The sequence below is a fragment of the Ostrinia nubilalis genome, chromosome 19 (assembly GCF_963855985.1).
Source record: "Ostrinia nubilalis chromosome 19, ilOstNubi1.1, whole genome shotgun sequence".
Taxonomy (NCBI): domain Eukaryota; kingdom Metazoa; phylum Arthropoda; class Insecta; order Lepidoptera; family Crambidae; genus Ostrinia; species Ostrinia nubilalis.
The window spans coordinates 10,796,750-11,055,263 of NC_087106.1; the positions used below are offsets into that span (position 1 = coordinate 10,796,750).

The following is a 258,514-nucleotide window of genomic DNA, read 5'->3' on the forward strand; positions in this document are numbered from 1 at the left end:
CTCCCCTAACTCCTTAACCAAACATTATTATGTTACTATGTATCTCCTTTTCCGATTACTTATAAATACAGTTTACAATATAAATTAAAATATAGAGTGAAAACTACACATTTCTTACAATTTACTATGTACAAGGCATCAAGTCACTCCTCTTTACTAGTAACGTACAGTTTGTATTCGTCCTTCGTGGAGCTCCGTCGCGTCTCATATAAACGTCCATACAAAAACCTATCTGGCACTAATATGTATATTCATTACAAAATGTATAATATAATAATATTATGTATATACAATCACAACATAAATTTGATAAACAACCGAGAGAAATATATATATTTTATATGTATAATGTTATTGGTGTTACGGCATTTGTCCGAGTCACTTTAGAACATTTGTTGATGTCAGCGTTATAATTGTACTCTTTAAATGTATTATTAATTTAAAAAATATTTGCACTTTATTATTTATTTTAAATTCAATTAATTAATTAATCAAATGACGCATGTCAATTTGTTCTAATTTGCGATTATTTATTCGATTACGATACGATTAATGTCGATTGATACTTCCCGCATTCGGTACGGCGATTTTGGAAATTATACGTAAACGAATCTAGCTCTCCTAACAGAGTATTATTGTCACTCCAAAATATGTCATACGAGTAAATCAGGATCGGGATCGACCCGACCGGTTCACCTTTAATCTCTTACGAAGCTTACGAAATAATAATAACGTATTACTCGTCGCGAAACATCTATCTGATTTGTCACCGAAATCATTTGATATGTATAATAAAAAATGTTCTTCATAACACGTTTTGCTCAATCATTGTTCTGCTTCTAACCGTAGACTACGTAGGAACATGAATTGTTCATAATAATGCACGGAATCCTTCGGAACTGATATTGTAAGCGTTGGTGTCCCCGCGACGCGCGCGATGCACAGCGAACCGAACTAAATTACAGCTAAAAGTACGAATTAAACCTCACATACTAATTTCACACTCGCAAAAATTCAATAAAGCGAAAGTATACGCGAAAAATTCAGAAAATTATTGCGAAGAACTACAAGTGATCCCATACATAGTGAGATATTAATAATATACTCGATTGGCCCACATGCGTACAACAGTTTTGTCGTATAGCTCCCATTACACTAAGAAACGAGCAATTCGTATTATGTGTTCCCGACAGTAGAACTTTCAATGATACGGAAAAGAACTACAACGAAAAACACTTAAGATATGATAAGTCTATAACTTACGAGTAGAGCCGAGCGCGGGGCCCGATGCGTACCCGTTGCTAGGCAACGAAGCGCTATTTACACACTTTCATACAATTTATACAGTTTTTTGGTCTCATTTTGGGAAGAGAACGAAGCACGAAGACTGTGTTCGGGTCCTGTGAGCGCACAGCTGGCCCGCTCGAGGTTCGCTACGGGGTTACTCCGAAAAACGTTACACAGTTTCGAATGTTGCCATCCCTCTCACGCAAAGCAAGATGCCAGCATGAGCGACAGTGACAGATAGACCCGAAACTACGTAAACAGCGATTCGGAGTAGACCTGCTGTTGTCGCGAGTCGCATACGCTTCACCTCGAGTGCTCACGTATGTGGATGATATTGACTCCACGTTTCCTCTTAAAGGTCAATCAGGTCGTGCGACTAGTCGCAACTGGTCGAGCTACTCTTAACGTTGGGTAACTAACGTGACGGTGGAATCTGTTGATGCCTATGGGTTTGATATAAAAAGAGATCTACAATTATACGAACGATTGATGTTTAATAAAAACTCTTTATAGTAATTTTGACGTGCATAATTTGTAGATCGTATAACTTTTCACATCATTCGCTGGAATTACATCCGATGGTATTGCGTTCTTATTAACATTAATTATCACTTATTTTTCTCGTTATATTTATAAAACTAAGTACCTTCTTCAAATATTATCTTAAGATTCCAAATTAATATTTATTGAACTGTAAAATTAAGAATACTATTGCTTATTTATTTTAGAAGTTCTTGTATATTGATGTTTCTGTTGAATTCCTTCCATATTAGTCACGCATTTGCCAAAATCTGACCAGAGAACAAAAAACGAAATGTGTCAACACATACTGAAAGTGTAAAGAAACATATTTAAAATACGTATTCTTCAAATTGTTTAATAATGAAATGTAGAAAAAATATACATATTAATGAATATACACAAAATAGTTTTCTGTAAGTTTCAATCTTTTGTATTCTGATTAGATGTTGGCAAACTATCGAGACCGTTTCATAATATTTTTGTATGGAAATATGAATTACACGTCCAGCCTTGTGCTTTAATTTTACTAAGAAGCAGTATTGCAAGAAAAAGGCGCCACAGCAATTCGATTGGCCCTATAATAACCTTTGTATACCCCCAAATAGTTTTAAAATAATAATGCCATCCCCGTAAGGCGAACGTGTGACGTCATAGTCAAGCTAGCGTAACACTGTCACCGATATACCGAAATAAACACACTTAATATTAATCGCGTAAATATCGCAAAATAGCCGCAATAGTATAAAATACAAAATATATCACAGCTACGCTAAATATTAGACGTCAAAAATATAAGTATTTCTCAAAGGAATATGTATATGTTTCGATATTCGGCTTCAAAGATTCAAAAGATCCACTAAGAACTTACGTCACAAAAGTTATGACGTCACAACCACAAGACAACTTATCGTTTCAAACACATCGACAAAATACTACTTCTAATAACTATTCTAGCATGAATGTATATCACAAATATAATGTAAAAGACGTAAATTACTCTCCCATACAATCCAATTGATTTTAAAAATCGCAAGTCGCATGTTTGTGGCAACCAGGTAATGTATTGCTTAAACTATTTTATTAATCAAGATGTCCGGTGATTCATATTTCCATACAAAAATAGAATATCTTTTCATTTCGGTAATATTAAATTAATGAAATAAATTATAAGTATTTAATATAATAATGATAGAGATTTGGAAACAATATTGTGAGATATTGTTAGTAAAACCGATTTAAATTTTTAAATGCACAGAACATTTCATTCAACATTACTAACTATCTATCACCATCGTAATTAATGTCAAGAAGTATTAATTATGCCAAAACTGGCTTCAAAGTAGATCCATGGTCTCGCGGCACCGCCGTCAAATATCAGCGACCGTTCCTTATTTCTGATACTGTGATTTTGTTTCAAATAATCTCGCGTCGAAGTCAAAACAAAACCGCCAGTACGGGTATCACGTGACCGGTCACTTGATATTTTAACCTGTTACTTGTCACGTGATATTTTGGAACTGTGACAGGGTATAGTACGGCCGCTATTCTCACGTGGTTATGTTCGATCGGGCGCGGTCACTCGCGCGGGCAGCTTTTGAGCAGAGATATCGCGTGACGCACATACTGGACCAGGTGCCGGAACGTGGATGACAGCGAGAGGGGCCCGCACTTGCGGTCCACCGCTATGAACAGATCTGAAATGGAAACGATTATTTGTTAGAACTTATTAACTGATTTTCTAGAATAATATGAACTTTCGAACTTGATATTTCGTATAGATGGGAGAGATGTAGATTTTGATGTTGCTGTTATTTTTCAAAAAAATTAAACTGCTGAAAAGCTGAATGATTAACAAAAACGCGTGATATTAGGCTACGTCATGCGTAACCAGGTATTATCTTCAAAGTAGAAGAACTCTTGACCAGATACATTAATTTTGCATTTCATTGACCCAGTTTTTTTATTCATTTCATATACTCGATCAACAATCGACATAATTACCTATTATGAATTTGTCAAAATGAATTACTACAAATCGAACTGAAATATTTACACAAAATACAATACACAATTTATCTCCAAAAACAAACTTCCACTAACCTCGATTAGGCCTCAGACGGCATAAGCAATCCGCTTGCTCCCACAGCTCCAAAGCGACGTACAAAAACGTGTAATACTTCGTCAGTTGCAACAGGGCATTATGCGCCGCCGCCGGCACGCTGTGGGCCAACGAACAGTAGCCTGATGACGCGCCTGAGCCGACCGAGCCGGCCGAGCCGACCGAGCCGACCGAGCCGACCGAGCCTACCGACCCGAGCGAGCCGGCGGGAGAAGGCGACGGAGATAGTGGGGATACCGATGAGACTGATTCCGCGCTTGCGGGCTGAAATTAAAAATTTGAGTCAGCTATTTGTATAGTAGTCTTGCAAATGGTAAAGTCATAACATAGGTCATTTACTTTCCAATACAGGAGTAAGACCCTAATTTACCAGCAAATTGAGGATTTGGCCTTCACAACACATCAAACTGTAATTTTTTGTTGCAAAATTAAACATTAATTTAGATTCTTGATTATTTAGTTGCTTGACGATGTCAGCTTTTGTTTACTGTTGTTATACACAATGGTATTGCCATTAAAATTAATCACATAAATAGGCTCTTTTTTGACCACACTCACAATCAATCTCACTCAAAAAGTTAACAGTGGTAATTTAATTATCAATTGAACCTGTCAAGAAGCAGTTATATTGAGACATGTTAAAGCACTTTCAAGTATTGATTTGCAATATGAGTTTATTAATGATTTATAAAATCGAACATTAAATTTATTGAATAATAAATTAGACCAAATAAGTACATACCTTTTGTTGGTATTCGGTGACAATCTTGTTGTATTCCTTGACTTCGCGGTTGTACATTTTGAACATCCGCAGGTATAGAAGTGCTTGCACTCGCAGGCTGTAACAAAAACATACGTTTTACTTAAATGCTATTATTTTCATCATGACAAAGATTAACGTTAAAAAATCTTTATTTGAAACAAACAATTACTTATAACACTGAAAGCAGTGTTATAAGTAACTGTTACCGTGCGTTACAACTGTAACCTCGACTAGAGTCGAGGGCGGTGTCACGTTAAATTGTTAACGCCCATTTCTAAATAAAGGGTTTGATACTACAAATTAATGACGTAATTTTTATGCACTTTCAAAACGAGGTAGACTTCTATCCCCACTTATCCATCGGCATGTCAAGATTTCAGAGGCACCTTGAAAAATAGCCTTCGATACGCCAATGGAACACCTACCTGACTATATCCAGCTTGCTGAACGTTGACTGCGGCGACGCCCTGTGTATAGCAGGGGTCTCCAAACTTTGGAGCCTTGGGGCCATAATAATTTTTTCGGTATGTTGCAAGGGCCGTAACAATTTTAATTTTTCTGCCCATCTATGCAAACATGGGCTTAGTTTTAAGCTATCGCGGGCCGTATTGATATGGCCCGCGGGCCATAGTTTGGAGACCCCTGGTGTATAGCAACCATGTCACAACACTCACCTGAGTATGTCCAGCTTGCTAAACGTAGAGTGCGGTGACGCTCTAAAGCGCTGTGGCATGGAGTGAATGGACTTGATGTACTCGATGGTCTCGCGGTACACCGTGAACGCGCCCTTGGTATCCAGCTCGAGCTCTAGCACGCGGCCCGTCAGCACGAAGCATAGTACACTTTCTAGGTACAGCATGACGCGGGCTAGTGGGCCTTGTTCGCGCTCGGCCGCCGTGCGGAGGCGCGTCGCTTCTTCCAAGTAGTACCTGTATAAGACAAACGACGTTATAGTAGTCATACACCAAGCCTACAGTGCTTTCTACACCTTGACTAGAATATCTAGGACCTAGATAGGACCCGCACAGTATTATAGTACACTGTACACACACAATACTTTTATAGTACACAGTGGCCACAAGCCGTTGTGATACATAACACACTAGGTAGTATATACACAGGCCATGTTTAGACGTTATAGTAGTGATACACTAAGTGCTAGGTAATTTTTGTAACTTCAGAATCAAACACGATTCAACGAAAATAAATATGAAAAGAGTATGAAATACTTAGGTACCGATAATAAACTATTAAAATTCTGTGGTACATCCTTTGATACAATAACTGACCATTCCAATTGAAACTCATGCTTTATGGTCAAGTCTATACTGTAAGACATTAGAGTATTTATTTTCTACAAATAGTCTTTTTCAAAGTCCCGTTTTTAGTGTCCCCAACAGGAATCGAAGTGGTACTGACTTGTGGTCCCGCTCCTCGTCGCTGAGCGCGTCGGCCGGCTGGCGCTCGAAGTAGGAGTAGTAGATGGGCGTCTGCCCGCACGCGCCCGACCGCTCGTGGTTCGTCGCGGCCACTGCTCCTCCCTGCAAGAGAAACAAACATTAACATTTTATTAATTCGAATACAAACACAAATATTAGAAACAATAGTGGCAGCTTTATGCGGTAAACATTATTCGTGGGTCAAATCACGAAAGAGCATATCTAATAAAATGGTGATATTGAGTTAAATAAATACACAATGTAAAAATTAAAATTCATCATTTCAATTTCTGCCCGGCCGGGAATCGAACCCGGGACCTCTCGGCATAGTAGTCCATTCTGAACCACTACACCAAACGGCCGACAAATACTGAATGAATCTGAATTCTTTGTTAGGAAGCCAGTATTGACAGTTAAAAGTGCCCGAAATGCATCTTTCCATACTTCAAGTTTACTTTGGGGCTCCTGTAAAATTTATAAAAACAGTTACGTCTTCTCGTGATTCGACTGTCAAGATGTTACTGAGTGAGTGACCTTTTTTAGCAACTTTGTAAATTTTTTTTGTGTATAGCTTTTGTTACCCGAGTTTGTTGCCAAAATAAAATTTCATTTTTCTTTCTTGTAACTGACCTGTTCCTGGTGCGGCGTGGGCAAACGTTTGGGCGCGGCGCGGCGCGGCGGAGCGCGTTGCAGCGCGCGCAACGTGTCCGCGCGCAGGCGGCTTAGCGGCACGCGCACGAGGAGCCGCGCACGCGCTGTGGACAAAACAACTTCGTTTTAATGAGGGTTTTCGCGAATGAAAAATCCGCCAGATGGCAATACGTAGACGCGAGGTCCAAATGCTGCATGATTGGTTATTTTTGACATGACATTGACAGATATGTCAAAATCCACCAATCACGCAGCAGTCAGACCCCACATCCACGTCCCGCCATCTAGCGGATCTTTCATTGGCGAAAACCCTCATTAGGACTTTTTAACATATCTATATTATTTCATGATACATCATTATCTGGTCATGTAGCCAACCGCAATGTGGGCATGCCTCTCATTCGGTGGACCGACGATATGTGAATGTCCTTGGTTTAGAATGTCCCCAAAAGCCATAATAATAAAGCCAGGTGCTCACGGCTAAGCGTCGTCCAGACGTTTAGAGTCTATCTAGCTTCCCGTAGAGATAAAAACAATGCAAAAAAAAGAAAATAAAAAAATAAAGCCAGCTACTCACGGTTGGGAGTGTCATCGAGCCGCTTGGGACCTCTCCATCGTCTCTCAGCTAGATAAAAACAAAGAAAAAGACAGAATAAAACCATATACTCACAGTTGACCGCGTCGTCGAGCCGCTCAGAACCTCTCCAGTCTCTTACCTAAATAAAAACACAGAATAAAGCCGTCTACTCACGGTTGGGCGCGTCATCCAGCCGCTCGGAGCCGCGGCCGGGCTTGACGACGCCGACGTCGGCCTCGGCGCGCACGAAGCGCTCCGCCTTGTCGCCCGCCACGCGCTCCAGTATAAAGCTGTGTACACTGTGTAAACGTTTGGGCACGTCGTCGAGCCGCTTAGAGCCTCTCCAGGGTCTCTCAGCTAGATAAAAACAAAGAAACATAGAGAAATAAAGTTGTGTACTCACAGTTGGGCGCGTCGTCGAGCCGCTTAGAGCCTCCCCAGCGTCTCTCAGCTAAATAAAAACAAAGAAATATAGAATAATAAAGCCAGCTACTCACGGTTAGGAACGTCAACAAGGTACTCAGAGCCTCCTCAATGCCTCTTACCTAAATAAAAACAAAGAAACAGAGGGAAATAAGGCTGTGTACTCACGGTTGACCGCGTCGTCGAGCCGCTCAGAAACTCTTCAACGTCTCTTACCTAAATAAAAACAGAAATAAGGCCGTGTACTCACGGTTGGGCGCGTCATCCAGCCGCTCGGAGCCGCGGCCGGGCTTGACGACGCCGACGTCGGCCTCGGCGCGCACGAAGCGCTCCGCCTTGTCGCCCGCCACGCGCTCCAGCTTCGACTCCCGCTCCATTTTCACGTCGTGGGATAACCTGGCGATGACGAAATACATTATTTATATATGTATATGTAAAGTAAATACTTTTTACTTTAAGGTCTATGGTTTGTCTATGACTTTGACGTTTATCAAATGAATGTCATAGTGAGAAGTCATTGTGGAAAATATGAAGATATTTTAAGAGATAATAATAAACTTTAAATGTCGTTTCTTTGATTTTACAGGTTTGTGTTATAGCCAATGAATGAGGAATTTAGTTTATTTCAATGAGAAATGTATTAATCGTGAATAAACCTTTGATTTTACAGAGCAACACATGTGTTTATTTTATCTCTGAGAAAGAGTACATTATATATATTTTAAGATCACTAATAATTCGTCTCTCGTAGCATAATTTCGAACTCCTCCTATGTCCTTCTGATTAATTTCGTTGCGGGTCCAATGACAGTTTAACTTTCCCCCGGGACAAACTTGACCACTAGTTGGGTTTTATTGGCGGTCAAGCTGTAGATCCTGGCTAAACAGGAGTTGCAGCGGTGGGAACGAGAGGTGGGAAGTCCTGAATATTATAGCACAAAAAATTTGACAAGTTCAATTTGAATCTAATTATTGTAAAAATGCTAAGGAATCCTTATTCCGCAGATTCTTGTGGTCTAATTCATAAAATATAACCTAAACCTTTTAATAGGTAAGGAGAAAAAAACTATTTATTGGTTTGAACCTTATCTCACTGAAGTTCAAAAATATGATGGCATTAATTCTGCCACGAATTACCAAGTTTTTGATATGCAGGGCACATAGTATGCAGAACTGACCGCCGATGAGGCAGCAAGGTTCTGAGTGGAAGTCACGTACCGGAAAACGCAGCGTGAGACGTCCACCTACAAGGTAGACCGACGACCTCATAAAGGAAGGTGCTGGATGCAAGTCACTATCAACGATGTGGAAATCATTAGGGGAGGCCTATGTTCAGCAGAAGACGTCCTGTGGCTGAAATGATGATGATGAATTCTGCCATCACCAGGTAAAGGTATGACAATTAAAAAAATCAGTCTCGAGACAAGCCCTGGCGCGGTCTTGATGTATGCTGAGCGGGTGCCTTTTTGTCAGAGGGGCACAAGCAGCTATCTGTCCATTTGTGTATCTCCTTCATTACGTACCTATGTTTTTCCTGCTTGTATGTCTTTCTTTCAAATAAAAACTATTCTATTCTACCTCTCAATCTTCTCCTCGTGCAGACGCTCGATGGACATCTTGTCGTCGGAGAGCCGAGACATCTTCTCGCTTCTCTCGTGGGACGACTTGCGATCGATCTTGTCACTCGACAGACGATCGTGAGACGACATTTTCTCGTACGACACCTGAATAACAAACAAATACACATTATAATAAATTAAATTGGCTCATAAGACATTTAGTAAGGCGCTGGGTCGACTATAAAATACACAATCTTAAAGAAATATTCCAAATATACTCAGTAATTAGACAAAAAAGTGTAACAAGACTTATTTTTCTTCTAGATATGTTACGTGAATGCGGAAATAGTAGTTTTGATCAACCAAATAACCCAAAAATCATAATAGCGACCGTCTTGTAGTTTTTTTTATCCACAACGAGGAAGCTCTTGGCCTGTATCTCACCTGATGGTAAGTGATGATCAAGCCGAAGGTGGAAGCGAGCTTCACCCGGTGTGTAATGAAAAGTATCTATCTACTCGTATACAGTTTTACAGCATCGGTTATGAAAATATTAATTACCTTTTCGCCGGAAACCCGTTCCGGCCTTTCAGGTATGCTGCCCGATAACCGGCTCGGAATACGGTCTATAGGCCTCGTCCGCTCCGTCGGTCTTTCATTGGGCGTCCGATCGCTCGGCGTCCGGTCCACCGGTATCCGCTCTGAGGGCGTCCGGTCCATTTGTAACCGTTCCGTCGGCGTCCGGTCAACCTGCAACCGGTCGGACGACATCCGGTCGACTTGGAAGCGCTCGGTCGGTGTCCTATCGACTTGTAACCGGTCTGTAGGCGTCCGCTCGACTTGTAACCGGTCGTTCGGCGTCCGCTCGACCTGTAACCGGTCGGTGGGCGTCCGGTCGACCTGTATCCGGTCGTTGGGCGTCCGGTCGAGCGGGACCCGGTCGCTGGGCGGCCGCTCGGCCTGCAGCCGGTCGGCGGAGCGTCTGTGATCCGTCCTCTCGATGGAGATGCGTTCTTGTATTCTCTCATTGGCGATTCGCTCGGCTTCACGTCGCCTAAATTAGAGAAATATATCGTTTTAATATACAGAATTGCTACCAAACACTTCGACACAGGCAATCAACTGAAAGATTAATCAATAAGTGTCTTTAACTTAGTGAGGACTCAACTTTAGTTCAGGACTGCCTGTCTATTAATACAGACGATGAGCGACGACAGATCAAACTAATAACGTAGCACCTTATACGGTTATAATACGTGCTATTTTGGAACACATTACAGAAAGACATTTGCACATTACACTGACCTGGTGAGCGTATCAGGCTCGCGCGGCGGCGACACGCGCGCGATGGCCTCCTGGTGGCGTCTCTCGGCGCTGCGGTCGCGGTCGCGGTCGCGGTCGCGGTCGTCATCGTCAGCGCCTGACTCGGGCGCGGTCACCTCGATAATGGTGACCTGGCCCTTGCCTTTACCACCCTTCCCCTTGCCCCCTTTACCGCCCTTTCCGCCGCATTCGTCGCCCTTTTTCGGCGTGAACACCTGGGAATGGAAGGGAGGCTAGACAATTAAAACATAATTGTGCGTTTATTTTGTGTTTGTGTAAAGATTGATCTTTCTACTTTAGGTAAATTTCGTCTTGCATAAAGGGTTCCTGTATAAAAATTGTATGAAGATCTAAATTACGACTTAAAAATATCGACAACACGTTTGGGCGGGCGGATTCGCTTCTGTTTCACTTATGATATGCGTATTAATAGCATCTTTGCTTAAAGCCTCGTTGATGTCCGATGCATGTAAAATGCCAACAAACGGATATTGCTAGTGCGCGGCACTTTCTTAAAAAGCTTTTTAACAATAAAATACAATGTGATATATTCTCATAGCTCTGTGATGTCCTGTTGCAATAAATGTTTCTTTCAAAATTTTTCTAATCCTGTGTGTTAAAGTGAAATATTGTATTTTAACAGACCTTGCGGAAGATATGGGTCTTGGTGTCTTGCAGTGGGTTGTGCGGCGGCGGATCGGGTTCTGGGTCGCTGTCTGGCGGGGCGGGCGGCGGCGACGCGGGCCGGTGCTTGGGCGGGCGGCCGCGCTTCTTCTTGGCCGGCTGGTCTTCCGAGGGCCGCGGCTTGGGCGGGCGGCCGCGCTTCTGCGGCTGGATTGGAGGCGAGGCGGTGGCCTGGAAAAATGAGGATTAAATTATTGTTATGGCCTCAATAGTGAGGTGTATAAACGCTATGAGGAAGACACCAGTAACTATTACTCGTACGTATAATTAGCAAATACGATACGAGTAAGTGTGACTTTTGAAATTTATGAGTGCTAAGAAACTGGATTACAATAGAAAATGTTCGAGGCTTAGTGGTAAGCCTTGCAAGGATCCAACGTGTTAAGGATCGACATCCCTTACCTAGTGCAAAACAAATGATAGTTGACTATGTTACTGATATAGGGTGTCATAATTGACCAAGCTACATATTATATTGATAAAGAAGCCTCAAAATCAAAATCAAATCAAAATCAAAAATATTTATTCAATTTAGATCACAAGTGGCACTTATGGCCTCGTCTTAAAAAGAGGCTCGTACTCCTGCAGTCAATACTCAATGGCAAGATGATTATGAAAATGTTTTGATCACGTAAGCAGATAAAGATTTTCTATAGTCTTTGCCTAAGATAAAGATATAAATAATTACCTGACTGTGCCTAGGCGCTTCATCGTCACTAGACGCGGCCGACGCGCGGTGAGCCAGCGAGCGACGCCGGCGCGTGGGACCGGGCGATGGCGACGACGCCTCCGAGTCCGACAACTCCGATATTGGACTCTGTTCAGAAGGGCATAAGGTTAAAAATGCTGGAGCAGTTGATTGTATGTTCTTATGTCAGATATTGAACCCTGTTGGGGAGACACGCTTTGGACAATTGAAACGGGATTATGAATTAAAATGGAAATAAATTGGTTGGAGCTTAAAGTTGGTTATACAGTAATTTAGTTATCCATATTCCACATCCAATCCATAATTGTGTTTACCTTTTTAAGAGACAGTTTAAAGTATGTTAAGTGTACGGCTGACTATCCCATGCAATAAGACTCTCCAATACTGATTCAAGCGTTTAAATATCTTGATCGCAGAGGAAATAAAAGTATGAACTAGACTTCACATTCGAAGTTATCACGTTGAGAACAATGTTAGTGGACAGCCAATCGCAGGGGTAACAAGTGTATTTGTAGCAATTTTATCGCAGATACAAACTGTAACCCTGGTAAAGTGACACGCGTCAGATACAGGGCCGACAACGGACAAAATATGTGGACTGCCGCCTGAATAACCTTTTAACCGCCAGCGTACATAAACATTGCTCTTTTTTGGTATTGAAACTTACGTAATCAATAGAATTCAAAATATGGTAGCGAAAACTCTTTATCTTAACTTATGTAAATCAGTAATGCTCGCACACCCACATACCTACGGTATTCGCTCTAAGAGAGATATGTATGTAGCACATGAAACTGTTAAGGTACTATTTCCACAATCAATTGGTAAGAATCATCATTTAAATGAAGATTCTCATTTAAAGTGCGAGAGAGATTTACCGGAGGAAAGTTTGAAGCTTCACATATTGTACTTTCATTCGAAAGCTTTAGCAAGTGTGTAAACGCGAATTTGTATGCAATATGTTAACAAATTGTTAGCACATACAGAATTACTATCCTAATTAGTTTTCTTAATTTAGTTATTCAGTATTTCAAGGTATTTTGTAAGTCCACATCATTCGCGACAAAATAATGACAAACTCGACAGTCCAAAGTTACGTTACAACGTTAGAAACATCAAAAGATGGTTTAAGTTGCCAAAAATCTCGACAGAACCACCGGCATCACAGAAATAAAAACATGACGCTACGTCATAATCTTATCGAGTTAGCGTTGAACTTTATGCACAGTATGGTTTCCGCGGACCAAGTTTTTTGATCCGAGATAACCTCTCCTCGTAATTTATTTTTATCGCCTTATTACGTTGCTACGAAATTGCACTTTATTTCTTTAACTTGGACAACCCAGTTGGTACTTTCTTAGAACAAGCCATTACTCAGATAACACTGTAAAATTTTATTAGCGTAATATCTAGTGGCTTGATATTTTTATCACGTAAAACGAAGTTATTGCTAGCGTTTAACAAGGTTTTTAATGGAGGAGCGGAATGAAGATCTAACCTCTAATGGTATGGCCATAGCGGAGAGATTTCCGTGCACGGCGCCGACGGCTTGCCACAAGATATCCTTCAGTAGGAGGAACTGTGCCATGACCGCGCGCCTGTCGCGGCCCTGCACGCGGCACTCCAAACTTGCTTCGAAGTCCGCGAGCACTTGCCTCAAGTTGCACTTTAGCATTGCCAAATTGATCCATTTCTGTCTCAAGTCCTCCTCCCGTCTGTTTATTATTCGGTGCAGCGCCTCTATTATTTTTTCCATTTTAATATCGCACGAAACGTCTTCATTACACAAATAAGTGTTTGTTAGTGATAGTCCGAGTGTCACGGCGAGACAATGTAGCATAATCGCTACATACTTTTGCTTACTCGGTTCCCTTGTACGGAGAAGTTTGGAACACGACACCTGGGAAAGGGAGGATCCCATGCGAAGTGATATTCTATCGCGCCGGGTTATGTTAAGGCGGTGTCATAAGTTCATGGCGTGCACGTGTTGTTTCGATATTTATTCGGATTCGGTATTCAAACGGAATGCGATGAGCTCAACGGCTTCTAGGTATGGATTAAATGTGACCATTGCCATTTGAGGGATAGATTTTGTTGCTATCTTTCCTCTATGGTCTTATTGTACTGCTACTTAGTACTTGTCAATTTTCCGAGATCTTTCCGGCAAAAGGGGAAAATATAACAAAACATTCCTTGATGCAGAAATAAGGCACGTAGGTAGCACTCAAAACTGAACTAACTAATTGTAGTACTTGCTGGGTAAGAGGGGGGAAGGGTTGTACTGACATCACGTGTTTGTGTCTATTATTCACGTATAATGATTTTCAAAACTCACAATCTAATTAAAATACTTTTGATGGAAATATTATCTTTTAGCCACAATCTTAAATACATATTGTAGTAATAAATAGACAGTTATTGAATTGCGCATCAAAAGAAAATGTAATTATATACCAGTTCCAGTAAATAACAGCAATGAAACCGTATATACGTGAGTCATCAACTCGTCTTTCTTCGAACGCCGAGCAAATCAAGGCGACTTCAGCGAAAGATGTATATCAGCCGTCGCAAGGTCACACAAGGCGTGGGCATACTGGGTATTGTGCGGGAAGGCGCGCTGGTTCCCAGAAGAGTGGTGTTTTAGCACTAATGGTAATTCAGAACTTGCGTTTGAGGAGGGGGTTTATGGGGATTTCCAGCTGTTTATTCGTTCCAAGAAGCGGAACTTCCAGAATTTCAATATCACAATATTGGTTTCCTTTGATTCTTTGTAGTGTAAGGTTCTTATCCTTGTAAAGGTCAAATCGCACTTGAGCAAAAATAATACAGCACGTCACTTCACTTATTCTAACGCGACGTTCGTCCGCGCTAAGCACTAATGCGACACATACCAATATCATACAAAAAGTTGTATAAAAATTGTTTATACGCACCATGAGAGGCTGTGCTAACTTCTTAAATAATGTAGCTGGTAGAAGAATGAGTCCAGCCCATCAGAATGAATAAGCACTTACTTGGGACAGGTACATTGGTATATTGCTTTGACTCCTATTACTTAGTTTCCCCTTAAGCTGTATGACATAATGTTACACCATATGACTCACCGGCTTTCCCTTGACGTCGGCGAGTGCATGCCTCAGCTCCTTCGACTCGTAGGCCTGGTCGGGCGGCTGGACAGGCTCCACGACGAGCGCTGGGCGGGCGGCGGCGCGTGGGCGGACTCTTATGCCCGTTTACACCATCAATCCCTAATTTTTAAGTGACTCCTATGGTAACACATAACAGGAATTTTGTTTTCAAAGGGGTCACTTAAAAATTAGGGATTGATGGTGAAAACGGGCATTAGAGTCCTAGGGAGGAGTTGCCTTGACTGTATGACTTACCGGTTTCCCTTTGACGTCGGCGAGCGCATGCCTCAGCTCCTTCGACTCGTAGGCCTGGTCGGGCGGCTGGACAGGCTCCACGACGAGCGCTGGGCGGGCGGCGGCGCTGGGCGGACTCTTAGAGTCCTAGGGAGGAGCTGCCTTGACTGTATCACTCACCAGCTTTCCTTTGACGTCGGCAAGCGCATGCCTCAGCTCCTTCGACTCGTAGGCCTGGTCGGGCGGCTGGACAGGCTCCACGACGATCGGTGGGCGGGCGGCGGCAAGGAACGGACTCTTAAGAGTCCTTTGGTGAAGGAGCTGTCTTGACTGTATGACTCACCGGCTTTCCTTTGACGTCGGCGAGCGCATGCCTCAGCTCCTTCGACTCGTAGGCCTGGTCGGGCGGCTGGGCGGGCGGCGGCGCAAAGTTGGACAGGCTCCACGACGAGCGCTGGGCGGGCGGCGGCGCTGGGGCGGGCGCGGCCGGCGCGGGCGCAGCCGTGGACTCCGCTGAGGAAGACTCGCTCTCGGAGTCGGAGGGAGAGGAACTACCGGAGCTCGGACTCGCGGAGACCATTGGGGAAATGAGACTGCGGATTTACAAAATATTAATGATATTTTTATTTGAAAACTAGCTTTTGCCCGCGGGTGAAGCCGCGTGAAATTTAATTGGTCACAGATCATCATAAATTATAGCCTATATGTTAATCTGGGTTATAAACAATAATACTGTAAAGTTTCAACAAAATCCGTTTAGCAGTTTTTGCGTGAAAGAGTAACATACATCCAGACATCCACACAAACTTTCGTATTTATAATATTTACAGTCTAACGTTACGAAGCTTTTCCCTCGAATATTTTCATTATAATTATCTATCTAGAATAATTTTCCTTTCAAGTTCTAAAACAGTTAATTAAATAGATGCAGTTAATTAATATAAGAGAGCGGTGACAAGTAGTTTTGAAAATAAGTTAAGGAAAAACATATGAATTCAAGGCATAACTGCACAGGGTCTCACTCAAAACAAACTTTGCTTAGTATGGGATTAGAGGTGCAGTGTAAAATGTCCAAGGATTATATTATTATATCTTTACGATGAAGCCTAGACTGTAAACTGTTTGTATACCTATTACAAATAAATAAATAAATAAATAATTCTAAAGATTAATAAGCTAAAGATTAAAAAGATTAATATAATTCTAAGCATAAAAGATACTTACGGCGCTAACGTAGTGGTGGTGGCTGTGACTTCATCGTCGCTTTCTGACAACCCGAGGTCCTTGTTCACCACATCACTGCAATGATAAATCACATAGAATATCCTCAACATAATTCAATGAGGGATTTCGTTTTTATATTCAACAGTTGACACCACTGATAAGTGACAGGACCTTACTCTGCAGTGGTCTCAACTAACGCCCGTATTCACAAACATTACTATGAGGTCTCACAGCGCGCGTGGACGCACAGAGTGACACACGAACCAATCATAGAGCTCTATAAAACGCTCTGCGTTCGATTTGCTGCTTCACTTATGGAAGCATCGTTTGTGAATACGTGCGTAAGTGGTTACTAGAAGTAACATTAACTACATAGTTGTATGCAACGATACTCGCTTGAGTTGAACACCAGTTCAGTAAAACTCTAGTTCACAATTTTAGCATACTTTGATAAAATGAAACTTATTTCCAAGAGCAGAAAGAAGTTTGACGTTCGTGAGAAAGTTTTTCACAAACTGAAAAGAATTAAAGCTCCTACACAAGTCCCGAACATTGATATAGTTGTATTTATTTATTTATTTTTCAGTCTATCTTGTACTTACGGTGATACGGAATTCCTGGAGTTTGATATCCGGTTGTCTAAACCTGTAACAGAAAAGAAAGGTTCTATTAATACACTGTAATAAAATTAATATAATCTGTAAAAATAAAAATACCTATAATACAAACATGGTCAAAAATATCATCCAAGTAAATTGTCTCTGATTCAGTCAAAAATAGGAATTATAATTACGACCAATAGGTGACCAAAAATTAGGAATTGCCACTATTATTATAACAACGGTTTTGTTCATTAATTCCTTTTTTTATTTCCCAAAATAGCTTGCTGTTTGTTGTGATCATTCGTGCATATGTCTCACAGCAGATATCGGAGACAAATGCCCCAGCTCCCTGGATGGCGTTTCGAAAGAGTAAATTTCATATTCATAGTCCGTGACATGACACCGTCCACTAATAACTCTATGAATAACAAACACAAGTGTAAAGTGCAGCGAGGGCTCAACCAAGGGCCGTGTTTACTTGGGCGTACCACCAACGTGAACACCTTGTTTGTAAAAAATGAACTTTACAGCGCCCAACATAAGTGCTATTAACACCGCATTAACATCGCTCAACGGTTCACATGAACCAATTCGAGTGTGAAGCCGTGAACAGGCGATTTAATCTTTATTGCCATTAAAATAGGAGTTTTAATTGTGCTGGCGTGAGGCTCGTAAACATTGCACATACGCTGAGGTTAGGCTATCGGCCGGTAGCGGGTTCGGTTCCGGGCCAATACCCGGGCGGTGTAAACAAACGAGCTGGGTCATAGAATACTAAGCTGTTTAGGCGCCCCGTAAGTGAATTTTTTGTAATTAATAACGAACAAAGCCTGGACTCTTTCAATGTCTTTTTTTATACACTCAATATATTAACACTAACTATTGTTTTTTACTATCCCTATTGGTCCAATGATTATTTCTATTGACTGTTTTCTATTTACACGAAATATTTAAATTTTTGGTCCTTCGAGCCGGAGTATTTTTTTTAAATAAATAATTAGTTGTTATCAAAATTATAGATTGATGGTCTACCTACACGGTGTCTAACGTACAAATCTGTCTGTAGTTCACAGTGGTTATTTGTGTAAACGATTTTAATGCTACAAGTAAACATGACCACGAAAATATTGGGAATATCAAAGGCATAACAAAGCATAGATAAGTAATTTTATCAACTGAACACTTTTTATATGTACTTAGTTTAAACTATGTTTTGTCAAGTCAATAGCAATTTATTGCACCACTAAACACTGTTATAGGATTAAATAGGGCTAACGATACAAAATGTCTGCTACAACTCAGACATAGTTGGAGCAAACTTAGTACTTATATTGGAACTTAGGTTTTGGGGTCAACCTTACCGTATTGTTTCGCTAGCAACAAACTTTAGTTCAGCGATTTCAAAGCGTTTCGATAATCCAAAAGTTTATGGAGGTATAATCAGACAATATTGATTACACAATCAGTTGTACTATCGCAATTTGAGTTAAGAGAGTTTATTTGGAATAATGAACTGATACGAATGGTTTTGAAACTATTTACTCTGGTGATTTAGTTTTTATAATTAATTTCTCTAGTGTCAGATTTTATGAGCCACTAAAGGTTGAAACTGGGTTATGTGGAAGTAATTGCAGGATGCCTATGTTCAGCAGTGGTCGTCCGTGGCTGAAATGATGATGAAGATGATGACAGGGTGAAAGTCTGATTTAGATTTTTTGCAAGTAATGACTCTTATGCTTGAAGGACGAAAACTACTCTGGTTTTAAGTGCAAAACAAAGCTTTACATATTTAGCGTCCTAATTTTTTAAACTAATAATAATAAGTTTGAATGTCTTTCTTTACGATGTAAAAGGTTGGTTTGTGTTTACCACGGCCAGCACACAAAGGGTTGTCAATCAATACGCGAATCTAATTCGTAAACAACGCCGCGCCGCTCGTTATCGCCCGATCGAATCACAGCAATCAAACAAACCGTATTGTGTAACGCAGACCTTCGATATCATTTAGAGATGTCACCTGTCCCCTTTTTTCATGAAAAAAGCATCGAGATTTCAACTAAAAAGAAAATTAAAACTTAAAAAAACGCATCCTAATTAATTAATTAAGTAGCTGCTACATTATTTCATTCATTACAATTAATGAGAGTAGATTCCGTTACAAAATTACTACAACTCATAGAGTTAAGATACATGAAGCATTTCTCTTCAGTTTCAATAATCGTAACTCTTGTTTCAATAATGAAACCTTTAAAGATGTTGAAACACTATAAGTTAAGATTGCATTTGATAACCCAATAAAAAAAGAGTTCAAAACTCCAAACCCTAATATGGGCCAGCGCGGTGGGTATGTCAAGAAAATTCCAGAGCGCTCTGGAAAATCCCAGACTCCGATTGTACGGCGGGCTCGAGCGGGGTCGTCGACCTGCGACCCGTGCCAGACGGATGATGCCCGACTGGACTGCAGGATTCGAGAACATCGACACTTCGAGTGATGTGCTTAATCGATTAATTGGATTTTGCGATGTTGTAATCGATTAATTGCTGATAAATTTTGTATCTTTGAAAACCTCATTAATCTGAGTTTTGACCTTGAATACTTTCAGTAAATATTTAGAAGACGCGCATGTATGTGTAAATCTATGGAAAAGACAAGAAAAAAAACTGACCAAACTAATACAGTTCTTAATGAAGTTACACAATATTCGTCAACATAACCCTTCTTCTGGCGCAGTCGGGTAAAAAGCAGTGTTATTTCGAAAAAGAAAAGAGCGCAATTATTTTGCGAATAACAAGCGTCCACATTGTGTACCTATTTGTTTACCAAACACGTCCTTTGTTTAAACAGCATACATGTGCTTGGTTTGTGCAAGCGTATTCAGTCGCCCGAGTATACAGGTTGTCCCAAAAAGTAGTGTCAAGCTGAAGCCCAGAGGTAGAGCATCATTAGGGCTATCCGAATCACTCCCATGTATATTCTGCGAATTTGTAACTAGAAAACGTTTTAAATATCTGTGTTTAGGCACTTCTTTGGTCACTGTAGCGCGAATGGATAAGGCACATGCCTGATTTTTTTACTATTAAGATGAATACTAGGCCTAGCTGAAATCCTGTATGTTATAAAAAAAACATAACTCGAAAACTATTAAGAGCCATTTTACATTTTCGTGCGAATTTCTAAGATTTTGGAAGCATGAATTACTATCTTAAGCAACACCCAGAGATTATTTAATAACTGCGAAAGATAGGTCAATCCTTGGTGTTGCCCATTAATGAAACGGATTTACTAAAACTCTTTTGCTTAATTCACAGTGCCCCATCTCCCACAACCATTTTACGGAAAAATTGCCGCAGACTCATTTTCAAAGTCCTGTATCTATTATTTATGCTCATATAATAAGCTTAAAAATATATAGTAATCATCGGACATATATTCTTGTAGTCCATTAATGAAATAGATTCTTGAATTTCATTACCATTATTGAGTAAAATCTAAAAATAATTTGGCAAATTTGAAGATTAACGTCACATTTTGATCGTGGTTTTTGGTTTAAAAACACAGCAATAACTGCAATAAAAGTATCCCAAAATAAAGAATATTCATTGTAGAATTGATTTCTACAGTTATTGTTTAAATAGTAGTAACCACTTTGTCAAAATGTTGATGTGAATATCAGTATAAATTACAATACGCAAGCCGACATCGATTAGTATGGCGCGAGCGCCCGTCAAGGCAGGGCCTGTGTCATTTTTCCCGCCGTGACGTTTACGTGCGTTCGTGTCGTGAAGCGGTGATTTGTACGGCGACCAAATGCATTTGATACTATGCCGAGAGGCTGTTTCGAGTCGGCCGGCCGAGCAGAAATTGAAATGATGAATTTTAATTTCTTTGACGGATCTGGGTGTAACTATGTATAATATGTAGGTACCATGTATTTAATTTAATAAATAAATTATAAAAAGTATATCCATTATGCTAGCACCCTTAACACAAGCATATTGGTTGCCTACTTTTGGACTAGATGGCGCTGTGAAATTGTCCAAAGATTTGTTTATTTATTTATCCGCTTTGAGTTTTGTTTCGTGAAGAAGAAAAAGAAGCGTTTTGTTTCGAGAGGGAAGCTTTGTTGTTAAATCTATACTAATAAAAGAGGAAAGATTTAATTGTTTGTTTGTTTGTTTGGAGGCAATAGGCTCCGAAAAAAAATTCTTTCACGATTTAGAATCCTAATTTTTTTCTATGTAGGCTATAAAATATTTTCAAAAACTTTAGTCCAAAATATTTGATAAAATTCGACGTTTAATAAATAAATTAGATAACATATTATTGATACTTTTTTTTCAGTACGATTTTAGTACTTGTTTTTCAGAAATTCTACGATTTAACTAAACTTCTTAAGTGTTTATATTTTATGCATAATTTATTAACTTCTAAAATATACATATATCCTATTGATAGATGACGTGCTTCGTATTTTATTAAAATTATTACCTGACTAGGTTAAAAAGGTGTGGAATGTTATTTTGGAGATAACTTGGTTCCATAGAAATATAGAGAGATGCTAAGTAATGCGCTGAGTTCGAAACTGAGTGTCGTATTAGAAATTCACACACACAAAGAAATCAAATTATGTGCTCATTATCCACTGCGGTATCAGTATTCAACGTTCGAATAATCTTTAGTACTATGCAAGCAATATAAACTGTTTACATAATGACTTCGCTACTGTCATCATTGCTTTCACAAGCAATATGTTCCAATTTGTCCCTTGTCACATTTCCCTTTAGTTTCTGTGATCTGTGCTTGTTTCTAAGTTGATATCAATGAAATATTCCTTAGTACTTTTGATTTAAATTATTTTTTTTATTTTCAGTCAGATAACAATAAAATAACAAGTGAAAACGTAACATTGCATTGCAACTCGCAATTTCGCAATATTGATGAGGAGATTCCATTGGAAAGTCTGTATTCATTCCTAGGATTCCCCTAACACCATCAAATTCAAGAGAATTCAAGAGAGTGCAGTTTCCCATCTCATGCTTATGGACCACGGTTTAAAATAGTGTGGTTGCATAGAGCCTGCAACGGGCAACCGCGTGCGCAGCTGCTCATACTAATTTTCGATACAAAAGTAAGTGTTGGCGCCCTCACGAGTTTTAGCGGAGTTCTATATGGTAGCGGGAGTAGACTTAATGGAAATCTATGCTTCTCCGACGACCAGTTGTATGTGGAATACTCCAGAGTATGCGCACACAATAGCCTGGTGATTTTAGCAACTGAAGGAAAAACAAAAAAACATTGTTTACAAAGAAATCTGCGGCAGGTGTAGTGTTTTAATTTTGTTTTAGAAAGATCTCATAATTTTGTAAGTATTCAAATATTTAAACATAATAATTTGTAGATTTTATATCAAAAAATATAATCATTTATTTTAACAAAATTAATTTTCTTAGAATATTTTAATTCTATTAGAACCATTTTCCACTTCATCGCAGAAGAAGTCGCGGGCAAAAAGCTAGTATGAAATATGTAGTATTGCCCGCGGCTTCACCCGCTTGAAATTTAGTTTGTCACAGATCGTCATAAATTATAGCCTATACATTGTTATTCTGGTCGACGCCAGGGATGGATGAGCGTCGCTGTCGCTGGCGACAGGGTCTTCTGGTTCAGGGTTCATGGCGTAGGTCTCAGTCAAAATGAAATCCACTCGTAGAAATTAATAAACTCAGTGTATTCACGAAAATGATTACACACAGCACTAGAGTCGTATCGGAACTGAGTGAACCAAAGGTCTTGCGATAGGAACGTCCGACCCGAGTGATAGTTGAACACAGACTGCCTAGTACTGCTGTACTGTACTGTAAAGTTTCATCAAAATCTGTTCAGTAGTTTTTGCGTGAAAGTGTAACAAACACCCAGACATCCACACAAACTTTCGTATTTATAATATTAGTAAGACTAGTAAGAAGTAGGGGAAGATGGGGGACAGTGAATCATTTTTTTTCGAAGCGGCTGTATTACGGAATTTTAAGCTATAAGTACTGCGTTTTTGAATGATTCAACTATAAATATATCTGTCTATTGAAAAAAAACGTCAACGGCCATATTACACGATAAATTAATGAGATATAACCGTTTTTTTTAAAAGTGGTGATTGATTCACTGTGACCCATATTTGGGATACAGTGAATCAGTGGGTTGGGCACACTGGATCATATGGGGTACACAGGATCATCATTATTATAATAGTAATAAAACCCAATTATAGACACAATATTTATTATTTATTGCGTAATGAGATCAAATAATACTTTTAGTTGAGCAACACTATTGTTGCAAGTCAAAATCAAATGAAGAACTCCCTCTAAATAAAAATTAAACTCAAAGTAAATTAAACTAGGCAACTACCGTTTTTGAACAAAAAGACAACAAAAATTAAATTCTAAAATAGTGCTTCACATTGAATCACTGAACAAAGATATTAAATATTAAATTAGGTCAACATTTTATACTTTGAAAGTATTGAAATAAACTAACTATGAGTAGGTAGACTAGATCCGTCAAAATACCCTTAAGGAACACTTTATAATAAGCAATTTGTTAGCCACTTTGACATAAAATTCAAATTTTAATAAAGAAAACTCAACAGTAACATCCTATGAGTAGAAAATCAACATAAAAAAATATTAACGCAGATCTATTCTACAAACATTTAACATCTTCTGAGTAGAAAAGAAAACTAATTAACGTAGATCTATTCTAGAAAAGTCCATATCAAATTGGTACAACCCTTGATCTCGATCCACTGTTTCCCAATTCAAAATGATTCAGTGAAACCCAAAGATACCTTCATCAAAAAAACAACCTTAAAAAAGTTTTTGTTGCGTATATCACAAGCATCTATTTACAAAATAACACCATAAACATTAAAGAGCAAGGCCTTAAGACAAAAATCCAGCTAATTTAATTTAATATGTTTAAAACACGTGTTCAAAAATAACCTTAAAATTTATTCTCGTACTTTCCTAGTCTCGAGATAGTCGCCGCGCGGCCTCCCGCTTCGAAACACTGCGAGCAACTAGTTAGGCGCGGGGGGCACCGCTAGGTCATCAAACACACAAGCGCGTGAGTGTGTGCGTGCAATACATACAAAGTTATGCAATGCAAAGTGATTCACTGTGACCCACGATCCACTGTTACCCATCTTCCCCTAAGATAGTAAGATGAATTATTTTAGTTATTTGTTTACTTATAATAATATTTATTTATTTATTTCTTAGCTCTGTCTGATAATGGATCTGGAGGAGATGCAATGGCCACCTCCGTAACAAAACAATAGAACCCTATGGAGTTTGGGCTTGTGTGATTCGCCTTGACGTATAGTTCGTATCCAGGGTCCGATGATGGAGCTGTAAGGGGGCAGATTTTTTTTTCACTATGTGACTGTCTTTATTTAGTACTTAATATATATTTTACATATTATACCTATTCGTGTTTCATTATTCGTATCCAGGGTCCGATGATGGAGCTGTAAGGGGGCAGATTTTTTTTTCACTATGTGACTGTCTTTATTTTGTACTTAATATATATTTTACATATTATACCTATTCGTGTTTCATTATGAATCGAAATATAAAAGACTTAATAAACTCTATTAAAAATTTAAATTAATTTATCAAGTTTGAATACCTCATTCTACCTTAAAATTAATAACTTAAATCAAGTCTTAATACGGTCACGGCTCAAGATTTTTTTGTCCATTTCAGCGTTCTTTTTACTCTTTTGACGTTGCGTTGACAGCTTTTACCTAAATTCGCGCGGAATATTTTTGTGAAATGGCTCTTAAAAGTCGCGGTGATTCGGATAGTCATAGTGACCTCTGGGCTTCGGCTTGACACTGCTTTTCGGGACAGCCTGTATTCTAGCGAGCTAGGATCGACCTATTTGTATGTCAGACAATAATTGGGTCGGGTTGAGATCCTTGCGGTGGCTTTAAATTAATAGCGCTATTAATTTTCTAGTTAACCAGAGGTCATTCGGGCTAGGGCCGAGTGTGAGCGTGACCTTATGATTGATTTCATATTCGGACCTTTTTATAGAAGGTTACATTGTGATAAAAATAACTTCAGAAATAAAGGATTGAATAGAAAAAGATTCACGAAGGAAATATTATTCGGAAATATTAATGACACTCATCCTTTATGAACCACTAAGTTTCTGATATAGCACGTAAAGGTCGATTTAATGTGCCCTTCGAAGCAGACTGTGACGCGTATACAAAGCAACCATGTCCTAATTAAATTAGAAAACACCAAAATAATCTTTGTCACTCCTGGCGATTGACGTTTTTAAGTCCACGAGTATTCAGCGATGATTCGATATAAACGAACCACCCCTTATGAACGCGCATGCGTCTGCTTAAAATGATCCTTACACATAACATCATGGTTCATCAGTTTACTTTTAGGAATTTATTCCATGTACTTTCCATGATTGACTCGCGAAAACATCTGACGTCATATCAACAGTCAACAGTGCAACCGCATTCATTCAATCAACCTTGTTTTCATACCCGTCGCCCGTATCGGGAAGCTAGATGCGCGTGCGTCATCATTTCAGCCACAGGACGTCCACTGCTGAACAAGCTGGAGTTGCCAATACTCGCCACGCTTGGCAGGCGGGTTGGCGAGCGCAGTTTTTTATAAGGTTTCGCACGTAGACGCTGCTGCCCATCTCGTGCTACAGGATTTAGTCGCCTCTTACGACACGCCTCCTGTTGGCGGTGGGGAATGGTATTCTTTACGGCCGTCCCCACACGGCAGACGGCGCGTGCGTCGCTGCAAGCGAATCCGACGCGCTAACAAGCGTAATGACCACCCACGGCTTTTACGGCCCGCGAACTTGAGCTCGTTTCACACTTACAAAGGCGACTGAGTGCACTGTTAAGCTGGCTTTACACTTAGGAAGTGACTGAAAGTCAGAATAGAACACTGGAGTGCACTGTTAAGCTGGCTTCACACTAAGGAAATGACTGAAAGTCAGCTTAGTGTAAAACTGCAACAATTAGGGACAGAGATTGATCTAAATATGGAATATCAAATGCGAGTTAAGTGGAAAAAGATAAAAGAGGAGGAGAAGATAAACCAGCAGCTGTTTTTTACAAACATAATGCTAGGAATAGAGTTTTGTTCAGTCTGACAATAACATACTTTAACATGAGTTACGAAGTATTTACAACTATCACAGTAAATTCTGCTAAATATTTCTTAGTCATACACATAATATCTGTATGCAAATCATGACTCATTTCAATTAATGTCGGAAAGTTTCGCTCTACACAGTAACACTAAGTTCACATGCAATAGTCATAAAAGTCATATTCCGAGCAGGACTATAATTTGGACTTGATTAATTAATCGATTCAAATAGCTGGATGACCACCGGCAGTCGATCAGGGTTCACGATTCCGAGTCACGATTCGATAGTGTGTTTACTTTCCCACGTCTTCGAGCGATTGATGAGATGTAGGGCTGCTGCAGTTACCTGCATAATGCTTGCATTCCTGCTTTTGACAGCTACCTACCACATTTAGGGACATACAATTCTTTGTCACGCTCTGTAGACGTTTGGACAGATTTTAACTTAATGAAGATATTTGCGCTAACCGGTGGGTGATACCGGGGAGTAGAGACTTTCGGAGAGACTTCCGAAAAGTTGTGTAAATTGGATGACAAAAAAGAAAACTATAAATCGTTGATTAATAAGAAAATTTAAAACTCTATGAAGAAGTTGGATGAAACTGCAATAGTTGCATTCAGTTTACTTAGACTATTTATTGTTGTAATAATTTAGGAAGTTGACAACCCTAACAATCTGGGAAAGAACGCATCAACGAGATGCACAACCCAATAATGTACCTATACGAATAATTTAATGCTTCTGGGTTTCTGTCATAACTGCTAAGTAACATAACGAACCTGTTATAAAAGGCCGAGTTTATTTACAAGTTATCACATCATCATTGAGTAATTTAGTCTCTTTTAACAGAGGGAAATGAAGGAGTTTATTTACTTTCAGAGGACATATCACACGGGAATATCGATATTTTCGTGAAAATAAAGGATACAAAAGTTCAAGGTTCGTATCGATTCGATTCTAACGTATATAATAAACCCGTCTAGACACTATACGTGTCTGACTCCAAATTGGCTTGTCTGCACGCTGCAGTCCAAGTTAAATGACGTACCTACTAAATAAATTAACTAAAGCTTAATGACGCTTGATTTTGTGTAATTAACAATTGCACATAGATATTTCTACAGTTCTGGTAAAAGAAAAGGACATGGAATAAAACTATTTGTTCAGGTATTTCCCAATGTCTAAGTAGCGCAGATGGTGAGAGCAGTCTGCAAGCGAAAGGTCATGGGTTCGATTCCCTTCTTAGGCTATTCGATTTTTTAAAGTTATTTAAAGAATTTTATTCAGAGTGCGGTGTGCCGGTGCATATGACAATTTAAGCAGCACCTTCGTAGCAAATGGTGTTTTAAGCAGGGTTCTGAACTTTAAAAGAACCTATTTCCTACTTCAAAATAAAGCCAATGCAATGACATGTTATAAGTGGCGGTTACTACAGGCGGATGTCATAATAAATTCAATACTAAAAGGAAACCGAGTGATAAACTTCCATAACGAATTTATGACTTTACATATCCAGAATTTAAATCAGATATACCTACCAACTTTATAACATTAAAAATATATTAGATATTGTTGACATCTGCGATTCTGCGAACTATAACTAAGTAGTAGGCTGTCAAGTCAACGTGAGCGCATACACTATCGACCATCCAAGGCCTGCTGTCCTGTGACGTCACCAAGCCCCGTTGCGGACTCTATCACAGTCCATGGGGAACAGTTTGTCTAGTATGTCCTTGACCTTTTCTACTGGTATTTCAGTCAAGAATCCTGCTTTGGATTAACGTTTGTTTACGGAAAGAGATACAGAATATTCTCTAATTTGTAAGGCCACTCATATGATTGTGTATGCCCTTCAAATTACATAATTATTGTAAAGATTGATTAGAATTATATTATGCCATAGGTTTGTATAAATGGCTCTACATTTTCAACAAAATCGGGATTATCTAATGAACTTATTACATTTCAGACTCGATACGAACTAGTTTCAGTGCACCCCCACATTAAATCTTAATAAGGTCACATTTCGTCGCCTTAGAGTGAACCTCGAGAATGCACTTTTTCTCACATTTATGCATTTCGGTCAATCTTACATAATATTAGTTCTAAATCTTCCTCCTGAAACATTACTTATTTTACACTTACGAGGTTTTTATTCTAAGGCGTCGATTTAGACCATTACTGCTATGGTGCGTCCACACTGGGTGAATGTGCTCGCGTGGCACGCTGGTCATCCTGCTCACTCTGCTCTTGAGTGAGCAGGATGTTGAGTTTGCCGCGCGAGCCAGTCTGGACGCACCACTATATCCCAGGGCTACAAAGACCAGTTTGTGCTGGCTGTTCCCTTCCAGCGTGTAAATGCAAATGACTGGTCGCCGCCGGTGGCCATGTTGTTCTGCTCACGTGACCCGCGAACGTGATCGCCATCGCTTCGCTCGCCGCATTGTGGACGAAGGAACCAATAAATTTTAGCTCTGAATAGGGACTTGGTCGCTTGACGGCATTATTGCATAATTCGTCTCGTATATTGCAGTTTAATGCAGGAAACGGGCGTTTGTTTTGGGAATTATGTCACTTAATATTTGACCGTATTATTACTATTGATACTTGAGTGACAAGTACTAGAACATCGGTAAATGTAACAACGGAATAAGAAATGATAGAGCTTCAAAACCAATTGAGAATAATAAGAATTGCCGTTTATTCACAAGCTAAGCAACCGAATATTGACACAAACATTTCGATTTTTCTATACGCTTTAAGCACTCTACCATAATGTGGTTCGAACGCTATCAGTAGAATAGTATGAAAGAACTCCTCAGCAAACACACATTCATGGAAATCGAACTTTCCCAATGCCTACTGTTAAACTTTTTAATTACTCATGGTTACGAAACTGTGACCCCTAACCTGGCAACAAAACACAATATGGTTAAGTAATTAGGAAAGCGTGGTCCGAAGGGCCATAACCGTAATCCGTCTTGGTCGGGAACTGTAGGGCTGCCGTGACGAATGCTGCTGCATGCATCAAGCTCAATCACGTGTGAGGTGGTGATAGGGCTGACAACAGTGTCAAAACTTTTACAGAAAAGTGCTCTTTAAAAGCCTACTTGCAAAAATAAAATAAGTTTTGAGTTGTAGTTTTGCTGTGTTAAAAGTTAGTGGCTAAATGGCTGACAAAGATGACTGAGTTTCTTGCGCTGCCGCGTTGCTTCTTAGCACTGGCCCATTTATTGTCCCAAAGCAGTAGTACGGTTAAAGTAATACTGGGACGTATAAAAGCGCTTTTTAAAAAGCCTATTTTCAGACAGTAAATGAATTATGACTTTTAATGATTTTCCTAGCTAATTACGGCCAAAATCTTATCTATCCACAATGTATTCTAACTAGAGATATAATACGTAATATGAATAATAGCAATACCCTAACACTTTGGAAAAATAATTTTACTTTGGAAAAAGAAAATACACATTGGTATTACGCAAATATTATCTACGTAAATATTAATTGGGGTTTCCAGGAAATAAAGCTTTCAAAGACCATGTTTATAAGGATGACAGTTGATAAGGAATAGGTGATTAAGCTGAAATAGTATTTAAACTGATCTAGCTATCACTTTACACTCGCAGCCCTAGCGAAGGCGGGCTGACATAATGAATGCCGGTCAAGCGGTCACCCGCTCCTTTGTATGCTGATGGTTATAAAGCGCTGCGCTAATGTATGCATTGTCGCTCCAAGAAATAATGGGATGAAACAAACTCTTTCGTGTCATTTTGTTTTGTCTCTGCCCGCCCGATTTTGTGTATTAATTACATAGATTTTTCACGGTGGAGCTTAAAAATAATACTATGTTACCTCAACATTTGAACACTTTTTCTTCAACACTTAGGCTGGTTTTAGTGTCACTGGTTTGGCCAATCTGTATGAACTTCTAGGGAGCTAAGTTCATACAGATTGGCCGTGCGGAGCGGGTCCGCACCGGACGGTCCGCGTGACACTAAAACCAGCCTTAAGGACAATTTGTGCTTTAGGTTCTATGGATTGCATACATACACCAATGTCGAACCAATGGCACGCGTGCCAATGATGGCACGCGACAATGAATTTACGACACGGCATCGATCGAATACAAATTATCATTTTCCGAATAATCAAAATCACCAAGTCAAAACAATTTGACGGCACGTCTTTCTTTAGAAGTAGTTAAAGGTTTACCATTCCTGACTTACAAATTACTAACTTCTGAGTCACGGCCTTGAAAACAGTTAACCATCGATAAAGCTAATAAAATTATTTACATTGAGGATTCCCAAGGCAACGTAAAGCGAAAATAAACAAAAAAGGTAAATGGTTTGTGTGTTTTGTTATTTTGAACGAGGCCACGAGGAAAACGTTAAGGAATGAGCGGATGCAAATGCAATAAAGATATGGTATTTAAATACTCGCGCGAATTTTCCGCCGCTATCCGGTACCAGGATGACAACGTCCCGAAATGTTAAGTAAATGTATGCGAAAATACGTCCAGTCGAAAGCAAACTTTTGCTGTAAAATAGCACTTATTTCAACGACATAGATGTCAAGTGTTTTACAGTCATAAATAGATAAAACGTAAACATTTTGGATTTTCCGAATATGTTACATGCGGTTTGTAGCCGCGACCTACAACTTGTTAGGATTTGAGATTAAAAACAATCGAACGCGACTTTACATATTCAATAACAAACATAATATCTATTTATGTCGTAGTACGATTGCTACGAAAGAGCTACGAAAATAGCTACGAATCGGTATAAATATTTTGGCGTAGTATAGTTCATTCGAATTCTTAGATCTTTAAAATAGCATGCTAAATATAAAATTGAACTGCTATCATAACTGGCATCAAAAGCGTAGAGTAGTAAAATTTAGTTTATTTTTACTAAATTCTTAGAAGTTAGGTAAATATACAGATTCTTACAAATTGATTGTTTTTTACCAAAAAATTGTTTTCTAGATATAGCATCATAATAGCCTCTAAACACTGTTTCTGACTCTATAATCCTAAGTACTCCTTGACAATTTCTCAAACCAAAGCCGCGAACAAAGCTAGAACCGAAACTTAACAGGTAGCAAATATTTTTAGTAGAACCACTGTCCTGTACTTCGTACAGTCCAGAGACATCACATTACTGTTCCAAAATAGGATCTATTAAGACCACATAAGAGCCCAGTGTCCCTTTATATTGCCGTTGGCTGTATATTAGCAACCTTCGTTGCCAACTCTCGGCTCTTTGTTTTGGTTATAAAGTTACACAAGCACGCCCAAAGCTTACAATTTATATTGCGCAAAGGGTTAAAGATTTACCGGTAACATTCCGACCTTTTTTTGTTACCGTACGCAATTAGAAAGCGGAGTCAAACAGAGTTACTATTGACACGTTTTTGCTATTTTCTCTTGTGTTTTAAGAATAATTTACTTCCTTTAGGGCCCTCGCCCACGGCGACTTTTTGTCGCGCGTTAGTCGCATTTGCAACGCACAACAGAAGTGATGCCAACGCGCTACAAACGCGCTACAGCATCGCAACTGCATCGCGACTGCATCGCTACAAAAAGTCGCCATGGGCGAGGGCCCTTAGGGCAAATTCTCACTATGGCAACCGACTCGCTAATGGACTACTTCTCATTTTGACTACTTCTGATTAGGGTTACTTCTCATTATTGCTACTCCTGTTATTCGTTACCAAACTTTTTTTCAAATTATTTGTGGAACTGTCGACATGGCAGCTTATAAACGTAAACAAAACAGAACCTCACAATCAGTCTAATAACTAAACAATGGCAATATGTAGGTAATGGTCCTAAACAAATGGCGCAGTAATTTACGATCGGATGCTGTAGCCGGCCAGGCAACTACTCGTGTATTCGAGTATAGGTACAATGGATGAACAAAGACTTATTAGTTGACTTTGGCTTGACATTATTGTGGTAATGTTATATGTTTTGACTGAGAATGTTCTTGTCAATATGAGGACATATTCACTTATTTGTTTTCTTCAATTTGCTGTCTACCTAATGTCCTTTTATAATAATCTAAGCACTTAGACATCCATGTTTTCCATTTATCTCTGGTAAATTAATAGACAGTTGTGCTCTTGCAATGGAGAATTCACCTGATGATATGATGATGAGCATTACTCATGTTATTTAAACAACTGACCAGCCCATTCCATTCCCATTAGGCTTTTAAAAAGCTCTTTTACATGTCCCAGCATTGCTTTAAATGAGCCAATACTGAAAAGAAGCAGTGCAAAAAACTCGGTCATCTTTTAGGAAAACCAGTATAACTTGATCTTCACAAAAGGCAATCTAATGAGGCGCCCGCGCATGTATTAGCGGTGTTTTATGATGCGCCGGCGACACAATGCGACGTGAATTGTGCGCACCGACTATCGGCGCATCGGCGCGTGCGCTGATTACGCGGCCCGAGTGGTAGCGATCCCAGATGGGGCGGTGTGATTAAATTTAATGGGATTAAAAATCGGAGAGAGACATTCTTATTTAAAATACTTGTTGTTTTTACACGAGTAAAGAGAGCACTCTTTATTTTTTGTCTGTACTTTAGGTGCTGAAAAGATATTCAGCAGAATTATATTGTTTATTCTCAGCACTGCAGTCACAAATTTTATTGTTAACCCGAAGCAAGATAATCGAAAAAAGGTGTGTTGATTTGTAAAGTTACTTAAGTAGAGCCAATAATAATTGAACTTTATGAAAAGATTTAGATTTAGATAATAATCGTTTAACCACCACGTGAAAATTAAAATCAGTTGCGAGATTACGTAACAGAATAAAGGCCGGTTTTCCGCGCCGCTACGTCACGGCATTTCCACTACGAGTACACACAGAAACCTTTCAAAAACAATCTTTACGAACACCTTTATTATGTACGAGATAGGAGCGATAATAGCAGTGTAACACACACACTTCATATGCCGTGGGTACATCAACTCGCGCGCAGTTTTATGATGATAAACACGTTGGGAATTTGATGCAACAGTTTATTTTGTGTTATTGGTCAGTTATATCGTTTACTTGGTTTTTTCTTCAGAACAGGTTATTCTAAGGATTATTATCGAGAAATATAGCTTTACAAACATATGATGCACGCTAAGCGATAAAGAATATGTTGTGATTCTCAACATACAAGTAGTTAGGGTCCGGTTTCCTGATAAGAAAGATAACGCTGGTAGAGTCAACATCATAAATATGTTTGTGGTGAAAGTGTTAAGAATATCTTTACAAATACTTTTACATTTATGTAAAAATAATGTTTGATGTCGACAAACAATCGAGTCATGTCTGGCGGATATAGCTCGTAAACATTGACAGTCGTTAGTCCACGTGATAGAGAAAAAAGATATTGATAGGTATCAAATATTATAGGTCGAGTGCTAAACTCAGTCAGTGCCTGAGGTACGTGACAGAGCATATAGTTCCAAAATACTGAACTGTCCTATGCATGACATTGACAGTGGGGCGCCACCGTCAATACCGGATCGCTAGTTCCGATTTTTGCCATGTTGGAAACCATATAGTTGAACGATGGTAGCGCCCCCCTGTCATTGAGTTTGGTGGGACAGTTCAGCGTGGATCATCTACAGGGTGGAAACGTTAAGTGATCTCACTCGATTATTTCTAAAATATACAAGATATTGAAAAACTGGTTACTGATCCTGAAAGTGATTCAAGAGCTCTTTTAAACGGTACCAATAATAGGTTACAGAATAAACTGGATCTATCTAAAAATTCAATGTTTCCAGCTTCCATACTAAATGTATGCCAGACACACAATATTAGATGTGTATTTTTTTTATTTAATAAAAAACTTTAAATAAACTCGTAAATTGTATTCTTATTTTAAATTATTCATGGAAAACATTAGTTTTAGGCTTTACTTGCTATAATATTGTCAAGAAATGAGTGTCATGAAATGTGGTAGTACAAAATGTATGGAAGAAGGAAACATTGAATTTTTCGGATAGATCCAGTTTATTCTGTAACCTATTATTAATACCGTTTAATAGAGCTCATGAAGCACTTTCAGGATCAGTAACTAGTTTATTGATATTTGGTATACTTTAGAAATAATCGAGTGAGATCACTTATCGTTTCCACCCTGTATACAAATCTGTGAGAGATCTGAAGTTTTGCTAACGTTTGACGTCTCGAAAACACCCTTCCATGCCGCTCCCATACTTACCTTAGCCACTGAGTTAGCTAAGTGCTAGACAAAGTAAACAAATAAAGCATATTTCTTCGCAATGGCTGCCAGGACCTCCAACAATTTAATGTAACAGCATTGTATGTTTATTAGTCGCCTTGAAATAGACATCACGAGATAAGTGCAAAATTATTTAGTATTAAATCCGTGTTTGCAATAAATTATAATATTCAATTATTCGCGCAGCTTGAAGCAATCTAGCATAACACATTAATATCGCGCAGTGAGGGCCGGTAATGAATACATAACAGTTACCATCTAAACAGCCTGTTTAAACGAGATTATAGGACATTAGAAGATATATAAGACTAATGGATTATTTTAATAACATTCATAAATCATTGGCATTATTGCAACCATTTATGCACATATATTTTACATCATCACGTTAGTCACTCTACTGGTATTGTTTACACCGTAAATTCTAATTCACATACAAAAACTCTACATACATAAATGTATCGTCAACATAATTGTAGTAGAAAAATTCTTAATTATTGGGATATAAGAATGATAAATGTTGTCAATGCGACGTGTCGGTACGCACAAAGTGCAGCTCTGAACTTTATTGAGCAGTTAAAAGAAATTACTAGTTTATGTACCTACTCGGTGTACGCACCTTGTTTTAAATTAACAAGTTCATTTTATAGTTAAGGTGCGTGCCCACTTTGTACTTCTGTCAGTTATGATTTGTCAAGAACAACGAATGTTATGAAACCACGTATGTACACAACAATCATGATTCATCCAAGTGGATCAAAATTTCGAGATCAATAAGGTATTAAGATTACCTAATTATCAAATTATTTGTTTGAGAAACTCGTATAACAGTAAAAATGCAACAAGTTAAAAATGATCGAATCATCTCGAATTTACTTAAATTCCATTAAAAAGTTGATAGATATCGAATTTGTTACGCGCTCAACAGAAACATCGGTGGAATGCTCGATGTTGCGCGCTTATTACACACAATAGGTCTTGGTGTGGACGAACCATTACGGTGAAGGGCCAACTCATAACCGTTAACTCGAGTAGAAAAATAAGCAGTTATTGTTTTAGAGTGTGCGCTGTGGAAAGAAACGACACTATTAAAGCTGATTGTTTGTTTAGCTTCGCAATTGAATCGTCTGCTAAACGTTTGTTTTGTTTTTTGTATTCGTTGAACGTCTGGGAGTTGAGTGGAGTCCAATTTGAATGTAAATAACTCTACATTACGAGTTTTCTTTTGAAGATACGTACCGCATACAAGTTCATTCCCTAATAATACATCTCCGCATTCGATCAACTGCTGGAGGAGAGTCAATCGGTTCTGATAACCGAAATCCGAAGTGAGCAATCCCAACATTTTCACTATTCACAACACTGCACTTGCACACAAAACTCACTTTATTCCCATTTGGCACTAAGTCATTTGGTCCATAAAAGGTGTTTTAGTATCGTGCGCACCGCACATGTTCACATTTGGCGCGAACTAAAGACAGATGCGCTCGAGTCGGGCTCTGGTTGCGACTGCGTCTTCCGATAGCTATTACCGCTTACCGCGGACAGGTGGTGACAAAGGAGCCCCAACTTCCCCTCCTCTATTCACTTACAAGTCACTCGATCGCTCGGCCGACCCATCGCTCAACTTTGTTCGCGGGGTTATTCTCGAATCCCATTGTTCGTGACGTAATATTTTTCTGTTGAATACATCAACATGCACGTGCTCATAAAAATAAACTTGCGTAAGTGCAAAGTGACTAATAAAGGGTACATGAAGATCGTATTGATTTTCAAATGAATCAAATGATATTCAGTGCGATTCAGTCACCCATAACAATAATAGTCATGGTGTTTGTCGTTATAAATATTTGATTCTTTTCTGTTTGTAGAGACGTCTGAATGTTTTCAGAATATCCCAATCGGAGTCGGGTGCATGCATGGTGTACGTGAGCGGGTGCACGTCCCCCGCCGCTATTATTGCTCGGCTAGGGGGGTTGGATAGGGGTTTGATATTCGCACATCAACATGTTTGCATTTCATCGATTTCGACTCGCGAGACGGCCGGTCTCCAGGGCCTTTGATTACTAATTCTCACGGTTGACCGATTGGAATTTTCACTGAAACGTATCACACCGATTTCTGGTCAATGAATGTTTTCAAAGTCAATGTTTGTGAGTCAACGTTTGTAAACAATCAATATGTATGTACATTGTACACATCTAATTTTACAGCTGTAAAATTAGCAGCGTTATGTTTGTTAGCGTTTATTAGTCGCACAGATTTTTCCGATTGGAAAACGTTAGTGTTGTGACTTGCGGCAAAGTCAAGGTTCGCGTTGCGCGGCGTTATTTATTTTGGAGCGCACGTGGTTGTGGACCGGCGGGCCGGCGGCGGCAGGCGGCGGCGGCGGGCGCGGGAGGACTGACCGCGCTCGGCGCTGCACTATGCACCGCCGTTAGAATACTAAGGATACGGACAATTAATCTCGCTAATTAATGCGAACGCATAATTGATATGTCGTTTCGCCGAGTCACAGCGTTTGATGGCCGTACGTTGAGCAATTGGAAATTGATGTAACAATCGACTTTCTTTTGTTTACTTCTCTGACTTCGCAAATTGATACTTTCAAGTTACATACTAATTAAATGAAGCAACGAAGAGTTTTTTCCCATTTGATTTATTTTGTAGTTTTCTATGGTACAGTCAGCAGCGTCAAATAGTTCGTGATACCCAAAGTAGCCAAAAAGTTTGCTACGCGTCTTTGTTACAATGTAAATAAGGTTGTGATGTCAGCTGTAAAAAAAACTTTCTTTCTTTCAAAATTCTTAGAATACCACCAACTAGAACATCCATCTTAGCGTCTCCAGTAAATCTCCAGCGAGCAAGGACGCTATTAATACCGCTCATGAAGGATCGTCGTAGGCGCAGACAAACGCGGTATCGGCGCATGCCGATTACTAGGCGACGAGGGTGACCATGATTTGGACGTAGGATGCTTAATTTATTTTTATTTGAAAATAAAAGTAATGTATTCGATATTAACCCAACTAGCCTGGTCAACAATACATGGGGAGTGTAAGCCAAATCCTCACATTTCCTGAGTGCTGCTGCAGTTGAAACTAAATGGTCTCATGATGATGATGATGATGACGAAATGATTTATATCAACACACCTTAATTTTAACTGAGAATAATAAGAACTAAACCTCGTAGAATGTCAAAGACATTCCGGTAGAGCTTTTCCAAAGATCACGATTTCATTTCCAACTTCACCATGCATATTTTCCATTGAACATCAAAATAGCCCTAAACCACACGACCCATCCGATGATACATCCCATTATTTCCCATCCTGATCCCAAGATGTCCCGTTATCTGGTCGCAGCAGCGCGGATGCGCGGTGCCGACACCGTCTATTTCCGTAGAACATTCCGGCTGCATATGTTTTATTCCGTTGCCTGAGCTTGATCCGAGCTGGCATGTCAATAGATGTTCCCCTGAAGTGGCGATATGGGATATCTAATATTTCGATTGGACTAGAAGGATTTGATGTCTTTCTCGAACATTAATAAATTACTATTGTTAGGATGATTGAGCATTTGAAGCCCATAGATGGTCCAGATTCAACACTTAACACGAGCTTATTTTCTAATCATCATTAATCAATAGGTGCAACAATGACACCAAGCAGCCCAATCTGATTATTGCTTGAAAGTTTTAATCAAAATGATTGGTATATAAAAAGTTACTGTGTCACCAAGACCCTCTGTAATAAGTTAAAAAGTTAAGCGTGCAGTTCATAAATCATAATACACCTAATTCCGAAAACGCAAGCGCCTCATTTTCTCTTCAGAATGATAAACTTTAGAGTTTGCGCGAACTTTTTTAATGCTGAAAGATGTCCATTCAAATATTCGAGTTCATAATTGATTTACGATCGAGTGTGCGCCTTGAGGACATCGATCAAAAGGTGGTATGAAGGTCGTCAGAGCGCCCTTTAGACATTTTTAAGTAAAACAATTTTTTTTTAACTGAAACAGTCTACAGACAAATTGTTTGGTCGAGTGGCTCGTGATTCTACATCAGTCATCTTTGTAAGTCGTTTATTAACTTTTAAAGGGCAAAGTGTCTCAAAGTATCAACAAATTGTCTGCAAATTGAAAATGTGCCTACGTTTCGCATAGGACAGAGCTCTATGTTCTAAATCTAATGTTGATTTATTCATACCGACAAAATATTCTGTCGTGAAACCTAAATAAAATTCAGGACGGTGTCACGACACGAAATATATCGCAAACATGGCGCTGGCTGGCATTAAAAAAGGCGGGTTTTTTGCTGACGACGGCGTATCTGGGTCAGTACAAAACACCGACCAAGAGTCTACGGTAAGGACAAAAGATTGACGAGCCGGTGCGAGCGGGTATTCCACAATTATAGGCCATTCCCGAAGTTTTTTCATTCCTCCTTTAATGTCTTAATGACCGTCCGACCAATTATAAGGACAATATAAACGTTTGCAAGTACTTTCCACAAACAAAACAAATATTACGCGTATATTTGGCAGCGAAACTGAGGAGGATACTGTAATTTGCTCAAGAGTTTATCACGTAATATTATCCTTATGGAAAGTTAAAATAGACTTGTTGAGCTCAAAATAGGTTCGTTCAAACGTGCGACCGATTAATCGTCGTATTAATAATGAAATCACGTGGTAAACAAATTGGAGGCTTACAAAGCGGAGTTCATAGTTTTAAAGGTTTCATTTGTACAGCCGTTTACGCAAGCAGCCCCCGCCTTAGGAAGAAACTTTTGAAGGAACGGTGTTTCACCCCGCTAACTGGGATTGACGTTGTAGTATTAAATTTGATTGAACGCTGGGATGGTTAATTACTTGAAAAATTACAAAGCGTTAACACGATGGTGTTCAGTTAAATTCAAAATGGCTTCGTATTTAACGTAAACGATACCAAAGGAAAAGCTCTACATAATTTCAGTAAAAAGTAGGAATATTTATTAATTTTATTAGGTAAACAAGTACTTAAATAAAATAATACTTCAGAATGTTTTAATAGAAGAAAAGAGAGCCATTGAAGAAAGTTTTTCACAGTTGAATTCACTAACGAAGCTTTAGTGAACCTACCAAAAATTAAGCCAAATGAACTTAAATATTTAACAAAAGAAATGTCCACGTTATAATCAACGTTCATCAACATTGGTGGGGGTTGGTCTCGCCCGAATAGCGGCGAAATCACTACCCCAAAATTAATATCACCCGGCCAAATTAAACGGCCCGCTGCCACCAAACGTGCGGCTGTGTCCGTATGCATATCACAATCTGCCGCGTTGGCGCCGGCCCTCGTATGAACCGACCGAACGCGATAAATACTGTACAGCCTTGTCGAGACCACCCATTACCGTCACTCTAGAATCGGCCGCTTAATGTTATTCCCCTCATAGTTTAATGGCAATGCGACGAGTAAAGTAGATAATAACCACATGTACTGCCACTATGTAGTCTGTTAGCATAGTTGATTTTATTGCGTTATACGAAATCCACCTTGCACCACTCATCCGGTGTTTAGAAGGGGATGGCGCAAGGTCAATAGAAACTCCGGACTGTGTTGTGTACCCTAGTATCAAAATATAATTTATAGCAGCTTACCGCGACCGTGACTGGGGGTTTAGCGTGAGAAAAGGGTTTACAGACATCGCATAATCGATTAGGACGAACTTCTAGGCGAAGACTTTCAGACTCCTAAGTAGGGCACGTGTAAACTGGCAGCGACGACTCTCGATTACCGTCGGAAGGTCAAATCGTTAAAGTTGGAGAATTATATCTCAAAGTTCGGCGCGGCGTTTATTCGAAATTCTATAGTTAAGGCTGCTCGCCTGAATACCCTTTCACACAGGATAGATAGAAGCGAAATATTTTCGGATTGATATTTAAAATTCCATTTCGCGTCAAAGGAAACTAGAACGTGTATGAAGGTTGCTTAAAACCGTGACAATAAACCACGTGAAAAGCTAAGCGAGATGACAAACTTTAAACAAAAAAATAGCTTTCGACCAGGAAGCGAGAAGTGTGACGCCTCGCCTTCAGCTTTCAGACGTCATTATTTCATCCGGTATTAACTTCGGGAATATTCCGCAACACCGGCCATCGCTTTAATGTGAAATAAGACCTGAGGACAGTTCTGTAGGGTTGAATTTCCATCGTGCTCGGGACGCTTTTATGTCCATACTGAATGTCCATAAACGGAGCAGTTAGGGTAAATCCGGTCTTTTCCGAAGACAATAGGGTGCATATTGATATTTCTATTTGTACGCACTTGTGGCTTTTCATTGAGCGGTGTAGGTGGTGGGCTATAGGCAGCGTTGCCAGACGTCCCGATTTTGGCGGGACGTCCCGATTTTTAAATCAAATTTAAATGTCCCGCGCGGGACAGGCTCGGTCCCGCTTTTCGGAGAGAGACACTCACTTCACCAGACTATTGTTTGAAACGCCATATTATTCTAAAAAATAAATCTTTTTTAATTTTTTTCTTTTTTTATTCTAAAGGCGAATTTAACGACAGAGTAAATCTGATTTAAAATATTATTTTTTTGTTGAAATACATTTTCTATGGCTACTTTTGCTATCTATTGTCACGTAAACGTAATTTTAAGTCAAATAAAAAGATAAATATTTAAAAACCTTTGATTATGTACGTTTTTTTTACTTTGTCCCGCTTTTGACGGAAGAATCCCGCTATTTTCACTCAAAAAGTACCAAAGTCCCGACTAGGCGAAAAAAAAAACTGGCAACGCTGGCTATAGGCGTCCTTGCGGGGACGAATCGTCTTTCTTATTGGAAGCGAGGGAACGAACAAAGAAGCGCCTTGATACGAGATTGTTTCTATTCTAAACTTTACATTTCAATTTTCTATTGTGATGCACTCTTGTTGTTAGCTAATCGAATAATAAATGGTTTCTTCTCATTGTAAATATCGTCTGGCAGTATTTTCAGTTCGCAGTCTGCTATTTACCTACTTACTACTAATATGAGAAAATTATTTATTAGGTATAATGTCAGTAATAATACGACCAGGGCCTTTAAAGATTTTTTCGTAATTTTGGAAAATAGGTCATCTATCTGTAATAGGCACAAGCTCTGAAAGATCCCAGAGCATTTTCCTCGCAAGTTCATCCAGCTCTAAAACTACTTGATCTACATGTGAAGCCATGAAAGTCACGGAACCAACAAAGACGATAATCACGGAATCTTGACGGAGTGTAGTCGTGTCCGTTGCGTAACGGAAGATCGCTCTTTTCAGCCCCCAGAGTGTGTGGGGCCGCGCGCGCGCTGCATCCTAATGCGAAAGCCTCCGACGACACCTCTACCACTTGTAGGTTTAGGATAAACTTTTATCGATGTTGCACGATAAGCTCATACATTTGTCGACTAAAATCGTCGATAAGATTTAATCATGGCGTGCATTGTAGCTTTATTGGACTCGGAAAAGAAAATCGGGTGATGTGGTGACACTTGCTGAAGGTGTAATGGAAATATCGGTATTTTATCTTGTAGTGTGTTGGTGTACTTTAAAATTAATGAGTTTGACGCGTCAACTATCTGTCACTAGACTCGTTAACGATGTTAGATAACATGTTATGTGGTGACGGTGACACTTGGTATTGTTATGAAAAGCTGTCATTTCTTTGTTTCGCTACTAAGCAATAGATATACTTACGAGTAAAATGGTGCTGTTGTAATACAACTGTCAGAACTTTTCAAGTCTTTATCCACCTTGACTGTTTTGAACATCTTAAATAAAACTTTTCATCGGTCATTCGGTACTTTGAGTGGAATTACTTTGTCTATCTACGTCACCTACTTCGATCTTACAATAGTTATGCAGATGACATCATTAGCCTTCAACTGTAAAAGCTAGCAAATAAAACCGCCCTCCGAGAGTCATACGACCGTGAATGATGTGCAGCGGCTGAGGACGAGTACACAAGCACAATGGAACCTTCGAGACAACCTTGTGTTCACGATAAGCCAGCAATAACTGCAATGAGCATGAAAGACTTAGCTTCATAGTCATAATACTGGTAACCGATATTTGTTACTCCAACATTAAACGATACTTCGGAAATATGAAGCATAAAATAACCTCACAATATTTACAGTTCACAGTCCAGTGGTTGGGGTCGCTTCCTTACATAACGATACGCGTTTTATCACCGGCTCGTCTACCTATAAAACATAACATCGCTGACTGTACCTTCAGAAGTGATTTCACTTCATCTACCCTCCCTTTGTTCGCGGCGTTAGGCGAAATGCGCAATATTCGCAGGCATTCGTCGTCGCTTCCCTTTCCTTGACAATATAATCGGGGACCACTTAATTGCGACATTGATTTACCTTCTCAAGGTTTAACGGTTATCGAATTTCACTGAATAAAATTCAAGTGAAAAATTTTAGTCCAATTAGATCAGTATCGAAATCGGCATTCCGCGAAACGCGTCGTAATGAATGGGCGCTCGGAAATCGTTAGTTCCGACCTCCGACATTCAGAATTGCCATTGACCGGCGCCACTGTCGCTCCGGCAGCCAATAATCTAAATCGGTGCACATCAATACATCGGCCGTAGTGCTATCAGTTGTAAACTAGTGTCTGCTCCCGTAATATCAGATACGCTCACCGTAGTGGGGCATAGTACGCGCCTCCCCGGCCTCACCCCCGAGGTAGAGCCTTCATGGTGTGTGTATGGGGTCGATAGATGGCGCTTTGCGATTAAATTGGCATATTGAGAAACGACGTACTCGGGAATTGAAACAGTGTACTCGGTACAGCGTTATACGCAAATGGCGTTTTATAAATGGCGCCGAGGAGTGAGCAGTAAGCCGTGCACCTGGTTCAGATTTAAATAATCTGCCGCTCTCCTGTGCACAATATATTCAGCTTTTGTGTCATATATTTCTAAACTCCGCCGCTTTATTACTTAGCTCATTTTACCGAAGTAAGTTTACTATCGGGGAGAGAAAATTGATGAACAAAGCGGATAATATTTTTACTGCGGCAAACATTAAACCAGGAGTCTACAACAAACCTTTACAAAGCTAGTAAAGTTGGTTATTAGAAAAAACTTAGCTGGTATCTTCATACAAGGAAATACATCACGTTATTTTGTAAAGGGATTCAAATCCGTAGCTCATAAGATAGGTGTTTACACAATAAGGTAATCGTCCGCCATCAGGGTAACCTTTTGTCTGCCCTTTACAAAAAACATTATATTATTTACGGATTACCTGTACATAATGACTCTACATGCAGTCAACCCTCGTGTTTACACTGCATACATGAGTTGCATTTCTTATCGCATACCATGTGGGTTATTAAAATACAATTAATTATTGAAGATTGACGTGCCGTGAATAACAATTTTACACATTTTTCTTCCGCCCCATAATTAGTCCAGAAAGGATCGCGATAAAACTGCCTAAACTGCAATTATGTACAACTATTTTTCTTTTCTTCAGGTGCTATGAGAGATTTTGCTTAAGATTCTCTGTATTCCTATCTAAAAGCCACCAACAACAACTGCCAAAAACAACAATATACGCTGAATTATTCGTAATATACTTGACAATAAATAAGAGAACGGTTTCCAAATGAGAAACAAACGCGTAATGGAAACGTAAGGTCAATCATATCAGGGCAAAAGTCCGCCGGAGTTCTGCAGCGTATCCTTCAATTTCCGCCTGTCTGAGATTCCGATTCGCTTAAATTGTAATTATTATTTTATGCAAAAGAATATATCTAATAGGTACGAAGCTACCATGACAAGAGCACCTAGACACGCGGTAGCGTGTCAAGCCAAGTTAACAGAACTGGCGAGCATCATCGTGTCTAATATTAAACGAACCATTTGGAGCCATTTTTGACTCCCTTCTTCTTCTTCTTTTCGTTTCGACAACAAACCTACACAGTGTCAGCCCAAAACTCCGCCACAAGAGTGGCGTTGTCGGTAGCACTCATCAAATCCTCTTTTGACTCCCTCATAATACTCTACTGTGGTCTCCAAAAACAACAATATACCAAAATTGGTCGTAATATACTTGACGAGAACGGTTTCCAAAGGAGAAACAAACGCGTAATGGAAACGTAAGGTCAATCATATCAGGGCAAAAGTCCGCCGGAGTTCTGCAGCGTATCCTTCAATTTCCGCCTGTCTGAGATTCCGATCGTTGCGGGCGGATCGCTAGTGATGCTCACTCCACGTCAGGATACTTGGGATATTATAGTTTTGCTAATCGGTTAAATGTGCGATTACTTTGAATCTATTAAATGAAATATAAATTAGTTTTTTACGATTTAAAATATACAATTTCAGCGGATTTGTTATTCTGTGTACTGTATTGAGTGTAATACGTTTTTTAATTACAAAAGCTCGCTTTACAAATACGTTTCAATTTGTTGGTAAGCAAATATTATTTTAATGTAGAAATGTTTATGAAGATAAAAGTATTTTCCGTTTATCACATATCGAAATTATATTTTATGTTATTCATCAATTAACAAAAAGTCATAGTATTGTTATGATAGATTATGTCTCATAGGGTTAATTCTAAAGACTTTCTCACTTCTGCAGCTTCAAAACCGCGCAGCCCTAGTCTAGCGCTGGGGAAAAATACGACTTTTTCTTAAACTTCACAATTCAACCTCGGCTTTCCGTTCGAGGAGTATTTCCCAACCGATTTCATTTTTTATTTATCGCTCGCTATCCATACGCTTTATCGATATCGTTTAAATACGATACGCCAATTAAAACTGTAACAACTGTATGAAATATTCCGAGCTTTTAAAAAGTGTAATTTAAATGGGAAATATTGGAATTTTCCAGTTTTGTCGATTCCCAGCTGGACGGATAAATTTATTCGTGAAAAAAGCTTTAGATGTGCTTCACAGAATTCATACGAGAACGGATTTTGTTTTATAAAATTTATTGGACGTGAGCATTTACCTTTTGTATAAACATTTTCATCAATAACTCTGATATCACAAAATATCTTTCGAGAAAAATGTTAATATCCTTTAACGTAATATAGGGCCAATGGATAAAAACTAAATTTTAAACACATGAAGAGTTCGACAGATACAATACAAATAGTTATCATGGATTGTCATGACGGTGAGCAACTGCAGAATTACTCGAACAAACCAGATTTATAACTGAAACAGCTGTCGAACTAAACACATTAATTAAAAGTTGTCCAAGATAAGGCAACCACGTTATTGAATAAATAAAACTTCCATTCGGCGCGGAGGGAAATTATCACTCCCGGATAGAGTTACCACCCTTTTGAAAAACCCTGAAAAATTCCAGTAAAACTCTGAGCAAGGTACCCATATAATCTAATTACCTGCACTTGGTTTTTTACATAATTCAGCTCAGATTTTAAAACCTTAGCTAAGCATAAAAATATGCCCGAATCTGTCCGTACACATTCTGAAGTTTGGTGACCCTACTCTAAAACTAAACTGGGACTGTACAGAAAATTACTTGGGAAACACGAAAACTGGCGCTGGGATATTCCTAACCGTTCCTTTCTGAACTGGAATTGAGGTAGTCCCGTTTCTGTTATACTTGAATTATGCAAAGTTGTATGCTGCAGATAAATGTATCTTAATTCTAATTAGAAATAATTTATATTAATAACATTACTGAATTGTTTTTATTATCTCTATAAAATTCAAGTCTAGATCTATCTGAACAAAAGAACAGTTTAAATTCGTAAACCGAATAATTACAAATTACTAATTAACTGTAAAGCGTTTCAACCAATATTGTCCATTGATAATGATCAAACAAAAGCCTCATTAATAACCATTATAGCTGCATTAATTACAAATATTGTTTCACAATATTAACCGTATGAAAATTGATTTAAGCCATACAGATATCCGTAATATTTTTTGGAAATTAGAAAGAAAAGCCCTGGCATTTCTGCTCTGCCAATCATACGTTAAGTAATATTATGTTTATTATACACGAAATCGTCACAAATATGTAGAACTGAGCAGTACCACCCTGAACCCTGATGCAATGGCGATGTCCATTGCATTGTGTCATGATGACCTACGATTACTTGGGCCACTACGATGATTTTCAGTGTCCCCAATATTACATGAGACGGAATATTTTTACATTATTATCATCTAATTTTAAGTGTCATTTGAGGTGCACAGATAATTTACTTCAAGACAAGAGACCGTAGAAAGACAAGACATTGGTAGAGAAAGCCATTTATGATAAACATACCAGCAAATCCCTTTGTACGTATCAACATCAACTCATTTCGATTGTGAGGGGGTGTAGACAGCGTACATCTTGTTGTCTTGTGAAGGTAGGGGGTAGGGGGGCTATCTGAAAGTTACGCACACTCTCTGTAAAGTTAAGTTACCTGACAAAACTAGGCATAACTCTGAAACCCCGCTACGCTATCACCTGGTCGGTCGTCCAATTCCAAAAGCTCTATCTCTCTCTCTCTTTCACTCTCCCCCAAAAACAAATGAATCACTCAATTTGAAAAGTTAAACCGCCAATTTTTACATTCCATTATAATCATAAATCGTCCCAATTTAAATAAATTCCCATCAATTTGTGCCAACTGTTTCCCATCGCGGCCACATTTAGGAATCCATTTTGTTGATAGCTATTAATTATCTTTAAAATCATAATAAAATAATACAATTCTTCGAAATTTAGAGATTAAGCGAATGAAAAAATTTACGAACTAACAATGATTAAAAGTAATATCAACTTTTATAATTCTAATAAATAAAAATAAGAATGAACAATTAAACTTGAATTTAAAACGCACATAGAAAGTTTATTTAGGTGCACAACTATTCCAACTGACGCTTAATCAAAAAGTCCCCAACTTAATCTAGTTGCCGCGAGTGCCTTCGAGTTAACAACTTAGTACAGTAACCCACAAAAGATGAATAGCTACTTTATTCCTGAACAGCCAAGGTTTAAAATTGAGTACCTACCTACATAATGGCTTTTACAAATGTACAGGACTATAACTTGGTGAATGCATACTGCAAAATATATGGGAACCGCTGGACCATAGCAATACTTTAGTCTAAAACTAAAAGCTAATAAAATGTCAAAGGGCTACAATACAACTGTTGGTCTCTTTAGGTGATTTGTTACGCGGCCAAGAAATACATTGTTGAGTTCGTATGGGGAAACGGTTCCTTTGAAGATAGAGACATTCACATAGCAATAAAGCCACCTACTATCTACTTAAACCTTTGTTTCCTGTCATCCGCTTAGCAATGAAGGGAAGTCGAACCTTAACTTCGAACTCCTCCTATGTTTTACTGATTAATTTCGTTGCGGGTCCAATGACAGTTTAACTTTTCCCCGGGACAAACTTAACCTTCACTGGTTGGGTTTTTAGTGGCTGTCAAACTGTAGACCCTGGCTACACAGGAGTTGCAGCGGTGAGAACGAGAGATGATGAGAGAATAGTGCCATTAGCAAACTTGTTGATGGACCATTCAATTTTTTTCTAATTTTCTTTGTTCAAATGTGATCTAATTAAAATTAATTGCAATACCAAATCCTTATAATTCACGAACGCGATAATATCGGATCGAGTCCAATTGAACCGAGCGAGTTAGCAGGTGTATCTAGTGTCTAAACAAGGAATAAACTCCGTCCGATCCGCCGTAGTTAGTGAATCGATTAATAACCGTCTCGATTGAGATCGCAGGCCACTTAGCTCGATAGACGGTTAATAAGGTAAATAAACCGAGAGGGAAGGCAACTCCTCATCATAATTAATATTAATTTGAATTTTTACAGGGATAAATAAAAACAAATTCGTTTAGTTGTTACTTTGATATTAACTTCAATTTATCACAATCGGTTTTTAGATTAATCAAGCCACAATATTTCAGATTAATGTCCTCACTTCGCATTTTTGTTCTGAAAGTGCCATTATTGCCATTGAAATTTAGTGTTTTCGCAATTCTCTTTAGTGTTAATTTACCGTAGAGTCTATTACTGTTCTATGGTTTGTTAGACATTTCATATAAAAAATCATAGGACTAATTTTGCCTTTTGACTGGACCGCGTTTATCTAGTATCATAAGTCTATATTTAGGTAATCTAGCATGATTTAAATAAACAAATAAAATTAGCCCAATACGGTGTCTACAGAGCTCAGTTGTCTCGTTTGAAGCTCACCTCCGAGCGAGCTGACTGATTAATTAAATTGAATACTCCGAGCGAGTCGTCGATTAATATTTAATTATACACCGACTTCGTTAATGCTACGTAAAGTTGATACCTTTGGAACTATTTTCCGGGTAATGTTGTTGGCGATTACTTGTTTGCTGTTCTCAAACTATCCCTAAAGGGATAATATTGTTCGTTGTTCGTTATTTGATGATTCTACCATTAATATCGCATAAACTCTACATATAAAAATCTATAATATAAAAATCAATCGCAAAATGTGTTGGTAATAACTCAACAACGCCTGGACCAATTTTCTTTTTTTTAATGTCCATTGAAGTCCAAGGATAATTCTTACGGCGAGAATAATTCTAAGTATAAATAATATCCGAGCAAAATTCAACTCTTAGGGGGGGTAAAACGGGGTCGACGCGTACGAAGTCGCAGGCGGCCGATAGTTTATTATAAAAAGTGTCAAAGCTGGGTCAATCTTTCTTTAACTTTAGGTCTGACAAAATCCATACAAAAACACCAATTATGATTACGGTTAAAGTTGGTGCAATTCAGCCTAAATCAAAAATACAACGATTTACATAGGGCACATCAAATAAATCTAGCCATCCTCTGGTTGATAGACTTGTCACACACACTGACTGCACTCAACAAGGCAGGTTCCATCAGACCACCTTTAGTTGTTTTTCACGGTTCGTCACAGTGACTGCGACCATAAATATCAAATGCCAGTATCGCATAAACAGCTGTGTTGAACTAGCCAATGTTGCTAATGGCCGCCATTGTCTGAACGAGAAGCGGCTCTAATCATGTAATGGCGCTTTATTTATTGCTGCACATACATAAACCCCGTCATAAAGTTAGTAAGTAGCTACACCTAGAGATGTAAATTGACTGAATCTGACCGGTCACGACGGTCAAATACCATAAATGACCGGTCAAATTCAGTCAATTTGACTCAATATTACTCTACTACCACCGAATTATTTATTTATTTAGGTACCCAATTTATATGCAATTTTAAATGAAGGAACTTTAATTTGTAATAAATTAATAGAGAATATGACGTCATCAAAGTTGACGTGCGCAGCGATGCGACATTGCTATTCACATAGGTACCTATAATGCATGTGCGGGCAATTGCGTAGGGAAAGAAAGAGAGCACAATAAATCATTACTAAACACTTATTGTTTCAATTCAGAAGTTGTAGATGGAAAATATTTAACTATAATAAATCATTACAAACCACTTTTTATTTCAATTAAGATGTTGTAGACTTTTATTAATCACGAAATCTAAGAAAAAACTTAAACTATACTGAAATCAATCGAAATTGACTGTTTTTGACAGTTTATGACTGGTTGGCTAAATGACGGTCAGTCAAATTTAGCCGCTATAGTAATTTTCAACACTAGCTACACCTCTCGAATGACCTAAATACTGATTTATTTATCAGCGACGAACCCCGGCATAACTCACGGCACGGGGAAAGTTCGGACACACGCTTTACGATTCAGTTCGTAAAACTCGAAACTCCGATGCAATTCTTAAGAGCCATTTTACATTTTCGTGCGAATTTCTAAGATTTTGGAAGCATGAATTACTATCTTAAGCAACACCCAGAGATTATTTAATAACTGCGAAAGATAGGTCGATCCTTGTTGTTGACCATTAATGAAACGGATTTACTAAAACTCTTTTGCTTAATTCACAGTGCCCCATCTCCCACAACCATTTTACGAAAAAATTGCCGCAGACTCATTTTCAAAGTCCTGTATCTATTATTTATGCTCATATAATAAGCTTAAAAATATGAAGTAATCATCGGACATATATTCTTGTAGTTCATTAATGAAATAGATTCTTGAATTTCATTACCATTATTGAGTAAAATCTAAAAATAATTTGGCAAATTTGAAGATTAACGTCACATTTTGATCGTGGTTTTTGGTTTAAAAACACAGCAATAACTGCAATAAAAGTATCCCAAAATAAAGAATATTCATTGTAGAATTGATTTCTACAGTTATTGTTTAAATATTAGTAACCACTTTGTCAAAATATTGATGTGAATATCAGTATAAATTACAATGCGCAAGCCGACATCGATTAGTATGGCGCGAGTGCCCGTCAAGGCAGGACGTGTGCCATTTTTCCCGCCGTGACGTTTACGTGCGTTCGTGTCGTGAAGCGGTGATTTGTACGGCGACCAAATACATTTGATACTATGCCGAGAGGCTGTTTCGAGTCGGCCGGCCGAGCAGAAATTGAAATGATGAATTTTAATTTCTTTGACGGATCTGGGTGTAACTATGTATAATATGTAGGTACCATGTATTTAATTTAATAAATAAATTATAAAAAAGTATATCCATTATGATAGCACCCTTAACACAAGCATATTGGTTGCCTACTTTTGGACTAGATGGCGCTGTGAAATTGTCCAAAGATTTGTTTATTTATTTATCCGCTTTGAGTTTTGTTTCGTGAAGAAGAAAAAGAAGCGTTTTGTTCTGTTGTTAAATCTATACTAATAAAAGAGGAAAGATTTAATTGTTTGTTTGTTTGTTTGGAGGCAATAGGCTCCGAAAAAAATTTCTTTCACGATTTAGAATCCTAATTTTTTCTATGTTGGCTATAAAATATTTTCAAAAACTTTAGTCCAAAATCTTTGATAAAATTCGACGTTTAATAAATAAATTATAGCCTGACCAGGAACAGAAAAACCCTGCCATAGAGGCGCGTCAATTGCATTTGATAGTGCAACACTGAGTACAGTCGTACCTGTGTTAAATTAATAGGCTAACTTTATTATATCAGGATTCAGGATTACGGGCTAATTTGATACTTTCATGAATTAACGAAAAAATATTATTATAGGTAACCTGGTTTAAATAAATTAAATGAAAACATCAATCGAGCTAGTAGGATTTATTTTATTATTCATCAATAATCAAATTCAGAACTTGAATATTCAACTGCAATGTCTGCTCATGAACGCTTCAAACTCGGTACTTCTTTCCCAATTCCATAAAATTCAACACTTAGAAAGTGACAAAAATCTTTAAAATAGGTAGTTGAAACAAACCACAGCTAATTTTCATAGTGGACTGTACTTTACGATAAACATGTCAGTCAATTTGACACCCTTGTCGGAAAAATTATTCAATGAAAATATTGTCCGAACCCTTAGTATTTCTCTTCGACAAATATTTTAACACATTGTGAACCACTTTTCTTTCACGACTATAAAAAGATTTTAGCAATTTAATTCACAAAATCAATTGCGCACATTTAAAATAAAGTTTGTTTACACTTTGACAGCAATAGACTGACATGCAAGGTGAAAATATGTCAATGAAGTTTTCAGTTACTGTTGCCATTAAAAGAAATTAGTACCATTAGTTTTCCGCAACATGGCGAGGGTTTTTATGTTCCTGGTCAGGCTATAGATAACATATTAATACTTTTTTTTCAGTACGATTTTAGTACTTGTTTTTCAGAAATTCTACGATTTAACTAAACTTCTAAAGTGTTTATATTTTATGCATAATTTATTAACTTCTAAAATATACATATATCCTATTGATAGATGACGTGCTTCGTATTTTATTAAAATTATTACCTGACTAGGTTAAAAAGGTGTGGAATGTTATTTTGGAGATAACTTGGTTCCATAGAAATATAGAGAGATGCTAAGTAATGCGCTGAGTTCGAAACTCAGTGTCGTATTAGAAATTCACACACACAAAGAAATCAAATTATGTGCTCATTATCCATTGCGGTATCAGTATTCAACGTTCGAATAATCTTTAGTACTATGCAAGCAATATAAACTGTTTACATAATGACGTCGCTACTGTCATCATTGCTTTCACAAGCAATATGTTCCAATTTGTCCCTTGTCACATTTCCCTTTAGTTTCTGTGATCTGTGCTTGTTTCTAAGTTGATATCAATGAAATATTCCTTAGTACTTTTGATTTAAATTATTTTTTTTATTTTGACATGACTGTGTTTGAAAAATCAAGGTCAGATTACAATAAAATAACAAGTGAAAACGTAACATTGCATTGCAACTCGCAATTTCGCAATATTGATGAGGAGATTCCATTGGAAAGTCTGTATTCATTCCTAGGATTCCCCTAACACCATCAAATTCAAGAGAATTCAAGAGAGTGCAGTTTCCCATCTCATGCTTAGGGACCACGGTTTAAAATAGTGTGGTTGCATAGAGCCTGCAACGGGCAACAGCGTGCGCAGCTGCTCATACTAATTTTCGATACAAAAGCAAGTGTTGGCGCCCTCACGAGTTTTAGCGGAGTTCCATATGGTAGCGGGAGTAGACTTAATGGAAATCTATGCTTCTCCGACGACCAGTTGTATGTGGAATACTCCAGAGTATGCGCACACAATAGCCTGGTGATTTTAGCACCTGAAGGAAAAACAAAAAAACATTGTTTACAAAGAAATCTGCGGCAGGTGTAGTGTTTTAATTTTGTTTTAGAAAGATCTCATAATTTTGTAAGTATTCAAATATTTAAACATAATGATGTGTAGATTTTATATCAAAAAATATAATCATTTAACAAAATTAATTTTCTTAGAATATTTTAATTCTATTAGAACCATTTTCCACTTCATCGCAGAAGAAGTCGCGGGCAAAAAGCTAGTATGAAATATGTAGTATTGCCCGCGGCTTCACCCGCTTGAAATTTAGTTTGTCACAGATCGTCATAAATTATAGCCTATACAATACATTGTAATTCTGGTCGACGCCAGGGATGGATGAGCGTCGCTGTCGCTGGCGACAGGGTCTTCTGGTTCAGGGTTCATGGCGTAGGTCTCAGGCAAAATGAAATCCACTCGTAGAAATTAATAAACTCAGTGTATTCACGAAAATAATTACACACAGCACTAGAGTCGTATCGGAACTGAGTGAACCAAAGGTCTTGCCATAGGAACGTCCGACCCGAGTGATAGTTGAACACAGACTGCCTAGTACTGCTGTACTGTACTGTAAAGTTTCATCAAAATCTGTTCAGTAGTTTTTGCGTGAAAGTGTAACAAACATCCAGACATCCACACAAACTTTCGTATTTATAATATTAGTAAGACTAGTAAAAAGTAAGATAGTAAGATGAATTATTTTAGTTATTTGTTTACTTATAATAATATTTATTTATTTATTTCTTAGCTCTGTCTGATAATGGATCTGGAGAAGATGCAATGGCCACCTCCGTAACAAAACAATAGAACCCTATGGAGTTAAGGCTTGTGTGATTCGCCTTGACGAATATTTCGTATCCAGGGTCCGATGATGGAGCTGTAAGGGGGCAGATTTTTTTTTCACTATGTGACTGTCTTTATTTTGTACTTAATATATTTTACATATTTTATTATACCTATTCGTGTTTCATTATTTGTATCCAGGGTCCGATGATGGAGCTGTAAGGGGGCAGATTTATTATTCACTATGTGACTGTCTTTATTTTGTACTTAATATATATTTTACATATTATACCTATTCGTGTTTCATTATGAATCGAAATATAAAAGACTTAATAAACTCTATTAAAAATTTTCGATACAAAAGCAAGTGTTGGCGCCCTCACGAGTTTTAGCGGAGTTCCATATGGTAGCGGGAGTAGACTTAATGGAAATCTATGCTTCTCCGACGACCAGTTGTATGTGGAATACTCCAGAGTATGCGCACACAATAGCCTGGTGATTTTAGCACCTGAAGGAAAAACAAAAAAACATTGTTTACAAAGAAATCTGCGGCAGGTGTAGTGTTTTAATTTTGTTTTAGAAAGATCTCATAATTTTGTAAGTATTCAAATATTTAAACATAATGATGTGTAGATTTTATATCAAAAAATATAATCATTTAACAAAATTAATTTTCTTAGAATATTTTAATTCTATTAGAACCATTTTCCACTTCATCGCAGAAGAAGTCGCGGGCAAAAAGCTAGTATGAAATATGTAGTATTGCCCGCGGCTTCACCCGCTTGAAATTTAGTTTGTCACAGATCGTCATAAATTATAGCCTATACAATACATTGTAATTCTGGTCGACGCCAGGGATGGATGAGCGTCGCTGTCGCTGGCGACAGGGTCTTCTGGTTCAGGGTTCATGGCGTAGGTCTCAGGCAAAATGAAATCCACTCGTAGAAATTAATAAACTCAGTGTATTCACGAAAATAATTACACACAGCACTAGAGTCGTATCGGAACTGAGTGAACCAAAGGTCTTGCCATAGGAACGTCCGACCCGAGTGATAGTTGAACACAGACTGCCTAGTACTGCTGTACTGTACTGTAAAGTTTCATCAAAATCTGTTCAGTAGTTTTTGCGTGAAAGTGTAACAAACATCCAGACATCCACACAAACTTTCGTATTTATAATATTAGTAAGACTAGTAAAAAGTAAGATAGTAAGATGAATTATTTTAGTTATTTGTTTACTTATAATAATATTTATTTATTTATTTCTTAGCTCTGTCTGATAATGGATCTGGAGAAGATGCAATGGCCACCTCCGTAACAAAACAATAGAACCCTATGGAGTTAAGGCTTGTGTGATTCGCCTTGACGAATATTTCGTATCCAGGGTCCGATGATGGAGCTGTAAGGGGGCAGATTTTTTTTTCACTATGTGACTGTCTTTATTTTGTACTTAATATATTTTACATATTTTATTATACCTATTCGTGTTTCATTATTTGTATCCAGGGTCCGATGATGGAGCTGTAAGGGGGCAGATTTATTATTCACTATGTGACTGTCTTTATTTTGTACTTAATATATATTTTACATATTATACCTATTCGTGTTTCATTATGAATCGAAATATAAAAGACTTAATAAACTCTATTAAAAATTTAAATTAATTAATCAAGTTTGAATACCTCATTCTACCTTAAAATTAATAACTTAAATCAAGTCTTAATACGGTCACGGCTCAAGATTTTTTTGTCCATTTCAGCGTTCTTTTTACTCTTTTGACGTTGCGTTGACAGCTTTTACCTAAATTCGCGCGGAATATTTTTGTGAAATGGCTCTTAATAGGATAAAACATTATACGATGTTGAAGAGAATATGAAGTGGGGACGTGAAGATAATAAAACTTCAGTTCCGTTGAATGGGGATGGAACTTTAAATTTAAGCCAAAACAATGCTCTTGATTATACACCAGCTTAGCTATTGCTCAACCGAGAAAATGTTTGCAAAGCTACGGGAAACTCTGGTTAGATTAAAACAGATATCTTGCATTTTATTAATTACAAACTTAATTTTAAAACGCGTAGATATTTTATAGTCAGAAGATTGCCATAATCTTTATATAGGCCAGCGTTAATTACGGCCGGGAACTATTTCATAAAGGCTGGACATCAAAGATTCGACCATTAATAACGGCAGGCTGCCACTCATAAAGCCCTCGGTCCTACGAAATAAATAACGTGTGGGGAAACCCGTAAACGCGTCGTCAATGCCTAATATTAGTGTTTAGCTTGCGTAACAGCTAACAGCTCGCCGGATTCGCACGTTTATGAACAAATTTATATGAATACGTATTGACATCTGGAATTAAGACCGCGACGCTATTTCGGTTCGCCTTGACATAGAAGATACGAGTGGGCGCGATTAAATAATATGAATATATCTTATTTACATCAGAGAATATAGTGTGAGCACGCAATATTTGTTTTGACGTTTTATTTTACACATTTGGTAATTTTTTTTAAAGCAGAGACTTAAACTTTTGGAGTTCGGCTTTCGCAGTTTTTGCGCAAGTAGATTAGAAAATAAGATGCTTTACCCAATTAATCAGTTAGTCAGTGTATTATAATTTAAGACAAATAGATTCAGAGTTCACCACTCCCCTAAAATACAAGCAATAAGGCTAGTACATATTGTCATTCCTTTCGGACTTTTCAGCTGCATTTTTTTTCCGTTAGCAAACAGACGGGAAATAGAAATAGTCGTCAGTTTTCAGGGGGTTGGCAAAACGAATCTAATTCGAGGTTAGTTCCCGAGGGCTTGTCACATGCAGGCCCGTTCGATCCCGATATAGTGCCACCACTTAACTATCCAGATGGATAAATAAATTGGACAAAACGTGAAGTTGGCTGCACATCGACTTATTTTTCCGACAACAATTTTCAGTTGTCCAGAAAAAAGGTATCAAACAGTAGAAAATATGATGGTTAAAGTAACTGTAGCACTGGCGATAAATACAAATTTATGAAGAAAAATAAATATCAATGTAATATTTCCTTGAGTGTGTTCACATTTAGATTTAGTAAGCGAAATAGAATCCGATGTAAGTATAGCTTAGTCAGCGGGCCCGAGACGTCCGGGTACATATTAAACTCACAATGCGGAAAATAATATGAATACGTTTGCTGCGTCTACATTTTGGTACAGATTTTGTATTTACTTTTGAACTTGGAATGAAAAATATCGAACATTTAGTAGATGATTTAACCATAGGACATGATGTAGACAGAATGAAGAAATTTCGCAAAGATATTAAATGAAAACCATTAAAATAGAGCTTGGCACAATTGGCTATACACGACTTCATTTAACAAAGCCGCCGTTAAATTGTAAACGCCATAAACTAAATAACCGTGAGCAGACAGACAATTATGTTATTCAGGACATCGGTTTTATTCTCAACTCGCTCGTTATCGCGACGTACGTTTTTAATCCGCACTATGCATGCATTTTATTTTTCACTCGAGCTTTAGTCGCGCCGCGGTTCGCTGTAGGGTCGTTGGAAGCTCTCACAACAATGAAAAATGTAAAAGCAACACGAACTGACTTTTGCAAGAGTAATATGTGTATTATGAACAGATATTTCATGATGCGAAATTCGGAAACAAAAAAATGTTTAGCGTTAAAACATTTAGAACAAAACGTTTTATTAACAATATCAATTATACACTGAATATAACTATTGTTTTCCTCTGTACATACTATTAAACCTTTAGATGGACTTGCGGATGGCGTATATGCAAATTACCGTCGCCACATCTACCTGCACTCTGCACGTGAACAGAAACAGTTTTAACGACACCTTTCAACTTTAGAAGTTGCGCCGCCTCGCATAATACGACACTGACGAGTTAATAGCCCTGACTGAACAACACTCGTGAAACTTTTTTAATATGCGGACTATATTGATGATATTATGCTAATTTCTACTGCATTACAAGAACATCAAGGTCAATCACAAGAAGTGATTTAAACTAACAAAATAGCTTTATATCTTTTAAAAATAGCAAAATCAATGAGACAGTTTCATAAAACATTGAATTTCTGGTTTGATGATAACATGCATAATAATTAGCGCGTGAAATATTCATTCAACAAACTATAAGTGATACGCGTACAAAGTCAATTTACCAATCGAAATGGAAGGTTTACAAACACAAAGCCGGCGGCATTACATTGTAACAAATTCCGGTTATGTCCGCTTTGCGAATATTCATTATTATTCAGTTAGCACGCGCGAATATTTTCGCTGCGGCCTCCTGTTTTATGTCTGTAGAAGAGGCACAGCATATGGAAATGTTTAACTATGAATTTATGAAGATAATAAGGTTTAAATTGACTGAAATATTCTTATAATGACCTAATCTTAGGAACTTAATCTCTCGGCAACAAATCCGTTAATGCATCAGGTATTAAATCATCCTTAAAGACAGCCGACAAAATGAGTGCTGTATCATCAAATTACTGTGGTTTACATACAAAGGTAAAAAAAAATGTGATACTTCACCAGTACATCACTCATTTATTTCATCATTGCAGGGAATGTTTATTGTGCTTTAATCTTTATGTAACAATTCTAGATCAAATTGACCAATTCAACATTTCTATTACATACAAGTATTTGTGCATGTGACTGATCGCCATCGCGAACGCACGCGTTGGTTTGGCCGAACCTTAACCGAGTGCGCGCGGCTCGCGTCTCTCATTGTTTTGCGTATTTTTTCACAATTTATTTATCCGCTCCGGCGACAGGTGCCGCCGACGGACGATCTACGCCGCGATACGTGTAAACTGCCTCTTAATATTTCATTTCACCTTTTATTTGGGTCCACTCGACCCGAGAACGCTGCAAAACGCGCGCGCAACGTTTTTGAAACGTATTTTTAGAGCATCGAAAATAGAATGTAGTGTTATTGGTTTGATTTTACTCATGAAAGTTCTCGTGTTTGGGGTTATTACACCTTTTCGCGTAACATCGGCTTAGTTTGAAATAAAGATTTCATGCTGTTAGATACGCTTTGATGTCTAATTAGGGAGCTAATTTCATACGCACAAATTGAGTAGTAGAGTTTTTTCGCCGGTACAATATTCGTGGCTAGCGGTCAAGACCGCTAAGTTATGAGCCAATTAGCAATAAGCACCATTTTTGAGTTTGAGAACTTAATCGTGAGACAAGTTCATCTAGTGTTTGGTTGTAAAATTAAGGATTAAGCCAAATGATTTAACGTGTTTTATGCTCTGGAATAAAACATAATTCATGAGTTGGTACTCAACCAAATAGTTGGCAGAATACATAAATAAATTAATTTTATTCCTGTTTAATAAATTATATCAGCCGTCGAGAAATTGAACGTGACAAGAAAATCACCATTTCGCTATGATTAAAAAACAGATACGGACGTCCTATCTCAACTGTATACCTTTCATTTGATACGATATCTTATCACGTATACACAGTGCACAATCAATACCACAACAATCAGAGAGACAATTTACTGATAATATTAACAAGTCTATGTTTGCATTCACTATTGATTAATAATAGTAATCATTGGAGAGGTTGAATAATAATTATTATTTTGACTTAAAAATAGCACTTACCGGGTTTTGGAAGAGGCGTTTTGAGATCGTTATTGGTTATTTGAGGGTTTTCCTGCACCTAACGAAAAATCCCAAATTAGAATTTGCCGATAAGTTTTATAAACTTTTAACACTTTGAAAGATAGCAAAAAATATACAAGTCCATTGACAATTTGAATAATTGATCATTTCTGCTAAACGCACACTAAACTACCCTTCAAAGTGTTAATAGTCACGTCAGAGCTATCAAACTGACTATTTAGTACATACCTACTAGTAAGTATACTTAATTAAAGACTTTAGTTTTTAAACATTATCAAGCAAAAATTTACTAAGTATTATTAATCATCAATTAGTTAGTTCTTTGTAAATTACATTCAACTTGACACTACTGTCAAGTGAAATCAAAAATACGTAAACAAGATTATTAAAAATTGAATTACCTTATTCGTGTAGGGGTTAAAAATAAACTTGTTCTCAAGTTCTTTGCGAGGCGTTGCTGCTATGACGGACACAGGGGTTGGCAATGACTTCATTTCCTGAAAAAAAAAAGGACAAAATATTGATAAAATCGAACAAAAAAAGGACATTTTATTTAAAAATCATCTGGATAATTCTATAATATCATATTGAATTACATTACATATCTTTCTCTTATCTATAGCATTAACAAATCCATCATAATGATGTAGAGTCTACACCTACACCCAGTCTTGTAAAACCTATTACAACTAGGTACATAAAGAAGTGCCTTGATATGATGTCGTCCACTCTATTTTAAAGTTACTTCCATAAAATAAAATAACTGTTTTTATCCACCAAGCATATTTGCATAAAATGTTATCTATCTCGTACGAAAGATAAGATATATTTATGTATCATTTTGTTATTGAGCTATAATAAGCAGTGTAAAAAGTGTAAAAAAAGATAAATAATATAGTTACATTATTGGTAAACAAAGCAATAATATAAAGCGTCAAATAAAGCTAGAAGAATAAAAATAAATACTATTAGATAAAGAAAAGGTATGCATCTTGATAAGTAAATAAGTAGATTTCAAAGTAAATACATAAATGATAACAAATGTAGCTTAAAATAATAAAGCTATAATAGAGATTATGTGACATACCTTCAGTATACTTTCTATTGGAGGTTGACTGCTGTCTATTGCGTTCTGCAAACAATAAAACGGGTGAATCAATAACTTGTAAATTCATAAAACACTCATCTTATCTACGAGGCGCCATAAGGTTGCATGAATGTGTTGCAATACTGTGGAAATCTGTACATAGAGTCGTGCTCTAAGAGAAAGAATGAAAATACATAATCTTGATTTTACGAATTAACAAACTGAAATTGAGGAGAAAGTTCAAAATGTGACTTGAATATTGTGAATATTTTTATTCACATCCTAATTTTATTAAAATAATACCTGCATAAAATATGCTGAAAACTTATGAGCAGTCAGTGTTACTCAGTCAATGGATGGAATAAATGGATGGTTGTTACAATCAAAACACATTAAAATAACAAAATTAACATTATCTACAAACATATAGATTTGATCATCATCATCATTAACACATCTGCTAATCAAAACCGCAAATGACGAACAAAATGATCCGATTACTATTCGGAAATCAAATATCATTCAATGGTTGTTTTATTCCTCGCGTATAAATTATCATGAATACATTGAGCGCTACAGAAGCCTGGCGTTTCCGGTGATACGTTTTTTGTAACACCTGAAAGGTGTGCGTCGGATATAATCGCTTGCGTTCTTACTTGTTGCTTTAAAATTGTATTCACATAATACGTGCCTATGTATTTACTTATGCACCGGTCAATATCTCATACAAAAGTCACGAGCTGCGCGTACGCGAACATTCATAAAGCCAGTGTCTAAGAATGAGCTTTCGCGAACCCCATATATTTTTCTCTCGCTCAAGTCAGTTACGCGAGCAAATGTTCGTTCATCATACGATTGCTCAGCGATTACCATCTTATTAAGTTTAACGCAAATATTCTTACTGTATTTGAATAAATATTAGATGAAATAATTTTCATAATTGGCAGGAAGGTCAACTCTACTAATTGATACTACATGCAATAATTATACTGTGTATCTTCACAATTATATGTGAGAAGTAAATAATGTCCATTTAACAAGATATTTGTGTTGTATACTTTAATTCCCGTCAGCTAACCTAAGAATATATGAATAAACGAAAAACAAAACGTGCTTTTTATAGTATTATTTTTATGAGCAATAACATGTGCATACCATCTAGAATATCACAAGGGCAAATGTTTACATACTAAGAAATAACTCTTAACTGGGTCGTTATTTACGCTAGTGGCACCGTTTCAATTTAGGTACTGCATTGATAAGCAGTTTATGTTGAACGTTTTATTTCTATTACCGCAGAGTTATGTGTAGGTACGTAGCGTTTGATAAGCGCAAGCTGTAAACCATTACAATATAGATTATACACACAGTAGGGTATCTATAATTTACCATCTCTCTCTTATCTATACTGGAGCCATCTCATCATTTCCCGCTCTATTAGCACTGAAGCCTTTTACTTATTATCCAATCTATTCATCCCTCTTACTCATAGCAAAATAAGGGCGACAGAAAAGAACCTTGTACCAATCAAAATTCAAAAGATCCCTCTCCCCTAAGTCACGCGCCTAAATGTAGATGGCGTTACACAGCTCTAGATGGCGCTTACAGCTTTGTTTTTATTTGCTGAAATCCGTAGGCGAGGGGTTAACGTAAGATAGTATTCATTTACAATAATATAAAAGACCCAGTAGGGTTCTAGGGTTAAATAATAAGATTTTTTAAATGTTTATACTCTGGCTGGTCTTTTAACGTATACCCAATCAGTAGGTAAATATTAAATAGAAAGGGGTGGGACTACTGCGCTTGTGTTTATTGTGCATCTGGACACATTGGCACAGTCGAATATAAAACTACACATTTTACGAGTACGCATTACACCTCCTTAGCGAGTACAGCGATTAAATTTAGGGTCCGTTTATAGCTACAATGCTTCGTGATTTACGGTCTAGAGGCAGTAAAAGTATTGTTATTGTTGGAGGATCTGCGTACGGAAAACATTTCTAAACGTTGATGACACCCTGTCTCTTTCTAAAGCGGTGGACGTGAGCGAGAGGATGAATGTTCGCAGGAATCCCAAGTGCGGGCTTGGATAGCACTAAGACTTGCTGTGGTTTACACTCGCGTGGCTGTACAATGTTTCATAATTTTATTGGGAAATTCTAAACGAAAGATACAAGCATATTTTAGAGACCATTGTGTACTGAATACGATTTCATACACTGGACTTTCATTTTGAAGTGTGGGGTCCACCTGTGTACGTATAGACACATCAGAACAAATTTCTGTAGCAAACTCACGCCCATTTCAGATGATAGAGTCCCGTTTATATCGATATAAGCTTGTCACATGCTGCAAAAAATCGATTAAAATGATTTCACCCAAGCTCCTTTGAATATGAAAATAAACAAGTTTCCAGGTGAACCGAACACAGACGTGGGAGGCAGCTTTGAAGTTCAGACTGAGTCTAATTCTCCACTGCGGCTCCGTTATATGAAACAACAGCTTGTTTTCATTTATTTATTAGCTGTTAGCACTAGTTAGCAGTTACTAGCCGTCATACGGTGATATCTCACTCACGTCCATATTTTTTGTCTTGTTACTAATGTAATTTATACATAAATACTTCCAAGTAAATTCAATTGTCTTCGTTTTCTCCTTTGAAAAACAGTTCGCTAATTTTACTTCGTTAGTATATTTTGATACTCCTACCTACCAAATACCAGAATAATATTTATTTCAGTGCGAAACTTTACTTAATCCCAACTCCCAACTAATATTATAAATGCGAAAGTAACTCTGTCTGTCTGTCTGTCTGTTACGCTTTCCCGCTTAAACCTCGCAACCGATTTTGATGAAATTTGGCATAGAGATAGTTTGAGTCCCGGGAAAGAACATAGGATAGTTTTTATCCCGGTTTTTGAAACAGGGACGCGCGCGATAAAGTTTTTCTGTGACAGACAAAATTCCACGCGGGCGAAGCCGCGGGCGGAAAGCTAGTAAGAAATAAATTCAAAAGCTAACATTGTGTGAATGAATATCAGGACAACCTTGGAAGTTACTTTCTTTTAATGAGCTATTACTATTCTTTAATATCCGATATTTTTTCTTGACGAATCGACCCATTCATAAAAAAAAACTCACAAAACTCATAATTTTAGCAAATAGGCTTTTAAAAAGCACTTTTACACGTCCCAGTATTAACCCTACCACTGCTTCGGAACAATAAATGGGCTAGTGGTGAGAAGAAGCAGCGCAAGAAACCCTCACTATTCTTGCGTGAGTATAGACTAGACTAGAGCACTTGTAACAGAACAACGAGCCGCTCTATGAAATGTCAAAAGCTGCAATCTATAGGTACTCACCATAATACAATAATAGGGAATGTTTTTACCTGTGTTTGGAATCCGTTCTGTATCTTAAGATGCGGCGGTCGGTGCGACGGCGCAGCCGTCGAGCCGGGAGCCTCGGTCTGTGACAAAAAATATATAAATAAGTATATTTATCTTTTTTTAAAGGCCTAAGTAGTATACTCAGCTATTTGACGTACACAATATCTAATATACCTGTTAACCCCTACAAGTAAACTAAGTTAAGATTGGGACACTTCGGTTTCATATTTCAGCGATCGACGGGAATCGAACTAGCATTCCTCCAAACTAGAATTGACAGTCCGATATGTAAACTTTTCAAATTATCTCCAGGCTTGAACGCGTACATAACAGTCCACACCGATCAGAAAATAGACGTCTAATTCCGATGTATATTAGATCCAGTGTGAGAATAAATAATATCAAAAGAAAACTTGCGAGATTAAAACAAAATCCACATATTGAACGTATAAATTTATTACATGCCAATAATGTCTGCAATTATCACATATTATGACGATTAACGATAGTGCTATCCAATAACAGCTAATCAATCTTATAATCTGGGTTTTGTCGATATATTGGAAAGTATTTCATTATCAAGTTATTCAGGTAAACTGGTTCTTGTAGGTTGCCTTAGACCTCAGTAGTAGAATCTATGTATTTGTATTGATGATAATAAAGCTTCTACGTGATGTCACGACATTCCCACAAAATCGTTTTATGAACTGATTGTATCATACCACACCCAGATTGTATTCCAAAGAAATATACGAGGAAAAATCCTATACGAAATTGGATTCAGAATACACCTGAAATATTTGTCGAGTTTTCCGCTATCGCACGACTTATATTGTTGTTGTTTATTTTCTCTGTATTCGCATTTATTTACTTAAATACTACTATAGTTAAAAGGACCCAATTTGTTCCCCGCACTTGTATATCTTTAATACAGAATGATGTCTGTAGAGAGATTACTCCCAGCAATAAGCCCCCATTCTTGTACCTCAGCCTGACACAGTGTTAAGCCACACAATCACGATGCTAATTTTGTGAAAATGAGCCCCGAATTCTAGGGGATTTGAAGTGAACTCGAGTCTCTTACAAGACTGTCGTTCAGTGTAGAGTTTATTGCCGTGTTTAATTGGTGCTTTGCGTATTTTCTCTTCTAGTAGCAAAAAATGTCATAATTATGCAATACTAATGAATTGTTGTCACTTTGATTATCTATAAAAACTTGTGAAGGCGTCAATTAATAATACACTAATCAATACCGTCTCAAATATTCTACAACTTATAATTACTAATTTCAGTCATAAAAGACAAAAGTTTGACGACTGCAATTCAGAATAAGCGATAAGCAAAACATTATTGTATTCATGCCGGTATCCAGCACGAATGTTCTTCCTAAAGTACGATTTTTCAAAAAGACATGATAACATTGAGTATACTTAAAGTATTCTTGGGAGAACAAACGGAACTGCATGCGCGTGGCTCGTTTAAAATTTAAGTTTACCGTACAGAGCTCGTGAAATGCTACGGTACGACACATCGAGTATGCGCCATACTTTATTTAGTGTGCTCAAAAGCTGGACTGCAGGAGATACATCACAATCTTAAATAAATGGCAAGTTATTTATTCATTGTTCTGTTTATTTAGGACCTACGAGCTTCAAAATAAATATTACTTGTAGAAACTAATACAAAATAGATTGATAGGCATGTAATTATACGCTCAATAAACAATTAATCTATGCAAAGCTATTCTCTTCCAATTACAACATAAAATATAATAATTTGTAAATAGTAACAATAACATCGCTGCGAACGGAACATTCCACTCTCACGATAAACTAATCAGATAATTTGTAAACGTGCACTTGAAACTTATTTTAGATCTGACAGTATTGCAATCTATCACAATCATCTTAAATTGAGACGTTTGTTTAACATTCTCGCCATCGAGTGTATGGTGCTTGCGCGCGCGTCGATTGCCAATGGGCAATGTATGATTTGGCAGCGAAACGATTTTGGGTCACTAGAAGTTCAATCAGAAGACTTATCTTGATGCAACACAATAGCTAACTGACAGCTTGGAAGACCGTGACCTCATACCTATGGATCGATTCTGCAAATCGATTTTAATGTATCTGATGTCTGTCTTTTTCAATCATATCCGCGCGGTAAGAGATAGAGCGTGTGGTCTTCTCACAGAAGTTGGTAATCGAGATATCGCGATTAAATCGATTATGCAAATATGCACGTCGCAACTTGATGTAAGTGCAAAGATCTTTTGAATGTGCCATGGGTGATTGGCCTTTGATAAACTGAATCATCAGGTTCAACAAAACATTTTCGTATCGGTTACAGAGTGTGGTGCAATCGCGGTTTTTCTAACGATAAGTATTGAAAGTTATGTCGCAATATTATTTATAATTGAGAGCTATATCTCTTGAGCATGTATCTCTTGTGTCGACACGAGTACTACAACTAACCAGGTCAAGTGTACCAGTTTAGTGGTTCAAGGCCGCCCGTAATTGGGTTACTCGTTCAGTGTTTTTAAATAACGATTGAGTGATCTTAACGATGGACATAGGAACCATCATCCTATTACATGTAATGTGACACGTAAATTCCGTAGCTTAAATAGTTACAGAACGATTATTATAAATTGCATGTTCAGTAAAAGTACTTAACTTTCTAAAGTGCTTTAAGCTCATGCTTATGAAGTCCGACACCAACTCCCCTAGACAAAGTAACATTAAAATCATTTCTTCCAAAATCACTTCGATCTGTCTTTTTTACGTAACTAAATTTCCCTTTTTTGACCCAGAAAAATGGTCTGTCCACACTCGATGGCTCGTACTCAATAAAAACCTGGGGTGTTTCCTCTGCCGTATAGTGGTCAGCACCTTGGGTGGTAGTAACGTCCAAGGCGTCCATTTCTCTGCGTAAAGCGATCGCGATATTAAATGTCAATGTTATTTTTTCTAGGGTAGTGTGTGGTCTCAACTGTTGCAATAAAGAAACAAACAAATCCCTCGCCTTGTTGTAGTTATAGGGGCGGTGGTGGATGCGGCCATTTTGCGGCGCGTGCGACGGCTTCTTGAACTCACTCTCGCGGCGGGACGGGGGACCTGTAACAATAAACACAAGAAATAAGTCATCATAATCGCATTCATGATACACATGGTTACGCAATTTAGCTCGAATACGACTAGTTATTTCCCGCAGCTTTGTTTGGACTTACGCCTTTGGTAAATTAGAAAGTCTTTATCCGACAGTGGAGACCAAGTGAGCTGGTGATGATAATCTCATCATGAGTCTAACCAGTCAGTTAAGAACAATAACAATACAAATAACCATTGATCTCAAACGGAAACGACCCGTGACCTCAAATTGGCCAGTGTGTGAATTGGCATCACATATCATTTTGGAAACATAACGACGTCATTTATAATACTTTCCTATGGCCTACTTCTTAAAAGGCTGTTCTTGTAAAATTCACCCAGATTTTCATACAAAAACTCTCTGCTTTAAAAAGAAAAATTCGCTCATCTTAATCAAACGGAAAAGTAATAGAGATGAAGACGCATTTTCAAAGCAATAGTTATAATTTGACTTTCGAGTGTCATTTCAGATATAAAAGAATTATGAATTCGATTCACTCCAGCTCTACAATAGGCGTACAGCTTTTGTAATATGAGAACTGATCTGAAAATTCATTTCAAATCCTAGGTTCGTTGAATCAAATTTTTATTACAAATTAATGCTATCCAGCTGTGAGCAAAAAAGGATCAAAGTTGTTTTTTATTGTTATCAAATCAATGCATTTGGTTAAAAAGTTATTTGATTGAATGTTTGTTAGATAGAAAATGACTCCGAGGAATATTAGCATTAATTAATAACATTTTGCGATAAAAATCACACAATAGACTTTTGAGAACCCATTTCTTTTTAATTTTGTTATTAAAATTTTCGTAGCGAATAGAGTCGCTTCTCAAACTAAATATTATGATTAAGATTTTGTTAATTTAATGAATCAACAAACAAGTGCGTGTGCGAAAGTTAATTATTTGATGTCAACGCCAAACCCGCGAATGGGCGGGCCGTGATTTTATGGATTAATAAAAGAGTGGGATCACTCCATCCCTCGCGGCGGAGTCGCGAAATCATAAGGCACTTTAACTCTCGCACAACTAAGGGTAGTGATGTGCGAGCACCAAGTACAAAATATCGATAATTGGCAAGTGGCTTACACACGTCTCTTGTTACGATTATCCGTGATCGAAATCGTTTGTGTGATAAAGTTGTATGAAATAAAAGAATGTAATGATTTCGTGCTTAGGTGGTAGGTATTCTAGGCGCAAATATTTTAAAACGCTAGTAATATTCGAAACCATCAGCTTTGTTGGCACTCACACACACACACCAGTTTACAACTATCAGTTAAGTTTAAAATAAATGTGATAATGAAATACATGAAATCATAATTAATAATCATATTTAATTAATCTAATCGATAAAATCAGGTGATACGTCAGCTTGTTTGCCTCCTGTTACATAAAAAAATACCATTTTTTTTTATATCTTTGATTTAAATAGTGTCTTAAATCCTCTTGAGGTTTGAATTAATCGATTATTCTTCAATAAACGAACATCGACAATCGATTCCTCTTGGCCATGTCCCCACACTACCCCGGTGGGTGGCGCCCCCTCCCCGGAGACCGTGAGGGGAATCTCGGAGGTGTTTAGCTGGTTTATGGAGATTGCCATCAGGACAAAGGAGTCCAAGTTACGGCTAGATTGCACGCTGATCCATACTTTACTCTCTGGCTACTTTTTTCCATGGGACTTATTTAGTTGTTGCCGTAAAATAGTGTTATGTTGTTCAGGATTTGCGATAGTTAGGGAGATATAAGACTCATCGGGGGCAGGCCTCCCACTAGGTGGACCGATGATCTGGTGAGGGTCGCGGGAGGTGCCTGGATGCGAGCGGCGCAGGACCGGTCTTTGTGGAAATCCTTGGGGGAGGCCTTTCTCCAGCAGTGGACGTCTTTCGACTGAAACGAACGAAGACTCATCATCTACTGTTCATACAGTAAGTAGTCTCTTCATACTTATTTACAATATTTTATTTGATCCCAATGCCAATAGAGTACACTTACATAAAGATAAAATTGACAATATTATCGAATTAAACAATATCCCTAATGAATGCTTTAGTTCAACTTGTTAGAGTTGATTGATTAATAAGATTCATTTCTGTAGCTTACGCATTGAAATTCCGCAGTATTACCTGTGGTATTACTCATAGAATACTCCTAGATAGAATTACCTAATAAAAATGAAAAAAATATACAAAAAAATAGAACCTGTTCCTTTTTTGAAGTCGGTTAAAAATAGCCAACTCCACGTTTCTCATACTCGTACAAGCAAAGGATGCTTCAAATGAATCTCGTTAGAGTAAAACATGTACGTAAGTAGGTGTAAACCGCGATCCTTCCAGGTACAAACTTAGCACGTCAAGCTAAACACTCTAGAGTCTTGTGTAGTTGCAATAGGGTTGAGTTTTCAACAGCAATGTATATAGTGATGTGCGTATCTCCATAGCGAATAGCCCGTGCATCGCACGGCCATTACTGATATTAGATTGTAAAACCATCTCATGTGAGCAGCGGGATGAAGGCTGCCCACGTAAACAAAACGCCGCGAAATGGACCCCTAATGCGACGGCAGACGGAGTTAGGCGCTTGATTAAAGGTAAGGATGCCGCTTTTGGCAGACATGTTTTCGGATACGTACACAGTACGTCATTTGACTGAAACGGCCACAGTGTACGAAGAGACTGGTTAATTAAGTGGTAACGTTGTCTCTACTAAATAAAGTCTGATGTTTTTCCACAGTTTACATTGTGTGCTTGTTTTCTAAAACTTTTTTATTGTTGTACGTATTGGAATAGTTTCATAATTTAAATTTATGTATTGGTAATTTGATTTTTTTATCGATTTAATGAGGTTAAGCTACAAGTTAATTACAAGTTAAATCCATATAATAAAGAAAAGGAGCATCGCCTGAGGTTTGTGAAGGCCTCCCAACAGACTACCCGCAAATGTACTAATTTATTTCCACACTTACTTATTTAATTTTAAATCACAAATAAAAACTTCAAAAAGCAACTTTTGCTAGCCCTGCGAGTCAATTACGCGGCTCACGTAGCAGCATAACTCATTTCATCTATGCACCAACATGTGATTGGCCACTTTGCTGTTTTCCATTACTACTCGCGACCACTACGGCTGCTAACAAGATCTCGTAGTTACTAGAGATTATACTTATGGCGCACACTTTTATGTGACGACACAGTCTCTGCGACATATGCCAGACTTGGTAGAAAAGTTAAAGAAGATCATCATTATCTCAGTCATAGGACGTCCACTGCTGAACATAGGCCTCCCCCAATGCTTTCCATGTTGATCGATTGGTAGCGGCCTGCGTCCAGCGCTTCCCCGCTACCTTTACGATGTCATCGGTCCAACTTGTAGGTTGACGTCCCACGCTGCGGTCCGGTACGCGGCCTCTATTCCAGAACTTTGCTGCCCCATCGGCCGTCAGTTCTGCGTATGCCCTGCCCATTGCCACTTCAGCTTGCTAATCCGTCGGGACATGTCAGCGACTTTAGTTCGTTAAAGAACATAAAACGCTGATAAAAATTTAAGAGTAGTCTCTGCTTCTTATTACTCCAGTCCAGTTCATTTGCGATCATGGCGCTGCAACTGTTCCCAATTGTATAGATTTCCTCGATTTCAAGTGTTTCGTGTAGTTTCAGAGTGTAGGTGTTGGGAAGTGGATTCTTCCACATTTATTTATGGAAAGGTTTTACACGGATAAACGACAATAAGAAACACTGACAGTGAGTTTGGATTACTTTCAAACGTTGGAGTATTTGTAGCCGCGGCGTAAAATGTATTTTGTGTTGGCGTGACGTTTTCACACAATTTGACAGATCGTCTGCGCGCGTGACGTAGCGTGACGTTAAGCTTTGCCATTGAATCGCCTGAAAACGTCACAACACCCACACTCGTGCCAGTTTGTGGGAGGAACTACCTACTTACAAAATTCATTGAGGTGTGCTCACGTCAGTCAATTCAAACCATTAGAGCCTATGTTAACTTTTTTCAACAAACTTAATTAAAAACCAGTCTCCAATTTAAATCGGGTTTAGTAGATAGTAGCATGGTTATCTATAGTTCTACACAATGGAAACTTTTTTACCCGCGACAAATGTGTTTTTCAGCAAAATTAGAATACAGTGTAAGGGACAGGTAGGCAAAACTGAAACACTGCAGACAATGCTGCTTTTTAGTTGACCGCCAGTGGATTTTTCTCTTATAATTGCAACTTTTTAAAAATTATTAGTAGACAGATTAGCGAAACGTTTACGTAGGTTGTTTTTGGGCAACATAAGGTAACTCTTTTACTATGATGCACATAAACTCTATTAGGTTGCTGCACGTTATGGCTTTAGAAACAGTATGATATTTTGTTATTTTTTCATACATTAACTAGCGAAACAAAAAAAGTCCGTTAGCCTGTTATTATCGTAACACTAATGAATGATATCGTATTTTGTGACATTAATCTTTTCTAAGTTGAGTCTTTCTCAAAGTTTTCGTCAGCCTTTCGTTTAAGGCCGAGAATCCTCTTCCCGGGCAACCTCTAAAACGGCTGGCTCCAGCCAGATGGGTAACCGGCTTATTGGATTTAGCCCGATGGCGCTATCTGTCCGAATCTATTAAAAACATCGACAACTGTCTCCTGGAGGCAATTGATGAACTCGTTCCGTTTCAAACGGTCGCAATGAGTTGGGCTGATTGAGTTTGATTGGATTATGACTTTATTATATCGTGTATTAAGTTGTTATTTGTATAATCGACAGCACATCAGACTACCAATTTTTTACATATTTTACTACGCAATATTTAAGTTTAAGCTCGATTTGCTATCATCTGCACATCTAACTAACAGAGAAGCTATTTCATACCTAATTTTCTATGTTATTGGATGACGTTTTTACGTAGGAACCACAAAATCTTTCTTCATGAATTTTGGCAGAGATTCGCAAGAAGAAATATCGTACCTATTTATGTCCTTGATGAGAAAGAAATAGATAAGAATGAAGCAATTTTTCCGGAGAGACCGAAATACACGTGAACGAAGCCTCGGGCGGAAATTAAACTACAAATAAATAATAAATCATCAAAATGTGTTTAATAGACAGTTAAAAGGACGTTATAACACATATGTAGACGTAAGATTAAATTATAGTCTTAATGTGACCAGCAAGAGAGAAATACAAATGAAAGTGGAGAAACTGGCTCGATCCTAACGAGGTGACATTAAACGCACTAGTTACATACTCCGGTCTTTCTCAGCTGTAATCTTATTATAATTGATCTGGATTCACAATGGAAAGCTACCTTGATGCTGTAAAGAAAGATATTTGAGTAAAAACTGAATATGCATGTATCAGTTTCCATCATAGAGGCGAGAATGAGGTGCAAGCCAAGAGCTTCTCCGATGTGGGTCAAAAATACGTAAGAATAGAAAGATAAGCCATAAATAAAAACAAAAAAATGTCAAAGGTATTGTATCGTGGGTGACGCATCAGAACGGAATCGGTTTTATTCAGTATGCGACACGTCCGAAGCTATACGACACCACACAACATCAGTTTAATCGTTAACACTAAATGTATGAACCGTTTCGGTCCTAACACGGCCCGACAGAACACGTCCGACAAAATATCACTAAGAGAACCGAACCCGCAACCACCGTAACGAAATCCCATCGTGTAAACATAAAGGAATCAATTCGCGACCGCAGGCGCTGCGGCCGCGGCCTTTAATTCGCTTATCATTTTATTGATATGCAAATGCCGGCGAAAGCGAAACCCAAACGCGCGCGTTATTCCCGCCGTTAGTGGACGTTGACTTGGCCGTAGGGTTACCTACGTAGATAATTTAATTTTCTTTATAGATGTCGATTCGATTAAGAAATACGACCAAGAAATTAAGATTATCTATGATTTTTCAGCGTTGTTTTTTTTTTAAATTTATGTTATAATATTTTATGGTATAACCTCGAGCATTAAAAGATAAATTGAAAATGAATAAAATCCAAAATAAAAATTAACATCTTTCCCTTTCTTTTTTATCTTTATTTGGGACAACAAACAATTTATTATATTGTGGCTTACAAATGTTATTATGTATTTTATTCCAAACTTAAATATTTATTTATTTAAAACTCAAATATTTATTTTAATTCGTTATAAGATTTCCCATTTTCCATTTAAAATCTGTCCGAAAAAGATAAACTTCCGAAAATGTCGGAAAACTTCCCATCTCAGGGTAACCCTACACTTGCCGAGGTGTAAATAACCTGGGGAGCATCAGATAGCATTGATATCGTGTGCAATCGTTATTTTTATGCGTTCGGCATCTTTGTGCGATTCGCGCGTATGTTTTTGATATTAATTCAAAACCGATAATTTTTTGAAAGAATAAAATAATTATAATTAGATGATAATATATTTCGGAACTAGTGTTGTTAAATTTTAAAAATAAAACTTTCTCTTTTCTTTTCTGTAGTTTATACATGATTGACTACCTCAAAGAGTAATTAAAACTAGCATGAAGTAGCCCTAATCAGTATTACGGTCCAATTAATCACATCATTGGTATGAATGAATATTGTTTAATATTTTATTAATGAGACAAGTCTGTGTACTATCAGTTAAAACTAAATTCCAGTGTAGAGTAATTAAAATTATAGATAATGATAATACTCGTACATACATTCAATGAAAAGAATCGAGGAATAATTAGCTCTATCTACATACATAGTATATCTATAAAAGCGAGATGTCACTCACTCACTTACTCATCAAGAAATCTCAGAAACTACAAGTGCTAGGAGTCTTAAATTTTGCATGGGGGTTCCTTTTAGAACGTAGGTGCTCACTAAGACGGGATTTTGTAAAATCCAACCCCTAAGGGAGTAAAACGGGATAACGCGTACGAAGTCGCGGGCGGTCGCTAGTTGATGTATTAAACCGTAAACGTTTACAATTTTATATCAATGACCAGTTCCACGGTTGCGAAATCTGTAAATAATGACTTCTGCCAAAAATTGATGCTGAAACTAGCTAGACAAAGGTTAAGTGTGACATTGACAGTTTGACACCTCGGAAAATTGGTTACTTGCCTACTTCTATTCTTGTGTCTTTGTTTAGTAATATTTACTGCCTAGTTACGTTCGACGTGTAAAACAGACTACATATGGCGTCGATAGGCGTCTATACTTCAATTAGTACTGTTATGGGCCACCCACAAAGCGTAATACCATAAAGTAGAGAGTAAACTGAAAAGAAATTATAAATATTTTATACGCTTTGAAGTAAATCTATTGGGCTTCCAACCTTGAACGGGGATAGACGGTCCTAAAATAGGGGAGAGTTCGGTATATTGTACCGCCGGGTAAATTGTACCACCCTCATATTTCGTAAAGTATTTATTGAATGTCTGTAATTGCAACACTCAGCGATACACAACTAAAATCAATTAATATCGGCCATGTGGTTTTTGCCGTGACAACAAATACGTGTGTTTTATTTTGAAAGGTATTTTTTCATTGTTTTCAAGTAACTTTTGACAATACATGTTTAGTTTGTAATTTTGTTAAATTTAATCACAGGGTGTTTCTAATATATTATTTAAAAGCGTAAATTAGTGTGGATTACAATTATTTGAAACATTTTTCGGTATTTATAAGCTATATTTTTTACCGATTTTTTAAAAGCACTATCACCTAGTCGGCTAAATTGTACCACATCAAGTTGTATGGAACTTTACCAAAGAATTTTGAATTTTTTTTTAGTAAATCATATTTTGAAGTTATAATAGCGTAGTTATGTTTGACTAACAATAAATGAAAGCAAAAGACTGGCAAAGTAGATAAGGTACAAGTGTGCGTTACGATAATTGGAATTACAAAACTTGTACTCAAAATCGTGATAACGTGTAAAACAATATCGATTGTCTATGTTATTAACTACTGTTCCTTTTCGTTTCCTAATTTGTTAAGAATGTATCGTATAATATTTTGCCATAGTTTTTTTATAGGCTTGAAATTTATTGAAATCCAATTTAGTAACCCTGTGGTACAAATTATCGAACCGGTTGGCTAAATTGGACCGAAGCTCTGAACTCGTACTTTGTTGATTTGTGCTAAATATACAACAATCATGTTAATTAATACTTATGAAATAGTAAGTTGAATAATGTATCTTTTATTATATACCATGGAAATTAGCAAAAACAAAAGAAAACTATGTGTAAAATGGGATTGAAAAAAACTGGTCCAAATTAGCGGACTCTCCCTTACATTGCAGAGCTATTTTGAGACACAAATTAATTTTGTAGTGGATTCCTTTACCAGTATCATCAATATTTTGAGCTTGGTGTCGCTTCGAGAAGTGACAACCAACTGTTACTACTTGATATTTTATACAATTTTGTAACCACAAGTGTAGTTTTATCTAAGTCTTTCTATTAGCTTATAAAGTTTGACGTGGACACATAAGAAAAAGGCGTTACATAACATTATGATTATCCTCATTCATCACACAAATCCTCGCTCAAATCAAAGGAACATTAGCCATTTGCGTTAATACTGCGCGAATTTAAATCTGCTCGCGAAACGGCCCGACCGTTATTATATCGTCGCCCGCGTTACGACATAGATACAGTCAGGTGTGAAAATATGAAACCACCTTTAGGCTTTATCGGGCACACTTACGGTGAAAAATGGGCACTTAATTTTCCGCCTTACTGTACACTATTGTTTCGCACAGAGCGGAACCTGTTCAGGTTACGTCAACAGATTAAGCCCTGGACAAAAGGTCAAATCGAAATCTCTTTGTAGCAAACGGACGTGGCAGATCGCGTATTTTGAAACGTTTGTGGATCGCTCACATGACCGCAGCCTCGTTTTCGGGGATTCGCTCTGGGGACCGGTAACAATTAAGCCGACTAGTGCCAGATGTACGATGGGAAACGACCGATATTCTCTCAAAGGACTTTTTCGGTTGTACCTAAAATCAAAAGCATATTTTTGTGCAAAATAGCAACATACCTAAAATGTTATAGTGTTATGCCTGACGACCTTTCGCCAAATTCAAAGAGCATGTAACGCAGTTAATTCATTCCATTCCAGTTCATTGGTATTAAATTTATAATTACAATTAATTAACTGTGTTAGACTTAGAATGTTATTCGTGTATTACGTCTTAGAAAAACAGGCACAATGGTCTACCTTCATTTTACAAGTGTCAAACACGTCGTGTCATCAGACATCATATAACTTAACAGGAGACAGGAGGATTTTTTTATAATCATCATCATCACTCGTCGTGGTCCTTAAGGTCATTTTATTAAGTCTCCACTCTCCACTACAGGAGCGTGAGGAGATTTTAGCCTACACTCACTCAGGATTAGCATGTATTTAATTATCATAAACAGTTTGGCGGAGTACTAGTTGCCAAACGAAGATAATCTAGGTATAAAATCATATGTTATACATCCTTGAACGGGCGGTGGGCGCGACGGGGCGGGGGTGGCGAACAATGGCGTCCAGTGGCCAACGACGCGCGCGCACCTGCGGACGTTGACACGCGTGCGCCGGCGCAGCCCGCCTAAGTATGCGGCTGGCGGGACATGGGCGGAAGCGGTAGCGATTTGTTGCATCTTGATTTATTATGAGCATATCCATTCCATAACTCATATTTTTTACTAACATTAACTCTACATAACAGAAATCATAGTCAAAATAATGTATTACTTCATGTTGATAACGAAAGACGCAACGCAACAGTAAGTATTCGGTTCAAAGATTTATTTTTCAAAAACTCATCACAACAATAATAATCATAATATCTTTAATGCTTTACTTTACAATTGAAATCAGAAACATTGTATTTTTCAGTTAGACGTATTTCAAAATATTTTTGATGACCCAGACTTGACCTTAAACAATATTCAGCATTGACACAGTTTCAGGCTTTAGATTTAGTTCTCGGCTCATCATCATGCATGTAATTTTATTTAAAGCCATAAATAGTCCGTGAACTCAGTTTTAAAACCATTAATTTCAACTATGCTACAAAAAATCAGCAAGTTTACAAAATCCGCGACCGCTTATGTTCCATCAAACCACCAGCCGGTTGCTTACCTCGCCAATTAGCTGGATTGGCACACACATTAAGACATATTAAACCTACTTGCACTCGCTATAGGTTTCCAGAGCTATAATTAGTAGCTGTCTCGTCTTGTTCAAACAAATCATCGAGCAGTTGTTTACGGAGCCTTTAAAATGGTTTAGTATACTTATAACACAAGTTTAAAACTGAACAACTCGCTTGAAATTTGAGGATTCAAACTTTGGCTAATGTTTACAACGCTATTAAAATTACAAATAGCGGTCTGATGTTTTCGTTTTCCTCGTATAGACCATAGCTTGTTGGGGGAAACCTTTGACCTTTTTTTCTTTATTTATGCTGTACGGAGTTTTAAGTTCCGCGGTATTTAATTAATAAAGTACGCGTCTTTTAAAAAATTGAGCTAGAACATTTTATTATGTACCCTGTCAAATTTTGTGCAGTAAAGTTTTTAGTAAAAAATACAGTTAACAAAGTTAGACACATTTTATGTAGATTCATTAGCGTGGACAATTTTAGGCCGTTCAACTTAAGTGACATCTGAGTGACTCATCTATGGCCTAACCATTGCAATGGTCGGTTACCATGTTAACCTTTTACTAGCTGGTCACTCACTGGTCACAGGCGAATGACCGGTGATTTTCGCGGTATCACTACTTCCGGTGTGACGTCAAGTGACATCATGCGAAACTGTCCTTGCGTACATCATACAAATAGTGACGATTTTTCCTAGCATAGGGCTCTAATCGATCGAATTGAGTTTGATACAACACTACTTTTAAATAGCGCAATACTCTGCAAAACTGAGCGCACTGCTTATGATCAATATTTACATGACCAATCGCACTTACAAACTCAAAACAAACTCCTTCCTTTGTTACTTATTAATGTGAAGAAATGGTTATGTCTACCTGGGGAGACGCGAACCGTAACTACAGGGTTAACGTGTTAACTACGACCTGTCACCTCTGTAGCTTTACCATGTGCATAGAAAAAAGTTATGAAGATTTCAGTTCCTGAAAAGTAACCATTAAGGGCGCTGTACAATCTGTCTGTCATACATTTCATGTCACATTTCAAACACACTGGTTGCTAAGAAATCCACTGCTGTGATGTAATATGCCGGAATGGGATGCCAAATGAGTTCAATTATGTGTCATTAACTGATAAACCAAGAGTATATAAATCTAATCGTATCGTAGCGACTGAATGCTAAGACACCAAACAGGAAAATAATGTATATCAAGTTAGATTTATCCTGGTACGGAGTATTTGCCATAATCATCGTTGTGCTGGGTTTTTATCCCATTTTCCAAGTTCTTCAATAAACGATTCTGATCAAAGAAGTAGGGGCCATGTTTTCTTTTGTCACCTAGTTGCGTCATACATAAATGCCTGTTGCTGAGAGTAACTGATTACATGTTTTAAATTTAATGTTATGAGTTGCTGAATGATACAGTAAGCCCTAAGTGGAGGATTCGTAGCTTTTTGACTAATTTCATTCAGATATTAGACGAAGAAATTTTTTATGACTACTCTAGTTCGAAAGATTACAGACGTGCGTCGGCACATCAAGTTAAACACAGTGGCGTCTTAAGCAGTTGCAATAAGAGCTATATTGAACTAAAATGCATAGTCTGATGAGCGGTCGCTGTACGCTGCGCACGCGCCGCGCGAGGTCACGCGGCGAATAAGCAGGTCAATGCGATCGGTCTCTCGCTTTTTCTCGGCACAAGGAAGTCACTGCACAAGTACAACTTGACGAGTGAAAATGTCACTTATGACGGAACCTGCGTTGTATGTAATGTCATAATGTATGGAAATCTGATTAAAGGCGCTTTAAGGGCTGGGGAATTTGGGTAAAAAAAAGAAAATAAATTAAAGAATTAATAAGTTGAAGATGAGGGACTTTTTGCAAAGCTATCTTAAGAAGAATGAATTAATTACTGAACAAATCTGCAAATAAACACATTTTTGAGATGCCTTAGTATTTAGTTTGATGTGCCAACGGCTGTACAGATTTTTTTAATTAATTCAGAAATGAAGCAGTAACTAGGCTAGGGGAAATTCCAAGAGTCAATATATAATAGGTAAATTATGAGAAATCAATAGGTACTTAGCTGATAAAAAGTCAATCGTTTTTAATATGGGAAAAGCCTAAAACGGATACAAGTGGATCGATTTAGTAAAAACCCCTAATACATTGTGTAATGAATACGAGTATTTATCGGGCTCAGATTATGTTTTAGGAATGTTTACTTTATCCTATGTCACAATAAAAAAGCGTTATCAATCATTAATTTTGTGAGTTCATTATTACAGTAGGTATTAATCACAATAACTTCCTAAATAAACCGTAATCCTGGGATATTCATAGCCGGCAGTTCAACTTGACTTAGCCAGGTTTTAAGCCAGTCTACATTCACGACTACGGCAGTTTTAGACAGTATTTATGTGTTATGTTGATTGTTGTTTTCTACATTATTATAAAGAGCAAATATTTGAGTGTTTGTTGCATTGCTACAAACAATGGCACATCAACTTCGAAACTAGGTACTGGACCGATTTGAACAAATGTTTTACCGTTAAAATCCTATATTATTTCTGATGAACGTTACGAGTCAGCAAGTCACTTATAAATGTACGTATCATTGTCGTTCTAAATAATAGTATACTATTATTTCTATTATGTATGTAAATAATAATGAACATTGTTCGTTATTTTCACTAGACCGCAATTTACTTTTAGACATGCAAAACTACGCCCCTTTTAATTGTTTTATTGTAGTTTGCGATTTTAAAGTTGAATTTCAGACATTTCAGGTATTTCGGAATTAATTTCACAACAATTTAGTAACACTACGTAAATTATTAGTCATCTACGAACGTTTCCACAATAATTGGAAGCCATAATTCTTAATAATAGTCGCGACGGAGTGAAACGCACAGCCCCAGTAGATTTGTATGCAGACGGTACAGCAAGGGGGCCTTTAAATTAAGTACCGACTATAAAGTTTTATTACAAAGTCGCCTCTATTACCACTACATAAGAGACCTCAGTGTTAAGCTTGATATGCAGTCTGTACAAAAGAATTACGACAGACAAATTAAAGTTATGTCCACTATTAGAAATAAAATTCTGTCGACATGATATGAATAGATACCATGTGTGGCGCCGGCGATTGTTTAAAACTTCAAAAAGATTTATTGGTTGGGAACTAGCTTTTGACCGCAGCTTCGCGCTCTTGAAATTCAGTCAGTCCAGTCTGTCACAGATCGTTATAAATTAAAGCATATAATTATGATATTCTGATGTGGAAGTAAGCAATAATTTTGTGTTTTAAACGTCAAAACTATTTATTGGCTATTCAAATATTGCCTTTGAGACCAGTGCCAAGTAAAAATATCATATCATTAAAGGCACAACGGCTTCACTTTGAAAGGTCAAGTAAAGATCACTGTTTTTAATGTATGTGATTATGCTAATTAACACTATAGTTTAAGTCAGGAAGTCACGTTCGTACGCAAATGTTTACTATGTTGACTTTAAAATGTGTTATTAACGTCACGACGACGTAATAAAGTAAAAGGATCAATATTACTTTAAATGTCGCTTAACTCATGATTTTTTACAATAAAACCTAGTTGTAAAAATAGCCTTGAACTTTTGTACTTTTAACTGTCTTTGAAAACAGTTAAGATTTGACTGAAACTCACTTTTAACTGTTTTTTAAAGACAGTAAAATATGGACAACTAAAATGCTTCTTAGAGATGTCGTACAAATTGATATCATTAATATCACACCCACTACCTAATCCAAAACCACACAGAGCTTGTACTGTGGCGTCTAGATAACGGACAAACAAGCTAAAATTAGATACAACTAGTACTAAGTATAATATGAATAAATAAACGTCAAAGACTAAACACTCATGAACACTCGTGAATTTGCAGAATAACAAATCTTGATCCTTGACGATTACTCACCAAAGGACATACAACTCTTTGAAAACAAATTCATAATGAATATACAAACATTGCACAAAAGGCTGTTCCTAATTAAATAGAAAGTACTAAACAAAGCAAAAGTAATAGAGGAAGAAATCGAACACATTCACCCGACTACAGTTAAACTAGCGAATCTTGCGATATAAGCGTAGGTATTCCCGCATCCGAGCAACATTTGTCTTCAGTACACAACGAGAATGGCAACACCGTGTGCGGAATAAGAATAAAAGTGAGCGTTAGGGTTGCCAGATATTGCACCGGGACCGGGACTCGCGGGATCGATACAAGCGTCTCAATTTCGGGACGCGTTGGATAGGTTCTCGAAAGTAGAGGTAGTTGGAAACTTGTAAAGTTATGCATACCACTACTTATAGAGAAATTAACTTGTATCAGCGCTCTACAGTTTGGCTGGCAACGAACTTTCGAACTTTTTATTTGAGCTGAAAATAGGTGGTATTAGGAATAAAAGTTCAAATTCTTTATCAATAAACTTTCAGTTACTAAGTAGGTATTTTCCTCTCATTTTAATCGAGTGGGTTGTAAAACAAGACTTTATGAACCACCATAGGCAGGACATGACTGGATCAGAGCGATGGGAATTTTTTCACATCTTTCTTTTAAAACAATCAGTTGACGAATGCCTTCAGTGTCTTTACGGTACATGACTTGTACATCACTCCAAACTGGAGGTATTTCAACAGGGACGGGACATGCCTTAATCACGGGGGTATCGGGACAGGGTTCCTCGCACTTTACACGCGTCCAGTGTCAAATGGCGATAAATCTTGCGCAGCTCGGTTTACGACCACAATTCCAAGCTCCACGCATTCGGGGTTCCGTACGTGTTTCTAATAACCTATTAACACTGGTGGTGCGATGACGCAGCCTTTATGAATTGAGGTTAATCGTCTATACTTAATTTTTTGATGATTTATCTGTTGGTAAAGGGCTTAACGGGAACATAAATGAGTGAAGGTTAAAAAAAGTTTAATGAAACCTCATTTAACAAAGACCTTACCATTTTGAAACATATTCATGTTCTTTCTTTACTTTTGAATGCAAATCAATGTTGACATCAACCGCGACATTAATGCCCACGTCTACCAAAAACATTGTTCTTTGCCTTGGACGCTATCTGCGCGTGTAACAATATCTTAAAAATTATGTATGAATGCCATATACTCATCACGGGCGGATATTTAGCGGTTTTAACAATTTTTCGCGTGTTGTTGGTTTTTGCAAACGGGAATCAATTCCCGCTTGTCCCAGAGGGCCTATAGATCATATAAGCGACACGAGCCGATATGCCTAGAGCGTCCCGATGTAGGTCACGCGAACACCACAATTTTGCTCTTATGGCCCAGAACATAAAATTCGATTTGCACTCTTGTCGCTTTACGCGATCGTTGCGGGGCTCGTTCGAGTTATGAATTAGAAGCATAAAAATTATTAACGACGCCTATGTGACTAAAAACGGATGTAGGTCACAGTCGGAGGTAACTTTGACTAACCTATACCAGTTTTGGGCAGTCTAGACAATATTGCGCTAAATAATTAACCTTTTTATATTGCTATAAAAACCGATCAAAACTTTTTTAGGTTTGCAATAAAAACGAATTGAAAAAGTTACGGTACGACAAGGTTATACTGGTCAAGTTATTTAAAGTTAAACGTTAAGTTACAAAGGTATCCAAAACTGCACCGACCTCTAGTTTAAATATTTTGCTCTAGATGGCTCTACTACGAATTACTAATTACTTAAGTAGTACATAATTCGGCTTAGTGAATATTAAATTAGGTTAAGTAATTAGGTACATGTATCTACGAAAGTATACGAGAAATGAATGAAATTGACTACCTATCTATCTACTATCATTGCAGTTCATCATTTCAAATGTCCTCTAAACGTGTCAACTAACCCACAACGTTCACTTAGTCTTAGAAAGTACAATTTTAGGTCGGAACGATCTGAATTTGAATTGTTAAGGTCCCTGATAGGTCCTACGTCATCAAGTCCACCAGTAAGCGTGCATGTTATGCGCAGTGCACACATGCAGGAAGTGCACGCGAGACGCGTAACCTTCCACTTCCGAGCGGTCTTGCCAAGCGGCGAACGCTCGGTTTATCATTTGTTATCACAGCTAATATGTGGGCGGTAGGGCTAGTGTGCATTAAGCTTAAGAGTTAAAGTGACATTGGGTACATAACGTGATATTAGCAGGAGCAAAATTCGTAGGATTAAATTTTATTTACTGTGATCAGAAATACAGACGACCTCAAGGTAAACACCGTAACATCTTAATGTATTTGTAATAATAATTATGTAAATAGAAAGAAAATGTATAGTCTAATGTGCTGTCTGTACAATTATGGTACAAAATATTAAAAATAGAAAAAAGAGGTGAACAAAAGAGAGTTCATTAAAACAAAGCACCAAATAAAGCTTATACACTAAATAGTTACACTTGTCCGATACAGGAGAGCTGATAGAGTCCTACTCCATTTGCATGTATTGTATCATACATACATTATCTTTTTAATGAGTCATCAAGATGTTACTTTATTGTTTGTTGAGATTTACTCCGCGGCGCGTAAGGAGAATTATAATCAGAATCTGTGTAATAAAATAAAATATTTGCCTCTACTAATTTTAAGATTCATAAGTTAAAAGAACCAAAAATGTCTTCATAATAATTTCAGATTCAAAGCAGTATATCAAGACATAAGAATTCAACGTTAATAACATCTTTTCATAAAATCTACTCAGAAAATAAGATTACAAGCATCATATTGTTACGATTTATTCAATGCTAAAGATATTTCTGAAACTGAGCATTCATTCATAGCGTCAAATTAAAGTGGTTACTATACAACAAGTTTTGTGTGAACCTTATTAATGAATATCAAGTTTGCTCATTTATACCCGTGAATGGAAGACTTATTAAAAACCAGCCAGGCGCTAAACAGGGTGTAAGGGAGATGTTGGCATATCTTTAAACGGTGAATTCGAATATCCAATTCAATATCTGTAACTAGTATTTAAAAAACATATTTTTACATTTTAATTCTTACATTTATTTTTTATTCATCAGTGTACGGACAAGAGCAACTGAAGCTAAATAAACTCTGCGGCATCTTAGTTGTAAGAGGTACTAATGTGTACAAGTGTATTTTTTCTGCAGTCCCTTACAGTATCATCGAAAGTAGAGACACATACTTCAGAAAGTACCTACTGATTTTGAACATGGAAGTCACTGATAAATATTTTTTCTTAAACACCCTGTATGACATAAGGTCGGTAGCACACATATTAATTTCTGTCAATTGCATATTCATTGGCATGCTCGCATAATATCGGTTCCACAAAAATTTAAATTCAGCAATGAAACATCATTAATTAATTTAATATTACAGACTACAGAGGTTCATTCATATTCACCAATGGACGCCATGATGTCGTAATCGCGTGTAAGGCTGAATGTCCACGGGTTGTTTTTCGCGGTGAGTGGCATTAACCAGTTTGCAGTGAACTCGCTATATTCCTGATTTAAGTTACAAGCCGCATCCGTTCGTGAGTCGTCCTGGCGAATACCCGTTAAGTGTGTATAAGGCCTTACATCAGTTTCATTGGGCATTTTGGCAGAATATTTTATCTCAAAATAATTACATAATTACTTTTTTTTAGTTCATGGACTGGACGGCGAAGTGTAATATAATAATGTCTAAGTTATCTTTATTAATTTAAAAAATATGGAATGTAATTTACAAGTAAATAAATAATTATATTAAGATCAATGCTGTAACCAAATAAGTAAGAAACCACCAAAACACATTCGGAGGGAAAACTCTACCGTCACATATGTGAAATATTTAACGAGCGTAACGTCAGAAGTCTCTCCAAAATACAGAGGTCGAAAATTACTTGGAAAAGTGTTTTATTGCGCCCGCCAAGTCTAAAGCGCATGATATAATGGAAGCCGCGGGCCGGGGCGTGTGTGAGAGCGAGTAGCGAATAGTTGGGAGTTGCTGAAATAGTTAATTCGGTCATCTATTATTTTTCTTTTACTTTGTAGCCTTGAAGCAGCAATTGAAGCAGAAATAATATCAACTATTGTCATTTACATTTAATTTCAGTTTGGTATAATATTCTTTCAAATTCAAAATATTTATGAGTGAGTATGCAAGCCTTTTTCAAGACACTTATACATTAATACACACGCCTGAAATACTAGCTCTACCACAATAATGGGTCAAAATATCGGCTAGTGTTGAGAAGTGGTGGAAAAAACTCAGTCAGCTTTGTAAGTCTCGTCATTCAGACACTTTTTTCATAAGGATTCTAAAGGGTATAAATATTATTTCAAACCCGCAAACGAATTTAGCCGAACTCTCGACGCCGTAGAACAGATATTAATACATATATCTGCATTTAATCGCTTTTTGGGGTTGGACAGCTCAATCAGCCCGCTCCCGCCACCGCTTATAAATCCTCGCGCTAATTCTCGCGGGCCCGCGCCCGCCGCGATACGAGTAAATAAAACAAGCCGCCACTGAAACGCTTCATAACCACCTCACTTTTTATCCCGGCCTTTATTACCGAGCTTAAACGTTAAGGCGAGGCCACACCAGTCCCTAGTAGCTGATTAACAGACACGCCCATCATATAAAATTTATTAATCAGTTTTCCTACGTTAACATATTTATGAAAACTATCACATGAGACAGATTCAACAATAGGAACAATAAAATAGAACAATGTATCTAGGCTCCTTAAGAGCATTTGACGATTTGTAAGTACTAATTTAATTAGTCTATAAGTACAAATAAAGATAATTTTGATGTTTTGATTTTGATTTTGACAGAGTTTTAATAAAATAAACCTTTGTTTATAACAGTGGAGAAACAAAGCACATTAGAAGATTTATTATTTGCTAGTTCCCATTCGTACAAATTGAAATTGAGTCGTGATTTGAAAGTTTAGTGGCAACTTAAAATTAAGTACAAGCCATACTACTAAAAAAAGAATTTCGCACCAATAGACCACACTGACTTCGAAAAATCATCCGTTAACTAAGATTGCGCTGGCCATTAAACTTCGTATCGAAACCAGTAGTGTAGCTGTGGCCTTATCGTGTTGACATTATTAATTAATTAACACAATGTTTGTAATTACTAAATATTGTCGTTGTCCTCAACAGTTATTGGTTATTAGTTCTTCAATCGGGTTGTAAACAGAACCGGTTGTGACCGTAATTTGATTAGTAACCAAATATTTATCGTTAATGCATTAATTGTTACTTTTTTAAAAGTTTAAATAATACTGATTTAAACGAACTTGTTAGGTAAATTATAAGTTAATGAGACGTTTAGAATGATCAAATGTTATTAAATAAATATTATGAAAGCGCATCGTGTCATAAGACCTTGCTACAAATAAAATTCCCAACAAACAACAACAAAATAAATACAAACTTTCCACAATTTTCATAATTCAAATAAACAATCTCAGGCATAATGTGATAATACGAAAGTCTACGCTTTTAACAAATTGTCTACACAAAAGAACCTTTTAGACCTGATGTCTGTTATTTAAAAAGATACTGAATAGGGAGTTTTATTTTTGGGTATTCGCCGATCTTATTACACTAGGGTTTATAACTGTCTACTTCGAAATATTAGGATACCGATATTCTAAGAAAATGTTATCGGAGTACATTTTCTCTGACGTAACTTAATATTCTGCGAAATAAAATAATTCGACTCATATAAGTTGAGCTAACAATATTGTATGCGTGGAAATTAGTGATGGGCCGACTAGGGTCTTTGCCGACTAACCGACTAGCCGACTAATCGGTTTTTAAATTGCCGACTAGTCGGCCGACTAATCGGCAATGCCGATCATTCTAATACCTACTTGTCCGAAGAATAATATGTAGATTTCTCAAAAAAATAAGAATATCTAGATTTCTAAAGAGATAAATATAACTTCTTGATAAATGAGATTTCTTTAATATGAGAAAAAATAAAAATAACCTAACAGTACCTAAGGTAGATGTTATAATTTTCGACGGCGGAGGGGTCAGAGTAGGTGACAATATGATCGCCTTCTGCTGGGTTAGGATATTATTCTTACTTATCGACGTCAAAATGTATGGACAAAATTGCGCTTATTGCGGCACGCATCCTATGCCCACTGAATCCTCTCCACCCTCCACGGTGAGGGTCAGCGAGCTGGGGGCGTGGGGGTACCCCCGCCTGTATAGCAGGGACTACCACCACCGTCGGATAGGCAGGGCCCGCCATACAGGTGGGCAATTGCCGGGACGGACCACAGTCCGTCCCGGCACAATATCACACCGTATCACAATAGTTGATGCCTTTGTCCGGATTCCCATAGTTCTTCACACTAAGGCGATCGACGGAGCTCAGGGGCTATTTATTTGGGTATTCCTCATCCTTCCGATGAAAGGAGCCCCACATAATCTATACCATGCATTTTTTCTCCGAAAAAAAAAGATATTATCATTTTTATATGGAAAAATTACATAAACTTTACACATTTTTGATGATTTCCTGGTAATTTTAAATCTGGTGAAACCACTTTTACTGATTTTTTGCAGTCAAAAGTGGTTTAGACAACGCCCTTGGTCTACCTCATAATCATCTTGGTGATTATGAGTTTTATTTCATTCACATATTTATATTTTATAATGCGCCGATTATAATCGGCATATTTTGCCGAATAGTCGTCACTAGTCGGCCGACTACAAATGATGCCGAATAGTCGGCTTTCCCGACTAGTCGGCGACTAGTCGGCCCATCTCTAGTGGAAATCGTTTCCAGTCGACCTAGTCCCATTTACATGAAAATGCGTACTGTGGTGGATTCTAGTAACTTGAAGGATCAATTTAGATCGTACTTTGATCGATATTGTGTGCCACATTACATAATATTTTAAGTTATGTGCTATAAACAACTTAAATAAAGGCAAGTGGACTATTTAAATAATTTTATTAAGTCGATACTGGGTGCGGCTTCAGTACCATTATCATTTCTGATTGTGCAACCTACATTTAGTCGCGGATGAAAGCAGTCAGTCGTCCCTATAAAATGTACTTTAACTCTGGAAATCCAGAGATAAAAGTGACATAAAGCTTTCCGTATTTTACGACTAAGGTGGGTGTAGGTACTCTAGGTCTAATAAAAGTAATAAAGACATTGTTCAAGCATAAACTAGTTACAAAACTGTGAACAGCTAAATTTAAAATATGGCCAATCAAAACTTCTTTAATATTATATTAGTTTGAAGTTTATAAACTTTCTGTATGTATTACAAATATAATTATAAGTTGCCTTTAACAAAGCTGTGTTACGCCTACTTTTGTTTTCAATTTGCAAAACTTTATGACACACATAAACCTGTTTTAAAATTTAAATGCAACACAACTGTACCTAATCGCTCGCATCTGAGTGGTCCAGTAGTCGACCACGCGTAACCGGTGTGGTCGGTTCCCATGGTGGTAATTACTGGTCGATCCATCACAAAGAGTCGGCCGCAGTTATTGCATTTCCAAGCGTCTAGCGGCCATTACCGCCACAATCGGGTGACGAGTCAATTTGCAACTGCTGCAGGACCGGGCCCAGGAGCTATTAGTGGTCCATCGAGCTAGTACTGTCAACGGTATGAAAACCTAGGGTAGACGTCACTTAAACATGAGTTATTGGAATAAAGTCGATCAGACTTAAATGCATTGATCGCCATCGCTGCACGCCGGCTAATCGCGTGTGATCGCGTTGGTGTGGCTGAATCTTAAAGGAATCATTCAGAGGTTAGAATCGGAACGGCGGGTTCGATAGTACAATAATTTATATTACAAAGTTATGACGAAGTAACTTAATAATTTTTGATTTATCGTGTCTAATTTAATGAACGAATAAGTTGAAAACCGTTTCTAAAACCGATTTACTAAAGCAAATAGCGAGAACATTAAGACTAAAGCAGATGATAAGACAATTACTTAATATTTAGACAAATCTGATTTTATCTGATATCAGTAGCATCTTTATGAAACTCAAATACTTTATAAGAATTTATATAATCTTGTACTTCTATTCAAAGAAAGGCGATCAAACTTCCTTGTTCTATAAAAGCATGAGCATCAAGATACCACATTCGTGCAGACAATCGACATCTGAAATCTTTTTAGCACGTTTGCGCTTCTTAGTTGCGTCAAGTCAAACTACTAGTACTTTCCTGAACAATCTAGATAATTTCTAGACCTATACTAGTTGAATACGTCCCTGTCCCCAGGATAGTGGATACGGGAGTGCATCATGATGACGATTTGTCAACGCCACACGACGAATAGGCTGCGGCATGTTACAAAGCGAAAAATGCCGCTGTCGACAGCTAGGAACGATATATTTATTGACCATTTTATCATACTGGAATTAAACCTTAAGATGTCCTAGTAGCTAATTAAGAACAATTACATTTTCATTAATAGCCAAGTCCCGAGTTGAAATAGCTTTTATGTTTACTTGATTAGATTTTTTAAAAGTTTTAAAATGTCTAAAAACAATGATAATATACAAAGTGGTCTATACCGATTTCTATTATTAATGCAAAGTGAAAATTTGCCCAAAACCAAGATGTAGCAAGGGATCTTATGATCAAAAGGAATTTTTGAACCTTTCATTTAAATATCAGTAGAAAAATTAAAAATTACGTCATTCAAAAACCGACAGTGACGGGACCACCTAACGAGACCGGACTAGAGCCGTTTAAGACACTATTAGCGAAATTTATTATTGTTTATTAAAGACATTAATTATTGTAAGTTTTATGAAAATGAACATCCGCTGTTTGAACTAATGAACACTTTAAGGGGCAGTAAAAACAATGAACACATTCCGTTTGCAAATGGATAGTTGGTCCAACATGAAACAAATACTAGTACTCGTACTCATTACTTTAACAGCCAGCTCCAGCGTGTGCCACTGTCATTACGGACAATTACGAAATGCTGTCATAAAAAATAATGATGATACGTTTCATATCGCGATGTCTTATTAATTTGCCTTTGCAATGACGGAATTGTAGTAGTAGACGTCTTTATTAGATTAGATCATTTTATTAGATGAGACCACTATAAAAAAGTTACATGTTTAGATACATCCGTCTTCATGACCTTGACATATCTTGGTCTACATTCCAATCCGTTATATTTTAAGTGTACTCTATTGAAATTAATGCACATACCGCGACCCACGAGCAAAAGGTCGTACATAGCATTTTCCCTGCGGCAACAAATACGGCCAGTAGCGTGACGTAATGCAAAACAAATAGACCATAAGTCAGCTCGATAAGGCCAAGTCTGACTTACCCCCGGCAACCATAGTCTGTTACTATAGTAACTATATGGTACTACGTTAGTCTTTAGATTGCTATCGGGACTTAATCGTTTGTAGGATAATCATTTTAATTGCTTTTTATTGGTCAATCAATTGCTTTGTTAATTGAGACAATAATAGTATCACATTTTTTGTTTCCTTATGATTTAAGTATCGACGTAAGATTGATCTAAACCTAAGAGTACTAGAATTGATTTTAAACGAATTGACATGTAAGCTTATAAGTTTTATCATAATTTAACGAAGAGCTACATTTAAAGATATTACGTACGCATAGTACGAATTGTAAACAACAGAAAATGAACGTTGTTTAAAAGTTATTTGCGTATCTGTTTAATCCAAATTGTCGTTGTAATTTTAAATGAAATTCGTAACATGCTGAGCTAATAAAACGTGCAAAGTTGCTTTGTACTGTCACTTTGATCTGAAGCTTCAATAACTCAGTATGAGCATCAGTGGCGCAAGCTCAAAGGCGAGATAATTTGCAATGATACGGTGACGTCAATAATTTAAACCTCTCGATCAGATAAGAGCGAAAAGTAAACATCTGTAAATGCAAATTGTCGCCTACACAAGACAGACGGCTTTGTCGTGTCATTAGTCGCGTACTGTGCGCCCGTTATGACGCGGCCGTCACGCGAGCGGGATGTCGCGTGTTTATGCACAGACCAAAAATAAAAGAACTGACAGACGGCACTCGATAATATACTTTGTATGAAAATTTTAAAGACCATTGAAGAATGAAGAATGTGGAGCTTCACGTCATACTTTTTCACCTCAGAGAAAATTTTTGATGTTGCCTGAACATGACATTAAAAACTGAGAAAATATGAGTAGATTGATGGTTTGTCACAACAAGCTGGCTGATCTCTCGTGCTGTATCGTCGACCGTCTCTTGCGATTTTTGAATCATTTATCAACCGGCTGTTTACTCTTTTTCACGGTTCGACCGGTTCCTACCGAAACTGGGTCACTCTTCATTACGGAGCGATCGCATTAAAAGCAATACATTGATTGCCTTCGTTCGGCTCGCCTCCGAGCGTCGCGTGATAATGCGCCGTTGGGTGCCATTATGGACGAGTGTCGAATAAAACCAAACTTGTTATCCTTAAATTGATTATGGGCTTCCTGTTCCGATAACTTTTCATTAACCGCCAAGCATTTTAATTAGTACAAACAACTGTTATTTATGTTTATTTGGCGCTATTAGAAATTATACTTATAATTTATGGCTACATCTTTTTTTTTAAATAGCACCTTTTACTTACAAAAGTTATCATAATATTTGTTTAGTTTGATATGGCGTAGTACATACGGTACTTGTAGATTTTACTGACCCAAATTATAGCTAACCTAAAAAGTAAGTTACCATGTTCTTATTCTGGCGCGTGATTAAAAGATTAAAACTTACGCGCAAAATTAAACACGCCAAACAAAACAACGTAATTGTTTTAGAACAGGGTTAATTACATCTAATACTTAAAGATTAACTAATTGTTACTTTAACGAAGGAATTACGTGTACCTTTCAATATAAGTTTACCACTGGATTTTCCACGCGGAAACCTTTTTTTCTCCACAATTTTTTCTAATTTTTGTAAATGTATGGATCAGAATTTAACTTTACTTGCTAGAGTTTGTTGCAAAATCGCATCTATTAAAACCTACATAAGATGCTACAGTTTGGCTTGATCCGTTAATACCCCACGATCTCAATAAGCAACTCAATTAACCGGTTTTAACTGCAGTTTAAAGTTTGAATTGTCGATTCCTCGTAAAGTTTTTATGGGACATTTTACTATTACTCCATTCTGATACTGATGGAATACATTAGTGCTGCCACAAGATTCTATTTTACGATCTTATTGGACGGATCGGAAAGATATGAATTTGTGATCGGTATTTTTACCGGTGAAGCAGTAAGGTTTGGGCTTTAATATTTCAAAGTGGTAATTATGTTAAACGAAGAGACCCTTCGTCTATTCAAACTCATACTTAAGTTTTATAGAGTAGCTACCGGTAAGTTTAAGTGTGCAACTGGTTTCAATTTTACTTTACGATGTTAATTAATAAGATTTCCACGATGAAAATCATCGTCATCGAAAGGTGACCGACTACGCTACTCGTACTCGGAATAGCATCTAATTTTAACTAGCAATAAATAGACGTGTTAACAGCTCTAAAATTGTTAGTATACAGCCGGGAAAATCCGTATCGACAGTTATTAACACGTTGCCAAATGGGTCTACTCTACAAAACAATTGCGAAATATTGCCTATGCCTGTCGCTCTCGCACATGGGCAGATAGATTGGTGAATGAAACAGACAGGTAGAGTCGGGGGCCGGGCGATCGGCAGCGATTAGTCGACGGCCGCGTGACGTTTCATCACGTCATCACGCCGAGTAGCGCGTCACATTGGCAATACAAACTGTGGACTACGACACGTCTAGGGTTGCCTAAATTATTGAATCTATTTATAACACATGGATTTTGGGTTTGATTTCAGCAAGGAATTTGGTTATGCATTTAGAAAAGTATGGTAAAATACTTTATAAGACTCTACTTGCTACAAAGTTCAATACATGATGTTACTTATAAATTACAAGTTAGTGGAAATGAAGCAATGTCTGTTATTACAACAAGAAAACTACAGGACAGTCATTAAGTTTTACAATATTACAGCGTATAAATAAAAATAATACTAATACTTCCTTCCGTAACTTCTTTACGAACTCTACACGGTCTAAGTTGCAGGCAAAAGCACGTAAATAAGTCATTAAAAAAATTACGACACACAACGGTTACGGCTAAAGTTGTTTATAGAATTAGTTAACCCATTTCGGCGTGTAATAAGCAAAATAATGCTATGAAATCGTTGTAACGAAAACCAAATGTCCAATTATGAAAGCGATTAGCTCAGACGCGTATCGAGTCACGTTGACGATGATTGACTATTTCATTGCAAAAAGATCTTTATTGCAAGCACATAAGGTGTCAATGTTTAGCTTGATGTACTGTCTGTAACCTGTAACTTCCACATTACGTAATTTACTGGTCAATGAACGTGTTAATCAATAGTTTTAATGTAACACTAGTTTATCTTCAGACATTTCTATGAATAGAAATACAAAAATAGACAACTTATCCTTCCAAGTAAACGTTGACCTTTGCTCTATCCAGTTCTGGGGAGGCGCGAACAGTGAACTCGCATAGTTGTGTAAGTTAATCTTGTTTATTTATAGAAGACATAATTACAACTGAGTTTGGGCTGATTTAATCAGTATCTATGCGAACTTTCGTACAGTCGGGAGTTCCGAAAGATTTCGTCTTTCATTCACCAATAGAAAGTTACAAAACTGTCATACGCTATTTTCGCAAAAATTTAAATATCTAAATGGCCGAATTTGCGAGCATCGAGTACTTAACATAAATTAAAAATCATCTCCAGGTCATTTAGTTTCCACTAACTCTCTAATTTACAAGAAGCAAATAGAGGTTTTGGCCCATACTTCTCCGCTGGCCAGACTAGTTACAGAGAGCAAATATGTAAAGTCCAAAGGACTTGTACCATCCTAGACTACTTCTCACTTAACACCAGGTGTGATAGCAGTCAAATACCTGCTTTGTTCTGCATAAAAATACAGGTATATTTGTCAACCCTATCATCGTCCGTCATTCGGTAGGTAGTGCCGTCAAGTTGAAGCGGCGCGGTGCGCCTGCGCTCAATAATTTATCACCGCGCGACAATGGCGATTGGGTTCTCAGGCCATTACCGCGGCTGGCCAGGCTGCTGGAATGTTTGTGAATTGTGAAGCTGGCTAAAGCTATACTGATAAAACTGAGTAAATATTACAGCTAGTAGGTGGTTTCAAATTAATCGGTTGGATTTTGAAAATTAATCCATCTAAAACGCTACATAAACTTTCGGTGTCCAGTCCAGTAGTTGAAGTAGCAAAAATTCAAAGTGAATCTCTTTAGTGTTTAGAGCTTTTTCAGGGTACATTTTAGTAAATTAATTACTCATTATCTACTATTCTTATTAAAATAATATCATTCTCATGGCATTTTTAATGACTACCGTAAGCAAATCTGATTTTCGAAGAAGTTCGAAATTGTGTAGTTTAAACTAACAACGCTTATTAAACCAACCAATTACGATAGAGCAAGGCCATACATTCTCAACAATGGACGAAAATCCGTTTCTGCATACGAACTTGTCGCCCCCTCATTAGTTAGGCTCATCAGCATTCAAATTAACACAATCAACACAGGTGACGGTCCCTTCCACCCCTAGTGTTCACTGCTAACAAGTGCATAAACGCATAAATTGAATTTGACACATGCTTTGTACGGTGCTTTAACCCTATTCCGCCCCTGGTCAAACCAGTCGCTTGTCGCCAATCAGCTCGAAAATTCAACTACCCCATGGCTGGACTAATCCCATTTCAGGTTTCGATACCGATTCCAGTATTGAATTATTTATTCAGTGTGTTGTTAGTTAGACGATTTAGTAGGGATAGCGAATATTAATCTGCTTATAACGTTAAAAAAATATCTTTGGACAATTTCACACAGCGCCATCTAGCCTCAAAGTAAGCAACTAATATGCTTGTGTTAAGGGTGCTAGAATGAATATCCATTTAAAATTGATACCGATATGAAATTACTTTAGATACTTAGCCTCGTTTTGGTATCAACTGCATCTCCTTTAACGTACTATAAACTAAAAACTCTACCAAACTCAGAGACACTTTTTCTTCACTCTTGATCCCATTTCGATTTTCAAATCAGAATTTTATCTGTTCTCCTTCGCTATGCACTTTACGTGCTATAATACCAATTGTTCACAAAGTTATACCGATTTTTCCTACACTAATACCGATTATAAATTCAGCATCGCTCGTCCCAACATCTCGATTACATCGCATCGGTATCAACTCGCTCACCATTTTAGAGTTTGATTGCCTCTACGTGCAAATACGCAAATTAACTGTATGATTAAACTGCGGATTATAGTGTTTGGTGTCGCACTAATTACTGACGCGTATTGTAATTTTGGCGTGACATTTTATTGGACGTAAATTAATATGTTTACTTTCAATTACCAAAATTTTGAGGGTTATATTATTTTAAAGAGAGTATTTTAAACAGTAGGAAAATAATTTTCCTATTACTCGTATGATATTGAGAGTTAAAAATTGTTATAGTAGCGAAACAATATTGCAATATTGCACTGTTTCATTCACAGAATATGCTTTCTATAAATACCAATAAGGTACACTTTCTATAAATTCAAATAAATAGACACATAATGCGGAGAACCAGTTTCAGTGCAAGCATTATCCGTCCAAAAGCGCGAAACCATTTCATAATTGAACGTCGAGCGCAACGAGCCACCGCGAGACAATCCATTCCACATGCACGGCCGCGGGACGAGCGAGTATACAAATTGGCCCAAATTAGCTATTATGCAAATCATCCGAGGGCCGCAGCCGAAAAAATATCCGATATCTACGTTGGCCGCACCTGAAACGGAGGTTCCGCGCGACCCAAGTATCAAATAACTCCCGCTTTTGTCATGGTAATGCCCCACCAAATTATCTGCTCTACGCATAATCTCGAGAACCATAAAAGTGAGGATTGCCATACACAAGCTTATTTACTCGCAAACGCTATCCGATCCGAGACGGGATTACCTCTGGAAAGTTACAACCTGCAAATCGATATTCAGGGTTGCTGAAGAACGTTTCAGCGACGGCACACGGTTTATATTGGCTTAATTCCTGAAACTACATGCCGCACGCGTAACCCTCGAAAAGGAAATCTGTACTGAATTAAATCGAATTTCCACTCGAACGAGTTGTGAATCTTTGAACCCTTTCCGAGAGGTATGTCCGTGCGGAGATGATCAAACGCGGCAGCCCTGCGCCATGTCTGCTGAGTAAACCAAGCGAAACGCATTTTCGCTCGGTGTCGTTATTCTTCGAATAAAACGTTAAGTAAATCAAAGAAACCCCGAGGTTATTATAGGAACTTCCACAGTCCACAAAGGTTCTTTTGTGTCGGTATCGTTTATATTTATTAGCGCAGATCCCAGTAACAATGCGCTCGTGAATGTCGCTGGGCCTACAATCTAATTGCGCAATGGCTACCGGTCGTTCCAGTTGCCATTTCTGACACGTTGAACTTCTGACCAATTTTATTAATAAAAGCGGTTCTGTTTTGTGAAATCAAACAAAGGAACGGATAGCGAGCGAGTCGGATCGTTAAGACTAAAGCGGAGCGGAGTACGTGTAAAAAATGTAGAACATGAGCTCCCCTGAAGCGCTTTTATTGCTTCAAACCGTTGATCTAGCTAGGATCTAGGTTATTATAATGGAAGTCCCGTTTTAGATTATATTTACGGCAAACACTAGGCTACAGGCAATACCGTATTACTGAAACTAATATGATATTAAGCGTCATGTTCTTTTTGGAATCAACTAACAAACTAAAGTACTGGTAGCATTTTTCTTGATAGTGGCACGTGCTATAGGTACTCGTATTATAAATTGAGTAAAAATGTTATTTATAGAATAACAAGTTTTTCTTTTTTTAACGCAAGGCTAAGTCCACGTTAATTTAAAAAAATCATGAGGCACTTAATCCTAATCGAAAGATATCTAAATTATAAAGGAGGAGAGAGTCTGGAAGAGAATACTCCTCGACAATATTTAAAAACTATTGGTTATGCTCAATCAAGCCATCTTGACTTGCATAATACTATTTCAGAGTTAATTAAATAATCTCATGAATATAAATCGACTGGTGCCATTTTTTTTGTTGAAACCGATATAAAATCGTAGAACTATAGAAGTGCGGCAAAAGTGGAAGTGGTCTCAGATGATCGAAACCTATTTCGATTATGCTGATATATGCAAATGCTTTTATATACTGCGAGCCTTCATGTGAGCTGGCCAAAATAGTAGTTTATGATAATTCTGTTTACCCAAGGAAATGTATTTTCAGTTTGGATCTAAGTTATTCTATTTATTAAACGCGGGACGAGGCATATGAAAATAAAAAAACTTGCCGAGCGTTAACAAAAGTTATCATTCGAATCTACGAAAAAGATTCAAATACCTAGTTACAAAACTTGCAAATAATGTATTAAATGTATTTTTAAGGTTAGAAGGTCACAAGCTTATGAACCTAATTTTACATATAAAAATGAAAGGTCGACTTCTACGAAGCTGGTACCTATATCAAAAAACTTTTTAATGAATGAAATAAGAAATTTTTATAACTTGCAATATTGAAATTTGTGTATCACCAGGTATTATTTATTAGTGTATAAAGGTTATTTGGCAATAAATTTCGCCTTAGGTACTCGTTAATTTCAATAACGATTTTCTTAGATTTAAGTTGAGAATTCACTCAGAGCCTAATATCGCCTGGAGTAAGAGCAACATATAACTCGCTAATTCTCAAAGGATTCTTGTCCAACATTTGTAGTTTTTATAATACTACCATTCTAGTGAATCTCTTAGCCTGTAAATCTCAGTTTGAGCTACAACGGAGAAGCTCCTTTCTAATAGTCCCAAACACAAAAGTTCTAGAAAATGTAGAGTCAAATAGGTATTCACATGTATTCTAATAATTCCAAAACCGTATTCACGAGATTATGATATTTGTAGTTTTTCTAAGCGCGATATGGGAAGTATTGGGAAGCTCTTGACCTGCATCAATTTCTAATAGTCCTAAACACACAAAATCTAATAAAGTTGTTGCAACTCACGAAGGTGAGTGAGCTTTACTTGTGTGTACGTGTACATGCACATAACGTGTAATGTCTGTCAAAACTTTTGAAAAACGGTCAGTAGCGAGCCACCACACGTGTAAAGCTCACTCGCCTTCATGAATTGCAACAACTATGTATAAATGTAGAGTCAAATAGGTACTCACATGGCGCTGGGCTCTGCGGCTCGGCGTATATGCCGATCGACTTGCTGGGGTCGTCGATGAGCGACTGGGCGAGGTGGTAATCGCCTAGCTTGTGCTGGATCTGCTGGCTCACACGGTCCCTGTTGCCCGTCACCTGTGGAAGACATAGCCAGGTCAGTACTGATTTGAGGATCAAGCCCCAATTGGTTGGCCGTTAGGTTAGGCTTGTTGCTTCAATTTGCAGGGCCAAACCACACTTGGGCGCGCCCTTGGGGTTAATGTTTAGGTTTTGAGGGTGAGATACGTCTGGGTCTGGTCACCTATTGCCAGAAGAAGCTGGAAAAGCCATTCCGAAGGAAAAATACTGAACATCTGCATGGCATCGTGGTATTTATAGTAGGAGTTATTTAGTAAAAAAATAATCTATAAATAAAAAAAACGTTCAAAATAGTAATTTTATATGCGTAACTACTGCGTACTTTTTATTCGGCCAGAATTCTCTCGCATCACCCCTCGCAATGTCTTTAAATCCTCTAATTGAAAATCCTAGTACCAAATTCAATCGTCACATCGTCTTTTCTTTGTCTATCTACCCTTTGATCGGGAGTTTCTGCTTAGCGCACGACTAAGTCTAAATAAGTAGTCCAACAGTCATTTGTCGCGGTTTATTGAGTGGCTTGAAATCTCGAGTATGTAATTGACGCGAACTGGGGTAAATCAGACCATATGACATTGAACATGAAATATCGTCACAAGTCGTTGCTTTAAGAGACTACATCCAGATTTAAGCCAGTTTCGGAGTAGTGATACCTACACACGTAGTAAGTAATTCGAGGCAAATAGCATAAATGCCATAAATCTTGGAGTATTGCATTCATACATTCAGGGTATAAATTCCATCGTCACTTTATTAAAACTAGTTAATAGGTTAATTGATTCCTAAGTAGACCGGTGACTAATAAAGTGGAAAATGGACGAGAAAAGCGGCATTTTAAATTATTAAGCCTTATCGCGAGCTCGTATACGTGTCAATCTGTCATTTATAATTTAATGCAGGACACAAATGATACGGCAGCGAAGTGACGTGAAAGCGGACACGTGCGGCCCCTCCGAGCCATCGGCACTCCGAGGACACGCCCTCAGTCTCAGAACTCGGCAATCATTCTCACGATTCAATATACACGCATTCTTTTCGGTAATGATATGGGGAGATCGCTATGGTTTATGGGACTCCCCGCACAATACAAAGTGGGTATAATTATTGCATAAATAAATAAATATTTTCTCAACACTTGGGCGGCCTCAATCATCTTCTTGTGATAACGGATAAACATACTTAAAATGGGTATAATACACAATCACAATCATAACCAATACTGACTTATAGTTAGAAGAAGCCTAAGACCGACAAACAAAATGTGCCCAGTTTATTTAGGATGAACTGTTTAAAACAGAAGAACAACGAATAAACTTCAGGCGAATCGATGTAAACGATAAATGCATCAAACAGCTCTACATCATCCTTTTAGAGAACGCTCGAATTTATCACACTAATATATTTTACGCGAGCCGAATTCGATCCACCTTTATTGGTAGTCTGCACAAGGAAAACATCCATAAAAAGCGTCATGCTCAAGCGAGGCCGTGCTCACCATATGGCCTGCACCACTGCGGGCTCCATGCCCTAAATAATCCGATCTCAATGTCGCACGCATCTTCACATGATTCATGTATTATCATCATTCTAAGTCGTGTTTTGCAAGTCTTATTGGAAATATGCAAATGTCTATTTTCGATATAATCTCGTTCCAGGGAATTCGCTCCAAGAATGGCGCTGTCATGGAAACGATAGATGGAAACGGATTACCTGCATTCCAGATTCTGACTGAAGCGAATTGGGTCAATTTAAATGGATTGCCAAAGAAATTTTAAAACCTGCGTCAAACGATGCCACTATTGATCGATGTTCCGTTATGGACTCCCAAACTTTAGCCAAGAAGTTTCAAGGATGTACCGCATTTAGCTAGCAATATTTGTGAATGGAACTTAGGCAATAAATAATCTAGTAGCCAGTATTGTCTACGGTAAATAAATAAAAACTTTAGTCAAAAAATGTTAGGCACTTACGAAATAAACGATGATGAATTCGTGAGAACCTCACATAAGCGAAACCTTACAGCAATAAGCAATTTGCCGGTTAGATTTGCTACGGTTACCTTGTCCCTTAAGGCTCAAATCGTTTCTTATATTTCACATGCACAGCTCGCAGTATAGTAGCGATGGTACAATCTTCAAAATGCATATCTAACGAATAAATAACATTTAGATTTGCATCTACAAGTCAGTATCCTTGAAATGTAGTATCTTACTGTTCGTAGGCATCTGATTCAATTCTGTTTTTCAACTTCGTTTTTACGATTTGTGCCATGTAAGTATGTAATTTGTCATTCGAATATTTAAGTAAGTTTCCTTTCTTATTTTTACCACTTCTCACAAGACATATTACTCCAAATACATCCTTTCAAATTCCATTTCCGATTTCTTTCATCACAAATCGACCAGTCACTATTTTTAAGGTTATCTTTTACATAAGACAATAACTCAGCAGAAAAACGTAATCCTTTCGCTTGCAAATCAGCAACAGCCTCTCCAATTGGTTCCATTATATCGATGTTACCTAACATCGTAGTTTTGTCCCATCATATTTATTCTTCGGTCCTAATTATTGCAATAGGTTTCCCAGGACACTACTCTACCAGATCACCTTCCCTATTAATTAGTGCAGCATCAGAAAGTGCAGGAGATTTATGCGTAGGCCTGCCCTCGAGGATGCCCGCGTGCCCTCTCGCCGCCCCAGCCGTCCCGGCCGTTGACTTCAGACGGGCGAGCACCCCTACGCGACAGGGAGTGTTACTTGGGATTGTGATTACATCCGGGATAGTTAAGGTATAAATATAGTTCTGATAAAGGTTTACTGGGATGACACCTTTGAAAAAAATAAAAAAGTTAATTGCTGTAGCAACAGCTCAGTCAGCTGTAAGTGCTCATGTACTACGTAATAAATGACGCATTTGAGACCCGTTTCTCTTAGTTTCAAATAAAAAAATCTTATCTCTCTTACGTTACGGTATTTTACCTAAACCGTTTTATTTAAAGTTTATATTATGATGACCTTTTACATGCGAAAAACAGCGCTGGAAACTGGTATAACGAAAAAATATGTAAAGCGTATTTAAAATACTGGTAAAATCTTAATACGTTAACATTTTCTGTTATTTCCAGGAATCATGATTGCAAAATGATTCCTAAGTTCTAAAAATACTTTGATACAAGAAAGAACTGACTTCATTTTTAGTGAAGAATTTAAAGGGAAACGATGATGATGAAATTCGCACGATATTAACTTTCCTTGAAGACTCTTGATGCAGTCATTCCGAGAAAATTCACTGGATAAACATGCGGCCGGAGTTAATAATAAATAAACGTCTAACCTTGTGTTAATCTTAAATCTGAGATCTGTAGAAATAACAAATAGCCTAAAAGCGCGACCTGAATCGGGGGCAGTCAATGACCCACCTCGGCTGCGTCGGAGAGCCAGACTCGGCCAGAATGGTCGCTACAACTATATGTACAGACATGCACATCCAGCTAAGCACTAAAATTACTACGAGCTTGTATTCACAAACATTACTATGAGGTCTCACAGTGCGTGTGGACGCACAAGGTGACACACGAACCAATCACAGAGCTCTATTCAACGTTCGATTAGCATAGTTTGTGAACACGGGCGTAAGACTGAGTTGCACCATCTTTACTTTAACTTTTACAAACGTCAAAAATGTGTCTTATTCGATACAAAATACACCGGTTATTGTAATAAGTAGTTATGGGTAAAGTAAGTTGGTGCAACTGAGCCTAAACAGGGTCTCTTATGTCATTTTAATAGGTGCTATTTTTGAACAAAAATGGATAATCTGATGTGCTGTTGCCGTACCTACAACACAATAGACAATTAATTTGATGGGCGTCAAATGGAACATGATTTTCTTTCATTTTTGGGGGACGCTTGGCACGCAATCCCCGCCGTTGGCAACCCCGAACTTTAGTAAATTGCTGTTTATTTGAAGAATAAGCAGAATTGATTTTTCCTATAAACCCCCATCAATTTGAAATTTTCCTAATTCAATCAATATTGCTACCAAAATACATGATCTCTTGCTAACGGTGCGGTGATAATTTTAAATTCGTATGAAATGAAAATCACATCTTTAGTCTAACGACTCTACGTGCCAAGTCATTTAAAATTCAGCTAAGGTTATCGTAATGTTACGAAAACATTAATGAAAACACGATATTATCTAACAACTGTAGCAACAGTAATTATTTCAAAGAATAAATAAAATGTTCACTACGAGCATAGAAAAAACAAATGCGTAAATAAATCACACTAACTTTACACTTCAATACATGTGACAATTAAAAACAAATGAAGAAAACAACTGCCGTCAGTCCAGCTTCGACGTAAATAAATAAAGAAAGAGGCAAAGAAGAATCCAGCGACAACGAATCCGAAAAAGAATCACGTTTAGCACTTTTTTCTCCCAGCTGTACTCGGCATGATTAACTAGGCATATTTTCATTAGACATTTGACTGGGAGGGGAAGGAGGCGGGGTGTAATAGTACCGTCTAGACGCCGCGCTCATTGTAGACCTTATACTCCGCTGTAGAGATAACAGTATTACATTTTTGTTGCAAAATCATCCCTATTACAACTAACATAAGACCTCACAGTGTTCAGCTTGATGTGCCTGTACCTGTGCATATCGTATGGTACCACAAACTACATTTCCCCTTAGCTTATCGTGAGCATTAATGAATAATGAGGGAACTAATTAACGATTTCAGGTGTGGTTGAGGCGATTTGTTTAATTACCGCCTAATGCGAGATTAATCAGGGGTTAAGGTGGTGAGGGGTGAATCCTACATAATTCATCATTGAACTCCCGTATCAGATATTCAGTTGGTTATTGATACTACAAAGAAAGAAATGTAATTACTAGATCGGTAACAAAAACAAAAGTCTAATAAAAAACTTTAACCTTTATAGCTAGCTTGTTCTATTGACTAGAAAGATTTCACCACACATTATAAGGCCGAATGCATTTAATCGCATTTAATGGCGCGAAACTTTCTCATCTGTCGGCAGTCCTTTATTAAACGGAGAAAATATAAGGCAGATTAATAGCGGCATAAACATAAAGTTCGCAACAACAAAGAATAACAACATATAAAGAAGCGTTGGAAATGGATATTACTCCCCGAGAGAAACGGGTTATTCCGTATTCGACCCACGACAACTCAACCCACTCATTATTTTTTCCTCACTCAACCCAATTTTGTTCCTTACTCTACCCACAACAAATTTTTAATTTTTTGTTCCTTATTCACCCCAAAAACATTCCTAGCTCAACCCATTTTAAAACCACTTCAAAAATATAAGATTTTTATGCACGGTCAGAATAAAAATATATTTTTTAGAAATTAAAGCTCAGTTAACTTTTGTGTTAAGATCGTTCTATTAAATAAAACTGCAAGAGTTCTGATACAATAATATATTTGAAAAACGTTTTTCACAAAAGGACTCAAATCAAATAATGACTAATTAAAATCCTATAAATCCAATATAAATCTACTATAAATCAAACGACTGTGATTTTTTATTAAATCAGTATAATCAAGCTATGGCGTATAATTTAAATTTCTGAAAAAACAGTAAACGTTGTTTTGCTATCCATACTTATTTTTGGTATATTTACTTTGGGTTGAGTAAGGAATGCATTTGGGTAGAATAACGAAATTATGTAATGGGTAGAGCTAGGAATACCAATTTGGGATGAGTGAAGAAATGGGTTGAGTTGTCGTGGGTCGAATACGGAATAACCCAGAGAAACCATGCTCCCCGTCCCTCGTTAGTAAAAGGTACACGAGCGAGACAAAAGACAAAGAAGTTCATATGAACGCTCAAATGAAGATAAACTGGATACGATAGAAACACGTGCAGCCATCACCTCAGTTTGTGGGACCTTGACAAGGTGAGACGTGAACTGGTATATTTACATTGTTGTTTAATCACCTTTTAAAAGCTGCTTCGTACACCTCGCATTAAAACCAGTATAGAAACAAATGACAGTCATTACCGAGACAAATAGTCTTCATTCCGACCTTTTGGATTTTAGATCAGATTGTTGACGTTTAGGTCATTTTTTCGTTAAAGTTCTAAGTGTGTGGTAAATAAAATAAATTGTTATTTCATTCGTTGAAAGGCTCGTTTTAAACTAAATTGTTATTTTTAGTATTGTATTGGAATGACTAAAAACAAGAACAGCGGTACTAAAAGTGAAATCAGGTGGAACGCGACAATATACGTCTTTGTTAACACCGAGGAACACAGTCATTCCGCCATTATCTTCGGTTTACAAACACTCAATTTAGAGTAGAATATGTTAGACATTAACATTGGTATGTTGGGCAGATGCAGGGCTGTCATCTGTCTAGATTTGCCTAATTTGGACGCCATCCAAATGGGGTAATCAACCGATAAATTCTAAGATAGATTTACTACTGACTATGTGTTCGTTACGAAATGCATTTTACATGCATTATAGACTTTCTGCAAGTGTCTAAAAACTACTTGTATGTTAACTATCTCAAGACTTAGCTATCAACGGTTGGTAAGAGTCAAGGAAGTTTTGAATTCGATTTAATTTGTTAAATATCTAAATTTTTCCCATGGATTTATTAAAAGGCTTGAATCATATTTCTTTTGAGATATTCGAAGAATTCAGCCCTAGACACATGTAGCCTCCTGTGCTCCCATCGGATCCAGTTTGTTATGCCGCGGGAGGCGGGAGGTTTAATTACACTTGTTTATGCACATATGTGTCGTTGTACCTCGCGAACTGGGTCGGCGAGTGCAGCCAGCCAACTGAGATAAGCGGACCGCTTTTAAAACGTTATTATAACTCCACTTTGTTCGTTCGTTTTCGACACCCGAATTAGATCGGTCCACTCAATAATACTGACATTGGAATCCAAAGAGTAAATAGTGTCAACTACAAAATTACATAATTTAAAGATAAACAATCTAAAAGAGTAACCGTCGAGATAGAACAGCGTAAACATCAAAATTATCGTAATCGCCAGTCGCGGCACTCGTTATCGTACTCTTAACTCGGCAACGTAAACATTTTATTCAACTTTTATACAATTTGGCAACATATTTTCTAAGCGTTCCGACGAAACGTAAGCGTAATTACGGTGTCGGCGCGTAAACAAGCGTCGGCAGGCACGCTTGACATTGGTTTCGTCCAAAACCGCTTGATCTGCCGCGACCCGCTGTGAGTCATTAGTCTTGATATGTTTTTGAAGAGTGTTGCGACATCGCCGCGGGTCTGCGTAGGGCAGATGAACACTTGAACAGCTATCATCGGTGGGAGGCGCGTGAATCTACGTGAATCCCGAACGCAGGGCACGTGCGAACTGCGAAGACTGTAAACCGCATACTTCACTTTTACTGTAGCGGATCACGCGATCCGCAGACGGCAGCGCGACCGGTAGATAGGCTTCCCAGAAAGTGTTATTTGTGCAGCGCTCCGACAAGTATTCCATGTTGCGTCTCTAGGAAAGTTGCAATGCACGCGCGTACCTCTAAGTTATATCTTACGAGAACTGTGGAGGTACCTCTTTGAAAGTTGTTAAACTTTGTGACGAGTTTTGTTTCATTGCGGCGTACCTACTAACTAGTTCATTGATCCACATTGCTATCTTCAGCTTTTGCATTTTTGTACAATTTAATTGTGTTGTTGTGCTCTCATTTCCCCATCACAATACGTGCATTGATGAATCTATTGGCTGCTCGTACGTCACATGCACGGCCAGTATCGCCACGTGATCGCTAATCGCTCCCAACAAAGGAATGTATGTACACAAATGTGAAATGGTATCGCCTGTTAGAAAACGAACGTGCAATGATTTTTACAGTTGCGTGTTAGTACCTACTAATTTAATCGTTAATATTATTGATTACATCCGCATAAACAAATCATATTGCAATCTTCGCATTTATTGTAAAAAATCGGAAATTATTGGGACATTTTTATCGTTACTTATTCAAATTGCCTCTAATACTCCCCAATTATTCACCTCAATCCATTATTTATGGCAGAATCAATCCACTTTTACCCACTGAAACACTTCAAGTGGAGAAATTATTTCATGTAAAAGATAATGACTTTTAAGATGCTATATATTCTATAGGATCTGATAGCTCACTTTCCCTTGATGTCGAAAGCGACAAGCGAACAATTCGCGGCAGCCACTCAGCCCGCGGTCGAGTTTCACCTTCATCCAAGATCAAGCTGACTTGGAAACTTTCGATAGTCTCCATCCCAGGCTTATCATATCAAGTCTATACATTAAAGTATTATACTTTGTCAGTAATTTGTAGGCAAATCTCCAAAACTTGTAATTCAAACCAATTTGACACTTTTAGTTGTTGCACAATTGTTTAAATTCTCCTCTATATTTCGCAAAGAAACAAGCAAAAGCTGGTGCAGATTGTTACTTGGCTCCAATGAACAAGGCTCCTAGATTAGCTGTAGCTGTAGCCATTACTGCATTCGCAGTTTCTTTTCCTCTCGACTGGAGTAATTCGCCGTATTGTAAATAGTCTAATGTCACAGCCACACGGCCCTCGTTCCTTTGCTCCAGTGCTTGTTTATTCGCGTATTTAACGCTGCAACTTGTAAGATATTTCCAGAGCCAGTGGAATCTGATTTGGGAACATTAATGTTGCCTTAGTGAACGAAAAGTAAAGCAAAAACGTGACGACTGTTTGGTTTTGGCCTAAATATACGTCTGCGGTTAGACTTTCGTATTTGACAAGGATATAATTTTCTGAGTCTTTAGACTCTACATTTCGTTGTTATTGATATCACTGTTGATAATTATTATGTTTTATGCCCTCGCGTTAATTCATGACTTACATTAAAAAAAAAACAATACTTTATGAATTTCTCCAACATGTTAGTCTGTGATCCACATTTTTCAGATGCGTGATTGATATTGCGTGAGAGACAGCACACAGCTGAGCATGCAACAAACTCTTCAACCGTTGATAATCGAATTGTCACGAATCTTTATCTCAGTGCATAGATTCCAATGGTTACAAGATTTATGAAATATTTCGTAATGGCCGTTACAATATTAATGAAGACTGGGTTATTGTTACCTCACTCTTCCTCACAGAAACGTTGACATGGTCTGTTTTTCTGTGACTTATGGATTATTTTGGTCATGATAATTCACTTTCTTCTTCTTGTGTGAATGGTAATAAAAATTGTTTGTTGCGACCAACCACTACACGCGCAGAAGTGTAAAAGATATAGCACACAAATATCGGAGGCTGCAATTGATGTCCGTTTGAACAGGTGTCAATGATACACGCAGGGGGTAGTCGCGTTTGTCACCGCCATCTGGCTAGCCTCACACGCGCTATCCTTACGCAAGTAAGGGTAAGTCACGTTTAGAGAGCAAAGCCTACTTCGTCTAGATTATTTTTCCAAGTTATTCAATAAATCATAACGAAGATTAAAGTGGCATTGTAGTTAGGTCCAGAATCCAGATGTATACAGTGTGAGTCACGTTAAAGTGTACATATGAAAATAGATGAAACGAGACCTATTTTTATCGACAAAAAAGAGGTCAAAAAATTTTTGAGATTTTTTTTTATTTTTTTATAGAATTTTTTTTCTTCCAGTTACTTATTGTAAAGAAAACGTAATAACTTTTAAACTAAGCGGTATATCCTGATAAAATAAAAACAGTAATAATGTTAAATAACAGGCGATACTAAAAAAATACATAAAATACACAAAAAATGCCAACAAATAATAAAAAAATATACTTTTTGAAAAAAATCTGCTTAAAAATTCGTGTTTTTTTTTGGTTATTTGATAAATTTCTCCAAAAAATGCCCCTATAACCGGTGGTTTTTATTACTTTGTATTATTCTCTATCGTATTATCTTTGTAAAACCAAAAATCGCATGTCTCTATCCCTATCACAACATTTGCTATGATCGTTTGAACAAAGGCCTGCCACAACATTATTCTCCGCTACAGGTAGAGACAATTTTAATTTTAACTAAAATGCTTATTTTACTTCGAAATCTTTTGTTTTTATTTGAAATCTAACTTGTCTTTATCAAAATTACAAATCTAGAGCCATTTTCAGTTTTGTTGTTAACGAAGCGTTGAATGGCGCGCCCGGAGAGGCTTAGTTCAAACGATCATTGCAAACGTTGTGATAGGGATAGAGATATGCGATTTTTGGTTTTACGAAGGTAATACGATAGAGAATGATACAAAGTAATAAAAATTACCAGTTATAGGGGCATTTTTTGGAGAAATTTATCAAATAACCAAAAAAACACGAATTTTTAAGCGGATTTTATTCAAAAAGTATCATTTTTTTATTATTTGTTGGCCTTTTTTGTCTATTTTATGTATTTTTTTAGTATTGCCTGTTATTTAGCATTATTACTGTTTTTATTTTATCAAGATATACCGCTTAGTTTAAAAGTTATTACGTTTTCTTTACAATAAGTAATTGGAAGAAAAAAAAATCTATAAAAAATTAAAAAAAAAACAAAAACTTTTTGACCTCTTTTTTGTCGATAAAAATAGGTCTAGTTTCATCTATTTTCATATGTACAGTTTAACGTGACTCACACTGTATTATGTCAAAATAAAGACCGATCATGAACTAGATTGGCAAAATAAGCTGTATAGAATAGAAAGAGGATGAGGACGAACCTTCATCTTAATCATCATCAGGCCAGTTAGTCTTTGCTGCAGCAACACGATTACACGACCCTGTCTGTCTAAATTACTAGAAGAAATGGAATATTTGGTCTTCACTATCCACGTTGGACAGAAGGGAAGCCTCATGTTCTCATGTTGACTTTGGTTACCTGACGACATCCACGAGAAGGGTGGGATATCATTCTATTCTATTATATCCAGCAGTTTCACAATACGGACACAAAATGGTAAGTTAAGCAGACGGAAAAGGGCATAAGTCTGACACTCCCGCCGCTGGCCATACGGGTTGGGTAAGTCAGGCTTTAGTCAGGGTTTCATGTGATCAAAAGATGAAAGTGTAGGTACTCGCAGTTTGGGAAAGAGACAAACTCCTGGATATAGTACTTCCATGATACAGTGTGCTTACCATGAGTTTACGTTAGGTGTGCTCGCTAGAGTGTACGTCAAAAAAATCTATGAAGATTTTAGTTCTTAAAAGTAGCTGTACGTACAATCTGTCATACATAAAAAAAAATAATTTTTACGCAGTCGCTAGCGAGCACACGTAACGTAAACTCATGGTAAGCACACAGAATATGACAAAAAACTCACCCTAAAAGGCGCCTGGAAGAGCGACGAGGCGTCGGGCTCGGCGGCGTGCGCGTGGGACATCTGGTGCGCGCGCGCCTGCCGCTCGCGCTCGCGGTCCCGCTCGCGGTCGCGGCCGGCCCACGCGCCGGGGCCGCCGCCGCCGGCCCCGCCGCCCCCGCCCCGGTCCCGGTCCCACTTGTCGTACCTGGAACAATGGAAGGTAATTGTAAGTACAGCTCAAAACAAACATTTGCTTTCTCTAACAAATTATGATTCCTGCGTAAATCTATGTTACTTAATTCATGATTTGTTTATGATATGATATAACTCTTATAAGTACGACAAAACTATTCCATATGCACGTATTTTAGTTTTCACCGAGCTTACGATGCTGAATGGGGAAAACCCCGCTTGGGCTCCCCTACTATTTCTTAAGCCTACCTCGCAAAGACACATGAACAGTGAACACATATGGACTTTTGGAGACTAGCTTTTTTTAATTTGCGTTATTGGCCAATGACTTAGCTAGCTATTGTGACGCATCTACTCTTAAAACGTGTGTGTGCAGTATGTTATGCTATGTTATCTATAGAAGATTGAAATTCGAAGTCAGTATCATGTTTTCTCACACGAATACAATGTACAATCCCAACTAATATTATAAATGCGAAAGTAACTCTGTCTGTCTGTCTGTCTGTCTGTCTGTCTGTTACGCTTTCCCGCTTAAACCTCGCAACCGATTTTGATGAAATTTGGCATAGAGATAGTTTGAGTCCCGGGAAAGAACATAGGATAGTTTTTATCCCGGTTTTTGAAACAGGGACGCGCGCGATAAAGTTTTTCTGTGACAGACAAAATTCCACGCGGGCGAAGCCGCGGGCGGAAAGCTAGTACTACATATAAGTATTTTAGTATAACTTTAGGTAACTTTTGTTTAAGTGTAGGTATAGGTATGTATATGATAATTCGCGCCGCTTAATTTGTTACATTAAATATTAATCCTTTTTAAAACGCCCAGGCAGGTAATCTAAATAAATAACGTGTAACGTAAGGATTTTTGCTGAGTTAGTACAAAAGCCAATTTCCGCGAGCACATTAGATAGTCATAACTTTCCGCCGCGGCAGCCAAAATTTTCCTCATCATGTACAAACATTATGAAAAGTTCAGTATTTACAAAACAATTTACCAAATTTACCAACAGGAATTTAGGATTCGTTCGCATCGCAATATCGACTGGGTTGTTACACTTGCTTTGAACTTTAATAACTTATAACTTCTAGAGTTCAATAAATACGCTTTAAGTGATCGCCGATTCATGTTTGCGATAAACGAATAATATTTTAAACGCGAATGCAGTGGTCGCTAACAATATTTATAAACAAACATGGCCGCTAAGGCATATGCGCTCGCGACGAGCATTACGATCGGTCATGAATGAGCAAGGGGACGTATGCAGGGATTCATTTATAGAATCATATTTATATTTTTAAACAAACTTGTACTGAGCTATATTTTTCTGACTAAGGACAATTAGAGTTAGGGTATTCACATGTTTGAAATTTTTTTTTATAATTTTCATAACGTTGTTGAGTTCAAAAAATGTACCTATCTAAAAGGCACTGACTGACTAACTCACTCACTCATCACGTAATCACAGAAACTACAAGTGCTAGGAGTTCTAAATTTTGCATGGGGGTTCCTTTTAGAACGTAGGTGCTCACTAAGATGGGATTTTGCTAAATTCATCCCCTAATAGGGTTAAACGGGGTCCACGCTTACGAAGTCGCGGGCGGCCGCCAGTTATTTATATTTAAGTCAGCAAAAATAAGAATGTAGCTTATTAGAATTTTAACCATTTTTTAAAACTACAAATCATTTTACCAGTCTTTATTTTGCAATCCGATAGGAAAACTATTCTACAAGCCCGGTGCACGGTCAATAAGCCGGCGAGTATTTATACGAAAGTTTTCACGCTTTTCAGATTCTAGGAATCTGTGAATAAAAAACAATAAACGTCATTGAATTAATTCATTCAGAGAAGGATATTGACCTAAAGATTCTCATTGACCGATACAAAAGTAAACAGATATTCCCGATAGTTACAGTTCTGGGAATTTTGCAGCACTGCGTGGTATTTAATTAACAAAATGTTGATTGCATTCCACAAATGTTTTGAATCCATGAATCTCGTTTAACGTTCTTAGAACTGAATTTTTAATAAAATATAAAGTTCTAATAAAATAATAACGCAATTTTCAATCGATATTCGTTTATTTATTTATCATTTCGTCCGTACATGAAAACTCATAAAACTCATTTATTTTTGCAAATAGGATTTTAAAAAGCACTTTTACACAGTTTTATTTGCAAAAAAATCACTCACAAATTACAAAACATTATATCCTTATTAACAACGCATACGATTAGAAACAATAGTATTTTTTTTGTTCACAATTTAAAGGCATATAGCTAAAACTCACGTAAATCCATAATGCATCCTCTTATCCATCTCCTTCGATATTTTTGCAGTCCAATGTAAACCTGTCATTTTTATCACAGTCACTCACTGGCCATTTCACTAAACGTTAATCCCGAAGTCTCAACGTCCGTGCGCGTCGGCGGTCGGAGACAGAATGCGTTGTTTCGGCGCGTGCGCCACCGGTCGCCGCTGATAATTAGCGCCATCTTGAAATTTGCTTGATAAAGACCACGCAGCAGCCAATCGGCTTATCGTGTTTGCACACTCATTTTTTTCACACAATACACTTTTAATAATTAGCTGGTCATTTTGGAATTGTTTACTAATGTTATTGAATAATTGAAAATTATTGCGCGTGGTACAATAAAAAAAAATGTACATAGTTCCTGAAGTGAGATCGACCGTTAACTTTAAATAAGAGTTTGTTTAGTATATGAACGATTTCATAATCAGTTTCCGTAATAGACGGAATTTACTGACTATAAACGTATCCAAGCGATCGTGTAATTATATGGTAATTTATGTAGACAGTAAATTTTCTGAAATGTCGCACAATGTAGAGTCGAGCCTGTAACTGGTGATTTTCCACATTTAAATTCAGTCTTTCTATTTTTGGATCTGAATTTATACTAAGAGCCGTTTTACAATAAGAATCTAACAGTACTTTAAAAATGAACACGCGTCCTCAGTACGGCTCTGTGTATCGTCACAGATGGCTGTACTCGTGTGTGTATGTGAGATGTGTGTGTGAGTCTTGCTCGCTTGCCCGTGTCCTTGGCTAATATATTATGCTATGGATTGAAACGAGTTTTCACTTCGATTTATTTATTATGACACTAGATGAGGAATGATCCGTCACGGCGTGTAACTTGTAATAAGCGACTTTGTCTTGTACGGAACGTAACATATCGTGCGCGATTCTTGTCTCTACTACATTACATATATCAGTCGGGTATTCGTGCTTTATCAATACATTAATGTTCAACTTCGCGGTCGATTTTGGTAAGACTAATCGATTTTTGCAAATCCTTACATTGAAACATATTATCATGTAATCGGGAAACGAATTAGGTATATAACCGAAACGGTAATACGCATTTCTTAGAGTACTAGTTACAACTTACGAGCATAACAATATGAATCATATTGGAGCTAGGTAAAATAGGAAATTGAATTTTATAATAACGCTCAAGTATTAAATACCGTTTTAAAATATCAATAATACTACTAAAAGTATGAACCGCATGCATTCACAATATTCAGTTGCCGAATCATTGTCGCTTCTGTGACAGCGGACCGCAAAATATGATTACGAAAAGGCCCGTACAGCCAGATGACCTATTTCATGGCTGCACAGATAAAAAGCGCTCTAAATTCCGCATTGCATGAGAACAAAATGCAATTCATACTCTTCTTAGTGGCTGCAAATGAACTCAAAAACAATATTCTTCACACGGAGGCATAATTACGAAATACTTTTAACTAATTCACTTTCACTGGCCCGTCAGCGGGCGGTCGGTTTATTCGCGTAATTACTAACATCGCTTTAGCACGTTTGCTGGGCTTTATGTTACACGTTTAGAGACAAATAAACTTAAGCTATAGACTCCACTCAGCCTTTTGTTGTGACCTTTTCTCAGCACGTTCATTGTTACAGCGCACGTGTGATTAACTCGATGATTGTGAAAGTTAAAATCTTTTTACTATAGATTAGACAGGGATAGCAGTTTTTCTATTCTTTACCTGTGGCTCATGCGTCACAGTAAATAAATACTCATTCATACACAACAATAATGCCCGTTTTCACCATCAATCCCCAATTTTTAAGTAACCCCTACGTAAACAAAATTCCTGTTATTAGTTACCATAGGGGTCACTTAAAAATTAGGAATTGATGGTGAAAACAGGCATAAGTTCCTCAAATCATTCTCAAACAATAACGCTTATTAAAAGACCTACAGAAATGTTTAATCACTTAACTACGAAGCTTATGACGTCATTAACCTTAAACCCGTAATACAGATAGCATAACGAAATACTCGAAAAATTGCGACAAAAGGAAAGCCGTATTAATCAATTCTCGAAATAACCTCCGCCCACGAGAATGAAGCGCGACAACAAAGGCTGAACATCCAAGAAGTGGCACAAAGTACGACTAATATTAAACCTAAAGTAACTCTGTCTGTCTGTTACCTTTTCAAGCTTAAACCACTGAACCGACATAGATAAAATTTGGTATACAGAAAGTTTGAGAGTCTCAAATTGAGACCCAGGGAGTCTTAGGATAGTTTATATCCCGGATTTTGAAAAGAGAAAACGCGCGCTATATTTTTTCTGCGACAGTCCGAAATTCAGGGATATTCAACTCGATTCGCTCCATCAATGAGGGATATTGAAGTATTCTTCCACAAATCCACATTCAGTCCTAAGAACAGGGAAAAAACAACCAAAACTCACGCGGACGATGCCGCGGGCAAAGCTAGTACTCTACATTTCCCAACATCAACCAAACATTGTGCTAACAGAGCGGGCATTTACCGTGAGTCCACCATTTTCCCATTTCAGTTAGATAAGAACAACAAACAGTGTCGCTGACGCTTTTAAAATCGCCGACGAATGTAGGTGATGCTATCTGCTTCGTAACGAGGGAGAAATATTTAAAATTGTAACTGTATAACGGTATTAAAAGCTCATCGCGATATGAGTTAATGAATGTCGCAAGTTGTTACAATAGGTACTAAAGTTGTGTTTAATTAGATAAGAGCAGGACACCATACGTTATTCTTTATTATTGCTAGCAGATAGCTCGTAGAGACGATGGCTGTTGGGGCAGGAAAGTTCTCGAGTGGCAACCACGGGCTGGAAGACGTAGCGTGGGCAGGCCTTCTACTAGGTGGACCGACGATCTGGTAAAGGTGGCCGTCGGGGCAGGAAAGTTCTCGAGTGGCGACCACGGGCTGGAAGACGTAGCGTGGGCAGGCCTCCTACTAGGTGGACCGAAGATCTGGTAAAGGTCGCGGGATGAGCCTGGATGCGGGCAGCGCAGGACCGTTCATTGTGGAAAATCTTGGGGGAGGCCTTTGTCCAGCAGTGGACGTCATTTGGCTGAGACGAACGGACGAACGACGATTGCTAGCAGACAGTAATAATACCATAGCTAGTATAGTCTTGTCATTTTCTGAATTGAGATTTCTAGCTTGAGCATCTCTAAACTGTGCAATTAGATCATAAAAGTGTGTGTAGCTGTTGCTGAATACAATTAAAACTAGCAATTAATTCTGTCACACTTTAAATCACAAGACACCATGTCCTTTTAGTGTGTATGGAATATAAAATTACATAATCAGTTGTTTTTCTTTCATTTTTTAATATTAAATTCAAGTGGATGTGTGAGTAAAGTGCTGCTAATCAACTAATGTATGGCATTCCATTAATTATTGAAACCTAAATTAGTAATGTACAGTCACCAGCTAATGTTAAGAATCCTCAATTGATTTTGCACCTAACATTAACTGAAATAAAGTTCATATTATGGTTAACCAATTAGAGTCTACTGATAATTAAATATTAATGCTGATCATGATCACACATTTCTGTAACATCGATAGTAAAGTACCTACTTAACATAGAAGAGTTTTAATTAACTAACGATCAGAGCAGACGGTCATATAAGCGTGACTAACTTCTATAACTCTATGAGGTAATTGTTGTTTTTTATTGAGTAAGTGAAATTATAATAATAAGCTAATTGCTGAAATAATGATTTGTTATAAGTTTAATGATCGAATATTGAGTTTGATGGAATCTAGGAAGAAAATATGCATATTAATAATTTAAGTTTGGTTTGCAACTTTCTCCAAATTAGTCTTGCTCTTCGCAATTTTATGTACTACAAAAAGGCATATGCCCTCGTCTGCAGTGCAATTACAATGACACCCAAAGTATCCAAACAGTTCGCAACACCTCCTTGTTATAATAGGAATAAGGTTGTGTTAACTTTTGGACACTTTGGATGTCGCGAACTATTTGACGTTAACTGTACAAAAAAGAAATACGATTGAAAGCAAACTGCGCGCGAGTTTCCTTCCCAAATAAAAACAAAAGGTGTGCCGGTTGGCACCTCGCGCCGCGGAAGCGGCAAGGCCGAGCGTGCGCGCCGCGAAATTAATGCACGACAAGCTTAACACTGAGCATTTTATGCAATTGTAATAGGTACTATATTTCAACGAAATTGTATAGTCTAATGTGCTGTTGTACGGCTGTGAGACGGTGGCCTAAATCGAAATGTAAACAAAAGTACGTTGATTCTTGGTCACTTTAATTTTTGTACTTTCTTTATTCACCTCTAGATATTTTTGGACTTCTTGGACCAAAGGGTCCTAAAAGTGAATTCGTTAGGACCTTGCCTATACTCAAATAACTCGGCAGCTCTATCATGACCGTTGTGGTGATGGAAACGGGACTTATCCCACCACAGCAGCTCCTGTATAGCCAGGATCTTGGCCTCCAATTAAACCCGTGGTGATGGAAAATCGTAAGTGTACCTAGTATGTTTACATTGCCAACTGAAAACAAATGACGGCGCCATATTATTGAGAAACGCAGCAGAAGTCGGACATTACTCATTCAGTTTCGCACTTCGCAAAGTAAACAAGAGCTCGTGCGACGCCCGCGCCGCCAACGGGACGGCACACGACGCGCGCGCACGCCACGCCCTGTGCGCGCGACGTCACGCCAAGGTTGCTAACGCTGCGAGCACACTAACGTAATGTCAACGTCAACGTTATATCTACACGTCGCGAAAATAAAGCGCTAAATACAATCGTGATACGGCCACACTTGACCGATTAGTTCAATAAGAATAAGAATATCTTTATTGATGTAATACTCGTACACCGTATCACTTTATATTGAAACCCTGGCTGAAATGGCGATATTATTGGCTAATCTTGGATTCCTTGTGTCTTCAAGTCGTCTGGCCAGCAGCAGCGTGGGTGGAGTGTAGAGCCTTCATTTCTTTGTGGTAAGCCACCTCCTTTCGCATTTTTTTTTACCTTTTTACTGTAATTTTGTGTCTTGTAATTATGTATTTTAATTGTATTACAAAGCAATAAACGTTTTATTTATTTATTATTATTTAAATTAGAGAGTCGTGCTCCTCTAATACTACATTAACTCCATAAATGATCTGATGACGATGGTTAAAGATTCCTTGAATCAGCTCTAGATGTACAACGGCAAACGAAAGTGATACTACTTCAACGCTGTAATTAAATTCTCCAGCTAAATCTCTTTGTTGTATCACCACCTTATCACCTAATGTCAAACGGCAAATTATCGCGAGAAGTTGCAGCTAAAGCTATGTTTAATGTCCATCAACGCGTTAATCAATGGCATATCATTAGTGTGGTCCCGGCATTATGCCGTCGGCGCAGATGACGAAGGCCAAATAAAATCTTGCCACACACTGAACTGTTATTTGAAATCTTTTGGCGTATTTATATTGAGGTCGATCAGAAAAAAAATGGAGCCGGTTTTGTTTTTATTGTGTTGTGACTTCACCTTAATGGTATGGAATGAATGATACTTTGAGGTCGCGTCTATACATGATTCTACATAACCAAACCATATTAAAAACAGCTTTAACTACCTTAAATGGTACTTATTTACGAATACATAACACAAAAAATACGAATAATTATTAAGTTTAAAACTGCGAGCATGTCAAAATGGCAACCCTAGCACGGATGCGCCTGCGCCACAGCACCGATTTAGAAGCGATTTTATGAGGCGAAGACAGAAAGAATCGTGTCGACTGCAACATAAACAAATGAAATATAGTCAAAAGCGACAGTATTGACATCACTGATGCTGCTGTGTAGGTGACTGATCGTGAAAGTCATGAAAAGTGTGGAAAAAAAAAGATTTGCATGTTTACGAAATTGAATATTTTTCGGTAGAATGTAAACAAAATGTCGATGACGCACAAAGTTACAGAATTTGAAAGACAGATAATGTATTCGGTAATAATAAATAAGCGATAAGATATAATACTTGCACATGCTTGAGTAATTTTAAGACATTGTTTAAGCGTCAACACAGCTCTTTGCTTATCGTTTTCAAAGAAATGTACAATGAATATTTTAGATAATTAACAATAGAGCACACAAAATACAAATCAAACACCACAAAAGGGATTAACATTTTTAACAACTTAACCAGGGACTTCATTCGCAAACCATAAATAGATTTAAAACCTTGTACCAATGTAATAAGATGCACAAATAAACGTCAAAAAACAAATGCTCCACCGTTTAACTCCATTTGAATCTGGCGGCTGCAAACAATACGCGGAAGGCAGGTCGTATTTTTATTAGCCTAGGTAATAATCAGACAAAAGCCGGCTGAAAACGGATCCGGTGCGAGGCTAATTCAGTTTGGAGTTCAAGTGTCTAGTACCTAATTAAGTCGCAGACGCATGCTTTGTTTGAGCCAACCAACTAGGTGCGCAAACGAAAACTGGAATTAGGCTGGTTATAATTATATTGGCTTCATTAAAAAAGAACATTACTTTAATTATTAATTCAATGTTATAAGCGTCTACGTGATCAATACCGAATTATATTGTTTTCATTAAAAGAACATTGCCTTCTAACAACTAATTCAGTAATCACCGTCTACGTGATCGAAGCAGCATAATCCATAAACATTAAACGTACACGAAAAGCTGCTCCGCGCTGAGAGTTCTCTAAAACCATCATTTGCTTTCTTAGTTGAAGTGCGTTTTCGGAATATTGATGTTTGAATACATCAAGTAAGTGGATTATATTCGGGTTCGTCGCGAGTTCGCCGGCCGATGTCATAGGTTGGCCGGTCGTTGACACTTGGCATATTTTTAGAGGACAAACTGGTGATAAGCGGGCGGTTTCCCGATAACAGCTAATACAAGGCGCGGCAGCGTTAGCACGCTGTTGCTATTTAGGACATTAACGATTTGAGACAACAAAACACGTGTAATAGACAAAATACTTGTGTATAGAATTGTGTCTATTGATTCTGGCCGTCTTCCAAATAATTATTTTCCAAGTAATAGTCATAATGACACAAATATTCAGGTAAATTAACAAAAAATGTAAGAAATGTGTGTACAAATACTGCCTGTCAATGTTTAACTTGTCTTCTAACACACCGCGTGCGTGGGCGAAGCCAATCACAGGTCAACGATACCAAATTCCATCAATTTCATCAACGACGTTACCAAAAATGTGTAAGAGATTTTCTATATTTATAATGAAGAAGGTTTCAATAGCAATTTGAGGAATATAAATAAATACAAAATGTCCACTTTAACTAGAACGATCTTTCATTTTCCCCCATAATAACATTAAAGTATTGATTGCAAAGAATTATCTTTTCTTGGATTGCAAAGGAAATTAAGCTTACTTAGTTCATGAAGTCATAAAATAAAGCAGGCTGATATAATCCGACACCAGGGTTGTGACATTTGCTCAGCATCCCAATGAATAGAAAGAAGATAGAGACGGTCCAGTTTTATTTCATTAACTTTTGAACTCTTTGCTCTTTTACTTCTGTCAAAAAATGTAAATGTACAAAAACATAATTCCTTCTGATAGCTTCATTCGTAAATGCATTTTGTTAAATATTTTTGGTGTGGATATAATTTATTTCCTTCGGTTATGTTATGCTTGATTAGCTCAAAAAATTATAGACAAAAAATTTAAAAAATATAAAACGGAAATCCAAAATAGACATGATACATTAATATTAAAAATAACACCCAATTACAACTTTACAACTAATGCGCTGTCGTTACTTAGCTACAAGCACCTTTAAACGTAGGTAATTAATATGGCGGCGAAAAATTGAATCAATCAAAAATAAACCCTGCTATAAATTACTTGCCCTGTCCTCTCTGGCCGGTGGGTAATTTATCAAATATTTAACCTAGGTCCGAAGTTGGGTCTAGGTTAACCACCGAAAGTTTACGATGAGGGAGTACCGAGCTTTATTAGGTGAATTCAGGTTTCAGGCGTTTCAAGATTCATGACCGTTCACTACAAATTCAATTACTAGCATTATTATCGTTCCGAATTCATTTACTCTTATAGCATTGAAGTTGAGCGGTTTTTATGTAACCACAATGGTGGAACTACGATTCGTAGCAATTTCGTCGACTACAATGAACAAACATAGCTCTTGATTACATCACAATGAATGCTTGTGCCGCACGAAAAGTTAAGAAAACAGTTGGAAACAAAGACTTATGGGTTTTCAATGACATAAAGTATTTAGCTAGTAGAGTCGATTTCGTTTCGAATAAGTTTGTCACGCGTACAAGAATGTTTACAGTTTTAAACAAAGTTTAACTTTATTACACTCCGATAAGGTTCAATATTTGATACATTCCATTGCATCTGACTGTACTCGAGATTTCCCGGGATTGTTTTTCAATTATTTACTCACTTGTTCATCCATTTGATATCTGAATTGAAAAAATTGTTTCAAAAACAGATTTACTCGTTTGTCATTTCTATTTCCGAGTCAAATCCTTGGGATTTGTGATATCCGCAAATAAATCTGGCAACCCTAGCAGTGTTTGTGGTGTTGCAATATTTAATTATCAGTGTACGTGCTCATCATAGCGATTCGTTAACTATGGTGACGCTGATGTTTGCAATTACTAAGGTTCTTGTTTATCTCTCATAGGCATATCCTTACCTTATACAGCAGAAGAAAAGAATTCCTACTTTGAATCAAGATTTAGGAAACTAGGAAAAGTAAGTGCCTTGCCTAGATGTTAAAAAATAGGTAAGTTCTAACTCAAACCCCCACCCACGCTCCCTCAGATTGCATTCAAGAACAAAACACTTAAAAATAACAACATATTCAAACGAACAAACCCATCAGCTTAAATGCTCGCTAATTTGCCAGAGGGAAATAACGTAAGTGGCCATTTGTTTAAAATACAATTAAGAACATTTTTGCGTTTCCTCAATAAATTGTGGCATTTACCATAAAAGGCGAGCCACCTACTTAACCGAGAATATAAATGTCTGTCCATTGTGATTTAGTTTAATTTACTAGTTTTACGGCGAATTCTTCGGCAGTAGTGTATGTTGCCACTAATATGTTCACTTCTTTAATTGACTGGCCAAGTAAACATTTTCTCTTCACTACTTTTAAGTACAAGTAAAAAGCTTAAGCTACAAGTAATTAAGGTTTACCATCGTGAAATGTTATTGAGTAGGACTTTCGTAATCGCTTAACTCCATTAATTAATAGCATCTAATCCACAGAAATATTCGGTTTAGTCATAATCCTTTGAGCTTCTCGCCTCTTTTTCTTGGAAAGTTTTAATTAGTACCACGCATTTTTGTAACTGGGCAAATTAATACAGGGTCGTGTCGTGGGTGGCTTAATTTAGGATTTTTGTTATTTTGTATCGGGAGAAGCAGACGGGTGTATTTGAGGTTGTCTAGACAGTTTGGCAAGGTTGGCTGGCTGAAGGGTAGTAGAACAACCCTTTTTTAAACTGACGACGGCAAATAGTTTTGACAATGGTCTATTTCAGAAGATTATGGTTCTATAAACAAGCATCATATTCTTTCTTTAATACTAAGTTTAACAGTGTAAATAACATCACCATAATAAATTGATTGTCGACTTGAGCTACCTACAATATCGAAGAGATTTTCAAGATTAAAATCATAATCATAATATCTTTATTGCTTCATGTGGTACAAACAAGGTATTAAAAATAAAATAGTCCCAGAACATGAGCCTTGTGAGGGCATTGCAACATTATACATAATACTAATTAAGCTTAATCTAAATTATTTTAATAAATATAAAAAACTAAGATGACGTGATTTGTTTGAACATCATTTATTGCGTACCTATTCGACTTTTATAGCTTAATCATGAATGAAACTTCCTTAAACGATGTATCGTACGTCGGAATTGCTTATCAGTCAAAGGTAGTTTCATAATGCAGTCGATGTTGTCCATTTTTATTGCTTCATTCCCGCTCAAGCGCGTAAATGTACCGCTGCGATTCAGCCGATGTCAAATGATTGGAGAACACGCAAAGGAGATTGCCCATGAAATAGAAGTCATTGAATTCTTGAATAGAACGAAATACTTTTCATATTGACCACTTAATATTACCTCAACCTTAAGTTCAGAAACTGCAATTCTTGGACTATTAACGTTAATGAATAGCGTTCATATTGTGCCTTTTCAGTCGTTTGTACGTTATTTTTAACCACAACAATGGTATCGTAAAGTTGCTGTACACGTCGCAAACAGAAGTTTACGTGTATGGACGGTTTGCATAGCATGTGTGGGGGACGTCCATCTAGGCACGCCTACGCTGCCACTGTTTCTATTGCCCGGTTAAATGTCACATTACAAATAGTTGAGAGTTAAATTATTGTTATTTATTCTTATTGTGGCTAAAGCTTAAAAATATGCGACTCAACATAAGAATAGTCAAACTTTTCAAATCTGAATTAGAGAAATGAAATAACCTCGGGTAAAAAGTACGATACATATCATGTCTTATTACATTATGTATTAATGGTAGTACACGCGTGCTCTACCTTCACTGTATTTTCATGTTACAAGGCATTCCTGAATAAACCCCTCAGATCCCTTCTATGATCTGAGATAAACCCCAACCAAAAAGGCAAAATTTTATTAGTAAAATACAAAAAATACAAACGTGTGAACGAATTTAAATGTAGTATAGAAAGACTACAGTAGACTATCACTATGACAATTATCTCTAGCGCGAGTTTACCCACGAACTATACCAATTCAAAAAAGTTCGTTTTCCAAATTGACACAATCAGGAATCGTACTCGACATTCGTCAGGGGCACGATTCAGTTAGCGACGGATTTTTTGAAACTGCACCAAATATCATTCTACCGTTTGTATGTTACTTTTTCTGCTAGTCATAGACAAAATTCCTCTTCTATACTTACTCAAGTAATTTACAGACTACAGCAATAATGCAGAAAGAAAACATGTTTAACGGGACATGGATTTATAAATCTTTTCATTCACTAGATTTAGATCACTCTTAAATCTTTAGATCCCAATTACATCAGTAAAATTTCACCAAAACATCAATAAATCATTATATTGCAATGCATCAAACTGATCATGCGTCATTTTCAATTGTGCATTAAACCAAAAAACAAATGAAAAAATTACTTACATGATTCCAATTGATTTTGCACTTTATTAACAAGAGTAGTTGGAATAGTTTCCTATGCAGTGTATAATGCAAACTCAACTGATGCGCGATCACGTTCCAATCGTCTTCTGTCTCTTTTCTTTTCAAGTTATTCGCCAAATTGGAAGAGTCGTCTCATTCTACATCTTTTCATGCTTCAATCGATCTTAAGAAAAGAATCTTAGTGCTGAAGATTATAAGTTTAGAGGGCTTTTAACCATTCGGTTCTATCTTTTGAACGGATTGACATCTGTTTTTATATCTCCGGATTCCCAACACATCTCATGTAGGGGAGAGGGGGGCAGCTTTGAACAATTTTCATACTTTATTAAATATCTTCCAAATTTGAACGATTTCATTAATTTTTTCTTCCTAGATAGAGGTCATGGTTATCACACAACAAAATAATGATGTTTTTCTTAATTATTCATGAACGCTTATTAAGATATTTAGATTTTTGCACAGACCTGTAAACGTTCAAAACTGCCCCGTAGTCGGGGCAGCCTTGAACACGCCTGGGGCAGTTTTGAATTAGTATTTTTTTCAATGAAATAAAACTGAATATTTATGAATGTGTATTTTTAAAATAATTAATAAACAAAATTTTAAATGATCAGTGTCATTTGGGATCAATTTAACATGTTAATTTTATTTTACATCACTCTGTACAAAGTAACACAAAACTTAAAGATATTATTAAAAAAAAAGTTAATATAAGATATATCAATTAACTAAATACTAATAAACTTTCTGTTTAATGACACATCAAAGACAAAACTGCATAATTGAAAAAATATCAATCAACTACTAAAACTAGCTTTTGCCCGGACTTCACCCAGCTTGAAATTTTATCTGTCACAGTAAAGCAATCTGCTTATTTTTTATGTAAAAACCTTCTACGAAGTATTAGAAAACTTAAGGTTTCATAATACCACTTAAAGAAGAAAATTTATAAAGTTCAAAGGTGCCGCCCCAACCATTTCGTTCAAAGCTGCCCCATGGGTATATTTCCAGAAAAAAACATAAATTTAATAACGGAACATACTTTTATATCGCAATTTCTTATCAAATCTTCATTGAAACTATTTAAACTTCCATATAGTAAACAAACCACTCACTATTTTATAAAACTACGTCCACAAAATCCTTAGAACCAAAATAAAAAAGTGCGAAATTGGCAGTCAAAAACAAAAAACCACTTTTGCCGGTTAACCTACAGTTAGATATTAAAAATGAGATGTGACGGCTATGCGCATCAGTGCTGGCAATATAAATTATGATTTATACCATTGTAGCCTAAACCAGTGATTTTTAAAATCATTTGTTCTAAGCTGCCCCTGTCCAAAGCTGCCCCCCTCTCCCCTAACTAAGTTTCGTACTTACATTAGCCTTTACAGTTACATTTCATGTCGCATAGAATAGAATTAATATTTCAAATTAAATGTACTGTAAAGGTAAACAATTATAGTCAAAACTAACTACATCATAACCGTTGTTCGGCTAGACGACTCTACACGGCTAATTTATGAAGTATAGTGAAAAAAACTCTTATCAAAATTCAGTTATAATTTCTACAAGTTTTCGTATTCTCCATTATGTGCAAACATGCTGGTATAATCTCACGTTACAGCTAGTGATCGTGACACAAGCTACGCGATCGTATCGTAATTTGCGACGACCACGCCACTCATGATTGACTGCTATAAAATGCACTACAATATGCTACAGAATAAATACTAACTACGCTCGTAAGCTCATACGTAAGCATAGAGCATAATCGTTGGTGCGTGCAACGACAACTTGGAAAGAAAAGAGGTTTCAGTTCTAAATAAAAATTAAATTATTTTTATTTCTTTTGCAGATGACGGCTAACTAAACTATACATACCTACACTGCGGCATATTTTGCAACAAAAAAGGATAGTCTCGATGTGCCATCGTAGATATGCAGAATCTTTATGCCTTCCACTTCCTGACTAATACAATCGGGGCAAAGTTCATGGCTATTTTTAAGAGTATTAATAAAGTTTCATAATTCAGTGACATTTATTTAAAGAAATAGCAAATACTTTAAGGTCTATCTTCTTGTTTACTCCTCAAGTGCCTATGCGAATCCATTACCATTACAATGTGCAAGTAGTTGACATTTAACACATGATCGGCGAGCAAACACAATTTATTCTGGTAATACGAGCTGCACACAATATCGTAGTGCACACTGCACAGTGCACCGGTACGTAATTAACCAATTCTCGTGGCGGCACAAATGTTAAGTAAATGAGCGGCGCATTTGTCAACACCAGTGCGGCCGGTTGCGTAACTCGGTAGAAGTAGAAGCTACGCGACCAGATAGCAAGAGAAATAAATTTTAAGGTTAAAGGTAACACTTATACAAATTCGCACTTAAAGCTGGTTAGCGGCTCAAATGAGAAGTAATTTGTCAAAAACATATAAACAGACTAGATGCTGCCAGTTACTGGTTGCATAATAAGATAAGGCACTGAAGCTTCATGAAGCAAGATAAAATATATCGTAAGGTTAAAGGTAACACTTATAGGTTTACACTTTACAACTCTACACTGATCAGTGGTAAAGTATGAACAATGAAACATTTGTCAGATACTGACAGACTGTGCCGGTTACCAGTTGCGTAACTTGGCAGTGAAGTTAAATTACACCGAATGGGGCAAGTGTATACTTATTACCTAAATGTTAAATGGTTTTTGGTTTACTATTTCCGCACTACATGATTCTTGATTAGCAACGTAAATGTATGAGAGCAGAACACAGGTTTTATGATGTAATTTTGGTTAATAAAATAGATAATGGTATAGCAAAAGTGACGAACAGACAATGTACCTTTGATTCAGTTAAAGACAAGTTAATTCAGCAAAAAGAAATAGGCAATAAGTTACTGATTCCGTCAGTAAATATTAACAACGCCGTTCAATACATCCTTGAAAATAATTTATACATGGAAGTGAGTACATACTTACAAATTATAATCTTACTTGTTAGCTTCTGTAAGTATTTGCTAAGTAGTGTTAAAGTTGTTTTCTCGGAAGACGGCATCCCTTGATACAACAGACTAACCAATTCGTAGAAACATATGGAAGAAAAACTGAAGGGTCTGCTTTTTTGGATAAATCAATTATCCCATACAACCAAGTTTCCAAAGGGACAAAAATATTTGTAAACGCAATATTCTTGGGTCGGCAAGAATTCCATTTAAATGTAACTTATTGTTGGTTAATCAATCAATTCTGTTTAATAACCTCATGATGTCTAAAGTTGGTACAATAAACTGGACCAAGTTACATTCCTTGCGCAAGTCCCGAACATAATGGTTTCTCATTTCGGAAGGCGGACAATAACGCTGAATAATGAGTTAGTTAACACTTATCTTAGTTGTAAACTATAACAGCCATTATAAACTGCCATGATAATGTGTGTACAAGAACAAACAAAGTAGTAGATTGTAATTAAGGATGACAAGATTGTTCTAATACGAACTCCTTGAAGGTAAATTGTTGTTGACAGTATTTAGAAATGTTGTCAATTAGCTGATACAAATATAGACGTCCGTAATAGATCATTTTGTAAGTTAAGAGATAGGGTATAAACAGGATAAAAAGTAATACTCCTCGACTTAATAAAGGCCTACTGGAGACCGTGGAAATATTTCTGAGAATTCCAAAAATAGAACGCTAACAAAGAGGATTACAATACCTATGATTAAATAAATTGTACTAGACCAAATATTTTACTTTCTGTAATTGTGGAAACAAAAGATCCTACTAATATTATAAATGCGAAAGTTTGTATGGATGTCTGGATGTCTGTTACTCTTTCACGCAAAAAGTACTGAACGGATTTTGATTAAACTTTACAGTATTATTGTTTACTAGCGGCCGCCCGCGACTTCGTACGCGTGGATCTCGTTTTACGCCCCCTTCATCTATCTTACGCGGTTCAGATTTTTTCATACAATTTTTTTCCCGCCTACTCCCGTTCCCGTGGGAATTTTGCAATATCCTGTTATAACTAAGCTTTAAGTTTACTAAGGTACCTTCATGCTAAATTTCAAGGGTCTATCTTACGCGGTTTAGATTTTTTCATACAAATGTTTTTTCCTACTAACTCCCGTTCCCGTGGGAATTTTGCAATATCCTGTTGTAACTAAGCTTTAAGTTTACTAAGGTACCTGCATGCCAAATTTCAAGCGTCTAACTTAAGTGGTTTAGATTTTTCATACAAATGTTTTTTCCCGCTAACTCCCGTTCCCGTAGGAATTTTGCAATATCCTGTTGTAACTAAGCTTTAAGTTTATTACGGTACCTGCATGCTAAATTTCAAGCGTCTAACTTAAGCGGTTTAGATTTTTCATACAAAAGGATTTTCCCGCTAATTCCCGTTCCCGTGAGAATTCCTAAGTATCCTATAACCTGCCCAGGAGTATGAAAAATAATTGTACCAAGTTTCGTTAAAATTGTCGGGCGTTTGGTGTAGTGGTTCAGAACGGACTACTATGCCGAGAGGTCCCGGGTTCGATTCCCGGCCGGGCAGAAATTGAAATGATGAATTTTAATTTCTGTGACGGGTCTGGGTATGACTATGTATAATATGTATGTATTTAAAAAAAAAAAAAGTATATAAGTAGTATATCCGTTAAGCTAGCACCCATAACACAAGCATTAAGTTGCTTACTTTGGGGCTAGCTGGCGCTGTGTGAAATTGTCCAAAGATTTATTTATTTATTTTATATTTAAAATCCGTCGAGTAGTTTTTGTTTCTATAAGGAACATACAGACAGACAGACAGACAGACAGACAGACAAAAATTTTACTGATTGCATTTTTGGCATCAGTATCGATCACTAATCACCCCCTGATAGTTATTTTGAAAATATATTTCATGTACAGAATTGACCTCTCTACAGATTTATTATAAGTATAGATAACCCAGAATAACATTTAGGCTATAATTTATGACGATCTGTGACAAACTAAATTTCACGCGGGTGAAGCCGCGGGCAAAAGCTAGCTCTACATAAAGTATGGATGGTTTAGTAAACACACAAACCTTTTTCGCTGATGACAAAGTACTTATATACTTGTTATTAATAGTGTTCTTGTTAATTACTCAAAATGTAGCAGCTTTATTCCCAGACATTCGTGCGCAAGCCCCCTAATAGACATTTCAAGAATTAGTACTACAGCTGCAGATGTGCTAAACCGGCGTGGTATAAAATTTGCGTAATGAATACCGTAGTCACAGCGAAGGGAGCAAACAGTAGGGGCACTTTTGAATAAGCGTTTTGAGCCGGACATAAGGCATACGTTTGGAGAGCCGCACACAAATGAAAAAATTACTGCGTTGGAATACTAATATCAGTTACCAACAAGCAACAGTAAGGCAGAGTTGCAACAACTTGCTTTAACCATAACTATAACAATACCCGGTGTTTTTGTATGGAGTTTGACAGATTTTTAACGATTGTTGAAGTTCATAAGATTGTACAACTCAGCTTTATGGTACGGTCTTGCAAACGCTTACTGACGTTCTGCTCAAAGCGGCGTCTAAAGTCTAATGATACAGCCCTAGGCTTGACAGCAATGTTTGCGGAGGGTTAGTACGAGTCCGTCGGTAACCACACAAACACTTGCGGCGAGACGCTTTTGTTGTTCCGAGTAATGAGGCGTGTACATTTTAAATCTGAAGCAAATGGATTAAATAAACTTGAAAGTTTGATTAACATTCCGGAGCGAATAAAAACTCTGAAACCACATTTATACAACATAAATAAGCTCCTACTTCATTTCGGCTAACAACAAACGATTATTTCGCAGAAGTGACCTTCAGAAAGTCTCCACCTTACCGTCACTGCCGTAAACTCTTTGTAACATCCTTCTTAAAATCATTTGTTTATTCCGGACAAGCGGTAACAATAGATATTTGAGTATGTAAAGACGGTGTGCAGTATAAAAGCATAAACGTCGGCCTTGGAGTTAATCCTCGGTACCGTTATATTACCTTTAGTCATACAGCGGTCGGTAGTCGGCGCTAAGTAGCAATTACTGGTGATCACGTGCGCTGATCGGCGGACGCAGCGAGAAATGCAACACTGATGTGCCGAGACATCCTGAATTAATTGTTGTCATTTTACAACCCGACGGCTGTGATTCCGGTTAGAGCCTTTATAGGTCGCTCCGCTCACTACTACTCTAGCGATCAAATCATGTCTACGCTCTATGGCTATGCTACTATTCTGCTATCTTAAAAAAAAGGTTCATCCGTTAAAATTCATAATTTGTTTTATATCACAAACATTTACTATAGCGTCAATTTGACGGTCGCGGTCTTTGAAGGTATGGCTTGCTGCCCGGCCCTTCTAGTGTTAAATCTATTAGCAAATCATTTTGATAGTGTATTAGGCGATAAAAGTAATTCAATATAGTACTATTATTATTAAATTACTCGCAGAGTTTACTTGATACGACGAATAACGCTTTTATCAAAGTAAATATCTTATCAGTGAAAGGAAAAGTAGACAATATTGCTATCAACGCTACTTTATGATCAGAGTAATATGTACCTATTTCAGTATTTCACTCTACGTGCTCGAACTCAAACACGCACACTCTTGCATGCACACAAACATCGCTATAATGCCACTATCGGAAATGTTGCTATTACATATTACAGTTCAAGTAAACACATTCACACCATTATAACCACTATCGCAACCAGCTGTCACTGTTTACAAACAGGTTGGTTATTTCAAGGCAATCTATACCTAAGTTTGGCTTTTTGTTTGCTACAAAAACATTATTATAACTATTAGTTTTTGTCGCATCCAAAGGTTGTAAGCACATCACTATTGGAACAAAGAAGGTTAATTCGAGTCACTTCCAATTCAGTTTATTGGATTATTAGATTATCTCGCGTTCCTACCGGTGTCGTGTGATATCTTTTGTCCCTGGAGACCTATTACTACGTCCATACAAGCTAGTTTAGCATGTCAAAAATAACGTAGTAACGATACCGTTACACAAATGACAATCAAGTTACATGGAAAAGAACATAATATTGTGTTGTGTTATCAGTTAGGCGAGATAAGGTCCCAAACATTCAGTCTGTTGTAGTAACCAATGACTGACCAGTGACTAGAGTTTCTTACGCTGCTTCTTCTCAGCACTGGCCCATTTATTGTCCCGTAGCAGTGGTAGGGTTAATATTGGGCATTGTAAAAGTGCTTTTTAAAAGCCTATTTGCAAAAATAAATGATTTTTATGAGTTTACAATTTAATAGACGATAATTGGACATAGAAATATCACATTACCTAACTAAATTAAATAAAACTGAAACGGTAGTCCCTGCGGCCATTTTCATAACTAGAGTTCAGATAGTTTATCAATCCTTGTATCAATCAATCAGCCAGTGTATTTCCCTGCATAATACACATATTTAGCTAAGTATCAGGCATTTCGTAGCCGTCACAACAACTTGTCCTGTAAGACTTATACAAACATCGCTGCATTGTTGTGACGACATCGTGTCAAACCGTAGCCGTGCTAATAACATTATTGTCTCTGTTATTGTTGTAAGCATTAGCTGTATTCACACATATTTGGCATTAATTCTTGTTTTAAGTGTTGCCAGTTATAAAAAAAAGTTTCTTTAAACTAAATGCGTTCGTTGGCTTCAACACTTGATTACATAAAATCTAATCAAATATTGAAAAGTGCACATCCAAAGTTTTTTTTTTAGTTTTAAAATTTCTTTATTGACATAAATACGTAACAAACAAGTGAATAACAAAGATAAAGTACATTGTTACAACTATAACATTCGCTAAACGTTAATCTTACCAGGCTACTAGCGCCTCCAAAGATTTTACACACCAATGTTCATACTGATAAAACGTACTGTAAGTGTTAAATTAATCAATAAACTAGATGCAACATTTTTGTGATAAACATTGCTTATTGCTATCTATTTTAATAAGTAAGGCGGTAGATGTGCGCCAAAAAACTTATTAGCTAAAAAACGATTGACCAAACCGCACATCCAAAGTGAGATTTGTGATAAAACTAGTTTAACGAGAAAAAGAGTGGTCAAGTTTTGGTTTAGAGAATGGTGCAGCCGTGCAGCAGAATTGCTAACACTATAATAAATAAATCTTAGCCTTGATTTACTTTACAGTAGTTTACAGTCAATAGGCTAACACAGCTTGGAATTGATTTCGGTTGCATGACCCGCGCACATAAAATTGCAACGAGCAGTCGAGTATGCACCCGAGTGGTGTCACCATATGATCAGATTTGTTGGGACACATCAGGTTCCAAATTGTTAGTTTTAGTAATATTGAAAAATTTCGCGAAAGTTTTCTGTAAAACGTGCTCTGAACGCGAGTGAGTAGAAGTTCTCTCTGTGACTGAAATTTGTGGATTTTTAATAGGACTTTAAAATTTTGTATATATGGTAACCCTCCATCCATATTATTGTTCCAAGTTTTACGCGGCGCGAGTGCCTTTAAGCGGTAGTGCTGCCGCCTTACAGGCTCGACACGAAACTTATAACGAGTTTACTTATCTTCTGAAATATATTTTATCCATATTGTAATTTTGAGAGTTGCAATACTTAAGTAGATAAATTTTGATAAGACCAGTATTTACTATTTACTCTTGGCAATTTAATCGCCATGCCTAAGTAAGTAGTAATAAATCACTGTGTGTGTACTATACTTGACTTAATAACATGACTACCGTCAATTTATAATTTATAGACGTGTTTACATAAAACCACCGTCTGCATTCTACATGAACATTAGTTGTTATTATCGAGTTAGTGTTAATTAATTTATATTGTAAGTCCTAATTTCAAATAAATACTATTGGCGTTCAATGCACGTTTAATTGTAGGTAATTAATTTGATTGTAGAGAAAAACAAATGACTCCTCGATACTTGATGAATTGAAAACAAATGAGTCATGAAAAATATGGGTTAATCCTCTTTTAACAGTTGCAATTAGAGCAAGGGAGGTATTTATTCCGATATCAGATGATCCAACTCACAAGCAATTGATTCTGTATTGCGTGCGTCTTACACACCTGTCGAAGTAAGTAATGCTTACGTTTTATTAGAAATCGAGGGGAAACTGACAGATTGCCCATACCCTGGCTCGCGATTATTATTCATGAGATCATGGTTAATTATTCCACCTATCTTGTTAGATACAGTGATACAGATTAATGTTATGGTGAAATTATGGAGCCTTTGCGAACAGTTTCAGAATAGGGTTGCAGCTTTTTTAGAATTACTTAATGACATAATGAGTGAATTAATAATATATCAGCGTTCTTTACGATATTTCTGTTTTTTTTCGTATCATGTACCTAGGTGAATAAAAGTAGTAAGTAGAACAGGCAAAAGTAGAGACAGTCAACTCATATTTTTATTTTTGTAAAAAAAGAAATAAGTATCGCACGATTGGACTTTATGCCAGTAAACTTTTTATCGTAAAAAAAGTTCCGCAAACAATGAATGTGGTTGATAACTAGGGATATTGCATTACATCACACTTCACGTCATCACTATTAACTTTTTTGTCTATGATATATGATTTGTGTAATAATTGTGTTCATTATCCTCAATAAACCCTCTCTTAATACCTCTTTATAAACAGTAATATATTACGAGACTTCATATAAAAATTATTCATGTAATTTTTTTTTTAAATAATGTACATAATAACTTACCCAACAGCGCCGTTTAGTGGGGGCACCACACCGGGCCTCTCATAGCACATATGCATGCCAGACACTCTGCCCTTCTTATCCGCACTGAACGAAATTATTCCAACTTTATTCACACTTCACATAAAAAAATATCACTGCGTTTTTCACGATAGGTACGTTTAATATTTCAAATACAATGTTCAATCTACACCACGCACAAACATGTTTGTAAAACATTCATCGGAGAGTACGGAGCGGGCCTATCTCTGGAAAAGGATTTTTGCATTAGTTTCGCGCCTTAGAGTGAATACGGAACCCTAAAAAGGCGGGTTCGTGTCACACAAGACATTTGATTGCTGCAACTGATTATGCTATTGTTGTGGGGATATTCCGATCGCATCGTTACAAGGAATTAGTTTTGCTGCATCACCATTAGCAGTTTTAAAAGTTAATAAACTGAAAGACGCTCTTATATGGACATATTGTAGAGCTATAATGGCTTGATAGTTGTGTCAATCTGCAGCAATTTCTTGCAAGAAGTCGTTTCTGTATTAATATGTTATGATAACTTCGGTCAAGTACCTATATCTTGCTTTCACGAGGCGAGAAGGGGTGTTGCAACGGGGTTGGAACTTTTCCTAAAGCTCTACATAATATCCGTGACGTCATTGATATTTTTTTTCCTGAATGGAGCAATTTATTACCTTAACGTTGTTATTAAGTAACAAAACGATTTGCGTTATGCTTATTACCTACAAATAAAAATCAGCTTATTAAAAACCTATAATAATATAAATATTATGATCGTGCGTTCAGCAATAAATTACATTCATGTACAAGGCGTCTGTACTAAATAATGAAGCGACGTAAAGAATCTTTAATTGCAACGTTTTTATTGTGAGCAGGAATATAATAAAAAACACGTTCGCATCGCGATCGTTGAACGTCAGTCATTACGAATGAAAAATATATAACTGGTTTTATTTAACTGGGATGGAGACGTGAGTTAAATTGTTAACCTTCCGCGCGACCGCAATTATTGAGAACACAAGGAGACCTGGGCCGACGTATGTAACAAGTTCGAAATGAGCAAGACCATATCGCGGTGACGTCATTGCGGTTCGAGGAAACTGTGACGTCACTAATTTCTCTTTACATGCAATTGCTTTAACCTTTTCTAACACAACGCTGAAGATCAAAGTCTTGTTTCGAGAAAGGAGCACAATCATAACTTGGGAAATAATTCCTGCATTGTCACTCATAATAACAACGTTTTCCTCGCACGGAAAGAGGTAAATCAAGTCTGACATGTGACACATTTGTTTACATGTCGACGTAAGAACTCTACAACCATGTCAATGTCAAGGAAACGTATGATATAACCTATTGCGATTCTTTATCTAATGTTGTTAATTGGCAAACAAGTTTTATTTCGCATGTAGTCAGGCTCTTTCAATTAAGGTATGCAAGACCAAGACGAATGTGATTATTTTATTCATAACACTTAGTCGATTTCATGTAACTATGAAAGCACTTTAAAAGACCATAATCCAATCTCGCGTGTCGTCATCATCCTAGTAACCAGATCAACGATTACTGACAAGTGACGTCTTCATGGTGAGTCACGTAATTCAGATAAAAAACGTTCCCGAATCACCAAATAAAGGCAGCGATATCATCCAACAAGACGAATGAATACGGAACGAGATTTTTTATCGTAACAAGGTGCGATCTTGAATTAAGAAACAGTGATTACTTGCGAATTTTCCGGGCGGGCCGATGATTAATTGTGGGCCTGTCCCTCGTATACTTTTTGCGTTATTTAGCCCGTGGTCGGTATCGTCGAGTAAATAGGTTGTGGCGGCTTTTTTCGTAGGGTCATGAGGAGCCATTACTCGGGTGTTTTCCCGTGTGATTGATCGGTGTTTCGCGCCTATCCCCGTCCGGATCAGTCAGTTAGTAAGTATGCACCCTTTTGATACCGCCGTCAACTATTCCGAGCCCGGGTAATATATTAGCGGATATTCGATATCTTCAGACGACTCCTATTTTGCACGAACATAAGCTATTTGATTGAGCTGGTCCTCGCTATTTGTGTTACTACAAGAAAAACTAAAGAAATATCCGAATCTATAAACATGACAAATGGGTGGATAAAACATAAACATTCGAAGAAGCTTAACAATGTCACAGGGAATCAATCCGTAAGGGATTTAATGAAATAGGCAAAAGAAGGAAGGAGGAATAAACAATTACGAGCCAACTTTATTGTTCCGAACTCTTTCCCGTTTCGCAGGGCATTACTTTATGATTATGGTTGGGGAAACAATTTCGCGCAATACAAAAATCACCCCGCTGTTCATAACAAAAGCCCATCATTGGTTCGACTTCGGCACAATGACAGGAGCTACGATCTGCGGCGGCAATGCCATGCGGGCATAACAATAAAACTTTATGAATCTGTCAAGGTTACCATTACCACAGCAACAATTTGAGGAAATTTTCTGTGCAGAACGAAAAAGAGACTGTCCTAAATCTGCTATACATTAACCCAGTTTAAATCCGAGGCCGAGCTATGACCACTTTGACGAAGGGATTTGTTGAAAGCGAAACATTTAATTTTGCAAATTCGAATTGTGGATGGAATGATAACAAGAAGAATAGCAGATATTAATTGGGATAAAATGTGGAATATTCTGACAGTGGGACAATACCACTTTAACAAAGGGATTGATTATGTTAATGGTGGTCTTGACAATTTATTAGAGGGTTTTATCGCTGGTGTTAAAGTCGAAACTGCGGTAAGCTTAGACTTTTAAAATATAACCCATTAAGTTTGTTTATTAAAACAAATCATGTGTTTTAATAGCGCATTAAATCTTGGATACAAAGCCGTTGAGAAGGTGCCGAGTTATATAAAATTAATGTGTTTTAAGGGAGACATATTTCGAAGAGAGAGATGGTCGGCTTACGTGAGTCTATAGAAGATAACCCATGGGCTTCTACAACCCTTGTCGTGCCCGTGGGAAGATCTATGTTGGGTTAAGATTTGTGAGGGAACAACTGACCGTTGACTCGCACTATTCTCAACTTACTATTCAAACGCCCGGTAAAGAATGAAAAATAAATTCATTTAGCCATAGATTCGAGGGTAGGGTTGATGGACGTTAGGCACTTTCCTAATATAAAATTCAACAATGCAACATTCCTTTTTATACCACCGAAGAAAACGATAATAAAAAAGGGTCTCTGATTCAAACGCGAGCAACGTTTGAGAGATATCCAAACAAACAGTGAAATGTGGACCGTAAAATGAAATAATAGCGGTATCTTTAAACATAACGACTTGGTTACCCAACTGATAGCTTATGTAATTAATATGTTTAAGTATTTAATAGTTCTTGAAGCAGTTCATCGCGTCTGCGATAAACAATGCCTATATTTTAAATTACACTCGGAACAAGTGTTATCAACTTTGGCCTTGTGCTTATTCTAGATTCAATTTAAGTACCTACCTACCAGCTACCTACATTCTGCAGATATATTGAATGACTTTATTTACTGGTTATTTTTATTGCTTAATTATCAATATCATTTAATGATGCGTGATTGATTTAATATTTTTCAATGTTTGTCTTTATTTTTGGTAGATAATGATCATAAAAATCAATACATTTTGCAATGTTTGAGATGTAGAGCTTCTTTTTTAAACGCTATAGCTGATAATGAAGTTTGGTATATTTATATCCTCAATTACTTCATAATAGAATAATTATTGACCTCGAGACATGAATCCTAAGCAGTTACACAAGACAACAATGAACTGAATTACAGATTCACAATTGGTAACAGTAAATCATAAATAAATTCCCAGTTCCAGCAATCAAATGCGTCATGCATGAGTCAACATCATGGACATTATATCCGCCGGAGCGATTCTTACAAAAAACCCGTGGAGGTGGCCGCATCCGACCCGATCCTACGATCCAACACTGCAATCCAAGTTAGCGATCACTGACAGTCCTCGCCACAGATTTCACTACGACGTGACGGCGTGTACGGTCGGTGGGCGAGTTGACAACGCGCGCGCATTCCGCCCGCGAATGCAAGGCGCATCACGTCCGTGCGAAAACCCGCCAAAACCGAAGTGTACCGAGTACCCTTGAAGGGAAGGCTCAGTGCGAGAGCGCAGCGCTGCGGACGACCAGACTGCGGGCGGCGACGCGCTCGACTGCCGCTCGCCGCTCGCGACGCGGGGCGGGAGCGACGAACGCCGCTCGCAGGTTATCGTGAGTCGACTACACAGATAATGATGTCAAAAGTGGATCGGACTAATGCTCTCTATTATGTTGTAAACGCTCCGAATATCCCGAGATGCCGAATGTTGCAGCGTCAGACCACCTCCTTGAGCTTTGTGCCAGATCAATTGAATAATTTCTTTAATGGAATGACTAATCTAGCGCATTGTAGATTGAAGAAAATTTTTATGGTAATGACCGAATCAATTATGAGGATTTCCTCTCAATTTCGCTCGAATTGTAAATAAACATTCAATATTTTGTATAAATGATTAATTAAGTATATCAAATTAACATTGTGGCACAATTTTTAGTTGCTTATAATCGGGTTCGAAGGACCAACAATTTCCACATTATGAATGAAATTATTCAGAATTTTGGACTCTATTGGTAAACTCTACATGAATTCAAGATGTCTGAAAATTGTACCAACAAAGAAATATTAGCGAAGAATATCACTCATCGAAGTGAACGCGCGCGCCCGACGCAAAACACCGGCCGTAATTTTATTGTCCCACGCTAAGTCGTCAGCCAAACGAAAATCACACTTGTGGCACAAAACCTAGGATAACATATCGCTAAGCCGTGTATAAGCACACACACTCTTATTCAGAATGAATAATGTTGATATTTTGACGACCTTCCGAATGTATACCGTATCGTGATTGTATTGGAGTTGTTAACGCATTGCCGGCATTAATGCGGATGACACGTTTTGTATTACTGGATATTACTAGAGGCACCTCATAGACTGTAAATATAATCATATTGCATCGATCATAAGGTCGAAAACTATTGTTTCTGGGAAATGGGCTGGCGCATATTTCCATTTAGCAAGACGTTGTTTAGATTTATATTTTGGTTGTTGTGGGGAAGCGAACTTGCTTGATTGATGTTTGAGTTCTTTGAGATTTTTGCGGTGGATTGTGAACGAACGCGACGCTGGGAGTTGGAAACGTTTGGTTATGAATGTTCAAATAAAAATTAAATAGAAATAATACGATTAAGAGTTGTAACGGAGCGCTTGTTAAATGGAAGCAGTGTAGCGGCGCGATTTCTAATTAGCACGGCTCCGCATAACGTTTATTGCCTTGCTTGATACTTAAAATACACATTGACGTCAATTACTTAGGTGTGTGTTCCAGGCTTATTCCGTCGCTTGTGTCAACACGGTGTGCGTGATGGGGCTGACTAAATGCAGAGCTGACCATTAAGTGAATTGCGCATGGATAAGTGATTCGTTGTGGTGACCCAAATTCGGGGTGACAAGTGGCGACCTCGAGCCGTGCTGCGGAAGTAGCTGATAGTCCCTGGGGAGAGGGCAGCGGTCCATAGATGGGCTCTACTTTCCACAAGATAGTGCGTCAATGCCATTAAATATCCCATCGTCAGATAACTAACCTTATTAAAATCGTAGGGGGAAAATCATGGTTTTGTAAAATGTATATCCCCTTCTGAAAATGCCTGTCCAAAAACGGTGCAACATTTTTGAAACAACGTGGTTTCATTTGACCCTGTATATGGAAACTGAAATGCACAGATTGCCATGCAGTGCAGTGCAAACGAAAAAAATGCATAAAAATCCGGGCAGGCTGAACCCAACACAAAAGTCTCTTAACTGAAACAAAAGTTTGAAAAAAAAAAGGTTTCTAACATTTTCACCACTGATATTTTGCAGTGATGGACTTCAAATAACGATTTAGCTCAGTAATTGCTATGCCAGAATGTTGAATATAATAAAAACCATGATAAGATTAACTGAAGGTCGTCTCCTTTCATAGTATCAATTTAACACTTTCCCGGGACAGCTACAGAGCGAAAGTGGCGTCTATTTCAGTCACACCATTGTGGATAAAGCGGAATAGTATACAAATCAAGTACCCACAATGATGCGAATCTCTCACACGAAACGTTGAAACCAAAATAATTTGTTTCTTCGATTCGAAATGGCTAATAGAAATTCCTGTTGACAGAATTTTCATAAACGGGTATCCAGGACAGTACTCCGAATTAGCTCCAGCAAGATTAGGGCGCAGTTACACCGAAGCGTCCCGTAATTAATTATATTCGGGATTGTTCCAGTAATTCCGCTTCACAGGAGGGCAGAGGGACCAAAATCCCTGGTTAAATATGCATGCGAACGATCCGCAGCGGGAATTGGTGCTCCACTAAAGAACTGTAGGAAGTACTCCTTAATGTAATTACTCCGTATACATGTTTACTTGCACGGAAGTAACGGTCCATTGGTATACGCGCCACGTAATATTTCAACGTACATTTCAGCTTGATGAGAATTTAAACTGTTCGAACCTTGATTGAAAATCGTTCGATGTTAATTGAATGTGTAATTTTTTCCCATGCTTGTTTTCAATGGCAAGCCAGTTGGGAATTGAGAGCAGCGAGCGTGACACTTATTTCTTTCTAGAAAGGAAAATCCGAAGTCAATTACGGTTTAGTACGATGTTCTTTTACGTTAGCATCATTAGTTGCAGGCGTGGGCGACATAACAAATCAAAAAGATAATTCTTTACTACCACTCAAAGTCTAGACAGGCAAATTGTTGTTTTAACTCATCACCACAAGAATCGATAAACTTGGCCTAATTTGTAAAGATAAAATGTCAACATAAGTAATATTCAGTGTTCCGGCGCTCGCTATAAGCGACTCTTACAAAATATTAACAAATCTCAAAGTTTTGGAGGGGCATAATGAAATTTGCGTAAAATTTGCAACATCATTACCGGTTGGCCGACAAGTCAAAAGATTCGGGGAGCTTATCGCTCATGCGGCGGTTATCGCTCCACCGTTCCCAGTGTGTCCAAAAGTGGCATGTGTTCGTTTATCAGTTATTGGGCACGCGATTTCGCTCGACTTGAACTTTGTTAACTTAATTGACGTGACTAAACAAGTTAGAATTGTTATCCAAAATGCAGAGTATCTACACTAGCTTAATGTGGCTATGGAAATGATAAATAATGAAATAATCCAATATCTAAGTTAAGCGGGCCGAAGAACTACTAACAGGCGACCAGCTATATTTATGTGGACCTTGTGACGATGATGATGATGTTGTTGATGATGACGATGGTAGTGAAGATGATGATGACTGGTTAATATAAAACACAAGAGATAAGAAACTTGTCTTCAACGGCGTAAACTGTTAAAAGTAGAAGTAGAACATCACTTTGAACTTAGTTTCTGGAACAACGTGAAGCGAGGTGTAATCAGAGAGCCGTGAAATTTGCAATATCATTAAATGTGGCGATGAGTTGAAACACCGCCAGGGTCGTCGGTCGTCGCCCACGGAGCCTCTTATCGCCGGCGACATTCTGAATGAAATGCTTCCGAATATGGCAACCGTTCAAGAACAAACTCTACATTCGAGTCTATGTATCTTCACTAATCTCTGCGAAGAGACGGTTTAAACATTTGTGAACAACAAATAGCTTTTCTTATTAGGCAGACATTATGTTAAAAAGTCATAATGTTATTTTATTGAATCAAATAAAAAATATTTTTTTTACATTTCAATTCAAAGTCAAACCAATAGTAAAGGTCATAAAATATAAAAATCATGATCAATTAAAAATGAGCGTTGTGTGGGATTGGACTATTACGCGAAAACTTGAAAAACAAGCAATTATTATGGTGACATTTGAAAGGGAACAAATTATAAAAACACCCACACAAAACATAGGTCGTCGTAGGTAGAGCCACAACAATTTAACAATCAGGGGTACCTTTTAGATGAAGATAATAACTTTTATATGGAGGCGTGCAGGGTCATTTGAAGCCAATTAAGATCCTTTACTCGTGTTCACTACAGATGATCATTGGCTTTATTGACGTTAAAACTACTAACTAAAATGCATAAAACTCCTACAATGATATAAATAAAGATTAGCGCATAAATATACGAAGAAGCGAAAATGAAGCTCCTTAAATGAGGTCTTTTGGCATGTTTCAACTTCTATACTACTATAAAAGCTATAAGTTCTGTCCATAAAGTATTTAAGTGGAGTGTTAAAAAATCGATATAAATCGGACTTTAGATCGAGACTACTGTAACTATTAATAAAATAGAGTTTAAACTAGGAAGTCGAGTATCCCCACTCAAAAGAGCGAATCAAAGTACCCACAATAAAAACATCCGGAGTCCGCATCGCAGCGGACGGCGATACTGCACAAATTTGATTTAGTCGATTCCAGCCCGGCTCGGATACGGAGACCGATAATTATTGTCTGACGATTGTACAAATGATGGGATTGAAGAGGAATGTGATAGCCCAACAGGATATATTGGTTTAAACAACTAGGAAATAACAAACAATACTGGAAAGTTTTGAGATTGCGTCATTTGCAAATCATTACAATACATTACATTTTATATGGAAATGTTTTTTCCTACTCGTAGATAAGAAGTTAGGTGCATTTGATAATAAATAAACCCTTCCTTTTTTAATTAACTCTAATTAAAAAAAAGCAAAAAATACGTTTGTAACATTCCAAGAAGGTCATCAACGTTGACACTGATCGATGACTGGAAGTCGATCACTTTCTAAATTGATATCTATAAGAATATTTAATTTGCTTCCATTGAAGGAAACGATATGCACACGTCAGTTTCATTAAAACTGTATTACACGAAACTGCAGACACGCGTGTCAACGGTCGCACATGTCACACTGACAGGAGCGCCAAAGCCAAAACAAAGGCAGCGTATTTATCGAAAGAGAAAAGTCTGGGTCTCCACCCCCGGTAACCAGACGGAAAAATACAAAGTCCTCGATTGTTTGCGCGGCCCGAACGCCGAGTGCGGAGTATGAAATAATTATGGCTGCGAGAGTGCCCCCTCGGCCTCCCACCCCTGCCTTCCTCCACCCGACTCCGTTACGCGGTGAAGTGACGACGAAATATCGCCGCAAATGTGGCACAAATGGACTTGTTGCTTTATCATGATTTCTGACACCGAATAATACAAAAGTTTCCCTCGTTGAAGCTTGTACGCACATTTATTCGAGATTAGTGTTAAAATAATCTGCGCCTCACTTCCGAGTTGTAACTTAAAACACAAAACTTCAGCAAAGTACGTAAATATGAAACTCAACATTACGACCTGATCATAAAACGCACAGGTATGGGCTTTCGATCACGTAGGTCCCAGGCCCGGCTTAGCGGAGGCCTATTGTGCTGGTCCATTCAACTGTCTGCAAAGCGTCAACTACAAAATCTTAATGATCAGGTTACGTACAACAAGACTCCGTTAGTTTGAAGAGGCCTTTAAATTAAAATGCCTTTTATATTGACGGATGTTTAGGACTTATAAAAGCTTTGATCATGTTTCACGTAAACGTTCAAATACAGCCAATTAAGTGTAACTGCGACACGCCTGCACACTCGTTCATTTGTTAGCAGTGCCAAGCTATAAAGCGAGGCAAAATGTCATAAAAAGAAAACCAACTTCCACTCGAATAATTCTTCTACTATGAAATAGACACTTTGTTTGCACTTAATGCACTTGTAAAACTGGAAATAACTCCAGTGCTATGAAATCATATTTTCAATTTCTTGGAGCACCAAAATAGTTTCGGAAACATCAACAACTACAGTTCTGTATTTGAAAATGCGCCAATATCTTGCTATTGTTAAATCGCTATGAAGTGGTGGTGACCTTTCATAACAGGAAACTAACTACGACATTCTGATGGCCATGACCTTAACAGTCAATAGGTACTATTTATAAAAAAGAACCGAAAATATATACAAAATTACAAATAGAAACCATGGCAGACTTTTATAGAAATCATAGCAGACTTTTAGAATGGAAAATGTGTATCTACTGCATTGATAGTTGCCAAATCTTAATCACTACGTAGAAATTTTTACATCTCGCTTTCTAGGAAGAGGAGATTCGTAGAATTTGTCATCTATTCAAAAGTATATCGACATTTTAATCCCCAGAGCAGGCAAGAAAACCCAAATTCAACCGTCACAATGAACACAAGCTGCAAAATGACATCTCTGTCGGGTGACAACGGCTCGCTCCATATACCTACAAGAATATTTCCGCAATTATTATCTAATACACCTACACAGGTTAGCTTTTTTAAGTGATTTTCAAATCAACTTTTCCAAGTAAAAGTACGAGACTACGTACAGCTGTGTAAATGTCCAACAAAGAAAGGACATAACACAGGTGGCACAGTAAAACAAAGAAAAAATATGTAGAGCAAACCAAGAAATGCCACCACACAATCACAATGCTCATCCAGGACCTCTATTCAGAGTCATATCAATTATATTTTAATATTCGCCATTTACAGCCGAAAGAGAATTCAATAGAGTTTATACGCTAATGGGTATAACGACGCAATGGGCGCTCTAGATTTATATTCCACAACAGAGATGGTGAGCAATCAAATTAAAGACAATCACAGGACTCTCACATCGATATTTCCCATCTCTAGCCGCAACAATCGTACAAATGCATCGCACACGCTGTAATACGTCTCCACTAGTGGGTGACAACGGCGGGCCCTGTCGAGGAATGTCCCGCAATCGATTCTTGCGACGTGCGCCGGGCACCGAACGTCTATGGACGGATAATTGAAATACCTGCCGGGAAGGATTGGGACCGCGTCGGTATGTAAACGTTGGGTCCCAACCGAGTGCAATTTTAGATGTCTATCATCCGGCACTGTGAGAAGTCAGCCTAAATATCACGTTGGTAGCTAGGTCTAGTGAAGAATTTTTATCATTGCAACTTTTTGAGGTTTTAAATTCAAATTCTTTATTGCTCCATGTTGGTCTACTAATTCATTTTCGTTTGCATAATCATTATAATTATCATCAATTCTTCGATAATGGTTGCAGTTTTCTTATTACATATCAGAAAACTAACAAATGATATTCCGAAAATTCTTGTAAGCGCAATTTCATAACACAAGCTTCCTTAATCCAGTAGGGCTTGCCCTCAACAGACTTGTATGTAGCCGCTAGCACAAGTAAAATAGCCGAGTCGACGATACGGCCAGCCAACGGACGGGGTGATATTTCATATGAGACACGGTTTTCACACACTTTTTGTTTTTATTCCTTCCTCTATTCACTTCGGGTCGGAGCCAACTCGAATTCGGAACGAAATGTACATAATATTGCGATGTAATCCGATACAGCGGCTATTATGAAGTGAGTTATGTTTGTGCAAAAGATATCGCATGATATGGGGCGTGTTTCATTCGGATTTATTTAATTGGCCATTAAGGGCAGACAGTGCCGTTGAAAACTGGCGGAAAATTTTTATTAACGTTTTCATTTGAGTCGTTTACATAGTGATTTTAGCGGCGAACTATCCTCTCTTTGTTTCCTGGCGGCTTCACAGTTTTTAGCACTGGCCTTAAGTGGAATCGTTTGAGAATTTCTGAGTAGTTTAATTTGCTTATCACGATCGTTTCATTATTTTTGATACAGTGCTAATGAAAGCGTCATCTGCTATTCTAGTTTCAATGTTCAGACGACAGCCCATAAGAATATACATTTTTGTTGCAAAATCGCCTCTATTACTTAGTACATAAGTGAGCACCGTGTTTAGCTTGACGTGCTGTCGTCTTTCCATCGCAGTTAGATGAAAATGTATAATTTTAAAGAAATATTTGTACCAGTTGTTGCTTACGTGATATGCGACGTAACCCTGGTCGGGCGGCAGGCTATGATTGCGGTGCAATCCAGGGTAATAAGCCATTAGAAGCAACATTTCTCAACATCAATTACGAGTTTGCTTAGTGCTTCAGCAGCAACCGAGAGCTGGAGATTAATCAACGTGCACGAACAGCGTTAAGTCCGAACTAGGCAACGGCAATACCTTCAAGACAACCTGTTGATTCACTGGCTAAAGGATATCTCTGGTATGAATCGTAAGGAGTTAATTACTCTGCCGTCGGTGCTAATATAAATGAAGATATTCCCAAGCAAGTATTTGCTTGCAGAAAGAAACCACGGAAACAATTCGTTTTTATTTGGATCTCGGAAGATGAGCTGCTGTTTTTGTTTCTCACCGTTGAACACAGACCTTGAAACAACGTGGACAAAAAACAAAGGTTAGTAAAGCACCACAAATAATTATCCGTGGCCTTTGTCACACTTATGCAAGAATTGCAAAATTGTAAAACATAATTTTCATGATACTCGTCGTAAAATACTTTCTTCCACTCACTTTCGTACAAGTGGGTCCAAGTAACGGTACAAAATGGAAAGTGAATAGCAACGAATTTAATTACATAATGGCTACAGCGTAGAACAAAGCTGTTTAGAATTGTATATTTTGGGTGCCTACATGTATCATTGTCAAGGTTCAAATGCTTGCCGAGTGGGTTTTACGGCAATCATGCGTGTATTGTCATGAATAGGTAGGTACTGGTTTAAATACATTGTTTCGTCTATGTACGAATAAATAATATAAGGTACAGTTATAACTTTTAGCAGAGCGAAACTGAACGTGACAATATTTAATTTAGATAGCAATAGCCAATTATTTCAGGTAAAAGTCGTTACCCGCAGGTCAAAAGTTGGCCATAAATGTATCCTGTGGATCACGTATGCATATTTGATGCAAGCATGCGACCAGTGTTTGCACACGCGGCCGAGCGAGATCATATCGGCCACGGTAAATAACGGAATTAATAAATGAATACCACAGCAAAATAAACGAGGTAGCCCTAACTGCAAACAGTTTGAAAAGGACACCATTGAAATAATAGGACAGCTACAGAATTTCAAAGTTAGAATATTTTCCACAAGTCTTGGACGTCAGACTAAAAGAAGTCATACAGCTTTTGACCTACAAACGAGGTTGTATTTCCAAAAGGCGGCTTCACTTTTGTTAATTTTTAATGAAGTCATAGCCTAGCTAGTCTACAACTCTTGAAACTGGCGAGGGCATAATGAACGTGACGTCAAGCAAGCGCGCTCGTCCTGGCCCTGAATTCCTGAGCGTGTACAATCTAGGCTTGTAATAGGAGAAGCAGAAGGGCTGTTTCTTAGGAATAAGCTAGTCAAGTGAAATTTCTTAAGAAGAAAATGCAGTGACAAGGAAAGCTTTGGATATAAATATTTTGAGAGAATTGAGGATCGTTTTACAGCAGTGGAAAAAATTTACAAACTTTGTAGAGACGGGTCAAATTATATTTTTATGGCACATTTAAAACGACTCTGCTGAGCTCGTTTTTGTTGTGACATAGATCTCCAAAACAACACTGAATAGGCACTTTGGAGTCGGGCTCAACTTTAGCCACATCTCGGATCTGGAGCATCGAACCCTGACTGCGGCTTGCGTCTAAAACTTCAACTAGGATTGTGCATTTGCTGACAGCAAAACAATTTGTCTTTAGCTTTATTTGTATTGTTTTTACCTTTATAATTCCCGGTTATTTCCATTCAAAATCAAGCAGAAGACGATCTACTTACTACTACTTACTTAATCCAGAATTTTCTACGATATTCGTCAGTCATCCAGTTTTTCATTTATGCAATTTTTCCACCACTTATTGTTTTTAAAATACATTAGTTTTCATATCAAAGCCGACAGTGTAACTCGTTTATTAGCGCAGGAATAATCATCACCTAACCGCGTTTCGATTTAGATATTTTGCATCATGCTTTTAAGGTTCAATTTGCACTGGCTCTTGGTGTGTTTATGTAACGTCGATCACCTTGACTCGATGACACGTGGACAAATGTTATCAACGTGTTATAATAATCAAACTTTTAACAACCACCTGTTTTGCACCCAACAACAACAAAGTAGCCTCATATCCAAAAGATTTTATTTGTTTGTCCTGTTATTATGAAGTATTTAGATAAGTATTACTTTCCACCTCATACTTTACATTTTCAAAAATATGACTTGCAATGATCATGTTAATTCTTGATATTTTTATTACAATGATCAAACCTTTAGGTTTTCATTGAATTGTCATAAAAGAAACGAATTTTTATTTTTGGGTTAACAAACTATTATGTTAATCTAACAATGGATTACAAAGGGGCACCTACGTTAATTGCGAGTAATAATTAGCATCCCTGTAATCGGCTTAAGCCCATGTAACCTTGGTTTGAACATCATAATCGAGCCCAAAAATCTAAACAAGAGGATTACGTTCGCCTTCCGACAATTAGCGCTTTTTGTGCGCAAACTCGTCGCACCGACGTTACCGCGGGTCAAACGATCATTATGTTTGTCCATCTGTAACGCTTCCTCGCTTTGGAGATTAAAACATTACCTTTCACTTTGAGAACGCGGATGAAGAGAAACTAAATGCAATAAAACGTGCTCTTGGTATCGTGTAGCGTGGCCCTCTGTGCGGATATCGTGAAGGCGACTTTTTAACAGGTCAAAGTGGAATATTTGAAGGCTTCAACTTTTTAACAGGATAAAATGGTTAGTTGGTTTCTGATATTTGTTTTCCATTGGTGTGAAAGAAATCCTCCAGAAGATAATTAAGATTCCCTCTTAATTTTAGGGAATATGGAAAGGTTGCTTTATGAAAGATGAATTGGACTAACTAATGCACAATTGTTTACTAATACCGATAATTTTTCGTAGTTCTCTATCGGAAGATTTTCCCAATGAATGTCACATTTTGCTGTGAAATGTTCTATGCAATTTTACTCGCATTTCCACTTGCTTTCCTTCTCTGAACATACCATATAATTACAACTGTGACATGGGAAATTCTTTGAAAAAGAAAGACATGTGGATTCATTGAATGTGGAATAATAATATGCAATAGTTTTTAACGTTCCACAGGAAATGGAACAACGCTTCGGTCGCAGGGACAAGGCTATAATTTGTGATTAGATCATTGCAAGTCTAAACCTCACAGCACAAATTAAACATGGCAGACTTGCATAAATAGTCTATTCGTTATGCAGAATTTACTATACTTAAGGCGATATAATTTTGCAATGCAAATTTTTATTGTTATCAGATGAAATGAATACCTAGGTATATGGATTAAATATCAAGATAATGTTTATTCATAATGTAATGTTTCCTCTTGTCGTTAATTCGTTGTACAATTTGTTTTGTAATGAAGCCAATCGGGACAGCAGTCTAGTTTAATTTGCCATTAATGGTCCTGATATTCCAATCAGTCTAATTTTTATCAGAGAGTTGATCTTGATCCTCATTTCCGTATGTGCGAGATATTATTATACTTTTGTTACTTAACTCTTCTCATAAACTATTTTTTATGCAATATTATAAATTAAAAGTTTGTCACCTAATAAATTATTGGCTGTTAATTTTACACTGTGGCAAGGTGTGTAATGTGTATGTTGAAACAATGGCCGAAGCGCGCACCGGCCCCGTTTCACGGAATGGTGTTTAGAACAAAGAGAAAAAATATCGTTGTGCACGATTTGATGCGGTGTCTTCAAGGCTCCGACCACAACCTTTCTGTGCATTACTCACACGCGAGTCTTTTGAGTTTCATTGGACGCCATCGATTTTACTTCTATAATTGGAACGCCACATCGCCAGCTCTTGGTAATTAATTGCTGTTAATGTCAACGTTGAATGCTTGAATGTAATCTGATTTATTTAAAACATTCAAGAGGAATCAAAAATATAATTCACAGAAACGCCCTTCGCAAAGAATAGGGAATCCAAAAAATGGTGCATCCAATCAATCACGGAGTCTCGCCACAGTAAGTCAAACGGTCGTTTTTTGCCGCCATTCATTTGCATTCAGCTGTCTCGCTCTCGCCGACCACCTTAATGGATGTAAGAGTGGGACGCATATAGCTCAGTCAGTTGACCTTACCGGTGTGCGCGTGAGTCGGTACCGTTGCGTCCGTGAGAAGGAATTTTTGTGCGGCCGAGGCACTCAGCTGTTTATAGCGTAATCAAATTTGATTTAGATAATAAAATAAAACATTATGTTTTTAACTCATCATAATTGACGCATTTGCATATTTCAAAAAGCTTATATGAAAAGAAAACATATCCAAGACCATGCGAAATTGCGGAACTGATTTATATGTTTAGATCGATTTCAAATTGGGCTGATTTCGACCTACTAAGGTAAAAGTCTTTATATCGTCTGTGTGACCAAAGAAAAAAAATCAATTAAATAAAAACCGTATCCCTACGGCTCTACGTGACTCGCCTCGCCTATTCACCGACCGAGACCACCTACAGACCTACCCCCAAGCAGCAGCTACCTGGACCGATCACCGGATTCGGTCCGTAGATAGCCTCATTCTTCACGGTGCCTAATCTAATCATCTACAAGTGCGCTTACATGCAAAAATGGTATAATTTCAGAGCCGCGCCGACGCATAGGGTCATGTTGCTTGTTCGCGTCCACCGCCGTATTCGCGTGTAGTGGAAAATAAAAATTTCGACACATTTATAAAATCGAAGGCCTTCTACAAATACCTGTTTGAAGGATTGTATAGATATTTAAAAATGTATTGTGTAGTACTAAAAAATAAATAAAAAATACTTATAATTAAAATTTAAGGCGTTGCCTCTTTGCCCTACCAGCATACCTACTCCGAGAACAACATTGTGCAATAGCAAGTGCTGAAAAGACAGGTCACCTCAGTTCCAGAGAGAAAATACTCCTAAGTTTTTAAAGAATGATCCGTCATAGACACATAGGTATAGGTAGTTGGACACAAACAGGCGCCATGACCCTACACCGCGGGCGCAGCGATCGCTCGATAGGGCTCCGGTGACACAGATTAGCGGTGCCGTGACTGTGACATCCTCCGCATGGCCGCACTCTATTATGATTGTAAATTTCACCCCGTTTCATCGGCTGCGAATTATGTCCGTGTGAACGCTTAGATATTATCTAATAATAACGAAATAGACGCACTAAACGCTCGATGGAAACTGGAAAGCTTGCCAACCATTAAGGCTCGATTATCCTCGACATTGCAGACAAGATGGTTTAATCCTAGTGATGTTAATTAACTTATTTTTGATTGCAAAGTGAAATGAAGGTCTGATCTTTATTATATTAGGTATTTATTACATTTATTTACCCTTTAATGGACATAAGACAAAGAAGAAACTAAAATTTATATTTCCAAATATTATTTGCTTGACGCATACAAAATACATCCAACATGAGTCACGCGCACGGGACATCATTTCGTCTCTTTATAGTAACGCCTCTAAAACATCATCAATGTACATCTCACGGGCAGCACATGAATCATTTCTATTCATAGATTAACAGAATATTTGAAAGAAAGTACTCGCGATGACAAAACGCCTTGTTTAAATTATTTTCTCGAACAGTTCATGGTCGGACGAAGCTCAATCTTAACATCTGTCCCTTTCGTACAACAGCAGGTTAGCTCCATGAGTCAGCAGGCGGTCTCTTTCCAACCGTGATTTATTGCCTCGCCGCGTTTACATAAACTTGGCTACTTACTACATGTGCTAGTCCATTTATAATGATTATGACGCCATAAAATAATTATTTTATCTCATTTGCATAACTCTACCGATAAGCATGTGTAAAGCTTGCCTTGTGCCTTCATAAAAACGTTTTATAGTTTAGGTTCATTAGACATTAATATAAATAAGGCACCACAATTTAATACTAATGATCGTCAATGAGTTCATCATTGCACTTGTTTGTTACGCTTATTTATTTTTTTATTTATTTAATTGGACTGTCTCAAACGCCAGATATCCATTAAAACTATTTATATCAACGATACAGATACGACCGCATCGCTGACGTGACGTATCGTTCTCTTGAAGTTCTTGGGTTTACACAATCATTCTTAACTTTGTTTAGATTCCGGCTATTTTGTCTGTTGTTGGTGATCTCTTTCAAACGAAAATTTACGAGAGGCTTATTAGTTAAAGCCAGAAAAAGAGGGGTTCATTATAATAAACACTTTCTTCTTTTTTTTTATCCACTACGAGGAAGCTCTTGGCCAGTATCTCACCTGATGGTAAGTGATGATCAGGCCGAAGGTGGAAGCGAGCTTCACCCGGAATCCTCAACCACAGAGGAACTGGCTATCTTACCTCTAACTGCCGGAACACAACAATGCTGTTAACATTGTTGTTATGGCGACAGACTTAGGTAAGATGGTGGTAGCTAGCCAGGCGGACTTGGAACAAGGCCTACCAACATGTATCTATGACACCATGTAGTTGAAATAGTTGCTAATTTGCCACAAAAATGTAGAGTTTGCTGTACTTGGTCGACTATTGAACTTCAAACTATTTTGACTATCCTAATCGGATAACAAATCAAGGTTTAAAATAGCAGTCAAACACGAACTAGAGCTTACTTTAGTTTTTGTACACTATAGCGTTCCAAAATTACCTCGTAAATAGTATAGAAACACAGAATACTTTCAAGTACCCAAGTGTACCAGGCTTCAGACTAACGAGCTGGTCCATGCAATATAATATCACCAGCTTGCAACACACCTCCGTAAGCATCGAAGTTATAATTTGCCTTTATTTCACGAGGAAAGACGATAAGACCTTGCAACAAGAAAATATGATTTACTCAATGAAACTTCGCTCGTTAGTAAAATAAAATGTCTTCGCTTTATGTTAATGGTTTTCCTCGTGGATGTAAACATACGCTTGTTGTATCCTATAATACATAAAGCATTTGCACTCTTGGACGCGAGCCTGACGTGAAAAACAAGTAGGTGTTTAATATGATACATAACCTAGAGGCGTACAGTACATTAGTTAGGTAGGCAAGTCCACCTTGTTATTGTATTCCTACATTGTTGTATATCATTACATAAAAGTCTAACTGGGATATTTTATATTCAACTTCAGTAAGGCTGGGTTGCACCATTTTACTTTAAATTTAACAAACGTCAGAAATCTGTCAAGCTCCATAAAAAGCAGGTTATGGTTATAGACACGTTTAAATAATGGTGGTGCAACTCAGCCTTAGTAATGTAGAGCTTGAGATGCAGCTGGATTCCTCTATTGGAGGAAATCCTACACAAATGATTACTGACTATGTTTTTCAAAAACATGTTCTCTATATTTATTAATATATACATAGATCCATATTCTCAAACAGTTGGCAACAAAATGCTATTTACGTTTATAAAATAAAAGCAAATCCAATCAACTTAAAACAAAAAAAAATAGAAAAGTTCCCAGAATTTTGCTTTAATTAAGCACACAACTAAATCGCCGATGGATTATTTTCAGCGAATGATATCAGACCGTCTAAGCATCAAACCAGCGACTAGCTCAACTTTTAATTGGACAAAGCAATTACTAGCGCTTGTTTGGACCTTCTATAGCTGCGCTTGCACAAGGTCTGATCCAAAGGTGAATGTTTAATTAAAGATAAATCTCGTTTCAACTAAAGTACATACCTACATGCTTTCGCAACTGTATTTTTCGTGTGACATTCGAAAGGAGCATTTATTAGAATTTGTACGAGTAATATGAATTCTTGGTTCTTTTCTTTTCGACTAGTTACCACGAGCGTTTAACTCTTCGTGTTTTTGCAAGTTCACTACATTCTTTTTCTTTTTTCGGACTTACAAATATTTTTCACCACAAACCTTTTTTTTTAAGTAAAGTCCTACTTATAGCAGTCGATCAGTATTGTGCTAGTTGTTTTATTACTGACCACAAGCTTTACTTTAGTTTCCTCTTCATTTAGATAATACTGAAATTCTAAATTAGCAACGGTTTGATGACTTCTTTTTCAGATTATGATTACATTACTTGAGTTCTGCCTGAATTAGAATTATAATAAAGCTGACTTCTTTAGGTCCTTTACGTACAACGTATACAACCACTGTTTATTCATTAATACATTCTATCATACAAATTTTCTTATCATCGCACATGACATTGTTTTAATGTCATTCGAAAAAATTACACCACAGAATTTTCGCTGTATACAAATCGTATAACACGCCGCCATTATCTTTCGTCCCGAGCTACTCTGCTTAACAACCGTATAAAAGCTTGAGTAGGTACCATCTTGTGTATTCACTGTTGAGAATTCTACGCATTGTTGTACGGCGCACGCAAGAAAAATACACGCGTCAATGACTTTTGTAATAAAGCCCAATGTTGTATATGAGCTGTGTAAACTGTAAACTGCCGCTCGTCATTTTTGCAAGTTTCTTGCGCACAAAAATTATTATTAAGTAAATAAATCATATAATTACAACCCTGAACCGTTACAAACTAGGTATTATCCCACAAAATTGGACCATATCTCTTTTATAATAAAGTCTGTGTAATAGCTTGGAAACTAAGTAATGAAACCCTAGTATCCTAATCCTAACCCTAATTTGACAAAAAAATTAAAATACAACTATGAAACCTTGACCGGCAAACAAGTAAAAGTCCTTGACATCTTGAATAAATTCAGCTAAGTTATAAAATGTTTTAAATGAAAAATACTCATTTGTCCCGGTACCAGATTATGTGATGTTAAGCGCTGTTATAGCTAAAAATGTGCTTATCTAGAAGTTACGAATCATCAAAATGGTTCTCATCATCATTTAAGGCCTGTAGACGTATTTTTAAAGGCAAATACAAATTAATAAAATTCTTATAAAAAAAAACAATGTATAGGTTGCTTCTTAGGATGCCTAGAAGTAAATGCTCTTTAAAATTACAAAAAAAATCTAAATCTTGATCGTTTTAGCATTCAAAAAATGTATTGGCAAGTATCAAATCCACCACACAAAAACATGCACTATAACAATCCTGAGCAACCAAGCACCTAAATGAAGCGTTGGACAATACAAATGCCAATTAAGTCGAAAATCGGAAAGGAAAGACTTTCGCGAGTAATTGACGACATTGTGGAAAATGAGCGCGACTAATTACGATGCAGATGGCACACTCGAGTGGCCACCTCGCAACTTGAATGGAGACGAGCTTAAAGATGATCTAAGCAGACTATAATAAGGTTAATTTTCAAATACACTTCTAAACCTTGAAAATAAAGAGTAAGGGAAGAGCAGAAGGTGTTTGTGCAAATAAGAACTATTTCATAGGAACAAACGTAAAGCAATTCGACTAATTACGATGCAGATGGCACACTCCAGTGGCCACCTCGCACACTTGAATGGCGACGAGCTTAAAGATGATCTAAGCAGACTATAATAAGGTTAATTTTCAAAAACACTTCTAAACCTTACAAATAAAGAGTAAGGGAAGAGCAGAAGGTATTGTAGCAAATAAGAACTATTTCATAGGAACAAACGTAAAGCAATTCGACTAATTACGATGCAGATGGCACACTCGAGTGGTTACCTCGCACACTTGAATGGAGACGAGCTTCAAGATGATCTAAGCAGACTATAATAAGGTTAATTTTCAAATAACTTCTAAACCTTACAAATAAAGAGTAAGGGAAGAGCAGCAGGTATTTGTGCAAATAAGAACTATTTCATAGGAACAAACGTAAAGCAATTCGACTAATTACGATGCAGATGGCACACTCGAGTGGCCACCTCGCACACTTGAATGGAGACAAGCTTAAAAATGATCTAAGTAGACTACATTAAGGTTTATTATGAAATACATACATATTTTAAATTACCCTAGAAAAAGGAACAAGCGAAGGGTTATGAGTTATTTGTAGAAGTATTTTTTGATAATCCAACGTAAAGTAAGGCGATCACATAAATCTAGGTTTCAAACTTCATAATGAGAATATTGTCTTAAAGCTCAAATAAATCTATTCGAAGAAAAAAAAACTCGGGTCAAGTTCAAAAGCTATCAAAATATATTGCTTCGTTTCTAAGGGACTGGTCAAAATACAATCATTAACTTATGAAAAAATAATAATAAAAAGTGGAGTACTTTAAAGAAAAGTCCCGTGTGTGACATCATCATATCTCATACACAAACAGAAAAAACTGCGCGGTTCATCCCATAGTTACATGATTATTGGTATGAGGGCGTGGTGAGCTCGCGAATGTGACGTCACGCGCAAGTTCTCAGGCCGATTCTATAATAGGTGAAAACATTATATTTATTACCCGTTTGAAAACTTTCTACAATATACATTTACGGATGATTTAAATATATTGAATATACTCGTACAAGTTTTACTTTTTAAAATAACTATGCAAATTAAAGAACATCTTCGTTAAATTGATTTAGTTTTACTATGTTCGCATGCATGTCACAGTTCTATTACACTGGTCAACAGTGGTTTTGGTGCCAAGGAACTGTATATATTTTTTGATTGAGGACCTTTTACTGGTTGCTTTAGTAGCAAATTTATCGATTTCCTACGTGTGGTTTTCTAGATTTTGACGTGTATAGAAAAATACAAAATTTCACCAAAATCAGCGTTTATAATATTTTGAAATGCTTAAAAACTTTATTTTCCACGACTTTTGTGAATGAGGTGTAATGGAACTAACTCGTTACATCCTCCAGCAGTAATCAACCATCATATACCGATCCCATCTGCCTTGGTACCTCTCTTCCAATGGTTTTTAGGTCTTGATAGCATCGCTCTCCCTATTCTTAGCTATAGCATGCTATAGTGACCCAAGATTCTCTGGGAATTGGTCAAGATGACTGTGGAGGTAGTGCTCTTTGATGAAAATTATGACATCCTGAGTTTTTAAGTCATGTCTCACAATTTCAGAGTAGTTACTGGACTAGTGATTACCGAAAAAAAAAATTGTAATTTCAATTAACAAAATCTATGCAAATCGTTCCAAATGGTCCATCGAACTTAAGAAATCAGTATCTTTTTTTAATATTGTTATTTATGGACCATTAAAAATTACTTAATAAATTAATTTAAAAAAAAAAATATGCTCGAACTAGAATTTTTTTTTGTTCTTTTCTCACTTTCTCCACTCTGAACTTCATGTTACGGCTTCTTTGACCATTGTAACATTGCCTTAAGTGTTCACAGCAGATTATACTAACAATTTTGGGTATCCACGGCTTGAATACAACCACAATTTCCGACTTAAAGTAAGAAAAATAAGCACTTTTAATAAAATATTGCCTGAATTTTTGAACTTTTTAGCTGTGTACACACCACAAATGTAACAAAAATACATTTTGATTATTGAGACAACTTCTTGGCAATGTAGACATGATATTAAAATAAATGCATTTATAAAAATGCACCGATAACACTACAAACTGTGCAACCAAAGTACCGATTAAAGCTACATTTTAAAACTGAGGGTAGATCCAAAACTACACGTAGGAAAAAAGAAAGAAAAATATTTTTATTATTACTAATACACACCTAATAATAAACTATCAACAGAATCTCGGCACCATTTTCATTTTGGTTTTTTGTTGACCAGTGTTATTCTTTTAAATATTTATGAATATTATACAGAAGATCTAAGTTACTTGACTGTCGTCGGAGTCAGTATAACATCCAGTAATATGAATGTAGACTAAAACAATTAAAAATAATTTCACTACAGGACTCGTTGCGTCAGTTTATTTAATTTTTTATAAAAACCTACAAAGGCTGAAATATAAAGATTTCTTGAATATAAGGCCCGGTTTTTCCACCAAGGCGGAGCGGAGTTGTGCGGAGCGGAGAAGAAATAGAAATAATGGAATGTGATTGGTTATTATTTAAAACACTTCTCCGCTCTGCTCCGCTTTGGTGGAAACCGGGCCTCACACAAGATATATTCCCATTGCAAATATAGAGTAAGTACATAGGTACTTATAATAGTGACTGAGTTTCTTGCGCTGCTTCTTCTCAGCACTGGCCCATTGATTGTCCCGAAGCAGTGGTAGGGTTAATACTGGGACGTGTAAAAGTGCTTTTTAAAAGCCTATTTGCAAAAATAAATGAGTTTTATGAGTTTTTTTTATAAAAGATCACACCTCTCGATGTAAATAAATAAGACCCTCGCGTGGGTGTCACCACGGGTCCTCCCAAACGAGTACCGAAGCGCTCTCTCAAATGTAGTTTATAAATAGAAATAAGTGTTTCACGTAAGGCTTATCACAAGCATCACTATCAAGTTAAGTGCTATGTTTTTCAGGGCAAGGGTGTGTTCACCTCGACCTAATACTGGAGGTCTGAACAGAACTCCCTTTGAGATTGATCTAGAATTCTAGATTCTAGCAGATACTCGCTTATTCATAAGACGCGTAGGGATGTGGAGGTCATTTGTTGAGAATTGATAAGATGCAGATAATTTATAAATGTTTGTGTATTTTTATCGGTTTATCATCTTATGCAATATTTGTTATCATTGCAACAGTCGAATTACCTACTCTTATTTTAATGAAATAATAGGATCAATTTCGTGTGAACAAACGTAGAAAAAAATATGTATGTATAACTTTAGATTATAAGATAAAACCTCTAGGATTCTAGGAGCTACGACCGCGGAGAACCGTCTTCAAAACTTTGAAGAACTGGCAGAAGGAACCGGCAATAAAAGTAAAAGAATTTAGAAATGAGGTTAAACTTTATCTAAATTAAATAGCCGAGGACATCACTAGCACACCGATATATCTGCGGGCATCTGACGACGGCTTAGTTACAGATGCTACCAATCCCGGTGATTTACTAGGGACCGCTCCCCGCCGTCACGTCTGAATACTGAAAATATTATGTCCTGTTTGAATTCCTGATCTATTCGACCTACTAGTTTTATTCAAAAGTCTGAACTAATATCATAAAGGTAAAAAGTTTGTTTGTTAAACGCGCTAGTATCAGGTACGATTTGAAAAATCTTTGGATAGCCCATTCATCGAGGAAGGCAGACTATACCACGCTACGACCAATAGAAGCGAGCGAGAGCATCAACGAAAAATGTTGCGGAAACGGTAAAAATATTCAAACTATTTTCACGCGAATAGTTATAGACTATTATTTAATCTTTTATGTCACTTTTAATCCCAACTTTTCCGCTCAGAGATGAAATAAATACTGTAAATACCAACACCGCAGCGATAAGCAACCAAACCACCATCACCAAACAGTTCTTACCGGCTCGACTCCAGCATCATTTTGTGTGGCCTGTAAAAAAAATTGATTCATTATTACTTGTCCAAATGTCACATACACTGACACTAGTGCCTTATAATTCAAATTCTTTATTATAGAGCTATTCCTCGCGTTACATTTGTATCATCAAAAATAATAATAAGGACCCTTAAGGCAAACATTAGAGGAGAAAGATTTATCGTATACTAGCTTTTGCCCGTGGCTTCACCCGCGTGAAATATAGTTTGTCACAGATCGTCATTATATAGCCTATATGTTATTCTGGGCTATAAACAATAATAATGCAGTTTCCTAAAAATCCGTTCAGTAGTTTTTGCGCAAAAGAGTAACAAACATGTTAACATCCAGACATCCATACAAACTGTCTTTGAAGTACTCTTGGATAGTACAGTAGCTTTTATCTATGAGCAGTCAAAGGCCCAACAAAATAAGGGCTCTGCCGTTGAACTTCGTCAATCGGTTTAAGTGTGGGATTAACTGAAAGGCTCGGACATATTCCCAAGTTGCCAATAGCCTTTGATTAGGCTAAATACACCTGAAAAGCACTAAAAGGTTAGCTACTTTATAATTCGCTTTGGGACTCATTTAGAGGATTTACGTTTTTGATAGTACAATTTCTTTAATGTTCGTGCATTTACGCAGTTATTGGTATTTATAACTTAATCGAATATTCACATAACCGATTTGAAAGGTCCCGATTTCGCGAACGCAAAGCAAAGGTATCCTCATGAAAATAGAACGGAGCAGGACAACGACCGCAGACCAATCACGATAATCTCCTAGTCCACTTACTAACAAAGACTGTAACACCCACCAGTGGGCGCTAAGTTACTGAAAAAAGCATGAGACTTTTGGTAATAATGGACATATTTCAATTAGGTACATTGTAAAGTTTACGAGGTCGCCACTGGGGAACTTTTCACAGCTCACTGCCACTTAAGTTTGGAAATTCTGCGGGGTATATCGGTTACTTTGGATTTCCTGCAGATCTCCTCATTGTTAATTCGATCACACAGGGAAACTCCTAGAATAGCACGCTTCATCGTCCTTTGGGCGACCTTAAGCCTTCTTTTGAGGGCCATTGTAAGCCTAGGCGCAGACCACCGACTTTTAGTTGGCCGATAGTTGGGCCCGATTCTAATTTGTATGAATAATCGGCCGACAGAAATGTGCGCACTTCCATACTTGTTCATACTGATTAACAGCCCGACCCAAAAAGCACGACATAAAGTCGGTGGTCTGCGCCTAAGCTAAGCGGTGTTCAATGATCGCAACAAATCATTGCAATCTAATTTACCAAGTCTTGCTTTTGGCCGTCTGGTACATAAGGGGGGCAACCGTCCTTCAAGTTTGAGAATTCATGGCCAAGGGGTTGTAGACGTTCATCCGCTAGGTATTGAGCGATCACCCCGGGGACAATATTTGGCATCATTTGTGTAAGACATTTTATTTGAAGGCCCTATTTACTTTTCAAGTCGCTTCTTGACAAAATTATGAGCTTTTAATGGAGGTCGCTTTATTTTACAGACTCCGCGGAGCACTCAGAACTTAAAGTTAACTTTATAATAGGAGGGAAACGTAAAAACTCCTTTGACTCTGCCGCGGTGGGATTTACTAGGTTATCTTAGAGACAATTTTCGTATTTCATACACAAATCGTATTACAAATACTTTGGGTGGTCATTTATTTTCTGCAAATAGGCTTTTAAATGGCGCTGTTACACGACCCAGTATTATTTTAAACATATCACAGCTTCGGGACTGTTGCGGACAGCCGCTCGGGCGTGCAGAAATAAGAAAAACCTTCGGTTAAAATGAAGATGTATTCCAGCAAAATATTGCCCACAACGGCTATCAAAAAACACAAAACTTCAAAACTAAACAAAAGGTATCAAAAGCAATAAAAAAAGTATAAAAAACATAGACAATATAAAAAAGAGGTTGGTCCACCAATCGGTTCCCAACAGGGACAATAAATAGACCTGTGCTCAATTCTTTATTGATACAAAAACCGACTGTATTTGTAACTAGGTAAAAATTACAATTGACTATAATCGATTGTAATCAGAATCAGTGGGAAATCTATTTTTCCTCCAATAAATATACAACAGCTAAACAGCAACACGAACCCGTAAAATATATCTTCATATTAAGCATTTCAATGCCTTGCCTTTCATACAATAACGTTATTCTTGATTTCGAATGGACATAAATATTTTTCCACGCCAGTAAGAAATTGATGAAGGCCCGCCCATTCGGCCGTAACCGCGTAAATAGCATGAAATAATTCGTACGCCTACGGAATAATGGAGCGTTTACGTTAACAGTTCACGATTCGAACCCGGCTCGGTCAAGTGCACAGCGATCTGGGTCGAGCACCTTTTAAAATGCATTTAAATTGTATGAATCGCCAACTATTACACATGGATGATCGAAATGCTGTTTTTGAGACTGCTTCTCGTTACTGCCAAGTTCTGACAGGCAGTTCTTTATCAACAAATGAAGTAAATGATACATAACAAATTAATTTACCGCTATCAAAATGATAACAACGTAATTAGATTTGGAGTTTGCAAATTGCGAAAATAAGCTGCTATTATCTAAAAGTAACGTTAAAACATTAGCTAACATGCATTTTTATCTTCATTTTAAGTAGGAATTTATACGCGTTTGAATTTTATAAAACATAGTGTAAATCGCAAAAATAGTTCATTCTTATCGCTCTAGATTACGCAGTCCGTAAGAAATGATTACATAACAATATTTTAAAGAAGGCTATTTTATATTACGATCATCGTTAGTGGCTATATCCATACGGAACGACAATTTCTCAGGGATGAAGTTAACTGGGTGTGACGAAATGTAAGGGGAAGGTTACGATAACGTGACGTCAGAAGAAATATCATTATGTATATTCCCATCGTATGGATCCCTAAATTGTTAATAAACGGATTATAGAGCATATGGAAATAAAGTAATGGAATAGGCTGTTTTGGCGGAAAAGGCAAGAAAATAATATTATATAGAGTATGAAATGAAAACTCAATTTTTCTCTAACTAGATTACAAATCTTTGTTGCTCTGTTTTCTACGCTAGGTTTCCCTGTCGTGGAATACGGGCTCTTCTGTATATCAACAAAGTTAAAATGAAATATTTGACAGTGAAACTACTTTTGAAATCCTAAAATGGCCTTAATTAAGTAATAAAGATAGTAGAAAGAAAAAGACCAATGTCATTAAAACTGTTATCAGCGATAACAAACACACAAGTATGTACTATAAATGTTATTGTAAAAGATAGCCAAAAATCGTGCAAGCGTGGCTATCGCCCGCGAAACTTGTCCAATGTCTAGATAGCGCTATCTGGTGGATAACGCGAATGATAAATGAAATCAAATCAACACGTGTTTTGGAATACATTTGTTTGTAATTATAAGACACGCTCACCGAATTTAAGTTACAGATGTGCTACTTGAATACTGAAATAGATTTGCTGCATTTCATATCCCAATATTTCACATTGATCAGCAAACGAATATAATTGTTATTTTTACTACAGCTCTCTTCACTGACCGAAGAAAAATGCCTTGCGCCCTTATTCACAAACCTTGCTTGTTTAAGTGAAGCAGCAAATCAAACGCACAGCGTTGACTAGAGCTCTGTTGTGTTGGTTCGTGTGTGACCATGTGTGTCCACGCGCAATATGAGACCTCATAGTAATGTTTGTGAATACGGGCGTTAGTTCTTTTCCAATAGACTTTTCCACTTAATAATAAATTTAAACTGACTAGACGTGATTTACAGTGTTTACATTGTATTATCTTCTTAAAACTCATAAACTCTCGGCCAGATTGCGTCAAAATATGTAATTACAAATCCTTTTAACTCTGCTGTCACGCTGTCATTCTTACCTTACTTTAGGATTAACTTTTTAGTGTTCATATCAAGTGGGGAAATACGCAAATTAATCAATACAATTAAGAACAGTCGACAGCATAAGACTATACATTTTTGTCGCAAAATGGTACCTATTTCAACTACATAAGTTGTTTGTGGAGCGACAGTTGCTAATCAGTTTTATTAATCGAGTTGCGTATAATTACCCGGCAATACCAATGTGTCAAGCAAAACATGCTTAATGCAGACTGTGGAACCATTAATGAGCTCTCACGGCTCTAATTTGTATTACCTAATGCCGTAATTAATAAACTTATCCCGAGTAAGTTTATTATTTTAACTATGATTACTTAATTATGCGAGGTGACGCAGTAAAATAATATTGATCATTGCACTAATTAAATTGATCATGTAAATGTGTCATTGCAATTGCCTTTTAATATTTTAGCAATAAATCTTTGGTAGCTCCATAAAAATTGTAGTAGAATTATATACTATCCGTCCATATCTACTTATACATTAATTCGAGGAGCAGCCGCTTAAAATATTTAAGAATTTATCTATAAGTCCTCAATCTTCGCTTTATCCGTACCATTCAAGCAATATACGATACACAGTTGCTCAGACTACAGATTTTATCGCTATGACGATTTATGAACACTATAAAAATCATCGAAATCAGAACGCCTTTAAAAACTGTACGATTAATCTGCGTAAAAGAAGCATCGTTACTAGAAAAACACAAATAGGTGTCGGTGAAAGATAATATGGTCACTGGCCATGACGAACGAGTCCTCGTGTACTCGGATGATCGCGTGACTATACAACGTGTCCCAAAATTCAAGGATAAGCCGACGCCGCAGGATGGACATAGTCATGACTACTGTAGGAAAAATAAGGAAAAAAATCTATCTCAATTATTTTTTAACTTACACAATAAATTATGAAATTCGACGAAAATTGACACTCCTTATGATATTTTACATTACCACGACCACAATTTTTCAAATATTCCTGTTTTTCTGTTTATATCGGCAACTTAAGTAGTGCTACTGTTCACCCCAACTCTTAAACCCCCCAGAATCCTTGCAGTTTTTACACAAAAGTTAATCAAAATATGTTATTTCCTTAAAATTTTGAACGATTTTTACTTTCACTCCACTTTGACTCATCGTCTTGTAAAAAAAAAGTATGAACACTACTGCGGCAAGTTTTTTATAAAGTTGACGCAACTATCCAAGATTCCGAAATGGTATAATACTCTAAGAAACCTAGTCGCAAAAAAAATATACGTACCATTTTTACAAGCACTTCGCTTGTTAGTTAGTATGGAATAAGTCTTGCAATTGCAACTGAATTTAAAACCAGTTCTCCGTAACCAATTGAGCTGAAATTTGGTATACTTGTGTAAGTACGATGACAATGCAATATTATGGTACCATTGAGCTGGATGGAGTCTGGAGGTGGCCATAGGAACTCTTAACGAAACGGCGCAATTGCATCTAGTTTGGGTTCGTTGGCCTTGTCTTTTCGAGCACTTTAGTGCTAGATGATGTCCAGGGTCCTGATGATGAAGTCAAGAGGTGGCAGGAGCTGGCCATAGGAACTCCTAAACGAAACGGCGGAAGCTTATCGAGTTTGGGTTCGTTGGATTTGTCTTCCCGAGCACTTGGGCCATGAGTTGCAATTGCAAGACTTATTCCATACTAACTAACAAGCGAAGTGCTTGTAAAAATGGTACGTATATTTTTTTTGCGACTAGGTTTCTTAGAGTATTATACCATTTTGGAATCTTGGATAGTTGCGTCAACTTTATAAAAAACTTGCCGCAGTAGTGTTCATACTTTTTTTTTACAAAACGATGAGTCAAAGTGGAGTGAAAGTAAAAATCGTTCAAAATTTTAAGGAAATAACATATTTTGATTAACTTTTGTGTAAAAACTGCAAGGATTCTGGGGGTTTTAAGAGTTGGGGTGGACAGCAACACTACTTAAGTTGCCGATACAAACAAAAAAACAGAAATTTTTGTAAAATGGTGGTCGTGGTAATGTAAAATATCATAAGGGGTGTCAATTTACGAAGAATTTCGTAATTTATTGTGTAACTTAAAAAATAATTGAGATAGATTTTTTTCCTTATTTTTCCTATAGTAGTCATGACTATGTCCATCCTGCGGCGCCGGCTTATCCTTGAATTTTGGGACACGTTGTATAAATATAAATCAACAGCAATGAATGTATCAATTAATACCGCGCACCTCCATGTAATAATTGCAACTGAGATATTTGCACTTTCTATTTTTTGCTGCGTATACAAACACAATAAGTCTGGTTAAAGTTTGTTCAGAACCGTATGCTATTTTTACTTAAAATTGTCTCAACTAATTAGTATATTACCTAAATAGACTCGTCACTTCACTACTAAAGGTAGAAAAAAAATTCTCCATATGTATTTTTTCTAGATTGCATTTAAAAGAAAAGCAATTTTTATCAAATGATAGGCCCATCCTATTCCTTTTTCGAGAACATTTTTTACCTTTATGCAAGACAGTCAATTATATCGTTTGTGCTGACGCAAACATAAAGGGTGTAAAGAGAAATCCGAATCTGATAATATGATTCCATATTTTATTATATTTTTATCCCGGAAATATTAGTGGAAAGTTCCCGATTCATACTGATATTATTAAAAAAGAACCAAATATTTGTACGAATATAATAAACAATGTAAAAAATAACAGTGAGGAAAATAATAACTTTTGTGACAGAACTTTACTGTTCTATCGGCTTCATAAGCCCAAGTTTGCTAGCAGATGTTAAATTCAAAACAGGCCCATTTCAGACAGAAGTAAAAAAACTGTACAAAAAGAACACTGTCAATGGCTAATAAACTATTGCGTCTTGGTGAACATAGCCAAAAAAAAACTGCTCTACATTTTTTTTACCGCTTACACCCTATATAACTTTCGTCACCTATCAATTACGAGTACGTATCGGAGGTTAACCAGTCAATATACAATTATATTCCCAAGCAGACTATCCTGGGAAGGATAGGAAACGTCAGTCAGGAGTAAAACAATTGAAAAAAATGAACTGTTTAGACAGTTGCGTTAATTGGAGACAAAATCATAGTCAGAAATAGCTGTTCTACTTTTTTTAAACCGCTTACACCTTGTATAACTTTCGTCACCTATCAATTACGAGTACGTATCGGAGGTTAACCAGTCAATATACAATTATGTTCCCAGTCTATCCTGGGAAGGTTAGGAAACTGTGACCGCACCGCATCCTGCTCAATCATGGCTGGTCTCGCTCTAATAGCTTTCAAATCATCATGCTTGATTAGATAGGGCATTACGATTTCTCACGATGACGAATGACATAAGTTTAGAAGTTAACACTTATGATATGATTAGAATTATTAATAGTACTTACAAGTTTAGCTTTAGGAGCCGATAAAAAGTTTATTACAAAACTTTGACAATACATGTTCTGTCCTAACTTAACAGTTGTGTAAAAGAATCTATAGATATGAAGTTTTCTTTTAAACGAATCGGGATTTCTTATCCCTATAATTAGATTAAATTTTGAGGGTGGATTCGACCAAGAGTAAATATTAATCTCAGAATAAATCGTCAGATTTGACATATTTTATTTCCCGTACTGAAACTGTCAATGTGCCAGTTATACCAGGAGTTATTCTCGGATAAAAGTTTGGAAGAATCGAGCCTAAGAAAGATAATTGCATGAATATCGTTATTGTTATCAAAAATTCCGTATTTTCCTATTACAATAGATCGACTGACCCACTTGTCAGTATTAATCGCCAATAATGGTGTAACACAATAAGCCATACTTATAAACAATAAAACGAATGTCCGTCACATAGCGCCGGTAACATAACACCGCCATGCATTATCTGTATGTACCAATGGGTAACCTAGGGTTGCAACTTTAGTTACAAAGATTCCTTGCGAAAATACTTGTAAACTAATAAATCCTGTTTATGAATTCGTTCATCTTCACTTCTCTCATAAGCCTGGCTAGCCACCAAGCCTATCGACATAACAACAATGTTTAAAACATTGTTGTACTTTGGGAGTTGGCTTGGGGGTAAGTTCCCCTGAGATGGAGGAGAAGGCTGATCTTTAACCAATACTCTTCAAGTAATGGCTCATTGAATATGCCTTGTATTGATCAAATTAATAGTATCTAGCTAAATCATGATGGTGATATTTACCGATTTATTCTTACAAATAAAATATCTCGTCGTAATAAAATAGTTGTCGATATCTCGCATAAAACTTTAGTCCAGTCAATAAAGCATTATAGATGGAAAACTGTAGAACACAATTTCTGACTTCAGGACTTTATTTAGCCTAGTTAGGAGGTGAACATAGCAAAAGTCCCCGCCCTTAGCCCTTGAGCCGGCGGGGAGAGGGGGGTTTAAAGGTGCCACTTTTCGGTTTTTCGCTTAATCCTCGGAAACTATGCGTCCTAGTAACATGACTACTTTGAACCAAAAAAAGCATATTCAATTTGCTACAGGTGAGATAGACAAGTTTTTCTATAAATTGTATAGTTTTCGCGGCATCTGCTCTAGAAGGTCTGTAATATTGGAAATTTTATTTTTGTCTTACATGTTCCCATCAGGAGAAAATCGACTAAATCAACATTGAGCAATCATTCTAGACATGCGGGAGCATGTTAAGCCTAGTTCCAGCGAGGGGACTACACCGTGCGTATATTTAGACGAATCACTTTGAGCCACTTTTGACTCCTCATCACTCAAAAACTACTGTGCATTAACACTTCAAATTTGGCTCATGTGTTGAGACTTGCAAGATATACATCAGTTTCAAATTTCATAAATATGCCTCAAACGGTTCTTTAGATATTGACGTCCAAAAATCTACATGTCTGACCTATAGACCAAATTCTAACCACTTCCAGATGACCTCGAAGGTTCAAATTTGGCATCCAGAAAGGTAGTTATGTAAATACAAAGGAACAAATAAAAAACCAGTAAATTTTAACATTTCACATGTGATAGATAGATTTTAGTGCTCTAAATATCGATTTTTGAACGTCAATACCTAAATAACCGTTTGAGGTATATTTATGAAATTTGAAGCTGATGTATATCTTGCAAGTCTCAATACATGAGCCAAATTTGAAGTGTTAATGCACAGTAGTTTTTGAATGATGAGGAGTCAAAAGTGGCTCTAATTGGTTCGTCTAAATATACGCACGGTGCAGTCCCCTCCATGGAACTAGGCTTAACATGCTCCCACATGTCTATAGTGTTTGCTCAATGTTGATTTAGTCGATTTTCTCCTGAAAGGAACATGTAAGACAACAATAAAATTTCCAATTTTACAGACCTTCTAGAGCAGATGCCGCAAAAACTATACAAGATATAGAAAAACTTGACGGTCTCACCTATAGCAAATTGAATAAGCTTTTTTTGGTTCATAGTAGTCATGTCACTAGGACGCATAGTTTCCGAGGATTAAGCGAAAAACCGAAAAGTGGTACCTTTAAACCCCCCTCTCCCCGCCGGCTCAAGGGCTAAGGGCGGGGACTTTTGCTATGTTCACCACCTAACTAGGCTAAATAAAGTCCCGAGGTCAGAAATTGTGTTCCACGGATTTCTCTCTACACCGTCGTTAAGGCATTCATTGACTGGACTACTTGTTGAACATTGAAAGTGCGATCCTCGATGAGTCTTATTAAAAACTCTATATAAAAGTTCATTCATTATCTTAAATTGGAAACTTGAACTTTGTTTTTATCGTCAAACCTTTTATACTGGTATGTCTCGTCTGATTAGTGCCAGGCTCTGCTAATTCAATGACAGACACTTTCTACATTGCGCGATGGGAAATTTCAAAGGTTACAAAAACGAAACACACGCCAGCCCTATTGTAACGCTCGTAGGGTTGCTAGAACGGATACAGACGGGTATAAAAGACCTTTATAACTTGCCCGGTCTAATAAGACGAAGCGTTCAGCCAGTATTGGACTAAAAGAAGATAAAATGAAATCTTTTTTGTTTTTAAGATTTTCTTAGCCTTCCTTTCTTCATTTTGAAATACCTTGCATATTAATTGATATCACTTTACACAACACAGTATGGGCGTTTATAGTATACGAGTAATTAATACTAGTTCATGCTAGATCGACTACTATACTTGCTTTACAGTTCATTTTGGTTTTTAACTAATTGTAAAATTTATGAAACATTACAATCTTCCAAATCCTACTTGATAAGCAGAAATACTATTTATTCCTCTTTCCCTGATCCGAATTGCCCGACGAAGTTATTGATTTTAAGCGCTGGCAACCCTAAACGCACACAGCAATCCACGTCGCGTCGCCAGTTCGCCACATCCGGAGATAACATTATGATACGCCGTCTTATCCATTTTAATATCGCCACTTACGCCATTGCACTCCTGCGCCGGTAATTGACAATGTTCATTTTTGCCCGAGTATCGTCCTGCGGTAGTCCCATGGTTTTACATCGGCCCTAATATTTTGCAATATGAAGACGTAAAATCGTTTAGTTTCTTTTTCATCTTTAAAGATCCCTGTTTGCTCGTGTATAGGCATAACAGACACGACAAAGACAGAATAAGCTCTTCGGAATTTATTGGAGTTACAATTAACATGCCCACTTAGAACACATTATGCCTTATGATAAATTGTGATATCATCATTCGCGAGGTGACACAGGTGTCTCAAAGGTTGTTCCATCTATTGTAATTGCTACACATAAAACAATGCTAATTAAGTCACGACTGTAGTACGTACAGATTATTCAAATTATAGTCGGACAATAAATCAATTTCAATAATAGAATCACGACTCATATCGCGCTCGGTAAGGCGGCCAACGTAACATCCTGCTCTGTTAGCAGGTAGATTTGCGCCCGAAATCGCTCGCTTTAGGGAAAGTACAAAGGACTTGGTACCCTAACATCCGAGCCATAAAAATGAACGTCTATTTTTTTACAAGAGCCTTTGTATGTCATAATAAATGTGTTTTATGAAAAGAACGAACAGAGCTCACATTTCCACGATCGGTTCCGCGTAACGGGTCGTCGGCACTTACAAAGATTTAATTTACGATATATCAGAAAAAAGTATTAGAAACACCCTTGATATTTCTCGTTCTAATGACCTTACCTTCTTGCGTAAAGACGTCTCTGAGAAGCATAATTGTTTCCTTGTTTTATTATTACTTTACTATATTGTTAATGTAAAAAAGAATGCATTCAACTTCAAGGTTGAGTAGCGTAGAGTCGGTTTGGTGAGGCATGTGAAACATTACGAATTGCAAATGAGCGCATAACCACTCGCACACGGACACAGAATTTAGTTCTTAACTGAAATAAGCATAAAGTAGTTGAAATGTTTATAAACGAGATGACGCGAACCGCACAAATAAAAGCAAAATTTCAAATTAACTACGGACGAATTCTCTTTCATGTCGTTGGAAACGTTTCGTCTATAATTTTATGCGGTGTGACGCGAAAAATGAATATTAAACTTGTCAGTGTTTTACAACTTTAAAGCAGAAGCGTTTTTGTGGCGAAATCTTTTTAATCTGTTTATCTAGATCAAGTGGTGTTCTTGAAGATTCTGTGGAAGGACAGCCCGCGCGGGCAACTGGTCTGTAATTTCGTTTTGATGAATTAGCCAAACGGCGAGCTCCTAATAATTGAGCTAAGGACCGACAATGCGAAATTTGGAGCCCTCCAATTTATAGCGGATGTATCGGGGCTTTTTGCTGAGGAAAATATGAATTTTGATAAAAACAAGTTCAGCGTTCGGTTAATCGTACCTGTAACCTTGGTGTATGGGTACGTCGGTGTTCCCGGTGGGCGAAGAAATAAAACTACAAATGTGTCTTACAGGCGGCGCGTTAGAAATTGAGGTCGGCGTTGATGGGATTGAAAATTATGTAGTAGGCACAATTTACACAGCTATCAAAAGTATGACGAATCGACCCAGTTAGGGTTAATAGGTATGCTTGCACAGGCGACACGAGGTTGATCCATATTTTGACCATGACTTAAATTTTTCTTGTAACTAAACGGACTGATCATTATGTCACAGTAATATAAACTCTGTTAACTACCAACGGATAAAAGGGATGAAAGGATGGGATAGTGGTCCTTCAAAAATGCCGTACGTACACACTTCAGGCACTCACAATCCTCCACAAATTGGAGTCATATACCTAAGCATCCTAGTTAAACCATAATAAAAGGTAGACGCACACTAAGTCTAGGGCCTCATTAGCACGGCGAGCGGAGCGTGCGCGAACATGCGCCGGCCACGCTCTATCAAACCCGAGTTGTACCGACATCAAAACATTATGCCATCTTATGTCGTTGCAATAAGCGCTATTTTAGAACAAAAATGCAGTCTGGTGAGCCGCCGACTGTACAATTACGCGATAATGATGGGATCACTTTGTGATCCAATTAATATCACAATTAAAGCACATTAATAATGGCGTTTTTTAAGCGAAACGCGTAGTAATTTTTAGTTTTTACCCTTTTTAAACACGTAGATTCTTCTGTTAATAACTTTTAAGTTATTTGTATCAAGGCGATTGTGGTGGTATGAAATGGAACAATAAAAATTTCATTACCTATGGAATCATTTTTCGTCAAAATAAAATTTACACCAACTGTCATCTTCCTTAGATTCTAATGAACAGTAACTGGTGAAGTACCGTGGCATCTCGCATAGCAGCAAGACAGTGCTTATGCTCTGCGTACCGTGAAGCGTCAGCTCTTGACAGAGTGAGTTTACCAACTCCACTAATTCTCCGCCGACTTTCCTACAAAGGGCCGACTGTAAGGTTTAGTTCAACTCTTTACGAGTTATGTGGGGATATGTTATGTAAGCAAACCGTAAGATAATGATACAAAAGAGTTTTAGACACAGATATCTACTTTAGAATAGCAATTTTGTGCTCAATAAAATCAATAGCAAACTATGACAACACGACTTAATCTCAAAACAAACAGAGCACTATGGCTACTGGATAAGAGGTAATCATACTTGAGTACGAATACTATTATTACCATAGGCTCATAACACTTATAGGCCTAATTTATTGAAATCACTTGAATTTCATGAATCAGACATTGCACGCCGTGAAACCACTGCTCTTATTCTCAACATTTGATGGCATTTTCATTACTAACTACGTTTACTACGTCAACCTGTGCGGTGCAGCGCAACGCTTCCCACGCTCGACGCATTCGACGCTTTTGAGTTCACCAAGTACGCTAATTTCATACGCTCGAGCACTGCGATTGCAGTGTGCGGCCACCCGATTGGTATTTGAGGACCGCTGACGTTAGAATGAAAAGCAACGTCAGCGAAACTAGTCTATAAATGGCAGTAAAACTAAATTCTGTTAAATAGATAAACCGAGCTAAAGAAAACAAGATGCATAGTCTCATCCTTACAAACTTTATAGTACGGTGGTTTTGTGAGGGTCGAGCTTCCGAAATGGATAATGAATGACTAGATTATGTATTAAGACAAGCTTTAGGTTTATTGGCGGCCCAAGGCCCAACTGTGAACTGAAAATACAGTTAACAGTAGTTTCAGGGATGAGGACGAAAGGCGATAAAATAAGTTTACGTTACAGCGTAAACATCTAAATATTGACTGGCTGACTGACATAGTGATCTATCAACGCACAACCCAAACCACTGGACGGATCGGGCTAAAATTTGGCATGCAGGTAGATGTTATGACGTAAGCATCCGCTAAGAAAGGATTTTACGAAACTCCACCCCTAAGGGGGTAAAACGGGATCCACGCGTACGAAGTCGCGGGCGGCCGCTTGTTTGGAATATAGTCAGTTTTATTAAATTGTCGACTCATTTATGACCAGACAATAAAACATAGAGCCCCACTTCAAACCCACTTCTATTCGCGTTAGAAAATGCCAAATACAAATGCGGGGGATCCCTCCATTCCACATCTTCACCTATTAGATTTTAGGTCGTAAAAAACCCGGTCACGTACAAAATGCGTGACGAAATCTCCATACATATGCACGAAATGCACGAATATTCATCCAAACGTGCGATATTGTCGCACGTTACGTAATTCCGGTTAAGACGGGGTTGCCAGCTAATAGTAAATTACCACAATGAAGCAATTCGTCAAACATAAATTATAGGTTTCAACTAAAATTACTACCAAAATCATTTTTAACACTATCTTTTAAACTAATATTGTCGACGTACTCAAAAAGTACTAAGTTACAGTAATTTTTAGAAGTAGTCATTTAAAATCGTAGTCCTTTTCACAAAGTTTCGGATAGTACGACACAACAAAATAAATAGAATAAAAAGGTAGAGATATAAAGAAACTAGGTCGCTTGATAAATGAACCTGTTAGATAGAGCTCCAGAAATGTAATTTTCGTGTCTAAGTTACTGAAATAGATAGACATCCGTTATGCTTTGCAGATTTAGATAATATAATATCTAGATTACTATGACAAGATGAATAAATTGGCTCACTATTAGTTTATAATAGACACCATGCAAACACCTAAAAAAATTTGTAGAGTAAGCTATGAAAATCAGGTCTTAAATCACAGCTACGGCTAATCTGACATTAAGTATGAAGGACTTTGTGATAAATCATTTTTTCTATTTTAATTAATACATATTATTTTCCGATATAATATTATTCATTATCACGATTTAAATTAATCTGAGACCAATTGCCGAAATTGTGTCGTCTCTACGTAGATTTGTTTTAGAATCTGTCAACCCTAGTCAACACAACATTTCACAGCAAGATTTCGTATTTAATTAAAAAGCTCGTTCTCACAACATTGATTAGGTTATCGGCGATTATAGGCCTACAACTTGTTTTAGTGGACTTTATTGGATGATTCGACGTTGTATGGACACATCTATCGGTAGGTACAGTTAGTGTGTTAGCTTGTATTTGGAATGTCAAACATGATAACAATGTAATCCATGTTTAGATGACATCTTTTTAAAAATCACTAATATGAAAGTGCGGACATATTTTAAGTCAGGTATATTGGCATCCATTTAATCATCTTACATATCGGAAAAAACTACTAACTAAAAAGTATCCATTTACTAATAAACCAACAGGTATACTCGTACAGCGGTTGTAAAGCAAACAGCACACAAGAAACACGCGTGAAAAATTAAACGACTCGTGTGGCACAACTTTAATCGACTTTTAAACATCAAAACCAAAGTCAAAGTCAAAGACACGGGGTATAACGACCTCGCAGGATGTCGCGTGACGCGTACGTGTGAACTGTTATCCTGACTGTCGCCATGGCAACGGTTTCGGATATCGGATACCATTTGGACGGATACGCCCAGATGTATCACGGAATTCACGGATCATCGCATGTCTTGGCAGGATTTGCATCATTAAAATTTTAAGGCGTTTTTAGGAGTTAGTTCTGAATTAAAAATCTGGTTCAGATCTTGAAATTTATTGTCAATTCACTGACCTAAAATGGCTAAAACCTCCACTAAAGGAGCAGTCTTTAATTTACTAGAGGCAAAAAGAAAAAAAGTTCTGTATTATGTAATAAAATATAAATATCTTGACATCATTGTTGAATAACAACACCCGCTCGGTTTCAGTAAACAAGCATCACAAAAGGAATAAACAAGTGAAAACCTGAACGTCAATTGATTGGGGTCAAAGTCCCCGAGTTCTGCTCGCTCGCGTTTGCTAGCGCGACCATTGAGGCCAAGTAGAAATATTTTGGCATGTGGGGAAACCCGTTTGCAGGCATCCCTGCACCGGCCACCCAGAACGGGAACCAGCCGGACAGCCGGGCCTGGTGACCTTGCGCGTCAAATCAACCAGCTGGTTTTTACAATACAACTTTTACCAACCAATTTTTTAATGGCAAACATGTTTGAAAAACACATGATGATTGTAGCATTGCTGTTTTGAATAACATTAATAATACATTTACGGATGTGGTTTCTATACATTTGTTAAGATGGTCACTCACCGGGAGCATTGGCTTGTATTGTAGTAACTGATTTAACATTGCAAATTGATATTCATGTTTTTGTAGTACTAATACCCAAGTCAGTTTTGCAGTTTAGGTTGTCAATTTCACGTCCTAATGTACTACAAGCGCGTCAGAACACTCAACCAGCTGGTTTTCACAATACAACTTTTATCAACCAATTTTTGAATGGCAAACGTATTTGAAAAACACATGATGCTTGTAGCATTGCTGTTTTGAATAACATTAATAATACATTTACGGATGTGGTTTCTATACATTTGTATATATATATTTTATATTTGTACGTATCTCGTCGTCTTGATCTCTCTTAAACCTTCTCGTTATCCACCTTATATTATGTATAGTATGTATGTATTTATGTAGGTATATATTTTGTATTAATATATTATAATATTTTATGTATTATATTAGTATAAGTTTTTTTGTATTTGTACTATTTTGCACCGCCTACTTAAATTCTCTGTTTTGTCTAATTTTCTGGTTAGCTGGAAGAGAATGCCACATGGCATTAAGCTCGCCTGTTGTACCACTGTTTTTATGTGTGCAATAAAGATTTTAAATAAATAAATAATTTGTTAAGATGGTCACTCACCGGGAGCATTGGCTTGTATTGTAACCGATTTAACGGGTGCGCCAAAGTTCACCTAAATTTTCAACTCCGAAAATTGGAAGTCCGAAAATGTTCTTCCTAAATTTTTTCATCCTAACAATCACAATTCCTAACTACTCTGTCTCTAATGTTCATAATTCCGAATCATTCAACTTCATAATGTCATTAGCAATAAACATCTATTATACTTTTATTTGTTCTCCTAGATTTTCTAAACATAACCATATTTTACACTATTATTCAAAGTCATATCTTTTTTGTTTAGATTTCTTTCTTTGACGATATATTAAAGTTCAAGTTTGTTGGCATTAGCACGTATACTTGAGTCCCGCTCCAGTCAATCAGTCAAGTTCCAGAAACGAATCGGTCCTATTCATAATATTATTGGTTTAGGTTAGGTTAGAACTGTGACCACAACGCACCAGCCGAGCGAGCGAAGCCAGAGTCCCGCTCCAGTCATTCAGTCAAGTTCCAGAAACGAATCGGTCCTATTCATAATTATTGGTTTAGGTTAGGTTAGAACTGTGACCACAACGCACCAGCCGAGCGAGCGAAGCCAGAGTCCCGCTCCAGTCATTCAGTCAAGTTCCAGAAACGAATCGGTCCTATTCATAATTATTGGTTTAGGTTAGGTTAGAACTGTGACCACAACGTACCAGCCGAGCGAGCGAAGCCAGAGTCCCGCTCCAGTCATTCAGTCAAGTTCCAGAAACGAATCGGTCCTATTCATAATTATTGGTTTAGGTTAGGTTAGAACTGTGACCTTACGTTTCATTCGCGAAGAACGTACTTCTGTACGTAGTATTTATTATTATTCTATGGTATGAGTGAAAATATTATGGTAATGTTTAGGGATAAAAGTGTTATGATAAAAAACAGTAGGAGTTTAAATATATTTACATAAATGATATTATTAATTACAATTTTCGGAAACATGAGTGTTATGAACATCGCCGGTAGCACTACAAATAGTATGAATGAAAACTTTAGGATAAAAAATTTTAGGAAGAGTGATCATTCGGATTTAAAATCGTTAGGAAGAACAATTTCGGGTAAATAACTTTAGGTGAGCCAATATGGACCCCGATTTAACATTGCAAAATGATATTCATGTTTTTGTAGTACTAATACCCAAGTCAGTTTTGCAGTTTAGGTTGTCAATTTCACGTCCTAATGTAAAATACTTTCATAAAACCCTAGTCTTTAGCTTGATGTGCCTATGATTGATATTCGACATACTTAGTTTAATTGCATCTCTCCATTTTCCACACCACGTACAAAAACTATAGCACACTGTTAATGGATATTAACTTTATTAATTACAGAAATAATAGTCGAATAACCGCGCCCACTCGTTCAGTTTCCATGAATAACATAAATGCATTTAAACCTTTTCCGTGGAGAACAATTGGTGTTCAAAATAATTTACGGTCAGATTACATCTAGACACGATCGAGTGGATACAAAAATCGAGTGGTAGTTGAAATCGACTCGATTAAATCGAGTTATGTGGACACTAGAGTAAATAAACGAGAGTTAATTGAACGATACAGGAGAGCATTTCCCCAAGTAGTTGTAGATTCATAATTTATTGCCGGCAGATCGAGCGGTATCGATTCGCCATCTCATTACCATGTCCCTTCAGTGAATCAACTTTTCCCTGGCTCGCCACACGAGCACAATTGAAGAGTAGCCCGACAATTTCCAATCAAAATGTAAATTCAACCGACTATTTTACATTTATTCAGTCATTTGTCTGCAGAAAGTGGCTGTGAGGTGAAACTTATTGTTACGCCCGGAACATGGCCGACCTATTTTGATCTCGTTGCCCTCCCGACTATCTTAATCCGTTTCCTTTCTCAATATCCTATTAAAGACAATAGAGAAAATAAAAAAATATAGCGATACTTCCTATTTTCGCATCGGAAGTATCCGTAACATTATTTGATTTTCCTTTTCTTGGAACTAAGGATATAAGGAAAGAGCAAATAACAATTTCTCACACTGCTACTTTAGTACTTTTCCGTAGTCGAAAACGGTTCGTTGACTAGCTTAATTAAAACCTTGCATTAAAATACCGTTGAAAACCCTAAAACGATCAAATCTTTTGAAGTATTACGTGGCATTAAAATGTTTGCTGCGCTAAAATCTCGTCGCGCTGCAAAAATAGTTGTTTCTTGGTAAGGCTACAAGCTGTTGAGTACATTTCCCGACGTCAAAGCGTAAATCTGTCTGGTGCACGACATTTATTTGTCGGCGACGACGGTGCACACAGACAAAACTACTGCTTCCTTCATTACCATATCTACGAGTCGAGACTCTTATCACGATGCGCTCAATATTAGCGAAGGACGACGATTTATCTTCTTAATATATAAAAGGAGAAACTGACTGACATATCAACGCACAGCCTAAACGGCTAAACGTAGGCACTTGAAATTTGGAAGGGACGTAGCTTAGGTACCGTAGAGGTGCACTAAGAAAGGAATTCCCGAAATTCATGCAGGTACCTTAGGCTTAGTAAACTTAAAGCTTAGTTACAACAGGATACTGCAAAATTCCCACGGGAACGGAGTTAAAAACATTTGTATGAAAAAATCTAAACCGCGTAAGATAGATAGTAAAACGGGATCCACGCGTACGAAGTCGCGGGCGGCCGCTAGTTTTGACATATTCTACCTTATTATACGATATTAAATAGACAGTAAAACTGATGAGAGGCTTAGCCACTTCCCTCAATTCATCAGTAACGAGTGCTTAGATGTGCGCTGTATAAATAATACGGTCTGAGATAAATCTTAGCTCGAGTATCTTGTAGGCTTTTTCTCGAGAGTAATCGGCGTTGTGCTGAATAAGGCTGAAGGTGAAACAAGGCAATTTGACCTAATTGCATAGGTCACATTGATATCGTAACAATAAAATGATATACTTTACTTTATGTCTGTAGGTTTCTTGGAGGACAGCTCTTTTAGCTGAAATTCCATTCAAATCTTTAAACGTTTTATTAATATTCTAAAAATCGACAGTCTTCTGTTCTAAGCGTTAATTTATTTTTTATGTTGAAATCCTACTAATCCTACTAATTATAAATGCGAAAGTTTGGATGTCTGGATGTTTGTTGCTCTTTCACGCAAAAACTACCGAACGGATTTTGATGAAACTTTACAGTCTTATCCCAACTAATCCCAACTAATATTATAAATGCGAAAGTAACTCTGTCTGTCTGTCTGTCTGTCTGTCTGTCTGTCTGTCTGTCTGTTACGCTTTCCCGCTTAAACCTCGCAACCGATTTTGATGAAATTTGGCATAGAGATAGTTTGAGTCCCGGGAAAGAACATAGGATAGTTTTTATCCCGGTTTTTGAAACAGGGACGCGCGCGATAAAGTTTTTCTGTGACAGACAAAATTCCACGCGGGCGAAGCCGCGGGCGGAAAGCTAGTTGTTTATAACCCAGAATAACATATAGGCTATAATTTATGAAGATCTGTGACAAACTAAATTTCACGCGGGTGAAGCCGCGGGCAAAAGCTAGTAGTTACTATTTTATGAGCTCTATGAATATGCTAAATAATAGGTCTTTATGTAAACTTGATCCAATCATTTATTTTTTGTTTTGTACCCGTAGTTAAAGGTTTTGCTCAGCTTGGAAATAAGATAGGATATGTTAATATATCTTATGTCTTTGTATTTCATACAACTGCTGTTGATGCTCCTAATTTGTAACATTAAACAACACATCGTTATAACCTCATGTCCGATGTTACACAACCTTACGTTAGTTAATCAGTCGTTAAATTAGTGCCGAAATACTTTCCTCGGCGACTAAACAAAATTAATGGGCAGCCGCTAACAATTTTCCGTGGCAGCGTGGCAGCATGGCAGTTAGCGAGCCGTGTTGTCAGCGGCGATATTTCAGCGATAAGCCACTGAACGGACCGCGCTCCTGCGTACGGTTTCCCACGGAATCGGTACTACAGACAGACGGCTGACATTAAGCTGCACTGCAGCGTCTTATGTGACTGCTATAGGAGCTATTTTGCAATGGAAATATAGTCTGTTGTATTGTTGACAGTTGACTGTACAATGAATACAATGCGTGTGCGCAGGTATTTTCAAAAAGTTCCAGTGAACTTTTGCATTGTTGTGTTCAGCTTTTAAAAGCCTTATCAGAATTCTACAATGAATGACGAATGACAAGTTTCACTAAATTTATTTTTTGTAACACTAGCCGAGATAATCCAATTTAATAAGAACAAAGAACTGAAAAGCCTGTGATTCTCGAAAGACAAAACTTCATTAGACCTACTCTTTAGCTTAAAACGCGACGAAATTCCACGAATATGTTTTTATAGTTGTACCAAGAAAAAGAGATTTAAAATTTCAATCCGTTGTTTCGCAGAACACATTTATCGGAAAAGTGGTTTTGCGAGACGATTTTAATAATAAATGTATTTATTACCTTTATTGTCATAACAGGCTCTGAAATCAGGGATATAGTATAGGAGGTACTAGGAGAATATAGGCTGGGAGAAGTAAATGCATACGATTATTTTTGCAACAGGCTTTGAAACCAAGGATTATAATATAGGAGGTAGGTACTAGGAGAATATAGGCCGGGAGAAGTTAAATGTATACGTTTATTTTCGCAACAGGCTTTGAAACCTAGAATAATATAGGAGGTACTAGGAGAATATAGGCCGGGAGAAGTAACGGGACAATCGCAAGCGCAACGCGTCGCGGTCCTCGACCCGCACCCGAAGTGGCGCCGCCTAGCGCCTTGACCTGCGAACTCATAGGCGCACTTAGCCTCTTAATGACTTCTGCCTGCCTGGTACTCAGGGTGGCATAGGAGGAACATTTAATTCAGTAAAATAAGTAGGACTTGTTGCGCTATGGCTTCGTCGTTAGATTTAGAATTCTACAATTTTATTTAATTCAGATTCAAATTCAATGCTCTAAAAACTTTGAAAAATAGGAAACTGAACATGACAGCAAAGCTTGCTCATAAATTACACACATTCAGTGAGCAATAGAAAGAAAGTTTGCTTGGAAACTTGTCCAAGTAATTAATATAGGGCAAGGTATGCGAACAACAGTGGACTAATGATAAAATGATGAATGAATTAAGAAAATAGTTTGAGCATTACTAACATAAACTATTTAAACTCCAATTCTTTAAAAAAATATCGAAGTATTAACAGAAAACCGATATCAGTCGAAGAAAAATTAGGCCAATAAACTATTGGAACTGTTCACAAATCCATGAAAGATCAATTCAGTCATAAATCGGCTGCAAAACGGCCCGTTTATCGGCAACCCTGCCGTCACTATAAGCGCATCCTCCCGCAATAACAATACAATAAACGTAACGTCTCAGATGGCGTCACGCGTAACAAGAGCGTGCCGAGGGCCGCCCAATCGCATAACGGTAACTCGCGACGCGAGCCGGATGCGACGCGCGTCATCCGCTAGAGATGCGATACACTTGCGTGTGTTGAGGGACGATTGAGTCCCCGCAGGCTACACTTTTTAACGGGCGATAGTTTGGTCGGCTTCTAGGTGTACCAATTCGGTGTTATGTGCGCCATTTATAGATGTTCACTGATTAACAGTCGATTAAGCACATGATGTCGTGCCCTGAGTGCCCGAGCAACTGCACGCAGGAGGATTTAATTAATGCTGCGGACAACGCCACTCCTGTAGCGGAGTTTTGGGCTGACACTATGTAGTTTTGTTGTCGACACGATAAGAAGAAGAACAGCCCGAGTACGTATTGGCCGAAAAAAAAGTCAACTCTGAACGACTCCATTAATTTGTTGTCCGACTTTGTGTCTGACGCGCGGTGAGTGATCGCTGTCTCGTGCGACAGCTGTGTGCCCTTTGCCACTACTGCATTAGATTAAATAGCGTGTCGACTCGACTGATTTTTCACTGCATCTCTGCTTCTGTAGTATCACTGTCGCAGCGACTGCATACAGCACCAAACAGAGCGTGTCGGATGGTCGCTGTCTCCTGTCACAGAATAGAATCCATTCTGATAATAGTCTCTCCCGTGAAAGCTGTGAGCAGTCTGTGGTTTTAAAGTTCTGGGATCTTCTGATAGAAATGCTTAAAAGTTGCATTTATTAGGGCTGTACGGCCATGACCAAAACGCTGTCACAAATGATGTTTAAAAACGGCTGAAAATGGATTGTAATAAGGTTTAACGGTGTCTTTCCCGAAAACTATAATCCGGGCCTCTTCAAGGCGAGAGTGAATAGGCACTTATACAGGGCAGATATGTACCATCCTAGACTGCATCCCACTTAACATCAGGTGCGATTGTGGTCAAATACCTGCCTTATTATGCATAAAAAAAACAACGTATCTACAGGGGTCATTAAAGTTAAGTACTGTCTACTGCAGTAAACAATACCACAAAAGCAGTCACTTGCACAAACTTGACCTTCAGTGGTTGGGTTTTTATTGGCGGTCAAGCTGTAGATCCTGGCTACACAGGAGTTGCAGTGGTGGGAAAGAGGGGTGAGAATAGTCCCGTAATGCCACTATAGAACCACATTCGCACGTCCCTAGCGTCGCCTGTCGCCGCCTGCAAACAGTCTGCATCAATCAGCGCATCACAGTCGTGTGTCGACTGATCGTTGCTCTTTCTATTTCAACTGCAGTGCGCACTTTAAACAAACATGACAATTGACATTCATTTGACAACAACACCAGGCGATGTATTGTGATTTTTTATTGCTAAAGTTCAACCAATGATAAAGTTAACTGACTGACTTCACAAACATTACTATGAGGTCTCACAGTGCGCGTGCACAGGGTGACACATGAACCAATCAAAGAGCTCTATTCAACGCTGTGCGTTCGATTTGCTACTTCACTTAAGCAAGCGTCGTTAATGACAGGAGATTTACATTGCTACGTCTATGCCAATTTGCTATCACGTCTTAAAACGTTATCCCAAAGAGGTTTGATAGCTTCTCATTAAAAAGTTAATCAAATAACTTTACGACTAAAAATAACAGACGGCTGGAAAATGTAATTTGTCAATGTTGGGGCCATCGAACCCAATCACGAGGACGGTTAACGAGCCGGCCTCCTCTTTTGTTTGTAATAAAGATTGTTAACCTTGGATCCGTGCCCGTATCAGGTTACCAACGTTAAGGAGACCCCCGAAACGGATGGCATAGTAATTATCTGTTGATCATCAAGTCTTTCTAAGAGTAGGCGCACACCGTTGATTTTTCGTCGGCCGATAGTTTAGTCGGGCAGTTGATCAGTATGGGCATGTATGGGAGTGCACACTACGCCGATTCGATTTGGCCGATTCTTCATACAATTTGAAATCGGGCACAATTATCGGCCAACTAAAAATCAACGGTTTGCGCCTACTCTAAGCATGTAGAGACAGTCACATCAAGCTGGACTCTTGTCATCTTATGACGCTGCAATAGGTGCTGTTTTACAACAAAAATGTACATTCTGATGTGCTGTTGATTTGACTGTACAACAATGATGACATAGTAAAATTAATGTATCATCAGGCCTTTGAAGTATGAATGAAGCCTAATGGATATTGAGCTCCAAATTGTAACGGATTTAAAACTTATTAGAGGAAAAGTGGAATAATGACTAAAACCAGCCTGAATACCTAAGGAAAATAATGAATTAAGAAGGTATTATTGTAAAATCATCTAATTTTACACAACTAACCTAACTAGGTGAATCACAATAAATACTAATAGTAAACAGTGATTGTTTTAATGCGGTCATGTATTTTTAAACACGGCAGGGCTGCCAAAACTTCGGTTATAAATAATAAACCGGTTTTTTAAACTTTTGGAGCAACAGAGTTTGCTTTGATAGTGCTCAATTTACCTTTCCTCTTATCAACGCAATCCATTAACCGAACGCATTTGGCTCTCTTGCCAAATGTAATACATAGGTACATTTATGTTGAACTAGAGTTTACTGTGTCAAGACTGAAATTCACAAATACATATAGAAGTACCTAATGATGTCATCACACTTTTGTGGATTAGAAATCAATGCCCACACACTATTATAATTTTGATGGGTTTCATATATTTTTACTTTCATTTTATGATGCACTTGAATGGATTTTTTGATCTATGAAAAAAGTTTCAATATTTATGTTTACTTATCAGTATTTCATAAAATCTCAATTATCACCACAAGCTTTGTTTTTGTGACTAACAACATAACATAACTCTTTGGTCGAAACAATTTTATTGCAGATGTCACGGCCAATGAAAATTGGCAACTGACATAACAGTGAAAAGCCGATAAAAATACATCGTGTTGGCAGCCCTATGACAATGACATACTGACACACTAGAGTGGTGACTAGACCGCTAGACAATATGGATCCGGTCGCCCGCGCAATAATTTACTGTCACATCAAGCACTTGCGTAATGTCATCATCAAATGCACATCTATATCTATCTATACTATACAAATATAGTAGGTATGTACATATATTTCATTAACAAACAGCTAAAGCGTCGGCGCATGGTCAGCAAATCGAGAACTGCTAGGTCTCTTTTTAGTCAGAGTCACTTCAAGAAGACTGGGTGAAAAGTGCGGGGGAGTTCTGGCATTCCTTAGGAAAGGGTTAGTCCAGTAGTTAACTGTCATGGACTGAAATGACTACATCATTTCAGCCACAGGACGTCCACTGCTGAACATAGGCCTCCCCCAATGACTTCCACATCGCACGGTTGGTAGCGTGAACACAGGCCTCCCCCAATGACAAGCACGGTTGGTAGCAGCCTGCATCCAGCGCCTTCCTGCGTTTACATAAATGACTACTTATGATTAGATTAAATAAAAATTACATAAATTACAAAACTTTAAGATGTCTAAAAGATCTTACTATATCCATTTTGAGAGTAAGCAAATTGATGACTACCGCAAGTCCCGACCGTCAGACAATCAATGCATGACGTCATCCAATCCAACCTCGATAGCTTCTGAACCTTTATTGGCCACCACATTCAAGACTTTTAACTCTTAATAATTTTCAGAATATTAAAATTAATGCTCAATATTTATCAATTCACTCAGACCATGAAGTGCGCAACAGGCGTACTCGATGAAAGTGATATCAATATCGATTGAACGCGAACATTACCTTATCAGTAATAGTCGATTTGTATTTGCACGTCGATATATCAATCGTACAGCCGATCGCGACCTAGTAGTGATGGATGCGAGATATGTAGTTATCACCTATCAGATAGGCAAATAAACTTGAAGATTAGCACAATACAAGCGTAACAGGCTGGTAATTTCTCAGTGTATTTATTATCATTAGACATGGAGAGACTATTTTAAAATTTTCATTTCGGTAGAGCCTAAAAACCTGTGTGCCTCCAACCAATAAATAACCACAGTTATTATTCACGTCGTCAGTGAAAGTCACTTTAATCATATACTGATAGTAATCATCTGACATTTACATTTTCAAAGCACAATTTTACTATGAAAAATACCTATAATAAAATTCTGGTCTTAAAAGCTCAATTTATTTTGTCATGATTTATTTTAGACTTTTAGGTGCTTTTAAGTTTAGTAATTGAGTTACCACTATTTTGTGTCAAAATAGTGACGTCATCCGATTGTATTTCGATACAAAATGTCAGTTTATAATGTACGAAATTGATTGGTGTATCAAATGTACCCCCCTATCTACAATACAAGCGATATTTTCCCAAAAATAAAAATTTCTACATTTGTTACGTGACACCTAACGCCATCTATCGGCGGCGCGTGCAACTAAACACCTACAGACACGAGAGTAGCGCGGCACCAAAACTCCGAAATCCGTATCTGCGTGGGTGCACCGCGATAAATGTGTAAACATTTGTCTACGGTCGGCGGCTAATCTAGACTGGGCGACGTCTAGCTCTGGATTAGGCAGATTAATAACTCGGCTAATCGTTGGCCACTCGTTTACCCAGCTAAACATTTTACTGGCTAATATTGTGTCGTTTACTGAACATTCTGCGGACTAAACATAGACATTAGACATCACTATTCACTAACCGTGATAGCGAACTATAATTGAAATATAACGAGAGTGCTATTTTCATCATCAACCTGCAAACTGGTCTGTAAATATGTCATTAGTCATCTTCCTAGATTGACTGATGGAAACAAGGAAACAAATTAATGCCTATTTCCATAATATTCCTTCTGTTATGGTAAATCATATCTTTATATGGTAATGTCTTTATTTACTTTAATTTTGAGATCAATGCAGCTACGAGTGTCGAGCTTAACAATTCGTTAATTAATCAAATGAAATAAAAAATCTCCAAGCAAAATGGACGTAAAACGTAATAAATTTCAACCAAGTAGAAGCAAACTAGCAATTAACCCAAATATCTTATCAATCAATTGTTAAACCAATAATTATTATGTATCATAACACCGAAATTACCATTACAAATGAACGAGTTGGTTTGTAAACACGACGAGTACATAAATGTAAATACCAATCACTTGTCTTCGAGACGGCTCTATAAATATTTAGAAATAAAATATGGAGTGAGATTCAATAAGAATCCCGCCGCATAAATCTGTGGTATCGATAAGTATTCAGTCGCTGTACTCGGAATGTTCCCTTTATTAGGCTGTGAACTCACGAGCTATTTTTCTCATTTATTTTATAACTAGGGTTTACTCACAGCTGCAGCGTCCGAAACGCGCACAGAAACTCTAGTGCCCATTTTCTTCATCAATCCCTAATTTTAAAGTGACCCCTATGTAAACAAAATTCCTGTTATGTGTTACCATAAGGGTCACTTAAAAATTAGGTATTGATGGTGAAAATTTGGCATTGGTTTATTATTTATCAAAAGCAGACTATTAATGAGTTTTCATATTATAATGAATTTTATTTTCGCGGCGGCAAAATCAGTCGCTGTACTCGGAATGTTCCCTTTATTTCGTAGGCTGTGAACTCACTAGCTATTTTTCTCACTAATTTTGTGACTAGGGTTTGCTGACAGCGCCACTCGCGTGGAATTACGGTCGGTCACAATCACAGAATGACGTGTGCGTCTTTTATGCAGAAACTGTAGGTTTATTATTATCAAAAGCAGACTAATAGTCCAGTAGAATTAGCTTTTAAATCGGAAATAATTCCTACAAAATATTTTATTGCTTTAATGGCTTCATTGGTTGCCCATTAAGACTCTCCTAAGTTTTCGACTTCGACGGAGTTGTGCTTAAGTGGTGGGGGCCCCCGAAAGGGGCGCTTTTTCGGTTTTCCAGTTATACCGCGTAAAGGACTTACCCTATCGAAATGTGGTCTTCCTGATGGTTGAAGGGCATTTAATTCTGCATTAAATAAGACCAAATTCATATGTTTTGAACAAACCGTTCTCGTGCAAATGTTCGAAAAAGTAGAAAATATGTGTATAATTAATGACCCTCTCCACGTCCAATGGCTCGTTACCCGCAGGCTTCCAAGCCTTGAAAAGGAGCGCCTCAACCAGTGTAACCCTATCAAGGCATACGAGCTGGATTCGCCGATCCTTGTTCGTCCCAGCCGTTCCTTAACTGCGGTTGCTGCACCTCTTCCTGGCACTCACCTGAACGACTCTGTGTTACCTACTGTGGCTGCCCCTCTTCCTTGTATCCTCCTGCACGACTACGTTGCCTAGCCGTATGCCTGGTCTAAGGTTTGACGCCAAAAATCAACAACAACAAGTTCATATTAAAACGCTGAAGAGTTTTTTGATTGTTTGTTTGAACGCGCTAATCTCAAGAATTACTAGTTTGATTGAAATAATAATTTTTGTGTTGAATAGCTCATAAATTGAGGAAGGCTACAGGATATATACAATCACTCTACGACTAATAGAGCCGAAGCAGTAAAGAAAAATGTTGCAAGCACGGAAAATAGTATTTAAACTATTTTCACGCGTGCGAAGTTGATTTTGTGGCGTCGAACCATGGACCAGGCATACGGCTAGGCAACGTAGTCGTGCAGGAGGCTGCAAGGAAGAGGGACAGCCACAGTAGGTAACACAGGGTCGTTCAGGAGAGTGCAAGGAAGAGGTGCACCAACCGCAGTTAAGGAACGGCTGGGACGCACAAGGATAGGCGCATCAAGCTCGTAAGCCTTGATAGGGTTACACTGGTTGAGGTGGCCCTTTTCAAGACTTGGAAGCCTGTGGGTAACAAGCCATTGGACGTGGAGAGGGTCATTAATTATACGTATATTTTCTACTTTTCCGAACTTTAGCGCGGGAACGGTTTATCCAAAACATTTGAATTTGGTCTTATTCAATGCAGGATTAAGTGCCCTTCAACCGTCATGAAGACCACTTTTCGATAGGGTAAGTCCTTTACGCGGTATAACCGTAAAACCGAAAAAACGCCTCTTTCGGGGGCCCCCACCACTTAAGCACAACTCCGTCGAAGTCGAAAACTTAGGAGAGTCTTAATGGGCAACCAATAAAGCCATTAAAGCAAAAAAATCTTTTGTAGGAATTATTTCCGATTTAATCAATTTTTGTGTTTAATTCTACTGGCCTATAATGAGTTTTCATCATTAATTTTATTTTCGCGGCAAAACTATGTCCTTCTCCAAGGTCCAATCCATCTCTACCCATAATTTATGAAATTCATTCAGACGCGTTTAAAGTTTACAGACAGATTGATTACTCTGGCATGGTGTTAGCATAAATTACGTTAGTCTGTTGTCATTTCACGGCTCAAATACCGAACATTGAACCGAAATAGCCCATACTCAGCCTAATAGTACCATCTGCATAGCGTAATTTATTAAAATGTTAACAACAATTTAATTCCAATCTAACACAAGCGCGAATTGTTTTAAACGTTTTAGCATCTAGTTCCCGTAAACAAATCGAGGTTCAAAATCTGAAATACGAAAATCGAAACGTGCGAAACGCCGATATTGAAATTCACGCCCTCAGGGCGAAGGGCCCGGCCGTTCGCGGAATTGCGTACAGCGTCGTTGCAGGTACAAAATACACCGTCAGTGAATCCGGATAAGTAACAACACACTTTGCGGGAATTTACAATGTTTGGCCCTCCAATATTATCTTCTAAGAAGAATAATTGAATTTTTTAAAGAAATATTTTTGTCAAAATTTGCTCTATTGGTGCCTTGGTCTATGTAATAAGCGTCCACCCACAAGGTGGACCGAAGACCTCATAAAGGTAGCAGAAAGGCGTTGGATGCAGACAACCGGGCGATGTGGAAATCATTGATTCAAGAATGAACTTCGAATCAAGAACTAGAGCTTATGATAAATCGTCATCATGAGTGCGTAGCCTTATTTAAAAGCACACTGCCAGCTCGGAAGATCCGATGTTCGACTACGCTCGCCGCTGAGCTTTTCTCGGAAACACGCGAGAATGTGTGCTTTTTAATAATCTCGGAACTTTACACCCGGTCCGCTTGGACGGTGAACCTAGGACTATTCTCTCGGATGACAACTAACAACTTGATGCGCATAATAAAGATTTTATCTAACTTACACATAATGGAATGTTCATGAGAAAAACTGAGGCGTGCTCGAACAAAATACATCATAAATTATAAGGTAAATTAATTGCAGCACTAAAATATGACACCGAGTAATAATGATAATGTAATAATACTAATAATAGATGATAAATAAGTCTCTACACGCATTAATTCCTAGAGACCGATTCTCCATAGTTCGAAGTGGCTAGCCTTATTATGTATTGGACAAATTCCTTGGAAATGACCGAGTTCCCACGTGAGCGAGACGAGAACTTAGAATACCAAAACGTTACACCGTTTGTGTTGTGGTATTTATGATGGTAATGTGATAAGTGACATGTAAATTTATTTACATTTGCACGTCCAATTGTTTAATATCACACAAACAATTTCCAAGTTTTGTTCCCATGGCATCAGTTGTTACCGATTTTTATTTATTATGTTATTCAGTATTTTTAAACAAATTCATAATCGTGATACTGAGGAAATATATATACGACTTAAGTTGAAAAAACGTCTAATGTACTTGTATTTTATTATAACGACAATGTAGAGTTCAAAAATATAACTTTCGTAATGAAGTACTTATTGAATTAAGGTAATGTTTAAACAAAATATATGAAGAAATTCTTTGAATGGCGGTAACAATCAAGCGCGTGGGCGTTTGTGTGGGTGGCGATAGTACGAAAGTACCCGCTCTACAATAATACGTCACTCGGCTATGAATGGATGACGTCTGAGAGAATAAAGAAGAAAACTTGCCTACGAATAAATACAACAATCGAAGTTTGAACACTAAAATAAAGTGCTTGTATTACTTATGAACATGGAAAAGACAACTCTCATACCTCTACTCGATACGATAACTTCATTTTGTCTAGTTTCTGGAAATAAAGAAACTTTAAATGCCATACTCTAAAAAGTTAGCGCTAAAACTTCGGCGTACCGTTACTTTTTATTCTAGGAACATGTCCGAAGTCGTGACTATGTGGGCCTAGACTTGGCCCACGTGTTAAAAACATTTTATTTACCTTTTGAAATAGCGGTGGAAAAATTCCAATTGTGAAACAAATAGAATACAATAAAATATTTATCAAAAGAGAAAAGATTACGAATACAAATATCTTTGAATGGAGACAATACATTTTAAGGAGCTTTACGCAAATATAATTTGATCTGACTAGATTCGAAGTATTATATGAAGTATCAATAATATTATAATGAGAATCGAATTTTCTTAAAGCGGAGAAGCTTTTCAGACAGAAGCCATTTGAGCAGTATTGATTTGATTTACCGAGGGCTTTGTAATCTATACCAGTGACTTTAAGGGCATCGCGGAATAAATTGGTAAAGGAAGTCGTATTTAACCATTATCGAAAAAATAATCTTTCCTTCTTCGAAGGATACTATTTATGGTACTTTGGGTAAACTGTCCTTTCCCAAACAACCCTCTCGGATATTATGGTAGTAAGCGTTATTTTATAACTGAATAAGGAAACTGTTAAGCCTAGATATCTGACAGATGGTTGATCATCATCATCGTTTACCTTATTGCCGATAAGCAGATTTTAAGTTATGATGACCTAATGCCACTCATCATCACAGCTAGAGTGTTGATTAGTGTACTCTACATTATTTAAATTACTTTAAAACTATTCAAAAACTTTTTTTTACATTCAAACCCTCGTTTTGTTACTTCTCACTACGAGATTTTTAATGTCACTTATCGAATGAAAATGAAATTACGAATGCCATAAAAACACCGTTTTAATCGGTATTCTGAACCCGGAGGCTTGTCACTGATACCATAGAATCTGATACCCACTACCTACGCAAACAATATACGCGCATCTGCCAACGACAAGTTCAGAATTTGTGTTTTGTACATTTTCTATTGCTGCCGTGTATTATACTAGCTTTTGCCCGCGGCTTCACCCGCGTGAAATTTAGTTTCTCACAGATGGTCATAAATTATAGCTGTTATTCTGGGTTATCTATACTTACCTATAATAAATCTGTAGAGAGGTCAATTCTGTACATGAAATATATTTTCAAAATAACTATCAGGGGGTGATTAGTGTGTCTGTCACTACTTGTCTGTCGGAAAATCATTTTGTATGAAAAATCTAAAACGCTTCTGTTAGACGCTTGAAATGGCAATGCCAGATTTTGTATGGAAGGTGGCGTCTTTTTTTTTTCTCGCGGCCATCGACCAAACTTTGTTTTTTGATTACAAAATAGTGTAATAAACCAAACTTACTATGGCATGTATACCTCTAAACTCAGTCTGAACTGAGTTACGAGCATCAGAAGTCTAATGATTTTCATACTAGATTTGCTTTTTGCGCGCAAGTTTTGTAAGAAATTGCAACAAAATATTGCGCTATTTTTTATTGCGCTGATTCTGCTGCATACTGATGTCTGGAGCCTTTAATGGATGGTATTGTTTGTTTACACATACAATGTCATTATTTTGTTGCAATTTCTTACAAAACTTGCGCGCAAACAGCAAATCTAGTATGAAAATCATCAAACTTCTGATGCTCGTAACTCAGTTCAGACTGAGTTTGGAGGTATACATGTCATAATAAGTTTGGTTTATTACACTATTTTGTAATCAAAAAACAAGGTTTGATCGATGGCCGCGCGAAAAAAAAAAGACGCCAATTTCCGGCATTGTCTTTTAGCATGCAGGTATATTAGTAAACTTAAAGCTTAGTTACAACAGGATATTGCAAAATTCCCACGGGAACGGGAGTTAGCGGGAAAAAACATTTGTATGAAAAAATCTAAACCGCGTAAGATAGATGAAGGGGGTAAAACGGGATCCACGCGTACGAAGTCGCGGGCGGCCGCTAGTAAACAATAATACTGTAAGGTTTCATCAAAATCCGTTCATTAGTTTTTTCGTGAAAGAGTAACAAACATCCAGACATCCAAACTTTCGCATTTATAATATTAGTAGGATGTATACTGACAACAGTAACCACGTACAAACGTGGTGGTAATGTTAGTGTAATACTAAGCAAATCCTACGTATTGCCCGGCGTGGGAGGCGTCCCACGGGATGAACGGGCGTTTTCACCCCCACTAGTAAGATTATTAATATTTTCACATATTAAATGCGGCGTGGGTTGTTTAATCGACGCAATGGGTTATTTAATTATGCTATTTTAACATACTGTTGCTTAGATGATTTGCTGTAACATGTAGGTCAGTTATTTGATACCTACTTAGTCAATTTATTGAAAGCGAGAATGGATTTACTATTCTTTTTAAATAACATATGATTATTTCGATTAAAATATAAGATTTCAAGTGTCACACGCAAATCACACGTGAAGAATATTAATAAACATACATAAACTGACTTTGAACGCTACAATACTTGACGCTATTTACACGGATAATGTTTTGTATTGTATGTAAAGTGCTTATATGAATACAACAATGAAAAACAAAGAAAAAATGACATCCTTTGTTCATAAAAAGATTTCCATGTCATTTTACATGGGTTATAGATAGAGCCCGTTGTTTGGCATATTTTTTTAATATTATTAATTTCTTTCTACAAACTCTTGGTCCGTATTCTTGTTTGTTTATTAATATGTTGTAACTATGTATAATATGTACGTATTTAAAAAAAGGATATAAGTAGTATATCCGTTAAGGTAGCACCCATAACACAAGCATTAAGTTGCTTACTTTGGGGCTAGCTGGCGCTGTGTGAAATTGTCCAAAGATTTATTTATTATTTATTATGTCTCTTGTGCTCCGCGTTGAGCTCATTTTCCTAACTACCTTTCACTGTGTCGTCAATTAAATCTACTTGGTAATTTATTGTCGAATCGATTATTCAATTTTAACACACGGTAGTGAAAACGAGTGTCTGGTTACAAACCGGCGATTATTTATTCAAGTATGAAAATGCACTTGTGCACGAAACTTTGACTCGCACACTCGCGATCCAGCCTAAAGGGGGGGGGCGGCATAAAGTGGGGCGGTGGGAGCAATCTACACACCAGCCGCCTCCCAGCGACTAATTTCCGACTGAATAGTGTACGGATTTCAGTTTTAATAGTATTTTCATATTTCATTGGGGAAATACAGCGTTGACAGACCGCGTGGATAGCGCGAGACGGTTTAAGACGTACTGCTACAATGGATTTTTTAGTTCTTGTGCTGTCAGGATTTGAAATATGATCTATTTTTCTGTAGCAATATTGGTTACATAACAAGGCGAGATGCTACGATTAGATGCTTGTGTCAATACAATGCAGCCAGACATCAGCATTGGTGGAATTCAATCTAACGATAAGGCGATAAGCAGATTTATTTACCATCTGTTTTCAATTCAACCTAATCAAATATTGAATACTTTTATGATAACAATAATTAAATTAATACATGTTTGATGAATCGAAAACCAGTGTTTAAAAAACTTTTTATGAGCATCTGAAGATAAAAACAGCAATTTGTTTTGTTAATGGAATAACGAATTGCGTGGAGCTGATCATATACTAATAAACCACGGAATGATGATGGGGTCAATGCGACTAACGACTAATGTAATGAGCGACTAGTTAATGGCGGTACCCTTCCATTAAACAAGGCTCGGGCGAAGTTAGGCAACAAATTAGTATGCGTACGTACAGCCACAACCACTAAGTCGATGTTTTATGCATGCTAATTTAGGTTTTAACGATAAAAATGTGACGATAGTCGTAAAACTGCGGAATAAGTTACGATTTGTTAACAGACCGGCACGAATGACGTTGACAGTTATTTATATCCTCATAACAATACAAATCTTAATTTGTTATGCGCTTTACGAAACTAAGTTGTGGACATTTAAATAGACGCAAATATTTTCTGTAGAACACTGCTCCACTCTTTTGCAAACCGCAGCGATGGTATCTCGAATAGTGTTGTACATACCTGTAACAATAACAAAACGGTATTAATTTCAGTGGAACACGACTTATCAAGGGCCCTATTCCAATTCCCAAACGGTTATAATTTGAGGCGAAAGCTGACTGTTTGATCGCAATTTCATCGTCTTCAGGTCGTACCAACTGGCGATAAGTCCCTTTCCAACGGCCTTGTCGCTTCGACCTTTTTGTTTTAGCTCGCGAGTAGATGCCTAAGGCGACGAACACACTGTGGACGTCCGCATATTACGTCACAAGTCATATAAGCTCGCGACCTAGCCAATCTATTGTATAGTGCTGCCTTTCCAAATCTTTATCAACTTTGACGTGTTTTATGATATACACCTAGAATCGATATGTTTATGCAAGATGTCCATTTAAATGTGACGTGTACGCAATCGTTTCATGTGTTCGCAGAGCTATTAGATTTGTCTCGTTTCCGATGACCTTTTTAAAAACGTCGAAGTTTCGGACTCGCCAAAGATACTGTTTCTCTGTCCCCGGTGGCAGAATTGGTGCATAGCTACTGCTAAAAGATATTATAACTTGAGTTAACTCTATACAAATTGGTACTAAGAAAGGGCTCTCCCTTTAGAAGAGCAGATTTAATGATTTTTATTACATTTAAAGGGTAATCTCTAGCTAGAGTCACTGCAAATTAACTGGATTTTTGGACTTAGGCTAAAAATTCTTCTCATTTTACTTGAACAGCGACTATGAATAGTTTACTAGTGCAGACTGCAGTGTAGCCGTAGCCTAAGATATGCACTGCACTGAGCGCGCTGGTCGAATTGTTTTTCTTTTCGTAAGTTCTATTAATTTTAAAACTCCAATGTAACCACGTATGTTTCAAGAGATCGCTGGCATACTTTTTAAAAATAAAGCATATTTAAGTAAGGGGAATTATAAAACGAGCGACTAAAAAAAAACTTTGCGACTGATGATGGCATACTGTTTTAATACCTTGAGCGGTATGAATTTGAGTAAGCGAAAAATTAACCAAACTAACGACGAATATTGATCAATAATAAAATCCAGAACGAGCTTACAAAATGTGGGTTTTGATTATTACATTTCAGACATAAAAATACTATGCGGGCGACTAAATTACTAAGTGAGCGACTAGAAATACAGAGAGGGCAACTTTAATATGAAGATACATTAGATTTTTCTAATTGAGGTTTTACTGAACGAACTACAAAAAAGTTAATTCTAAGCAAAGTTTTGTGAGCTGCTTTATTAATGATTATTGGTTACTGATATTATATTTGAGGTCTCATGTTTTTTATTTTGATACGCTTTATTAATGAAAACTACAGATTGTTACAGCGCGCGAATTCGAATGGGGGCGGGGCGACTGTCCCGAATTTTTAACAAAATATGTATGCAAACACGTTTTGGGTCTTTTCACAATTCGGCTCAAACTAACAACACCGCCACTGGAAGCAAAACTGATACCTATTGGACAAGAAAATGAGGCCGGCCCGCTAAGTCCAAGCCAGCACTTATCATACAGTGACGATGAGTAGGTAGAGCTCCTCAATCCTCATAGGTACCAATCAATGAACCTTATTAATAAGATTACTTTTTTTGTTGATTCGATTTAAGAAAATACAAATTTATTTCATTTTTCGTAATACATTGTTTCATTTGATTACCTACCCTTAAATTTTAATGATTTATTTTTTTCGCTACTAGAATAGTGTTCCGTCAAATATTTATTTCATAAGATCATTTTTTATTTAAATGTGGGCTCATAATACGCTGCTCATAATAGTATTTTTCAAAGTAGTTTTTGCATTCGAAACACTTCATTAAAGTTAAAAATACCGCTCAGTATAAAAAAAGCATTTGCCAAATATTGAAAAAAATGCAGGACCTAACGTTGACACTCAATCAAATATTAGGTCGCTCAAATATTATGAAGCTTCTCATTTTGTATTTTAAGGAACTCAATTCTTTTTTGTAAGTTGCTGTTCTTTTGATTTTTCGTCACTCGCACTCAGTCGCTCACTTAGTAATTCTTTAGCCCACATTAATTATTTTTGACACTTACAACATACATTTACAGTCACTCGTTTAAATACTACCCTTTAAGTAAGAACCTACCCACTTCAATATTCTTCGAAACCACTATCAATTCTACAGAAATTGCCTAAGCCATTAAGCAACTCTAAAGACAGAAACTTCATTCCCATTAACTAGAATGCTAGTAAAAGTAAAATCCAATGCGTATAGCATCAAAATCAGAAAATGTACGTCAGCTCCATCAAACACATTAACATCGAAAACAATGGCCATAGCAAATAGTTACATTGCATTACGATAAGATAGCGTCTAATGTCATGAGTTTACAGTAGTCAAATGATGCAAACAGTGCAGAGTGGCCCAGCACAAAGCGGTTAGAACGCCATCATCGTCATATGATCGAGTCAAGATCCGAAGAGCATACATACGTTTTTGTTCACAATCGTTGAGCAAACATTAAGGGCACTTGCGCAGGGATTACACGACACCGTTATAGAGGCTAGCGACCTGCGGACAACGCTCTATCATACTTCCTATATGACACAACGACACGTGGCTGCCACATGCAGACACTTTATTTCATAGCTACTGCGCTATGCATTCATATACAAACAAGAGTCTATGAAAGTTGCATGTAGATGGCTAATGCAAACAAAATAAATACCAGAGAACATACGCGTAGATTATCTAGATATAACGGTATCAAAATTCAACAACATCCTCGCACGTACAACATCGTTGAGCAAGCGACGTAAAGGTATTCACACACATGCCGATTATTTATCTGACAGCAGACCATTTTAATTATGAAGTTTGATGTTATTACGACATTTGCAGTCCTGAATTAAATGCTCATTAAATGAGACAGGCAATAGCTCACCAAGCTACACACTGATTCATCTTAAGCTCTTGTAATTCGTGCTATTTTGCAACAAAAACTGTTGTTCTGTACTTTAAAGTGACGAGATCATTTCTAATATTCATCGCCTGTCAAGTGCGATCGCGTTGACATCTCGGAGATGCAGACCCGTCGACGGTGCTATTCCTGTGGCGCGATTGAGGCGTGGCGGTGCCGATCTGACGCCGGGTTGGTGGATGCGATCGCGGCTCTGCGTTAGGCACTTAGGGTACAGAAATAGTACTACGTCTTAGAACCACGCACGACATAAATTGGGTGCATCAATCGAAATGTTAAGGAGTAATTAGGAGCCAGCTGACAAGTCAATCCCCTTTTGTCCAGCGATTTGGACGTTGACCAATTTTTGACTGAGTGATTTGGTTGCATTACTTTCCTACGTGATACTACGATTTTTGTTCCGGATATGTTTAGCTGTAATTTGCGGCAAGTAAATTATACGGACACTAGGAAAAGCCAGAATTAGATAGTGACCTGACTCAGGGGAACATCAGGAACGCAACCAGAACCTCCTGAGAAACATTACCAGGAACAGCACATCATAGTACTAGTAATACTTCGCTAGAGTCAATAGCATATCAGACAAAACATTTCTGTAGCAAAATAGCTCCAATCTCAACTGCAGAAATCACTGTGTGACATGTTCTAAAGGCCGTAGCAGCCTTGTTCTTGGCCGCCAAGAGCGTGAGCTGTAATGTAATGCATATATCATGTCGGTTGCCAATGTCCAGCGTTTGAGGATCCTTAGGGCCATAGAGCGATGCATGCATATCATGTCGGCTACAGATGTGAGAAGATCATTAGGGTAAATGAGCGAGTGCAGTGCGAGTGCGTTATTCTTATAGTATTCGCATCTTAGTGCAGCAGGGGCAGGAAAGTTCTTGAGTGGCGACCACGAGCCGGAAGACGTAGCTTGGGCAGATCTACCTGATCTACCACTAGGTGGACCAACGATCTGGTGAAGGTCCCGGGAGGAGCCTGGATGCGATCGGCGCAGGACCGGTCTTTGTGGAAATTCTTGGGGGAGGCCTTTGTCCAGCAGTGGACGTTATTCGGCTGAAACGAACGAACGATCCGCATCTTAAGGTCCATGAGCGCCTTTATGCTTGCATTAGCCGTATCTGAGGACCCGTGAGCGACTACCCTCATGCAGTAGCCGCACTAATGTCATTAAGTGTACGCGGGGGCGGAGGCGCCGTGGGTGCCGTGTTCCGACACAACCTTTGACTTTAAAATGTTAACTGGCCATCTTAACGCAAACTGTTGCATTTCTACATGATATTCAAAGGTGGTATTGTCACGTGAGTGTAATAATTTTATTGTTATTTATTTTATAGGACAACCAACAAGACATACACTAGAGGACAATCCAATATATACAATGTATTTTTAAACTAATACAGACATTATACCTATTTTGATAATGGGTCATTCCATGACAAATGTTACCGAGGGTGAAAAACTAAATATGTTCTTTTCGCATTAAATCTGATGAATTTTGAAAGTAAACATTCCAAATTATAATGTGCAACAAAAAAAATCTGCAAGAAACAAGTAATTTTTAAGTTTTTAGACTTTAAAGTCTATACTAAAGTCAACTGTCTGAATGATCATTTTCTCTCCAATTATTGGTAATACGATTAAAAAAAAACTATCAATCTGTGAAACGTTTTGCCACTATATGATTTGAGGGTATTTATCATAGTATTGGTAGATAGCGCCATAGTCCCAAAAAAATTGATAATCATCAAGTTTTAAGTGTGTTTTCTTGTTACTTCGGCGATGTAACACCCGAAACAAAAAAACAGGTATTTGTTTTATTATTGTACCTTACACATGGATTAGGATAACAATATTTGGTAAAAGTAAGGTCATGGTAGTAATGATTTCAAATACTAACTAATATCTGATCATGATACTAATTTAGTATGTTTCTTTCTTGATTAAAAACTGTAACACCCGAAACGTTTCGGGTATTACATTTTTATTTATATGTCGATAATGTGTGTATATTGCTTGGAGAAGTCAAAAAGTATTACTGTGAGGGTCCTTCGACCTCCCACTAGCGCTGGCGTCGGAAAAGGAGTCATATTTCTCTATTTAAGACATTTTTGAAATGTCGACCTAACACTAAAATTAAGGTATTGCTAAAAAGTTTCGATATTTGACATTTCCATTAAATATCGTAATTAGAAATTAAAGTAATGCTATTTCAAGCCAAAAACCATAGAAAAAGCTATATTCTGAGGAAAAATTAAACTTGAACTTTGTATATTTTTTAAGAAAAGCTGCTTCGTAATTTCAAACCAAAATTCGCTCTATTTGTGTTTATTTGTTGTACTCCTTGTAGTACCTAGAGACTAATAAAACACCGATTTTATCGATAAAACGCGTTGCATTTTCGTACTCGTAACACCCGAAACAGAACCATTGTAACACCCGAAACAAAGAAAAAAATTATAAAAAAATAGTAAAACGTTTTATGTAACAGTGATTGTATGTTACATGGTTTGCAAATTTCATACTTTAGAAGTCCTGTAAGTTTTAGGTATGATTCCTTAAGAAAATTCGCTAAATTTCGAGTAAATGCAGCAACAGTCAGAACATAGAGGCAAAATCTCGTAACGCCCGAAACGCACACTTTTCGACTCATATTTTCGTTATCCTACATTCTAAGCTGCACAAACTTTATTATTTAGATAAAACAACTAAAAACGGACAGATTAAGGCACTAATATTATTAAAATACTATTTCAAAATACAAGAAATTGTTGAATATGTGTGTACGAACGTAACACCCGAAACGATGGAATGACCCTAATACAATTCGTTAAACTGATTTTATAGTTCAATCGCTCGAGAATTTTTATAAATGAAAACTTTCGTGATGTATTAGTAAAAATGATTTCAACTAATAACTTTATAAACGAAATATCACAAATTATAACATATTAACCGGTACAATGTACAAAAATAAAAGCATAATACTCATTATTGTATCATGTTATATTACTTGCACGATACAATATCGTTTAATTAACTAAAAATTTAATTAAACGAGGCTTATTTTTAAAATAAATCCGATAACAAAATTTTAGCTTATTCTGACCGAATATTAATCGAAAACTTAAACTTTAATAACACTTAATAACATTAAATACTAAGTTTAAAATAAGTTAAACTAACACTACTTACCCTCTTTATTCCATAATTTTCAATTCATTCTGTGCACACTGCACACACATGTTTTAAGAGTTGCGGTTTAGATTAATCTATGGATTATTATCTGTGCCTAAATATGACTGTAACTTGTTTTGTGAGCCTTAATATCCGATTAAAAATTAAAATAATCGTATAATCAGACAAAAACAGATTGATTTACAGTAAAATTAACGTTGTAAAGGTTTGATAACTATTTCATTTGTCTGTAAGTACCTGCCATTAATTAAAAAGTTAGCAGCGATGCCTTTTGTTTACTGGAGTCAACGTATTTTCCTCAACGGCTATACTTGAACAGACGAATATTGTGTATCATCGTGAATCATCAAATACAGAACACGCGATTTGTAGGGAATATGCAAGTAATAATACCTAATATTGAATCTAAAATATACCTTTTTTAATGCCTTTTTAACGGAAAGCAAACATTAAAGCAAATCCTTGCCCTTATTAAAAAGGAGGAGATCAAATATCTATACTAATATTATAAATGCGAAAGTAACTCTGTCTGTCTGTCTCTCTTTCATGCCTAAACCACAGAACCGATTTTGATGAAATTTGGCATAGAGATAGTTTGAGTCCCGGGAAAAGACATAGGATAGTTTTATCCCGGTTTTTGAAACAGGGACGCGCGCGATTAAGTTTTTCTGTGACAGACAAACTTCCACGCGGGTGAAGCCGCGGGCGGAGAGCCAGTATGTTAATATGTTTTCATTTTTTTTTAATTTCTTATTTTAATTATTATAATATTGATGTATATTTTGTGTTGTTTGTAAAACAAACACTGTTATTTTACGTATTAACTGTCTGGTAAATTAGTTTTACAGCAAAACATGCGTTTAAATGTATTCAAAGCTCTATCGTGAAAACATTAAACAAATCTAACTTAGGTACGACATTAAGAGATCATTCACGTTGAATAGTTCACAGCCGTAAGTGCGATCGTGATTTAACTAAATCGTGATTTTAATAACAATTATATTTTCAATTAACCGGCGTTTTCACCTTTAAAGGCCAATTCGGGGGGTGGCGCGCCGGGACCACCCCGCGGGTAGACCCCCCTGCCCCCCTCGTCAATTTGTTATAACTTACTCGCAAACTTGCCTCAAATTGGGAATACGTTAAGATAACGAGTTTGATCTTTATCTTGTAGTTTGCTGTGATACGGATATTCAAATTGGAATGCTTTTTAAAGTTTAAAGAACGGCCGAGTTGGAGATGTGTGTAAGTTTGATTTTTAGTTTTTTGATGGCGATGACTTTGTCATTAATCTTTAGATAGGACAATAATAATAAGCCGTAACTTAAAAAATAGCAAACATATTTTATTTAGATCTTTTGAGAAATAAAAAATGATTTTTTTTTTTTTCTTAGAACTAACTCTCCATTGGGTTGAACGATTTCATTGGCTTTTAAAATTAAATAACATTCAAAGGGATTTGATTCCGTAATAAAAATACACACGTGTACGTGTATGTTTAAAACCGCCCAACCGCGGGTATTCGTAAAAATCCTAATGCATTCGAAATGTTGTACCAGAATCCGTTTCAGGCAGAGTGACTTGAATAAGAATGAGGTCAAATTGGATCAGGGAAAGATAAAATCTATGTTAGGTACAACATATTATATGTACAGCAATGTCTTTGTTTTAGGTGTTTATTATAAGAAAAAAAAATAACTGTCATTTGATTCCCTTTAAAATGATGAATTGTTTGTCTCTATCAATTTTATTAAAACTTTTAACTAGATATGAACTCTATACGAGGAAAATTGTAGCTTAGAATTCAAAGCCAACTGTAATTTCGTTATCGCCCAGCTCCATCTACAACACCTAATTAAAACACAGACATGCATTCCACCTACGATATCGGACTAAAATACTGAGCACTAATGTCTGTCAGTCTGCGAATCCAGAGACATGGCAACAAAAAAATAATCACCGATTCCGAAGTATGGCAGAAATTTGCGCCGACACGCACGCCCAAGTGAGCGGCCCCTTTATTTGACAGCAAATTAATAATCACAAACGAGACCAAAATGGCGTAACTAACATCAGCGGCGATCCAAACTCGGCTCTATAATGTAATCGATAGAGTCCAACGTAAATATTTGCTGGGACGCCAAAATTCTTATTCAATTTTAATCCTTACGCCTTAAAACATTAAAGCGTAAATCGAGCACCGGAACGAAGTTAATAGGACGTAATTTATCCGGGTTAAAACGCTACGTTGCCGCTCCGGGTGTTGTGCGACGGAGACGACCGCGGTTTGTTTCTTAGGAAAGAGGAAGATGAAAGTGTTTTTGTTGTTGCGTGACGTAGTCATTAGTCGCCGGGCAGGCAGCGCGCGGGAGCGCCACCGTCGCCGTATTACAGGCGCGAGGTGCAAGAAACAAACGTCGTAAGCGGCATTTGTCCATTAATTTTGAGGAAGACGTGAAACTGGTGAAACTCATTACTTCTTTCGATAAATAGCTATTAACTTGTTTCACGCTTCTCAAACAATGACTTAACTGGCGTTTTAACAACCGCGTAAGCCATTTAATGTTTAAAATCAAATTAACTATTTTCGTTCAACTGTAAATAGAGCTAAATTGTTATCGCTATGGTCAGACAGACATATCACAACAAAACAAACAATCATAAAATAATAAATAAAACTCCTAATGAGATATTTAATCACATTAACAACGTGATAAAAATCTCTGTAAACGGAGCCTAAAATGATTAATTCAAAATGTCTAACAAACATTACATTAAATTGACTATGACGACCCCTTGCATTTTACCACGCGTTCCACACAGTAGCAGTGTAGGTAATTGTATTAGTTACTTAACCCAGTTAATGCGAGTTACCTCATTACAAACAATTAACGTGATAATAATGTTTCCAGTAAAAATTTGACGTCAATACAAACAGACAATCTGAGTCCAGAGGCGATAACCCTTTGTCAGTTTAATTTATTTTGAACAATCTTGAAAGAACCAAAATATTTACACTAAATGATATCAGCTGGAAATGAGTTTCGTGAAGTAAAAAAAACGTTGATTACAGCAACTGGCGAACATCAACATTGATAAATTCTTCCAAAAATGGTGATGACAAATTAATACTGCTTTAATATTAGAATCTACCAGTGTCAAGCTATGTCCATGGGCATTGAAAATGAGTTCAGGAAGGTGCCCACTCATTTAAATTTATGTCCTAAAGTGGGTCAAACCCAAGATGGCCAACTATCGGCAGTAGCAGTATTCACAGACAGAATTTTTACGATGACAATAGTGTGTTAATGAGTTACCAGAATAGACGAACCAGCTATCGTTGTGGTTAAAGAAATTATTAGAATTAAAAGACAAACATCCAGTTTTTTTATTAGAGCATGAGCCGTTTTAATATTTTCTCGCAATTTTTTGGGATTGAGGACTTTGGTTGGCTTTATGCTGAAATAATGTTTACCTTCATTATAAAACTACCAAACCATACTATCGCCACTAGTTCGACTTGGCAAGTTGCCCTGCCTCCCCGCTTAATTTTCGAGATCCTTCTTAATACGAGTAATTTCGGTATTACAACGCATTAGGTTTATACAGTCTGTGATACATTATTATTATTCTAACGACTTCTGACAATGTTACGGATCTTTTAGTATTCAATATGTTTAACAACGCCATCTAGTCTCAAACTAAGTAAAGCTTGAATGGGAAGAGATTTTAGTTTCGCAAAAAATTTAAATATGGGGTTATCGTGTTTTGTAGTGCACACGCCTTACTTAGCAATATATTCTGAATATCAGAAAAAAAAATCTATAATGAAACTAGATTTAGATTGAAATGCATTGCAAAATAAAATGTTTTTCATTCATCGTGTGGGCCGTAACAGTTCTTTTTAAACGCGCAATCTAACATGGCAATGTCCATAAAGTCTACTTAATGAAAACATAAAAGGCAAATTCCCACACATGTAAACAATTCTAGTTCAAGAAATAGCAGTGTTTATGTTTATTTTGCTCTCTCAAGTGCATATTCAATCAATCCCGACATTTCCATTGGGGAAATTGAGTGTAGAACCGATGCCACTGCGAGATACTGAAGCGGATACTTTTGCATTTCTCGCACTTTTTAAGTTATAAGCCAGATTATTGAATTAATTTAGCGATGATGGAAAACGGAAATGGAGGAAGAATCTTAGTTCTATTTCAGGGGATTTTTAATGGTGATTTATAATGGTTAAGGAATAAATAACAAGTAGAATAATTTTATGAGTGAATACGTACACTCAGAAGAATGTAGAGGCATTGGTGTGATTACACCAATCTGATTAGATTTAGCCTTAGAATAGACCTGTAAACATAAACTAAAATTATTGACTTAGTGTCAGTTTCCTTTCAACTCGAATACACACACCGGCAGATTTAGCGGAACGCAAAAAAAAGTATGAAAATAAGGAAAATTACTACTGATCTATGAAATATTTATTATACAAAATAAAGAGATAATTAAAATAAAATAAAATAACATAGATTTTTTAAATATTTAGTCGTTTTTATTTAATAAAAAATCATCGAAACGAAATTTCAATTTTTCAGTTTTGAACAAAAATTAGAAATTGTGGCCAGATTAAAAATTAGGGTAGCTTATCACTAACCAAATGAATTAATTAATGATGGGTATTTCCCCCTCTTGCTCTGATGATGGTTTCCATTCATCTGAGCATGCTGCAGTTAATGTTATGAAGGGTATTTTGGGGCAATGTCTGCCATTCCTCTAGTAACGCGTTTCTCAACACCACCGGTGGTATTCTGAATTTAACACATCTTTTAAGAAAGTCCAAGACATGCTCTATAGGATTCTTGTCTAGGGATCTTGCCAGCCACTGCATCATGGGTATATCCAAATGGTTTAGATGTGCCTGTACTGAGCGAGCACTGTGAAAACGAACATTATCGTGAATTAAACTAAAGGAGTCCACAATAAATGGAGTAAATGGCACATCATGTTCTTCTAAAATGTTCCTAGTGTACCATTCAGAAGTCGTATTTCCTCCATCACCCACCACTAACTCCGTGCGAGCTCCCAAACAAATCCTTCCCCACACCAGAATTAAGCTACCTCCATAAACCACGATATTTTCAAAATGAAGACTAAATGTTACGTTCTCTTTGTGTCTCCATATTCGCTAACTTCCATCGATCTGGTTTAAGAGAACTCTGCACTCATAAGTGAAGAGATCATGCCTCCAGTCGTTCAAGACCCAATCACGATATTCACGTGAAAAGTTCAATATGTTTTTTCGGTGCTGTGTCACAAGTTGGAGCTTTCTCGGGTATGCACGACCCTATACCAACTTCAGTAAATCTCCTGTGAACTGTGGGCTCAGTCACTCTTACTCCTCGAGTGTCTTTAAGGTTATTTCTGGCTTGAACAGCAGGTAACCGCGACTTTCTGAAAACTCGAAGTTGTAAAAAACGGTCATCCCGTCGCGAAGTACGCCTTTTTCTGACTTGAACCCTCCTCCTAACGACAGAAATGATCAATCTGTACCGTTGGTTACTGCCATGGGTGGTCGATACTGATCAACGACGTCTTACGGCAGCCGATTTGTATGCATGGCCGTTACTTCTCATTTCATCTGCCTTAATGATTTCTGACGGTGCTAAGCTGGGCATAATAAACCCTTATAAGTAACTGAATGCTTACACAACAAAATTCTCAGAAAAAAAAACATCTTTCACGTAAAAGAAATCCAAATTAGCAAAAGCTTCATTCAATTCAAAACACTCAACGAAACTGTTGATGGGGTAATTTAAACAAAATAATTAAAAAAATATACTGTTGGCAATTATTTTTTTCATATTTAGAATTAAATTAAAAAATAATGTCATAATTAGGCATTTTTTTCCTAAAATAATGATGATATTGATGCTTTTTTTTCCGTTCCTCTAAATCTGCCGGTGTGTGTACCTAGGAATTTCATGGGAGATTCTATGGCGGTAAGTTTCGGCGCAGAAACCTTTTTGATACCTCGATGGTTAGTTAAATTGTTACATAGGACAATAGGCTATCCTTGCGTACAGTGAAAAACTCATAAGGCAAAAAACATTTTTGCAAAATCGCAAACTGTATAAAAACCATAGCGCGGTTTTAACTTCAATATGCCGCTCTTCACCACCTTTCGGCAAAAGTTTGTTGCAAAATAGAGACTATTTCAACTGCATAGAATGCCATGGCGTTTACCGTAATGTTTTTATCCTGTGCCAAAAAGATTCGACAGCAACTAAACATAATGTTACCGGTACCCTCAGGTACCCGACGACCATTATGCACCGGGATGCAGACCGCTTCCGGCGCGCCCACGCACTCCGCGCGGGAAATAATAGGAAATTACGACACAATGTCACAGACTACGCATCTGATACGCTCCACTTCCGCTAGACAAGTTCGCAGTTCACACTCTAATTAGATTTAATCTGTATACTGGAGATTAACTCGGATTAAATTGGTTTACTCTAATATTTATTCGGTTTATGTTGTAATTAGAAATATCACAGAAGCACACACCTATTTTATTAACTGTTGATATTATTTCAGGGAATCTTATACTCACTTTGGCCACAAAGCTTTATCTTCTGGAGTTAATAAGATGTTGATCATAAGAGGATTAAAGTATCAAATAGTATTTTAAGCTTAACGCGTGTTAATTTCATGTACAGGAAAACACCAGATTTTAATTACCCAAATCACATTTTCCCGTTTAAATCGGTGTCAATATCAAAAATAATAAATCGCTGACACTGAAAACAATGTTATTATGACTTTAAGCATGAATTAATTAAATGCACTCATACATGAAGCCTGGCCAGTTGTGAAATTGGCTTTTCAACTGCTCTTTAGTGAATATACAAGACTTACTTTTTGTGAAACCTTTTGTACGTGCAGTGTGACCCGTTCACACGAGTGCTCAAGAATAAAGGCAAAAATAACAAGTACGGTTAAGTACTGATAAAGTTTGATATATCGATAATGGTCTGAAATCTATTAGTGGGATCTGCGATAGTATTTTATCGAATATTTCTCTACTTTTACCATTCACGCATCTTTAAAAGAGATATTAAATGTACTTATCAAAAATCGCGAATTAATAAAGCGGCTAAAAGCTTTATTAATCAAGTATCTATTCTGTTCTGCTAATAAATTTTTATAATAAAAAATCATTCAACGGAGATACATTTTAAGTCTAGTTACAATTCTTCAACAAATGCAAACTAGACATGTTTTTTGTAAACTCACTTAGGTATATTAAATTAACAATCACTGAATACGAAATCATACAATTTGCATGTCACTGCGCACAATTAATATTCAAGGTCCCATAAATACGTGCGCGATGCGCACATAAATTAAGACGGAAAGGTCCACTACTCCACTGAAAGATAAAAGGCGCTAATTCAGTAGTTCGACGACATCGCCGTGCAAGGACGCTGCGCGTGAGTTGTATGACCACTGTGACCGGTGTTGCCAGGTGTTCATACTTCCAGGAGTCTTTCAGCGACTTGGTCCACAGGCCAAGTTGCTGGATTTAATTTTTAAATATTTTTTTCTTCTTTCAGACGACATCAGGCAGCAGGTTGGAGTGAACTGGATGCGTGTGGCCAGGGATAGAAGTCGGTGGAGGGTTGAAAGGAGGCCTATGTTCGAAGGTGAACCCCCAAAAGGCTGCTATAGTAGATAGAGAGAGATAGATTTTTTCTTTCAATGTGCATATTATAAATTAAACACCAAATCAACAAAAATCTACTCTAGAATCTTAGTGGGGCCCAGTTGGCGGAAGAAAAATATTTAAAAATTCAATCTACCGACTTGGCCCGTGGACCAAGATAATAAAAGTGGGCCAAGTCACTGGAAGACTCGGGGTAAACAATACCGATAAACTTGAAAATTTTTAAGTCGCTCTTAATTGATTTCAGGATGAAAATTCATAATACAAAAGGTGCTAATTCAGTAGTTCGACGACATTGCCGTGCAAGGCCGTAGCGCATGTGTGCACGACGGACGGCCTCCGAAACATAATAGTTGTAAAATAGTTTTCGTTTTGTTTCAATTTTGTATCGTTTTTTATTTTCGTTTATATAGTTAAATAGTAAATAGTTTTAATTTTGATAATTTCGTAATACAGTCCACTTTCTCTTAGTTGGTTCTCAGTTAGTAATGTGTAAAGTCTCTAATTAATTAATTAATTAATAGATGTATGTGATATTGGAGATGTATAAATTATAGTTTATTTTAGAAAACAGTTAAATTATAGTTTATTTTAGAAAACAGTTAAAATGTATAGTTTATTTTAGAAAACAGTTAAAAATGTATAGTTTAATAGCCCTTTGTTTATGTATGATACTTAAATTGGTAATTTCACCTAGTAATAGTTGACAGATCGTGTTTATAATATGTAAATTAGAAAGATAATTATGTGTAGATCTTTATAGTTATTTACTTTTAATTGATGATAGTCTTAATTAGCCATAAAGGCAATTAATGTAAAATAGTGTGGCCAAATGAGCCCTATTTTGTGTACAAATGCTTAATTAGTAATTAACCCCGTACCTGTGTACCTTTATTTACCTATCGAATAGTAAGAAGTAATTTGTCTGAAAATAAATAACATAGATTCCAAAGAATAGTGGAAGAGCTAATTAGAATCCGATAAGAATTAGGTCAAGGTCATAGTTAAAAATAGGTCACCGAATAGATAAAAAACAGGCTCTCTATACGGTATTGCCGCCCAGGGGGGGTCTAAATTAGAGAGAGAGGGCAATAGATTTGCTGTTTCATTAGAGCGAGAGGCAGCTAGGTTTTCTCACTCTAATGAAAGTAAATAAATATCGGGGTGCCATCCGGACCCAGTCAGTTCCGCGTTTTCTCCTCAACAAGCTACAACACCAAGCTCTCGCCACTGCTCCGAGGAACCAGTCACAGTCTCAACCACAACCGAGTTATTATTTCTGCGCTCCCCGCCCCCTTCGTCTCGCTCTCCCGCTCGCGCTGCACCCCGCATCGCGCCGTGTCGGCGTACGGTATTCAGGGTCCGCACAGGGTTGCTACCCCATACCGTCCGGCACATTGGTCCATTCGGAGCCGGATTGGACACTTCGGCAGCAAAAGCGAGTGGGAAATTTCATCGGCTTCATAACCGGAAGCAAGGGGAGCGTAGCAAAATGCCGGTGACTCGGAGTAGAGGCAGACCCGCGGAGCCGATCGAGGCACAGGAGCGCCCTGAGGAGAGCGCTCCCGCGACCGCGTCACAGTCAGTGGCGGCCCCGAGGCCGTCAGCGCCGGAACCGGTGCGGCATATCGAGCCGCCCGGCTCCCCGTCGGAGGCGCCACCACCACCGCCACCACCGTCGTCGCAACAGCAGCACGACGACGCAGCAAGAGCGTCGTCGACGAAATCCGACCGTGCGCGAAGGATCGCGCGCGCCAAACAGAAGATAGCCAGACTCAAGCTGGAGCTGGAAGAGGCCAGGCTTGCCGTCCTGGAGGAGGACAGCCAGGACGGCGAGTCGGTCGCATCGGGTGAATCGCTGGGCCAGGCGCGAGTGGCCGAGTGGCTGAATACAGTGCCGCCGCCACCGCCCGCCGCGCCGCTCAGTGCACCGCAACAGTCTACAGGCGTAGCACCGCCGCCCGGCGTGCCACATGCACCGCCGCCCGGCGTGTCACACGCACCACCGCCGCCACCCGGCGCGCCACACGCGCTGCCGACCGGCGTATCGATCGCACAGCAGCTCGCCGCGCCGCTATCGGGCGTGGCGCCGCCGCACAGCGTACAGTTGAAGCAATCGTCGTCATCGAAGCCGCCGCCAGCAGCAACGGGGTATCATCGGTCCGAGGGACAATTCGACCTTAACGAGCTGGCGGCCGCCATCGCGCAGGCTGCGCGCCCACATGGGGCCACGCCGCGATTCATCGGAGAACTGATGCCCTTCGGGGGCTCGCATCTCGACTGGCTCGCCTTCAGAGCGGGCTATCAAGAAACAGAGAGATACTTCACAGAAATCGAGAATACAGCCCGCCTGCGACGGGCTTTGAAAGGAAAAGCCAAGGAAGCGGTTAGCAGTTTACTCATAGTAAACACTAGCCCGGCGGAAATAATCGGCGAACTCGAGACAAGATTCGGCAGACCGGAGACGATTGCGCTCGCCGAGATCGAACGACTTCGCAACGTACAGAAGCCTACAGATGCGCCACGGGACATAATACAGTTCGCGAGTCGAATAAAAAACAGCGTCGCTACACTCCGCGCACTCCAGCAGCCGCAGTACATGTACAATCCGGAAGTGGTCAAGCAAGTGACAGAGAAGCTGACGCCGTCGCTGCGGTACCGGTGGTTCGACTTCAGCCGGGACCAGCCGCCAGAGGAGCCGGACCTCGTGCGCCTTCACCGCTTCGTGACCAGGGAGGCGGAGGCGTGCGGGAAGTACGCAGACCCCGAGCTCGTCGGCGGCGCCGAGGAGCAGCAGCAGCGCGCGGCGCCACGCAACCGGCCGCAGCGCGCCTACAACAGTCGGAGTGACGGCGAAAAGTGCGACAACAGAAGCGAAAAGTGTCCAGTGTGCAGTTTACCGAACCATAGCGCCGACAAGTGTAGAAAATTTGTGCGTGCGAACAACAGTGAACGATGGAGCATAGCGAAAGCGGATCGACTATGTTTCCGTTGCCTGAACCCCAGGAGAGGGGGGCATAAGTGTGAAGACCGTCAGTGTGGAGAGGACGGCTGTGAGAGGACCCACCACCCATTACTGCACTTCAAGAGACCCGAAGTGCCAGCCAGCCGGAGTGAAACAGTGACAGCAGCAAACTCATCTGGAAAGTCAACCGTAAGTTTCCTCAAAATTCTACCAGTGACAGTGGTGGGCCCCAAGGCCAATATAGACACATTCGCACTATTAGACGACGGCTCTACAGTCACACTCGTAGACGAAGACCTGGCTAAGCGCGCGGGCGCTACAGGACCCATAGACCCATTGAGCATAGAAGCTATAGCGGGGGCCCGCGTCACGCGTACCGACTCGCGACGAGTGAAACTTGTGCTACGAGGGCAGGACGAAGAGCACTCCCTGCGAGGCCGCACTATCAAGAACTTACGACTGGCGGCCCAGCACATTGACCGAGACTTGTCAAAATATCAACATCTTCAAGATATCGAGACGCGAGTGCGGTATGCGGAGGCGCGGCCCACTATCCTGATCGGGCAGGACAATTGGGAACTCCTACTGGCCAACGAGGTACGACGTGGCGCCGCAACAGAACCGGTGGCGTCCCGCACACCCCTGGGGTGGGTGCTCCACGGCTCAAGCAGCCGGAGCCTGGGGCACACAGTCCACCACGTATACAGGCTCAATGAAGAGAGCGACAATAGAATAGAAGAAATGATCAAGAAGCATTTCGCAATCGAATCGTTGGGCGTGACGCCCAAGAAAACGCGCGCCGACCCCGAAGAGCGGGCGCTTCGCATCCTGGAGAGTGAAACCATCAAGCTGCCGACAGCGGGCTACGAAACGGGCCTACTTTGGGCCACCGACCACCCCGAGCTGCCCAACAATTACGACCAGGCCTTGACGCGCCTACATAGCACAGAGCGCAAGCTGGACAAGCAGCCGGAGCTCGGGGCGGCGTACGAGCGGCAGATGACACAGCTGATAGAAAAAGGATACGCAGAGGAAGCCGCCACCGCACCATCGACCACCGGGCGCATCTGGTACCTGCCTCACTTCCCGGTGCTCCATCCAGCCAAGCCCGGGAAGGTGAGGCCAGTCTTCGACGCCGCCGCTCGCACGAAGGGTACGTGCCTGAACGACCACCTGCTGTCGGGTCCGGACCTCCTGCAGTCGCTGCCGGGGGTGCTGATGCGCTTTCGCCAGCACGCCGTCGCCGTCGCCGCGGACATACAAGAGATGTTCCTGCGAATACAAGTTCACGAGAAAGATAGAGATGCGCTGCGCTTCTTGTGGCGCTCACACCGGCGGGAGGGACCGCCCACAGAGTACCGGATGAAGTCGGTCATCTTCGGAGCAGCCTGCTCACCGTGCACGGCGTTGTTTGTCAAGAATCACAACGCCGAGCGTCATCGGGCCGACCATCCGGACGCAGCCGAAGCCATCGTGCGTCATCACTACATGGATGATTATCTCCAAAGTTCTGAAACAGTTGAAGAAGCGGTATGTGGCTCTGTCCACATGCCTCACCACCCGAGCCGTGCACCTGGAGGTCGCGGCCTCGCTCTCCACCAACTCCGCCGTCCTCGCGCTGCGCCGCATGATGGCGCGCCGAGGGCAACCCTCCGAGACCGGCACCAACCTTCGTGGTGCCGACGTCGAGCTCCAGCGGGCCGCCTTCCAGGCGAGCCGGCAGGAGGCCGCCAACCACCTCATCAGATGGCGCTACATACCGCCGAGCGCACCGTTCATGGGCGGGGCGTGGGAACGCCTCGTCCGGTCCGTCAAGGACGCCCTCAGTACCGTCCTACGCGAGCGTCACCCCCACGAAGAGACGCTCGCCACTCTGCTTTGCGAGGCAGAATACACAGTCAACAGCAGACCACTGACCCACGTGTCGGTGGACCCCGACGACGCCGAAGCCTTGACCCCCAACCACTTCCTACTCGGGGGGTCGGGCCGCATCCAACAGCCGGGGACGTTCACCGAAGCAGACGTCGCCAGCCGCCACCACTGGAGGCGAGCTCAGCGGCTAGCCGACGAGTTCTGGGACCGCTGGGTCCGAGAGTACCTGCCGGAGCTCCAACACCGGCGGGAGCCGCACGGGAGCGGAGCACCGCTCAACATCGGCGACCTCGTGCTCATCGCCGACTCCAACCTGCCACGCAACGTGTGGCCCCGGGGGCGCGTCGTCCAAGTCTACCCTGGGCGCGATGGCATCGTGCGCGCCGCCGACGTCGCCACCCGCACCGGAGTCCTGCGCCGCCCCACCAAGAAGCTCGTCGTGCTGCCCACATCGACCGTCGTGACACCGAGTGAGGTGTAGCGCCGAGTCAACCAGCGCTACACGGCGGGAGAATGTGCACGACGGACGGCCTCCGAAACATAATAGTTGTAAAATAGTTTTCGTTTTGTTTCAATTTTGTAGCGTTTTTTATTTTCGTTTATATAGTTAAATAGTAAATAGTTTTAATTTTGATAATTTCGTAATACAGTCCACTTTCTCTTAGTTGGTTCTCAGTTAGTAATGTGTAAAGTCTCTAATTAATTAATTAATTAATAGATGTATGTGATATTGGAGATGTATAAATTATAGTTTATTTTAGAAAACAGTTAAATTATAGTTTATTTTAGAAAACAGTTAAAATGTATAGTTTATTTTAGAAAACAGTTAAAAATGTATAGTTTAATAGCCCTTTGTTTATGTATGATACTTAAATTGGTAATTTCACCTAGTAATAGTTGACAGATCGTGTTTATAATATGTAAATTAGAAAGATAATTATGTGTAGATCTTTATAGTTATTTACTTTTAATTGATGATAGTCTTAATTAGCCATAAAGGCAATTAATGTAAAATAGTGTGGCCAAATGAGCCCTATTTTGTGTACAAATGCTTAATTAGTAATTAACCCCGTACCTGTGTACCTTTATTTACCTATCGAATAGTAAGAAGTAATTTGTCTGAAAATAAATAACATAGATTCCAAAGAATAGTGGAAGAGCTAATTAGAATCCGATAAGAATTAGGTCAAGGTCATAGTTAAAAATAGGTCACCGAATAGATAAAAAACAGGCTCTCTATACGGTATTGCCGCCCAGGGGGGGTCTAAATTAGAGAGAGAGGGCAATAGATTTGCTGTTTCATTAGAGCGAGAGGCAGCTAGGTTTTCTCACTCTAATGAAAGTAAATAAATATCGGGGTGCCATCCGGACCCAGTCAGTTCCGCGTTTTCTCCTCAACAAGCTACAACACCAAGCTCTCGCCACTGCTCCGAGGAACCAGTCACAGTCTCAACCACAACCGAGTTATTATTTCTGCGCTCCCCGCCCCCTTCGTCTCGCTCTCCCGCTCGCGCTGCACCCCGCATCGCGCCGTGTCGGCGTACGGTATTCAGGGTCCGCACAGGGTTGCTACCCCATACCGTCCGGCACAGCATGAGTTGCATGACCACTATGACCGGTGTTGCCAGGTGTGTGAGTACCACAGTTTGATACGGACGGGGTAAACAAATGACGATAAACTTTAGCAATTAAAGTGTAGCTTTTAATTGATTGGAGGATGAAAATAAATGTCACTAGTTATTTATCAATCTCTTCACTAGCTGCCATATGTTATTGTTATTCTGACTTTATTTAGTTAATTTATCACCAACAGAATTGTTAATAGTGCAAGAGTAGGTAATAATAACTGTTTCATTGGTGTCTTTTAGTTGTAAGATTGGTAATACATAGCATCGTTCAGGAGATTCGAGTACCTACTTCAAGCAAAATTGCTCTCTATTCTGTGCTGTAGTAGCTTTCAGTTTTGTTGGCCATAGGTCGTGAAAATAAAAACGCTTAGGCTGATTTGCACCACCTACCTTTGACCGTAACTATAACGATAACCGGTATTTTTTTAATGGAGTTTGACAGATTTTTGACGTTTATCAAAATTAAAGTAAGATGGTGCAACCCAGCCTTAACTGTAACACTTACATAACTTTTAAAATTACAATTGGGTTATCTACACGATATGCGAGCCCTTGACTTTTATTATTACAAGTGCGTCTGTGGATTCGCGTTGACAACCGTAACGCCGAGCGATTCGTTAACATTTGCGGCACGGGACAAGGTCGCAGACGTACAGGCGGCACGTCAAGCTAACACCGTGCTTATACAGTTGGAATAGAGGCTATTTTGCGATTTATACTCTTATGTAGACTGTAGTCCTTATTTGACATAGGTACTAATATAATTGAGCGTTTTACACCTACTTATGTAAGAACATAACTGAATCGTTAAAGGACCTACTTTAATACTTGGGACAATTTTACAAAGTCTACCAATTTCTAATGAGTTTCACTAGAGAATAATAATAATATGTTCAATCAAAATGCTTAGATTTTTGTGAAAATATGAATAATTTCGACTGTCGATCACGTATTGAAATCTCGCTCTCTGTGAGGTGTAATATTAAATTCCATTCAAATGTGAAGAAATAAGATTTTTCAACCAAAGGATAGGTATTCGAAATATTTCAGCATTTGCAGCTAAGTAAACAATGACATAATTCGACTTTGAACTTGTATTTAACTTGTAAATATGTAAAATCTGAAATGAAACTAAATTCAAGTTTTATTTTTAAGTTCTTTTCGTGCCAAGCGGTAGTTTTAAAAGATCTCTCTTCAAAACAGCCTCATAAATGTAAGCAATGCAAATCAGTCGTTGTGAAATTATTTTTATGAAATATTAGCGCATCGTGCCGGCCTGTGTTTATGAATGTTAATGTTAACCTTCTTTATGAAATTAAAGTAACTCAATGATGTCGAAAATCGCATAAAATCCATAAAACTGCATAACAATACATAAAACACGACTTTCTTGTAAAATATTATTTTAATGGACATTTTAATGATCATTAAAATGTCAATTACAGCTTAAAGTCAAAAAACAGCATTTTCAAATCTATCCATCTCATTTAAAGCTAGTTATTCTAGCTCTATTATTTTAATACATTGATTAGGCGAAATCTTTTTCAGCGCAGCGCAAACACAGCTTCAAAAGAGTTCCATTGACACCGTTTTGAAAAAAAAACTTGACTGTTATTAAAAAATAAAATTATTCTTCCTTTTTTAAATTCATTCAGTTCTTTCAAAGGAAGTGTCTTCAAAGACACTATCAATGGATAAGCGAATCCGTTCCGTCGCCCGTCATGCGCAGGAGTGCAATGCAAATCGACTGCATTATTATTATTGCGCCCACTGGCAAAACGCAGCTTGCAGCCACAATTATGTAACGTTTTAATAAGTTAATAAACGATTTGTAATTCTTATGAGCTTTACAATCTTCATTTTGCACGCAAAAGTTGGGTAAAATTGAGAATTTTATACGGCGTTTGCGCAATTAGACGGATATCACGTAGAGTGATGCTCATCAAGCTTAACAATGTAGCATCTTATTTCGTTGTCTTATGTGCTATTTTGCAACAAAAATGAATAGTCTGATGTGCACTAGTCTGAACAATAAATAATTGAAAAAATAAAGGTTGAATGGGCTTTTGGGAAAGCGAATCATCATTACAGTCCAACTGCGATCTATTGGTGTAATAAATATAAATAGTATTTCTTTAGCGAGTCAATTGCAAATTGCGAGATGTATTAACATTGTTGTGTCATTATTAGACGAAAAGACAAACTTTAATACAGATTTTCAATCGGGTAAAACATTGGTGTTGTAGACGCTCTAGCAAATTAATGACCCATAGCCCTAAAATAGATCTACGACCAAGTTATGGCGATTAGATAGCGAATTAACATACTTATTACTCATCATATCGCACTAATCTAAGTCTGAGTTTACCTAAAACTCTAGTTCATCACATTTGTCCCCCGCAACCACAAATGACATTATAGTCCGGTATCTAGCAGCCGCCAACTAAAACTAATAAGCAATAATAAAGACATGGACAATTTATCAGTTAGGTATTCAAATTGAATCGATCGACATTTGATTACATATTTAATTATAACCAAGCACTGCACAATGCCGGGTGTAGATAATTTTAAATAACACTGAATATGTTACAATGTCTTGCAATCTAAATTGAGTCGTAATAGCATAAAGAGAAAATACAAAATCCTGTACAAGGCCGTTTCAAACGGCTGTGCAAGTATCAGTTCATAATTTAAAATAGCAGTGCGAATTGATAAGATATTACATACAATACAACAAATATAACAAGTTTTGTAATAGGTACCTATAGTTTTCTAGCAACTCAGTGATATCAAAATTATTTAAGTTCTAACATTAGGAAGGTAAATTAAATAGCCTGAATTGCGACTAAGTTGATGATAAATAAAAATACTTCGCCTCTTTCACATGTAAAGTGATAAGGGCTACCTTTTCTTTTTTTATTATTTAAGCTATATTTTGACGTTCATAAGTGCCACTTGTGGTCTAAACTGAATAAATATTTTTGATTTTGATTTTACAAGATAACGCGGTATATTTAAAACCACAACTTTATAAGATGTTACGTTGTTCTTGTAAAGAGGCGACTTCATCTTTAACAAAATTCTAATTAACATATCATAAAAGAATATCCAGTTGACAGCAGGCCCGGTCTGGCCAGGGCGGCTGGTCGGCGATCGCCGAGGGCCTCCGGCTCAAGGGGGCCTCCAAAAGCCAAAAAATTCAAGTATACAAAAGTTTTTTCATTATAAAAAATTATTTTGTTTTACTGTTCCACAGCGACGTAATACAGCAAAAACAATTTTAAATAAACAGTAACCTACTTTTTATTAAATTACAGCTAAGGTTAACCTAGGTATATTAAAAAAGTAATAGTAAGTCGCTCGGTGCTCGAAGTACTCGGTCACCCCCCCGCGCGCACCTGCATGTCGCGTCGTAGCTGTTTGCTGTCAGTTGAATTGACCTGCTGTCGGTGAGTTGATGTGCGTTGTGAGTTTGTTTGAAATTTAAAGGTGAATTTTTCAGTTTATAAAATGAAACGTGTGCACCCAAGTGGTGCAAGTAAAAGAAAAAAGAAGGAGAGGAAATCTTTCGAAATAAAACAAAGTTCACAAAGTTTGAATTTATGGTTAGCTGGTTCCAGTTCCAATCCTGAAAACATTGAAAAAACGCAAACAGGTAGGCGGAAATATCAGAAGATTTTTATGAGCATATAAGCCCTTAACTTAAAATACTTTTGATTGTTTGTATTTGTTGCTAAAGTAAATTTTTGGAGTAAAATGTGTGATAAACAGTAAATGTGATTCATACATAGATGTATTCAAAATATAAAAAAATCGGACGTTCTTTTTTACTGGGTATGGCAAAAACTCCCTTAAATCATTAACTATTGTTGTTGTATAAAAACTAGGTACTATTGGTCATATTTTTTAAATTTAAGACTTAAAGCAATTTTAAGAATAGGCCTTTACATATTATTGCAGCTATAAGTAAGTTTATTAAAAGTATAGAATTAAGAGATTAAGAATAATACAAATAATTAACCTACATAGACTAAAATTAAATATTTACAAATATTTACAAATAAAAAATATGTCCCAAATCGCTGTCCAAACAACGCGACATGGTGCCCAGAATGCTGGCTGCATTTCCGCGCTGAATGGCCAAACTGATTCGTTGGCCAAGAAATGCGCCAGCTCTTCTATCACCTGTACAGTCAATCAGCCGCTTGGCTAATTCCCTGTACAGGCGATGAGCACTTGGTCCCCACGGACCTAGCGTCTCGACCCCAAATGGCTCAAACATGTAGGTACTATAAGTTAAATACAAATTAAAACTTATTGATACCTTAGTGTAGAATCATAAATACTGTAAAAAAATTTAAATTGATGGTAATTTTCATAAATATACTTTGCAACAGATCCATAATCAGGTGAATGACCTTCCGTTTAGTTGACAGGATGTTTACGCATCGCCACCGACGCGGACGCCATCGCATCTTATCAGTGAATTTCGGACTCGGATTGTTCCCAGTTCTACCCACCCCTCTACCCCTCACCCCTCTCAACTTTACCCAAATGCACTCTGAAATAGTTTCCTCCAGTTTTTGCCGTTGTTAGTGCTCTCTTTCATTCATTTAAGCCTGAAGATGTGTTCATTTATTTGATATTTACCCGACGTCATTTTCAGCTCTATAAGAGAGCCAATCCTACTACTATTATAAAGGCGAAAGTTTGTAAGTATGGATGTATGGATGTTTGTTACTCTTTCACGCAAAAACTACTGAACCGATTTCAATGAAATTTGGCACATAGGTAGATTATTACCGGGACTAACACATAGGATACTTTTTATTCAGGAAAAATTATATGTTCCTGAAGGAGTCCGATATAACCGAAATCCACCCGGGCGAAGCTAGGGACAGAAGCTAGTCTTATTATAATGCTTAACTTTCCGAATTTCCATGACCGTTATTAAAGTTTATTATGAATAATTTTAATAATACTTAGTTTTCTATATTGTTTTGGGGACATTTGCCACGCCTACGATTGTAAGATTAAGTTATTTTAAAAGGCTAATGTAAACAGAATAATTGTTTAAGATGTTTTGTATAAGACTACTGTATTTCGTATTATTTTGCACCCACGATGTTATTACTTATTTTCAGGAAACGAAGATCAAATTGAGCCTCCTTCAATCCAAGCAGAGGCTACTGTAGCTACATCGTCTGGTGGGAGTGAAAATAAGAGGGAAGAAACTACTACTAGCAATCAAAAATTTCTAGACCTAAATCTAGACCACCCCAAACCGTCGTTGACGCATTTCGACAGGGATTCGTCAATAAGCTCTGACTCTGATTCAGAAATCAGCGATGAAGAATCTAAACAAGACACGCTTGATGCTTCTAAGAAAAACCTTGGTTGTTTCATATGTCCAAATGAAAGTGATCACATTGGAATAAAAAAAGCTTTTATGGAAAAACATCCAATCCAAGTTCATGAGGGAAAAGGAGTTAAACTTCCGTTTGATCCATCCAAACTCTACTATCGTCTTTTGCCGAATGGAGAAAAAATACACAGAAAATGGTTATCTTATTCCATTGAGCTCAACAAAGTATATTGTTCTTGTTGTATGGCTTTCGGAGGCAAGGATAACAGAGATTCCACATTTATTACTGGACATGATGTTACACCAAAACACATTTATAAATCGCTGGAAACTCATGAAAACTCCCATTATCATGAACTTGCGGCCAAGACAGCTTTTCAATGCCTAAAAGGTCGTGATATTGAGAGTCTTCTAGCGGGACACCAATCTAAACAACGGGAAAGAGAAGTTCACACAAGAAGATTAGTTGTTCATCGTTTGATTGACATAGTTTTATTTCTGGGTAGACAAGGCATTGCTTACAGAGGGGACAAAGCAGAAGGGGCCTACTCACTTGACTCTGTAGAAAATCATGGTAATTTTCTCGAACTTGTCATGATGGTTGCAAACTATGACGTCATTTTACAAAACCATGTGAAACAGTGCATTGAGGAGAGTAAGAAACATAAACAAAAAACAATTGAGAAAAGAAAACTTGTCGGAAAGTCAACCAAAAGACAGTACGGGCGAGGCTCTTTGATCACATTTTTGTCCAAATCGTTTATAAACAAGTTAATTAAAACGATTGCTACAATTGGACGTAATATCATATTGAAAGACCTCAAAGATAGTATTATTTACAGCGTGATGGTAGACTCTACCCAAGATGTGGCAGTGATGGACCAATTAGCTATATGCGTACGCTACGTTGTCCAAGGAAAGGTTTATGAAAGGCTACTAGAGATGACTGTTATTGATGACTCTAGTGGACAAGCATTGTACGAGCGAATAACATCGGAATTAGCAAAGTACGGAATTCAAGCATCAAATATAGTTGCGTGTTCATTCGACGGGGCAAGTAATATGAAAGGGTGTTACAATGGCTTACAGGCTCACTTCAAAAAGGCAAATGAAAATATGATTTATACTCACTGTATGGCTCACGTCTTAAACTTAGTAGTAGCTGACTCGACAGTAAAGTTTATTCAAGCAGAAAACGTATTTGGATTGGTAGAGGAATCTGCAGTTTTTCTGAGTACATCTTACAAACGAATGGCAGTGTGGGAGAAAGAAACAAAAAAACAACATACCGCCCACGACAAACTTTATAGACTGCAAAAAATAGGAGCCACTAGGTGGTGGAGTAAACATAAGGCTCTGTCATCGATAATTGATGAAAGTGTTTTAAGGAGCGGGGAAATTGCCACGGACAAATTAACTAACGTCATTACCGTATTCAAAGAAATATCTGATGGTAATTTTGATTGCAAATCCAGATATATGGCCAGAAATTTGGCAAGTCAATGGGCGAAATTTGAAAACCTATTTATTTCATTCGTTTTACTAGATATGTTTCTTGTTATAACGCCTGTTTCGAAATATTTGCAAACTAAAACATTGGACTACGCTATTGCTTGGGATTTGGTTCAAACACTACTTAAACAGATCAATGAAAAAAGAAATGACAAACATTTTGAATTTTTGTACACGAAAACAAAAGAGTATGCGACTGCTGTTAACAGTAAATTGGAAGATAGCAATATTGATTTGGAATTACAATTGGACTTTACGGAAAGAAGAATTTCAAAGAAAAAACGAATGCCTGGGGAACAATCCAGTGATGATGCTCCTGAAATATCAGCAGCTCAACATTTCAAGCATGTATTTTTCAATATGTTAGACTGTGCTAGAATAAGCATAGAAGAAAGATTTTGCCCCAACAGAGAAATTTTAGAGGACCTTTCTTGGTTAAATCCAAGAAAATTTAATGACATAATGACGACAAAAGACTTTCCGGCTGGAGTCCTCTCTTGTATCTCAAAACTTTGCAATGTTGAAAGAAGTATATTATTAATAGAACTTAAACAATTTGCAGATCAGTACAAAAGTTTCATAAAAGTTGTAAAAACTCAAGATGAACAGATCCCAGACGAAGAATCAAACAAAGCAGAAGAAATTTTAAAAGACCGTGAACTCGATTCGGAACCTGAATCAGAAGAAGACAATTTTCGTGGTTTCTGCAATGACAGTAAAAAATGTTTCAAGTGTTTGTCATGCGCCTTCTCAGTTATTTTTGAACTCTCTGGATCAGGATTGTTCACTAACTTATATGTAGTTTATAAATTTATCCTAACGATACCCTGTACACAGGTTACATGTGAACGGGTTTTTTCGAAGTTAAAAATAATTAAGAATCGTCTTAGGGCTAGTTTAGGCCAAGACCTTATGTCTAGCCTTATTTTTATGAACATAGAGAGAGACTTGTTTTCTGACATCGACAGAGAAGAAATCATTAATGTCGTGGCCAGTAGTAGTGACGAACTTAAAAGAAAACTGATGGGATAGGCTAGGCAATCGTTAATAAGGCTACTATCACTATGGTAGGAATTTTTGTCGTCTTTCTACGGTTAACACAATTTTTTTTTAACTTCTTTATGTAATAATTATTTATGTTATGGGGGGGGGGGCCTCAAATCACCATCTAGCCGAGGGCCTCCAATGGAGCCAGACCGGGCCTGGTTGACAGCTAATACTGTTATCTAATAAAAATCAATAATATCAATCCTAATTTTAATTGATTTATTAGCATTAATAATTAACATCTACCTATCATACATTTTATCTGTTTCAAGCTATTATACTAAGACTGCATTAATGTGTTGCCTTTAATAATGTATGTGCATGTCTTGTTAATGTTAATAAACAAATTAATGAAAATGCAATTCAACTTTTAATTGTATTTTTTGTCAGATAAGTACTTATTTCAAGATTTCACGTGTCAGTATCTCAATTGCACCTTAATTTGATAAATTTAAGTAAACGAGTATAATTAAATAATAGTTGAGTACGTGATAAACAAGCATGTTAGTTGCGTCAAATTGAACTTACGTCAAACATGATTGCAAAATTAATGTGTTACTCATGAATACATATTATTTATTATGCATTTTCATTCATGTATGATTCTTCATAGAGTCACATACGTAAGGTACATAGTACATACTTAGTAATTTAAAGTAAAATCAAAAGGTTAGGCAATTTTAACCCTAACGTTCAGAATAAAACGAGCTATAGAAAAAATAATTTAATTTAGTGCTCTATTAGCAAAGTTAGTCCTCAACGTTGCATTTAGATTAGATTACAATTTTCAAATTACCATTTTATTCTTAAATCCAATATGTTAATCGTTTAGGTATTTATTAAAGGAAATATGTTAATTGTATCGTGGATCTTTCTGTCACAATATCAGCTCTAGCTGTCACGTGTCACAGATAATTTGTATACGATCTCGCACGTGACGAATACAAAAACAGTCCTCATAATGTCAATCCAAGTAAAGCTTACACAAACCAATTGAAGATACACTGTTTATTATTAAGATAAGGTCCATAAAGGTAAGTATAGAATAGAGCATTTACTTGTAACAGAACAACGAGCCGCTCTATGATATGTTCTAGTGCAGTGTTTTTCAACCTTTTTCAATACGCGACCCCCCTAGCATGAAAAAAAATTTGCGCCCCCCGACCCTTCGCTTTTTTTCATGCCTTTTACGAAGATTTTGCAGGGACCGAATTCTTCAATCTATGTACAACATGATGTAAGCCTCAATGTAACCTTGTTGGTGATCAAATAAATAAATAAAAAACATTTAAAATGCATTTGCATAATTAGATTTCGGATGAATCTAACTTTAAAACTTTACTGTTTTTTTTAATGGGGTAGTTTTTACGACCTCTCGCGACTCCCCTATAGAGGCTTCGCGACCCCCCAGGGGTCCAGACCCACAGGTTGAAAAACACTGTGCTAGTGAATCTAGTGAATCTTGGCGGCGCACTGTAGCGGACGAGGCGAAGAATATCGGCAAGACCTGGAGCGAGATCAAGCGAGAAGCTCAAGACCGAACGAGATGGAGGACTGTTGTGGACGCCCTCTGCCCCATCTAGGGGACATAGGACCATAAGTCAAGTAAGTCAAGTGAATCTAGTGTATCATCCTTTCACGAACCAAACGTAGAGCGTGCTCACTGTTTGTAACAACCAAATTGTACAAACCAACGCGAGTATATTGGTGTAACATTTCGTCGAGTCTTTGGACGAGCACGAGCGATGCACATTTCAGTAAAGAGTGAAAGAAAGGTACAACAAAGTGTTACGGATGTACACTCGCTGTGAGCATTCGCCAGAATGTTACCTACATGAAAATGTTAATAGAAACTGAGTTTTAACTTGTGCCATTCGTTAGAACGTTACATTACACAGAAATGGTCTAGTCTATACTCACCTTTAGTCAGCACATGTCTACACATTGTTGTTGCAAAATAACCCCTATTACAACTACTTAAAGGATAAAATGTGATAGTGTTTAACTTGATGCGCCGTCATCTGTACAACAGTTTTGCATTGCCAACGCCGAGGCAGGGGCATGACACGACCTCACTTTCCCTCGCTATAACCGACTGCAGATTGCGAAGTATTGACAGAATAGTGTGTTCAATATCTAATTTAAGTACTGCTGGAGCTGTTAATTATAGTGTAACTTAGTGTTGAAGCAATTTAAGTGAAATGTTTGGAATGTTACGTAACTTCTTCTCAGCAAATATGTTTGCCTCGAAGAGCTGGTAGAGCCTAAAAATATGGGGACCAGGAGCTACTTTTATTTATTTATTTTTGACGTTTATAAGTCAAATCATGGTGTAAACTGAATAAGACATTTAATTTAATTTCACTGCCCAGCTCCTATCTATGTACAAGTGACTTTGAAAAGCCTGTTTGCAAAAAATTGCTTCTAGCCTATGGCTTCATGACTTTTAACAATATTATGAGGTTGACTTTAAATATCCCGAATGGTATACATCGGATATTATTTGTATTAAAATCAAACACTAGACAGACGAAGCTGTTACAAAAAGGTTTAGTTACAAAAATCTCTGGCGGACAGGCTGTGAGCTAGGGTGGCTGCCATCAATGGAAGAAAGAAATAAAGAACGAAGCGGTCGGGAATAAAGGGAACGGATTACGCCCATTGGTGGGTAAAATAAATACCGTCTGAACCCTAAGATGATAGACTTAGTGCCTAGCCTAGATTTATTGTGTTGTACCCTACACAAAAGACGTGGCTAGCAACCTACCTAATACCTGGTAAATGTTCAGAGTATGTATTTTACAATTTTAATAATAGCCGATCGAAAGACCTGCAATCTGCTCTCCTTTGCAAAGAAATATAATGAAAATAGTTTTCCTCGAAATTTTGATGAATTATTAATTTTGATTGATTTTAAATAATAAGAGGGTTAGTCTTCGGCTATATGATTTTTTATGATTTAGTTAAATAACTTACTAATATTCGTATACTTTTGAACTAATATTACCTACCTTCAGTAGTTATAGTAGTTCATAAAACGGAATAATTCTAAAATGTTGAACTTTGTGAAAACAAGGTGTAATATCACGAAAACATCCTTTGAAGAGCGTTTATCAAACGCATGTTTCAATATTTTCATTCTGGGAGTGGGTAGTCAATGCGAAAAAGCGCTCAACGGTTAGATTGTGCAGGTGTCAAAATGTCCATACGGACCGGCTGTTAGTGTGGCAAAAAGTATGAACGTCGAAATGAGCAATAGTTAAAATGATCTGAAGTTAAAATGTCTTCGGGTTTATTTGAACAAGCGTCTTATTGTATAATAGCTAACGTGAACACGTGTTTAAATGCATCAAGGTAAAAATGTCCAAAAAAACTTTATTCACTAGACTACAAGAACATTGAACATTTTGACATTTAATTTTATTAATTTATTCATGAGCACAATATATTAGTTGATCATTTTATCTATCACACCTTTTGTTGTACTTGTATTTTGTGATGTGTACCATTTGTCACTAAACCATTGTAACCATGCTAACAATGTACATTTTGACACTGGGACTTTTTGACGTTCATACTTTCTGCCACACTAACAGCCGGTCCGTATGGACATTTTGACACCTGCACATTCCAACCGTTGAGCGTTTTTTCGCATTGACTACCCACTCCCAGAATGAATATTTTCAATTGCAATTAGGGTTTCTACTCGAGCTTTCTCGAACTCGAGAAAACTCGAGAAATTTGGCTTCATTCGAGACGAGAAAAAAATTACTGGAGCTCGAGAATTCTCGAGTTTCGATTTTGAAGCTTTAATATTCTTGAAAGCCTATTTTCTTATACAAAAGTAAGGTTTAAATTATTTAATAGGTCAACGTTGCTTTATGACTGGCCTAGTCTTTCCTTTTTTAACTGATTTGATTTGCAAGTAATGATCTCAATCGAAACTAAGTAATCATAATGTTCACCAACGAGTATGATAATATATTTATTATGTATGTTTAACTCTGACTGATTTAAAGACTGAAAAACTTGTTAACTAGACAGTTACCTTACCTAACAGACGTTAGGCTAGGTACCTACTCGTGCCTCCTCGTAAAGTTTATTCAAGTCGTTATCTGTAAGAAATGGCAATGCCAGATTTTGTATGGAAAGTGGCGTCTTTTTTTTTCGCTCGGCCATCGACCAAACTTTGTTTTTTGATTACAAAATAGTGTAATAAACCAAACTTACTATGGCATGTATACCTCTAAACTCAGTCTGAACTGAGTTACGAGCAATAGAAGTTTGATTATTTTCATACTAGATTTGCTTTTTGTGCGCAAGTTTTGTAAGAAATTGCAACAAAATATTGCGCTATTTTTTTATTGCGCTGATTCTGCTCCATACTGATGTCTGGAGCCTTTAATGGATGATATTGTTTGTTTACACATACAATCTCACTATTTTGTTGCAATTTCTTACAAAACTTTGCGCGCAAAAAGCAAATCTAGTATGAAAATCATCAAACTTCTAATGCTCGTAACTCAGTTCAGACTGAGTTTTGCAAGATTGAAAAAATCATACAGGAGCAACTTATGATTCACTTTGGCTCTAATAAACTATTTCATAGTGAACAATATGGTTTTACCAAGGGTCGTTCCACCACCGATGCCGGGGTTGCACTACTTAAACATATCTTCGAGGCTTGGGAAAATTCTCAAAATGCACTAGGGGTCTTCTGTGATCTCTCAAAAGCTTTTGACTGCGTAGAACATCAAACGCTAATTCGCAAACTGCACTATTATGGGGTAAAGGACTCGGCTTTGGATTTAATACAATCCTATTTAAACTTTAGAGATCAAAAAGTCGACATAAATGGTGTTTTGTCTTCTGGGTCACCTGTGAAAATGGGAGTTCCGCAGGGGTCCATTCTTGTTTCTTATATACATTAATGATCTACCATATTTTGTTAAAGACTCTTGCGAAATCGTGTTATTTGCTGATGACACATCTTTGATTTTTAATATTGATAGAAGTAAAAATAACTTTGACGATGTAAATAATGCACTAACAAGAGTTTTAAGTTGGTTCACTACAAATAATCTACAACTGAATGCAAAGAAAACAAAATGTATAAAATTCTCTTTGCCTAACGTAAAAACAGTTAGTACCCAAATAGAACTTAATAATAATGCAATCGATCTGGTAGAATCTACTGTATTTCTGGGAATTACCCTGGATTCAAAACTCCAGTGGGGCTCCCATATAGAAACTCTGGCGGGAAAGCTCAGCTCAGCGGCTTTTGCAATAAAAAGGATACGGTCATTAACCGATGTTTCAACAGCTCGCTTAGTCTACTTTAGCTACTTTCATAGCCTAATGTCATATGGAATCATGCTATGGGGCAAAGCTGCAGATTTTGAAACAATATTTATTCTGCAAAAACGTGCCATAAGATACTTGTATAAAATGAAAGCAAGAGCGTCCCTTAGAGAATTGTTTAAAGAAATTGGCATTCTCACGGCCGCTTCACAATACATCTTAAACTGTATTCTATTTATTCAACAAAATATTAATGATTTCAAAAAGAAAAGTGATATTCACCAAATCAATACTAGAAATAAAAATAAATTGGCTATACCCGCTTTTAGACTTAACAAAGTGTTTGCCACCTTTATGGGACAAGGTATCCATTTTTATAACAAAGTCCCTGATAAATATAAAGAGCTACCGTACAATAAATTCAAAGGTATAGTTAAAGATCACATGCTTAAAAAAGCCTATTATACAACTCGAGATTTTCTTAATGATAAGTCATCCTGGGAGTAGGATTATGGTCCTCTCATGCTCGCACTAAAAAGAATTAAAATCGTGCTATGAAAAGTAATGTATAAACTAATCTAATTTTCTAAAATGTTATAGTGTCATGCTTCTCAATCTGGACTGTTACTTAGCTTTATTATTAGTTTTTTTTTTCTCTAAGAGATAACTTGGTATTGTCATTCTCACTAAAATGTCTCTGGGGTGGTGGCGTAATGAGGCGGGTCGTTACATTCCCTCTAATATGGTCGAGTGAAGCGATGGCTGGTTCACTCGTCATGTCTGTGAACAGGCGCTGCTTTCGGGGACTGGTCAATCCAAGTTATTCCAACTTATGTAGGTATGCGAGTCATTTCTACTAGTATTTGAGTATGTAATCTGTAAGTCTAGATATTAGCACGTCACTACCTTGTTTAATATGCCACGCAATTTTGTATACCCATTCTTATAAGATACACTATACAAGAATGCATGGTAAATTCAGTGAACTGCTCCTGAATCGAATGTACCTACTACTGCTATTTCTATTTATTTATATTAACCGGCAGACAGTGGTGACTGAGTTTGTTGCGGCGCTTCTTCTCAGCACTTGCCAAATGTTGGTCTCGAAGCGCTGGTAGGGTAAAAAGATTATGAGACATGTAGAGGCTCCTTAAGAGCAAAATGACGATTTGTAAGAACTATTTATTAGTCTAAACAAATAAAGAAATTTTGACTTTGACTTTGACTTAAGTGATACTGAATTCTAATATTGATTGTTGTGCATAAAAGTAGGTATATTAGATTAAAAAAACCTGTGTTTTTATTAAATTTCAACCGATTTCAGTAGTTTTCATTAAAAGACTCGAGACCCGAGAAAACTCGAGACTTTGGCCTCGAGAATTCTCGAAACTCGAGAAAAAAAATAAGTCGAGAAATCAGAAACCCTAATTGCAATTTACCAATACGGGGATCACATCGAATATATTCGGCTAGTTCGGTCGCCATCGTGAAACTATTACTCGTTGCCGACGGCGATAAATCAAAAGCGACTGACGATGAAAATAATTTCCCACCGAAACGCGAAATTTATGGCACTATAATAAGTGTTAACGGGCTCTCAATATTCTACCTTCGCACTAAAACTATAAGGAAATTAATAAAACTGAAAACACTAAACTTTTTTTTTACAGATGACTGCCAGGTGGCTGAGAGGTGAACCTAAAAATACTAAAATCTTCGTTGTCTCATAAAACAACATTTTTATTGCCAATATAATATTTTTTTATTTTCCTCCACAAAATAATTTATTAAAAAAAAATATCCAATTACATTATTAAATCTAGAGACAAAAGTATTTATCTTAAAAGGTTTGTTATTGTTTGCCTTGTCATTGTAAAAATCCTTTTATTTTTGGAAGTTTAATGTTTTAAAGCACGAGTATGTAAGTGTGTGTTTATCCCAATAACTATCATCATCATCATCATCATCATTTCAGCCATAGGACGTCCACTGCTGAACATAGGCCTCCCCCAATGCTTTCCCTGTTGATCGATTGGTGGCGGCCTGCGTCCAGCGCTTCCCTGCTACCTTTACGATGTCGTCGGTCCACCTTGTAGGTGGACGTCCCACACTGCGTTTTCCGGTACGCGGCCTCCATTCCAGAACCTTTCTGCCCCATCGGCCGTCAGTTCTGCGTACTATGTGCCCTGCCCATTGCCACTTCAGCTTGCTAATCTGTCGGGCTATGTCAGCGCCTTTGGTTCGTTTACGGATCTCCTCATTTCTGATTCGATCTCGCAAAGAAACACCAAGCATAGCCCTCTCCATAGCACGCTGTGCAACTTTGAGCTTCTGTATAAGGCCTATAGTGAGAGGCCAAGTTTCCGAGCCATAAGTTATCACTGGTAACACACATAACTATAACTTCAATAAAAATAGTGTTAAACAATTGAGCAGTAAAACTAAATTATCATCGCGTCATTTAAAAAGTCTAAATAGAAGATCGATTAGCAATCGATAACGGTTTTTGGGTGATCAAAAACATGCACTGCTAATTAATATTGCTATTAACCTTCGATTAATTAGCACAAGGTATAAAAGATGGCTTACAATCAAAGCTTAATTAAATGTCAATAAAGAATGTACCTTCCTACACGAATTATCTAACGTTTGTAATGTTTTCATATTCATTTAAATTTTAAACCTTTTTGCGCCAATTATAGAATACAATAGTAATATCGTTTTTTTGTTAAAATTAGTAGCAAATAAGAAATATCATATTTTACGTATATTATAATTTATAAATAATGTATTCAGAAAAATTCAAAAGAATTTGTGTCACGTTTATGACGAACATTAAAACGTGTTTTACCTCAAAAGTCACGTTACGTTTGCAAATGTGTAAAACATTAGGCACAATTTTGTAGAAAAACGGCATCTACTAGCTACATAAGACACCAAAGTATATATTTTTGTGCCCGGGATAGATAATTATCTAATAATTAGAGTAGGGATGTTCTCTCGGTCAGTCATTCGCGATCATAGAATCGAACGTAGAGTCGTGAAGAAAACAATTTATTCGAATAGAGGAATGCACTTTCACTGGTTTGTTACATTCGCCGCGGAGCGTCGTCAGCACACTATAGTTCTACAATCGATCCGTAAGCGGTAAGATAATGCTGGACGACTATAACATAATACCTCAATACACTACTTGCGAAGTCGGCCGAAGTAAGATAGATAGTGTAGACACGCACTCGCCTCGTCTCGCCCGACTTCCGAATGTTTTCGGTATTGCGCCCGAGTCAAAGGGCCTAAAGCATTTTAAAGTTTGAACACAATGCCTGACTACACTACTCGTCTAACATCCGTAATTCGTCGAAGCGAGATGTTAGCTGAGGTAACGTTGCGCGCGCGCTTGCCCCGGGTGACCCAGTTCGGACCGGCCGCCGTGGAATGGCACCATTGCCGGTCACATGCGCAAAAACCATGTTCACTTTCTCCATTAGAATAAGGAGCGATTTGCGACAAAATTCCAATGTAGATACTTGTCTTAATGTGATCTTCTTCGCTCTGCATTAAAAAAACTCATGCAAAACTTGACTTTTATGCGCAATTTTTAAATTATCCGAATTTATTAACATCTAGAGCAAGAAAAAAGTGAAAAAGAATGTCATTTTGAACTGAAGAAAATTCCTGAGTGGATTAAATTCTTTAGTGCAGCAGAATGTAAGTATGTAGTGTAGAAGGCCGAATTACTACGCGTAGTACCTACTGAGATTTGCACATTAAAATCACGCTTTACACCTAATACGATAACAATACGCGTTCACATTACGTTCGGGCAATAAACATGCACATTGGCGTTATGCGATCTCCCATAGTCCTTAATCCGCCAAGTTGCCGCAACTCCGTGCAAGCTTGTTTAGTGAGAGAAAATAATTGAAGTTCTTTCCGTGGGATCCTTTGTTCCGGAGCTAACTTAGTTATTAATTAAGTTCCTCGCGATCGCGACTCACTTCACTTCGCTATGTTTTAAGTTAACTAGTTACCGTCCAGACTTCGTGCGCGATAATTTATTACGTCGCTGCACTTTAAAACACCGATAGATGATTTCACTAATGACTGACGCTAATGACCCAAGGGCAAACAAAGTCGACGGCCGTCTGAAAATGACCCATAAAGTCTAATTAACGTTCACTATGGTAACAGGAGCCAGAACTAAAACCCATGAACAAAGTTGGAGACGTTAGAAAATGAACGAAAGAAGATTAGCGCCCGTATTCACAAACATTACTATGATGTCTCACAGAGCTCTATTCAACTCTGTGCGATCGAAATGCTGCTTCACTTGAGCAAGCATCGTTGGTGGATACAGGCGTAAGTAATCTGAGCATTAATAAAGAGAGGAAAGATTTGCTAGTATGTCTTTAGTTACATGGATGACATAATAATAATACAGCTGTGATATAACTGTGTAATAGAAAACGCGCTGAACTTGAACAATAACGCTATACAAATTAGTATTGCGTATTAGCAACAAAAACATTTTCAAATGCCCATAATTGGTATTGAAAGCACGCGCACTAAGTAGCACGTACATATGATCCTTGTAATGAAATGCGTTCGTTTCTATGTGAGATGAATTTAAAACAACGTAACATAACTAGTTTTCGAAAAGCTGATGAAGTAATTCATTGATATGACCCCAATTTAAAATTCAAAACACATAAAAGTCATTTTTGGAAATCGTTCTCGTTTAAAACGGAATTAATTTTATAATGAACTGCCTTTAATTTTGTTTTTAAGGATGCGAGAATGGTCTGTTGTTCTTGTGAAAATTGCTGCTATGTCAACATCACTAACATAAGTCCTAACGCCAGTATTATTCACAAACGATGCTTGCTTAAGTGAAGCAGCAAATCAAACGCACAGCGTTGAATATAGCTCTGTGATTGGTTTGTGTGTCACCCTGTGCGTCCACGCGCACTGTGAGAGTCTGTGAGACCTGTAATGTTTGTGAATACGGGCGTACGTGCGACGCAATTTCGCGTGACGTTTCCAACAACAAATTGACAGCCGTGAGCGAGTGGGATAGTGTAATAATTACCTAATTAACTTGACCCGAAGAAGCGACTACTATTAAATTATATGGAAACGTAACACTGAACTCACGTCGCGCCACAGTCACGCCTGTGTTCCAAAGCTCTCATAATAGTACAACAAACAACCAAAAGTAATATATTGGATTGTGCCTTAAAATAGTCGGGCCAAATGTCACCTTTTCAATCACGAGCAACATAGGGAGCAATCCCCTAAGCCAGGGGCAAGTAAAAACGTCTGCTTCATTCAAAAACAACTCAAAATAGCGGAAACAAGAAATCAATGAACCGAATACATAGAACACAATAAGGGCTCAAGGATATAAATAGGTTTGTTAGGTTTTGGAGGGTAAAAATAGCGACTTACGTTATTTGGGGTGAAGGAACTCAAAAATAAAACCGTTTAGTAATTGCGGGTGACGTAACACTAAGTCACCTCGAAGATGTTAAGGGAACAGAAATAGAACAAAACAATACCTTTCATGGTGAAACAAATGGGACATTATGAACTATTCGTAGACGAAATAATTAATTTAGGAACTAAGGACATTTGTAAGCTATTACTGTAACAATGAGTTATAAAATGCCCTAAGCGAGCCTTCTAAAGCAGATTTCCTCATATCAACTAGTCTGACATGGAGGATCGCGTAACGGCTACAACAACGACTAAGGCAGGTAGGTGCTGACGAGTTCTATCTAACCCTGGGGGCACATTTTATTGTAATGACATGTAATTTTTGATGCACATTGCAAATGCATAAGTAAATAAGATGCTAGTGTTGGGTTGTCGCCCCTTAAAAGACTATCTTTGCTCATTTTGGCGTTAATCTTGAAACAATAATTTTTGACAATAAGGCGGCACGTAAACATCAAATCAAATTATCTAAATAAATCCTTTCCTGGTATATTTGTAACCAAATGCCACATTCGTTATCAGAAAGAGGGTTGTATAACCTTCCCCTATTGGCATCGCGAGGGAGGGTTAAGCATACATATCTTACACCTGGATGAGGGCTACTATTGATTGCTATCCCGTAGAAACATATCAGAGAAAAACAGAACAGTCGCATATTTTCTTTTGGCGAAAAATGTATAGCATAAAAGGAAACTTTGTCGACACTTGAACAAACAAATTTAAGGATTCAAACTATGTAAGTATGTGGTAGAATTGACAATGAGTAATAATTTGCAAAATGTATTAAATACTCGACTTTTGTATGCTATAATAACTTACGCCACAGTTTCCTTTGTAAAATCTGTATTGGCGTTCGAAGTATGTTATGTGTGCCACGCTCAAAGACCGTAACATCAAGCGGATATCAGCCACAGTGCGGTGCGGTTTCGCAGATTAAAATTCGTTTTGTTCAACCAAAACGCATGTTGCGAAACTTATCATGAATTCTTGCTATATCTAGGGGTCTATTTAATTTTCATTGATATGGTAGGCAGGTAAGTACAGTTGACTGAACATCAGAGTATGAAATTATGTTGCAAATTAGCTCCTATTATATAACATGCCACAGTTTTAGCTTTAAATGTGCCTTTGTCCGCACTTTAAGATCTGCTCGAATGCCCATCTATGCGGCACATACGCTATGGAGAATTATTCCCTAATATAGTATCTCTTCGGAAATAATCTCAATAGACTTTTCTCTGTTGGACGTTTATTCTCAAAAGGCGCGTATTCCCGTAACTAATTCGTTATTACATACGCGACGATGACCAACGAATCTCGTTATCGGCCACCGACCTACAACATTCCGTTAGAAAATTGGCGTCAATTACAACCCTCTCACTCACTCAACTCAACTTCCGTAGAGGTAAATATGTATCATCATAAATAACAATGCCCTATAAAATATTGCTATCACAATAATTAATATAGATGATAAGCAGCTTGCTCTTGATCAGAGCAATAAAGATAATAATAACTAATGACATAACGTAATGGTTTCTGATAGAAGTGGTTCACCAGGAAACGATCACAGCGACAAAAGTGACGAGTAACATAAACAAATAGATTCCAGGGAAAGCAAAGAAAGGGGAACGTTCGATATTACTGACCCTTCCTGGAACGAAAGAGGCAACAATATGAAACAACCCTAACGAATTTCATATTGTATCATTAGTTTGGGATAAGGTAAGGGATTATCTTACATTTCGCGCAATATAACCAAATAATGACTGGGGCCGATAAGCGGATTAGAGAGTAGATACTGAGAGCTATTGGCGATTGAAACGCACGATTTTTAGGTTTTTGATTTAATAAATTGAAGTAAGTATTTAACTATTACTTCTAACTAATCTGTACATTTTGTGAGTATAGCTCAAATAAAACTTCGCACAAGTGACTATGTTGGAGCCAAATATGTGTCAGCATTTTTCAGTTTTCATTTTATTAAAACACTCAAGCTCAAGGTCGAATCGCACTGTAATAATGGGATGAGAAAACTATTTTATAAAGGAAGTAGTTAATTTGCATCTAATTTGGGTTTCAAGTGACAGTTTCATTACTCTGTTTAAGCCGACGTATGCTATTCCGTGCATAAAGCATTTAACTCGCAGTTCCAGCAAGAATATTCGTAAGTAGCGCGCTCTCCTCAAGATATAGTAAACGATTTAGACATTAACAGAGTTGTGTCGTGGGCGTTTTGCCAACACCATTGCGAGGATCTACTGTGTTCGGTATTTATTGCAATTATTTGCGGATTCGCGAAAGCTGCCATGCTATCGACCGATGGAACACTTCGTTCCAATTGGTGCATCGAGATTTATAATGGATCGGGTAAATAAAAGCTTTTATTTTCAGGTCTTTCATTGCGAAACGTCGTTCCACGTGCTTCCAACTTTTTTACGTAAGTTTCGGGTTTCCCAAAAACATTTCAGCGTTTTATTTCATCATTTAAGGAGGAAAATTTCAAAAATATTTAGCGTAACGTGTTGCCGTGCAATAAGGAAATTTTCCTACCAGTTTCGGGTTATGCGTTGTTGACAAACATTTGATTCAAGGGGTATGTCTTTTTTGTTTTAGGTACGATAAGTCCGCTTAGTTTTGCAGTTGAATTATTATTTTTTATATTTATTTTTAACATTGTGTAAAAGCTGCGCACGTGACATTGGCGGAACAGTGTGCCCCCAGTGGCGAAAAAACACAAGTCCATCGCCATCAATAAATGAAGAAGAAGAAGAAGAAGAGTCTTGTCAACACATCAGAATTATTATTAGTCTTGACTCTTGAATATTTAACCATGCGACACGAAAAAAACATCAATGCTTTATATCTGGTACCATAAATGTTGCCAGATTTTGCACGCTTTCTCTACAGACTGCGGAGGCCTTACTATTTCATTCATTCAGCGTGCTCTACTTTGAGGAAGTGAAGTACAATATTTGTATTTCAATACCGATCGATTCGTTGATAATAAAGACTGCAAATGATTGAGTACTTACTTTAAACTTCTGTAGAAACTTTGAACGGTGTCGGCAAGGTTAACGAACCGAGGGCTCCGTGAAGTAAGGTAGGTCGACACGCCTACAAAAAAGGCAAGGTTCGCGCAGAAGGATCTTTTTAAACCGATAGTACGGGCGGCCAGTTTATGGTGACCCGTGGGGATTTATGGTTTACTCCGTTGTCGCCCTTTTACGACGCATAGTGGGGGGGAGGGAGAGGCCACTTGAAATTGTTAATGTCTCTAGTTAGGGAAGTAACAAAAACAAACAGAGCATATGGGTGGTCTAACCTCTTAGTATCAACACGGTTATGTGAGTTTCTCCAAGTCCTTATAAACGCGTACCAATTTTAGTAGCTGCTGGATTCTAGACATCTGCTTTCGCTTCTCAATCATTAATCATTCGTCTTTATGTTCAAGTACGTCACTCGTAACATTTGCATTGCCAAAACAATTAGTCTACTATTTATCTGATTCTCCTATGGCTAAATATACACTTGTAACGTAACGATTCATACCTATCACACTAAGTTGATTGGAACACAACAAATTAGTTGATTACATTTGATTTAACGAGTGAAAGACAAAACATGTTGGGCCTATAAGAGGAAGTGATTTTTATGGTACAAAATAACACGTTATGTATATTTAACTCTAGTCCTCTTAACTCCTCAGCCGCCCCCAATAAAAACAAACCAATACAGATGCCGAAGGCGATCGATAAACGCCATATCATTAAATTAATCGATAACCCATGGGGGTAACAATAATCACTTAGCGTTAGTTACTCTCAAATAGCCCAATAATAGTGTTGTTACATTTACATCTGAATTACCGTGCGTTTGGAGTTTAGGAGCGACATGGACCAATCGTAAAACGGCGATAACGAGCCTGTTATAAGAGCAGCGCGTGCGCAACTACAGGCGATTAGATTAATTGCCCACCATTATTGTGTATTCAGCGCGTGACGTTATTGATTTATTTAGTTTACTTGAACCTACGCGCAAGTTAAAAACGATGATCATTATCTCCTGCTTCATTGAAGTGTATGACATGACAGAGAGATGGACAGTATACCATATTAGTGCAAAGGGATTAGGGGAAAGGCTCTACTCTTGAAATCTCAGAAATATTTTTTCAAAATCTATTTATCTGGCACCTTATACACATATTACCTCAAGCAGTATTTATGACCCAAGATTGATGTTGCACATCATTTCAATAAATTATTATGTAATCCATACATAATTACATAATAATTATCTTTCCACATGCTGTTTTTTAGATGCAAGTAATACTCCTAAATAGTCCTAAAATCCAGTCAGCCAGCAACCAGCATTAACTAAAATATTTTTGATGAATCATAATTACTCTAAAATTGTGGAATCATTGGAGAATTTTTATTACATAATGTTTAATAATATCCGACATTGTCCACATTGCAGAGTCCCCTTATGGCCATATTCAGCCCTTGACACACTGAAATCTTGATGGAGGTCAAGGTGGTCTGCTTGCCAAAATACCTCCTGGTTTGGCAAACTTGCCACTTGCACTGGTCCACATAAAAATGCATGTGAAATTGAGCTTTGTTGCTAAACAGGTTAAAAGACCCACAGACCATTGGTCAAAACAATTGCCTTTTATTGTAATTATCAAGTTATTATTTTTTAATTCTTGACTATTTTATTTTTGTAAATACCTAATTAAAATAGTTGAGTTTTGCCTTTAAGGTTTAGTTTTTTTAATAAATTTCAACACAACACAAATCTTTTTAAAATACATGATAGACTTCAGATTGCAAAACATTTTAAAGTGGTATAAAACTACAATAATCTTGTTTTCAAATAAAACCTAATGATTCTTCATTAATAATAAAGTTTCGTTCGTTCGTTTCAGCCGAAAGATGTCCACTACTGGACAAAGTTAGACAAAGGATAGTTTATTAAAACAAAATTGGTAAACTTTCATGAAGTTAAAATTTTGTAAGAAATATGGACAAGCTGCTTTCACAGACTTAAGAACATATTTATTTAAGAAGTCTCTCTAAGTCTAAGATATCATTTTATTTGAGAAAAATCGGATATTTTCTTAAGTTTATTTAATTCCTTAATGTTCAACTAGTGTTGGTTGATTTATTAAATCTTGATCATTGTTTGATAGATTTTTATTAATACCTTTCCGTTGGCGCTAGTATTTGTTCAATGAAAAGTATCTTATCCTCGTAAGCCCGGATGTGCATCAGAAGGAACTAAAACTTTGTAGTCAGTAACGCCGAGACATTTTCGGAGGTGATTTCGAAGTATCGCCGGATGTGCCTTCAGAGGAACTAAAACTTTGGCGATAAATTTAAGTTCAAAAATTCGCGCCTATCGAAAAAAAAGAGTGATAGTCTATGGCTTAAAGTATTCAAAATCAGGTATCCAAACTTATTAATATAAAAAAAACAAAACGTCACTGTCAAATTATCATTTTCCTTTGGCAAGGTGGTTCGTCCGAGAAGACGTGATGTGCGATTATTTTTTTTTCTTCGCGTTAACGTAGTTTAATTGCAAAACTGATCAGTATAATTTAAGTTAAAATACTGCTAAACAAGCAAAAAAATTATTTTTCCCAATTTGAAGTAGTTTTGTAAGATTTTTTTTCGTTTGAAAATAATAGTTCTTTGCAAGGAACATTCGGTCTTGATGGTGAAAGTTTTATTTTTGTATATTTTTTCTATTGAGATGGAATTGAGTATTGGACTTTTAAAATTATGATATGATTGAGAAAATTTACCATGAGAACGTTCTGATATTTAGTTTAGTAAATAATATAATTAACATGAATTTTCACTTTACTTCTTATACATTCTAACCTATCATTAGTGTATGTTATAAAACCGATAGTACTTTTAAAAGTACTAATTATGAAACATTAAATAAAATAAAAACCGTTGTACCTTTTCAGTTACATTTATTAATATCATTATTGTATCTTTATGTAGTATTAATTTATTAAGAAGGTTACATTTATGTTTTACTTTAAAGTATAAAATACAATTTATTTACTTTTCCTTTTTAAAGTCTGTAATACCGAATGTTCTTTTAAGAGAAAACATTTTTTTATTATTTTTCACCTAAAATAAGCTCTATGCACTATTATATAGGGCCCCTGAAAATATGAATGAAAAAGAAAATCTCTAACATATAATTTTTTTTACTCGAAGTGATCGGCGTTTACTACTTCAAATTATTCGTTCTTCTGAAAGCACATCCGGCGATACTTAGAAGTCGACAAAATTTACTCTTCGGTCTTACGAGGTTATGTTTGTAAATTCAAAGGCCGTTCAAGACTCTTAATTCAGTGGCAGCTGCTATTTTCTATGAAGTTTCTTATTTTTGTTATAATAGATAATTTATATGTACTTTCAATTAGGACAATTTATGAACAAATTGTTAATAATTATTTAATACAGTGTCATCACTGTTGGTAAATATTTCATAATATGTATTTTACTTTGATTACATTTCCGGTGACTCAAACAGACTATTAATGTTATATCGAGTAGGTCATATTTTAAATAATTTTATATAGAAATTAATAAAACGATTACAAGATTTACAAGTGAAATAAACTCTTGACCTAAATACCGAACTCTTGAGTTTGAATAACTTGGAATGTAAATTTTTCTCTTTAATCCAAGTCTTGTATCTAAGAAAAATTCAGTTAAATAATGTTGAAACAATTAAGCTCAATATACTCCAGTACCTATTATGTAACATAGTATATTTCTCAACTTAAAATAATTGATTGTACATAATATTATGTTAAATTACATTTCTACAATCATATTTTGTATTTTTATTGCACTTTAAAGGAAAACAGTAACTGCTAGTTTATTTTTAGTTTTATTAACCAGTACTGGCATTATGTCATTATAAAATATAATTTTATGCCTTCCTGAGCATTGGGAGTGAACCCACTGACTATGTATTCAATAGATTCTCAATCTAGGACAAGTGTATTTGAAAAAGAATGCTCACAGCAATAAGTAATTTTACGACGAATTTGTGTATTAATCTGTTGGTGAAATAAATAAATATGGTAATAATATTCCTCTATTTAATATAGGAAAGTAAGGCATTTGTCATATGTGGACTGTGGACACCAAAAACACGGCCACCTCGCCTTGTAGCGCGCTCTCTCGCTCGCTCTTACCGACAATCTCCATCATCTATCCTTTTCACTCCCTTCACTCCTTGGCTAAGAGAAAGTAACAAAAGAAAATAACACATCTTAGCCCTAAGAGAATCCACTACATCCGCCTCATGAGGAACTGCCTACATAACTCAATAATCCTGTTACTCAATCCCAACACATATTTTAGATGGTATGACTCAATAAACAACTACTATGGCAGAACTTATAACCTATACACCTATGTAATGTTATGAATATCTTCAGCAACGATGCCGTAATTAGATAAAAATAGTTGCTACACATATAAGTATAAGTACATGAAATATATGAAGTAAACACAAACAGGTAAACTAACCCTTTCTTCATGAGCCACCTCTGATGGCCCCAGTTGGTGTAAGAAGGTTCCAATGAAGAAAACACTTATCCATTTTATAAACACTTGTCAATTTGCACTAGTTTTACTATTTTTGGTCACACTATTTGTCACAATTAAACTAAAAATCCACTTTTTGCTGCGCTAAACGCAGACGTCATTGACAAACAACCCAAGTGACGAGTTATTGCACGGGATCACATAGAAGACGAAAACACTGCGTACTTTGAGGGCCATAACGTTCCATATATCACAATTGTTATCACTTGAGGTATCTACATTACTAAACACAATGTCTACAACAGTTTTAATTACAAAAATAAAAACGTACAAAGCAAAATTCACTCGTAGTCAGCATTCACGACGTCGCACACTCACGTAACGTGCGATTTCGTGTTTTACTCACACACACACATGTAGTTAAACGAGTTGACAGTTCGAAGCTTGTGTTGTGTCGTTAGTTAGTAAAATCTTCAAAAAATCCAAATTATTTGTTTATCTTGCATTGTATCAATGCAAAATTAATTTTTCATAGCCGCATTTAATTGAAACTAATTTATTTAGTACATTTGAAACAGTTTTTGCAAATAAAAATGATGCAATTATTTATTTCTTCTGGTAACACTGGGAGTTAGAATTATGTCATCACAACTTTTTAAATTCACTGTCTCATGTTTCACGGACTTGAGCATCAGGTTTTTAAGTTTATTGGCACCCATAGAGTAGAAAGTATTTTAGAGGATATACTCCTGTTTCAATAAATGAGTGGCCATGACCATATGAAAAAAATATTGCGCCTTAACTCAAAAGGTGCCTGGCTATACAGTGAGAGGTAGATAGTAACATAGGATAATGAGCAAATGCTAACTAGAAATAGGAAGATATCGCATACTTTTAAAGATTTGTAAATACCTAAATGTTACAACTAGAAAAAATATAGCGAATAACTCGTCATCCTCTCAGCCATAGGACGTCTACTGCTGAACATAGGCCTCCCCCAATGCTTTCCATGTTGCCCGGTTGGTAGCGGCCTGCGTCCAGCGCCTTCCTGCTACCTTTATGATCTCGTCGGTCTCCACTCCAGAACCTTGCTGCCCCATCGCGTGTTAGTTCTGGTTCTGCGTACTATCTGCCCTGCCCATGCCACTTCAGCTTGCTAATCCGTCGGGCTATGTCAGCGACTTTAGTTCGTTCACGCGCGAATCTCTTTGTGTCTAATTTTTAAAATTCTACGGATGGACGAGCTTTAAATTTGAGAGAAGCGTCTAGATAGAAACAGACCAGTCTGTTCTGTTCTTCGTCTTTAGGCTCCGACCGGATAGATAGCTACACATTTTAAACTAAATAAAAGAAAATAAAACAACAGACTTGTAAATACATAGTTTTATTAGAAAATGAAAACAAAATTCCTTACACTACCTAAATAAGGCACGACGTGTCCAAATAAACCGCGTAGCGCGCACCAGTCTCTCACAGCACGGCGAACGATACAGTAGCGGGAAACAATTCATATTACAAAACGGTACATACTAAAATCAGTCCCTGTACATAAATACTCAGTTTACAAAATATACATTTTGCTGTAAAACGAACGTGCTGGTAGGTAACGAATATATTGCTCTGTCTAATACTTTAGTTGCCGGTATGCGAATCGATGTGCTTATAACGAATTTTATACCAAACAATATAAACTTCAAACAAGAACAACGTGTAAAAATATGACGTTAACATTTTCTAATAGCATCATTAAAAGTCATTTAATAGCAATTTAACAAAGTCTATTATTCATTTCGATATGTTACCTAGTTGATGAGAAAATATCAGTAATACAAGGTTAAATAGACATGTATTAATGTATAAAGCAATGGTAGTGTTCGTCAGAACCGCGGGTGGGGTATCATGAAATCGAATGAAACATATTCTGGTATTTAGTAGTGTTTTACTATTATTTGATAGCGAAGATAAAAATTTTAGTACTTATCTATAAACAAAATTAAACGAAAAACAAAGTTCCACCGCCAACCTGACGTCAGGATGGCGGGTGGGTAGTTGAACGGTGTACAATACTTAGAAACTGTAAATGCCAATTTTTAGTATCTCTTCATTAAATAAATAAAATAATGTTAATTCTTATCTACGCCTTTTTATTTACTTGTGAAATATATTTTTTTCAATGTCGGAACCCATACAAAATTTTTTTTTGTTTAGATTCAAAAGTTCTCTGATTAAAACAGCATTAAACGATAAATGAGGTGCACTGATATTTAATACATATCTACAAGTATTGCATAGTAGAGTAAAAAGATTTAGTAGTTCTACTAAATACAAGATGAATCGATTAACAAAGTCCGCCGCCGTCCATTCTGACATCAAGTTGGCGGGTGGAAATAAAACGGTGTAAAATGCATAAAGACTATAGATGTTAACTTATTATAATAGTCCTTTGGTAACTACTTACATTTATTTTAAAATTATAACTTTTAACATCTTTAAATATTATTTATTTCATTATTTTTAATAACCATTCTGTGCGCCCACATGTTAAGAGTCGCGGCTTAGATTAAATTATGGATTGTTATTTGTACCTAAATATGACTAACTTGTTTTGTGAGCCTTAAATAAATAAATAATAAACCCTTGTTCCACATACTTTATGGAATGAGATCTAGTTGACGGGAGGGATCTTGAGGGACTTGGATCACATTCTTTATTAGCCATGGAACATTTCTCTCGACAGAGTAAGAGCCATTGCTAATTGAAAATGTTTAAAATTACTGCGTTTCATCTTTTTAAGCTATTATTTAGGTACTTACCTACTTACTAGTAAACATTTACATAGAAGTTCCTCAGAGCAGGGGGCGTAGTGTGAGTTTATGACAAACGCATTCGATGTCGACTGCAAAAGTAACAATAAACGTATGACAGCGAACCTAGCGGAAACTTTCAAGAACTAAAATCTTCTTTGATGTTAACTCACACTAATCCTATCAAGACTGTAAATTATAGTTAGGAATATTGGCGGATATAATAATATTATAGTTAATTTAGAGATGATTATGAATAAATTATGTAAACAGCAGTTGTTTTATTTAAATATTTATAAATTGAGGAACTTCTATGTAAATGTTTACTAGTAAGTAGGTAAGTACCTAAATAATAGATTAAAAAGATGAAACGCAGTAATTTCTCATTCTCATTGCTCTTAATCTGTCGAGAGAAATGTTCCATGGCTAATAAAGAATGTGATCCCGATCATCCCTCCCGTCAACTAGATCTCATTCCATAAAGTATGTGGAACAAGGGTTTATTATTTATTTATTTAAGGCTCACAAAACAAGTTAGTCATATTTAAGTACAAATTACAATCCATAATTTAATCTAAGCCGCGACTCTTAACATGTGGGCGCACAGAATGGTTATTAAAAATAATGAAATAAATAATATTTAAAGATGTTAAAAGTTATAATTTTAAAATAAATGTAAGTAGTTACCAAAGGACTATTATAATAAGTTAACATCTATAGTCTTTATGCATTTTACACCGTTTTATTTCCACCCGCCAACTTGATGTCAGAATGGACGGCGGCGGACTTTGTTAATCGATTCATCTTGTATTTAGTAGAACTACTAAATCTTTTTACTCTACTATGCAATACTTGTAGATATGTATTAAATATCAGTGCACCTCATTTATCGTTTAATGCTGTTTTAATCAGAGAACTTTTGAATCTAAACAAAAAAAAATTTTGTATGGGTTCCGACATTGAAAAAAATATATTTCACAAGTAAATAAAAAGGCGTAGATAAGAATTAACATTATTTTATTTATTTAATGAAGAGATACTAAAATTTGGCATTTACAGTTTCTAAGTATTGTACACCGTTCAACTACCCACCCGCCATCCTGACGTCAGGTTGGCGGTGGAACTTTGTTTTTCGTTTAATTTTGTTTATAGATAAGTACTAAAATTTTTATCTTCGCTATCAAATAATAGTAAAACACTACTAAATACCAGAATATGTTTCATTCGATTTCATGATACCCCACCCGCGGTTCTGACGCACACCAATGGTAAAATTTACAAAATGTACAAGAAGAGTTATTTTAACAATATACATGTGCGCTTACTGTCATATCGTTTGTGATAGAGATGGTGTAAACCTGCAAAGTTTGTTATTCCTGCAGCATAATGGATGCGAGTGCTGTGCGTATACTTCAATATTTGTTATGTTACAATAGAGTATTTAAAGTTTTACATCCAAAGCAAGAGTACAGTAAAATTACAATTTTCCTATAAGATTACAAACTCTAAAACAAAATGCAAAAATCTTAATCTGAAATAAATTACTAAGCCCCAAGTTAACGACTCATAATATACTAAAATACTACATTTGTTAATAATATAGGAATAATATCTTATTTGTATGTCTTTGTACCAAATCATGATTTAGGCAGAAATTTTGTAATTTTGAGCTTCGTCAACGAGAACAAACGAGAGAGCTTTACCGAACAGACTTCACGGCGCGCCCCAGGGAGTCGAGAACTGACGCGATTCACATACAGTCGATGCACAGGATTCCTTAACACTTCTGTTACATTTGGAAGCTTATTCCCTTGTAATAGAGTCCGACATTGTCGAAATTTTACTTCCCCGTGCAGTCAACTGTATTCGATACACGGTCATCAACCTTAAAATACAAATCGTCGTCGTCGAAGTGATAATATTTAAAAGTTTTCTCGTTCCCTCTTGCGAGGAGCACACCCTCGAGGTAGAAATGGTACGACTTTTCAGAGAAACGAAAAGCGAATTTCTCACCTCACATCAAGGACATGAGCAAAACTTTTACAGGAAAAATTTTGTATGCCGAGACCAAAATTACGAATGAAAAAACACATAAATATAAAAAAATGTCAACAAACAACGTATATGAATAGGATAGTCATAATTTTTAAATTCAATTTGACACTCCAACTCTGGTAATCGCTGTTTTCTCCCTCGTACAAATTATTGTCAACAAACAATACCGTAATTTTTACAATGACAATAACTATCTCCAAAAATTGCTTTTAATTAATTAATTGGTCATATTAAAAGATTTCTAAAACGTAACACGGCGATCGGTCGTTTAGTTAAAATATTTTTTCATATAGCAACACCGAACGACGTTAAATTTTAACTAATCTACCGTCGCCGTCGATGAGTAAATGTCGATAAAAGTTAGCGATGAGAATGTACAGTTGATGAAATTTAGTAAAAAAAGCTTGATAATTAATAAATAGGGTAGTAGTAGTTGGTGCAGCCTTGTTTCTGTGGCGTGCGGATTTCGTTGAGCTGTAAGGCTAAGAACTCACGGCGCGATTTTCACCCGCGCCCGCGGCGGTTGCGGGTCCGCAGCTTCTGTAGAATGCACATACTTATGTAAAAATTAATGCATAACTCACGACGCGGTTTGTATCGGTACTATTTGAGTTTGTATTTGGTACCGGCGGGCAACTAGTAGAGTCGCGCGGGCCGCGGTAACCGCAACCGTTGCGGTTTACGGTCTGCGTTCGATTGGCGGGCGACCATTTTGTACCAGTGACTTAACTACCCGTATTGCAACTTTGCAACCGCCTGCCACGTTTGCGGGTGATGATCGGCGGCTGCATAACCGCAATGAGGGTTTTCGCGAATGAAAGATCCGCTAGATGGCGGGACGTGGATGTGGGGTCTGACTGCTGCGTGATTGGTGGATTTTGACATATCTGTCAATGTCATGTCAAAAATAACCAATCATGCAGCATTTGGACCTCGCGTCTACGTATTGCCATCTGGCGAAAACCCTCATTCCACAACCGCGGGCGCGGGTGAAAATCCGCGTGAGTTTTTAGCCTAAAAAGTCCGCAGGCGCCAAATGGCTGCGAAGACAGCGTTACTCTGATCAGTCGTGAGGTGAGCGCGGCCAGAGCCCGCAACACGCGGGTCAGTATTGCTCCGCATCGGTCGGCGCGACGGAATACACCGATGGGGGCCTGGGGGAAATAAAACATGTTTAATGTCCCTTGAGAAAGAAATATTACTCGGTGCTTGGGCACCAAGGTTTCCACCAAAGCGGAGAGGAGAGATGTGTTTTGAAAAACCAATCAGAGCTGGAATTGGTAAAGCAATCGTAATCATTTGACAGTTCATAACGTACGATAAAGACAGTTAAACAAAGCGTTTGACAGAATAATCGTACATTATGAACTGTCAAATGATTACGATTGCTTTACAGGCTTTTCAGGTTTCTGAACCTGAACCTTCTCCTTTGAATAGATATGGAAATAACGAAATCTGAATGATGTGATATTCCAAACACATCTCGTTTCCTTTCCTCTCTGATTTGGTAGAAACCGGCCTTAGGTACTGGCACTTTTCGGTCGGCATGTGGCCTCAGTAATTAAATCCACACGAAAGAGGACTCTTACAGATGGACAAAGTTACTTTGAGATACACATATAGTGTCAACTTTCTATCAGACTACTTACTTCCAATATAACACCTATCACAATACCATAAGAGCCACATTACCTTAGCGCGCGGCGGGGCGCAGGCAGTCGCGAAGGCCTGGGCAACGCAGACACTCGCGCTTCTGAGCTCGACCAGAGTAAATACAAATGAGTAAGTTATCTTCATAGAAACGCACCGGGCGCGGTTTGTATGTGAGCGCGCCAATGCGTATGCGGCGCGCGTGCACACACTGACAAAATTTAGCGTGGATTAGCGGGGAGTTGCGCCGAATTGGCGCGCTCACACATACAAACCGCGCTCGGTGCGTTTCTATGAAGATAACCTACTCATTGTTACTCTGGCTCGACGGCCGGCCGCAGACTACAACTTTGTTCCAATATAACACTTATCACAATTACACAAGAACCACATTACCTTAGCGCGAGGCGGGGCGCAGACACGCGCGTTTCTGAGCTCGACGCCGGCTGCAGACTACAACTTTGTTCCAATACAGGGTGTTACTTTGCATTCTTGCCATATTTACAGAGGTTACTATATTACTGATACTGAACACAAATCCGTTAAAAAATTATGCCCGAAATTTTTTTTTTTTAATCTTGAGTATTTTATTTTATCGACAATCTGTTAAACACATCACTAATTATCGTAACGCATGCACATCACTTGTTGGCGATGGCGATGAAGACTTTTTTACTTTTTATTGTATTTTTAAATATCTATTGCAATCTATTGTCTTTAAAATGTCTTTTTGACACTTGTAAAAAACTGAGAAATCCATCAATCACAAATCACGTTATAAATAATACAAAAATGTCTAAAGGGTATTCAAACAACGAATAATTTAATCAAAATGGTGCTTGGAGTGTCTGCAAGACGTCTTAGACGAAATGCTTGATGACGTACCCATAGCGTTACACCAAATGCTCTACTACCAGCAGGATGGTGCTCCCCCACAATAAGGACGTCAAGTGCGCGAATAATACGTTTGGTGAACAGTGGATTGGACGAGTGGTCCAGTAGCTTGGCCACCACGATCCTCGGACCTGACACCAATGGATTTTTGGAGTGACTTGAAACGACTGGTATGCGCAGAAGAGATAAACAGTGTAAACGCGTTAAACAGTGTAAAGGATTGTTTTAGTGAAACTGTGAGACAAAACGTTTATGTGTTGCGAAAACTAAAGCGAAAAACCTACGCTTCGCCGTGCTAGACTGTGCCTTCATCAGAAAGAAGGACACTGAACACTTGCTTCGCAGTACGTAAACTTTGTAAGTAGGAACTTATAAATAAATAATTAATTGTGAATAAGGTGATTTCATTTCATACTTAACCCATTATAGACTAGCGGTCCCATATGGTACCACTTTTTTGTGTGTTTTAATTTGGCTCTATACATTAACATGTGAAAAGATGCAGTGCTCTGATTGATGCAAATCGTAGCCAATAGATATGGTCTATGCTAATAGGAATAAAAACTGACAGTTATTCTTTTCAGTTGTGTGTAATTGATGATTGAAGTGAGCGCATCAAAATTTTCTCTTAAAAATTGACGCGCCATAAAAGTAAGTGATCATATTTTTTTTTGTGTGATAGTGAAATACTGATTTTGTTAAAATCTTGTATTCTCCATAAGTGCTTTTATTGTGAAATGGTGTAAAATTACGTCGATAGGTAATAATAATGGGAAATATTGTATGTCAAAATTACTGGTACCGTACGGTACCGCTAGCCGCTTACCGTGTCATTTTCATTATTTTATGATTTTTAGTTTTTACTGTATTTATTGGGAAGTATGTGATATATTCAATGGTATATATGGTATATAGGAAGATAAAGTAAAATAGTTTCCTATACTTTACAAAACCATAGGTTTTTATTTATTTTAGATGTAACTTTCACAAACATTGGCAGTTTTGGAGGACGATGAAGGTCCCAAGACGAAGCAGAAATTTATAGAACGAACTCAAGATAATTGCAACTCTCGAACAATATCAGAGTATAGAAAATGTAACTTGGGGCTATGTGCAGCGTGCAATGCCAAGCTCCATTCCGAATTTTTGAATATTCAAAGATAAAAATGAATATTGCTTACCCAATATACAGCTTTTTTACATTTAATATCACTCCTGTTATTTGCTTGTATATTAATACATATTATAATAATAATCAAATATATAATTTACCCAATTTTTATAAAGTCCATGATAAAGTTATGTTTTAACCAACTGACACGGTAAGAGGCTAGCGGTACCATATGGTATAGCCTGACCAGGAACATAAAATCCCTCGCCATGTTGCGGAAAACTAATGGTACTAATTTCTTTTAATGGCAACAGTAACTGAAAACTTCATAGACATGTCATCTTGCATGTCAGTCTATTGCTGTCAAAGTGTAAACAAACTTTATTTTAAATGTGCGCAATTGATTTTGTGAATTAAATTGCTAAAATCTTTTTATAGTCGTGAAAGAAAAGTGGTTCACAATGTGTTAAAGTATTTGTCGAAGAGAAATACTAAGGGTTCGGACAATATTTTCATTGAATAATGTTTCCGACCAAGGTTGTCAAATTGACTGACATGTTTATCGTACAGTACAGTCGACTATGAAAATTAGCTGTGTTTCAACTACCTATTTTAAATTTTTTTGTCACTTTCGTGTTGAATTTTATGGAATTGGGAAAGAAGTACCGAGTTTCAAGCGTTCATGAGCAGACATTGCAGTTGAATATTCAAGTTCTGAATTTGATTATTGATGAATAATATAATAAATCCTACCAGCTCGATTGATGTTTTCATTTAATTTATTTAAACCAGGTTACCTATAATAATATTTTTTCGTTAATTTATGAAAATATCAAATTAGCCCGTAATCCTGAATCCTGATACATAAAGTTAGCCTATTAATTTTACACAGGTACGACTGTACTCAGTGTTGCACTATCAAATGCAATTGACGCGCCTCTATGCCAGGGTTTTTATGTTCCTGGTCAGGCTATACCAGCATTTTTTTTCCAGATTACAGGTCGAATAATTTTTTTTATGCTTGTATAGCATTATAAAGACCATAATTCTGCCGCACAATTTATAAACGCAGTAAGTAACACGTGAACAGTTTCGAGAAAAACGCGATCAAAGTTGAAATTTTATTTTAGGGTGTCTACACTTAGTTACGCAAATATTTGTAAAAAAAAATATATGGGCTTATAGAGCTAAACTCAAAGTTTATTTTGATATGAGGTTTTTGTATTTTAATTAATATTTTGTATTTAAAATTATTAAAAAACTGTTTATGTTATGGATTAACTAAGTTTTCGTTCGATACTTACTACCCATGAATGCAGTATGATTGTTCCTTACTGCGTTTATCAGTAGTTTTCGTTACTTACGGTACATGTGTTAAATGATTGATTTAAATTTTAGTTCTTACAACGTAATATATGCGCCGTATCTTTACAACTTACTGCATTTATGAGTGGGAGTGTGAATCAAAATAATTTATCAAAACTTTAAATGCGCAGTAATAATACAATTATACTGCGCTTATCATAAGCCAATAACGCTTTTATGCTGAACTTTCCCAAATGACCAAGGGGTAAATGAAACAAGTATTACAAAATAATTGCTGAGATCGCTTGTTATTCAATCAAAAATTAAGATATGGCACCCACTTTTAGATCTTAAATATACCAATCTAATAAAATAAAGACTCGGTCGTTCGTTTCAGCCGAAAGACTTCCACTGCTGGACAACGGCCTCCCCCAAGGATTTCCACAAAGACCGGTCCTGTGCCGCTTGCATACAGGCACCTGACGCGACCTTCACCAGATCATCGGTCCACCTAGTGTGAGGCTTGCCCAAGCTGCGTCTTCCAGCTCATGGTCGCCACTCAAGAACTTTCCTGCCCCAGCGGCCATCAGACAACTTATAGTGTCTCCAACCTTCAGAGGAGTGGGTACATCACGGCATTTGACATGATTTTTGTCTTGTCCATTAAAGACCCATTTGTTGAGAGGCTCTATTGAGGCAATCGAGGATTGAGCTTAGATCCTCCACGTTCTCAGCCATGACTACGATATCGTCCGCGAATCAAAGATGGGTGATGTACTCGCTGATGATATTTATGCACAATCCGCTCCAGTCCAGAAGCTTGAAAACATCTTCCAGAGTGGTAGTGAACAGTTTTAGAAATATGACATCTCCCTGTCTGACCCCTCGCTGCAACTGAAGTCCTGATCCCGGAGACGGACTGACATTGTGGCCTATTCGTACATGCCCTTCAACGATTATATCTATAGTAAATTTGGCACCGTTGGAGAGACTGTAGCTTGAAGAGAGAAGTCTTTCTCATAGACCACAAATGCCAGACAAAGTTGCTGATTATTCTCCTCAGTTTTCTGCCATAGATAAGTATGTGGTCTATCGTACTAAAGCCTTATCGGAAACCGATTTGTTCGGGAGGCTAGATGTCGCGTGAAACCATTCATGATGACTCTCAAAAACAGAATCAGAAGTGAGATGGGTATAAAATAAATTCTTCAACAAGGTTTTGTTGCCTTTTTTGAAGAAGAGTATCACCACACTTCTGTGCCATGCCGTAGGCGTTTTTTCCTCAAGGATGACGGAATCGAATAGCTTCTAAAGAGCCTTTAGTACCGGCGTTCCGCCTGATTTCAGAAGCTCAGCCGTGATTCCATCATCGCCCGGTGCCTTGTTGTTTTTCAGCTGTTTGAGAGCCATTCTAATCTCGTACAGACACGTCCGGGATATCTTCGGTATAGTGTCGGGTCAATCTAGCTCTTGGGTCTTCGGCTAGATTTGTCATTTGGACAGGTTTTCAACTTCTTCCAATAACGTAAGAGTCAGCCACTGCGTTCATAACATGTTAACACCTAGGCAGCAGTCTGACAAACCTTAGTATGTACGCAGTATAATTGTAATTACTGCATTAATATTAAGTACAAGTCATCTGTTTTTCCTATGGAAACACAATATCAGTGTGTGTTTAAGTGGAATTACTGCACATATACTATGTGCAAGGTGAACTTAACAATTGTAGAAACATAATAAGAATGATGTAATTGGCACATACTGCACTATTACTGTGTAGCAAATTAAGTAAGCGCGAGTATTCACGTAATATTAAGTTATTATGTGCTCTTACTGCTAACATAGTATGTGAAGAAACCTAAAATATGTCTTTACTGCGTTTATAATAATTTGTATCTTCCGTTCTAAGATAGATAGAAAAAAACGGGTCTTTGATTCTTATAGATCGCGATGTCAGGATTCAGAATATTCAAAACAATCATAAATGCAGTAAGTGGTACTTACTGCGTTTATAAATTGTGCGGCAGAATTATGAACACATTTCAAAAAAACAAAAATCGGACACTTTAAGAAAACTCAGTCTATAATGGGTTAATTTATAAATTTGTAATAATAGGGTACAATGTTATAAATTAATTAAAACCCTAATAATTATTACGTATTTTTGACGGTCCTAAGCCCGTAAAGTAGAAAGGAAAATCTGAAATCAACTGAAGAGTATTTTAAAATAATTATTATGACTGGATAAAAAGGCTGGTACCCAGAGCCATAAAACAACAGATTAATAAGAACTAGGCCACGCCCACTAGGTTTATTCCACTTGCACCTGTAGAACGTGCGAGACAAAATTGGTTTATTGCAATTTGTACTGAAAAACCAAATTTACTAAAATCTTAGTGTACTTTCTTTATGGGAGTCTTTTGTTTATCGTAAATAATAGGTATTGTTCCCTACTTTTATCCCTGTGAATATGGCAAGAATGCAAAGTAACACGGTGTATAGTACCTATCACAATACCATAAGAGCCACATTACCTTAGCGCGTGGCGGGGCGCAGGCAGTCGCGAAGGCCTCGGCAACGCAGAGACTCGCGCTTCTGAGCTTGACGCCGGCCGCAAACCAACTTTGTTCCAATATAGCACTTATCACAACTACATAAGAGCCACATTACCTTAGCGCGCGGCGGGGCGCAGGCAGCCGCGAAGGCCTGGGTAACGCAGAGATTCGCTCTTCTGCAGACTACATCTTTGTTCCAATGTAGCACCTATTACAATACCATAAGAGCCACATTACCTTAGCGCGCGGCGGGGCGCAGGCAGTCGCGAAAGCCTGGGCAACGCAGAGACTCGCGCTTCTGAGCTCGACGCCGGCCGCAGACTACAGCTTTGTTCCAATATAGCACCTATCACAATAGCATAAGAACCACATTACCTTAGCGCGAATTGGGCAACGCAGACACGCGCGCTAACTTGCTCGACGCCGGCCGCAGACTACAGCTTTCTTCCAATATAGCACTTATCACAACACCATAAGAGCCACATTACCTTAGCGCGAGGCGGGGCGCAGACACGCGCGTTTCTGAGCTCGACGCCGGCTGCAGACTACAACTTTGTTCCAATATAACACCTATCACAATACCATAAGAGCCACATTACCTTAGCGCGAGGCGGGGCGCAGACACGCGCGTTTCTGAGCTCGTCGCCGGCCTCAGACTACAGCTTTGTTCCAATATAACACTTATCACAACTATAGTCTGGTCTGTGAGCACGTAGAAATTTGTCCAATGACCCCAAGCTACCCATCCTTATCGCTCGCGCGTAATTATGTTGCTATCGCGTTCGCACACTCACTGCGGGCGCCCGTCGCACAGTCGTGACAGCAATATAATTACGCGCGAGCGATAAGGATGGGTAGCTAGGGGTCATTGGACAAAATTCTACGTGCTCACAGACCGGGCTTTACACAAGAACCACATTACCTTAGCGCGCGGCGGGGCGCAGGCAGTCTTGAAGGCCTGGGCAACGCAGACACACGCGCTTCTGAGCTTGACGCCGGCCGCGGCTGTTCCGTCGTCACTACTGGCACTGGAACATTAATTGGATTATGAACTTTAATGCTATTAGTATAAGGTTAACATTCGATGTTGTTTTCTCCCTTAGCCGTCTTTCACAACAACACCGCGTGGTTTAGACAGAATAGAATAGAGCCCTCTTCCCGTGGATGTCATAAATAGACTAAGGAACTGCTTCTGTGAATTCGAGGGTTTTCCTCCTGCAGTGAAAATTAAATGACTTGGAGGTTCTTTAATGCTGAACAACGCAGGTATTGGACTGCAATCGCACCTGATGTTAAGTTAGAAGCAGTCTAGATTTCTCTTAGGCCCAGAACAGACGGTGAAACGCAACTGCAAGGAAACTGCAACTGCTAGTTACTTTTGAGTTGCATCTAAGTTTCTGCCATAGCGTCCGTTGAGAGACCACACATGACGCGACCCATTTGAAACTTTGAAACTTTCACCGTCTGTTCTGGGCCTTAGTCTTCCTGCCCAGTAAATGCCTATGATGATGTTTATAATGAGGGCTATCGTTTTAGCGCTCACCAGTTAGCGCCACTGTAGAGTAAGGTCCTGTCACTTGCTAGTAGCGAAGACAGTGGCGCCAACTTGTGAGCGCTAAAGTGGTAGGAGGACTATCGCATTTGCACTCATCAAGATGGCGCCACTGTAGAGTAAGGTCCTGTCAATCGCCAGGGGTGCCAACTGTTAAGTATAAAAACGTAGCCCTCATTATTATTATAGTGTACCAACCTGGAGCTGGTTTTTGTAAAGGAACAGACGTCGGCCTTGAGACGCGGAGTTGTGACGCCCCCGCTATCGAGTACGGTCGTGTCGTTGGTGGCTACAATACAACAGTAAATTAAAGATTATAAAGAACATTACATATTTATGGAAACCCCAATATTATTTGAAACATATAAGCATGCACATGTAATATTATTTAGTTAACATGGAGTAGATGGAAGATACTTAAATGAAAAGGATTATTTTTATGTATTCAGCATGTACGAGTATGTTCCATTTAAATATACAAACAAAATATGTAATTGTGATGTTTAAAAAGTGTATTAGAGATAAATGTTGCTATCACGAAAACGATTACTATGTAAAGCTAAATCGACAACTACTTGCTTCGCACATTTCACCAATTCTCTTAATAAAAATCATCGCGCTGTTACCAATTTACGTTAAATTTTAAATTTTTGTTCAATTCGCAGTACACGATCTAGTTACGACTGATTTCAAAGATTTATTAGGAGAATCGGACCACAGTTACATGTACAGTCAGCGTCAAATAGTTCGTAACACTCAAAGTGGCCAAAAAGTTGACAACACCACCTTATTCCAATAGATAAAAAAAACAAGAGTTTGAGTATGTCAGTTAACTTGTCAAAAATACTCGACACGTTTTTTTTAACTAATAAATATTTAAAGAGATAAAGCTCGTCAAAATTAAAAAGAAGAGGCACGTGACGTCAAGGAGTGCTTAAAAGAGTAGCACTTTGTGACGTCACGTGGAACTTCAACGCATTATAACTTCGAAATTACTTGTTTGATTGACAAATAAAAATACACATGTTCAATATTTTTTGATAATATAATTGACGGACTAAAAGTTTTTTTAGGAAGACGTGTTACGAACTTTTTGGCTACTTTGGGTGCCACGAACTAGAGATGGGTTATACTAGGTAAATTTGATACTAGGTGCACCTATTCCAAGTATTTATTAATACGTGATCCAAATACCTGTTCCACTTAGTACGTAGTAATTTACCATACTTGACGCGACTAGTGCGGACTAATCCACGTATTATGACTTTAAAATACAATTTTCCTGATTCCTTGGAACTATGTTCAGTAGCGGGTGCTTTAATTTTAAATGTTTCGTCAAGTTTGACACCGAAGATTTGAAACTAAGTTTTTTGTTGCATAATTTACACTCCGCTATATAACTTCCTTTATCGGTAAAGTGGTCCCATGCCGCACTACTGCCTTTTGGCGCCATAACTTGTACTCACAGTTCACAGTTTCAATAACACTCACTAAAGTCAAATAAGTTGGTAACTTCTCAGAAACAGGAGTTAAATTCTATCTAATCAACACTCGAAAACTATTCCAATTTAATCTAATTATCAAATTACTATTTCAATACAAATTATGCAATTATCACGGACGCGTGACAACAAACCAAAACAAACCTGTCGGAAGAATAAAAATTAAAATATTCAAAACCTTACCTGTGTACAAATAGAGTTTAAATTACGTAATACATCAAACACCTATTCCTATCTCACACCTGCCTGCGCTCAAATTTGTTTGTCAGACAGAGACGGAGTGAATCTCTACGTTCGCACATAAGCTTAGCGAGAAATACGCGGTGCGCGTAATACACGACTACGGATTATGCAATAATAACCTCTATTACTTTGATGGTAGGGTCGGAAATCGTGTAATTTAAAAAATACTTAGCGAGAAATACGCGGTGCGCGTAATACACGACTACGGATTATGCAATAATAACCTCTATTACTTTGATGGTAGGGTCGGAAATCGTGTAATTTAAAAAATACTAGGTGGATCAAGTATTTTAAAAATTGGAATAGGTGCCACTTAGTACTGTAAAATACCTAGTGTGTGGATCTGTTCTAGTAAATACGTCTCATCTCTACCACGAACTATATGACGCTGACTGTACCATCGGCAACAGTGTTAACTATCCATTGCCTGTCATGTCGTCTCGTTCAATCGCAAAGAATCGCCATTTGATGAGAGCGAGTGCAAAAACGGAAATGGATAGTTAACAGTGTGGCTGTGTGTACATTGTTAGCACGGACACTCACGGGTATGTGGTGGCTTCGCATCGACACCGGCACGCCGCTGCCCGCCGCGCCTCGAAGCTGTTATGACGCAACACATGGTTATGACGCGTGCGCAGCGTATACCAAAGTGACCGCTATTGTTTATGGAGGAGGGGAGAACTCGGATGGAAGATTGATGGTGAGATCGAGTCAGAAGGCTTGAAAATGCATTGAATGGAAAATTGATGGCGAGATATCCGAGGCCCGAGCAGAACTCAGCAGAAGGCTTCATTGCCTGACTTTTAAAAAAAATCTTTGATTCCTGAGGGAGGCAGGCTTATTTTATTTTAACGTAGATTAATTAGCGAAATATTGTAACAGTAAAGTAACTTTCAAATTAGCTATTAGCGATTTGTTATCAATAAAACGATGGCAAATAGGTATATTCCGTTGACGTTCAAGATTTGGTATACACTGCGCAAGCTGAGACACAAATGTTATTACAAAAATGGTTCTGGTTAACACACAACGTTAATTATAGACAATGAATTAAATATAGGACCATGAATGTTACTGATACAGCACAATTAATGTTTTAGTTTGATATAACCAACACCATAGCACAATCACAAGTATAGATCGTTTCATCGGAGTGCGGGGGTTTGATCCGAGCAATCCGAGCGTCATTATTGTAGTGTGCGTGCACAGTGCACACTCATGGATAATTTTTAGCGTGTACCGATAACACTCAGGCATTAGTGGAAAAATGGTGGGGCGTGTCTTCGTGGATGAAACGATCTATACTCAGGCAAGCCCATTTCTTATCCAGATTTACCCTACAAAGAACTCACAAATGAAAATTTCATAGCGTAATTTTATTCCAAATACTCACATCTCTGGGCGCCACCAGCTGGCTTTGGGGCCGCTCCCGGCGCAGCGTCTCAGTCCCTTGCCGCACTAACGCGGGTGTGGGCGGTACTTTGGGCGCTGTCTTCTCTTCTTCTTTCTGGAATTGTGTAAAATGGTTAGTTAAATTAGGATTCTGTAATAATTAACTTTTGTTGCTAAATCACACTATGGGCAATATGTAGCCTGATTTTCACTTCTCCTTACACCGCGCCGCCGTGTGGAAAAAGGGCGTGGAGTTCCCTGACTTCTTAAAGGCTTCCGCTCTAATAAAAAACTCGATTAAACCCACCTGCTGGTTTACGGCGAGCGTAGAGGTATACGAGATGAGAAAGAGTTTTTCCGTTGTGAGAAAAAACACGTCAATCGAGACCTACTTCGATTGTTTCACGGCAATGAAAAAGTTAGCGCCGCGAGGTGGCCTAGCTTCATAGAACTCGCTTCAAACACGAACAATTGAGTTGTGCGTGTTTGATTTTGATTTGTTAGCCCACCTGTTGCCTGGCCTCCTCCTTGGATCAGATAACCCCCCGATGGTACAGACAGCCCCAGGGGCTCCTG

At 37.6% G+C, this 258,514-nt stretch overlaps 2 protein-coding genes and 1 long non-coding RNA gene across 3 annotated transcripts in view; all 3 read right to left on the reverse strand.

Moving 5' to 3' along the window:
- LOC135081347 (AF4/FMR2 family member lilli) overlaps positions 1-12,057 on the reverse strand; it is a 13,340-nt gene extending 1,283 nt beyond the window's left edge. Inside the window, exons 1-13 of the mRNA XM_063976065.1 lie at positions 12,040-12,057; positions 11,308-11,517; positions 10,645-10,877; positions 9,901-10,393; positions 9,359-9,504; positions 8,032-8,177; positions 7,533-7,715; positions 6,761-6,885; positions 6,111-6,232; positions 5,366-5,620; positions 4,671-4,767; positions 3,910-4,192; positions 1-3,503 (exon numbers count right to left, since the gene is read on the reverse strand). The exon at positions 1-3,503 is cut by the window's left edge and continues 1,283 nt beyond it. Coding sequence (XP_063832135.1) covers positions 3,385-3,503; positions 3,910-4,192; positions 4,671-4,767; positions 5,366-5,620; positions 6,111-6,232; positions 6,761-6,885; positions 7,533-7,715; positions 8,032-8,177; positions 9,359-9,504; positions 9,901-10,393; positions 10,645-10,877; positions 11,308-11,517; positions 12,040-12,057 — 2,430 coding nt within the window. The 3' untranslated portion in view covers positions 1-3,384. The remainder of the gene's footprint in view (positions 3,504-3,909; positions 4,193-4,670; positions 4,768-5,365; positions 5,621-6,110; positions 6,233-6,760; positions 6,886-7,532; positions 7,716-8,031; positions 8,178-9,358; positions 9,505-9,900; positions 10,394-10,644; positions 10,878-11,307; positions 11,518-12,039) is intronic.
- Positions 12,058-15,564: 3,507 nt separating this feature from the next.
- On the reverse strand, positions 15,565-110,469 carry LOC135081348 (AF4/FMR2 family member 1-like). The gene is made up of 11 exons (XM_063976066.1): positions 110,399-110,469; positions 98,945-99,077; positions 67,344-67,435; positions 64,322-64,399; positions 60,931-60,975; positions 60,245-60,340; positions 59,823-59,880; positions 17,244-17,286; positions 16,642-16,716; positions 15,761-16,010; positions 15,565-15,714 (listed from the first exon to the last, which is right to left on the reverse strand). The coding sequence occupies exons 1-11, from the start codon at positions 110,456-110,458 to the stop codon at positions 15,565-15,567; spliced, it is 1,080 nt and encodes a 359-aa protein (XP_063832136.1). The 5' UTR covers positions 110,459-110,469.
- A 52-nt stretch (positions 110,470-110,521) lies between these two features.
- Positions 110,522-138,075, reverse strand: LOC135081198 (uncharacterized). The gene is made up of 3 exons (XR_010259148.1): positions 137,804-138,075; positions 133,882-134,126; positions 110,522-110,582 (listed from the first exon to the last, which is right to left on the reverse strand). It is a non-coding gene; the product is annotated as an uncharacterized LOC135081198 (long non-coding RNA).
- Positions 138,076-258,514: the final 120,439 nt, after the last annotated feature.

Excerpts from the sequence above, each read along its gene's own strand:
- LOC135081348 (XM_063976066.1), bottom strand. The coding sequence starts at position 110,458 with ATGTCCCACGCGCACGCCGCCGAGCCCGACGCCTCGTCGCTCTTCCAG. Across the intron at positions 60,341-60,930 it reads CAATAGAAAGTATACTGAAG|GAAATGAAGTCATTGCCAAC; the intron begins GTATGTCACATA and ends TTTTTTTTTCAG. Across the intron at positions 16,717-17,243 it reads TCCAGGAATTCCGTATCACC|TGATGTGGTGAACAAGGACC; the intron begins GTAAGTACAAGA and ends TTATCATTGCAG.